Genomic DNA, 288,358 nt, shown 5'->3' with positions numbered 1-288,358 from the left:
TGTGGGGATGTGAGTGTGAGAGTGTGGAGATGTGAGTGTGAGAGTGTGGGGATGTGTGAGTGTGGAGATGTGAGTGTGAGAGTGTGGAGATGTGAGTGTGAGAGTGTGGGGATGTGTGAGTGTGGGGATGTGAGAGTGAGAATGTGGAGATGTGAGTGTAAGAGTGTGGGGATGTGTGAGTGTGGGGATGTGAGTGTGAGAGTGTGGAGATGTGAGTGTGAGAGTGTGGGGATGTGTGAGTGTGGGGATGTGAGTGTGAGAGTGTGGGGATGTGAGAGTGTGGGGATGTGAGTGTGAGAGTGTGGGGATGTGAGTGTGAGAGTGTGGGGATGTGAGTGTGAGAGTGTGGAGATGTGAGAGTGTGAGGATGTGAGTGTGAGAGTGTGAGGATGTGAGTGTGAGAGTGTGAGAGTGTGGGGATGTGAGAGTGTGGGGATGTGAGAGTGTGAGGATGTGAGTGTGAGAGTGTGAGGATGTGAGTGTGAGAGTGTGAGAGTGTGAGAGTGTGGGGATGTGAGTGTGAGAGTGTGGAGATGTGAGTGTGAGAGTGTGGGGATGTGAGAGTGTGAGGATGTGAGTGTGAGAGTGTGGGGATGTGAGTGTGAGAGTGTGGGGATGTGAGAGTGTGAGGATGTGAGTGTGAGAATGTGAGGATGTGAGTGTGAGAGTGTGAGAGTGTGGGGATGTGAGAGTGTGAGGCGGCAATTGTCCGCTCACCGGACGGCAGCACCGCGCGATTCGCGCCCGGTCCGGCGATTCTCCGACCCGGCGTGGGGTGAGAGAATCCCGCCCAAGATTTCTACATATTAAGGACATTAAGAGATATGGAAATAGTGCAGGAAAATTGCATTGAGGTAGAAGATTAGCCGTGATCTAGTTGAATGGCAGAGCAAGATCTGGAATTAAAATCTATAGATGACCATAAAATCATTGTCAATTTTTGTAAAAGCCCATCTGGTTCACTAATGTCCTTTAGGGAAAGAAATCTCCCGTCCTTACTTGGTCTGGCCTACAGGTGACTCCAGGGGGCGGGATTTTCTGCGCAACCCGTTGCGTGTGTTTCAGCAGTGGAATCGGCCCACCAGCGGAATCTTCTGGTCTCCCCTGTTGTCAACTGGATTTCCTGTTGAATGCACCCCTCGTCACCGGGAAACCCAAGGCTGGAGTGCTCGGTCGATGGGACAGGAGGATCTCTCTGGCATGAACAGCCAGTAAGTTCTGGCCCAGGTTCACGGTAATGTGGTTGAATCTTTACTGCATTAAATACTGACCCAGCCAGCGATTCCCATGCCCCATTAAAACACATTTAAAAAAAGTTGAGGTGCTGAATGGCCCATACATGCTCCTATTTCCTATGTTAGTTTGTGTTATTTACAAGACAGGAGGCCATTCGCCTATCGTATCTGCACCGACTCCCAAAAGAGCAACCTAGCTGGTCCCATTCCCCAGCACTATCTCCATATACCCCGAAATTCATAACTTCAAAATATATATCCAACTCTCCTGCAAAGCAATTTGACCAAAATCAAACATCAATGCTAACCAGAAGAAACTAATTTTCCCGTATAAAGGGCGCGATTTACCGGCTGTTCACGCCAGCAGGATATTCTGGTTCCACACCGGTGCAAGAGTTTCCCAGCGACAAGGGGTGCAGTCACCTGGAAATCCCGTTGACAACTGCGAGGTCAATAAATCCCGCTGCCGGGCCGCCTCCACCACCAATCCCGCCCAAAGTATTTTTTATAGCCACGTCTTAAAGCACTTTTACTGTTACCCAGGTAAAATTTGTTAACTTGGACGACAGCCGTCAATTTGTTCCCTAAAGTGTTGTGCCCCGAGTGAGGAGGAATGAACTGACTCCTTTTCTTTATTTGACTCTCTTTCTGCTGCTCGCAACAAGGTTAATCTAAAATGGATACCTCTCTCTCATCTCAATATTTAAAGGGGTCTATATAACCAAGCTTTTTTGAGTTAAAGTTAGAGTGATTTTATTAACTACCAAAGACAAGAAAATGATAAAACATATGCATATATGTTCATACAAATTAGGAGTCAGAATTGAATCCAAAGTTAGTAAAAGAAAAGGTTATACGAAACAGTCTTTGACTCGTGAGGAGTAGATAATTGAGCATTACGGACGTTGTGATTCGGGATTTCAGTAGTGCGGACTTCTACAGGTGAATAGTCGGTTTTGAGATTCCAGTGTTCTGTAGTTTGTTTCAGTTGTGATTTAGGGAGAGACAGTGACATACCTGCAAAAGCTTTTTGAAGGGGTGCAGCTGCTGCAGACGTTTTACTTCTTTTATACTCCCTGACACCCCAGCACTGGCTCAAACACACATGCACCTGGGGCAGACTTTCAACTGGATTTTATCCCAGTCTTTGTGTATTCCTCAAGGTGAAATCCACAAATCCATCCGAATATTACGCAGAGGATATCTGCTGATGAGATGATACTCATCTCATTATATCCCATTGTCTCCACCTGAGATGGCAATTCGGTTCTGGATGCTTTAGTAGAACCTTGTCTGGAAACAGAGTGATTCTATCTTCTCTCAGAGGATCACCCTCTAGAAATTCAGGCAGTGACTGACTGTACATCCTCAGCCATCTTTGGCATTGTACGTCCATATTTGTAAAAAGTCACAGGACTTATTTCAAGTTCAATATTTCCAGGCATAATTCCATGTTTTTCCTTCATTATTATGATGCTGCCAATGAAGTGCTTTCTAACTGTAGTCATTGTTGTATTGTAGGGATCACAACAATCAATTTGCACACACAAACTTGAAAAGGACCAAACATTTTTTATTTGTGATACTGATTGAGGGATAAATATTGGCCAGGACACAAGGAATAAATCTCCTGCTCTATATCAAACAGGGCCACGGGTAGACGGGGCCTTGGTTTAACATTTCATCTGAAAAATCGCGCCTCCAACAGTGCAGCATTCCCTCAGAATGTCAGCCTTGAATTTTGTCCTCAAGTCCTGGGGTGGGACTTGAATCCAGAACCTTGTAACTTAGAGATGAGAGTGCCACCAACTGAGCCATGACTGACACAAATGAAAGTGGTGACACAGAGGAGCCCCATCACGAATCAAGAAAATAAAAAACGGCACAGCAGCACAGTGGTTAGCACTGTTGCTTCACAGCTCCAGGTTCCCAGGTTCGATTCCCAGCTTGGGTCACTGTCTGTTCGAATCTGTACGTTCTCCCCGTGTCTGCGTGGGTTTCCTCCAGGTGCTCCGGTTTCTTCCACAAGTCCCATAAAATGTGGATTCTCCCAAAAAACACCAGCGTTACACTCCCCAGTTTCCTGTTGGACCGCGGACCAACAAACGAGGCCGCACCCGATCGGCCGCACGCCCAAAGCTCCTTCCAGCCCGATCGCTGCCCCGGCCGCCCATAAGGCCCCCCCCCCGTTCCCGATCCCCCCCCCGTTCCCGATCCCCCCGGCCCCCACCGGGGCAGCCGCGGGCTGAGTCCGCAGCCGCCATGCGAGAGTCCCGATCGGCCATACCACATTAGTTCCACGCCGTCGGGAGCTCAGCCGGTCGGGAGCGGAGAATCGCTGGACAGGCCTCTGGTAATGGCCCCCCCAGCCGTGCGGAGTAATTCGTGAAAACACCGATTCATGGGTCCCGGAGAATTGCCGGACCAGCACCGGGCATGATTTTGGTGCAAAAGTTGATTCTCCGCCCCTGCGGCAAACGTGATTTCAGCTCGGTGCTGCAGAGAATCCAGCCCGTGCTGTTAAATAATTTGGACACTCTGAATTCTCACTCTGTGTACTCGAACAGGTGCCAGAATGTGGCGACTAGGGGCTTTCACTGTAACTTAATTGCAGTGTTAATGTAAGCCTACTTGAGACAATAAAGATTATAAAGAGAGACACGAAAGGTTGGGCAAAGAGATATGTTAGATGGTGGAAGCAGCAAACTTTAAAATAAAAATTGGCCATTATTGGTCATTAAAATTATAAAAAAGGCTTTTTTTTTACTTCTAACATTGTTTTGAGATTACAGCAGATTTGTCGTGACTCAACTGGGTTGATTTCAAATTGATAGACTTAAGATTGTGAAAATAACAGAGTGATTATAGTATTAGGCTTGATGTGAAAGAATTCTGACATACATAAACCTCCTGGGAAACCCAAGCACCACTTCAGCTATTCAGCTGTATTAATCTTTATGCTTTCCCTTGTATTCCTACAATAGAGAACTATGTAAAAGAAAAATGCTCCTATATTTTTTAAATTAAACTTAATATTGCAATTGAGTAAATTCTCAAGGTTTTCCAGCCAGGGCTTTTGACACTGCTTACTCCTGTGCCGACTGTATTCCGAAACCAAATAAAGCAGCACATTCGATGAGGATGGGATCAGCCGTACTGATTTCCAACTTTATGAACACCTGATAGATCTAGTTGAGTTGTCAGGTCGCTATAGGTTTATGACCCCCACAGAATTAGTAATTGGTGGAGAGATAAGCAGATCATGAAAGTACAATGTGTCTGGAGGACTGGCATGGAAACGAGGAGTTTCATACCATGTGAGACTGCCACCATTACTGGGTTTCGCAACGTTACCTTCGTACAACCAATTGGATAGGTAGCAGATTCTACAGATTAAATCTTAACTCCCAAAAACAGGATTGGGATTGGGTCAGAGGTTAGAATCCCAAAAAATTGAAATAGTAACCTAACCCATCTCAAACCTGACTGGTTCTAGTTCTAACGGAGTAGCCAATCTACTCAAAGACAGTAGGTTGTTTTCTCAACATTGGGACCCAATACCCTGCTGCAATCAAAATTGTTCCCATTGCGATCAGGCCCTCCCAAATTAGATGTGATAATAGGTCATTGACCTGAAAGGTTAACTTTGTTTTTCTAAGCAAGCAAACACTCCCTAGCGAACACCATGCATGAACAAGACCATGAAGGTCGACCCACCGTATCTGAGCAACCGCAAGCAGACTATGAAAGTCTACCAAGCTCACATAATCAAGAAGAAGACAATGTAAATCTACCCACTGCATGCGAAAACAGTGACAATGTGATCACAGTCGACATACAGGAGGTGCAGGATCACAGCAAGACTGACAGATCTCAGCTCGTCTGTACAGAAGCACAGAGTAGGGCCACTCACAAGTCCAGAGAGACCACGTCAATTGAAATCTTGAAGATTTTGACTCCAGAAGAGGAGCACCAAGAGTCCAGAGAGACCACGTCAATAGAAATCGTGAAGATTTTGACTCCAGAAGAGGAGCACCAAGAGTCCAGAGAGACCACGTCAATAGAAATCATGAAGATTTTGACTCCTGAAGAGGAGCACCAAGAGTCCAGAGAGACCACGTCAATAGAAATCGTGAAGATTTTGACTCCTGAAGAGGAGCACCAAGAAAGCAAAGAAGAGGAATTAAATCCACCACAAATGACTCCAGAAGAGGAGTACAAAGGAAGCAAAGAAGAGGAATCAAGTCCATCACAAATGACTGATGTCACCAGCATCAATGCAACATCAGATCATTCTCACCATTCTCTAGACGAAACGTTTAATGTAACAGATACCACAAAGGACACTCGCACCAATAACTGTGATGTGGAGATGCCGGCGTTGGACTGGGGTGAGCACAGTAAGAAGTCTTACAACACCAGGTTAAAGTCCAACAGGTTTGTTTCAAACACGAGCTTTCGGAGCACGGCTCCTTCTTCAGGTTCTTCAGGACCTGAAGAAGGAGCCGTGCTCCGAAAGCTCGTGTTTGAAACAAACCTGTTGGACTTTAACCTGGTGTTGTAAGACTTCTTACTGTACCAATAACTGTGACAATGACTCAAATTATCCACACGGGACACTCATTGAACACAACAAGAAAAATAAAAACCACAAGAAGCACAGCAGAAACAAGAACAACAACAGCAAGAACAAAAGCAACATGAAGTGCAATAAGAACAACAAAAATCACAAGAAGCACTGTAGAAACAAGAACAACAACAGCAACAACAAAAACTACAAGCACAACAAAAAACTACAAGAAGAACAACAAAAACAATGAAAAGCATAGCAAAGACAACAACAAGCACGACAAGAACCAAGACAGTGCACTAGAGGGAGTACGGGAGAGATATAAATACACACGAACAGGAAGTCAGGACACACTTCACAGGAATGGGAACTGGTAGCAAGACACAGACTAGCAGCATGGATGTAACCTTAAGTTAAGCACTGAAGAGAGAACAAACTTACAATAAAGCATCTACTTCAACTTTAAGACTACGAGCTTTATTAAGACACAATGAACAACACACCAGAGACTGTGAAATGTGCTCAGACGCCATTTTACAGTGGATTTCAGTGTTTTTTCTTTCTAAAAAGTTCAAGTTACTTTTTCCTTTCGATCTGGACTGGATTTCAGCGTTTTGTCTTTGTGAAAAGTTCAAGTTACTTTTTCTTTTAGATCTGGACTTTTCACTCGCAATTTATAGACTGAACCCTTTCTGTTCTGATAGTGATTGTTTGAGTTTTACATCACTCAGTCCCTGTGCAGTTTGGTCTTTGAGCATACAGTACTGTTCAAATTTCATACAGTGCTCTTCAAATTTTTTTAGTATTATTTCTAATTTGGTGCTGTCTTCATCTTTCGAGTATTTAAAGCAATTATATGTTTCTCTAGCTTCATGTCCTGCGATGAACAGTGCTATTTTCATTTCGTCTGAGGCTGCTTCTAAATCATTAGCTATGATATATATATCGAACATTTGTTTAATCTTTTCCAGGTATTACTTAAATTACCGATTATGTTCAGCTGAGGTGGGGTTCCAATCAATATCATCAAATTAGCGAAGTCTTCGCACGTCGAATGTCCGGTAGGAGTTTTCCTTGCCATTTTGGTCTTTCTGTGTCTGCAGCTTGTGAAATCTTATAGTAAGCGTTCTGAAGCCACTCCTGGTACCATGTGTTGTTCCTTGTGTCTTAATAAAGCTCGTAGTCTTAAAGTTGAAGTAGATGCTTTATTGTAAGTTTGTTCTCTCTTCAGTGCTTAACTTAAGGTTACATCCATGCTGCTAGTCTGTGTCTTGCTACCAGTTCCCGTTCCTGTGAAGTGTGTCCTGACTTCCTGTTCGTGTGTATTTATATCTCTCCCGTGCTCCCTCTAGTGCTTGCTCAGTTGTATTGCATCTACACAGACATACAATCACCACAGGTTAACTTTGTTTTTCTCTCCACAGATTGGTGCATGTCTGACCTCGTGAGTATATCCAGTATTTTCTCTTTTTATTTCAGGTTTCTAGCCTCCATGGTATTTTGCTTTTTGGGATAGGAAGGTGTTGAACTGCTGGAACTAGCGGCAACTGATCTGGCTGCAGCCATGATTGTAGAGGAAAAGATAAACAAGAAGATACTTTGACACAGACCATTAAAATGGGAAAAGATTATAATCTAAAAAGTTCATAAGAAATGGCTTAAAAGCAAAGATTAGAGCACAAAAGGAGATAAAGATAACACAGACTCTGGTAACAGAAAAGGACAGAGGAAGTCATGTTAAATTACCTGTTACAAATGCAGGAGATGTGATGAAAAATAAAACCCATTAAATTGCCTGTATAGCAACCAAAAATGTGAGAAACACACCATCAGGGAATAGGGGCAGGGTGGGGACAGTTGCCTGAGGAAGAGCTATGTGCACAAATATACATAACAAATAAAACAAGAAGAAGTGTAGAGGGGCTTTATAGAAGAGCAAATTGAGTGTAAAGGTCATGACGGAGTAGCCAATACCTGCTACTAGCTGGGCATTGTTCAGAGCCAAGTATTCAAAACTGTGGGATCTTCAGAAAGGACAGGAAAATTGGGAGTGAAGGCAGAATAACAATTTTGATACAGTACACAATCAGAGCAATGGAAGGAAAGAATTTCAGCGATGTTGTACAGGCAGTGGGAACAGTATGGATAGAATTAAGGAAGAACTTATGATTATAATACTCTGCTGGGATCTGTCGACTGACCGTCTGCCAGTAGTGATGCGGTGAGGGGGGATGCATAAATACAGGGATCAGAGGGCAAAACAATGTGATTATAATGGAAGATTTGGAGTTTTCACATAGGCCGGGAGAAGCTAAACAGCTCAAGGTGCAAAAGTAAACAGTTTTTGGAAAATTTTCTTGTAAATGGTCTGCAAGAGCAATTGGCTCAGAAATTTGGGTGTTCCCATTTCCAGGTGTGTTTGTAATGGCAGCAGAGGACATTGTCTGCATCTGAAGTGTGTGCTCCAAAGCTCAACGGACATAGGGCTTCAGGTCTCAATTCAACAGAACCAGGGAGGGGCCAATGAGAGCTTCACAGTGGTCCTCAGGTAAGTAGATTTAGGTCTGGGATCAGAGCGGAGGTGGGGAATGGTACAGATCAGTGAGTGGGAGTCCAAGGCTTGGAGTGACGTTGGTGGGTTTCTTCAAGAGGCTCAGGAGAAGCATTCTAACTAATGTTCGTGCAGGGCAAACAGGAACACTTCAACCATTCAGCACATTTATGTCTAGATGTTTTACTTTTTGAAAGTTTGCTTCTGGGGTGTGTGTGTCCCTGATAAGGGCCATGTTTATTGCTCATTGAAATACTACACAGATAGTATTGATTGGTAGAGATTTCCAGATGTTTGACCAGTGATGATGAAGAAACAGTGATACATATTCCAAGTCAGGATGCTCTGTGACTGTTTAGAAGTTTAGAAGCTGCTTTCAAAGGATATTTGGTGTTGCTCGTTGTGTTCTCTCTTTAATTGGCTCTGTTTATGGTGGTTAATGTGGTTGCCTTCCTTAATTCTAATTATGTTTGCTCAAGAGTCGCCAGGTATCTTTCGATACCGCCACAAGGTTCAAAACCGAATATTGATCAAAGACTCGATACACCAGTTAGTAAGTTCGAACTCAATGCTCATTTATTTACACAGAGTCAATTATACTCATGCACAAACTCTACCAAGGCTCATTAGTATGGTAATGGCTTTGCAGTATCGGTCTTGTCTGGGAGCTACAGCTCCAATCAACAGACAAACCTTGCACCTGCTTGCTTTCTCAGCACTGTCCATTTTTCCCTTCATTCTTTGCAAAGTGTTCATTTTGTAATCGGGACATGGCCACCCCTGGTGGCTACATTGGTGAGTTGCTGTACTGCATCTTCTATAATAATAATCTTTATTAGTGCCACAAATAGGCTTACATTAAAAATGCAATGAAGTTACTGTAAGCACCCGGAGGAAACCCACGCACACACGGGGAGGATGTGCCGACTCCGCACAGACAGTGACCCAAGTCGAAATCGAACCTGGGACCCTGGTGCTGTGAAACAATTGTGCTACCCACAATGCTACTGTGCTGCCCACATAAGGTATACACTGAGGTTAGTGTGCATCAGTGGTGGAGGAGTGAATGTTTAAGGTGGTAGATGGTCTTCAGATCGAGCAGGCTGCTTTGTCCGGATACTTCTTAGTCCGGATAGCAACCTATTCCCACGGTGCTTCATAAACTGGCACAAATGGAAGACTGCACTGAGACAGAAAACAAGATCTGATGGTCTGGTTGAATAGGAGCTTAAAGAGATGGGTAAGGATTTGAGCATGTTTTTAAAATGGTGAACAGAGATGCTGAGGCAGAGAGGTTTCGGGAGGGAGTTCTGAAGAGTGTGGGAGCTTCTGTAACCTCAGCAACTCTGAGGGCAAAAGAATAAGTGGTTGCAAAGAAAATCAGAGTTAGGGGAAGCAGATCATTGTGGAGGAATTTTAGGGCTGGAGAAGAGTGCAGAGGAAACACAAAGCAGGGTCAAGGATTTTGAATTGAAACCAGAGGAATCCAGATGGAAACACAAATGTTAGTGCGGGATAGGTTACATATGAAAAAGTTTGAAAAAGGTGTGTTTCACGGAGGAGGGCGGATGAGAGATCTGAAAGAAAGGTGTTCACATTCATATTCACCTGGAGATAGGGGTGACTCTGATTACTGGAGGCCTGATTCGAAAATCATCAACTTCTTTAGTGTGCCTCCCACCTCAGAGTACAGCATTATTATGCTGAGTTGTGATTCTGAGTAAACTCCAAGACCAAGTCTCCCTCCAGTATCAGCATCCGCTAAATTTGTGAAGCACCTGTCCTTGTTTAAGATTTTTCTGGCTGTGTGCTCTGAATCACTCATTATAAAAAAGGAGTCTCAACTGTAACACTTCACTTGCTGCTTTCTCAATAGGAGCAAATGAAACAACAGCAAGAAGACAGATAACTTTTGCTGTGCCCTTCATGGTCCCATTATTTTAAATGGAAGACCATGCTGATTGATATCTCCATCTTGGTCGGAATAGCAAAACAGTTGCGCAGGGATAAGACACAAGTTCATACAAATCAGGAACTTCATTTTTTGCCCCCATCCAATAAATCAGATAAAAGTAGAGTCTGATATAGATTGTAAATGTTTCCCCCAGATTCTCCCACACCTCACTTCTATTAAGCACTGGTGTAAATATATCCCCCTTCTCAAAGTCCATTGGCGTACACAGGCTGTTTTTAAAAAATTAGTGAAAGCCAAGCATTGCTTGAGTTTGTTCTTTCTGTACACCAGCTCTGCTCCACCAGCTCACATACACAGCCAAGCAGAACATGCTACTAAACAGAAGCCCCTATTTATAAAGAACTCACAAAGATCTCCTGATGTTATCTACCTCAACACTAGCCCATACAGAACATAATGTTCCAGGTTCAGTTCTCGAGTCTGTAATGAGTTGGCTGATGTGAGCTGGGGTAGCAATTAGAGTGCTACAACTGGCCTCAGCTAATATAGAGGTTCAGGCTGGATTCCCACCGAGCCGGATGACTCGGCAGCCCTTTAAAAATAGCAGCCAGGACCCAATTCCAAATTTCCAATCCCATTCCCAGAGTTTATGATTTTAGGCGGTGCCTTTTAAAGGTGGGGGCTGATTCGGGTTCTGAGCTCGCACCTTATACACCCGGCCTGGCTGGCTCCAATACTGGAGTAGACATGTCCTAGTCCTCTCCAACTTTCATGGAGTTGGGCCAGATTTTCAATGAGTCATGGTCCATGCTGCCTCAGAGTTTCATAGATTATCATAGAATTTACAGTGCAGAAGGAGGCCATTCGGCCCATCGAGTCTGCACCGGCTCTTGGAAAGAGCACCCTAGCCAAAGTCAACACCTCCACCCTATCCCCATAGCCCAGTAACCCCACCCAACACTAAGGGCAATTTGGACACTAAGGGCAATTTATCCTGCCCAATCCACCTAACCTGCACATCTTTGGACTGTGGGAGGAAACCGGAGCACCCGGAGGAAACCCACACACACACGGGGAGGATGTGCAGACTCCGCACAGACAGTGACCCAAGCCGGAATCGAACCTGGGACCCTGGAGCTGTGAAGCAATTGTGCTATCCACAATGCTACCGTGCTGCCCATTGTCATGAACCATCATCTGCATGAGGGGACCTTTTAAAAGGTAAGTTCAAACAGTACTCCTCATGCCCCCCCATGCCAAGGTATGCCTCCCAAGCAATCCCTATGGCCCTTCAAGCTTACCATGCCAAGCTATGCCCTCCACACACACACACACATCCCATGGCCTCCATTCCTCATTGACCCACTATACAATGATAATAGCATGTGCAAAAATACTTCTAAAAAAGCATTCATTCATAGCATTCTGCTATGTTAAAAAGTCCCCCTTACTACTTTTGCAAAGGGCACGAAGAATCCACACTGAGTTTGTTGAAATAAAAACCTATTTTATTTTACATTACTATCATAAACATAGAACATACAGTGCAGAAGGAGACCATTCGGCCCATCGAGTCTGTACCGACCCACATTAAGCCCTCACTTCCATCCTATCCCCGTAACCGAATAACCACTCCTAACCTTTTTGGACACTAAGGGCAATTTATCAAGGCCAATCCACCTAACCTGCACGTCTTTGGACCGTGGGAGGAAACTGGAACACCTGGAGGAAACCCACGCAGACACGGGGAGAACGTGCAGACTCCGCACAGACAGTGACCCAGTGGGAAATCGAACCTGGGACCCTGGCGCTGTGAAGCCACAGTGCTATCCACTTGTGCTACCGTGCTGCCCTAGTAGTAATAGTAGCTCTAGTAGTTCCCGACTGGATCTTCTCTATAGTAGGTGCCTTACTGGCTGACTCTAATTATACATAACCAGAGATTATTAACAGTGTCCTACCCCCTTATCGGGAGAGCTCATATTCAACCAGATCCTTGGGGTGGTTAATCATCCCTACCATGTAAGACCCATGTGGATTACAACAACTACAGGGCAGTAAAAGTGTCAATTACCCAGACACTGGCCAGGAGTCTCCATTTGAGAGACAAAGTGGAGATGCCAGGCTCAATCGCGCGAGTTCTATGTTGACAAAAGCGGTGCCAGCCCCGGAAAGATTCAGGATACGTTAATGGGATAGCACCAGCGCCAAGTGGAACTAGTGCAATTCCAACCTATGCCGTTGTCTGATTTACCAGGGTCGGGGTTGACACCAGAGAGCGTGACAGGCTGCAGCTGCATATAAGCACCCCACACATACTCATACCAGTCAAGATGATGCCACCACCCAGAGCGGCCACAGGATTTGCAGATGCGGAGCTGGAGAGATTTTAGCATGGCGTGGAGAGGTGGGACACCTTGTTCCCCAGGGTGGGAAGGAGGCTGCCACCAATGGATGTAAACTGGGCCGGGGTACAGGTGGCAGAGGCCGTGAGCGCCGTGGGCCCCACCGCCAGGACCGGACAAAAGGAAGAAGCTGCACAACTTCCTCAGGTCAGCCCGGGAGAGTCATCACCTCCATGCCATTGGCACCACCCCTGTCCCACAAACCCATAGCACCACCCCCATCCACAGTGGGCAATTGAATCCCACCCGCCAGCAACCCATACACAACCCACCCTGCACCACATGCCAACACCCATACCGTGCGCCATGACCTGGTACCCTGAATATACAGTCCACTATCCGTGGGCCCCCTGTGCTGCACGCATCCGAATGTCCACACTGTGCATTGTCTATCTCCCCCCCCGCCACCAGCCCACAATCGCAGGGACAGAGAGACCATTTATGGTCTCCACAAGAGAGACAAAGATCCAGGCTGATAAGAAAAGGCAATGCACCTCAGCTTGGGCTTGATCTGACACTTGATCTCAGCCAAGGGGCCTAGAAACGATAACTTCCTTTAACTGTGAGCAGCCTCTGGCTTCACGGCTGGATTATTGCTAATAAGGAATTAGCAGTGTTGATTGTGAGAGCATTCCTCAACTCTCAAGTGGTGCGACAGGTTGTGTTTGCTGCTGCTTGTTTCTGCAAATGCCTGAAGGCTGCTGCTGCTGTTTCCTACTTTTTCTGTAGCCTGGGAACTGCAAGAGGGAGAGAGAGGCAGATTGATCCGAATTATTTGCTGCTTGTTACTGCTTGCATCCACAGATGCAGCTGTGTATCTGTTTGCTACCGTCCCTTTTCTTTTGCAGCCAGGAGTAAGGAAAGCGGGGATGGTAAGATGACCTACTCCCAGCGCTGGAGAAGAAGGGGAGCAGTTTCTCTCTTCTTGTGTGCTCTGTGTCAGCAACCTTTCCCTGCTGAGGAATCTATTACTGAGAACTGCACGAGGGACAGAGAGAGAGAGAGGTGGATTGAAACGAATGAGCAACTTGATGAAGGTGTTGAAGAAATACTTTTGCAAATTTATTGTAAGTATGATGAGTGCTGCATGTCAACTGACACGTCGCCGTGAGTCAAATACGCTGGATGTCACGGCTATTTTACTGTACCTTGAACACAAGTGGAGCATGTGGATACCAAGCTTTGGTTCTGATGAAATTCAGCCATATAAGGCCTGTGCAACGGAGTCTCATGGACGGAAACTGATCCGTGAAAAGACGGAGCAGTAAGGATTCTCCGTTATGTTGAGGATCGACAAGGGGTGATGCCGTGGATGGGATTCTCCATCCCGCCGCACTTGTTTTCTGGTGCGGGTTACTGGGATAGGGTAGAGGTATGGCTTAAGTAGGGTGCTCTTTCTAAGGGCTCGTACAGACTCGATGGGATGAATGGCCTCCTTCTGCACTGTAAATTCTATGAGGAGTGGCAGATAGAACTGATGCCTGGAGAGAAGTGGTAACTTATCCTTGCAGGTCGGTAGAGTTTGTTGGTCTTCTTCCGACATTGGGCGCTGGTCCTTCTGCCCGCACTGACAGCTGCTGCCACTGCCTTCCAGTGATATTGGTGGCCCTGCTGCTGGCCCTCCAACCCCCTCGGGAGAACAGGATGCCTGTCTCTCATTCACAGCATCAAGAAGCCTGTCCAGGTTGGCATCCCCAAAGCGAGAAGCAGGTCTGTGCGCTGCCATGCTTGTGTGTTGACTGGGAGCGAGCGATGAAGGAGTGTTAGCGGCGAGACACTGAGGCGCGAGTCTGGCGAAGGAGACGGTGAGACATACAATGATGGTGAGACACTTGTGGCAGCTTATTTTTGGCACTAAGTGCCGTTAAATACGGGCCATGATCTCACCAATGCCACTATTAAGAAACACCCCACCGATCGTGCCCAAAATGATACATCAAAATTTTTCTGTTCAATCACAACCAATAGTAATGATCTTCTAAATTCTTAATTGGAGGAAACGTCATCTGATCCAGCACTGGATGTCAGACAAGTAGCCACACAACACAGAGATCATTGTTGTTCCATCTGAACGTTGATTATATAAAGCAATTCCAAATAATTCAATTGCTCAAGTGGAATTCCAAACTAAGCGTGGAATTTCAACCTTAACTTGTAACAAATAAAGTCCCATTCAATCCTTTTATGCACCAGTGTCTGATGCTGGCGCAGCATTCAAATGTGTAATTCTAACCCACACGATCACGTGAGCCATGTTCATTCATGTCAGTCCACCCACTACCAGGGTGGTGGTAATGAATGGATGTGATCAGAAAAAAAAAGATGAAAAACACAATTCTGCAGTTCTGAACTTTGAAGTTTCGAGCAAGTTCACACCCATGGAGCACAGGAGGAAAGTGACGTTTTACAGAATGAGCCTGTCCTGCCCCTCAGAGGTTCAACGAACTGCAGCCGATCACAACATCCAGCAAAAAAAGATGGGCTTTGAAAACAGAAGACTGCAAGTGGCAACAGAAAGGTTGCTGAATTTTTACAATGATGCAGCAGAGAAATGCAGACAAAACCCTCCCATTGATCTCACTGTAGGAACCAAGGACAACCAATGTCCCCAGTGGCGCAGCAGCTGAGATCAGCTAATTCAGCGCAGACCAGGGATCAAATGAAAAATGTTCAGCGCCGCATCGAAGGTTGTAATAAATGTGGTGCATTTGTTGAAAAAGGGTTCCACCTGAAACATTAGTTCACCTGTTCTTTCCGTAGACTGCTACGACCAGCCCCAAATGAAGTTCCCTAAAACTTGTTGATCTAGGCGAATCCCTCGATTTGTCTCCCTCCGTCTGGGATGTCCCCAAATTGTTACAAACCCGGCTGAGTAGGGATGACTGGCTTCATGCCTTTATTCAACCCACCCTCTTAATCTAACAAGGTTCACTTTCCTTTGGGTCACTTTTCCAGACCCAATAGTTATGTTTAAAATGGAGCCAAGTTAACCAGGTTTTCTTGAGTTAAGATGCAATAAATTTATTAACTGCTAAAAAGGAAAAGAGAAAAGATAAAACACATGCATCTACATTCATATGGACTAGAAGTAATAACTGAGTCTAATAATAAGGAAATATAAATATAAGGTTATATGGAGTAGTCCTTGATTTGCGAGGAGTAGATGATAATGCGTTGTGGCCGTTATGAATTAATTCCAGTGTAGTTGACTTCTGCAGACAAATATTTTATTCTTCGGCTGGGGGGGTTTGTGATTTGGTAGAGTGATTTCAGTTCCTTCTTCTGTCTGCGATCCTTTTTGCTGGCTTGTTGACTTCCACAGTCAGAGAGAGAGTTTTTATTTTAAAAAACTTAGAGTACCCAATTTTTTATCTCTAATTAAGGGGCAATTTACGTGGCCAATCCACCGACCCTGCACATCTTTGGGTTGTGGGGGTGAAACCCACTTAGACATGGGGAGAATGGGCAAACTCCACACGGACAGTGACCCACAGGCGGGATCGAACCTGGGACCTCGATGCCGTGAGGCAGCAGTGCTAACCACTGCGCCACCGTGCTGCCTGCGCTAGCTTTTAACCCTCTCTTTGTATATTGCAACTGGAAATCCAGAATACACTAGTCCACCTAGACAATTACACCCAGGGTCTTTGAAATGAAGATAGTCATTATGTTCCTTTGTCTTGACTGGAGCGGGCAATTAGTCTTTATATTTTGTCTGGAACAGGGAGGGATCCCGTTGTTCCTTAGAGAAACACCCTGCAGCCATTACTGTCAGTGGCTATCTGTACATTCTCAGTCATCTCTGGGGTTTGCATCAACTTTTAAATACAAACCTCCAGTCTTTTTAAAGTCCAACATTTTTGTGTATATATTCCACGTTTTTTTCCTCCATCATCATAACAAGACAGACTTGCGAAGCGTTTCCAACATTTACTACTCGTCTTCCTTAAAAATACTTTCCATCCAGAGTATTTCTGAATGCAGTGACTTTTCCAGAGCTTGCCCTCATATTCAAAGAAAAATATGTCTTAAAAGAATTATTAGACATCCCGGGTTGGCTTCCTGTTGGCTCAGTTTCATGGTTGCCCACCATGTCATGTCGGGAACAGGACTATTATTTAAATGAGAAATGTTGACGTACAAAGGGACCATGGGTGTCCTCGTACACCCAGTCACTGAATGCAAGCATTCAATAACAGCAAGCCATTAGGAAGGCAAATTGTACATTGGCCTTCATTGCAAGAGGACTTGAGTACAGGAGCAAGGATGTCTCACTGCAGCTGTATCGGACCTTGATGAGATCACACCGGTAGTATTGTGTGTAGTTTTGGTCTCCTTCCCCAAGAAAGGATATACTTGCCATCGAGGGAATACAGCGAAGGTTCACCAGATAGATTCCTGGGATAACTACGAGGGAAGATTGGGTCGACTGGGCCTGTATTCATTGGAATTTGGAAGATTGAGAGGGGATCTCATTGAAACATATAAAATTCTGAGAGGGTGGGTCAGACTGGATGCAGGGATATAGCAAAGGGTCACAGTCTCAGGATATGGGGTACGTCATTTAGAACCGAGATGAGAAGAAATTTCTTCACTCAGAGGGTGGTGAAGCTGGGGAATTCTCCACCATAGAGACCGTGGAGACCAAATCACTGAATATATTTAAGAAGGGAATATCCATAGAATCCCTTCAGTGCAGAAGGAGGCCATTCAGCCCATTGAGTCTGCACTAATCCTCCAAAAGAGCACCCCACCTAGCGCTCCCCCTCCCCACATTTTCATTCCAACAGTTTCAGATATGCATGAGGAAGCCTGGGGCACCAATTGCACTGTCATGATCAGAAAGCCATGTTGATTGCCTGTCGGAGAGATAACACAGGGATTCTGACAAGCCACACTAGTTAGACGTAGGGTGCAAACCAGCAATCTCCCACTTAATAGTGCAGCACCATGATCCTGGTCACACACCTCTAATCCTGCATAGTTGTGGCTGTCTAGCAGATATTTCAGGAGTCACCAAGTGCTCTCCAGGTCCATAGGTCTGCATCACACAGGTGGAGAGTGGGGACTATTATAAAGGTGATGTCCTGCTGTATAATCGGTCACAATATCATGCGATAGACCGCCATGAATGGCTATGGTCTCCAACTGTTATTTCAATGTAACCCACACTCAAGCCTGATTGACATTACATGGAGGCTATTGAAAGATGCACCGGTTTAGAATAACTCCAACACAGGTCCCAATTAAAACAATAAGATCCACATTGGACAAACTTCACTGCAGCAACATCAGGAGAATAAACAAAACTGCACAATCTATACTCATGAGACCACATAATGTAAGTCTATGCATTGCCCAACCACCATGGAGACATAGCAACAGATCTTATTTATGTTACAGCTGTGGATAGAAAGGCAATTCACTGTACTGAGATTGTGTGAAACATCAGAGACCTGAGGAGAGGGGGCATCTGTTACACCCGTGTGACCTCAGAACAGTGCATCAGATGGAAGAGCCACTCACTGGATGAAACTTTCCGTGAAGCAAAATATATTTACTGATGTACTAAGTGTATACAGTAGATGAACACTCTTACCACAACAGTGCTCTCAATAATTTCTCTTACCCATCCCTACATCACCCCTAGGTGCACCCCCGGCATCCATAGCAGATGTGATGGTGCCTGCTGACTGCTATCCCCTGTTGTCTGTGATGATCTTGGCCGGTTTCTTCAGGAGGGCTGAGGCCTGGGGGACTCTGACCTACCGTGGGGCAGGAGCACCGTGCTCAGCCTCAGTAGCTCGGTTGCTGGGGTTACAAGCAGAGAGGTGTTGGAGCGGCTGGACGGCCAAGGAGACTCCTGCATGGATGTCTGGCTGGAACATCTGCTCCCTACGGGTGCCCGAAGCATATGATCACTTAAGGAGAAGGGATTCCTGGAAGGAGGTTGAGGTGCCTTGCCCCCCCTGCATATCTACTGATGGATCCCATTCATGGCTATAGTGCATATGAGGAGGCACAAACTGCTGGACCAAGGTCTCCATGGTGGATGCCACTCTTCCAAATGGTGACCTCAATATGCCAGCATGACAGTACCACGACATCAGAGACTGTCCCAGCCTCTGTTCCAATCTGACAGTCTCTGACAACTGTGCCTGCTGTAACCCTGCCTGTCTTTGGAACTCCAGCATCTCTCTGAGGGCCGATTCCAGAGGCTTGTCATCGGATTCAGACTCAGCAGGACCCTGGTCTCCAGTAGTCCTTCGAGTGTCGGTGACCTTGGCTGTCACTTCCTCTGCCTACTGTGGGCCCAAATTTCTGTTGTGCTGACCACTAAAACTAGGTCCCAACGAATGTGTGTCTGTACACTGGTAGAGAGTGAATGGGCTGGCTGGCAGAGCGCCTCTTCCTTTTCCTGCTGGTACCTGTAACAGAGAGAAGAAAAAATTGATGATTGGCTGGATATTCAACGATATTAAAAGGCACTCACAGTTTTGGTGGTTGGGCGAAGACTAGTGGAGCCTCACTGCCTTTTTAGGATCTCGCATTCGGCGCTGCAATGGTCCCTGTCCTCGCCAGCCAGCTCTACTGCCTGCTCTTCAGGGTGAGTGGGCAGAGCTCCAGCCTGCAATTTCTCCCTGTTGTTGTGGGCGATCTTGTCCTGCCTAAAGACGGATGAACAAACTGTGAGCGGGACAGATGCCAAAACCAATGATGAACATGCCTGCCTGTTGTGTGTATTGAGTGGACCTATGTGAGGGCTAAAGATGTGGTTTGTGCAGGATCTGACAAGAGATGAAGATTTTAAAGTGTGTGTAAGACAATCAGTGATGAACTTGTGCTGGTTGTGTGTGAGATCCCTGTGGACTGTAACCCTACGAATTCCTGATGGCCTTATGAGATGTGAGTTGAGTATGAGGAGAAGGTTGACCAACCCTAGTGCGGTGGGTGAAATAATTCATCCTTTTTCTACATTGGAGAATAGTCCTTTTCTGAGGATTGCAGCCCTTGGCCGCCCTGACAACCTCCTCCCAAGCCTTGGTGGTGAGGCTGGTGGACCTCTGGCTCCCATCACAAGGGTAAAGAACCACCCGCCAGTCCTCGATGACCTGGAGGAGTGTCACCAGTTCCTTGTCACTGAACTTTGGCACACATAGGTGCAATTTGACCGGAAAGATTTATGTCCGGTCTTGGGTGCATTTGGTTTCTGAGAAACACCTCACTATTTAATGGCATTTTGCCTTTTCCATTTACCTCGGGGAGTTTCTCCCCATCGAGGCTGCACTTAGAGTCATTTCCTGCTGGCGAACTTTCGACCCCCCCCGCCCTAACCTCGGGGAGGCCCCAAGGAATACCCCCTCACCCGCCCACCCATCTTGTTAAGGCCCCCCGAGCCCGACCCTGACAGTGCCATCCTGCTACCCTGGCAGTGCTACCCAGGCACCCTGGCTGTGCCTCTCGTGAGATTTGACTGCCTCATCCTGACACCAAGTCAGGCACAATGAGACCGTTAAATCGCACTCATAGTTTGTCTCTTCTGGGAGCCATCCTGATGTTTGTTACAACAAGTCCTGGGCTGCAGAGAGTGAATGTGCCATATGAGCAAGTACCATTTAAATATGGCAGCGGGAAATACGACCCGATGAGGTAACAGTCGGGCAGTTGAATCCCAGCCTGCCTCGCCACGAGATATGATGTGCTGCTCCTTTGTGCATACATAATGAGGTGACAAGTCGATAATCTGGCATGGCAACCCAGTCCACTGGCAAGTGACAACTGCGCCAACTTTCCCATCCACCACCACGGTTAGTCTTCGAAGTGGGAAATTCCTGCTCTAAATTTTGTGCAACATTAACACAGGCAAGCTAATTCCATGGTTATGGCAACTGTCTTTCCTCTGGTGGAATCTCCTCCAATGTCATATTGTATTACTAAATTCTTCAGAAAGCAGAATACCAGGGACGTTCTACAGAGGTTTTCCACATCATACCGATTAGCAACTTCCAACCAGGCCAGACAACAGAACAATTTCCAATTGTTCATTTCCACTCACATCCCACACTAATTTGTGCCTCACTCTAAGCATGCTCTGTGAAAATGTGTAATGTAGTCATCAGCCATGACTGCAAGCCATGTTCACTGTGTTGCTGACTATTGTGAAACAATCATATATTTCTTAGCTATTCCTGGTATGGCAGATTGAGCCAGAATGGATTCAGTCTCATTTATTTGGGATATACAAAGGAAACTTTGGGAATTTACATCATCCTGAAAATTAACACAGTTTTATTTTCTGTTGAGGTCAGCAAGTATAGTTCGACTTGTTTGTTTTCACTCAAAGTGTACCTGGAAATTCAGCTAAGGCACAAATTCTTTGTGAATGTTTGCCGACGGTTATTCTACTTTACAGCAACAAATGTTTTGGGAAGTGTTCATAAATCAGTACTCATTTGGACATGATGACTAAAATTCAAGCATAATCATCCCCTCTGGGGTTAGAAACAGCCAGTAGCAGAAGGCAGTCACGCTAGCAATGACCTTCACAGCGATAGATAATAGATGCAATCAAAGAGGACGATTCTAGGTCAGTGTGCAATTGATGGCATGCATCAGCGAGAATGCATTATTCAGTCTAAAAGAAGGCAGACGGCAATGTTTTGGTTAAGACCAAGTGATTTCTTTTAGCCTTCATTTTCCTCCCACATGCTTAAATTCTCTAACTTTCTGCAGAAGATAGTGAGTCCCTTATTGCGGTGCAGTTCCTCAAAAAGGGCTCACCCTCGAGTTACAGTACCTCATCTGTACGAGTTTTGACGGTGAGTGTTGGTGTGACTCCCAATGAAATCAATCACACAGAGCAGGCTAAAATTCCTGCGAGATTGTGAGGAGTTGCTTGTTAAAAATTAAGAATTCCAGGATAGTTCTCAGGATTATCCTGAGGAGATAAAGCATAACTACATAATGTGCAAGGAGTTCAACATGGTGAGCTGAAAGCCTAGCTGAACTCATCAGCCTTGGGGTAACTACAAAACCATGTCCCACCATGTCACTCCAGCAGACTGCCCAAATGTCTCCATCTGCTTTCATTTTTTCTCCCTTTACTCAAAGCCACATTCCCTCTTAGTCAGAAAATGGCTGGAGAGGCGGTGGCATAGTGGTATTGTCGCTGGACCTATAATCCAGAGACGCAGAATAATGATCTGAGGACATGTGTTCGAATCCCACCACGGCAGGTACTGGAATTCAAACTCCATGAAATATCTGGAATCAAAATGATGACCATTGTCAAGAAAAACCCATCTGGTTCACAAATGCCCTTAAGGGAAGGAAATCTGTCATCCTTACCTGGTCTGGTTTACATGTGACTCCAATTCCACAGCAATGTGGTTGACTTTTAACTGCCCCTTAAGAGCAATTAGGGATGGCAATAAATGCTGTCACACCCTGCACAGTCCACATCCCATGAACGAATAAAAAAAAATCTGCTGTTTATCAGACTGAATAATAGATAACATCATCTGATCTGGTCAAAATCGGGTGCTACCCCAAGAAGACATGACCAAGTCTAGTGAAACCCACAAAGGTACTGGAGTTTAAAAGTCTGTGAAGCCTGGGATTTAAGCAGTACTTTTGCAAACAATTTGTGTATCGAAAACTGACTGAGCTGTATCAAATGAGGAAGCATACAAGTTTATAACGAAAAAAGTGCTGGTGGAAGTTTGGAGGAAGATGGGGCCAGAAAATGCAGCAAACCATTAAAACTCCATAGATTTTGGGTGAAAAGGAAAATCTCACAGGTGGGAGGGGCGTCTAATATTCCGCCCATTAATTCCCTGATTATGCTTCAAAAATATTCTTTGGTTGTGAAGGATTTTGGGATGTCCTGAATTCATTTTTTTTTTCATTTTCATGTACTACATATTTATAGTTTTATATATATAAATTTAAGTATATATACAACATATCCCTACACACACATATACATATATAGGATCTTACTTTATGACAACAGGAGTTGAAAATGATTATTAGTGACCCCCAGAGGGTTGCATCTGGTTAGCTCCAAACTTACTGCACCTAACCCAAGAACCTGTCAACCAGATGAGTGACAAGAGGATAATTTCACCCTCAGGAGGAGTGGGGAGGGGTGCTGAAGGTCTTGGGAACAAAGAAGCTGCCAAAAAGAAAACAAGACCTAGAAAGGGCTGTGTGAGTTGCCAAGTATAAAAATATCTGTTTTATTCCAGGTAGTTCTAAAGATTTAGGTTTCGTATTACACAAGAAGTTTTTCCAAGGTCAAATGACAAGTTTTTCCACTTTCTTGGCACAATATGTTTTTTTCATCTAATCCATACACTGTGTGAACAGTGTATTTTTCCACTGAATTTTCTGAAAGTTATTTCCATTCGAGTTGCTTAATATATCCAAACTCCAGCTGATTTTAAAACGAAACGTGAAAGGAATATTTATCTCTTTATTTCCATTCTTTAAATATGTTTCCCATTTGGTCTTTCCGAGCCATGCAATTCTGTAAAATTGACAAAAGCAGGCAGGTTGCTCCAATGCTTCTGCCAATATCTCTGATCGTGTTGCTAGGATGTGGCTCAAGAATGACTCTCTCACCAATTTTTCCTCCCTTTGAGCACACAGTTACTCTCAACTCTGCCACCTCCCTGCCCATTCACTCACTGCATCAACCCCACTTCCAGATACAACCCCCCAACTCCATAAGCAAAGGGTGTCATGGGTGAAACACATCCTGTACTCCACTGAGCTAACACCCCACTTTTGGGTACCCAATGTTAACCAGCACTGCCCATTCAGATCATATCACTCAACTTTTTTCTTTTTTAATATTGCTCAATTTAAGACGCCCAATGTCAGGCCTCTTATGCTGTCCTGCCTTAGGAGTCATGCACATTTGTGCTTAAGTTACAACAGTGGGAAAACAAAAGCAAGCATCCAGCTCATCTCCAAAACATAACTGCCAGGATTTTCTGGCTCCACCTGCCAACGGGACCTTCCCGTCCCGCCGAAGGTCAATGGAGTTTTAGCTGGCCCACGACATAAGACCATAAGACATAGGGGCAGAATTCGGCTATTCGAGTCTGCTCCGCCATTCAATCATGGCTGATATGTTTCTCATCCCCACTCCCCTTCCTTCTCCCCATAACCCCTGATCCCCTTATTTATCAAGAACCTATCTATCTCTGTCTTAAAGACATTCAGTGATTTGGCCTCCACAGCCTTCTACGGCAAAGAGTTCCCACAGATTCACCACCCTCTGGCTGAAGAAATTCCTCCTCATCTCTGTTTCAAAGGATCGTCCCTTCAGACATATCTTCACATTTTTTCCCTCTTTGCAGGATGGTGGGAAGCATTAGAGGGATTAGCAGGCTGACTATCAACCTGTAGAACAACGTCCTGGACATTAATTCTGCAACGAACAAGTCCTGAAATGGGACTTGAACCTGGCTGAGAGCCCCCCCCCCCCCCCCCCCCCCCCCACACACACACACACACACACACACTTTTCTCGTCAAATTATGTAGTTGGATCTTTCATGTCCACCTGAACAGATGGGCAGGCCTCATTTTAAATGCTTACTCTGACAATACATCACTCCCTCTGTACTGAACTGAGGTGTCAGCTTAGTTTATAGGCTCAAGGCCTGGAGTATGTCTTGTATCCACAGCCTTCTGACATAGGAGGGAAGAGGCTGTGGGAAAGGCAACATAAAATTACTCTACACTATTTCATACCCTTGTATCAGCTGGTTTTCACCATATATACAATATACAGACCATCTGTCACTTTATCTCACAAGTCTGCAAAAAGGCTATAATTGCCTATAATGTGCAGTTTGAGGCTTATTTTAGCAAAATAGATCATGTGCTTTTTTAAAAACAGATTGATTTTTCAGCATAAAAATTCTATTTAGAATTAAGGTAGATCCAAGGTGACTTGCCTAGCATTGCAAGTTCTGGAACCAAGACATGAGTCAACCAAATCTTGAGGACTCCAGGACACTGTTGATGATTATCTGACAGATCTGGCTCATTTATCAAACATGGGGTAGACCCAACATGGTGGGCTGGAATTTCTCCCTACTCAGCTGCCGTTAAGTACTTTATTTGCAGGTTAACAGATAGGGTGGTCTTGGTTGGATGAACTTCAGGAATTTGCCAGTGATTAAAGCTGATAAACTGCATCACATGGCTGATTAAACCCCAGCAAATATCCATGCGCTCATTTGAAGATCTCTGTCAATCAGTGCCAAAACTTTGTAGTTTTAATTAAATAAGTTGTGTCACTACAAGAATAGAGTCAACCCTCTGTTTCAGACAAATAAAACTCGATGCACATACAGTTCTCAGTAGCATAGTTTTCAGATTTTAAGGATGAATTTCTACATACCAGACACTTAGCAAAAAGAGTAAGGGCGGGATTTTCCGGCTGCGTTCGCCCAGCGACCGGAGAATTCTGCACGAGGTCAATGGAATTTTCCATTGTCAGCGTCTCTCCCGTGGCATTCTTCCGACGGGTAGAGCGGAAGAATCCAGCCCTAAATGTTTAAATCTATATACAAAAATACTGTGAAAGAAGACCCATCAATGCACTTCGTACCCATAAAGTCTAGAACATTCAACCTATGAGCTGTAAGCCATAGCAGTCTGGACCACAAAGCCAGATTTATTCCTTTCTATTTGTACTGTCATCTCTGACTTAGTGGCTTATTCTCTGTGGAAACGTGTGTCCGTTTGAAGAAGGATTGATTTAGCAGTGATAACTCAATAGTGGCTGAATATCCTGAATTAGATAGCTAAATCTTTAGACTAAGGCGGAAGTATTTGCAATAATCTTCAGCCAGAAGTACTGAGTGGATGATACATCTCGGCCTCCTCCTGGGAGGAACGCTATGTTGTTAGCAGTCAAGAAAATATAGGAGAATGAAGAGAAAAAGTCTGGTTTAGGGCCAAGTAGTCAGGGTGCAAGAACAAACTCAGTTCTGGGGCATACTACAGGGCTATGGAAGGCACACATGTCACAGTCCCTCTTCATGGAGGGTAAAGGTTGTATGTTCAACTGTGATAACACATAACTTGGTGTGCAGGGCATGGTCATGATCTTACTGTTACTGGCCATGGTAATATCTGGTCTGGTGTTGGGCTGCAGATAGGATGGTAAGGGGAGGCATCTGCAGCCTGTAAAGAGGATAATACAGAGGTGGGTATTCAAAGCTTGCCTGGGGGCTCTCTGTAAATGACTCTGCACACAGCCTTGAGATGGGCCTGTGGACATCAACAGTTATGGGTTCAGGTGGGAGGGTTGGAATATCAACCACTGTTACTATGGGATCCAGGATTAATGGCGGAGGCTGCAGAGAGGATAGGAGGAAGCTCTACCTGTACACTATGAGGTTCCAGGAAAATTGGCACTCTTGGAGGGAGGGCTGAAGCTAGTCTCATAGTAAAATTGAGACATCACCATTTTAGCTAGACAAGTCACGCAATAGCAAATCAAAAATGGAAAAGAATCTGGAAGGAAGGGGGCGAAGTCAGTGTGGGAGGAGCCCAGGACTACACTCAAGAGATCACTACTCCAGGGAGCAGCCTCAACCTGCTGCACTCAAAACATTGAAATGGAGTCAGAGCTGATAGTGAAGAGAAATATTTCCTTGAAACATAATAAATATAGGCTCCAACAACTGGAATCCTTCATCAGAGGAGTGTGTTCTTTTTAGTCTAACTTCTGTTTCTCTCAAGTTTGTGAAACTGTTTTTTGAAAACTATCGGGGGACCTACGAGGTGGGAATGTTTGTCTTCCCCGTGCTTCTTGTGGAGTATGAGCTCCCCTGCTAGGGGAAGGTATCTCAATTACCCAGGGTATATAAGGTTGGCCAGTAAGGCACTGACTAAGCAGAAACCCAGTATAGGTCCATCAGGTAGTGTACATATCATTTGTGTAATTAAAACTTCATTCTTATTTCACTGAGCGTGGAACCCTCGTGTCCTTATTAAAGTTACATTGGAACATTGCCCTTTGTTTTCACTTTAAAGATAGACAGCCTGCTTTGGGTGTTCTGCTATGGGGTAGGTAAATCTTCCACGACCTGTACAATTAGAGGCGATGTGTCACAGGCAGAGGGGATTAGGATCAGCTGGACTGTCAGAGTTACCTGGGTGGTTGGCTCCAGATTTCCAGCTGCTGGTTCTCCTCCCTGTGAGTGCTAGAGATTTCCTGCCTGATTCCTTGAGAAGAAGCACCTAGAGGGCGATCAAGGCCCACAACCAACCCTCTCACCTAGTCACTGATGGATCCCACCAATGCCTACAGCATCGGAGTATAAGTCTTAGCACAAATCCAGTAGAATCTACCAGATCAAGGTCGCCAAAGCGGTTGCCACTGAGGTGCTCTCTTGTTGGAGTCACAGGATCAGACAGAACGCAGACAGCCTCCTCAATGCTTCACTACAGTCCACTGACTGTCTCATGCAACTTTGCCTGATGTTCTGCCACCTGTCATTGCATCTCAGCAGGTGTGACATGATCATTTCCAGAGCTCATCATCAGACTTGGACTCGGCAGGTGCCTATTCTCCAGCAGTCCTAGGAGTGCTAGAGACCTGGGCTGTCACTGCCTCTGACTGCAGTGGAGACGTGTCTATAAGGTGTTCCCTAAATTGTGACCCTGAGACTTCTTTATGACTAGGATTCACAAAGGGGTGTGTCTCTGAGCTGGTGAAGGGTGCAGGTGAATGCAGTGATCCTCAAATGGATCCTCAGCTTCCTTGCCTGGGTTGGCCTGGAGGCTGGACCTCGCAGTGTGTGTGTGGACCTGCTGGTGCCTGTAAGAGAGAGCAGATAGATTTAGTTCAGGAACAGACTGAATACAACATTGTAAATCAATGACTGAGAATGTCAGGATGTGATGAATTCATGGACAGCTCACCATACTGGGAGAAGCCAACCTCGCCGTCCCTACAGGAATGGTCCCTACAGGGAATTGTTTCCCTGCCAACTCGGCAGCATCCTCCTTGAACTTAGTGAGGTCCACAACATCTGCCCTCCCTCCTCCGGTCTTGGATTTCTCCCTCTTGGTGTGCGCGAGCTTGGCCTGGGTGAAGACAAAGGGATGGAGAAGAGGTTGGGAACCAAGCTTGCCTATTGTGTGTGCTGAGCCCTCCCCAATAAGGGATGAGTTAGGTTTCTGTGCAGCATGATAGATGAGATGCAGGGGATGCTAAAGTGTCCATGAGAAAATCAGTGGTGATGTGTCCCCTGCTAATTGTGTGAGATTCCCTTTGCGCGCACGTCATAATAAGAGTGTTAGATTGGAGTGAGAAGATTGATTTATCCTTGCAGAGCGAATTAAATCATTCATCGTCTTCCTGCACTGGATTGCGTTTCGAGGGCGGTGGCCCTATATGCTGATCACATTCGCAATGGCCTCCCAGGCCAGTAAAATGAGGCTCGTGGAAACATCCCTGGAGTAGAGGTTGCTCCTGTGTGCCGCACACCATCCATGAGAACCTACAGGAAGCTATTGCAAAAGCTAGAGTTGCTTTCTTCTTTCAGCAGCCATTTCCTCATCTCCTTCTGCAAACTGGACTGGACAATGTGAGGGGTAATGTTTAAATATGGTGCCCACACCTTTGAACCCATTACGTGACGCCGGGGCAGAGGAATCAGTTCCCAATCTGCCACGTGATTTGGACAGAAACTCGCCTAATTAATGAGCCTCCGAGAGCAAATCAGGTGCGATTTCCTGCCAGGCCACCCAGCAGGAAAGGCAGTGCAGAAACCACCCGTCATTGCACTTCTGAAAGAGAAAATTCCACACGTGATTTTTGGAAAGAAGCATTTTTGGAAATAAATGTTTCTGCCTTCTAATCGGGCTCTGTGGGCAGAATTCCCCAATCTAGGACTAAGCCCCCACAGTGGGGGTGGGAACATGGAGCATTTCTCACTGCAGAGGCCAGCTGAATCGCTGGCTTTTAAAGCAGACCAAGCAGGCCAGCAGCACGGTTCGATTCCCGTACCAGCCTCCCCGAACAGGCGCCGGAATGTGGCGACTAGGGGCTTTTCACAGTAACTTCATTTGAAGCCTACTCGTGACGATAAGCGATTTTCATTTCATTTCATGTGAACGCTTGTGGCCCTGACCTCATCAATTATGCAACTGGGACCAGAATGTTCCGGCCGTTCACATCAGCAGGAGCTTCTGGTCCCACCGTGCTCTTCCCGGCGGCGAGGAGTGCGTTGAGCAGGAAATTCAATGAACAACGGTGGGACAAGAAGATCCCACCGCCACGAGTGAATAAAGATGGACCTCCTGAGGAAGAAGATCACTCTTGAGGCTGGAAGATGGAACTCCTTGATGACACTGAATCTGGAAGATCCACCTGTAGATGCTTCCCCCCCCCCCCCCCCCCCCCCCCCCCCTCCACTGCTGTGGTGTTCCTGGGTCAAGAGTTGCTGGCTGCCTCCATCCCGAATTCTGGAGGCAGCCCCAGACATTGTTCAGGTGAGTTCTGACATCTGCACACCACCTTGTTCCAGATGTGTTTTGGACATGCGTGTTTTCCCATTGGTGTCATGGAGAATCAGAAATGGGTAGAAGATTCCAGCCAGGTCTTCATCTGCATCCCATTGACGGGATGCAAATTAGTTTCATGCTGGCTCCAGTGGATTTCCCGATCTGCCAGGGCTGGCGCTAGTGGAAGATACTGCGGAAAATTCACCTGCTTGGAAACCGATTTTTGAGCTCACACCAAATTATTCCTCCCCTGCCCTTCATAGTACCTGCTGGTGGGAACATGGGAGAATTCCGCACATTGTCTACATGTTTTATAGTTGTCCACTTCAGTCACAAGCACTTTCAATCTACAACAATGCCAATATAGTATTAACCTGTATCAACCGTACATCACTAAAGTAATTAAACTATCGGTATTTCTCATGTGTGAGAATATGAAATCTGCTAGCTGTCGGGGATTCACTCAACAAGTTTAAATAATACATTCCTGCCTGGGCATTATTCCCATTAGTTGCATAATGCTCGGCTCACCTTCAAGACCAGTATTGCCAAAACATTTTCTTCATTACAGCTCTCCTATACTCCATGTTGCTCAACTGAGACCAATGTCATCTCAAACGACATCTTCGCAGCCTTCAACATGTCATTGATGAAGATGAACATCTTGCCAAGGTCATTCCCACACTCCCACTACTTGCCTTCAAACAACCGCGCAACCTCAAATAAACCATTGTTTGCAGCAAACTACCCAGCCTTCAGAACAGCGACCGCGACACCACACAACCCTGCCATGGAAATCTTTGCAGGACGTGCCAAGTCATCGACATGGGTACCACCATCACACGTGAGAACACCATTCACCAGCACGCGGCACATACTCATGCGACTCGGCAAACGTTGTCTACATCATACGCTGCAGGAAAGTATGTCCCAAAGCGTGGTACATTGGCGACACCATGCAGACGCTGCAACAACGGATGAACGGACATCACGTGACAATCGCAAGGCAGGGATGTTCCCTTCCAGTCGGGGAACACTTCAGCAGTCAAGGACATTCAGCCTTTGATCTCCGGGTAAGCGTTCTCCAAAGCGACCTTCCGGACGCGCGACAACACAGAATCGCTGAGCAGAAACTTATAGCCAAGTTCCGCACACATGAGTACGGCCTCAATCAGGACCTTGGATTCATGTCGCATTACATTCACCCCCCACCATCTGGCCTGGGCTTGCGAAATTCTACCAACTATCCTTATTTGAGACAATTCACACCTCTTTAACCTGGGGTACCCTGCTCTCTGGATCTGTAAAGACTTAATTACTTGCAAATGCTCGCTAAATCGCTGGCTTTTAAAGCAGACCAAGGCAGGCCAGCAGCACGGTTCAATTCCTGTACCAGCCTCCCCGAACAGGCGCTGGAATGTGGCGACTAGGGGCTTTTCACAGTAACTTCATTTGAAGCCTACTTGTGACAATAAGCGTTTTTCATTTTATTTCATTTCATTTTCAGAAGGCACTTGAAAACGTGCCGTACAAAAAGTTAACAGGTACGATCACATGGGGTCAGGGGTAATTAATTAGCTTGGATAGAAGACTGGATAACTCATAGAAGGCATAGAGTCTGGATGAATGGGTCTTTTTCCAGTTGGCAAGTTGTGGGGTGACTCAGGTTTCAGTCCTCAAGCCCCAACTATTTACAATGGGCGGAATTCTCTGCTCCCCCAGCCATGTGTTTCATGGCAGCGCACCGTTCGCTGGCACCATTATCTTCCCGCCACTTGTCAATGGGATTTCCTATTGAAGCTACCCTACGCCGCAAGGAAACCTGTGGGTGGGGGGTCCACTGCCAGCAGGAAAAGTGAATCCCACGTCTGAAGAATTCCCGCCAATATGTATTAATGACTTGAATGCAGGAATAGAAGATACTGTAGCTAAATTTGTAGATGACACTAAACAGGTGGAGTAGTAAGTTGTAAGTAGGAAAAAATAAACTTACAAATAGATATAGATAAGGTAGGTGAGTGGGCTAAAATTTAGCAGGAGTATAATGTGGATAGGTGTGAGGTTATCCATTTTGCTCGGAAAATGGAAAGGCAACTTAATATCCAAATAGAGAGAAAGTTCAGCGTGCTTCGGTGCACAGGGAACTGGGTGTCCTCGTGCATGCATCACAGGAAAAAGGGTTTGCAGGTACAGCAGGTAATAAGGAAGGCAAATGGAATTTAGTCAATTGTAGCAAAAGGAATAGAATATAAAAGTAGGGAATTGTTGCTGCAACTGTACAAGGCATTGGTGAGACTGTACCTGGAGTACTGTATACTGTTCTGCTCCCCTTATTTCAGGAGGGATGTAGCTGCATTAGAGGCAGTTCAGAGGAGATTGACTAGATTGATTCCAGAGATGAGGGGTTTGTTTTATGACGGGAGATTGAGCAGTTTAGGTTAGAACCTATTTAGTTTAGAACCTATACTCTCGGGTTTAGAAGAACGAGAGGAGATCTAAGATGATATAAGGTATTGACAAAACAGACGGAGAGCGGATGTTTCCTCTTGTGGGGCAATCTAGAACGAGTGGTCATAGTTTTAGGATAAGTGGAAGCAGATTTAAAACAGAGATGAGGAGAAATTACTTCTCTCAAAGGATCGTGAATCTGTGGGGCTGGATTCTCCGCACCCTGACACCAAAATTGTGGCCGGCATGGGGGCGGAGAATCCATTTTCCCACATGGAATCACGACCAGCGGCGGTTCCCCGATTCTGCGGGCCCCGAAAAGCAGCGTACTATGTGAAGAACCTGCAGATTTTGACAGTGCAAAAGGGGGTCCGGCAAGGAAGAGTTAGATGAGGTTGTCCACTATCATCCATCCTATTTGATGTTTTCATCAACAACATGTTGGATATCATTGTAAGAGACAGGCTCGACAAATTGGCACTGGGTATTTTTGAGCTGTGTTCCTTTAATCAGTCAGTATTACATTGTTGCTGCACTCGCCTGAGGACTGAATGTGCCAATAAATGTTTGGCTTCAAAACAGAATTACAAGGGACTCAAAATGCTGGAAACCGATCAAAAAATTGTCAAGAAAAGTTGTACCATCTTTGTTGCCACTATTGTTGCCCCCTTCAAAATTTTGACCACTGTAAAAATTGGATATCAATTTTTCCCCTTTACAGTAATACTTAATCCTTGTAACAAAAAATGCAGGAATATTGGCTTTATACCTGCAGTGTTAAGATCCACAGCACTCCCATTTAACTATTCCTTCAAGTGAAGCCTTCAGGATTCAGTTCCCACAGGAAAACAAACTGAATTGTGAAATATGATCCCAATACAAATATTGAAATGATTAAGGACTTTAACTCATACAATCACCTTACAGCAGTGTCCTTGTGCTTAGACCTTTACCCATTTGTTTTTTTTTAATTGCTGTTTTTTTTCTTGGTGGGAGGTTGGGGGGGGGGGGGGGGGTGGGGGGGAGTGCTATGTCAGCTTTTATAGTTTGGTGTGCATGTAATCTGCCACGCAACGGAAATATTTTGACATACATGGAGGACTTGCTTCAGCATGGATAGGAAAGCCATAGCGGATTGCCCACTCAAACTCCAGTTAAGATACCACTGTGATCCAACTGGCATAATAGGTCAACTTCCATCATGTTATGATGATCCCATCTGTTTTATGTGACTACCCCATTCACCGGCAGAACACTGCAGGCTAATATGGGAGACAGCGGGAAAAGGTCAAATTTAGAGGGGGTACAAATTGCTCACGTCTACCTTTCTTCAGATTGGGCCATGGTTAAAATTAATCCCTTTCTTTTAGAATTCAACATTCCCTTTCTTTTCCCCTCTACTTTTGAAGCCAAACACTCATGCTGGGGTATTCCGTTGGCATTGGCAAATCAAGGGATAACGTCAGCCAGCATTGCGAGTGTCTGCTGTGGGTATTTATGTGACTGGAAAGGCTGATTCTCCAACCACAGATCTTTTTGGGCAAATGGGACAGGATGCTCAATAAGTGTTAGGACCCAGAGTGCAGGATTTAAATAAAAATCTATTCTTTCATGGCATGTGGGCATTAAATGAGCAATGCCAACATTTGTTGTCCATCCCTAATTACCCTCTGAGAGCAGTTAAGCATCAACCACATTGCTGTGGATATGGACAAGGAAAAAATGGAGATTTCCTTCCCTTAAGAAAATTAGCGAAGCAGATGGGTTTTTACAACAATCCATGATGATCTTTACTACTATCACAAGCTTACATTCCAGATTTTTTTTAAATTGAATTTTAAATTCAATCAGATGGCCTGGGGGCATTTGAACCCATCAGCTTAAGCCTCTGGATTAATAGCCCAGTGGCATTACCATGACACAACCATCTCCCTCCGTCTCATTTCTTCTCTTATGCCTCATTATTAAGACGATGTGACTCAACACATGTTGCAGCCTAATTTTAAAATTGTCATTATTTTGAATAATTGGTAGCAAGCTCCTCCCAGTCACCGCACTTGAAGGAGAGCTTCAGTGTTTTCTCTGCCTCCTCCTGGAACATTGGCCATCTGAGCTTTAAAAAAAAAACAGGACCAGGTGGGGGAGACATACATAGAAACAGAAAATAGAAGCCGGAGGAGGCCATTCAGCCCTTCGAGCCTGATCCATCATTCATTATGATCATGCTGATCATCAAATTCAATACCCTGACCCCCCCCCCCCCCCCCCCCCCCCCCCCACCCCCCCGTATCCCTAGATCTCTTTAGCACCAAGAGCAATATCTAATTGCTTTTTGAAATCATATGTTTTGGCTTCAACTACCTTCTGTGGTAGTGAATTCCACAGATTCGCCACTCTCCGAGTGAAGAAATCTCTCCTCACCACAGTTCTACATGGTTTACCCCTTATTCTCAAACTAGTTATGGACTCCCCCACCACAGGGAGCATTCTTTCTGAATCTACCCTGTCTAAACCTGTTAGAATTTTATAAATTTCTATGAGATTCCCTCTCACTCTTCTAAACTCCAATGAATAAAATCCTAACCAATTTAAACTCTCCTCATATGACAGTCCCGCCATCCCAAGAATCAGCCTGGTAAACCTTCGCTACACTACCTCTATAGCAAGAACATCCTTTCTCAGGTAAGGGCACCAAAATTGCACACAATATTCCAGGTGTGGCCTTACCAATGTTCCATACAATTGCAGTAAAACATCCCTAGTCTTATACTCAAATACTCTCGCTATGAAGGCCAACATACCATTTGCCTTCTTTACTGCCTGCTGTACCTATGTGCTTACTTTCAGCAACTGATGCATGAGGACACCAAGGTCTCGCTGAGTATCCACCTCTCTCAATTTACACCCAGTCAACTAATAATCTGTCTTCCTTTTTTGCTAGCGAAGTAGATAACTTCACATTTATCCACATTATACTACATCTGCAATGCATGTGCCCACTCATTCAGCCTGTCCAAATCACACTGAAGCATCTCTGCATCCTCCTCACAGCTCACCCTCCCACCCAGCTTTGTATCATCTGCAAATCTGGAGATAATACACTTAGTTCCCTCATCCAAATCATGAATGTATAATGTGAACAGCTGGAATCTAGCACTGATCCCTGTGGGACCCCAACTGTCACTGCCTACCATTTGGAAAAATAGCCATTTCTTCCAACTCTTTGCTTCCTGTATGCGAACCAGCTTTCTATCCATCTCAAGACACTTCCCGCAATCCCATGTGCTGTAACTTCACACAGTAATCTGCAATGTGAGATCTTGTCGAAGGCTTTCTGGCCAAGTTCTGACTCCTTATAAGGATGCTGATGGCTTCAAAGATGTTACATGGCTATATATTTAACACTCTTAACAGCCACAATTGTCTCTATAATACTAGTCTATTCCCATCAGTCTATACTTTTTCCACCTGGATATTTTAAACAGAGAAGAGAAGAAATACAGAGATGTCTTGGACCCAGTTGTGTATTTAACACTGCTGGGGCAAATAAACTTGTGCTACATGTAGCTCAGCAAATTAGGACTAAAGGAGCAGATGGAGGCCATTTAGCTCCTCGAGCCATCAATTAGATATTGGCTGGTCCGCACCCTAACTCCATTTTTCAAAGCTCCAAATCTCTCAATACCCTTAACCAACGAAAATGATTAACACTGAGTGTTCAATCTAATAAATCAAGCAGTAGCAATTGTTTCTGTTTGTTCCCATCCAAGTTTTATCTTTCGGAGTGGTGGGCGGCATGGTGGAGCAGTGGTTAACACGGCTGCCTACGACATTGAGGACCCAGGTCCAATCTTGGCCCCGGGTCACTGTGTGGAATTTGCATATTTTCCCGTGTCTGCGTGGGTTTCATCCAACAACTCAAAATGTGCAGGTTAGGTGGATTGGTCACGCTAAATTACCCCTTCATTGGAAATAAAATAATTGGGTACTGTAAATTTAAAAAAGATCTTTCAGAGTGTTATCATTTCCTTATTTGTTACTAACAATATACACTTAAACCCACACGAGATTCTCCGCAACACAAGCGGGAAAACACGTTGATCCAGAACACATCTGGAACAACGTGATGTGCAGATGTCGGGACTCACCTGAACAATGCCTGGGGTATGCCTCCGGAGTTCGGTAAGATGGTTGCCAGCAACCCTGGACTCTGGAACATTGCAGCAGTGGGTGGGGGGAGAAATCCAGGTGGATTTTCCAGATCCATTGTCATTGAGGAAGTCCACCTTCCAGCCTCAGAATGTTCCTGGAGATCCACCTTCTTTTTGAGGAGCTCCATCTTCCTGCTTCAGAGTGCTCCCAGAGATCCATCCTCATTTTCAGGAGATCCATCTTCTTTCTTCAATAGTGGGTCAGTGTCTTTCGTCACCTTTTCAATATGGCGCCTGGATATGATGGCAGACTACATGTCGTCAGAACTACCTCGCCACGGAATACGGCGTAAAACGGTTCATAATTAGCGAGGTCAGGGTCAGACGATTTGGTGTGTCTGCTGGCCTCTGCAGCACCTTCCTGTCCTCACCACATGACTTAGTCCCAGATAGGAGAATTCCACCAAGTGTTGCAACAACCAACAACTCATTTACAGTGTAGAATGTGTAAAATGTAAAATGCTCTCTATAGCTAAAACCCATGTTTTGAAGGATGCAATATATAATTATTTTGATAATTTGAGATCAAGTGGACATTACACAATCATTTCAGATGCACTTTGACTGAAATCTTAGCTGCTAACCCTGTTTTAAGCCCTACCCTTGCTATTTGCCACTCCCCTACTTATAGAGGGTTGGCACGTGAGCTGTGTTCTAGCCTCCTTTGTTAACATGCAACCAGAGTTATGCGAAAAGCACTTCCGATGTAACTCATAATTCAAACTTGTCACTCTTTCAAAATATTGATAATCCACCCAAGACGATGGAATTCATTGTGGGAAATTACAACGTTATTGCATCGCAATCCAGACTTCACCCCACCAGGACCACCCTCCCTTCACTGCCCTTTAAATGTCTGATACCATCATCCATTACTCCCCTGTTCAACACAAGGCATGAGTCACAGTGACAGCACAGAATAGGGCTTGTGCTCCCTGGCGTGTGCTGGCATTGCTTTTGTGAGCAGGGAATCAAGCAAGCTCCAATGTACTGGGAGTGCTGCTGTCATGTTACAGTAGATAAGAGATTAATAGAGTCAATTTAGCAGTTTGGTTTCAGAAATCTCGTTAAGGTTCACCACACTGATGAAAGTCGGATGAAAAAAAACCTCTGAAAGAACGTAGATCTCTGTTTGTGCTCTAAAAAGTGACGAAGCCCGGGCGCTGCTTGGGGAAAGGTTTTCAGGTCAAAGGATTGATGGGTTATTTTGTGAAGTGGGAGGCTCATGGAAGAAAGGACGTTGACATGCTTTCAGATGGAAAGGGGAGAATATTTTCCCCATTTGTTCCACATGGGGAATCTCCAATATACATGCTTCAGCTATGTGGTCCTCCCAAGAGATTTACAACCCTCGGGACGCCTCGCGAGATGTAATAGGATCTCGCGAGATGTTTCAATCTGGATCTAGCCCTCACTGGGTGGGAGCCAGATTTGCATAGTTTTGCTTGAACGTCTCTGCACCGGAGTATCCCAGCACCTGGAATCCAGCGCCCGTGCCTGGGCTACCTCGCCGTTGCGCCATTTAGTGCTGGTTTCCACAAATGTGGACCAGGCATAACATCACTTGTGAGGGTCTTCCAGGCAATCGGAGGCTCCCGGATGGTCGGGCTCTGGGCAGGGTGGTACCCTGGCACCCCTTATGCCACCAGGGCACCTTGGCACTGCCAACATGGTATCCTGAGCGGCATCCTGGCACTGCCAGGCTGACTGAAGCATTCCCAGGTAATAATAATCTGTATTAGTGTCACAAGTAGGCTTACGTTAACACTGCAATGAAGTTACTGTGAAAATCCCCCAGTCGCCACATTCCGGCGCCTGTTCGGGTACACAGAGGGAGAATTCAGAATGTCCAATTCACCTAACAAGCACGTCTTTTGGGACTTGTGGGAGGAAACTGGCGCGCCCGGAGGAAACCCACGCAGACACGGGGAGAACGTGCAGACTCCGCGCAGACAGTGACCCAAGCCGGGAATCAAACCCGGGTTCCTGGCGCTGTGAAGCAACAGTGCTAACCACTGTGCCACCGTACCGCCCTGGTTGCCAGGCTGGCAGTGCCTAGATGCCCGGGTGCCTGTGCCGGGGATCGGGCCCAGAGATGCCCAGCCTTTATGAGGTGGGGAGGGGGAGGTTTGATCACCCCCTAATCAGTAAGTTGGGGCGTTGGGAGGGTCCGGAGGCCACGGTGTGGGGTCGGGAGATCTCTTCCTGCAGGAAGTGAGGTAAGTGCAGCATCGGCAGGGTGTTCTCCGCAGAAGCCCCCCCTAAAAAGTCCCACTGAAACACCCTGCTAGTCGTGCCCAAAACAGGACTGTTCTTTTTTTGCTAAATCGCGTCCATTTGACTCCTTGAAAATTTGGATCAGAATTTTAATTGTGATCTCACATGTTTGTGTTTTACTAACTGAAAACACTTCACGATTTAACATCGGCATTTATCATCATTATGGTCACTTTGCGTAGCTCCAAACAACTCTGGCCATATATAATTATGTTGCAACAATCCCGAAGCATTTGCCTCACGTTCCTCTGTGCACCTCAATTCTCCAACAGTAAACATGCTATAATCAGCCTTTAAGTATTTTTTTAAAATCCCATTCAGCATTAAACATGCATTGCCTTAAGTGGTTGACCTTTTTTAACCAGCATCAAGTTAGCCACAAATAAAAGGCAAAGCCAAGTGGCAGACAGTGCTGGGAAACAGCTTGAAGAATGTTAGCCTTGTGCCCCTCAGACGGAGACAGAATGTTCCTCTCCTTTGAGTGAGCACTTCCATATTTCCCACCGGGCAGAGTGTTTACTGAAAACAGTATCTTTCTTGTTGCCTCATAAGGACCACATTCAAGATCTGTACCCAGGCGACACTTGACTGAATTACTCCTCCTTTTCTTTTCCCTGAATTGTTTGTGCTCTGTGCCCACCCTCGAGCTGAGCAGCGCTCAGACCTGGGGTTGGATTCTCTGCTTCAGGGACTATGTCCCCACGTCGTCGTAAAAACTGTGGCCTTTCACGCCAGAAAAACTCTTCGAGTTTCACGCCACTTTTTGGGGGAATCAGGGAACCGGCGCTGGTCCCGATTCCATGCGCGAAAGTGGGTTCTCCCCCCTGGCGCCGGACGCGATTTCAGCATCGGAGTGCGGAGAATCCAGCCCCTCGTGTTTCCTCACCTATTGTACCAGAAGCTTTTGGAATAAAAAGTAGAATCGATGAAAGTGAAAGGCATGGGTTCATGCAATCAGCTGAAAGTTGGGTGTCAGTGATAAAGACAGAAGCATATGTATAGGTATCTAGTTCACATAAACTCTATGGGGATTATTTGAACTGTCCCAGGGCTGATGGGGGTGTAATGATACGTCGACAGACAGACAACACCTAGCTGTGGCACTACCACAAGAGGGCATTACAAGACCCACTACATAACTGAGTTCCCAGAAGCTCTAGCACTTTTTCCATGCAGGAGTTACCAGATAGCAGCAGTGTAACAGAGTAAGATCACAGCCACGACACCACATGTAGCTTAGATACAGTTTGTACAGTTAGTTATCCTTACTTTATTGCTAGAGTTAATTCAGTGGCGTGTCAAACTCATTTATTAGTTTTATCATTACCTAATAAATTCTTTCACTTTACTTCGAAGACTCAAGTATTCTTCAACATCATCTACAGTTAGTAACAACATGCATTACTTAAACCAAGTAATATAATGGGGGGGGGGGGCGGGGGGGGTTATAAGAATCTTTTTATAATAATCTTTATTGTCACAAGTAGGCTTACATTAACATTGCAATGAAGTTACTGTGAAAAGTCCCTAATCGCCACATTCCGGCGCCTGTTCGGGTACACGGAGGGAGAATTCAGAATGTCCAAATTACCGAATAGCACGTCTTTCGGGACTTGTGGGAGGAAACCGGAGCACCAGGAAGAAACCCACGCAGACACAGGGAGAACGTGCAGACTCTGCACAGAGCTCCAACCTTCATGTTTTAACAGTGGCAGGTCAGGGGAGAAGAGGACATCAGTTACGCACTCAGGAGTGGTAGTCATTAAAACATCGGCCGGAATACTCCGGTCGCCAGGATTCACTTTTCCCGCTGTCAGCGCACCCCCACCAGTGGGTTTCGTGGTGGCGTGAGGTGATTTCAATGGGAAATCCCATTGACAAGCGGAAGGAAGATGGGATCCCGCCGTCAGCGAACGGAGCGCCATCGGGAAACACACGGCTGGGGAACTGGAGAATCAAGCCTATCTTAAGATGTCTGTGTGCCTTCATTTTTAATAATCAATATTCTTATTTTCTCTGGGCTAAGTGAGGCACCCTCAATTACGACGCGAGAGCGAGGTCGGTAATCAAAAGGCTTTAATCTACAGAGAACAGGACAGCATTCGAGAGAAGTGTGCTCGCCACATGGAGCCTTATCCTATATACTGTTTCCTGGGGGCGTAGCCAGAGGCGGAGTCCCCCAGGGTTCCAAGCCTCTTAAAGGGGCAAGGTATTAAAGGTCAGGTACCGTTTACGGCAGTTATTAATACCGTTCGTCACACTAAGCTTCCTTTATCCTACCAAGACAGTCTTCAGCAAAACCACCTGAAGATGTTTTGTAGGGCAGTGGATCGCCCTCTCTCAGAGATAGGAGAGCAAAAGGGAAAAGTGGAAACCCACGCCACACTGACTGTAGAAAAGTGTAACAATCAGATCACAGTCAATTCATAGTGAAGCTAAAATACATGTGCAACTATACCTGAGAAATACAGATAGCAAAAATTCATCCAAGTTGTTCTGAATCAGCAATTGCAAGTCCTTCTGAAGTTATTAATGTTACAAATACTACTTTGACTTTCAACAACAACAGAGGACTCCCTCGGATGGTTAATGACTCTATTCAGAAAACTGCACATATTTCAAGTCCCCCTGAGTCTCAAATGCCAGAGGTCGCTCGTTAAGAAGTCATCGAGTATGAGTTTACTAAGATTTTCATTTGGGATGGATTATTTCTTGCACTCAGCTGTGACTAAATGACATTGCAACAGAGTCTGAAAGGTAGTCTGACCAAGCTTTGACCTGGAACTGCATTCCAATGTCAGGCCCCTCAGATTTTGAACTTGAGAATCAAGTTATTCAGGAAAGGGATCTAAGGCTGACTGAGAATTATAGTACAGGTCATTGCTCTGGAGCACCGTTTTCTTTTAAATATTATTAATCAATAGTACACAAAATGAAGGGGGGGGGGGCAACAGTATGAAAAATACAATGTGCAACAACTAAAATCTCACCAACTCTGCACCCATCACCATTATGGACCCTGCATCAAAATGATGTGCTTTACATACATCAATGCCCACTAGTCATCTTGGATTATTTTATTTTGGGTATTTGAAAGCGGGAAGGAGTCTCCCTCTCAATAAATGGACCTTTTAATCTGTCTGAAAGACATCTCAGTCGCAAGCTGGAATATTTGATCTATGCACTTAAATCGGTGATGAACTGGAGCTAGATATTTTGCAAATACAATTTGTTTCCTCCAGTGCTGAGTCTGGCTTGACACCTCGCCCATTGGGAGCAAAACTGAACCAGATTCTTTTGTCTGTTTGCAACTCCCGAGTGGCCTACTAGGCAAAGTCATTAACCAGTGTAGCAATCACAAACAAAAAACTCCCAGGCTCAATTCCTGATCTCCCAAGCGTTAACTGATCACAACCATGCCAAGGAATGTGGAGAGGGTCAACATGTTTCGCTTTGCCTCAGGGAAGTGGTACTGAACAAATCGTTAGAGCTGTGGACTGACAGGTGCCTAGGTCCTGATGAACTTCATGCTAGGGTCTTAATAGAAGTGGCTAATGAGGTAATTGATGCTTTGGGCGGAAGTTTCTGCCCCCCTCCCTTCCCCGCAGTGTGTTTTGCAGCTGTGGAGACAGCCTGCTATTGGCCGGAGGACAGGTCTCTCGGTCCCACCACTGTTAATGGGTTTTCCTGTTGCTCACATCTTCCGCCGTTGGGGAACCCGCGGCAGGATTCCCCATTTTAATTTTCCAAAATTCCCTAAATTCAGGAAAGATTCCATTAGATTGGAAAATAACGAATTCCCTTTAATCGAAAAGCAGGACACTACAAGCCAATTACTTCAACATCTGTCCTTGGGAAAATGCTGGCAGCTCTGCCATTGCAGCAGAGCACTCAGAAATATTCAAGGTAACCAGACAGAGTCAACATGGTTATGTGAAAGGGAAATCATGTTCAACCACTTTCCTGTATTTCTTTGAAGAAACAGCAGGTGCTGTGGATGAAGAGGAACCAGTGGATGTACTGTACTTAGATTTTCATGGAATTTACAGTGCAGAAGGAGGCCATTCGGCCCATCGAATCTGCACTGGCTCTTGGAAACAGCACCCTACCCAAGCCCATACCTTCACCCTATCCCCATAACCCAGAAACCCCACCTAACACTAAGGGGCAATTTGGACCCTGAGGGCAATTTATCATGGCCAATCCCCCTAACCTGCACATCTTTGGACTGTGGGAGGAAACCGGAGCACCCGGAGGAAACCCACGCACACACGGGGAGAACGTGCAGACTCCACACAGACAGTGACCCAGCGGGGAATCGAACCTGGGACCCTGGCGCTGTGAAACATTTGTGCTATCCACAATGCTACCGTGCTGCCCATGGCGTAGGCAGAAAAAAAAGAGTGCCCCCACTGCACAGGCCCACCCGCCGATCGGTGGGCCCTGATCGCGGGCCATGTCCCCGAGGGAGCACCCCCCAGGGTCAGATCGCTCCGCGCCCACCCCCAGGACCCCGGCGCCCGCCCCGTCGCCAATCTCACCAGTAAGGTAGGTGGTTTAATCCACGCCGGCGGGAGAGGCCTGTCAGCGGCGGGACTTCGGCCCATCACAGCCCAGAGAATCACCGAGGGGGGCCTGCCGACCAGTGCGGCGCGATTCCCGCCCCCCCCGAATCCCGGGTGGCGGAGAATTCAGGACACGGCGGGGGCTGGATTGACGCCGGCCCGTGCGATTCCCAGACCCGGCGGGGGGTCGGAGAATCCTGCCCATTGATGAGAATAGAATGGGGAAGGTCCAACATGGAAATTTCCCAAGAAAGCTCCATGACAAGGCTGACATTTTAATAATGGACAGTAGGATACAACAGATTGATTTCACTTTACAAGGAATCATGACTTTAGGAATGGATCGGGGAAGTTGGTAAAGACGGAAAAACAAAGCATAAATGATTGTGGCACAGTGGTTAGCACTGCCGCCTCACAGTGCCAGGGTCCCGGATTCGATTCCGGCCTAGGTTCACTGTCTGTGCGGAGTTTGCTCTTTCTCCCCATGTCTGCGTGGGTTTCCTCCGGGCGCTCTGGTTTCCTCCCACCATCCAAAGATGTGCAGGTTCGGTGGATTGGCCATGATAAATTCCCCCTTAGTATCCAAAGATGTGTACGTTAGGTGGGGTTATGGGGATAGGGTGAGGAAGTGGGCTTGGTGGGGTGGCCTTTCAAGGGGTGATGCAGACTCGATGGGCCAAATGGCCTCCTTCTGTACTGTAGGGATTCTATGAAATTACTCCAAAAATAGATCCATGCTCTGGGAAACTATGAAGGGTCAACTTTGAGGAATGCCTTCTGTTTAGAATATGAAATGGAAAGCTTACAGCTCCTTATATTACATCAAATTGATGGGAGCAGAATTGAGAAGCACCGTCCTAAATGGTCCATCTGGCCTCAACTGTTCTTCAAGAGACACCTGCACTGAAAGTGAAGCCATTTTTTACCATTAAACATGCACATCCCATCTTTTGATGAGGGAAAAAAGGAAAATTGGCGCAGTAAGAAATCGGAGTTGAAAGTATAACGTGTTGGAAATACGCCATAGGTCACTCAGTGTCTGAAAAGAGGATTTTAAATGGCTTACAGTTCGGGTCTGAGGAAGAGGCACCACCGATACAACATCGGTAATATTTTTAAACGCTGATGGACTCGCCACGTATTTGTCTTTCTTCTAAAGAAAAAGAACAAATCAATCAACAGTTCTCGTTGTACAGTAGGGAAGATACTTAACAATAAAACCACCACCATCCCTGCAAATCCTGTTAATGTTTTATTTAATATCTTCATCGCACCTTGGATTTTAACTCCTCTGCAATGCAGCCCCAGACGGACACAGTGTGTGGTTCTTACTAGCTGTTCCCATTACAATTGTTCCCATTACACATTGCACACAGGAATGACCAACATCCTCATCCAGTACTCTGGATATTTATGTACGTATTACTTTCCACGCCAGAAATAACAAGTCATATCAGACCTAAACTTTCCAAGCCTTATATGGGAATATCAACTGAAAGAATTTTGTCTCCCTGACCCGAAAAAATAGTTTCCCGTGACATCATTAGCCTCGACACACAACTTTCTGCGCATTGGAGATGACAGTGATGTAATCTGGTTAAGGTAGTCCAGTTGCGTTTTTTAGGTTTTACGAATCAAGCGAGAGGCTGACCCATTCAGATACATTGATTGGTCTTGATAGATTAGCCTTTGGGATCCTTCCTATGACCAGCGCCTACCTGAACTGCCAGGACTTGTTACAACCAAATTCCAGCCATTTGCTAATTGTTGTCCTTCAGCTGACCACTAGATGGCACATGAAAACACACAAAGCCCTCCTATCGTCCTGTATTTTGGCCACCATTATAAAACAGACGATGTGACTCCACCCCGAGCTCACAAACAGATATAGTGCGATTCAATTGCTTTGGCTACAGAAGGCACTGGGTGTTTTCCAGACTGGGATCAGGAGTAGGCCATTTAACCTCTTTTGTTTCTTTCGCCATTCATGAGATCATGCAACCTAACTACACATCCCTTAACATCTTCAGATAACATAAATTTACAATTTAACGTTAACAACTGAGTTAGCATCAACTACCATTTGCAAACAAGGGTTCCAAACTTTGACCATCCATTGTCTGTGCAAGTGTTTCTAATTTCACTTCTGAAATTTTTAGACACTTCCTCCAGTCTAAGACTTCCTATTGAACAGAAATAACTTCTCAAAATCAACCAAACATGTTCCCTTAATATCTTGAAAACTTATTTAAGGTAATCCCTTAACTTTCGAAATTCCAGGCAATACTCTTGCTTGTTTAATCTCTCCTCAGGGTTTAACACATGAAGTCCAGGTATCAATCTAGTAAATCTATGCTGCATTCCCTCCAAGACCAATATATAACTCCCTTAACTGCTCACGTCACCCCAGATGTGGTCTAATCAGGGCTTTGTGTGCATGACTTTTATCCCCCATATTCTAGTCTTCTAAGTATAAAGGCGAGCATTCCTTTAATTTGTTTCTATCATTTTATGTACCTGTTCATGACATTTTAATAATCTGTGTGTGTACCTCTACACAAGGTTCTTTGGGATCTCCACTATTTCAAGCTTTTCAACATTCATAAAGTAAGTATCCCATTCTAACCTTTTCAGGATATGCCTCACAATGTGGTTGACTCTTAAATGCCCTCTGAAATGGCCTAGCAAGCCACTCAGTTGTAGCAAACTGCGAAAACGTCTAAAAGGAAAACATCAACCGAGGCACCGGAAACTACAATGGCAATTCAGCCCTGTCAACCAACAAAGTCCTCCTTACTAACATTTGGGGGCTTTTGCCAAAATTGGAAGAGCTGGCTCCTTGACAAGTCAAGCAACAGCCTGACATAGTCATACTCACAGAGTCATACCCTACAGATAATATCCCAGACACCACCAGCACCACTGATGCGGTTGCCTTTTTGGGTGGTGGGGAAAAGGGGTCAATTTTGTGCACACTTGTGTGAGGACAGCACAGTAGCACAGTGGTTGGCACTGTTGCTTCACAGTGCCAGGGCCCCAGGTTCCATTCCCGACTTGGGTCACTGTCTGTGCCGAGTTTGCACGTTCTCCCCGTGTCTGCGTGGGTTTCCTCCGGGTGCTCCGGTTTCCTACAAGTCCCGAAAGATGTGCTGTTAGGTGAATTGGACATTCTGAATTCTCCCTCTGTGACCCGAACAGGCACCAGAGTGTGGTGACTAGGGGATTCTCACAGTAACTTTGTTGCAGTGTTAATGTAAGCTTACTTGTGACAATAATAAAGATTATTATTATCACCCATCCCTAGGTATGTCCTGGTACAGAATGCAGAACCGTTGTGTGGAACCACTGTTGCGTGGAGGAAAACCATCAGGACGATAAAAAAAACATTTGTTTGACATTTTCTTTGAACTTTTCTCTTTACGAGATATAAACCTTTTGAAAATGGGGGCAAAGCCTGTTTGGCTGACAGTCAAGCATCATCCAATTGGGAAATGAGTCTTTTAGCTTTCCATTTGGTGGAAGAAGGCCGTGCGTCACGAGGATGGATGTGTTGACCGACCAATGGCTTGAGCAATGGGGACACGTCATGTGATGAAACCTCAAGAAATACATTTAATCACAGTCGGTGGTGACCTGTTGCTCTGCTCACTACACACATGACTGATTTGCATTTGAGAATGGGTGAACAACATTAATATCTGGAAATTACACAAAAGTACAGAACAAAGTGTGGTTAACTGAAGAGGAACTTCAGGACGATATCAGCAGGTTGGTAGAGTAGGCTGATCAATGTCAGATTACAGTTAATGCAAAGAAAACTTTCAAGCAGAGAATTTCAGATCCACAAATCTGTAAATGTTAGAGGGTGTGAGAATAAAACAATAAGAAAAGTAAGAGACAGTAATCCTAGCTTCTATTATTAACACGGCGATTGGGACCATTTTCACTTTGGTCATAAGTACTGTTTGAGATTCACTGTCCATGATACAACCTGGTTGATGTCCACTCCACTAAAAGGAAACTCGGGTGGGTCTAAAATGGCTGGCTGCTCTCCAACCATCAGTTTTCCATCCTGAATTACAATGACAATATTGCATTCAATCTTGGCCCCCAAATTGTAGTAAGAATATCATGATCATAGAGAGTGTATATGAATGTCCACATAAAGTGCCAAATGAAGATGTATCCACCCCCCCCCCCCTCCCCCCCACCCCCCAATATTAGCATCCTTCACCTATAATATATTTTTTTCTTCTTCGCTCTATTTCTGACAATTTTGTCTTTTTTTCCACTCTCTTGACTACCTGCTGGGGTATGGTTAGCTCAATTGGCTGGACGGCTGGTTTGTGATGCATAGCGACAACGTCAACAGTGCGGGTTCAATTCCCGTACCGGCTGAGGTTATTCATGAAGCCCCCGCCTTCTCAACCTTGCCCCTCGCCTGAAGTGTGGTGACCTTCGGGTTAAATCACCACCAGTCAGCTCCCAAGGAGGAGAGCAGTCTATGGTCCTCATGGCTATGTTTACATTTATGGGTCCATTGGCATCAAACATTCTTTCAAGTTTAACTTAAATGACTGCATTTCAATGATCATCAGCTGACTATCACGCAGTCACAGAATACAGCACAGGAGGAATATCTGACCAAGACAAGTGAGCATGAAATGTTAGACAGATCCAGCCTATTAGCCTAATCCATATAGACACTCAGGAGTCACTAGATAGTAATCAGAAATAGTCGCCTTACTGTACGAATGCTGAGGTCATTGTAGCACCCTACCATAGCAAGGCTACGATTATTTAATTCAGTACACCCATATTGAACCTGGGGCTTTTTTACTTTTTATGGTTCTGTTACTTACTGGAGTAATAATGGAGCTTCTAAACTAAGTTTCAAAAGCAGTATGAAACAGACACCGTGCAGCAAACAACAGTCTTTAGAACTGATGACCAGTCCCTCTCCAACCTGTCCCTTCAAAGAGATCCTTGTTACTATTCAAATGAATTAATATTCTGTTGTCCACGAGGAATGAACTACAGATTGGCAGGATGTTGAATTTATCACAGTGCTGTGGTGGCATCTTTACCCTTATCGGGCTACTTCAGCAGCACTTGACCCTGGGGGCAGACTGTCTCATCTTGGACCCTCTGAATACTCTGCATCTCATCCTATCTAACTCTTCTCCAGGACAAGCGGTATTGGAGAGCTTACAAGATAAGACAAATATCAACACACAGAAGTGTTGAGAAAGAGACATAAAATTCCCGGGCAATGATTAGGAATCAGTTGGACAACAACATAATACAAAGCATATAGTTTTGTAATACTATACATGTGCATTTGGGAAGGGATTGAAACTTTCTCTAATCACTTACATTTGAGTTCATACACCTAAAATTAGATCAGAATCTTGGAGTGCAAAAAGAATACGTAACAACCAGCTGGGAGGTATTATTATCTGGTTTAATTGGTAACATATATTACTCGTTTTTTTCCCTATTCTACCCCCCCCCCCCCCCCCCATCAGACAGGCCACACACCATGCACTTTCTGCAAACACAGACAAGTGAATTGTTTCGAAGCCTCTGCCAGTGCTGCTCTGTTTGGGGTACATTGGAACTTCCAATATCTCTGCCTTGGCAACTATTCACCTTGTTGCACAGGCCACGAACATCATTCACCCCCAAAACAACAGCAATCTCACCTCATTGGAAGGTTAAATTCAATTTGCATTGAACTTGTATTTATTCTCCTGTAGATTTAGACCAACATTGGGGGAGGGGGCAAGAATTCATCGCTTTCTATTACCCGTCCTCTCCTCTCATGAGTGACTCGCTCAGGCTATGGTTCGGTTCCATGGATGTTGGCAGTTTTCCAGGTCTAAGTAGTTATTTTTTGAGGTGTGAGCTTAAATAGTGAATGTCAACAGACTATTTGACTGCAGGCTAACACAAACTGTACCAAGTCTGTTCTTGTCTTGACCTTTCATGAAGGACAGAGTTGCAACATAATGATAACTTTTGATTGCCTTTTTCCATTTGGCTCAGGAACATTAGTAGACTAATGCCAATAGCCTGACTGCTGGCTAAGCACCAACCAGAAATCAAATCAGGAATCTCTTTCGCTCTGGAGGACTCGGTATCGTACACCACTAAGCCCTGAGAAGCCCATGTCCTTCTCTTATCACATGTGGCACAGCATTTTGAGCATCTGATGGCCCCACTACCAATTGCAAGTAACACACCCACACATGAGGCCGATTGTAAATGCAGTTTGGGAATATATTTTCTTCTCTGTTCCAGATTGTGAGACAAGAAACTTGCACTCACAAACTCACGTGGAGACTTCGATGTGATAAACAGACACGGTGCTATTAATTATGAGAGTTTCTTAGCTACTGTCACGAGAGGTAATCTAGCATTCATAAGCCAAAATAACCTTTGGGCATATTCAGTTGATGTGTTCTGTCTTGTTTTCACCACATTAATTTAGGAAAAGTCGTATTAAAAGTTCTGCCACTCTAAAGGTTTTGGTGTTCACTTGTCCCCGCTGCTACTAAGGACAAAGGGGAAAGGGATCACCCCCAGCAGAGGAGCAGGTGAAACTTAGGAAGGTGTTGTTCAAATGGTAAGGGCCAATATAAAAGCAAACCAAATTTTCAGAACAGAAATATGGCTGGTGTTAGGAGATATGTGAACAAAATGGTTTCTCTTTAGTTCCCCATATGTTTTCTTGGGTAAATCTATCATTCAGTAAGGTAAGAGCTTACGCAGCCCACAGCAGCTCTCTTTTGATTCTCCTCAGCCTTCATGTAAAATCCCCTGCACTGCATATCCTTGGCCATCCCTCAAGTTTGCCGTTCATTCTGGCATTCAGCGTATTCTCTGACTATTTTCTCATCCCCTTTATGACTAACATTGTTGACTCTCCTTCAACTTCACAATTCTGATGCAGAGCTAGGCCAACAGAGTGGGTTCAATTTCCGTCCCGGCTGAGATTATTCATGAAGACCCCGCCTTCTGAATCTTGCCCCTCGCCTGAGGTGCGGTGACCCTCAGGTTAAATCACCGCCAGTCAGCTCTCAAAGGGGAGAGCAGCCTATGCTCCTCTGGGACTGTGGCGACATTTACAATTTTCTCATCATCTATCAATGGGAAAGAATTCTCCTCCAGCTTCCTCGGATGTTCACTCCCAAATTCCCACCTCCCTTGCCTTCAGTTCACCCTGATACAACAATTCTGCTGCTGTCAACCAACTTCATCGCTCCTTCACCTCTGTCTTCAGCACTTCTCCCCCTTGTCCGACATATTGTTCCTATGATGTAGGACCCAACGTCCTTCCCTCAAGTCACTGGAGTACAAACTCAAATGTTCCTGAGCCACATCGGGCCTAGTCATCAATTCCCTGACCAGGCTTGGCAATATCAAGAATTATCATCCTTCACTCTGCTCAGGCTAAACCACCTACTACTCCTGGAAGAGGCTTGTCCAACGTTTTTGCGCAAGTGGCCACATTTCAATTCTTTTCACACTCAAGGAGCTGCTGAGCAAATTTCAGAAAGATAAGGGGCGCGATTCTCCGCTCCCACGCCGGGTGGGAGAATCACGGGAGTGCCGGGCGAATCACGCCACGCCGCCCTGGCACCCCCACGTGATTCTCCCACTCCCCACAAAATGGCGTGTCGCGTTTCCCTCCGCCACCTCGCAAGATCAAGCCGCCATGTCTTGCGGGGCAGCGGAGGGGAAGACGGCAACCGCGCATGCGCATGCGTCGTTCCGGCCGCGCCGCTTTGACGAAAGTGTCAAGGCCCGGCGCTCGAAATTCACGCGCCACCGCTCCTAGCCCCACCGGGAGAATAGGGGGCGAGGAGCGGCCTCTGACGCCGGAGTGAAACACTCCGGACACGATTCTCCGACCCCCACGCCGGATGGGAGAATCGCGGGAGGGCCAGGCGAATCACACCACGCCGCCCTGGCACCCCCACGCGATTCTCCCACCTCCCCCCCCCCAAAATGGCGTGTCGCGTTTTGCGACAGGCTGCTCGGGGAATCGCCACTCTCCGTTTCTAACGGCAACCGGCGATTCTCCGGCCCGGATGGGCCGAGCGGCCTGCCGAACCTGACCGGTTCACGCGGGCGCCAACCACACCTGGTCGCTGCCGGCATGAACATCACGCAACAGCTGCATGTGGGGCATGTGGGTGGCGGAGGGAGGATTGAGCACCACGGATTGGATTGGATTGGATTGGATTGGATTTGTTTACGGGCGTGCTCAGGAGGTGTCTGGCCCGCGATCGGTGCCCACCGATCGTCGGGCCAGCGTCTCTAAAAGACGCACTCTTTTCCCTCCGCCACCCCGCAACATCAAGTCGCCATGTCTTGCGGGGCAGCGGAGGGGACGACAGCAACCACGCATGCGCGGGTTGGCGCCGGCCAACCTGCGCATGCGATGCTGACGTCACTTAGGCGCCGCCGGCCGCATCACTCCGGGCGCGCCACTTTGACGCAAGTGTCAATGCCCGGCTTGTGAATTTCACGCGCCGCCGCTCCTAGCCCCCTGGGGGGGGGGGGGGGGGGGGGGGGGGAGCAGGGTGCGAGGAGCGGCCTCCGACGCCGGAGTGAAACACTCCGGGTTTCACTCCAGCGTTGGCTGTTTGTCTCCCTTTGGCAGAATTTGCCCAAGGTTTGGTGCAATTTTCAATAAAATATTCAGGTGTGAGGAAAGGAAACCAATTTACTAAGCAAAAATAAAGCAATGTCAAAGCAATAAATTGATAATTTTATACAGTGAGTAATTAATAAAGATGGCCATTTCAGCAGCCACCCCTCCCAACAGCCACCATTCCTCTCAACAAGACATTCTCCCTCAGCTCGGTAGTCACTCTCTCCCCCCTCGGTAGTCACTCTCTCCCCCCTCAGTAGTCACTCCCTCCCCCCTCAGTAGTCACTCCCTCCCCCCTCGGTAGTCACTCTCTCCCCCCTCAGTAGTCACTCTCTCCCCCCTCAGTAGTCACTCTCCCCCCTCGGTAGTCACTCTCTCTCCCCCGTCGGTAGTTACTCTCTCCCCCCTCGGTAGTCACTCTCTCCCCCCTCGGTAGTCACTCTCTCCTCCCTCAGTAGTCGCTCTCTCCCCCCTCGGTAGTCACTCTTCCCCCTCGGTAGTCACTCCTTCCCCCCTCGGTAGTCACTCTCCCCCCTTGGTAGTCACTCCTTCCCCCCTCGGTAGTCTCTCCCCTCAGTAGTCACTCTCTCCCCCCTCGGTAGTCACTCCCTCCCCCCTCGGTAGTCACTCTCTCCCCCTTTGGTAGTCACTCTCTCCCCCCTCAGTAATCACTCTCCCCCCTCGGTAGTCACTCTCTCCCCCCTCGGTAATAACTCTCTCCTCCCTCGGTAGTCACTCGCTCTCCCCTCGGTAGTCACTCTCCACCCTCGGTAGTCACACTCCCCCCCCCTCGGTAATCACTTTCTCCCCTTGGTAGTCACACTCTCCCCCCTCGGTAATCACTCTCTCCCCCCTCGGTAGTCACTCTCCCCTCAGTAGTCACTCTCTCCTCCCTCGGTAGTCACTCTCTCTCCTCCCTCGGTAGTCACTCTCTCTCCCCCCCTCGGTAGTCACTCTCTCCCCTCGGTAGTCACTGCCCCCTCGGTAGTCACTCTGCCCCCTCGGTAGTCACTCTCTCTCCCCTCTCGGTAGTCACTCTCCCCCTCGGTAGTCACTCTCCCCCCTCTGTAGTCACTCCTTCCCCCCTCGGTAGTCACTCTCTCTCCCTCCACTCGGTAGTCACTCTCTCCTCCCTCGGTAGTCACTCTTTCCTCCCTCGGTCGTCACTCTCTCCTCCCTCGGTCGTCACTTTCACTCACTCGGTAGTCACTCTCTCCTCCCTCGGTAGTCACTCTTTCCTCCCTCGGTCGTCAGTCTCTCCCCCTCGGTAGTCACTCTCTCTCCCTCCACTCAGTAGTAACTCTCTCTCCTCGCTCTGTACTCTCTCTCCCCAGCTTGGTAGTCTGTTTGGGAGTCACTCTCTCCCCCAGCTTTGTAGTCTGTTTGGGAGTCACTCTCTTCCCCAGCTCAATAGTTTTCCTCTCCCCACTCCCTGAAAACCTCCCTCCCTACCCATCAGACTCACTGCCGTCATTGTGCCACGTTTTCAGACCTCACTTTGAAGGAATTTGCTCCTCCAGTCAGAGACTGGCTCTTTCCTATCTTTGCTGCTGCTCGGTTTATTAGTGATGCTATCAGCAAACACAGGATAGAAATGGCCTGTGATTAAAGGAGCAGGGACTCGCAGAATCTTCTCATTTACTTACTGGCAAACATGGGGTCCATGGGCTGGTTAGAAAGGCCAGGTCGACCACATACTGGCCTTTGGGCCCCAGGTAGGACAGGCCTCTAGATCATTCAGGAATTAAAATGGAAGTGAATTTCTGTGGTGGTATGATTAGCATAGCTGCCTGCCGTTGGTGCAGAACACCGGCTTACCATTGGCCCTGGTCGGTCATGTGCCTCTCGACCGGTTGGTTGAGACCAGTCATGTGACGGCTCCCCGGTTGGTCGAGAGGCTGAGTTAACCCCGCCTCTAGGGCGGGGTATAAATTCCCAGTACTCCCAGCGGTCGTCCTTCTACTGTAATCGACCGCAGGGCTAACATCTAGTATATTAAAGCCATACTTCTGTTCAGCAACTCGTCTCGCGTTCAATTGATGGTACATCAATTTCTTTCTTTAAAACTATCTCAGTTTTTAATATCAATTTTTTATCTGGGTGTGGAGCAACATTATCTACAGGCATGGGTCAGCTTTCACATGTGAGATGCTTGCATCCAATTGTCTTTCCGCACCACTTTAGTCTACCTCACGGCTGCCTCCATGCTGTCTGACATTTTAGGGGAGAGACTGGATAGCAGCAGCCTGTCAGCAGGGAACATTCCCAGTGTCGGAACAGGTAAGCCCGGCCTTTTATTGTTATTTCAGCGATATCATGAAGAACGCCACGCAGGCCGTGCAGCGAGAGGTCTGCAGCAACTGCCTTCCCTTGGAGGACTGACGTTGGTCTGCCTAACGGTGTAACATGAACAAGTTTCTCCCCCTCAAACGATTCCGAAGCAGGTGCTTTACTGCTGGTAACCACGTGGTTACACTTACCGCACAGAATGCTTCATCCAGGTAGAATGATTTGCCCAACACAATTTTACAGGTCAAAGCATGCTGTCATCAAAAGCAAAATTATAAAGTATAAGTAACCAGAGCATATCAATTCCACATAGCAAAATGAATAGCGAGGAAGGAGTGCCAACCTGTAACTCAATCAAAGGGCTGAGGTCCTATTGCAAACCATGACAGAAGTAATGCTCGAGTGGTCTGTAAACATGATCCAAAACCTGAGAATGTGCTATAGTTTGAGATGGTATCAAGATTTATTCCTGGTTTAGATTTGGATCACCTGAATGCAAAGCAATCTAAAACTGGGTCACAGTCTTAGGGAGAGGGGTCATATCCCATTTGCTGGAGTCTTCCTTTCGATCTCCCTTTGTTACACGTTGCGTGACACATTAGACGGCACGGAAGTGGGGCCCACACTACATTAAGTTCAGCAAGGAAACCGGATGCATGCCCCTATAAGGCTGAATTTCATTTGCATTGAAAAGAATCTGGTTTTCAACATCAGCAGTTTTGTAAGGGCTACCCCAGTCCTGTAGCTCTGTTCAGTAGTCCTGTAGCTAAACAGGAAACAAGCCAGCCTGGTTCCATTGATCCCGACCATTGCTTCTTTTTCCTTTTTATTAATAAATTTGGAGTGCCCCATTCTTGTTTTTCCAATTAAGGGGCAGTTTAGCGTGGCCAATTCACCTACCCTGCACTTCTTTTTGGGTTGTGGGGGTGAGACCCGCATGGGGAGAATGTGCAAACTCCACGTGGACAATAACCTGGGGCCAGGATCGAACCCGGGTCCTTGGTGCCGTGAGGCAGCAATGCAAACCACTGCGCCATTATGCCGCCCATCGACGATTGTTTCTTAAGGTCGCATTTAAAAGAGAGCTGGATTGAGCAGAGTAAAGTCTCCCAAACTATGAACTAAACAAGTCTTAGTGTAAAAGTGAAAAGCAGAATCGTGCGGTGCTGGATATCAGTGAAAAAGTACCTTTATTTGGATGCTGATGATATAGAGAGTAACCACCTCATGGGGCGGGTCATGAAACACTGAGGCCAGCTGGTTTATACTGCAGCACCACACTGGAATCATTGTGCTTCTAGTGCCAATGATAAAACATAAACGTCATTCAAAGGAACAATTAAAAATAAAATCCCTCTCGGTGCTCAGAAAACAAACCTTGCCATCAGTATGTGGTTCATTTCTGACTTTCTAGAGATATTTGAGTTGCTGGGTAATCTGATTATTGATTCTGCGATAGAATCTGTTTCTTTAATAGAGCGCAGGACTCCTTGCCTGTCTCATAGGAAGAGCATTTAAGGAATGCAAGCAAAAGAAGATGACAAAAATTGGGGGGGCACTGAATCTGAGAGGAAAGCAGAGCGAGGGAATGTGTGGGATAGTGGCAAAAGAGAGAGAGAACTAACAGTTAACAAATACATGGATAGGATTGGTATAGAGGGATACGGCACAAGGAAGTGCTGAGGGTTATGGCAAATCATGACCGGTACAGGCTTGGAGGGCCGAAGGGCCTGTTCCTGTGCTGAATTGTTCTTTGTTCTATCTTATTCTCTCTCCACCCCCAAAATTCAAAGATGAAATAACTATATTGCAGTAATTAAACTGTTACAATGGTCTCAGGCTTCTGCAGAGGTAGGAACATCACCATTTTGAGTGTAACCAGGTCTTTTCCCTTAATTATGCAACTCGGCTCACATCCAGCCGCAGCATGATCTCGGGCAGTGTAATTGGTAGCCTCCTGCCCTCCGCTTCTTTCTTCAGCCTTGGTTAGCCCTTGGGTTCCTCTTCCTCTTGCCCATTAATAGCAACCTTCAAAATTAGAGGATGGAATCATCCAGAAATCAGAGCTTGATCCAGAGTGAGAAAGAAAGGAATGACCATACATTGCATCCTCAATGAAGCAGTAATAGAGGAAGGCACCACTGCTCTCAGCAATGAGAGAATGAGTGCAAAAGACAAGGTTGAATGGTTTGCAACAATCTTCAGCCAGACGTGCCGAGTGGATGATCCATCTCAGCCTCCTCCTGAAGTCCCCAGCATCACAGATGCCAATCTTTAGCCAATTCCATTCACTCCATGTGATATCAAGAAACAGTTGAATGCATTGAATACTGCAAAGGTTATGGGTCCTGACAACATTCCAGCAATAGTGCTGAAAACTTGTGCTACAGCTGTGCCCTTAGGCAAGCTTTCCTAGTTCAGCTACAAAATTGGCATCTACCCGGCAATGTGGAAAACTGCCTAGGTTTGTTGCGTACACAAAAAGCAGGACAAATCCAACCTGGCCAATTACCACCCCATCAGTCTACACGCAATCATCAGCAAAGTGATGGGAGCGATGGTCGAAAGTACTATCAAATTATGACATTTATTCAGCAATTACCTGCTTGCTTATTCAGTTTGGGTTCCACCAGGATCACTCACCTCCTGACCTCTTACAGCCTTAGTAAGGCCGCATTTGACCGAGTGTAACATCAAGGAGCACTAGAAAAACTGGAGTCAATGGGAATCAGCATGAAAACTCTCTGCTGGTTGGAGTCATTGCTAGCACGACGGAAGATGGTTATAGCTGTTGGAAGTCAATCATCTTAGTTCCAGGATATTACTGCAGGAGTCCCTAGGGTACCCCTAGGCCCAACTATCTTCAGTTGCTTCATCAATGACCTTCATTCATCATAAAGTAATATTCTCGCCACACAAGAGAGAATCCAACCACTGCCCTTTGGCATTCAATGGCATTGTCATCACTGAATTTCCCAGTAACTATATCCTGGGGTTGACCATTGACCAGAAACCGAACAGGACCAACCATATAAAGACTTTCACTACTCAGGCCAGAATCTGGGAATTCTACGGCGAATAATCACCTCATTACTCCCCAAAGTTGGCCCACCATCTACAAGGTAGAAGTCAGGAATTTAATGGAATATTCTCCACTTTCCTGGTTGAGTGCAGCTCCAACAGCACTCAAGAAACACAATAGCATCCAGGACAAAGCTGCCCGCTTGATTGGCACCCCTTCCAAAAACATCCACTCCCTCGACCAGCGGCACACAGTGGCAGCAGTGTGTTCATCTACAAGATGCACTGCAGCAACTCACCAAGGTTCCTTCAACAGCTCCTTCCAAACCCACAATCTCTACTATCTAAAAAGGAAAAGGGCAGCAGATATCTTGGAACACAACTAGCTGCAAATTCCACCCCCAAGTCACTCACCGTCTTGACTTGGAATTATACCGTTGTTCCTTCGCTGTTGTTGGATCAAAATCCTGGAACTCCTTTCCAAACAGCACTGTGGGTGTAGCTACACTGCATGGATTGCTGTGGTTCAAGAAGTCAGCTCACCATCACCTTCTCAAGGCAATTAGGGATGGGCAATAAAAACTCTGGCCCAGCCAGTGATGCTGCGTCACAATAAAAGAATACAAAGAAACATTAACAGCAGCTCCATGAATGTGGGAAGAGTTGACAGAAAAGAATGAAGTGTTGCAGGAAGGAATATTCCTGCCAGTTCCCAGCTTGCCATCTGAATTTTCCTGATCTGCTGACAGGAAGTGCACTTCTGCAGGTAATGCACCCAAAGAAAATGGGCAAAGTGAAGCGAAAGCGAGGTTTAACGCCCATCAGGGCCAGGACTGAAAGAGGTGACATCTTCATAGGGAGTACAGCACAACCCATCAGAGCTGGCAGACTGTGTCCAGGTTCCAAATCTGCTGGGCAATCTGAAAAGCTCAAAGAATTTGTCTCTGTAAAGTATAGAATGAACTAGTACATATCACACCAATCATGACAAGAAGAGATTTGTCAGTAACCCGTGACCAGAGGTGAGATTGTGGGTTACTGCTGACATCACAGATCTGTAAGTAGTATGACCTTGCACGGGCAGAAATTCACTCGGGATGAAATTCAACTTGGGCAGGAGTGCAAAACGGATGGCACTGAATTGGAATCCAGCTCCCCTCCTTCAGTATCATTCTTCATATACAAACTTTGACATCCCTCTTTCTCCAAACAGCTGCTTGTCACTGTGGTGGCACACTCCTGCTAGCTGGCTCCAAGGAAGTTGCTGTTTGCCAAGCTGCTGCCATCCTGGCTATGGAACAGCAGCACAAGCAACACTACAAGGACTGCAGTGGTTCAAGAAGGCAGCTCACCACCAACTTCTCAAGGGCAGTTCGGGATGGACAATCAAAATTCTCATTCAAAAAACTCATTCACAGGGAATGTGGGGGTGAGGGATTAAAACTTTCAATAAATGTATAAAGACACTGGTGTGCAAATCACAACTTCCGCCTTACAAACATTAATCAAAAATACGATCAACATCCAGATAATAATCCTACCATATTGGCCAAGCAAAAAATCTTACTGGCTTTCCCAATGGGCTTCAACTGTGCCTGATCCACTAATGCTGCTGGTGCTGGTGGAACGTGAACCAGGGGGCTCCTGGACCTCTGGATTATTAGTCCAGTGACAACCCCTACACCACTGCCTCCTGGCTAGTTCGATTTTAGTTGTGCGTGTCCATTTCACAATGCTGGTGATATTAAGGCAAGTTCACATTATGGTCATCAGCCTTTAGGACCAAAATTGCATTCTAAACCTAGACTTTCAAACATTAGCATTAGTCTTATTAATACAGCACCCATTTAGTATCTGTTTTCACCCTTTCACAAAAATAACTGTCTCAACATTTCTTGGTTTTCCAATGAAGCATTTATTTCCCCACACGTCAGGCAATAAGTGCTGCAAAAGCCGTTTCCAAATTGCTAGGTCCATAAAGACACACAAACAAATACAAATGGATTGGGGTCGTTTAAGTTTTGGGGACTGGATTGCTGGGGTTCAGGCCTGCATGTGGCTCTACTCGATATCCAGTTCCAATGGACTGTATTGTCCAGCCCCGAAGGTACTTCCTTTATCCCGTTTTAATGATCGGTGCTGCTGTGTCACAATGGCCGGAATTTTCCGTCCGTTGGATTCTCTGTTCCTGCCAGCAGTGCACCCCCGCCCACACGTTTCCCGGTGGCGTGGCATGGCTTCAATGGGAAATCCAGCCCAATACGTCACAACATAAAGATCCAACAAACTTGCAGCAAGTAATTCTGTACCTCTGGCCAAAGCCTCTTCATTGGGATGTCCTGTTTATCAGACAGTCCTCATTAAATAATATTCATTGAGTCTCATTTCAATACATTTGAATCTAATGGAGTGCTTCCATAAATAACATCTGCAACCAGGTTCTGACTGTATTGCACATTTGTCATATCTGTACTATCTATCGGAATTTGGATGGCATTTTGGAAACTATTCATTTCTAAAATGCAAGTATCATAGAGTCCCTGCCAGGTTGCAATATGAACCTCTTATCAGGACAGAACAGCTGCTCACTTCAGTGGCTTTTACCAGGATTAAAAATACCAGTGACTCCTGATGACTCTGTTGACACTCAATGAGCTGAGAGTGGCAGCCTGATTGGACTGGAGAAGTGCACTCTTTGACCTTTGCAGCAGAGGTCGTCCGAAGTGATGTTTGAGTTAGTGCTGACAGTTCTGTAAGAAACAATGGGCTGTAGTTACACTGGTGGAGATGCAGCATCACTTCCAGGTCTGGAACAACTCCAACATCTGCTAAAATCCTGTCAAAAAGTTTCCAGCAGCAAACTTGGAAAGCTCCTGAGTTCTTGCATATCAGAAGCAAACAAAACCAGCACAAATGAATTAACTTTGTCCCTGTTGCCCTGTATTTCATCTCTTTCTCCATCACGTACAATCACCAAATTTTGTCCCATTTTGCTGAAATATCTGCTACATTCTCTTTCAAGTCTGAATATTTTTCCTCCTCTCAACTGATATTAAGACATCTACAGTTCCCAACAAGGTCCCCCGGATAGACATCAGGATCCAAGTTGATGTCTCTCCAGGGTCCCAAGCATTCTGAATTTAACTGTAACCCTTCTTATCCCTTTCTGCCACAAAGTGCTGCCCTGGCTGCTAACTCAGCCCAAACTAACAATTTACCTGGGACCTTCCTTGTCAGTGCAGGTCGCACAGGAAAAGGTCACACAAGGCAGGTTGTCCCAAAAGGATTCCCCCTCTGTTTTCTCTCCTTCCCTGTGAAGCCCTTATCGAAAGAGATCCTTATTCTCCCTGTGTCAATACTAACCATCAATGATGTGCGTGCCATGTGGCCCACATACCTGTCTGGCAGTCACTCAGTTCACACCTCAAGCATCCGAACACCACATATAGTGAGTCACTTCCAGATATTTAATTTGGGCATCTGCAAAAAGTTAGGTAAGTGTGGTAAAGGTGACAATGTTGCAAACAGGAGTTGTAATGCAGGGACATTCTAAACACGCATGCACATTTGTGTTCATATTCTCTCCTTCAAGTTGCAGATAAATTTCTATCCCGCAGGCTGAATACTTCTAGTATTTCCAGTTTTCATCCTGGACCTCATTGTGCTCTGTAAAATCCAACATTATTTACCCTCTGGTACCTTTACAATTGCCCCTTTAGTTTGCTTCTCTATTTGAACAATGCCCTGTGAGAAACTTCTTGCACAAAATAAATAAAATCATATTTTAATAAGAGCCACTGCCTCCGAGCTACCTGAAATTGTCATAATAATATTAATAATCTTTATTGTCACAAGTAGGTTTACATTAACACTGCAATGAAGTTACTGTGAAAAACCCTTGTTCGGATATACCGAAGGAGAAATCAGAATGTCCAATTCACCTAACAAGCACGTCTTTCGGGACTTGTGGGAGGAAACCGGAGCACCCGGAGGAAACCCACGCAGACACAGGGAGAACGTGCAAACTCCGCACAAACAGTGACCCAAGCCGAGGATCGAACCTGGAACCCTGACGCTGTGAAGCAACAGTGCTAACCACTGTGATATAAACCCAGAATCTTCTGGGGCGGGATTCTCCGCGAACCGGCGGGTCGGGCAACTTTGGCACGAAGGAGTGGTTTGCACCTTCAGGGGCTAGGCCGGCGCCAGAGTGGTTTCCGCCGCGCCGCTTGGCACCACGCCAACAGGTGCCAAAGGGCCTCAGCTGGCCGGCGCGAGTTGGCGTATGTGCGGGAGCACCAGTGTGTGCTGGCGTCATCCCAGCGCATGCGCAGGGGGTTCATCTCCGCGTGGCCATCGCGGACTGTTACAGTGGGCAACGCGGAGGAATAGAGTGCCCTCACGGCACCGGCCCGCACGCCACCGTGGGGTCACCTCCCGCGCCAGATCCCCCCGTGCCCGCCGCGGCTGCCCGCAAAGCCATGTCCCGCCGGTAATTACCTGTTGTAATTTACACCGGCGGGACCGGCCGTAAACAGGTGGCCACTCGCCGGGGGGGGGGGGGGGGGGGCGCTGCCAACGTCCCCCGACCGGCGCGATTCCTGCCCCCGCCAAAACCCTGGCGCCGGGGAATTTGGCGGCCAGCGGGGGCGGGATTCACAGCTGCCTCCCAGCGATTCTCCGACCCGGTGGGGGGTTGGAGAATCCCACTCCTAGTTCCCATAATTTAGAAATAATTACACTTTAGACTCAAATTACTGGAGCTCTATCGAATGTATTTCTTTCAGCTCTTCATGCAGATGATACTGATAGACTGATACATTCTATAAAGACCCAGGAAACCGAACAATATGGTGAATGCTGATTTATTCATGGTGATAAGAATCTGCCCTAAGGCAGTAAATGCACACACAATATACCTCCCATTGGGACAACCAACATGCAGGTCCCTTTCCAGGCCGGCCTTTATAGTAGATGATTATGAGCCCCAGCTGGGCGGGGCTCCTCCCTCTCGCGGAGAAACTCATATTCCACCAGTCCCATAGGAATCCCCGTGGGGTTTATTACACATTCCAACTCGGCATGACTGCAGTGCAGCAACCCTGTGGCACCGTGGGATGTATATCCACAAAACATTTAGTTCCCAGTTCTTTACGAATTATGCAACAATATAACAACCACCTTCACCTTAGATTGGCACAAGGCCTCAGAGATGTAAGTGATAGGTGATGACATCCAGATACTGCAATAACTTAAGATGTACAGTTGTCGGAGTTGGCACCCAGAGTTGGTAATCCAATACAGAGGCCTCAAAACATCGCGCCCTCACAAATGTCTCCTTTTGAGTCCTACTTTTCACAGGTTTGGGAAGGAGCCACAAGGGGTCTGATATACGCCTACTCCCTGCATTTGTCATAATTTTCACAGCAATATAATTTTGAATCGATGATCCAATGAGTTGACACAGATGCAAAACTGCCTCAGTATCATTAGCTCCAGAATTAAGAAGAAGTCAATGACTGTTAGCATTTAATTTCCCCTCTCTACATTCAAATTTATTCCCCCAGAATTTTGTCATGCAAATTATACACACATTGAGTGTGTAATGGTCATTTAATAAACACTTATTCTGTAAGGTTTACTGCAGAACGTTCCCTGTAAAGTCTGTTTTCAGAACCACGGATTGTATTAGTGGTGGAAATGAGAAATACCAATATTGAAGAATCTTTTGTTGGGAAATTTCACTGCCTGCTAACAGGAATTCATTGTAAATGGAATGCCTTCTGGTAAATGCTTTTCTTTTAAACAAGTTTCTATTCTAAAACTAGTGCTTTGTGTTGCTGTAATTGGCATTTAGGTCTCAGGATAAATAACCCGATGAACTCACATTCTAAATTGTTTGCAACACGGTTAGGAATAGAAAGCCCCTTCTGGCAGAATGGAATTTATCAGATTCATACCAATTTCTGTTACTTATTTGCAATCTTGTCAGGGCCACGTTACTTAGCGATGCGATGTCAAATTGAAATGAGTATATATTCGGGGTTGGGAACCAATGGGCAGTGACCCATCTTAATGTGGTCTGACAAACAGTCAAATGGTCTTCATAAAGGTGATTGGTTTTGACAGCTCAGGCTGTGCTGTTGTTTTTTTTAGGGGGGTTTGAGCGCTGTCTTCATTCTGTCCCAGACAATGAGAAAAAATAGGGAAACGCAGGAATCTGACGGCGGCAGAGCACTCTAAAAGCATCGCCTGCACTGGCAGAAATTGTGCTGTTTCACAGAGAAGCATGGCTGTCTTGGATGGGAACCAGGTCACTGTGGTCGAGCACTGTCACACAAACCTTATTAAGATAATAAACGGAGCTGTTTCCAGAAGCCAGTCTGAAAGTATTTGCCAGAGGTGCTGGAGGAGCACACTGCATCAATTGTCTCACAATATGCCACCAGACTGTCCATATTACATTACTGACAGTGTCAATCCACTTCATCGTCTCTCCACTGGTTCCCCACCTCCCCCTCAAACCCTGCCAATAGTAAATTCCCTGTTCATTCTGATTACTCTAATTTAGTGCCCCCAGGGCAATGCATTTTGCCACCAATGTGTTCTGCATATAAAAAAAACTTGATCTTGCTATGGATGTTCAATACTAGAGCTTTGTATCATCTAGAAAGATAAAAAGATAATGAAAATTCATTTTCTGCAATCTTCAACACTTAGGTTGCAAGCTGGTCAATACAGGCACAGACTTTTTAACCACATAGTAACTTTGAACGAGGCTGCTCAGAACATAGGAGTGTGGGTGGGTGGCATGAAAACACAAAATACAGGAAATACTCAGCTGGTCAGATAGCATCTGTGGAGAGAGAAACAGGAGTTAATGTTATTGTCGTCAATGACGAAACCCGAAAAGGCAAGTCAAAAGTTGTTTATTTCCTACTCACAGCAACAGTCCAAGTCACAGCCGGAACCATCTGAGATGCCGGCTCCCTCTTGGGATGGCATTTATCTCGGGGGAGCTTGTATTCCACTGCCCCATGGGGAGATTGATTGGGATGTCCCCATGGGTCTCATGGGGGTAATAACAATGTTTGAATCAAATATGGCTCTTCTTCAGAATGTAGGTGGCATATATCCTTGAAATATCTCATTCTCCAACCATACTGCACTCTAGCTAGGCTCCATGAGAAGGTGCATCACTAAGTTTCTCCCAAATAAACTCTGTTGAACAAGTTCAGGCAATGCAATGTAACAGTTGCCACAATTTTACTAACAATGCTGTTTGTGAGTTCGAAGCTATGTTTTAAGACTTATCTTTAAAATGTTTTCTTCCTCCTCTCCTAAAGGGACTGGTTCTTGCTGGGGAATGTTCTATGGTCTTTACCACCTTATGGCATGGATCATTCTTCAGGTGCGAGCTTGAGAATTCAACTGTGAATAGAATCACAGCTTGACCCAGGCCTATTTTTTAATAAATTTAGAGTACCCAATTCATTTTTCCAATTAAGGGGCAATTTAGCGTGGCCAATCCACCTACCCTGCACATTTTTGGATTGTGGGGGCGAGACCCACGCAGACACGGGGAGAATGTTCAAACTCCACACGGACAGTGACCCAGAGCCGGGATCGAACCTGCGACCTCGGTGCCGTGAGGCAGCAGTGCTAACCACTGCGTCACCGTGCTGCCCTGACCCAGGCCTATTCTGACTCGCCATTTACGAGCAAGCTGGCTAGCCCGTGTTCCATCGCTCCCGATTTTTGGAAGCATATGTTAGTCTTGGAAGGAGGGCAATGCAGATTTGCCAGAATGATTCCTGGACTCCAATAGTTAAATTACAAGATGAGATTACAAAAACGTAGGTTGTATTCTCTGGAATTTAGAAGGTTAAAGGGTGTTCTGAAGATATCAAGGAAAACAGACATTGTAAATAGAAAGAAACTATTTCAGCTGGTTGGGGAGTCTTGGAGGTATTGGAGCCAAACCTTTCAGGAGCGAAATTGGAAAACACTTCTACACACAAAGGGTGGTAGGAGTTTGGAACTCTTGTCCTCAAACAGCAGTTGGCATTAATCAACTGTTAGGTTACTTGGGGCGGGTGGCACAGTGGGTAGCACTGCTGCCTCACAGCTTATTTAGGATGGTAGGTGTAGTGTTCCACGAAGACTACAGTATAGCTTTCACTTAAACAAAGCTATGATTTTATTTACACTACTAAACTGGGTTTTGACACTGAGTCCTTATTAGAATACAAAATTGATCAATAACATCTAACTACACTCATCTACTGCTAATCTCACGGCTGGTATAAACTATAATATAACCTTCTCACACTAACTTCTCCTATGACCTTCACGAGCTGTTTCCTGCAGACACTCCTCCCTAAGGTCGAGCATTGCTGCTTCATACAGTAGTATCTGCAGCTCCCTCCAGTGGCTATTCATGGTACTACATTAACCCTTGTAATGCTGATAGTTATGATAATACCACACTGGGATTGATCCTGGACCCGGGTCACTGTCTGTGTGAAGTTTGTATATTCTCCCCGTGTCGGTACGGGTCTCACCCCAACAACCCAAAAAGATGTGCAGCAGTAGGTGAATTGGCCACACTAAATTGCCCCATAATTGGAAGAAACAAATTGGGTACTCTAAAAAATTATTTTTTTTAAACTGTTAGGTTACAGCTCAGCCATGATCTTATTGAATGGTGGAACAGGTCCATGCGCTAAATGGCTTCCTCCTGTTCTTATGCTCCCACAGATATAAAACATCATGGTGTTTATCATCATTATCATCTCATATTATGCACAAGATCAAAATGCCCCCTATGAATTGATGTACCATCAATTCGACTCTCCAGCAGGAGCCACTGGATAACAAACATGGGCAGGATTCTCTGCTGGCGTGATTCTCCGTTTTGCCAGCGCTGGGGGTTTCCTGATGGCGTGCGGCTGCCCCACAATGAGAAACCCCATTGACCAGCAGAAATGTGGCGCGGCAGGCCGGAGAATCCAGCACCATAAATACGGGGAATCTGTCTGATCCATCGCCACCTTGGCTAAAATCAGGCAACAGCATAGACTGGTTGGTGATGGAACATAGGACCATCCTGGTCTGTATCTTTCAATGTCAAACTGCATTTACACTCTGAGCTACCAATACAATAAGAGCACACTTTTATCTGGTTCAAAAATACCTATCTGGTGAAATTTTGAAACATGGAATTCGCAACCTTCATCCCTGTTGGATTTTACCTTTGGCACAGTTTCTAGGTTCATATGCACGCACAACGAGGTGAGATAATTGTTTCATTTAGATGATTTCAATCTCCTATTAATAGCCCCAGGGTCAAACTTAATTATAAAAATAATTTAAAAGTTGATTGGGTTGAAGTAGATAAGTATCAGAGGGCGGCACGGTAGCACAGTGGTTAGCACTGTTGCTTCACAGTTCCAGGGTCCCAGGTTTAATTCCCGGCTTGGGTCACTGTCTGTGCGGAGTCTGCACGTTCTCCCTGTGTCAGCGTGGGTTTCCTCCGGGTGCTCCGGTTTCCTCCTACAAGTCCCGAAAGACGTGCTGTTAGGTAATTTGGAAATTCTGAATTCTCCCTCTGTGTACCCACCTGTGTACAGGCACCGGAGTGTGGCGACTAGGGGCTCTTCACAGTAACTTCATTGCAGTGTTAATGTTAGCCGACTTATGACAAAATATTATCATTATTGTAGAAGGCTGAGGCGGCCGGGGAGGAGATAGTATAGCCACAAGAATGTGTAGACACGGAAAATGTGCAGAAGGACTGAAAAGTGGCAAATGTTCAAGAAAGTGAAAAGACCCAAGCCAGGAAGTCATAGCCCAGTTAAACTTATCACAGTTACAGATAACACCACAATGTGGGATGACATTAGTGCGCCTATGTGTTCATCGGGGACGTTGGGGGGGGGGGGGGGGGGGGGGGGGGGGGGGGGTCAGTATGGAGTGTGAAGAATTGATCATGCTTGGCAACTCTGAATCTTTTGAGGAAATCACAGAGGCACATATAACACAAATGTGGTAAAGATGATCACTTCCACTAGTCTCCCTTCGGGGAAAAAAAAGGAGTCACGTTTTAGGCGCATTTAATGGGGTGTTTCCCAGCACCCGCAGAGTCGAGAACAAGCCTGCTGTCAAACGGGACTGATTTGTGCCTCGGCGTGGCACTCTCCACATATACTGCCAGACCAGCTAAGTTTTTCCAACATTTTCTGTTTTTATTTCAGACTTCCAGCATCCGCATTATCTAACATTGTCCAACATTGCACAGCACGTCAGCAAGAGGGAAGAAATTCTATGTGGTGCTCCTGACATCCTGCCATAACCTTTGGCACAAGATCAGCAGAAATCTCAGAGAACAGCATAAATGCTGTTATTAGCCATTTATCCAGAATCTTTCTGATCTCTTGCTTGCGTGAGATTTGTGATGGTCGGGATGCCTTGCGAGTTCCAACGAGATCCCGTGAGACGTCGCGATCTGGATCTCACCCTCACTAGGCGGGATCTTTTTCAGGCCCAACATTCCCGTTGCAGTTAATCTGAGTGGCCTGAGTGAAAAAATCAGAGGCTGGATTCTCCGTTTCAGGAACTATGTCCCCACGCCATCGTGAAAACTGTGGCCTTTTACGCCAGAAAAACTGGCGTCAAAAGGCCACATGTTCACAGCCCTGCAGGGGGCTAGCAGGGAGCCGCCGGGAAACTCCCAACTCCAGCTGCAGATACGGCCACCCGCACTTCCGGGTCAGAGGTTGCGCATGGCGGACTCAGACCGCGGAGTGGAGCGCAGAAATAGTGTCCCGCATCGACCGCTCACCCGACCTGGACCACCCGCTCAAAAATACCCCAGTCCCGTATGAGGACTGCCCCCCCCCCCCCCCCCCCCCCCCCGACCTCGATCGGCCTGACCATGGTGACCGCGGACTGAGTCTGCAGCCGCCACACAAGAATCCCGAATGGCAGGACCATGAGTGGTCCACTCCATCGGGAATTCAGCCTGTCAGGGGCGGAGCGGGCCTCTGGCAATGGCTGCAGGTGGGGAATACGCGGCACGGCATACTGCCCGAGTACGTGGCTCTTCGGTGGACAGAGAATCGAGGAACCAGTGCCGGTCCTAATTCCATGTGTGGAACTGGATTCTCCACCCCAGCGGTGGGGTTCGGAAAATCCAGCCTCAGGATTATCTGCAGTCCCCGCAATATTCCTTCCCAGCACTTGCTCGCAATGTGTACACAACTGGTGAAGTTCTCAGACATATTCACATTATGGAGAGAAAGGCCTTGTTTATGAATAGGCCCTGATTTGCAGACTCCTAGTTCCCTGGGCACTACTCAGCCACATTTTTCTGTGGCGAGCACATTAAATGCAAAGTAGGTCTCGGCCCATGAGCCCAACAGGACAGGATCCTGGTGCCTAAAGCATTGAACTGATCAGGCACCACATTGGTCCCAGTATGGGAGCCCATAAACAGCTTTCCCACTAGCTTTCATGAAACACCATTCGCTCACTGGGTAACTTGCTAAACGCACACACGGATGCACCTGCGAATGTTTTGGAAGGTGGGACTCAAGCAAGAGATCAGAAAGATTCTAGGTAAATGGCTAATAACAGCATTTATGCTGTTCTCTGAGATTTCTACTGATCTTGTGCCAAAAGGTTTGGCAGGAGGACAGGAGCACCACATAGAATTTCTTCCCTCTTGTAAGTTACTCTTGCTGACGTGCTGTGCAACGTTGGACAATGTGAGCTTCTCAATAGTATGAGATGCCACAAATGACCTTGTTCTCAGCCAACATCTCAAATTGTGCATGTTCCAGAGAGGGCCATAACAGAGAGATCAGGGTCAGGAGCCACGGACTAAAATTTCCTCTCTGGGTCAAGGCTGTATCCCTGTCAGTAACCCAGCATGGACTGCATTAAATCTGGGATTTTCCTGATTGGCATTTACTCATTGAAGCATACAGAGATTAAAATTCAATAGTGAGGTGTTGCGTTAGAGAATGAAGACAACTCCAACTGAACAAAACCTTTAGTTTTGTACACTGTGTAGAGAAATTATGTCCACAGCTCAGGTTATGGTTCTGTTGGTAACTGCAGTGAATAGATAAACTATAAAAGAAAGCAGACACAAGGAGAATGTGCAAACTCCACACGGACAGTGACCCGGGGCTGGAATCGAACCCAGGTCTTTGGCGCCATGAGGCAGCAGTGCTAACCACTGTGCAGCCATGCCACCCAAGTTGGTCCAAGGACTGACTGCTGTGTTGAATGAGCTGAGGTATGTAAGGCAGTGGGTGGCATGGACACTACAATTCTCAGCGAGGATCCGAAATTGGATACTTATCTGAAGGGAAACAAATTGAAGGGCAAGGGCAATGGGGAAAAGGCGAAGGAGTGGCATTAGGTGAATTGCTCTTGCAGTGAGCCAGCATGGACACAAGGAGCTGCGTAACCTGTGCTGTGGCCTCCCGATGATTCTATGATACGGTGTGCCAGGCGGCGGAGATCAGCCAAAGTTGTGGTGCTGATCATTACACTGACCCCTACTGGTAGTTGGTTGTTGGTGTCGATAAGACTGAACATCATCTCAATGCTTTTCCTTCCCCACATGGTTGATAACTGAACTGACAATAGGTTCACCCATGGAGAATTGTCAATGAAGGGAGACAGCAGAAGGCTCTGCCCTCCCACTGAAGCCACCAGCAAACGGTGTCTTCCGCAGAGAGTGGGGAGTATGGAGAACAAAAATTTAGAACGGGGAGGGGGGAATGTTTAAAGAAATTGATTTTGAAATTGGCTCCTTATGTTTCCCAGACAGCTGTCAGCCTGTGCCAATTCTCTCTCCAGTTCAGCGCAGTGAGTTCCACTTGGGTCACCAACCCTCCAGAATAGCCCAGGAGTCACCAGAAATTAAAAAGAATAAACTCATTACTGCAAGGAGCAGCAGGGAGACAAATGTGTTTGTTGTAAAAAATGTTGAAGGTGGGAAGAAGGGCCTGAAGCCAGGCCTTCATGTGGTATAACCTCCAGAAGTACATCTAACTAGTGTCATTCTGAAGGGCAGTGTAGTATAGTTAGGGGTACTAACACTGTTCTCTGTGACCAGGATCGAGAATCCCAAAGGTTGTGTTGCCTACCTAGTGCTTGGGTTCGGGGTATTTCATCTGCGTTGCAGAGGAACTTGCAATGGGAAGGTATAGATCCAGTTGTCATGGTCAACGTAGGCACCAACAACATAGGTAGAACAAGGATCTGCTAAGGGAGTATGAACAGCTAGGAGCTAAATTAAAAAGCAGAACCAAAAGGTGGTAATCTCTGGATTACCACCTGAGCCACGAGCTAATTGGCACAGGGTCAATAAGATTAAGGAGGTAACTGCGTGGCTCAAGCACCGGTGTGGGAGAAATGGGTTTGAATTCATGGGACATTGGCACCAGTACTGGGGAAGAGGGGACCCGTTCCGGTGCGACAGTCTTCATCTGAATCATGCTGGGACCAGAGACCTGACGATGCACATAACCAGGGCTGTAGGTCGGGCTTTAAACTAAATTGAGGGAGGGGGTGGGGGGAGGAACAGAGAGAGAGAGAGGGTTCAGTTGTATGGAGAATTTGAAAATCAAAGGGTTCACAAGAATGATCCTGGAATGAAGAGTTTGTCATATGTGGAGCGGTTGAGGACTCTAGCTCTGTTGTAGTTTAGAAGGATGAGGGGGGATCTCATTCAAACTTACAGGATACTGAGATGCCTAGAAAGAGTGGACATGGAGAGGGTGTTTCGACTGGTAGGAAATACTAGAACCCGAGGGTAAAGCCTCAGACTGAGATGAGGAGGAATTTCTTCAGCCAGAGGGTGGTGAATCTGTGGAACTCTTTGCTGCAGAAGGCTGAGGAGGCCAAATCGCCGAGTGTTTTTATGACAGAGATGGATAGGTTTCTTGATTAATAAGGTTTTCAGGGGTTATGGGGAGAAGGAAGGAGAATGGGGATGAGAAACATATCAGGCATGATTGAATGGCGGAGCAGACTCAATGGGCCGAATGGCCTAATTCTGCTCCTATGCCTTGTGGTCTTCTGGTCTTATTTAATCAGTGCAGGCCATAATCAACTGACACTCGTTGAATTGCATAAGAGTGGTCAAGACTCCTGCCATAAGACGATGGAGCAGTAGACTTGGAAAGTTTTATTCCGTTAAAGATACCATACAAGTATAAGTTGTTGTTGTTGAGGCCAGTCGGAAAATAGAGTGAACAACTGCCATTCCCTGAGACAGGGATTGGGCTCCCCCTCGTGGCCTGGGTGGGAACACATAGACCAAAAACCAACCAAAGTTTGACGATCAGGAACAAACGCTCACTTTATTCCTTGCCAGTAACAGATATCTCAAGCCTATTACGCAAAGTAACAGCAAAGCTGAAAGGAGTAGGAAGGAAGACAAGATAAAATAGTTAGCACAATCATTTATCCTTTAGCACAGGCGCGCACACATTAACTATGTAAGTGTTTTTCAACTAGGGTTCCCTGAACATCCCGAAAAAGTTCTGCCCAATTTGCAGGTCATTTGAAAATTGGACCATTTTTCAATATGTATTGTTCTTAATTTAAATGAAAAGTAATCAGTCATTCAATATTATTTTGTTGTATAATATATACACAGTGACTAATTAAATACACATGTGTGCATAGTTTTCTTATTCTTTTGTTGCTTAAAAATGTGATTTGGAAGCTACTCGTCTAATAGGGGGAGATTGTGGTGCTGGGGTAATGTCACTACGCTATTAGTAATCCCGAGGCTAATGCTGTGCGAACACAGATTCAAACCCCATCCACATTAGCTGGTGGAATTTAAATTCAATGAATAAGTCTGGAATTTGAAACCGGGTCTGGAAACTACCATTGATTACCATTAAAACAAAAATCCATCTGGTTCACATGTGGCTCCAGATCTACAGCAAATGTAGTTGACTCTCAACTAAAATGACCTAATAAGCCACTCAATTCCGGGGCAATTAAGGATGGGCAACCAGTGACGCCCACATCCCATGAAAGAAGAAAAGAACGAGCGACGAACTACAATGCCTCACCAGGTAGAAATGACCATTGGCAGTAAAGCAACTCCATTCCATTCACAGAAGCAAATAGTTGTCGTGATTCGGTACTTCATGTTAGGAAGGCCTGCTGATATTCAAATAGTCCTGTTAAATCCGAATCAAATCACTCTTCAATATAAAGCTGAAGATAGATATGTCAATGGACACAATTCCTATTTCTACTCATTGCTTAGTTGGCTATGAATGATAACTAATGAGCTTGCCTGAAGGCGATAGGCACAGCCAATCTACGGCAGCCGTCTGTCTCATATGATGGTTGTTGCCCCGTGTTGGTCAACTCTGTGTTAAGCATTGCTTGCTGGGGCTCTGCCCCACTTTGGCATGGCACCTCTGCCACATTTGCTGCAGAGGAAGACAGTGGAGAAGGAGCATGATTCGCTTGCCTGTGTTTTTTCTGGGCCCTCTGCTCGGTTAGCTCGGCATGTCTTTCCCAATGCCCTTTCAAACAGTCATGGCCATCGGCAACTCAGCTGTCAGTGTTAATATCCGGCACCTTCATATCTCACTTGCGGGTAGGTGGTCCTTGTAACTGAGGTATGACTGTCCAGGAGGTTGGGGACCCAGGGACCAATTCTCTGCACACAGCTGTCATCCATCCCATGAATATGGCTGAAGGGCGGCACGGTGCTGCAGTGGTTAGCTCTGCTGCCTCACAGCATGAGGACCTGGGTTCCATTCTGGTCACTGTCCGTGTGGAGTTTGCACATTCTCCCCATGTCTGCGTGGGTTTCACCCCCACAGCCCAAAGATGTGCAGGGTAGGTGGATTGGCCACGCTAAATTGCCCCTTAATTGAAAAATCATTTTTATAAAAAGAATGTGGCTGTGCAGGCGCAGATGTCGTTGGCTTAGCAATAAGTGTATGCTGATGAACGAGCCAATTATCTAACTCATAAGTGATACTCTGCTGCACGTTGAGGACATCCTAGTGATTCAGTTGCTTTCTAATTCTCTCTGTTTTGCAACTCTTGACAGCCTTTAATCCAGAAGTAGCCTTGTCCTAACTCAGTTACGAGGACCTGTGAGTTTATATAGAAACTTCACCAGAGGAAGATGCTGGTATGGAGCTAGTTGATTGGGATTATATATATGGGCAGCTCTGCTGCCTCATGGCACTGAGGACCCGGGTTCCACCCCGGCCGCGGGTCACTGTCCGTGTGGAGTTTGCACATTCTCCCCATGTCTGTGTGGGTTTCACCCCCACAACCCAAAGATGTGCAGCTCAGGTGGATTGGCTAAATTGCCCTTAATTGGAAAAAAATAATTCGGCACACTAAAGTAATTTATTTTTTTTAAAGTCATGAAACAGGACTTGAACCCAGAGCTTCTGGTTCAGAGATAGGGACACTACCAATGCGCCACAAGACCTGCTCTTGAAACTCTTACCTATTGTAGCCATCTAGGATGGCCAAGTCCCGATTACAAAATGGACACTTTGCAAAGAATGCAAGGAAAATGGACAATACTGAGAAAGCAAGCAGGTGCAAGGTTTGTCTGTTGATTGGAGCTGTAGCTCCCAGACAAGACCGATACTGCAAAGCCATTACCATACTAATGAGCCATCTCCGGGGACAAAGGGGTAACATTTAAGTAAACGATACTAAGGCAGAAACCCCGGCTCCAGAGGAGACTAGATCAAAGCAGGCCAACGGCCACCTAGGATACACCCAGCAATCAGGGCAGCCACCCCTTTATTGGAGGAAATTGATAGGAACGATCAAGAAATGGCCCAATTAATTGGGACCAAGTTCAAGGCCCACCCAAAAGCGCGCGAAGCCCCTTTTGGGTATAAGAAGGATCCCCCAAGAGAGAATCGCTCTCTTGACCTTGGCTCTCAGCAAAGAGAGACCTGCCTAGCAGCTGCACCAGAACAAGCAAGTCCAAAGTCAACGCACGCTACGAGACAGACGCTCTGAGCTACTATTCTGTACCAGCTCAACCCCAGCAGCCTCAGAATCGGACAACAGCCATTGTTCCTCTGACTGAGTGGGCGCCCGAAGCAAAGTATTGGCTGTAGTAGTAGTGATAGTTCAGTTGGTAGAGTTTTGTGCATGGGTATATTTGACTGTGTGTGTAAATAAATGAGCATTGATTTCGAACTTACTAACTGGTGTATCGAGTCTTGGATTAGTATTCGGTTTTGAACCTTGTGGCGGTATCGAAAGATACCTGGCGACTCTTGAGCAAACGTAATTAGAATTAAGGAAGGCAACCACATTAACCGCCATAAACAGAGCCAATTAAAGAGAGAACACAACGAGCAACACTATCAATTGGAACCTTGAATGCTCCAGCTGATGCAGCACTCACAGGACTTTGGAGGAGAGAATCTTAGATTTCTGCTTTGTGTGAAGAAGTACCTCCTGATTTCTGTCCTCAATAGCCTAGCTCGAATTTTAAGGTTATGTGTGTTTTTCATTTACCCACCAGAGGAAATAGCTTCAGAGTGTGTCCCCTGTCAAATTTTGTAAGCACCGGAGACACCTTGATCAGATCACATCGCAATCTTCAATACTCAGAAGAGGTTTGTGCAACCTGTTCCTCCAAACTAAACCTTTAAATATTTTGGTGTATTTGCAATGCATTCTCTCCAAGGCCAATCATCAATCCTGAAATGATACACCCACAACTGAATGAAGCTCTCCAGATGGGATCCGACCAAAGCTCTATACAAATGAAGCATAAATACGTGTATTCCAGCTTCCTTCATATAAAAGCCAACATGCCATTAGTCTTTTTGATTCTTGTACTTTCTTGTACCTGTTCACCAGCTATAAATGGTTTGCGAACTTAAGACTCCCCATTCTTGTTGCTCTTCCACAGTTCCTTGTTTCTCATCATTTAGATTTATTCTGATTTATCTTTCTTGGGTTGAAACTGGGTCAGCTCACACTTGCCTATATCAGTCCTCACTTGCTATTCTTGTTCCCACTCAGTTAATCTATGATGGCCCTTTGCAACTACCTGTTCCCTTCCTGATCACTTTTTCTTAAAATATAAATTTTAGAATATCCAATGATTTGTTTTTCAGTTAAGGGGCAATTTAGTGTGGTCAATCCACCTACCCTGCACTATTTGGGTTGTGCGGATGAGACCCACGAAGACAGGGGGGGAATGTACAAACTCCACACAGAGTGACCCTCTGGGATCAAACGTGGGTCCTTGGCGCTAACTGCTGTGCCACCGTGCCGCCCCGACCTTCCAGATCACTTACCATTTCTCCCAATTTAGCATCATCTGCAAACTTGCACATTCGACTCTCTATCCCTTTGTCAGAGATCTTTGATAATTATGAAAAGTTGAGGACCTAAAACAGATCTTTGGGAAACATCCTGCCAATCTGCATATGTACCAACTAGCCCAACTCACTGCCTCCAACCTTAAGAGGCTTAACAGGGTAGATGCTGAAGGATGTTACCCTTGGCTTCAGAATCTGGAACATGGAAGTTTGAGTCTCAGAATAAGGGGTCGGCCACTTAGAGCTCAGATGAGGTGAAATTTCTTTGCTAAAACAGGGCTGTGAACCTTTAACATTCTCAATCCCAAAGGTGGGGTTACTGGGTTACGGGGACTTAGGTAGGGTGCTCTTTCCAAGGGCCGGTGCAGACTCAGTGGGCCAAATGGCCTCTTTCTACACTGTAAATTCTATAATTGAGTGTAGTCAAGTTCGAGATCGACAGGTTTTTGGATACTGAGGTAATCAAGGGTCAGGGCAGCAAGAGAAGACACATCTTTGTTTAATTCATTCATGAGATGAGAGCGTCTCTGGCAAGGTCAGCGTTTATTGCACATCTTAAATTGCTCTCAAAAATCTAATGGTGAGCTGCTTCAGCCTATTTGGCGGAGGCACAACCACGGTGCAGCTTGGAAAGGAGTTCCAGGATTTTGGCCCAGCGACAAGAAAGAAACGGCAGCTTATTTCCAAGTCTGGTTAGTGAGGAACTTGCAGGTAGCGGCGTTCCCTGGGCGGGATTCTCCAATATCGCGGCAGAGTGTCCACGCCATCGTAAACTCCGTCGCGTTTTACGACGGCGTGAACGGACCGCTCCCACGACTAATTCTGGCCCCTCCAGGGGGCCAGCACAGTGCTGGAGCGGTTCACGCCGCTCCAGCTGCCGATCCCAGCGTGAACTGTGCGCCGCAGGTGCGCCAGCGAGGACATGCACAGTGGCACCGGCGCCAACGCGCACATGCGCAGTTGCCTCCTTCAACACACCGGCCCCGACGCAACCTGGCGCTGGACTACAGAGGCCGGCGCGTAGGAAAGGAGGCCCCCAGCCACAGAGGCCGGCCCGCCAATCGGTGGGCCCCGATCACGGGCCAGGCCACATCGGAGGGCCCCCCAGGGTCGGACCCCCCTCCCCCCCCAAAAGGCCACCACCCGACCCTTACACGTCGAGGTGGCGTGGCGTGATTCGCACGGCCCGCCGGCGATTCTCCGACCTGCCGCAGGGTCAGAGAATCCCAGCCCCTTCCTTCTGCTGCCCTTGTCCTCTTCCCCTAGAGCTCACGAGTTTGGAAGATGGAGTCAAAGGAGGCTTAGCGAGTTTCTGAGTCGGAATATCGATCAATGATCGTACTGAGCGACCGAGAGGGGCTCAGTGATTCACTCCTGTTCCTGTCGTTCTGACCATCTTCCCAACCCATTTCCAACCCAAGTCAACAATGGCAGGCCTTGAAATTATGATCAGCCATCTTTTGTGTGGACAGACACCCTCCATCTCCTCCCTTACGAGGCTTGGCCAGGTAGGGCGCAGCTGGCAAAGGCCAGCATTTTTTGCACACGTTTAACTGCCCTCTAAAAATAGGTTGGGGGGGGGGGGGGGCATCATCATCAGCAGGAGCAATTCTCAGATGCTAATGCTTGTGACCGCCGCCGTCTGACGACCGCTGAAGCTGGACGAGATCAATTACCCACTATTTCCAATGGGTAAATGGCAGGAGAGCAATTGCTTTAGAACATAGAACAGTACAGCACAGAACAGGCCCTTCGGCCCTCAATGTTGTGCCGAGCAATGATCACCCTACTCAACCCACGTATCCACCCTATACCCGTAACCCAACAATCCCCCCATCAACCTTACACTACGGGCAATTTAGCATGGCCAATCCACCTAACCCTTTGAAGAAGTATGCTGTGGAGATGCCGGCGTTGGACTGGGGTGAGCGCAGTAAGAAGTCTCACAACGCCAGGAAGGAGCAGTGCTCCGAAAGCTAGTGTTTGAAACAAACCTGTTGGGACTCCCACATGGTGTTGTGAGGCATCTTATTTTGAACAAATAGTAATTATTATTATCAACTAATTATGACAATATTTGCAACTTTATTTCTCAAAATAACGGGGTGCCAATTGACAATGACTTTGGCCTCAAAAAATATTGATGGAAACAACATTTGCTGATTAACTGATTCCCATGAAGCTGATTGGCAAATTATTTCTCTTCCACGTTGGGGAAGGTAAAAAATTTCAATTTTGCTGCAAAAATCTGATTGAAGCAAGGATCAATATAAATTGCAGAATGAGTGGGAAATCCGTAATTTTATTATTTTTAAACCCTGGTGCAGTTGTTTTAAATTTAACGGATCAAGGGTAACTGAGGCGGCAGCAAAAAAGAACCGACTCCGCCGGGACTCGAACCCGGAACCTTTGAATGCCTTCAAGCCGCTAGAAGTCCAATGCGCTATCCATTGCGCCACGGAGCCACCTGTTGGAGCTAGGCTGGAAACAGCCTACTCATAGTCAACCCAACGGCCGTCGCCGCTTCAATTTGCTTTGCGCTTTCGCCCTACCTGGGGATTTTCGTTTCGCCTTTCAAGGTGCACCGCCTCGCAGGCCTCCGCTATTGTCGTTTTTTTGGGGTCACCGTCTTTGCAAATGTTGATTGTGTGTGTGTGTGTGTGTGAGGGGAGAGATGACAGCTCCGCCGTATTCCCCCGTCCCCGCCGCTAGGAGCGGCAGCTGTGTGTGGGGAAAGGGAGGGGCGGGGGGGGTCGCGAGCCGTTACCCCGGGCAACGGGCGCCGCCCATCCCCCCCCAGGGCACCGACCCCGGTTCAAATCGCCCCCACCCCCCCCCCCCCCCCCCGCGCGCCGCGGCCGTTGGCGTTTCAAAATGGCGGCCGGCTCCCAGCGGTTGCCAACCCCCCCTGCAGGATCGCCCGGGAGGGGTAAAACTCGTTCTCCTTTTCTTGCTCCGGACGGTGAGAAGATCGGGGTATCCAGATTGGGGGAGGCGCAGGATTTAGGCCGTTCGGCCCATCGTCTCTCTGTTCCAGGCCCACTCGAACGGGAGACCGTTCGGCCCTCCCCAGCGCTGCTGTTCCGGTGCCGTGGCTGGGCTTCAACACTTCTCTCCCCCCCCCCCCCCCCCCTTATCCCCGCTCCTATGGCAGGATTTGGCCTCCAGGAATATGGGGCGAAATTCTCCCCCCCCCCCACGACGGGTGGGAGAATAGCGGGAGGGCCTTCCCGACTTTTTTGACGCCCTCCCGCTATTCTCCCCCCCCCCCCCCCCCGCCCCCCCGAAATCCCGACACGAATCGCTGCCGCCGTTTTTTTACGGCCGGCAGCGATTCACAGCTGTTAGAAGGGCCGAAGTCCCAGCCCTTTACGACCTTTTTACGAACGGCAAACACACCTGGTCCTGCCGTTCGTAAAAACGTCGTGACCACCTGGAAAAAAATAACCATGGCACCGATTGGCACGGCAGTACCACGGCCGTGCCAAGGGTGCCATGGGCCCGCGATCGGTGCCCACCGATCGCGGGCAGCGGGCCCGATGCCCGCGCACTATTTGTCCTTCCGCCGCCCCGCAGTATCAATACGCGGGGCGGCTGAGGGGCAACCCGGACCGCGCATGCGCGGGTTTCGCGCAAAAACGCGATGACGTCACCCGCGCATGCGCGGGTGGAGTCTTCCCACCTGCGCATGCGCGGCTGACGTCATATGACGCGTCAGCCGGCGCTAAGTCCGACAAGCGGGCTTAACGATTTTCGTTAAGCCCGACTTGTCGGGGCCTCCGACGTCGGGCTGCTAGCCCCGACGGGGGACCAGAATCGGTCCCCCGTCGGGAAGGGGCGCGATGCCGTAAAACCCGCCCGGGTTTTACGGCAGTTTGACGATTTCTCCCGTTTTGGGAGAATTTCGCCCATGCTGTCTTCCCGGGATTACAGAATCGCCTGGAATGTGCCGCTTGTTGGCTTCTGCAGAGACGTGGGCGCCATTGGCGGCCATTCGGCCCCTTTCAGGTTGTTCCGTCACTTGAGTGGATAACGGTGATCTGTGACCTAACTACATATACTTAACCAAATATACTGGGGCTGGTTTAGCACACTGGGCTAAATTGCTGGCTTTGAAAGCAGGCCAGCAGCACAGTTCGATTCCCGTACCAGCCTCCCCGAACAGGCGCCGGAATGTGGCGACTAGGGGCTTTTCACAGTAACGTCATTGAAGCCTACTCGTGACAATAAGCGATTTTCATTTTCATTTCATTTTTCATATCCCTATCTATGACCTACCTACCTCGGATTTAAATCATGTGATGGTGACAGCACGGGAGGCCATTCAACCCGTCTTATCTGTGCCAGCTCTTTGCCATGTAGTCTCACTCCCCCCCGCCCTTTCCCACTAGCCCTCTGAATCTTTTCTCTTCGGGTGTACAGCCGATTCCAAATCTCCAACACCCTTTGTGTGTAGAGCCAGGGAAGTAGAGTACAGAAAGAGGCCATTTAGCCTACCGCGTCCCTGCTGGCCAAAACCTGAAGCAGCTGCCCATTCTAAAACCAACCTCCAGCACCCAGAATGTAGCCCTGCAGATTGCAGCACTTCGGTGCAGATCCGGATACCTTTTAAATGAGTTGAGGGCTTTTGTCCCCACCACGAAACCAGGCAGTGAATCCCAAACACCATCTGGGTGAAGAGGCTTCTCTTCATGTCCCCTCTAAACTTTCACCTTAATTCTGTGCCCCCTGCTACTTGGCCTCTCCACCAGGGGAAACAGGTCTTTCCTGTCTACTCTTATCTAGTAAGAAGTCTTACAACACCAGGTTAAAGTCCAACAGGTTTGTTTCAAACACGAGCTTTCAGAGCACCGCTTCTTAGGTGAATGGAGGGGTATGGAGGAAGGAGCGGTGCTCCGAAAGCTCGTGTTTGAAACAAACCTGTTGGACTTTAACCTGGTGTTGTAAGACTTCTTACTGTGTTCACCCCAACCAACGCCGGCATCTCCACATCATACTCTTATCTAGACTCCTCGCTATTTTGTACGCCATCAATCAGTTTACCTCTCAGCCTTCTGTGTTCCAAGGCAAGCTGCACTAACCTATCCAATCTTTCCTCTTGAATGCAATTCTCAAGCCCTGGCAACACTCCTGTAAATTTCCTCTCTACTCTCTCTAGAGAAATTATGTCCTTCCTGTAATGTGGCGACCAGAACTGTATGAAACATTCCAGCTGTGGCGTAACCAACGTTTTAACACTGTTCCATTGTTACAACTCTGCCTTTGTACTCTATACGGCACCCAATAAACAAAAGCATTCTATATGCTTTATTTCACACCTATTACTATCCCAGGCCAGGCCCCAACAGTGGCTTGGATACTGGACCAGAAACCCCAATATTTTATTTTATTTTTTAAGACTGTGCGGAAAGAATACTTCACTCCGGGAGTGATTGCATAAAGAAATAGGGATTTGGTATTGTAAAACAAAACTTTATTATTAACACAGTATTAAATCTTAAACCTCATGCACCAAAATAGCTTACAATTACCCCTTAAACAATACTACTCAATTCCCATTAAAGACAAGGAAGAAAAAAAAACATATAACTCTCAATCCATCCTACATCCCAATGGCAGAGTAATACTTCCTTTCCAGAACAGATTTGGCTCCTGTTAGAACCCCTGCAGACTCAGGCTGGATGTCTTAAAAAATCTGTTTCAACTGATTTGTTTCAGCTCCCCCCTTGTCCTCTGAGAAGACTGCACTGGTCAAACACTATTAATCTCTTTTGAACTATCCTACCTTACTTGTGGACTCAGTGTTAGCCAGATCAGAACTCAACTCAAATGTATGAATGCCTTAGCTCCATCAGCAATGGTATTATCTCCCCGAGCTGAAAACAAATTAACTCCCCAGGGATTGCCCCTAGTCAGACAGCAGTGCATTAGCCCAGGCTTTTATGATGGGCAATTTCACCTCTGGCTCCTAAAAGCTTTCAGTTCTTGCATATTTTTAAAAACATGACTACTGCAGTCAAACACAATCTAACCCAGGCTTTTAACCCTTAAATTGCCAAATGTTTATAATCTAAAATCCTGCATTCATCACACACCTTATGCCACCTGCGGATAAGCACTCCAAGGTCCCTCACTTCCTCTACCTCTCCCAATATCCTCCCATTTATTGTGTATTCCATAGCTTTGTTTGCCCTCCCCAAATGCATTAATTCACATTACTCTTGATTGAATTCCACCTGCCACTTTTCTGCCCACTCAATCAAACCACTGTTCTAATTTTCACAATCAGCTACATGGCTAATTTGTGTGTCATCTGTAAATTTCCCAATCATGCCATCCACATTTAAGTCCAAATCATGAATATATATACAGCAAACAGCAAAGGACTGAGCCTTGTAGAACACCGTTGGAAACTGCTTTCCATTCGTGAAACGTCCATCATTTATTCCTGTCACTGAGCCAATTTTGGATCCAACTCGCCACATTCCCCTGTATAATATGGGCCTTTATTTTCTGACCAATGTGCCATGTGGGACCTTGTTAATTGCCTTACTAAAATCCTTAACCAATTACCCCTCAAAGTTCTCAATATCTCATGCACTGCCTTCATCAATCCTCCTAGTTGTTTCCTTAAAAAAATTCATTAAATTAGTAACACGCGACCAGAACAAAACCATGCTGGCTATCACTTATTAATCCATTCATTTGAATAATTTGCCCACCACCAAATTCAGGCTGACTGGCTGATAATTATTTGGTCCATCTTTCGGACACTTTCTAAATAGTGGCACAATATTCCCAGACCTCCAATGCTCTGGTACCTCACCTGTATCTAGCAAGGATTGAAAAATGATGGGCTGGATTCTCCGTCAGCGGGATACTCCGTTTGGTCGGGATCCGCCGTTTCGTCGGCAGCTCTCCCACGCTGCGGATTTCCCGACGGCATGGGGGTGCCCACAATGGGAAACCCCATTGGCCTGATGCCGGGCGGAGAATCCTGCGCCGCACCGGAAAACGGTACCTTTCGTCGTGTTCTTTGGGTGTGTTGGAGCCGTCATTGTAACATAAAGGTGGCCGGTAAGCAATTGGGATTAAAGATGTTGGTTGGGGGTTTTTATATCCATGGTTTTTATGTTTGTTTCGGGTGGGTGATATACAGGTACTGTGTTACTGTGCTGCTATTTTATTAATGCTCAGAAAGGGACGTGGGTTAACACTTATCTGTGTACACAGCTGGAAATGTATTGTACCTGGAGCAGCCTCACGGTGCTGTTTGATGTCTCCATTTCGTTTGATCTTTCCCATTTTAGTGAGACTGCTCCAGTGGGTCGGATTGGGGATGGGGTGTTGATGAGTGGGGAGATGAGGTCGGGGAAACAATGGGAGTGAGACAAGTGGGCGCCAGAGGGAAGAGTCACCGGGCTAGCAGACTGGCTAGTCAAGGGGGTCAGGTGGCGGGTGTGAATACAGCCAGTAGATGGCAGGGGTGGGGTTATCAGGAGATGTTGCTAGGGGGAGAAGGGAGGGGGGGAAAAATTATTCTGGGATCTGAAGTAGATTATGGAGAGGAGGTCGGGGGTGGAGGCGGCCAAGAGCGGTGCGGCGCATGGGCTGGGGATGGTCCCAAGAAAGGTTATGGCTGACCAGTGTGGGGGGTGGGGTGGGGTGGGGGGGGGGGGGTGTGCCCCCCAACCAGGCTGATCAACCAACCAACCTGGAATGTCAGAGGACTAAATGGGCCAGTCAAAAGGGCATGTGTGTTCGCGCACTTACTGGCTCTAAAGGCGGATGTGATTATGTTGCAGGAGACACATTTGAAAGTGTCTGACCAGACTAGGCTAAGGAAGGGCTGGATTAGCCAGGTCTTCCACTCGGGCTTGGACTCTAAGTCCGGGGGGTAGCAATTATGATCAATAAGCGGGTTTAATTTGAGGCGGAGGGCGTAATCGCTGACGGCGGGGGCAGATTCCTGATGGTAAGGGGCAAACTGGAGGGGAGGAGAGTGGTGCTGGTGAACATATATGCTCCGAATTGGGATGACGCTGATTTTATTAAAAGAGTGCTGGGGAAAATCCCAGACCTAGACTCACGCAGGTTGTTGGGGGGGGGGGAGACTTTAATATGGTCCTCGACCCGGGGTTGGGCCGGTCATGTCCCAGAATGGGTAGGCTCCCAGCAATGGCTAGGGAGCTGAAAGGGTTCATGGAGCAAATGGGGGCAGTGGACCCATGGAGAGCCAGACAGCCGACGGGAAGGGGCTATTCGTTCTACTCGCATGTTCATAAAGTATATTCTAGAATTAATTTCTTTATCTTGAGCAGGGACTGTGTAGGGGAGCTAAAGAATACAGAATACTCGGCAATCACTATCTCGGACCATGCCCCGCACTGGGTGGACCTGCAGGTCGGGCGGGGGGGCGAATTACCAACGTCCGCAATGGAGGTTAGACGTAGGATTGTTGTCGGAGGAGGGGATATGTGAGAGACTGTGGAAGTGTATGCAAAATTACTTGCAGGTGAACGATACGGGGGAGGTTTCAGCAGCGACCCTGTGGGAGGCGCTGAAGGCAGCAGTGAGGGGGGAGCTGATCTCAATTCGGGCTCACAAGGATAGGGCGGACAGAGCAGAAATGGACAGATTGGTTAAGGAGATCCACCGGATAGACGAGGAGCATGCGGGGTCTCCGGGGGAGGACCTACTCAGGGCAAGACAGAGACTGCAGGCGGAACTGGGGGCGCTATCCACGAGTAGGGCCGTGGAACAACTTAGGAAGGCGAGGGGAGTGGTGTATGAGCATGGGGAGAAGGCCAGCAGACTGCTAGCGCAGCAACTCAGGAAGAGGGAGGCGGCCAGGGAAATAAGTAGAGTGGTGGATGGGAAGGGGAGCAGAGTGGAGGACCTGCCAGGACTGAATAAGGTATTTCGGGACTTTTATAGTCAGCTTTACACTTCAGAACCCCCGGAGGAGCCGGAGGGGATGAAACAGTTCCTGGACGGACTAACCTTCCCAAAAGTAGGCGGGGGGCTGGGGGCCCCGATTAAAGCGGTGGAGGTACTGGAGGGCCTAAAGGCCATGCAGTCGGGGAAAGCCCCGGGACCGGATGGATACCCAGTAGAGTTTTACAAAAAGTTCTCGGAGATAGTGGGACGGGTCCTGACTAGGGTTTTTAATGAGGCGAGGGACAGAGGGACCCTGCCTCCGACAATGTCGCAAGCCACCATCTCGCTGATATTAAAGCAGGATAAGGATCCGGAAGCTTGCGGGTCATACAGGCCAATCTCCCTGATTAATGTGGACGCCAAGGTCCTGGCGATCAGAATTGAGGGCTGCGTACTGGAGGTGATGGGGATGACCAAACAGGGTTTGTTAAAGGCAGGCAGCTGACAGCCAATGTGAGAAGATTGCTTAATGTGATCATGATGCCCCTGACGGGCAAGGAGGTGGAGGTAGTGGTTGCGATGGACGCTGAGAAGGCCTTCGACCGGGTGGAGTGGGACTATCTGTGGGAGGTTTTCGGATGGTTTGGGTTTGGGGAGGGACTGGTTAACTGGGTCAGACTATTGTACAGGGCCTAAAAGCTAGCGTAAGGATGAACAGGATAATGTCAGACTACATCGCTGGACGAGAAAGGTATGCCCACTCCCCGTTGCTGTTCACGCTGGCCATAGAACCGTTGGCGATTGTGCTGAGAGCTGCAATGGGGTGGAAGGGAATGACGAGGCGTGGGGGGGGGGGGGGCGGTGGTAGAGCACAGGGTCTCTCTCTATGCGGATGACCTGCTCCTGTCCGTGTCGGATGCACTGGCCGGGATGGAAAATATACTGGAAACATTGAGGAAGTTTGGCCGGTTCTCAGGGTACAAACTAAATATGGCCAAGAGTGAGATGTTTGTAGTGCAGGCAAGGGGCCAGGAGAATAGACTGAAGGAGCTGCCATTTAGGCTGGTTGGGGAAAGTTTCCGGTACTAGGGGATACAGGTGGCATGAGACTGGGCAAGTTACATAAGTTAAATTTGACTAGAGTGGTGGAACAAATGAAGAGGGAGTTTCGTAGATGGGATGGACTCCCGCTATCACTGGCGGGGAGGGTGCAGACGGTAAAGGTCATTTTTCAGTGCCTCCCGATCTTTATCCCACAGTCCTTTTTCAAAAGGACCGGCAAAATCATCATGAGCTTTGTCTGGGCGGGAAAATCCCCGCGGGTGAGGAGGCCGATGCTTGAAAGGAGCTGCAGCGAGGGGGGACTGGCATTGCCGAATCTGATCAACTACTACTGGGCGGCTAACATAACCATGATAAGGAAATGGATGGTGGGTACGGGGCCTATCTGGGAGCGGGTAGAGGCGGCTTCATGCAGGGGCACCAGTTTGGCAGCCCTGGTCAGGTACTCCACCCACCAGCCCGGTAGTGGGGGCGGCCCTGCGGATATGGGGCCAGTGGAGGAGGCATGTAGGGGAGGTGGGTGCGTCTGTCTGGGCTCCAATTTGTGATAAACATCGATTTGCCCCCGGGAACATGGATGGAGGGTTTCGAACATGGCGGCGGGCGGAGGTGAGGAGGGTGGGTGATATGTTCCTGGAGGGGAACTTCGCGAGTTTGAGGGAGTTGGAGGAGAAAGCTGGGCTGGAAAGAGGAAATGACTTTAGGTACTTACAGGTGCGAGACTTTGTACGCAGACAGGTCCCATCCTTCCCACACCTCCCGCCAATAGGGATTCAGGACAGAATAGTTTCTAGAGGAGAGGGTAGAGTCTCGGATATTTACAATCATGATCGGATCATGAAGGGGGAAGAGTCTCAGACGGAGGAGCTGAAACTCAAATGGGAGGAGGAACTCGATGGGGAGATGGAGGACGGTGTGTGGGCAAAAGCGCTGAGTAGGGTAAACTCAACCTCAACATGTGCCAGGCTCGGCCTGATTCAGTTTCAGGTCGTTCACCGGGCCCACATGACGGTGGCTCGGATGAGCAAATTCTTTGGGATAGAGGAGAAGTGCGTTAGATGCGCGGGAGGACCAGCGAACCACGTTCACATGTTTTGGGCATGCCCTAAACTTAGGGGGTACTGGGAGGTATTTGCAGGGGTCATGTCCCGGGTGCTGAAAACGAGGGTGGTGATGAGTCCAGAGGTGGCAATTTTCGGGGTTTCGGAAGACCTGGGAGTACAGGAGGAGAAAGAGGCCGATGTCCTGGCCTTTGCTTCCCTGATAGCCCGCCGACGAATACTGCTGGCATGGAGGGACTCAAAACCCCCGAAGACCGAACTATGGCTTTCGGACATGTCAAGTTTTCTGGGTATGAAAAAAATCAAGTTCGCCTTGAGGGGATCTGTATTGGGGTTTGCCCGAAGGTGGCAACCATTCATCGACTTCTTCACGGGAGAGTGAATGTCAGCAGGGGTGGGGGGGGGGGAGAGATCAAAGTAGAGTAGGAGGGATAAATAGGCGGGTAGTGTCTATGGGAGAGGAGTGGGTATGTGCATTATGGTTTGGTTGAAGTGCTGGTTTTCCGTTGATGTTTGCATATTTCTGTAATCTGTAACTGTTTACAATGCCAAAAAATACCTCAATAAAATTGTTTGTTAAAAAAAAACATTGCAATGAAGTTACTGTGAATAGCCCCAGTCGCCACACTCCAGCGCCTGTTCGGGTTCACTGAGGGAGAATTCAGAATGTCCAATTCGCCTAACAGGCACGTCTTTCGGGACTTTTGAGAGGAAACTGGAGCACCTGGAGGAAACCCACGCAGACATGGGGAGAATGTGCAGACTCCGCACAGACAGTGACCTGGCACCCTGGCGCTGTGAAGCAACAGTGCTAACCTAAATCCTCACATTACCCAAAATTTTTAAACTAAAACTGTCAGTGTAAGTACTTGATATTTTTAGCACTGTCACATGTCGTTAAGTGGTAGAGCTCAGAAAAATTTTCAGGGAGAGGAAAGATTCTCACGGTATCTTGCAGTATTAGGTTACTATTCTTTAGCAATATTTTGAAAAACTGTCTACGTTCTGACAACACCATAGCAGAAATCACATAAAAATGGTCTAACATCTGGAACATGGCAAATTTCCTTCAAACATAAAGAACAAAAGGTAAGAATGGAGACAATAGGGGAATAAAACAAAAAAAGAAACATAAGATGTTGGGGAAGAGGAGTCATACATGGTATTGTCACTGAACTAGTAATCCAGAGACCCGGAGTAATGCCAAGGGGACCTGGGTTCGAATCCCACTGAGGCAGATGGTGAAATTTGAATTGAATAAAATTCTGGCATTAAAAGTGTAATGATGACCATGAGGCCGTTGTCAATTGTCGTAAAAACACATTTGGTTCACTAACGCCCTTTAGGGAAGGAAAACTGCCGGCCTTACCTGGTCTGGCCTACATGTGACTCCAGACCCACAGCACTGTGGTTGACTCTTAAATCCCCCCCTCAAAAGAAATTAGGGATGGACAATAAATGCTGGCCCAGCCAGCGACCTCCACATCTCATGAAAGAATTATAAAAAGTACTCGGTCTGTGAACTCTCCTGAACTCATCGGTAGCATCAGACAAAATTGCAGCCTCGTGCCATATTGCCTGAGGGTGTCAATCCCATGTCTATCCCGAGTTTTTATATTCCCACAGCACAGGGAAAAAAAGACCCTTGTTTCATGCTCAAAAAGCTTTGTTCTGAGTATGGAGACAGATCCTTCCAGCAGAGGGTGCAAATGACCAAAAGAACCTTCCCAAAGCTGTAGCTCCGCAGTTGCTCAGTGCCCTGCCCCTTCTGCATGAGAGCAGAGGACCCCCGGGGAGGAAGCAAATGCATTTGAACGTTTCAGTTGGCATAGCAACAATCGTGTTATCTTATTTATTCTACCTGGAAAGCGGGTGCAGATCTCTGTGATATATTACTTGTGACCAAGCACCAGTCGTGCACTTAAAACCCTTGGGATTCATGAATCACAGAATGATACAACACAGAAGAAGGCCATTTGGCTTATTGCTTCTGTGCCGGCTCTTTGATAGACCTATGGACAACATGATGAAAACACGGCATCTGGTTAACACGGTCCTGAACTGTAGCCTGACTGATGATTCCCTGTACTTTGCAGCCTGGAATTTTACAGAGGCAAAAAAGTTCAATTAGGCCTACTGACTACTTGAAGGAGAACAAATTGTGGGGTTACGAGAAAGGGTAGTAGAATGGTACTAATTCAATACTTTTCAAAGAAGCAGAACTGGCACAATGGGCCCAACATTCTCCTTCATAGAATCCAAAAAGGGCAGAAGGAGGCCATTTGGCCCATTGAGTCTGCATCAACCCTCTGAAGGAGCACCCTACCTAGGCCCACTCCCCCACCCTATCCCTGTAACCCCACCTCACCTACACATCCTTAGACACTAATGGGAAATTTAGCATGGCCAGTCCACCTAACCTGCACATCTTTGGACTTCTTCTAAGTTATATCATTCTCTGATGCACTGCAAACATTTTGGAATCAATTAATTTGCTCAAACAAACTACCAGCAAAATGTCTCCCAAATGATTGCAGCATTTTAAATGAGATGAAGTGAGAGTCCCTTTAAGTAGCGCTGGAAATGACCTGCACCACCCATTTTATGTCAGCAAGTTGAGGAAGTAGCTTATTGACGTGACAATCACGTTGGGGACATAACTGCATCATCTGACCCTTATTTTGGTTTTAATGAGGCCCCTGCCTGTTCCGAGCAGAAACGCTGGTTGTTTAAATTGCTTGAAAAACCACAAATGTTTGGTCTATCCAATGGGTGATACTTCTACAAGGGGTTCGTACAGTAAGGAGAGTAACACAGAAGAACAGTACTGAACATCATTTCCTGCGTTTGGCTTCAGGAGACAGATCGACGAAGATTCCCCCAGACAGGATGAGGAGGCAAATTATTTGTTTGTGAAGAGCGACGGCAAGTAAAATCTAACATATATTTAATGGGAAGAGAAAAAGCAAGAACTACAATCAAAACAGTTAGTGAGTGTGTACCACTCCCAATGGAGTTCAAATAGCTGACACGGGAATGTCAAACATTCTCAAGCATCACCAACAGTTATTTTAAGGCTTTAGGGTGCGAGGTTAAATATTTTGAAGTAATAGGACATAAAGTCAGATTAATCCAGTTCCCTAGATTGTCCACTCAGATTCCACTTTGCACTTTGAACCTTCAACTTTCAGACTATAGTGCCGCTTACTGAGCCCAAGTGATTTATTAGAATGGAAGGCATGTGTCACATTAATATTAACCTTTCCACTGATGATCCTGTTGTTGGTTCTATAATAAGTACACGGGGAATTGTCGTTTACTTTGCATCAGTAAACAATGGATTTGTGTTTCATTCTTGGCAAATTAAGCTAATTACAATACTTGAATGCGAATCAGCCTTGCAGAACTAATTTAATTGAAGGCATTTTATTACTCATCGCTCCCTTCCCTCATCTACAGACACCTCATTCCAACAGGAGATACCAGATAGATACAGGGGCTCAGTTTAACTTCTGATTCAGGAGGTTGTGGTTCAAGCTCCACTCCAGGGACTCCGAAAGATAATGCAGAAATGCTCTTTCAGGCCCCACAACCGAGGTTTAGGGCTCCCCCTGTTGCGGACTCATCCCCACCTTCCCGATCCTGTTCGAAATGCCCCATCCAATGACCTTGCCCCCATCACAGCCATCACACGACACAACGGCCCTGCAACCTGACGGGCAGCCTCTGGCCCACGCAATTTCTTGTCAACCTCATGACCAGAATGGGTGCTTGGAAAATCGACCAAAATGATAGAGAGGCACTGGAAGAGGTGCAGCATTGATTTACTGTAGTAGGATAACCGTATTTTCAAAATGGAATCCGGGAATGCACAGTGAAGTAGCCAAGAATAAGTCATGTTGCGTAGCGAGGCATATCTTTTTAACATCCTATATATATTTCAACAGTTGCACATATAAAAGTACAAATGCAAAACAGACGTGCACATAATTACCACAGATGTGATATTACACTACTGAACCATTTATAGAATCCATTTATAAATAATACAATAACATTATTCAGGAATTCAGTTTCTCAGTTTGGTTATTGAGTACCCACTCAGTATAGCCCCGTCTGCATTTCCTCAATTTTTCCAAAAACAAATAACAGAATTTGAACCAGTATACGTTATCAGAATAGTTCTATGTTTAGGAGTACCTTCATGCTCTTTGATGGTTGGCTGTTAAAGTAGTATTTACCAGTTTTTGACAATGTAAAATCACTTTACACCAAACCTCGAATCTAGGTCATACATGTACTGCTTCCAGGGGTGGCATGGTAGCGCAGTGGTTAGCACTGCTGCCTCACATTGCTGAAGATCCGGGTTCTATCCCGGCCCCGAGTTACTATCCATGTGGAATTTGCACGTTCTTCCCGTGTCTGCATGGGTCTCACCCCCACAACCCAAAGATATGCAGGGTAGGTGGATTGGCCACACTAAATTGCCACTTAATTGGAAAAAAAAAATTGGGTACTCTTAATTCATTAAAAAAAATACTGGTACTGTTTCCAGCCAATGCAGTAGCTATGGCAACTGCAATACTGCTCTGTCATTTGTGTTATAGTTAATGGTAATAAGGATATTGGGCACGATTTAACAGAAATGAACAGAAGTCCCATGTTGTGCATGTTTAGCCAGGAATTTCCCAGTGCCACAACGGCAAGAGCGATCCCGCTATCGAACGGGACTCTACCTCATTTCAGGGCCTCGGCAAGGAATGCCCTGCCAAGGCCCGACTCAGTACTATTTTCTGCATGAACAAGCTCTGCTCGCCAGGGCAGGGGAAGAGAAAATGGCACTCCGATCTTGAGACCCCCCACCACGGCCTCCAGACCCTCTCACAACTCACCTATAAGGGGTTCATTGTGACCCCCTGCACCCCATCTCACAAGGGCTGGGCATCACTGGGCCCAATCACCAGCCACTCTGACAGGCTGGCAGTGCCAGATTGGCACTCAGGTGGCACTACCGTGGTGCTCAAGTGGAATAGGGTTCCAGGGTACCACCATGCCCAGATCCCGCTCACCCAGGGACCCTCAATCACCTGGGAGATCCCATCCCCAAATTGCCAGTGTGCTGAGTCCACATTTGTGGGGATCAGTGCTAACCACCACTCGCTCAGGGGCTCCCAGGCATGGGGGATAGATCTTGTGCCTTGGGTGTAACTCTGTCTAGTGCATATTCACGTGTGCCTTACTGCACACTTGAATGCAGATTTGGGTCCTGCCCATTGTGGGCGGGATTCAGATTATGACGTTCCGCAAGTTCCCATTAAATCATCCGAGGCATAGCGAGCTGGGTAAATCTCACAAGAGGCCTGTCGCAAGATTTACCGGACACGTCGATAATGCAGCCATTAGATCGTGCCCATTGTTGCAATGCGCTGGGTATTTCTCTCCAAGTAGACATTTCCTATTATTCAGTCATTTAGCAGAGACCTTTATCTGTATCTTACACATGCATAAGGTATGTTTCAACACGAGATATTAAAACTCTGAGCATTTGGGGATGGGTTTCGTGAACTAGAAACTCTTTCATGGACTGCTTCACCTGGGACACACTACCTTATCCGGGGACTGGATCTGGACATCGGGACAGACAGTTACCCTATTTTAGAATAATACCAGAACTGAAAGGTTATATCTATCAGGAAAGATTGAACAGCTGGGGTTATTGTCTCTAGAAAAGAGAAGAACACAGGGTTCGCGATAACACATATTTAAAATTATAAAAGACAAGGCAGCATGGTGGCACAGTGGTTAGCATTGCTGCCTACGGCGCTGAGGACCTGGGTTCGAATCCTGGCCTTGGGTCACTGTCTGCGTGGAGTTTGCATGTTCTCCCCGTGTCTGTGTGGGTTTTGCCCCCACAACCCAAACATGTGCAGGTTAGGTGGATTGGCCACGCTAAATTAAGGGGTAATTGGAAAATAAAAATAATTAGGTACTCTAAATTTTTTTTTAATTATGAAAGACTTCTTTTAAGAAGACACGAGGAGGGGCAGCACGGTGGCGCAGTGGTTAGCACTGCTGCCTCATGGCACCGAGAACTGGGTGCAATCCTCACCCCTGGTCACTGTCTGTCTGGAGTTTGCACCTTCTCCCCGTTTCTGCGTGGGTTTCCTCCGGGTACTCCGGTTTGCTCCCACAGTCCAAAGATGTGCAGGTTAGGTGAATTGGCCATGCTAAAGTTGCCCCTTGGTGCACAGGTTAGGTGAGGTTGCGGGGATAGGGCAGAGGAATGGGCCGGGATAGGGTGGTCTTTCAGAGGATCGGTGCTGACTCGATGGGCTGAATGGTCTCATTCTCCTCTGTAGAGACTGTATGGTTCTACACTGCTCCCAGTGTTGCCCAACCAGCTCTGAGACAGCCGGTCCCGAACTGGCCGACATTATATGCAATGGCAATTAAGCTTCCATTGCCCTCTTAGTGGGGAAGCTCATATTCCGCAAAGGACATGGACACAGGGAACACATCGTCCCCACCCCATGAGTCCCGTGCGGATACAGGTTATGACACCAACCCCTCCCCCACCCCTTCCCCAAGTCCACAGGACCCTCCGAGAGCTGTGGACAGGGCGAACGAGGAGTAGGAGAAGCGGAAGAAGAAGACGGACCCTATTCGGGTCAGGCGGAACATCATACACTAGGCCCTGGATCCGACGGCGCGTTTCGCGCCAGGCAATGCCGTTTCCTACAGGAACACTGTGGCAGGAGATTGGCAGGAGGTAACTGCATGGCAGAGTCCACATTAAAGGCCCTAGAAGGCTGCGTTTCCATTTCAGAATCCGAAGAGGCGACAGCCCTGTGTCCACATCAAGACTTCGACGGGGTGTCAGTGGGCTCGTCCAAAAGCAGGACCGGACAATCCGGAACAGGGCACACATCAGGAACCTGATGGAGGAGTGGGTCTCCAGGAACAAAGGTGATCCAGGGATAGCTTTAGCAGCAGGCTGCCGACCTGAACCTGGTTGGGGACCGGCCCAGTCTGCTGGAAAACAGCCTCCAAGAGCCAGGGAGCGCTGACTGCGATATTGTGGACAAACACAACATCCGCTGGAGCGAAGTACAGGGGCGGTCGATGCCGAACAGGGCAGCATCCCGGTAGTTCCTGGACCTTCGCCCCGATATCGGGGAACAGCAAGCTAAGGCGGGTATGGAGTCGTCGGCCCATGAGCGTCTCGGCCGGGGCTACTCAAGTCACTGCAGGCGGCATGTTCCGATAAGTGAAGGAGAACCGAGCCAGCTACTTATCCATGGAACTGCAGCCTGTTTCCGGAGCCCCCGTTTGAATGTCGGTGTGTCCTGCTCAACTAACCCGTTGGACGCCGGGTGGTATTAGGGCCGTTCGCACATGCAGAATCCCATCCTTGTCGCCAGTTTTAAGTAGTCACGGGGAGTCCACACCGAGTTGAACAAAAGAAACAACGGTTTATTTACAAGGCTTAAGGTCCACTGTTCCGCGTGGTGCTCACCCAGTTCTGAGATGGCTGGGCCCGAACTGGCCGACATTATATACAATGACAATTAAGCTTCCCCCACCCCCTTAGCTGGGAAGCTCGCATTCCACAAAGGACACGGGGAATACAATTGTCCCCACCCCGTGCAGATGCAGGTTATGACAACTTCTATAAGGTAGATGTTGAAATGTTTCAACTAGCGAGAAGATGAGACCAGAGCTAGGGGCCAGAAGTATAAGATAATTACTAAAATCCCAACGGTGAATTCAAGAGAAACTTCTTCCCCCATAAAGGGGGGACAATATGGAACTCACTACCACATGGAGTGGTTGAGGTGAATAGTATAGATGTACTGAAGGGAAAGCTTGATAAACAAGAGGAGGAAAGGAATAAAAGAATGTCTTTTTAAAATAAATTAAAAGTACCCAATTCTTTTTTTTCAATTAAGGGGGAATTTAGCGTGATCAATCCACCTACCCTGCACATCTTTGGGTTGTAGGGGTGAGAGTCACACACACGGGGAGAATGTGCAAACTCCACCTGGACAGTGCTGGGGCCAGGACCGAACCTGGGTTCTCGGCGCCGTGAGGCAGCAGTGCTAACCACTTCGCCACCATGCTGCCGATAGGCAGCAGTGCTAACCACTGCGCCACCATGCCGTCCCAGAATAGAATGATACATTGATGTGCATAAGATGCAAAGAGGGATGGAAGGAGGAACATAAATAACAACATGGCTCTCCTGGCTAAATGGCATATTTTTGTGCTGTAAATACTTTGTAATGCTTTGTAACTTAGATCCGACACCAGGGGAATTGACATGGTTTCCATTCTTCAACTCAGGAAGTGCTGCGACCAATTGTAACGCCCCCTACTGCTGCTCTAGCTTAAATCAACTCAAGGGTTGAACCTGGCAATTTCCTGTTTATATCTTATAGTTTTAAGCTGTCTTTTATTTCCTGCAACCATCTAATGGAGCAACAAGATTTGAAAGGCTTTACATTTACATATTCCTTCCTTACATATGGGCTTTTAAACATTGCAAAAAAGAAAATCAAAGATAATTGGGGTAATGTGCTTGTTGCTATGCCAACCGAAACAATCAAATCATGTCGTCTCCTATCCTGTGATTCTCTACCCCTCGGATAATGCAACGCTTCAGGGTGAATAAATACCTTGGATAACATTTACTGTGTTTTCCTTATTTTGTACTCACAGTCATTACTGGCTTGTGGCTCCCAATTCCGTTCACATAGCTTTCCACAATCCATGCTGGTACCTTTCCCTCAGTAACCGGTGAACAATTGAAACAGTAAACGGTGCCTAATCAGTCCTAAGTCCAGAATATGTCCATAAGACTCTGCCAGCTACAATCAAAGCCCCTTAACTAAGGCCAGGTGTCTTTTAACCTAGGCAAGCTCATTCTTGCCTCGTTTAGACTTGCCGATAGCTCAGCTTTGATTAGTTGGTTGTTTTTGCAAAATTGTTCTGAGTCAACTATGAATGGTATGTGGGGCAATGTATTAACACGTTGCCACCAAATTGCTGTTCCAAATTAACTCGGTTTTGTTTCTGGATACCAAGGTAACTGTTTCCATCGCCAGACTATCATTACCGCAATAAATATATATTTACTATAGCAAGATGCAATCTTATCAAAATTGCTACACCTGCATGAAACAAAATACAAATGACACGTGGCTTGACTCCCAAAGTGGGAAAGGTGCCTTGCAAACACTCATCTGTGTAACTGGAGACTTCTAAAAAAACATAGTCAGTAAATGCTAGAAGTGCTTTACTATGTCCTATGAATTTTCCAAAGTAAAGTTTTATTTGCCAAGTTCTTTTTTTGTCCGAGGGGATTTTCTGTAAAGTAGAAGCCCTGTAAAATTGTACAGTGATTTTTCAGAACATTATTATTCTGGTTGTAACGGTTGTGCTGCCAAAGCCAAAATATCATTGCTCAGGTATTATGATGAGCAATAGTGTTGCAATCACTATGGGGAAGGATGGTGGGTGGGGTACCCTGGCACACTCTACAGAGACTTGGTGCGGACCTTCCCACACTCCCAACTAGTTGGGATGTGTGTGCTTGCCTTTCCTTCCATTATCAACAAAAACAAAAAAAGGATAGGGAAAAATAACAAACCATCGTGTTCTCCCACTCCACTCTAGCCAAATCGCATCTGATCTGATTGAAATCAGCCTTCCCCCAGTTTAGAACTTTGATTTCAGACCCATCCTTTTCCTTTTCCATAATAATCTTGAATCTAACAGAGTTATGATCGCTGTCTGCATAAATGCTCCCCCACTGATACTTCAACCGCTTGCACGGCTTTGTAACCTAAAATTAAGTCCAGTATTGCGCCCTCTCTTGTAGGACTCTCTAAGTACTGGTTTAAAAGGCTTTCCTAGATGCATTTGAAGAATTCTGCTCCCGCTAAACCTTTTACACGATGACTACCCCAGTAAATTTTGGGGACATTGAAATCCCCCACTATCACTACCCAACTATTTTTGCACGTCTCTGAAATTTGCCCACTTACCTGCTCTCCTATTTCTCTCAGACTGTTAGGGGGCCTAGAGAGCAATGGAGAATTCTGCAGCCTATATCCTGGAATATTGAGCTGCCAATCCTGCCCCTCTCTCAACCGTGTCTCAGTGACAGCAATAACATCATAACCCCCATGTAATTTACACCCTCAACTCTTGTGACTTAAGTGGTCGAGAAATTCTATGCCTTCCTGATTCACTTGATGTCTCTTCTAATTTTATCTGTGCATCTATCCCTGCTGAACGTTCTCTCAGGATGCCAAACCCCTGCCAAGCTAGTTTAAATCCTTTCCAACAGTACTAGCAAACCCTCCTGCAAGGACGCTGGTCCCATTTTCATTCAGGTGCAAACCGTCTGCCTTGTACAGGTCCCACTGTCCCCGAAAATGATCCCAATGTCCCAGAAGTCGAAAGCCCTCCCTCCTGCACCATCTCTCCAGCCACACAGTCATCTGGAGTCACCTCCTATTTCTATACTCACCAGCACGTGGCACCGGGAGTAATCCAGAGATTACTACCTTCTGGGTGCTGTTCTTTTAATATACTTTCCCCTCAATTTTGCTTGCCAGACCTCACTGTTTTTTCTGCCCATGTCATTGGTAACAATGCGTACCCTGAAGAAGTACTGCTCTTCTCTCCGACGGGATTTCCGTAAGTCCCTCCCTCACTATCCTACTTCACTGCTTTCCATTTCCCTCTTCGTGTTGGACAAGGTATTTACCAAGACTGGCTTCCACAGCCATATTTCCTTCCTCAGTGACTGTCTTCGTCTCCGACTTACTCCACAGGGATTTCAACTTAAATTCCACCCTGCATGTAACCTCCAGGATTACAGGTACCTCCAGGATATACAACATTCTTCCAACCGCTGCTCTCGCTGCATCCTGAAAGCCACACTCAGTGCCATGCGGCGCCACATGAAGACACTTGACATCTCTTTCCAACAGCACCGTCTTACTCTCTCTCAAAGCTGTCCCTGTCCCCAGTTTCATTTCATCCTTCGCATCATTCGACGTCTTAACAGGAATCTTTTCCTGTTTCTTACAGGTGGTAAGGAACGCAAGCTTCAACAACTCATCAACACCACAGCCCATCCCAGACCCTCCACCAGTCCCAATCCTTCATACCCCATTTTTCCCAATCCCAGCCCTTGCCGCGTGTTCACCATATCCTCTGACCTTCCCCCTCTCTGAGGCTGAGCGTGCTGCTCTCAGCAAAGGACTCAGCTTTGTACCCTTATGTCCCCACTTCAATGAATTCCGGGCTCGACATGATGTTGAACTCTTCTTTCGTCGCCTTTGTCTCCGTGCCCACTTCTTTGGGCAAGAATCCTCCCCCTGTTCCACTGATCCTTTCATGTGCCTCCAACATTCTGCCTCCAAGTGGGCCCCCCTGCCGGGACAATTACCTGCCCTTGATCTTTTCATTGAGAACTGTCGACGGGACATTGGCCGTCTTAATTTTTTTGTCCCCCTCACCCATTCCAACCTCTCTCCTTCTGAACTTTCTGCTCTTCACTCTGTCAGGTCTAAACCCGACTTTGTCATCAAACCTGCCGACAAAGGGGGTGCTGTTGTCGTCTGGCACACTGACCTCTACCTCGCACAGGCTGAGTGCTAACTCTCCGATACTTCCTCTTACCTCCCCCTGGACCATGACCAGACCACTGAACATCAAACCATTATCTCCAACACGTTGGACCTCATTTCCTCCGGATGCCATCCCCCTACAGCTTCCAACCTCATAGTCCCCCATCCCCGGACGGCCCATCCCCCAACCCCGGACAGCCCGCTTTTACCTACTTCCCAAAATCTACAAAAAGGACTGTCCCGGCAGGCCCATTGTGTCAGCATGCTCCTGCCCCACCGAACCTATTTCCTCTTATCTTGACTCCATCCTCTCTCCTCTGGTCCATTCCCTCCTCACCTACATCCGGGATTCCTCTGATGCTCTGCGTCATATTGACAGCTTCCAGTTCGTGGGCCCGAACCGCATTCTATTCACCATGGATGTGCAATCCCTCTACACCTCCATCCCACACCAGGATGGTCTGAGAGCCCTTCGCTTCTTTCTCAAAAAGAGACCCAGACAATTCCCATCCACCAACACTCTCCTCCGCCTGGCTGAACTCGTTCTATCTCTCAACAACTTCTCCTTTAACTCATCTCACATTCTCCAAATCAAAGGTGTAGCAATAGGTACCCACATGGGTCCTAGCTACGCTTGCCTTTTTATGGGGTATGTGGAACATTCCTTGTTCCAGGCCTATCCGGGCCCCCTGCCACAACTCCTTTACCGATACATTGATGACTATTTTGGTGCCGCGTCATGCTCTCGCCTGGACCTGGAAAGATTCATCAACTTCGCTTCCAGTTTCCACCCCTCCATCACTTTCACCTGGACAATCTCAGACACTTCCCTTCCTTTCCTTGGTCTTTCTGTCTCCATTTCCGGCAATAGACTATCCACTAATATCCACTACAAGCCCACTGACTCCCACAGCTATCTGGACTACAGCTCTTCACACCCTACACCCTGTAAGAACTCCATCCCAATCTCTCAACTCCTTCGCCTCCGTCGCATTTGTTCCGACGATGCCACTTTCCAAAATGGCGCTTCGAAAATGTGTTCCTTCTTCCTCGACCATGATTTCACACCTACAGTTGTGGACAGGGCCCACAACAGCGTGCGGTCCATCTCCCGCGCCACTACCCTCGCCCCCTCCACTCCCTCCCAGAACAAGGATAGAGTCCCCCTCGTTCTCACATTTCATCCCACCAGCCTCCGTATGCAAAGCATAATCCTCCGCCATTTTCGCCAACTCCAGCGGGATGCCACCACCAAACACATCTTCCCTTCACTCCCTCGTCAGCATTCTGCAGAGACCGCTCCCTCCGAGACAATCTAGTCCACTCCTCCACCATACCCAGTACCTCTCCCATCACCCATGGCACCTTCCCAGGCAATCGCAGAAGGTGTAACACCTGCCCCTTTACTTCTTCCGAGCTTAACATCCCAGGCCCAAAACACTCATTAAGCAGCGTTTCACTTGCACCTCTTTCAATCTGGTCTACTGCATTCGCTGCTCCCAATGTGGTCTCTATATCGGAGAGACCAAACGCAGACTGGGTGCTCGCTTTGCTGAGCATCTTCGGTCTGTGCGCATTCAGGACCCTGACCTTCCCGTTGCTTGCCATTTTAACAAAAGACCCTGCTCCCATGCCCACATGTCTGTTCTTGGCCTGCTGCAATGTTCCAGTGAAGCGCAACGCAAACTGGAGGAACAACATCTCATCTTCCGGTTAGGCATACAGCCTTCCGGCCTGAACATCGAATTCAACAACTTCAGATGATCAGCCCCATTCGACCCATTTGTTTTCATTTCATTTTAACTGACCTTTACCATTTCTTTATTTCCTGTACCTTTCCTTCACCTTTCTCCTCTTTGCTTCCCCCTTCCCCTCCCCCCACACCTACAGTTCATCCTCTGATGTTAGTTTCTCTGCAGTTTGACCTTTCACATCTTTTGTCCTCTCTGGGAACTGCCATTAGCACTCTTTCCCCTTGGTATCTGTGGCCATTAGCACCCCTTTTCCCTGGGCTTCTGTGGCTATGACTCATCTTTCATTCTCACTCCACAGTATAAATATTTCCCACTCTCTCTGTCTGTTAGAACATAAGAACTAGGAGCAGGAGTAGGCCATCTGGCCCCTCGAGCCTGCTCCGCCATTCAATGTGATCATGGCTGATCTTTTGTGGACTCAGCTCCACTTTCCGGCCCGAACACCATAACCCTTAATCCCTTTATTCTTCAAAACACTATCTATCTTTACCTTAAAAACATGTAATGAAGGAGCCTCAACTGCTTCACTGGGCAAGGAATTCGATAGATTCACAACCCTTTGGGTGAAGAAGTTCCTCCTAAACTCAGTCCTAAATCTACTTCCCCTTATTTTGAGGCTATGTCCCCTAGTTCTGCTTTCACCCGCCAGTGGAAACAACCTGCCCGCATCTATCCTATCTATTCCCTTCATAATTTTTAATGTTTCTATAAGATCCCCCCTCATCCTTTTAAATTCCAACGAGTACAGTCCCAGTCTACTCAACCTCTCCTCATAATCCAACCCCTTCAGCTCTGGGATTAACCTAGTGAATCTCCTCTGCACACCCTCCAGTGCCAGTACGTCCTTAGCTTTGACAAAGAGTCATCGGACTCGAAACGTTAGCTCTTTTCTCTCCCTACAGATGCTGCCAGACTTGCTGAGATTTTCCAGCATTGTCCCTTTCGTTTCAGATTCCAGCATCCGCAGTAATTTGCTTTTATGATATCCATCTGTTTGCCCTCCCACTTCAGTATGCCCTGTAGCCATTCAGTAGTTACCTTCTCAGCTTTAATGGTATCAGTCACTTCCATAAGCAGTCTGAGTCATTCACAATCTTAATGGTTCCACAATCATGTGCACAAATTGTTAAAATTAAACTTTAACTTTACAGGACCAGGATATAAAAGGGATGAGGTTTTCCTCCAGCTACATAAAGCCTTGATTATATCACATCTGGGGTAACTATGTACAGTTCTCGGGACCACACCTTAGAAGGGATATATTGGCCTTGGAAAGAATGCATTCACCAGAATGTTAGCAGGGTTCAAAAGGTTAGATTGAGAGGAGATCTTATGTAAACCAGGCTTGAGTTCCCTTGTCAGTTAAAGAATTAATTTTCCTGCTCTCATCTAAACTACACAATTCTCCGCCTAAGCTGCCATCAGTAATGGCTGCCACCGCCATGAGACATCTGCTGGATGTTAATATGAGGGGAGTGTTGAAAGGTGAGGCACAGTAAATCATTATCAAATGCATCAACATTGTTAGCCAACATACTCTGTCATATCCTGATGCATTTCCAGAGCTGTTAGGGAAGGGTGGACCCACTCATTTGTCATGGAATCATCACATTCTTCCCTTGCCTCTGCATGACACAGTCCTGAATGACACAGTCCACAGTGGCGTAAAGGACTGTGGTTATTTATTTATTTTTAAAATTTAAAGTGCCCAATTCTTTTTTTTTTAAATTATTTTTTTCAGTTAAGGAGCAATTTAGCGTGGCCAATCCACCTATCCTGCACATCTTTGGGTTGTGGGGGTGAAACCCACGCAGACACGGGGAGAATGTGCAAACTCCACACGGACTGTGAGCCAGGGCCGGGATTTGAACCCGGGTCCTCAACGCCGCAGTCCCAGTGCTAACCACTGCGCCACACGCCGCCCTTCAATTCTTTTTTTTTTAACAAATTAAGGGGCAATGTAGCGTGGCCAATCCACCTGCCTGCACATCTTTGGGTTGTGGGGAAGAGACCCACGCAGACACGGGCAGAATGTGCAAACTCCACCCGGACAGTAACCCGGGGCCGAGATCGAACCCGGGTCCTCGTGCTAACCGCTGCGCCACCGCGCTGCCCTCAGCCGCAAAGGACATCAAAAGCTTGCTCCTAGAACATAATTTGTTTTGAGTAGCCCAGCACCCAACCAACTCCCTGGTCCTGACTTCTGCTGCTTGTTTTCCTGTCAGATGCTGTTTGGGAATATGGGAATGTATTTTCTGACTATCTTTTCAATGTGATAATAACGTATCTCTGTTTTATTGAGTAGTCACACTGCCAGTTCAGTGCATCAGGGAGTGGAACTAGTGGACCTGCTGGCAGCTATTCCAACCATCAAAAACAGATATCTGCGTTGCCAACCGGACAACAAAGGTTGGGATTTTTATATTTCCAAGTTATATTGGCAAGAAAACCAGCTAATTTTGGTTAACTGCATGGAATACGACAACGCAGCGGCTAATAATCCAAATAATGCAACTTCCAGTCCCACCATGGCATTTTGGATATTTGATAAATGACATTAGTGACATTCTAAATGTGTAAGATTGGCATAAAAATCCTAATAGTTTACTTTTATTCATTTACGTGATGCGGGCATCGCTAACTAGGCCAGATTTATTGCCCATCCCTAATTGCCCCTTGAGAAGGAGGTGGTGAGCATCCACACGACTACAAAAAAACAAATTGTTTGCACTGCACCTGTTGTACGGGTGCTTACAAGCCGTGCAATTGATTCACTTTTAAAAAGTGGTGGTGAACAGCCTTCTTGAGCCGCCACAGTCCACGTGGTGTAGGTACACCCACAGTGCTTTCAGGGAGGGAGTTCCAGGATTTTATTATATTTCCAAGTCAGGATGACGCATGTTTCAGAGGGGAACTTCCAGGCGATGGTGTTCCCAGGCATCTGCTGCCCTTGTCCTCCTAGATAGTAGCGGCCATGGGTTTGGAAGGTGCTGCCTCAGGAATCTTTTGAGTTACTGCAGTGCATCTTGTAGATGGTACACACTGTTGCCACCGTGCGCTGTTGGTGGAGGGAGTGAATGTTTGTGGATGGGGTGCCAATCACTCCATCAACCTATGTCATTTAAGGAAGGAAATCTGCTGTCCTTGCTCTCTCTGGATCTATAAGTGACTTCAATCCCACAGCAAATGGTTGACTCTTAGTTGCCTTATGTTGTGACCAGACGAGCCATTCAGTAGTATCTTACAAAAGGTGGCTGCACCATCACTTTCTTTTTAAAAAAAAAAATTTAGTGTACCCAATCATTTTTCCAATTAAGGGGCAATTTAGCGTGGCCAATCCACCTAGCTTGCACGTTTTTTGTGTTGTGGGGGCGAAACCCACGCAGACACGGGGAGAATGTGCAAACTCCACACGGACAGTGACCCAGAGCCGGGATCCAACCTGGGACCTCAGCGCCGTGAGGCGGTTGTGCTAACCACTAGGCCACCGTGCTGCCCCACCATCACCTTCTTGAGGACAATTAGGGATGGACAATAAGTATCAATCTTGCCTGTGATGCCCTAATACCAAGAATGAAGGATAAACAATTATTGCAATGAAACAATGCCTTGAAAGAAGGATTTTCAAGAGGATTGGATGCAACCACGTGAAGGCAATCGAGCCTGTTGTAATGCAGGCGTCTCCAATCCAGACCCACCTCTTTTTTTCAGAAGGCAGATCAATGAATTCCTACACCACCCTTGCTTTAATCTTATTACCATCGAACGTCTGTAACAAACGGCACATAAATGGATAAACTTTTACACAACATGGCTGAAATCAACTGTAAAGTTCTGGAGAGGTGAGCTGCTTTGAACTAAATGGCAGCAGTAGGGGTAAGGAACTTGTGGGTAAAAAAAAAAATCTCTAACATTGGCCTCCACCATCTTCCAACTAGGGTTGCCAACTGGGGTTGGCTGGATTCCTGGAGGCATTATCATAGCACGTCCCCACCGTGCCTGCTCAAATAGCCAGTTTATTTTATATATTCTCCATTCTTTTTACAAGGAAAGTGTTCAAAGAAAACGAGGCGTGCACACAATTATTTTTAATGCCCGCGATTTTGCTTTCTCACTGGGTGCTGCTTGTGCCCTTGAGAATGGCATCATGTTCCCCGGAGGACCCCCAGGCCATTTCTGGAGAGCTGGCAACCCTACAGCCCACAGCTGCAAGAGAGGAGGGGGGAGGGGGGGGGGGGGGGGCACAGTTCCCATAATCACACCAGTTTTCAGGCCTGAGTGATAAGCAATAATATTTCACAGGTTTGCTGTCAAGTTGTAATAAAGGGTGGAGTGCTGCACTGGGATATTCCATATTCTGAAGGGGTGTTCTGCCAATCCTCCCACAAACACAACCCACTCAACAGAAGCAATTTTTATCTTGCTTTGTTTGGTACGCAGTGGTGTCAGAGAGTGAATGGTGAATTGCTCTCTTATTGTGGTGGTGCCCCCTCCCTCTGCAGGACCCGACCTCCCAGTACCATGCAGACCCCTCATACCTTTCGAGCTGATAGTTTCATCTATAGGTGCAGCTCCACAGGCTTTGAAGGTGTTCTTTGCAACAGTGAACCAAACCAAATCCGGTTGTATCTCGCGATTAACAGATCGGAAGAAGAGCAATGAGCTGAAAAGGTAGGCTATAACATTGAACAGCACTAAGCAGACCAAGGCAGCCAGCAGCACTTCGTGCAAGAGGGAGCTTTTAAACTAAGACCTTAATGAGGAAAAATGTGTGGAATGCAGTTGGTGAAGATACTGTGAGGTTTTATTCTGTTACAGTGAGATGTGTCAAACCTGTACAAACCAGCAATAGCGTGTTCAGGCCCTTGTACAGACACGTGGAAAATGCCATTTATTTTCCTTTAAGATTATGCGGGAAGGTGGATTAACTTTTGAACACTGTTGCTTCCTTTACTGCAGTCAGTTGAGCTTGGATCTGTGAATGTTTTATAATTTCTGATGAATGAGTTATTGCAGGCCACTTGTTTATTCACACCCCATCATTGGGGCTGGGTTAGCACACTGGGCTAAATAGCTGGCTTACCAAGCAGGCCAGCAGCACGGTTCAGTTCCCGTACCAGCCTCCCCGAACAGGCGCCGGAATGTGGCGACTAGGGGCTTTTCACAGTAACTTCATTGAAGCCTACTCGTGACAATAAGCGATTTTCATTTCATACATTGTCATTTTTGGGCTGTTAGACGATGCAGTCTAAGAACAGGCACGGGGGGGGGGGGGGGGGGGCGGCATGTGGTGCAGTGGTTAGCACTGGGACTGTGGTGTTGAGGACCAGGGTTACAATCCCGGCTCTGGGTCACTCTCCGTGTGGAGTTTGCACATTCTCCCCATGTCTGCGTGGGTTTCACCCCCACAGCCCAAAGATGTGCAGGTTAGATGGATTGGCCACGCTAAATTGTCCCTTAATTGAACAAAATGATAATTGGGTACTCTAAAAAATTTTTTTAAAAGAACAGGCACAGGAAGGGATATCTACAAATTACCACGGAGGGCAATGATGCAATATATTCCCAGTGTCATCACTGTAAACCGCACTGATCAGAATCAAGGTGGGGAGGGGAGGTGCTGATAGGACAATGTGAGAGGCCGAACTTAATTCAGAAAACGACTAAGTCACGACCAAGTCAGGTGATTAAAACAAATACTGAATAAACAGACCCACTGTTGAATGTTCTGTTTGTACTAGAATTGTGTTGGGCAACAATATTTTTATCTGTTCCATTCCAGGACAATGTTTTCAGTAATGTTAACAAAGTAGTAGACATGAATATAAGGACTTTAAATCCTCTGGTTACTAGCTGATGTTAAGGAGGCTGCCCAGTTGTCTAGGGAGGGGGGTGGGGGGGGGGGTACATTTTTCAGGGAATCAGCGATTCCTCATTACACTTTTGGAACATAATGTATTTTATTGGAGTCTGTTGTATAGGTTTTGAATATCAAGGGTCCCTATAATTGTTTTCAGGGATAATGTAGAATAAATATGAGAAATTATGGGACCTGACCTTTCATAACCTAGGGATGTCTCAAAGTGCCATGTATTGTAGTTAATCAAGTTCAAAGTTGAAAACATGACAGACAATTTGGGCGCAGCAAGGTTCTACAAACAGCCAAGAGATAATAGGCGGGTGAGATACTGAGTGATATTGTTTGAGGGACAAATACTGCCAGGATGCAGAGGTGAGCAAGCTGCTCTTTTTCAAACAGTGTCAAGGATTTGACAAAGAGTCTTCCAGACTCGAAACGTTCGCTCCCTTCCCTCTCCACAGATGCTGTCAGACCTGCTGAGACTGTCCAGTAATATCTGTTTTTGTTTGCTTCTCACCGAGAGGGTGGTCTTCCGCAGCTTAACATCTCATCTGCATGATGGCACTTTGAGCTGTGCAGCACTCCCTCCGTTCTGCACTGGGCTTGTCAACCTAGATTTTGTGCTCAAGTCTCTGGAGAGATGGGGCGGCACGGTGGCACAGTGGTTAGCGCTGCTGCCTCAACGCCGAGGACCCGGGTTCAATCCCGGCCCTGGGTCACTGTCTGTGTGGAGTTTGCACATTCTCCCGTGTCTGCGTTGGGCTCACGCCCACAATCCAAAGATGTGCAGGCTAGGTGGATTGACCACACTAAGTTGTACCTTAAGTGGAAAAAAATAATTGCGTACTCTAAACTTATTTTTTAAAAGTGTCTGGAGAGGGATTTGAACTCTCAAACTTGAGAGACTGCCAGCACAAAGCAGCTAAGTGATACTGGACAGTCTGGTCTGGGCAGTTGTTCGCAGTACTTGACACTAACATCATTAATCTGTTCTTTTTCAATTAGTTACTGATCAACTCATAATGACCTCTGGAAAAGATCCATTGACGAAGGAGCTGGAGGAGGAATTAAAACTGAGCAGTGACGATCTTTGCAGCCACGCCTGGTTTCATGGTCCTATTCCACGGCAGGTTGGACATCTCTGGATATTTCATTGTATATCTGTTAACTGTGAGGTTAAAGCAGAATTCACTAGCAAACCTAATTTGTCTGGTATTATTTAAAGGAAAGTATCTTTGAAGGAGGAGGGTTAATTTTTTCACTTTGCTAATTTGTTCTAGATCCTCCCATCTTGGGTACAGTATGAGATAGTTGTAGAGCCGCTATTTCAACTGCTTCATCCTCAAACCCAAAGATGGACTCCTTACTCCTTGAATGACATTTCCACTTCCAACATTTATACTTTTTTTAAAATTAAGAGGCAATTAGCATATCAATTACATATGGGCAGCATGGTGGTTAGCATAAATGCTTCACAGCTCCAGGGTCCCAGGTTCAGTTCCCGGCTGGGTCACTGTCTGTGCGGAGTCTGCACGTCCTCCCCGTGTGTGCGTGGGTTTCCCCCGGGTGCTCCGGTTTCCTCCCACAGTCCAAAGATGTGCGGGTTAGGTGGATTGGCCATGCTAAATTGCCCGTAGTGTCCTTAAAAGTAAGGTGGGGGGGGTTGTTGGGTTACGGGTATAGGGTGGATACGTGGGTTTGAGTAGGGTGATCATTGCTCAGCACAACATCGAGGGCCGAAGGGCCTGTTCTGTGCTGTACTGTTCTATGTTCTATGGTCAATCCACCTAACCTGCACATCTTTGGATTGTGAGGGTGAGACCCACGCAGACACAGGGAGAATGTGCAAATGCCAAACGGACAGTGACCCAGGGCCAGGATCGAACCCGGATCCTTGGCGCCGTGAGGCAGCAGTGTTAATCACTGTAGCACCTTACCACACCTTCCACTTCCAACATTGACTTACCTGCGGGCGGTTCTTTCAGGGAATATCCATTTGCTGGATGCATCATGGGCAGTCTTGTGTTGTGGACCTCAATCTACTGAATCTACAACTTGCACAGCGTTCCTGATACAGGAGAATGCTTTGGAGCCATGGTGGAACATTACGCCGAAGGAGGAACATTTAGTGGAAAGAGATTTAAGGCATAGAAAAGGGATGTAGAAAACCTTTAAACACAGGAGGGAGATAGAAAAGCAATGTTTTGGAAGGGAGTTACAGATGGAACCTTGTAACTGATGGGCTTCTGATGGTGGGGTTGACATCGATGGCCCACCTGAGAATGACGCTTTGGGGTTTGTAGTCAGGGAACATTCTGTACTCTGGTCTGAGGGTTGATTATGACCCAATACCACATCTTTCACATCTTGTTATGCTGGTAATACTCCTCAGGCGTGCTTCAAGGAGTCAATCTCTCCAGACGGTCTCAATGTATCTAGTCTGTTCATAGGACCGACCTGGGACCACTTGAAGTTGTTAATACGTGCTTGAAATGGGAAAGTGCTCCAATCCCCTGCCAAAACCTGGTAACTCAAAAGATAACGAATGTCCAAAAAGACCAGAAATTATTTAGCAATAGCTGCCAAGTAGAAGATGGACACTGATTCTCTCCTTTTACTAATTTAGGCAGCAGAGGCACTAATAGAGAGAGATGGAGACTTCCTCATTCGAGAATCTCGCTCTAGTCCTGGAGACTATGTGCTGAGCTGCACCTGGAAGCATGAACCTCTCCATTTCAAGATCATCCGTGTGGTCCTGCGACGTAAGGAGTCCTACACCCGCGTGCTCTTCCAATTTGAGCAGGAGAGCTTTGATAACCTCCCAGCATTGGTGCGGTTCTATGTCGGAAACCGCAAGCCAATTTCAGAGGACAGTGGAGCAATAATCTTTCATCCAATAAACCGGACGGTCCCCTTGAGATGTATTGAAGAAAAATATCGAGGAACATCTGGTCAAAGACTACATAATAAACAACTGACAGCCAGAAACCCTGATCAGAATAAAAGATTCAGCTTAAATCTGTCCGAAGGAGTGTCTTTAGACCAGCTTGCAGCAGACGGCAATCTTTTAAGGTAATTCATTATTGTCCTACTAAGTTTGTGTTGTTAGTTCTATTATGGCCTTGTGCCAGGCTTAGAAGCCATGCAGACAAGAAGGTTACAGATGCAATTCCTGATCTTTGCCTTTGTTATGTTCAGACTTGAATATTCCAATTCTTTCCCCCCCCCGCCTTCCATCTGCAAAGCTGCATACCTCAGCTCATCCAAAGCTCTCCTGCCTGGACTATAATGTGCATCAGGTTCTCTTCTTGTATCACTCCTGATCTACACTGGCTCCCACTCCGGCTATGCTTTTTATCATTTTATTCCTTTTTGAATTTTTATATGGCCCTTTTCATCCAGTCCTCTGCAATGTCTGCAATCTCTGCACTTCTTCAATTCTGTCTCTCGCACATCACCATTCATGAAATGAAAATGAAAATCGCTTATTGTCACGAGTAGGCTTCAATGAAGTTACTGTGAAAAGCCCCTAGTCGCCACATTCCGGCGCCTGTCCGGGGAGGCTGGTACGGGAATCGAACCGTGCTGCTGGCCTGCTTGGTCTGCTTTAAAAGCCAGCGATTTAGCCTGGTGAGCTAAACCAGCCCCCATTTCAGAGGGAAGAGTCACGTGTCGGCCAGACCAGGTAAGGGCGGCAGATTTCCTTCCTGAAAGGACATTAGTGAACCAGATGGGTTTTTACAACAATTGATGATAGTGGCATGGTCACCATTACTGAGACGTTATATTCCAGATCTTATTCATTGAATTAAAATTCCACCACCTACTGTGGTGGGATTTGAACCCATGTCCCCAGAACAGGTAATGCCCAAGGTCTTTACCACCATGTCTGTCTTTAGCCACTGGGCCCTGAACTCTGGAATTCACTCCCTTTCTTCCTCACTACCTTTCTTTCCGATGCTCCTTAAGTCCGGTCCCTTTCATCAAGCTTTCGATTACCTGTCCAAATATGTCCTTATGTGCCTCAGAGTCAATTCTTTTTGATAACACTGCTGTGAAACACCTTGGATGTTTTACTATATCAAAGGTCCTTGTTGTTCTTGGTGTTTTTACTGATCCCATCAGAGAGAGGAAGTTGGGTGGGGCAACCCTTAGCGTTCCTGAATTAGGAAAAGCGCAGGTCAGCCGGCAATCTGACTCCCAGGCTACTGACCCCATTTGGTTCACTGATATCCTTTTTAGGAGAGGAAATCTGCCCCCTTTACCCAGTCTGGCGTACCCATGACTCCAGATTATGGCCTATTTGGGTGTTGATCTGTGAGATTCCCAACAGTTTCACTGCAGGAATTGTCTGGAATGAAGAAGTAAATGACTTACTGAAAGCTCTTATACAATTAGTGTTTTCTACATTACAACAGTGACTATACATCATAAAAAGTGACTGTAAAGCACTTTGGGACATGCTGAGGCCATAAAAGCCTCTTTATAACAGCAAGCCATTATTTAATTTACAATAGCATTTAGCATTCTACCAGGTGGACTGACTAACACTATTATCTGTAAAATGAAACGAGCACATATAAATGTGGCAGGCGGAGTGGCTCAAAGATCAACTAACAAAGCCATTGCTGCGTTTACTGATGTTTGCTTTATCGCAGGACTAAGGACAAAAGTGGCAGTCACCCGAATATTCTGGACTATGGGAATGACAGAAAGCCATTACAGTCCGCCCAGTCAGACAGCTACCTTTCTGGAGGTGAGGCCATTTAAGATCTGAACTCTTGCACAACGACTGAATTTTCCTTACCTCACCGGGGATTCCACCAGTTTAACTCTTAAGGTTAAAAACTCAAATAGTCATTGCCTCATTGACCGCAACCCAGCTCTCGGAACCAAATGTTCCTGAATTTCAAAGGTTTCAAATGCTCCCCCGAAAGCTGTTTAGGCCAATGTGGGTTGAAACTTTCAGAACTGACACAGGTATGTTTTTATTAGGCAAGGGTATCAAACGTGACTGAACCAAGAGTTGGGAGTGAGTACAGAGATCAACCATGAGCTAATTGAGTGATGAAATAGGCTCAAGGGACTGAATATCTTCCTCCTGTTTCCTTTGTTCATCACAGGATACGTGAGATAAATTGAGAAGAGGGGACATCTTTGGGCCATTTTGATTTCATCCACTCCAAATCCCCAATCTGATGGTTGAAATTTTCCGGTTCTTCCTGGCGGTGGGATCTTCCATTCCGCCGATAGCAATTCCCCAGAAGATCCCGTCGCCGGCCAATGGCGGGCACGGTCTCTTCCGTCAGAAAATACACCGCGGGAGGTAGAAAATCCTGCCTCCTATCATCCCATTATGATTTATAACTTTCACCTGAACAACCTATAGGATGAAGGCAGCACGGTAGCATTGTGGATAGCATAATTGCTTCACAGCTCCAGAGTCCCAGGTTCGATTCCGGCTTGGGTCACTGTCTGTGCGGAGTCTGCACATCCTCCCCCTGTGTGCATGGGTTTCCTCCGGGTGCTCCGGTTTCCTCCCACAGTCCAGAGATGTGCAGGTTAGGTGGATTGGCCATGATAAATTTCCCTTAGTGTCCAAAATTGCCCCTTAGTGTTGGGTGGGGTTACTGGGTTATGGGGATAGGGTGGAGTTGACCTTGGGTACGGTGCTCTTTCCAAGTGCCGGGGATAGCGTGGAGATGTTGACCTTGGGTACGGTGCTCTTTCCAAGAGCCAGTGCAGACTCGATGGGCCGAATGGCCTCCTTCTGCACTGTAAATTATATGATGATGTCTGCTTAACATCCCAAAAGGGGTGGCACCTTTTGTAAGCAGCACTTCCTCTGTACTGCACTGGACTGTCGGCTAACCTGGTGTGAAAATGCCAAATGGGGGTCCTACCCAAAACCTTCTGGCCAATAAGAACCAATGCTTTTTGAAGTAGTGGATACCGTGAGCAGATGCCATGGGATCAAGGGGAGAAAATAAAACTTACCTTCCTCACTGAGTGCTTATTATGGCAGCATGGTAGCACAATGAAATGAAATGGAAATTAAAATCGCTTATTGTCACGAGTAGGCTTCAATGAAGTTACTGTGAAAAGCCCCAGTCGCCACATTCCGGCGCCTGTTCGGGGAGGTTGGTACGGGAATCGAACCGTGCTGCTGGCCTGCCTTGGTCTGCTTTAAAAGCCAGCGTTTAGCCCAGTGAGCTGCACGTTCTCCCCGTGTGTGCGTGGGTTTCCTCCGGGTGCTCCTGTTTCCTCCTACAGTCCAAAGATGTGCAGGTTAGGTGGATTGGCCGTGCTAAATTGCTAAATTCGTGTCGAGAAAGGTTATGTGGGGTTACTGAGTTATGGGGATAGGGTGGGTGCTCTTTCAAAGAGCCGGTGCAGACTCGATGGGCCTAATGGCCCCCTTCTGCACTGTAAATGTTATGATCCTATGATTATAGAGAGCCTCCTCCCAGACAAGAGGAGACTTGATGGAGGAATTCAAAATTATAAATGGCTTTGATAGAATAAAGGAGAAATGGTTTCTATTGGCACAAGGGTCAGTAGCCAGTGGATGCAGATTTAAGCGGACTGGCAAAAAGAGCCAAGCAACACGAGGAAACCTTTTTCACAGCGAGTTGGAATTTAAAACACGCTGCCTGAAATAATGGCGCATGCTGATTCAATAATAACTTTCACAGGGAATTGAATAAAAACCTGAAATGTATTGCAGGGTTACAGGGAAGAGCAGTGGACGATTGTCAAATTGGATATCTCCTTCAAAGTGCAGGTTAGATGGGCTGAATGGTCTCCTCTTGGCTGTATCGCTCTATGGTAACCCTGCAACCTGCTTTCTCAATCAGGGTATTGAAAGGAAAAATAGCAGAAAGTAAAGGTTGTGGCTGCGTCCGAATTGGGGTTTGCATCTTAGTTGCTGATGTCGCTCACACTGCTGTGAGGAATTGTGGAATTAATGAGCTAAGTTGGATCCATGGTACCCGGGTATATCTCCTGATGACCAGCTTCCAGCAGCATAAGAGAACTGGGCTGGATTCACCGCACCTCGACGCCGAAATCCCATCCGGTGCCAGGGCAGAGAATCCATTTCCAAGCATGGAATCGGGACCGGTGGCGGTTCCTCGATTCTCCGGCCCCCGAAAAGCAGCATGCCCGGGAAGTAAGCCACGCCGCGTAATCCCCCAGCTGCGGCCATTGCCAGAGGCCCACCCCACTATTCTCCGACCCAACCGGCCGAAGTCCCGACGTCGTGGATCCAATATGGTCCCAGTCGTTCGAGAAACTCGCGAGGCAGCTGCGGACTCAGTCCGCGGCCGCCATGGTCAGGGGCAGGCCGATCGGAGTGGGGGGGGGGGGGGGGGGGGGGGGCCTCATATGGAACCGGGCTATTTTCTAGCGGGCGGTCTGGGTCGGGGGCGTACGGGTCGGGCGAGCGGCCGATCGGTGGCACTATTTACGGGATCCAGCTCCACAATCTGAGCCCGCCAAGGAGCACAGCGTGGCCGCTGGATGCTGCCGCCGTGCGCATGCGCAGCCTCTGACCCGGAAGTGCGGGAGCCCGTATCTGCAGCTGGACCTTCCAGCTTCATGATCTGCTAGCCCCCTGCAGGCTGTGAATATGTGGCCTTTTGATGCCAGTTTTTCTGGTGTGAAAGGCCACAGTTTTCACGACGGCATGGGGACATAGTCCCTGAAACGGAGAATCCAGCTCACGGTATTTGTCAATCTGTAACAGTGGAATACACAAACAGGGGGAGCAAGGAAGGAACAATTATGAGATGGCCATCAAATAGCTATTGTGTTAACCGTACGATTTCGTTTCTCTGCAGCAGGACCCAAGAACGTTATGCAAGCAAATGGATGCCAAAATTCAATTCGTCCCTCATCACTAATGTATAGAACGGGAAGTGACCCGCTAATCAATCCCAAAGCGTTCCCAAAACGCTTTAGCTCTCAGTCGGGCATGGTGTTGAGAGGCTCCGATGGACAGTTGCACTGCAAGGCGCCCCCGAAACCACTCAGAATTCCATCTGCCATGATGTTAGACACTCCACTGGATCCAAACTTGGACGGCAGTGTCTACTGCGAGCTAGTGCCACACATTCCTCAGGCTGGTCAGATGCCGACATTGGCCAAGACTCACGTGGAGAGGTTACGAGCCACGGAACGAATGAAGAGCCGAACCCGGAGGACGGATACAGACTTCGCTCTTCTAGATTTAGACGTATATTCAGCTTCCATGAAGACCCACCGTGAAGAGGGTGATGATGATGATGAACACTGGACGTTCGTACGGCCCCATTTGGAGACCACAAGCTCGTTTAAACTCGACTCTTTTTCTTCCATCTTACTTCCTGCTGACAATAAACCCCTCGACCCCTCTGTGCTGAAACGACTCAAAGAAATATTTGCTGACAATGATCCAAAGACTACAGCACAGCACATTCTGAAAGTGGACTGTCAGGTAATTAGCAATTACAAACTCATTCAAGACAGTGACCCATTAAAAACCCTCAGACACACTGCACCTTTGGGTCAATTGTTTAAGTAAGAGGTTGAATTAGTATTGCACTTTCTCTGGAAATGACAAGGTTGAAGGGGGCGACCAAATAGAGGTCTTTGAAATGATGAAATATCAATACACTACAAGCAGAGAAGAGGTCTCCACTTGTTGGGGGTGACAAAAACTAGGAATCATAAATTAATAATCATAATACTAACACAAGTTGAGGCAGATAGTATGGATATATTGAGGGAGAAAATGGATAAGCGCATGAGTGAGAATGGAAAAATAGGTCATGCTGATAGGGGTTGTAGAAGGATGTGAGGAGGCTTGTGTGAAGTATACTATAGACACTGGCATCCGGCTGGGTGGAATGACTTGTTTCTGTGCAGTTAACTCTGAATTCTGTGTATTGGTTCATTAATAATAATTCATTTGATTACAGGAACAAGGCTCCCATGGGGTTGATATAACTGCTTCCGAATCTGTAGTGCGGGGTGGGGGTTACGGACACCAAGAAAGGTCTGCATCACAGGATGATACACCTTAATATTAATGCAGCATCTCCTTGTAAATTCACTAACAGGAGAGGCAAATGTCACTAGACTCAGAAGACCCTATTACAGATAGAATGGACCCAAGTGATCAGGAGGAGGAGACTATTTTACTTTCTAAGGAAACAAACAATGTGCTTTGGTCTTGTAGGTTGCGCGGATCACCAGCGTGTCTTTGGAGCAGAAGAAGATGATGGGTGTGAGCTCGGGGCTGGTTCTGATCACATTACCCCACGGGCACCAGCTGAGAAGGGACCTCCTGGTCAGGTAAAACACAGCAACAACAAACGGGCCATTTTCCTTTTCAGCATCTTTTTCGAGACATTAAAACATCTGAGTCAGTGATCCAATTAGAACACCCTCCCCACTCTGATGCTTTGAGAATTTCATTTATTTTTGTTGGTTTGGAGAAGTGCAGAAAAAGAAAGACGCAACTGGTGTCATCAGAACTGCCGTCAACAGCAATAGTAAATGAATAATATTGCCAAAATGCGGCAGTGCAGGTGGATGATGTCGTCAGGTGGGTGATTTCACCAGACCAGAAACACAGTAAGTGCTTCATGGGAACGTAATCAAACAGAATTTGACACCAATTCACGTGAGATGTTAGGACAGGTGACCAAACGTTTAGTCAATAAGGTTGAGAATCAAGGGACGAAATAAGACACAAAAAGGCGGCAAAGTTAAAAATAAATACACAAATAATAATTCTGATAAATGTACAATAGATTATGTGATCATTGGCCAGTGGAGATTCTCAATTAGATCCTATGAAGCTCTTGCCTTGTAAGATGTATTGACAAACACAATGGAGCTAAATTTATGTCAGTATTAGATGGAGGTGCCTGATGCTCAACATGTCTGCTGTGTCTTCCCTTCCAACCCACCTGGAGGGGTAACACTGACCATATTTAAGAACAGCAGAGATACTCAACAAGTCAGATCCTGTGGAGAGAGAAACTGGAGTTGACATTTCGGGTCCATCGTCTTTAGTCAGAACACACCTTGCCACAAAAGACTTCTTCACTGTCTCTCCTGCTTTCCATTTTTCAGACATCGTTTAATAGTCCTGGGCATCGCTGTGGACATCTTGGGCTGCACAGGAAGTGTTGGACAAAGATCTGCAGTACTTCATAAAATTATCCAACTGGCTGTTGAGCTAAAGGATTCCATGGGGGATCTCTTTGGACTTTCAGCCATCATGAAAGCTTTGGAGTTGCCTCAGGTATTTGGAAATCTAGTTCGATCTTGCCTCTTCCTCCTCTACCACCTCCTGTTGTTTCTTACTTGTTATTTCTTTCTTAGCTTTCCCAAGGCTGCATACAGACATGTGAATCATTGTTACGCCTTCTCTAGAGATAGAGTTGAGTTGAACGTTAATAATCCTCGAACCATGCAATGCAAAGGTCATTTGGCCCACCTCTTCTGTGCTGTTTCTTTGAAAGAGCTATCTAAAGAATCTCATTCTCCTGCATGTTCACCAAAACCTTGCAAATTTTCCCTTTCAAATATTTATCCAGTATACACAAATTTTACATTTTAAATCACTCTCAATTGTCTATACCCAAGGAAATACAAGCCAAGTATATATGGCCCTCATCACTTTAAATTTAAGTCTGCAACCCAGTCGGCAGCACGGTGGCATAGTGGTTAGCACTGCTGGCTCACGGCGCTGAGGTCCCAGGTTCAATCCTGGCTCTGGGTCACTGTCCGTGTGGAGTTTGCACATTCTCCCCGTGTCTGCGTGGGTTTTGCCCCCACAACCCAAAAGATGTGCAGGGTAGGCGGATTGGCCACGCTAAATTGCTCCTTAACTGGAAAAAAAATGAATTGGGTGCTCTAAATTTAATTAAACAAAAAGTCTGCAACACAGTCGGTCCTCCAGTCCAAAAACTGAACTGGGCCAGCCGAATGAAAGCAAATTACTGCGGATGCTGGAATCTGAAACGAAAGAGAAAATGCTGGAAAACCTCAGCAGGTCTGGCAGCATCTGTAGAGAGAGAAACGTCAGCTCTTTTCTCTCCCGACAGATGTCGCCAGACCTGCTGAGATTTTCCAGCAGTTTCTCTTTGGGTCAACCATATAAATACTCTGGATCCAGCAGCAGGTCAGGAGCTGGGAATTCTGCAGGAAAGAAACTTACATCTTGAATCCTCAAAGTTTCCAAGCCATTCAGCATCTTCACTTGGAAGTATAGCCCTGTTCCTTCATTGTCGCTGGGTCAAAATCCTGGCACTCCCTCCCCAACAGCGCTGTGGGTGGACCTACACCATAGGGGCTGCAGTGGTTCAAGAAGGTGGCTTACCACCTCCTTCTCAAGGGCAATTAGGGTGGGCAATAAATGCTGGCCTAGCCAGCGTCGCCCATATGCCATGAAAGAATTTTTAAAAAGGTCCGAGGCCAATATATCCAAAATCAAATGTACTCTAGATGGGTCTGGCCAGGGTTTTGTACATTATAAACGCAACTTCTTAGCCTTTGTATCTATTCTTCTGCACCCTTTTCCACCCCCCTTCTGCACACTGTGCGTTACGACTCCAAGTGGGGCCTCGAGATGAGATTTTGGGACTGCAAACTCTTGACTGCGGAGCTCACAGATCTCTGACATCTGTGAGGTCTCTTACATCCTTGCATTTTGTTTTTGTCGAATGGTGGGTGTGGCCTAATGAGCAGCTCTTGGACGCATGATTGCTAGCAGCAAAAATATTGTGAAAAAATGGGTGTTTTCTTTTAAAACCCTGAAGTTTAAACACATTCCTGCCCCGCTCAAACTCAGGCCCCGCCCAGTTGACTACATTTTATAAAATATTGAGTGGCATGATGGGAATTGAGACACACGTACCAGGTGCCCTCCATCAACGCCAGAACACAAGGTAGCCATCCACACAAACTACAAAGACCATTCGTTTCCAAGACAGTGTGTCAACAATCTTTCTTCCCAAGGAGAATCCCACAATGGATCAAGCTGCCAAAGGTAATACAGTAGTCACAGCTCCATGACTGGAAATTTTCAAAACACATCTTCAGATGCTGTGGCAGGTTTAGCACAGGGCTAAATCGCTGGCTTTTAAAGCAAACCAAAAGGCAGGCCAGCAGCACGGTTCAATTCCCGTGCCAGCCTCCCCGAACAGGCGCCGGAATGTGGCGACTAGGGGCTTTTCACAGTAACTTCATTTGAAGCCTACTCGTGACAACAAGCGATTTTCATTTCATTAGATAGTTTTCATTATCAGGACTATCGTCTCAGCAGGTCCTGCCTGGTTTAGCCATGACCATATAAATGTTGATGGAATACGGATATTAGACTGTGATGCCAAAACAACAGAAGCAGCTGCACCCCTCTACCAGGATATATTGGCCTCGTGGTCAGACACATCTAGAGTACATTTAATTTTGGGCACTTCGCCTCTAGCAGGGTAGACAGGTGTCATGGTCAGACCCTCCCTCCATCGCTCTGCAGATGAAGGTCCCCACACCCACCCCCGCCACCAGATTTTCACACTGGGCTCGGGCAAAATCTGGAGCATTAAATGAGGTCACTCGAGGAAAGTATTTAGGAAGTGCTGGTGTACCTATTCACTCCTAAGCCGCTGGGAGAAGCTGTGATCTTGTCCCATTCCTACTTTCCCAGCTTTACCAAAGCTAACAAACCTTACCAAAGCCTTACCAAAGCTAACAAAACAGCACCGATTGACAGTATTGCATCGAGCAATAATGGGGAGGTAGGGTTGCCTTTACGGCAGGACTCTGAGCAACCAGTCTATTTGCCAGTTGAAAATAAGAATCTCTATGTGGTACAGTAAACGGAGCTCAGTGACCTCTCCTGCTCCATGCACTGAGTGGAGTACAGTTGGGTAATGCAAAGCTTTGTACACAAAATTAATCCGTCTCTGACAGCAGTCTCCAGGGTGATCCAATCACCTTCATCCTGGCTGGAGCATTTGCTGGTGTTACTCTTTGCAGCCCTCCGTGACACTACCTCCAACTACAATGGCCATGGGAAATAAACTACTGCGCTGTTTCTTTTTACTGTTTTCTAGTGTCAGGTGTAGTGAGAGATCAGGTGCAGTAAAATGGTATTTTTTTTTTAACATTTCCAATGAAGGGGCAATTTAGCGTGCCCAGCCCACCCACCCTGCACATCATAGAATTTACAATGCAGAAGGAGGCCACCCGGCCCATCGAGTCTGCACCGGCTCTTGGAAAGAGCACCCTACCCGAGGTCAACACCTCCACCCTATCCCCATAACCCAGTAACCCCGCCCAATACTAAGGGCAATTTTGGACACTAAGGGCAATTTATCATGGCCAATCCACCTAACCTGCACATCTTTGGACTGTGGGAGGAAACCGGAGCACCCGGAGGAAACCCACGCAGACATGGGGAGGATGTGCAGACTCCGCACTGACAGTCACCCTAGCCCGAATCGAACCTGGGACCCTGGAGCTGTGAAGCAATTGTGCTATCCACAATGCTACCGTGCTGCCCGTTGGCGTGCTGCCCGTTGGCGTACTGCCCGTTGTCTTTAGGTTTCGGGGGTGGGACCCACGCAGACACGGGGAGATCTTCTGCACAGTTAAGCTCGCATTGCATGTGGGCAATGCTCAGCACGCAAACTACCACCAGTGATACATCTTTCCTTCCCCCCACCAGATTGTGCGTTTGGAGCACACATGGAGGACTCTGCGCCGGAATCACACGGACAACGCCATCAAGTTCGAGAAGGAGCTCAAACCGTTCATCAAGTCCCTGAATGAGGGAAAAGGCAGGTATTCCATGTCTGGGGAGAAACACTCAGGTGATGTAGAGCTTTAACCAGGCTAGTGGAGCAGGGATACTGTAGCACTTCATAACCCAAACTCCACCCAAAGATCTAACAAGATTAAGGTTTATGTTTGAAATTAACTTCAAATGTCCCACAGGTCCTTGGTATGTGTGCACTTCAGTAATTATACAGTTTCCTGTGGATGAAAGGTCTGCCTTTAGAAAGCTGAAAGTAGTTAACCAGGTCCCAACCAGTTAAAGCATATCAGTTGGGATAATTGGTGTGAATTACCCCCATCTGCATGCAAAAACTCATCACTTGTTAATTTAAATATTTTCATTAAATACTTGTTGCTGTCTTGCATAGAATCTCTTTGTACTTGGAAATGAGTTTGTATACGTGATCATGTGTTTAATCTAACCACACCCTTTGATCAGATCAGCTGGCAGGTCTGATGATCTATAAATGGTTGGGTTGATGGGCTTTAAAGGATAATAAAGTACTGCAGATGCTGGAAGTCTGAAATAAAAACAAAGTGACAGAAGGTCTGGCAGCATCTGTACAGAGAGAGTTTCAAGTCGAATATGACTATTCTTCAGAAATGACAGATTTGACTCAAAACGTTAGCCCTGTTTCCTTCCCTGCAGATGCTGCCTGACCCTGCTGAGCATTTCCAGCAGTTTGGGCTCCTGTCCCTTTGCAAGGATGGTTCATTATTAATGATGTTGGTAGCTTGTCCCGCAGTTTTCACTTGAAATGAAAAATGAAAATCGCTTATTGTCACGAGTAGGCTTCAATGAAGTTACTGTGAAAAGCCCCTAGTCGCCACATTCCAGCGCCTGTCCGGGGAGGCTGGTACGGGAATCGAACCGTGCTGCTGGCCTGCTTGAAAAGCCAGCGATTTAGCCGAGTGAGCTAAACCAGCCACTTCCGTCCACCTCTCCCTTTGGTTATAGAGCAGTCAGAATATGACCACAGCTGGACCTGACTTCATTGAGCCAGGGAATAGTCGATGGTGGTAGAGGTTCCTGTCTCTGAATTGAATTTGGAAAAGATCAATCTGAACTCAAGGGAGTGGATTCCAGCCTAAAATAGACAATGTTGGTGTTTGGTTTCCATCCATGTCCCACATTGGGCAGCACGGTAGCATGGTGGTTAGCATAAATGCTTCACAGCTCCAGGGTCCCAGGTTCGATTCCCAGCTGGGTCACTGTCTGTGTGGAGTCTGCACGTCCTCCCCGTGTGTGCGTGGGTTTCCTCCGGTTTCCTCCCACAGTCCAAAGATGTGCGGGTTAGGTGGATTGACCATGCTAAATTGCCCGTAGTGTCCTAAAAAGTAGGGGGGGGGGGTTGGGTATCGGGTGGATACGTGGGTTTGAGTAGGGTGATCATGGCTCGGCACAACATCGAGGGCCGAAGGGCCTGTTCTGTGCTGTACTGTTCTGTGTTCTATGTTCTATGACTTCCTAACCTCCAAGCAGACCTCCAACAATGCAATTCTTTTAAAAAAAAAAAAATTTAAAATAAATTTAGAGTGCTCAATTAATTTTTTCCAATTAAGGGGCAATTTAGCATGGCCAATCCACCTACCCTGCACATCTTTGGGTTGTGGGGGTGAAACCCACGCAAACACGGGGAGAATGTGCAAACTCCACATGGACAGTGACCAAGAGTCGGGATCGAACCTGGGACCTCGGTGCCCCAAGGCTGCAGGGCTAACCCACTGTGCCACTGTGCTGCCCCAATAATGCAATTCTTGAACTACTTTTCCCAAGGGTGAGGTGGACTCATTCCTGTCACCGTGGAGATAACTCATTGACCCTCCAACTCAAACTGGAGGCTCACAACAAAGGAATCATTTAAAAACATTTTTATCTTTTTTTCAATTAAGGGGCAATTTAACGTGGCCAATCCACCTAACTGCACATCCTTGGGTTGTGAGAGTGAAACCCACACAGACACATTGCAAATACCTCAGGGGCAGTGACCCAGGGCCAGGATTCGAACCCAGGTCCTCAGCGCCGTAGGCAGCAATGCTAACCACTGCGCCAAGTGCCGCTCTAACAAAGGGAGCCCTGGCAATATACTATACCACATCAAGGACCAATATTTGCTTCCTGACCAACATCATTAATGCAGATTATCTGATCATGGCCACATTGGTTGTGGGAGCTTGCTGCCCATAAATTGTTTTTTTGTGTTTTCTACATTATAACAATGACTACAATTCAAAAGTATATCATTGGCTGCTTTGGCCAGTTGTGAAAGGCACCAAATGTATGTAAGGTCTTTCTTTACGATGCAGTGTTGCCACCTAAGGGCAGTACAGTAGCATTGTGGATAGCACAATCGCTTCACAGCTCCAGGGTCCCAGGTTCGATTCCAGCTTGGGTCACTGTCTGTGCGGAGTCTGCACATCCTCCCCGTGTGTGCGTGGGTTTCCTCCGGGTGCTCCGGTTTCCTCCCACAGTCCAAAGATGCGCAAGTTAGGTGGATTGGACATGATAAATTGCCCTTAGTGTCCAAAATTGCCCTTAGTGTTGGGTGGGGTTGCTGGGTTATGGGGATAGGGTGGAGGTGTTAACCTTGGGTAGGGTGCTCTTTCCAGGAGCCGGTGCAGACTCGATGGGCCGAATGGCCTCCTTCTGCACTGTAAATTCTATGATCTATTGCCTGTTTTCTCAATGCCTTTCTTTCCCTACACAGTTGAGCTTCCTCTGCAAAATATCACCATTCCACACATTCTGCCCATCATCACACTAATGGAGCGTCAGTCAGTGTCTGACATCATGGAAGCTTGGGATAAGATGGATCAGAGCTGCACAATGCTGCTGAAGACCCTGGAGGTGGCTCGTTCTGTGACACTGAATGCCGCAACATATAGAGCCAATGCTGAGGCTAAACTGAAAGGTAAGCGTCTCCTGCTGCACTGCCTTATCCCAACATTCAGCGAATTCCACTGTTTCCTGTTCGTCATGTGTTTCTTTCCCGGTATGTGCGAATTTATCTGTCCACATGGCTCAGTAGGTAGAACACCCTGTCAGAAGTTTGTGGGTTCACGCCGCACTCCAGGGACCTGAGCGTCCAGTGACACTCAGTGAAGTAATGAGGGAGTGCAGCGCTGTTGCAAGCCCCATCCTTTTGATGATCTGTTAAACAGAGGTCCCATCTGCCCTCTCAGGAGGTTGCAACAGATTGCATGGCACGGTTTTGTACAAGAGCCATTTAACCCTTAACCAAAATGACTAAAACAAATGATCTCATAATTATCACTTTGATGTTTGTGGGATCTTGTTGTGTACAAAATGGCTGCTGTGCTTCCTGCATTGCAACACTTCAAAAGTACTCCATTGGTGTGAAGCACTTTGCTTCCACCTCAGGTGATGAAAGAGTGTTTTCTGATAAATGCAATTATTTCCTTTTCTCAGCTTGGTAGTGGAGACTAGGGAGGAATTGGGTGCCACATCCTGAGCTCATGTTCCTGCCTAGTGGAGGTGATCTGTACTGTAAGTGCTTGTGTTGCAGGGTCAGGCTGTGATGCCTCTACATTGACAACTAGTTGCATACAGTCCTGCAATAGTGTGGTAACAGCAGATCTGCCACAATGGCCACCTGTCTTTGGACAACCTGGAAATGGGCAAGTTTGGAGAACACTTCCCCACCTTCCAAACAAAATATTATTCGAAGATCTGGCAACCTTTCCTGGCCCATTGCCAGTTGGGCTGGACTTTGACCACTGGTTAGGCGTCTGGTGGTTGGTTAAAGATTATGTCATGTTTCCCTCTGGTTGGACAGATTTGAAACCTGTTTTGCAACATCATCAGTGTGTATCTAAGCAGCACCCAATAGTGTAAGACATCCCAAGATGTTTCACGGGAGGTTTATCAAACACAATCTGACAAGGAAATAGTGGAAAAGGTGAGCAAGGGCTCGGTCAAGCAGGTAGATTTTAATGAACAGGCAGAGAGGTTTAGGAAGGGATTTCCAGCCTCGGCCACTGAAGACACAGTTTCCATAGCCAGAGCGATTTAAAGTGATTTAAAGAGGGGCTGGTTTAGCTCACTGAGCTAAATCGCTGGCTTTTAAAGCAGACCAAGCAGGCCAGCAGCACGGTTCGATTCCCGTACCAGCCTCCCCGAACAGGCGCCGGAATGTGGCGACTAGGGGCTTTTCACAGTAACTTCATTGAAGCCTACTCGTGACAATAAGCCATTTTCATTTCATTTCAAGTCTTGGAAATGCAGGGGTGCCAGAATTAGAGCACAGATATCCACGAGGAGTCAAGGCTGGAGGTGGTTATAGAGTTTAGTTTCTTTGGTTGTATAGATTTCACATTGGTGAGAAAATACTTCAAGTAAAAGGGGAGGCTTGTTTGACAGTAGCCCCTCATCGTAACACTAACCTCTATGATGCATCCTTCCTTAGAATCAGGGTTGGGTCTGTTTGCTGGCAGCCACACATTACAGTGTATCCTCTGTCCATCATATCCTACAACTCCTTTCAGTCTTCTTGTTAAGCCAATCTCCCATAATCATTCAAAGCCTTGAGGATACAGTAGCGGAAGTGGAAGTGGCTCATTGGGTCAGTAGGTTGCATTCCTGTCAGACTGGGTGGAGGGGAATTGTTTGAATTTTGCAACAGGAGCTGCCCCACATTCCAATTCTTTGGGCCTCACTTTGGGAGACACGGATACTCGCTCCGTTCACGGATACCCGCTCTGTTATCTGGGTGTGAAGTGAAGTAACAGAAATACGCAGACTTGATAATTAGACATTTCTGGCCCAGTGTGTACAGAAAGATAATTCAACATTGATCAGCTCTGTGCCGACCAAGTTAATCTGCCCCCATTTGTAGAAAAAACATTTTTATTTTACTCACCTGTCCTTTGACGAATAGCTAAGGTATGATTTCATCACTTCTGTCATTATTTAGGCAAGACCTCATTAATGAGGCTCTTTGACAATAACGTGCATCACACTTTATAATGAAAACAAAATACTGCAGATGCTGAAATCTGACATGAACAAATACAAACTTGTCTTCACATCATTTCACAGGCATGCAGTTCCGGCAGAAGCCACCGGGAGGTGAGCGAGAGCAGGGAATGCCGGCTCCCTCGTCCTCTCCTCGCCCTGCATTGGCAGCAGACCCTTCACATGCCTCCTACCAGCTCTCGCGATCTAGGACATTCATTCTGAACCCTGCTACCTCGGCACCTCTCCCCTGCTCCCAACCCACAGCTTCAACACCTCCCCCATTGACGCGACCTTTTGCCAAGTCTGCAGACTCCTCTGCAGGGTGTATATTTCACAGAATTTACAGTGCAGAAGGAGGCCATTCGGCCCATCGAGTCTGCACCGGCTCCCGGAAAGAGCACCCTACCCAAGGTCAACACCTCCACCCTATCCCCACAACCCAGTAACCCCACCCAACACTAAGGGCAATTTTGGACACTAAGGGCAATTTATCGTGGCCAATCCACCTAACCTGCACATCTTTGGACTGTGGGAGGAAACCGGAGCACCCGGAGGAAACCCACGCAGACACGGGGAGGATGTGCAGACTCCGCACAGACAGTGACCCAAGCCGGAATCGAACCTGGGACCCTGGAGCTGTGAAGCAATTGTGCTATCCACAATGCTACCGGGCTGCCCCACCAACATAACGGTGCTAAATAAACATTCTCTACAACTTGTATTTGTATAGCGTCTTTAACTTCTCAAAACATCCCAAGTTGCTTCTCTGAAGTATAATGAAGCAAGATTTGGTGTCAAGCTGCACAAGATGATGATTGGACAGGTGATCAAACGCTTGGTCAAAGTCATAGGATCTTAAAGGATCTTAAAGGGTCTTAAAGGAGGAGAGGCAGGTAGGGAGGCAGCGAGGTTTAGGGACGGAATTCCAGAGCTTAGGGCTCAAACAACTGAAAGCACGCCCGTCAATGGTACAGCAAGGAAAATGGTGGCGAGCATCCAGAATTGGACGAGCGCAGAGATTATAGAGAGTTGTAGGGATGGAGGAGGTGACAGAGAAGTGATTTAGTCCACTGACTGGATTAAGTGTGCATATTCCCCTGCTCGTAATAACACTTCATTTAAATGTGTGAAGGGGTTAATGTTAATCTTTGTTTTCCAGATTTTCACGCTAAAGATGAATTGTTCGAGGCCTTCAAGACCGAATTTGCTTTAAGATTGTTCTGGGGCGCCAACGCAACTGAAGTCAGTCAGAATGAGAGATACGAGAAATTTGATAAAATCCTGACTGCCTTGTCACGGAAACTGGAACCTCTGGGTCCATCGGAAATCTAGTTCAGCAAGGCGGGCGGACCCTTGTAAAGTGGTGTGGGTCAAGGCTATCAGTGAAGACTTGCCAATAGTCTTCATCGCACGACATGACACAATGTAGGCACAGCAAGTGCATGCCCAACCCCACTCGTGCCTTGTAGGAAATGTTCTCAACTTTACGGTGCATTCATCTTTTTAATGTGCAAAAATATTACTTAGTGACTATGGAAAGCTTGCCCCTTTTATTGCACTTACTAACTCTGTGGCCTCCATAACCTAGGAGAACGAGGTCAGTGGGCACATGAAACCGCGTCCAAACTCCCTTCCAGATCGCGCGCCTACTCGTCTTGTGTGTCTGTGTGTGTATATATTTCATAGAATTTACAGAATTTACAGTGCGGAAGGAGGCCATTCGGCCCATCGAGTCTGCACCGGCTCTTGGAAAGAGCACCCTACCCAAGGTCAATACCTCCACCCTATCCCCATAACCCAGTCACCCCACCCAACACTAAGGGCAATTTTGGACACTGAGGGCAATTTATCACGGCCAATCCACCATGGTTCACTGCCACCCTCTCACAGACAACTAGGGACGGACAACAAACGCCTGCTTGACCAGCTCTGCTCACACCCTCCCCAGACCATTTTAAAGTTCAGTCACTCTCCCCTGTCCAGTGCTTCCTGCGGTATGATTGTTGGCACCATAATGACATTCAGCTCCGAGGGGGGAAAAATTCCACTCGATAATTTGACCCAAACACCATGTCACAGAACTGCAGGAACCTTCGGAAGAGGAGGTGGTCAGTGGTATCTGATCACAGCTATTTTGAAGAAGAAACCAAATTGAAATAAATGGCTATGTGTTGTTGGCTTTGGTGATATGCATCACTGTAAATACACAACAACTAAGTAAACACTCGAGGGAGCACCAGAGACATGACACGCGGACGTACAGCTAATGAACACATAGAATAGAACACAGCCAATGGGCAGTCAAGATACCCAGAGGTGACACTACCACAAGGGGGCATTTACACAATCCATATAAAAAGACAGGGCACACGTGCTCTTTCTCTTTCCACAGGCGACACTTAGAGAAGGACAGGGGCAGATCAGGAAGCATCACACCCACCGCGTGGCTTGGAGCAGACTGGTTAGTTAGACTGAGTTACTATAGTAAGATTAGCAGGAGAGTTGAACTCAAGTAGGAGTGTTAACCGTTCAATAAACCTAAACCTAGTTAAACCTATCTCCAAGTCTGAACCTTCCTTTGTCAGAGCAGACATCAAGGAAGCAGCTTATGCGACATGAAGAAGCAGAACACAACATCGGCGACCAGTGACTGCACACATTTCACACACTAGGTGGATGCAGTTGTTGGCACCCCAGATCTATCAGGTCACAACACGGAAGACAATGGAGCCAGGTTCCTCATGCTTCACTCCAAACACCTTGTTGAGCCGTGTGCTTCACTTAACACTTTCCAGATTCTAAAAATGATTAATTGAAAAAGCTTTGCAGAACCCAACAGTTACTAAATGCGCTGGAAGTCTGATAGAATATTATTTACTATGTTGATAGGTTGTCCATTTCAGGGGCTTTGGGAAGGGCAACAGACCAGCGGGACAGTTTGATTCTGTCTTATCATTAAATATATTTACAGATCCAGTGTGTGTTAAACTGGCTTTACTTGTTTTCGCTGAAATTAATTTTTGTAAATAAATACTGGTACCCCTGTCAACGTACCCATATCGGGTTGACACGAGCTTTGGAATTAAAATAGCCAAGTTTCTGCCATTTTCACACAAGTTCTCCAGGGATTTGTCGCTCCCCTGAGCCCATAACACAATTTCCGATGGGATGTGTTGTATTATTGTCCTTTTTGTAGCCTTAACTCTCGAAGTGAAAGTTCTCAATAAAATCAAACTAAGTTAATTTCATTACCCAATTCATTTTTTCCAATTAAGGGGCAATTTAGCGTGGCCAATCCACCTGGCCTTGCACATCTTTGGGTTGTGGGGGTGAAACCCACGCAAACACGGGGAGAATGTGCAAACTCCCACGTGGACGGTGACCCAGAGCCGGGATCGAACCTGGGACCTCGATGCCGCAAGGCAGCAGTGCTAACCACTGCGCCACCGTACTGTACAAAATCAAAATAAGTTGATGCACTGGAAACCATTTCTGATTTTCCTCAGCTGGAGCTGTTTAATAGATCACGAAACATCACACTCATGGTGGTTGGATTACCATAGCTAAACACCCTCCCCATCTTGCACCAATGTTACCTGGGCAATATTTGTAGGGGATCCCAGCCTTGATCCTAGGAATATGGATTTGTCAGCAAGTCGACCTATAATGTTAGTCTGGGCAATGAATTCTGCATGGTTTATTTTGGAAAAAGGGTGAATCAACTGGACAGAATATAAGACTGAATGCACAAGGTCCTATGATTTTAACTATTGAACGGTGTAGAGAATAATGGAATTTACAGCACAGAAGGAGGCCAATCGGCCCATCGAGTCTGCACCAGCCCCCGAAAGAGCACACCACCAAGCCCTATCCCCGTAATCCCACGTAACGTTTTCTTTTGGACACTAAGGGGCAATTTATCATGGCCAATCCACCTAAACTGCACATCATCGGTCTGTGGGAGGAAACCGGAGCGCCCGGAGGAAACCCACGCAGACACGGGGAGAACGTGCAGACTTCACACAGTGTCCCAGCGGGTGATCGAACCTTGGACGCTGGCGCTATGAAGTCACAGTGCTACCCACTGTGCTACCATGCCACCCAGACAATGTATTCTGAAATAATTTTTTATGATGACGATTACTCAATCTGATAACAGCCCCCACCACCCCCCGATTGTGAGATGTTGTTCAATCATTTTTTTATTTAAAAATTTAAAAAAAAAAAAAAAAATTTAATTACCCAATTATTTTTTCCAATTAAGGGGCAATTTAGTGTGTCCAATCCACCTACTCTGCACATTTTTGGGTTGTGGGGGCAGACCACGCAGACACGGGGAGAATGTGCAAACTCCACACGGACAGTGACCCAGAGCCGGGATCGAACCTGGGACCTCAGCGCCGTGAGGCGGTTGTGCTAACCACTAGGCCACCGTGCTGCCCTGATGCTGTTCAATCATGGGAGTCACCGCAGATTTGGCATGTTTTAGCCTCACTCAGTACATGTCGCTGCCATCATCACAGTGTGGAGATGCCGACGTTGGACTGGGGTGAGCACAGTAAGAAGTCTTGCAATACCAGGTTAAAGTCTAACAGGTTTGTTTCAAACACGAGCTTTCGGAGCACTGCTCCTTCCTCAAGTGAATCGAGAGATATGTTCCAGAAACATTTATATAGACAAAGTCAGAGATGCCAGACAATGCTTAGAATGCGAGCATTTGCGGGTAATCAAATCATTACAGATCCAGAGATAGGGGGTAACCCCAGGTTAAAGAGGTGTGAACTGTCTCAAGCCAGGACAGTTGGTAGGACTTTGCAAGCCCAGGCCAGATGGTGGGGGATGAATGTAATGAGACATGAATCCAAGATCCCGGTTGAGGCCGCACTCATGCGTGCGGAACTTGGCTATGTGTTTTTGCTCGGCAATTCTGCGTTGTTGCGTGTCCTGAAGGCCGCCTTGGAGAATGCTTACCCGGAGATCAGAGGCTGAATGCCCTTGACTGCTGAAGTGTTCCCCGACTGGAAGGAAACATTCCTGCCTGGCGATTGTCGCACGATGCCCGTTCATTCGTTGTCGCAGTGTCTGCATGGTCTCGCCAATGTACCACGCTTCGGGACATCCTTTCCTGGGGCGTATGAGGTAGACTACATTGGTCGAGTCGCAAGAGTATGTGCCGCGTACCTGGTGGGTGGTGTTTCCACGTATAATGGTGATAACCAAGTCGATGATCTGGCATGTCTTGCAGAGATTGCCCTGGCAGTGTTGTGTGGTGTCGTGGTTGCTGTTCTGAAGGCTGGGTAATTTGCTGCAAACAATGGTTTGTTTGAGGTTGCGTGGTTGTTTGAAGGCAAGTCAACCGACAACACAGACTACGCTGAAAGACTCTACCGCTGCACCTCTGTCACACTCCTCAAACACCTCGTACACCAGCTCTACAGCAGTCGACACAACCTGGAAACCAAGATAGAGGCCATATTCTCAACTTGCGCTCAGGACGCAGCAGACCAGCTCCGTAACACCGCCAAACAGATGAGACAATGATACTATGCACACCAAGAACAGGAAGCTTGAGAAACTCGGCATCACCACCAGCAGCAACCAAGCTTCCCCCTGGTACCACAGTAGAAAACAATACAGGCAAATCTATTGTCAACTTGTCTGACTACACCCTTCAACCAGATAAAATCGAAGTCCTCAGCAGAGGGCTCAATTTCTGCACCACCACCAAAATGGACCCCATCAGTCTCACGGCAGACACAGAGGAATTCATCAGGCGAATGAGGCGCCGGGGATTCTTCCACAGACCCCAAGAGGCCGACAGCGAACCCAAGGAGACGACCAATGAACCGGAACAGCAGACCGCGAGATCTGCGGTGCAGCAAACAAAAAGGAAAGAGTCGAATTGAACCCCTCTGGAAGGCCGCTGCCTGAGACTCGACATGTATGCTCAAGCCATCAGGAGTCGCGTCAATGCCAGATTCATCAGTCGCATTCACAAAGCAGCCCCGAACGTCACCAAAGTACAACGCAACGCCATGCACGCTCTCAAAACCAACCGCAACATCGTCATCAAACCAGCAGACAAAGGAGGGGCCACCATCATACTGAACAGAACGGACTACTGCAAAGAAGTATACTGACAGCTCAACAACCAGGAACACTACAGACAGTGAATTCCGTGAATTCCGACATCCACCTGAATCACATGGACACAGAAGGCCTGAGTTTGACACGTCATGTGTTCAGCAATGTGCTGGAGCCAAAGTGTAAAGAAAAGGCCAAGACTTATTATTATAATACAAAGAAGCGCATCCTTGTGAGAACTGACTCAGGGAGAGTTCACTGAATCACAGAAAGCTGCAGCATAGAAGGTGATTGTTCCATTGTCCCTGTGCTGCCTGTTTGAAACAGCGGCCGTGTTTAGTCCCACCTCTCTGCTTCTCGTCTGTAACCTTGAGAGTTCCTCAATCACCTTTTAAAAAAAATTTAGAATACCCAATTATTTTTTCCAATTTAGCGTGGCCAATCCGCCTACCCTGCACATCTTTGGGTTGTGGGTGTCAAACCCACACAGACACGGGGAGAATTTGCAAACTCCACACAGACAGTGACCCAGGGCCGGGATTCGAACCCGGGTCCTCAGCGCCGTAGGCAGCAATGCTAACCACTGTGCCACCGTACTGCCCTGCGTCCAAATCCTCTTTAAAATTGTTTATGAAATCAGCTTCCCCGTCTTTTTAGATCAAGCGTTTCAGATCCCCATAATTCACTGAGCGAAAGGAGTCACTGTTTAAAAATAAGGGACTAAATTCTCTGCCGCCGGTAGCAAAATTCCTGATACGGTGGAGAATCCAGCATTGTCCAAAAAACGGGACTGGCGCTGGCCATTCCCATGCTCCAGTCCCCTTACGACAGTGGTATCGAGATTCACGCCCCGCGCCAGCAGGAGGATGCAAGTAGTTCAAATGGACCCATTTGAATCCTATCAAGGGGCTGCACACTGGATTTCCCAAGCCTGCGTGATTCTTTGGTCCTCTGCGTCGGGATTCACGTGAGCGAGAATTGGTGCATGTATTTCTTGGCGTGACCCCTGCGCGGTGGGTCGAGGGGGTAACTCTTGAAGGAAGTTGCCCCCAAAGTCCATCGGAAGGCCCCTCTTTCCCCCCCCCCGCCACATTGCAAATCTTACCCACCACAATCAACCCCCAACAGACTGCCCCACCTGTCGTCCCTCAACAGAGATCCCCTAATATAGAGACCCTCCCACCAGAAATTCCCCCATTACAGGGACTTCCAGCAGAGAAGGCTTAAGGGACCAAGTGGCCTAATCCTGTTCCTAATTCATACGTTTGCATATATTTTTCTTCACCCACTCTCAAGATTTTCTTTGCCAATGATTCCAAATGAATTCAGTCTTAAAGAATTAAAATGAGGTTTAATGAAATGCAAAAAGGCCCATAGGAAGGGTGGACTGAAGCAACAAGGAAATAACAAAAAAAGAACAATCAACTATGGAAGATGCAGATGGAGCAAATATTGGAACAGCCCTTTGAGGGATAAGTTGATTGCTAATATTTTGAGTCTCTGGAAATGTCAGGTGTGTTAAATTAACGCCAAATTTCAAATCCAGTTAAATTGACATGGAAATCTATAACATATGTGGACAAGAATAAAGCATGCGTTATTGAAAAAACTCAAAGAATTAATGTCTATATGGCACCAGATGGAAAGTATGTAAGCACCACGAGGGAAGAGAATAAGGAAATAGTTAAAGTTTCAGTTTTTATTTAAGGGGCTTCATGAATAAAGAAGCTATACTTGAACATTCTTTCGATATCGGCATTTAACTCTCAAATTTTCCTTTAAGAAAATAAATAACTTGCATTCAGAAAGTGCCTTCACGATCTCAGATTGTCCCAAAAAGCTTCACCGCCCGTGAAGTATTTCTGAAAGTACAGTTAAACGTCAGCACGGGAATCTGATATAGCTAATCCCGAATGTGGGAGAAACGGTCATGGTGTCAGAACGGGATAGTCAAGATGCTCATCTGGAGATGCAAGGCGGAATTTTCTAACAGCTCCCATCAGCGGGATCTTCTGTAGGCTTACATTAAGCAGGCGTACATTAACACTGCAATGAAGTTACTGTGAAAAGCCCCTAGTTGCCACATTCCGGCACCTGTTCGGCTACACAAGAGCGCGTCTTTCGGGACTTGTGGAAGGAAACTGGAGCACCCGGAGGAAACCCACGCAGACATGCGCAGACTCTGCATAGACAATGACCCGAGCCGGGAATCGAACCTGGCACCCTGCCGCTGTGAAGTAACAGTGCTGACCACTGTGCTACTCTTTTGGCTGAGGCGTTAGACTGAAGCCACGCTGCTCTGTCAGGTGGATGGAAAGATTCTCCGGCAGTATTTTGAAGAGGAACCAGGGGAGATCTCCCTGATGTTCTTATCGATATTCATCCCTCAACTAACATCGCTTAACAAAATAAGTAAGATTATCTGTTTGTGAGAGCTTGTGGTGAACAAATCTGGCTGCTGCATTTCCCCAGCTACAGCAGTGACAAAACTTCAGAAGCACTTTAATAAAAGTAAAATTCTGCAGATGGCGGAGATCTGAAATAAAAACAGAAAGTGTTTGAAACAGAAAAAAATCAGCCAGTCTGGCAGCACAAGTGGATAGCACTGTGACTTCACAGCGCCAGGGTCCAAGGTTCGATCCCCCTCTGGGTCACTGTGTGGAGTCTGCACGTTCTCCCCGTGTCTGCGTGGGTTTCCTCCGGGTGCTCCGGTTTCCTCCCACAGTCCAAAGACGTGCAGGTTAGGTGGATTGGCCTTAGTGACCAAAAAGGTTAGGAGGGGTTATTGGGTTACGGGGATAGGGTGGAAGTGATGGCCTAAGTGGGTCGGTGCACTCGATGGGCCGAATGGCACTGTATATTCTATGTATCCGTGGAGCAAGAAACAGAGTTATCGTTTTGAGTCCAATATGACTTCTTTGGACCCCAACGGGGGGGGGGGGGGGGGGGGGGGAATGTGTGGTGTAAATAGTGCTCTGCCATGGGCAGACTTTGTTACCTTGATTCCTTGATTAAAGTCTATGTTATCCCTACCGCTGGCTTCCTGGCGGTTAAGCTAAGCAAGCCTCTTGTCTCTTCAGTTAAGCAGTTTTGCAGTTGTAGAGAAAGTAGCATGTTGATTGTCCTGATTGAAACAATGACAGGGCATCAGCAAAATGTTCAACCTGCAGGCCAAGCAATCTGCTCACTGTAGAACTTTTTCACGTGGCAATCTAGACAGCAAGTGTCAGAAGGTTATTTAAATATGGAAGGACACCCCAACATCCAGACCATCTCATCTCCCCCACTGCTGGTTGGCATCGAACCTATCGTCTGGATTTGCAATTAGGAATACCTGCAGGAACTTCAATACTGGTGCGTCATCACTCCTCAGGGAATTATATCCCACAATCAATAAATCGCTTCGTGAGAAAAAAGTATGGTGAGGAGCAAAAGTTGTAAGGACATTTCTAGGTTCAGATATTCCTGGGAACCGAGTGATAAACTGTAAATGGGTTTCTGTTCTTATTTTGGAACAGAAATTCTCGAAATTTCTCAGAGGAGTTACTCAGAGTAAAGCATATCCAGTATGTTAGATAAGGAAGCACATTGTTCCCAGTGTTAATAGCCCCAGGTGGGATCCATGTTTCCAAGCAGATGGTTGGAATCAACTACTTCCCAGTTACACGTCCTCACCAGGGAGCGTTTGTACTGGGAACCAATCCACAATGATGTCAGTAGGCAGACAGTGAATACACCAGCGCTCCGTAAGGAACAGGCTCTATGTTGGATCCTGATTTTCTCAACAAGATAATCTGGGAACAAACCATTGAAGGCTGTAACGTTTAAACAAGAGATCAGGCTCACCTTTCAACTTAGGTGTACAGCAGTAACAACAGCCTACATTCATATAGCACCTTGTATTTCACAGGATTGTTGGCAAGCAAAGTTTGCCACAGCAGTTCAAAAGCGCCGTTAAAGAAGCTAGCCTAAGGGCAGCACGGTGGCACAGTGGTTAGCATTGCTGCCTACGGAGCTGAGGACCCGGGTTCGAATCCCAGTCCTGGGTCACTGTCCGTGTGGAGGTTGCACATTCTCCCCATGTCTGCGTGGGTCTCACCCCCACAACCCAAAGATGTGCAGGGTAGATGGATTGGCCACGCTAAATTGCCCCTTAATTGGAAAAACAAATTGGGTACTCTAAATTTATTTAAAAAAAAGAAGCTAGCCTTGTTTTCGGACTGGTAGAAAGGACAGAGAGATAAAAGGGAGGAAAGGTTTAGGAAGAAAATTCCAGAGTTTAGGTGTTTGGCAGCTGGAGGCTGGCAATTGTACCTGGTTCGTGTTGTTCAGATACTCACTGCCGACGCTACTAACCTCAAATATGTTGGCACTCACGCATCATGCGTAGACAAGCTCTCAGGCTCAGGCGTGTTCGCAGACATGGAGACAGCCACATACCAATGGATTTTCTGTGCAGCGAGGTAGCCAGACGACCAGCAGGATGCCCAAGGATGGGACGCTGAGGCCCTGGAAACAGCTTCTCATGCCCGGGGGAGTCAACAGCTGACAATGAAATCACCTTGTGCACCCTCGTTCACCACAACGACAATTAGTGGTTACAAAGGCTTGGTAACAGGCACCAACATGGAAAACAATAAGGCCTCAGTGACACCTGGCAACCCCTTCACCTGCTGCACCTGCGGTCGGTCCTGCATCTCGCCGTTTGGTCACTTCAGCTATCAGCAAACGAGCACTGGATGGAGTTACTCGACACCCAATGGATTTGATCTGCTGCACGTCCATTACCTTGTGCGGATGGAAGAATGCCATTACTGAGTGCGGTTAACAATCGCCACCGATTGGCTATAACCCACCATGAAAAACTGAACTGGCTGGGGCTCTGGAACTGGGGGAAGGGGGGGGGGGGGGCGTTTGGAGACCCTATTGATAGCCACTATTTCTACTCGAGAGGAAGAGTCTGAAAATAGAAATCATCATAAAATTCAGTAATTCAGGAGAAACCTCTTTACCCAGAGAGTGGTTTGTACGTGGAACTTGCAACCCCAAGGAAAGCTTGAGGTGAACAGAGTGGGTGCGTTCAACGGGAAGCTTGACAAACATGGAAGGAAGAAATAATCAAAGAATGTTTACCGCACAGGAGGCAGCTATTCAGCCCATCAGGCCCGTGTTAGCCCTCTGCAAGCACAACTCAACCAGTCCCCAAGGGATAGAGGGTTGAGAGATGCTGGGATGGGTCCATGAAGGGGCTTGAGAGGACCAAACTCCAATAGAGGGCAGTTGAGCCAAATTGTCAATGTTTGTGCTATATATGTTGTTAATAGCATTAAGATAATTTAAGATCACCACCATTTCTTTTTGCTGAAGGTTATTTATAAACAACCTGCTCCCATTTGCCAGGAAAATACTCAAGCCAGAAACATGATTTGGCAATTGATTTTTGGGGCTTGACTTACCGTCACGACCAGAGTACATCAAACCACTGAGCCATATTGTACTTGGTGCACCTCCTGCTTTTCCCAGGGAATAGCGGGAGAGCCCTAAACTGGGTTCGCGGCAGGTGCCAAATCGAGGGCGCCGTTCCCGGCACGTGGCTCCAGACGTGATCTGGTTCATGCCCTCGCTGGGCGTGAACCACACTCACATATTCAAATGAGTCATTTAAATGTTCTCAGCTCATTTGAAGCTTAAGTGTCTCGGTTCCCGGGAGTTAGCGCCACGGAGACAGGGGCCAGGAGGAATCACGAATGGTGTCTGTGACAGGGACTGATGTGATGACCGTGCCGGGTAGGGGGGTGGTTGGGGACAGCGTAGGGTAGGGCAGTGGCACCTTGGCACCACCAACCTGGCTGGCTCGCACAGCCAAGGGACAGGGCCCAAATGGGGGCATGGCCATGAAACGGGGGAGGGGGGGTCTTTGGCGATCCCAAAGTGGGTTGTCAGTCATTTGGGGGGGGGAGGCAGGGTGCACACAGACACCACAAATGGGAGGAGGGGAAAAGAGGGCCTGATGCTTGTGAGTGGAGGAGCTGGGCTCTCTGACGGAGATTAGGAGGCTGGGTGGGGGGGGGGGGGGGGGGGCAGGGTGCTGTGGAGCTATTTGGAGATCAAAGGGCACCCCAATCTCGGAGGAGCTGGTTTTGCCAGGGTCTTTAAGTCTCCACGTTAAAGAAAATTTTAAACGTGGGAGGATTCAATGAGAATTGCCCCAAGCTCCAGACAAATGACAGTGCGGTAGAATTGCGATGCAAACTGCGCCAGAGCACCTAGTGCGGTTTGCTCAGGATTTTCCGTTCAGTGACTCTTTCTGACTCCATTAAAACTCTTTGACCTTTATTAGTGCGCCTGACTTCCTACATGGAAGCTGAGACAACATCAGCAGGCATAGTCCAAGCAGGCCTCACCCGAGGTCCATATTCAACAAAAGTACCTCGGTACACGTGACAATAAACAAATCCAATCCAATCCCACTTCAGTCCAAGACCTGTTAATCCCATTCAGGACCCAGGGACAATGCTCCAATTCAAATAATTGAAGAGTAGTCTTCATATTCCTCCAGTGGGTCAGGTGTAGGCACTAAACTAGCTGATCCCTACTACTTGAAATGTCCCTGGGATTGATTCCAGATCTGTGCCAGCCTTTGCCCAGATTTAAAAAACCAGATTGCCAAAATCATCCTCGGCTTTGGGAAGATCATCCAGGGTCTATGCTCTTGATTCCTGCCAGAAATCGTGCGAGTGCCAGGAAAGACTGAGCTGAAATGTGATGACCGCAATAAATTATCTCGGCAAACCCTCACTATTAGCTTTCAAACATCAAAACCTCTTGGGTGTCCATTACTGGTTGATAATGTTGAGAGAATGTGTGAGAGAGAGAGAGAGAGAGAGAGAGAGAAAGAAAACTAGAAAAGAAAAATGTTCAATGGTGCTTTAGTCAGTCCCGAAACTTTACTAAGATTGATATACATCGTAGAGGCAACTCAGTAATGATGAACACTGGTGCACCAATCACAGGGACGAGGGAGAGTTTAGGAATTCCTGCACAGTGAGACCCAATCACTACCGCACCATCTTAATGGGAGTTCTCCCAGTCACGTTGTACATTCCTTTTAGCAACTGGTTTGAGAGGAACATTACTTGCTTGGCTTCTGGCCAGAGATGGCCTGTTAACAAGCAGAATAGAAGAGTCAAGAAATAAACAACATATAAATGAGGTAGTCACCATAAATACCTGAAGTTTCGGGTATTAGTTTATTTTTGTTGAAAAACGTTATATATTAAAAGGTAGGTAGCACTAACATCAGACTGAAAGAGCATCCAACCCATCACCCTGGGGAGTAGAGAGAATATTTTGAACTTTAATCCCCACACACACATTGCACCATCCACAGTACAGACTGTAGGCATCAACTTGGTTTCAAATTGTGAAATGAATGATCCTTCTGATTTACAGGGGGTCATAATCCCATTACGAAGCAGCATCTGGGAATTGGCAAATCTCCATTCACAGTGTGACTAATAACCCTGTAAACCTCTTCATTGCCAAATATTGTTTTGGCACTTGTATGTTACTAATGAAATAGGCTCAAAACTTCAATAATACCGCTCTCCAGGCCAACGTTGAGCTCAGTCAATCTTTGTTCTCCGACATGGACTTCAGACCCACAGAATTGTAGTCGACTCTTAACTGTGCACTGAAACGGCCTCGTGAGCCACTCAGTTATATTTGAGGGCGGGTGGCCCACCACCATTTTCTCAGGGACAATTAAGGATGGATAACAAGGGCGGCACGGTGGCACAGTGGTTAGCATTGCTGCCTACGGCGCTGAGGACCCGGGTTCGAATCCCGGCCCTGGGTCACTGTCCGTGAGGAGTTTGCACATTCTCCCCGTGTCTGCGTGGGTTTCACCCCCACAACCCAAAGATGTGCAGGATAGGTGGATTGGCCACACTAAATTGCCCCTTAGTTGGAAAAAATAATTGGGTACTCTAAATTTAAAAAAAAAAAGATGGATAACAAATCCAGCGGCAGGATGCAGTGGTTAACACTGTTGTCTATGGCGCTGAGGACCCGGGTTCGATCCCGGCCCCAGATCACTGTCCGTGTGGAGTTTGAATATTTTCCCCGTGTCTGCGTGGGTTTCACCCCACACAACCCAAAGATGTGCAGGTTAGGTGGATTGCCCCTTAATTGCAAAAAACTGAATTGGGTACTCTAAATTAATTTTTTTTAAAAGGTTGGATAACAAATGCTGTCCTCAGTTAGCGAGACCATGTCCTGTGAGAGACTAAAACAACAATTAGCAGCAAAGGTGGGTGCATTAAACATGAGGGACGCTCCCACATCAGATCACCAGAGAAAATTGTAAGCTTTATCTTGGTGTTGCTGCGAGCAATCAGGCTAGAAAGAACATTTAGGAGAAACAAAAAAAATCAATGTGCCTTTACCAGCGCTTATCAAAGATTGTTTTAAGTGAAGGACCACGTTGGTCACCTGAATCCTCCATCACCTGTAGTTCGGCTCCCAGAAAGACCGAATACTGGGGAGCTGTGCAAAGGGCTAGTCACAAGTAAAAATGCTCCATCAGATCAAATGGAAGAGGAGCAGCAGGCGATTGAGAAGCTAATGAAATATATAAAAAATTAATTTGCAAACCAAAGTTAAATATAAATAGGATGGTAATTAGCCCATCTGCACACAAACTGGTTTTTGATAATAGCATTCTCTCATCCCCGCACCTGTTTAGTGAGACATGGGGTTAGCAACTGAACTACAAACAAAGTCTTTTAACCATTTCACAAGCCCTGCATTAATTGGCCCCAAAATTTCATGAAGCAAAATCCGTTCACCTTTTCCAGGCTTTTATCACCCTTCGCAGTTAAAACAAGAATGAATACATTCTATGATTCAACACATCGATATATAGATAGATAGAATTTACAGTGCAGAAGGAGGCCATTCGGCCCATCGAGTCTGCACCGGTTCTTGGAAAGAGCACCCTACCCAAGGTTAACACCGCCGTCCTATCCCCATAACCCAGTAACCCCACCCAACACTAAGGGCAATTTTGGACACTAAGGGCAATTTATCCAGGGCCAATCCACCTAACCTGCACATCTTTGGACTGTGGGAGGAAACCGGAGCACCCGGAGGAAACCCACGCACACACGGGGAGGATGTGCAGACTCCACACAGACAGTGACCCAAGCTGGAATCGAACCTGGGACCCTGGAGCTGTGAAGCGGTTGTGCTATCCACAATGCTACCGTGCTGCCCCACGATGGTCACCTGATATTTAGTGCAGTCAACACTCTACTAGCCATTTTACATGGTGTTTCAAGGTGGAATAGTATTTTACTTTGCTGGGTGTTCTGAAGTGAGGTATTCTAGCAGCAGGGCAAAACCACAAGTTATTTATTTTAAAAAAAAATTTAGTGTACCCAATTCCTTTTTTCCAATTAAGGGGCAATTTAGCGTGGCCAATCCACCTCGCCTGCACATTTTGGGTTGTGGGGGCAGACACGGGGAGAATATGCAAACTCCACACAGACAGTGACCGAGAGCCGGGTTCGAACCTGGGGCCTCAGTGCCGTGAGGCAGCAGTGCTAACCGACTGAGCCGCCCCTACCGCAAGTTATTTGTGGCCATTTTTTGAAAACTGAATTTAGAGCACCCAATTATTTTTTTCCAATTAAGGGGCAGATTAGCGTGACCAATTCACCTACCCTGCACATCTTTGGGTTGTGGGGGTGAGACCCACGCAGACACGGGGAGAACGTGCAAACTCCACACGGGCAGTGACCCGGGGTCGGGATCGAACCGGGGTCCTCGGCGACATGAGGCAGCAGTGCTAACCTCTGCGCTGCCAAGCCGCCTGTTCATGGACATGTTCAGGAGCCATGAGGTTACTAATGTTTTCTTTTGGTGTGTAGAGAAGGGGCACAAACTGATGTGCAGGGCATATGTGTAACAACGGATGGAATTACCTCGTCTCCCAATCACGTGTTTCCCGATGGCACCCCATTCGCTGGAGGATTCTCTCTTCCAGTCGCTTGTCAATGGGATTTCCGATTGAAGTCACCTGACGCTGCCGGGACCCTTCAGATGGGGGTGCGTTGACAACGGGAAAAGAAAATCCCAACGCCTAGAGACTTCCGGCCAATAGGTCATTCATTCAGTCCCAGACAAAAATCAATCGCAGAAAAGCCTCACACTAAGGGAATGGTTTTTCCTCCTTGCCCAAGCTCAGATTGTCCACACACGGGCCCAGTCAGTACTCAGAAAACAATCAGGGTGGAGGACATCACAGCTGCACCCTCACCTGACGCACCTTCTGACTCACTTCGGGCAGCACGGTAGCATGGTGGTCAGCACAATTGCTTCACAGCTCCAGGGTCCCAAGTTCGATTCCGGCTTGGGTCACTGTCTGTGCGGAGTCTGCACGTTTTCCCCGTGTGTGCATGGGTTTCCTCCGGGTGCTCCGGTTTCCTCCCACAGTCCAAAGATGTGCGGGTTAGGTGGATTGGCCCAGAATAAATTGCCCTTAGTGTCCAAAATTGCCCTTAGTGTTGGGTGGGGTTACTGGGTTATGGGGATAGGGAGGTGTTTACCTTGGGTAGGGTGCTCTTTCCAAGAGCCAGTGCAGTCTCGGTGGGCCGAATGGCCTCCTTCTGCACTGTAAATGCTATGATTCTATGAGACATTTAATAAGGGGAACTGGCAGGACGAACAGAGACGCTATTTCCACTGTGGTTAGGGAGTCATCGTTGAGGGAACATTGCCTGACTGGGCCCATGGGGAGTGAAGTTAGGAAATACTTGTACACTCAAAGGGTTGGAGGGGTTTGAAGCATTATTTCACAAACAATAGTCGCTGCTCGGCTAGTTTCTCACTTTAATTTGCAATTTTAAATGAGATTTTGATAAACAAAGGTACAGGGAGTTATGCGACAGATCAGCCATGGCCTCACTAAATCATGAAGCAGGTTCGAGGGGCGAAATGGCCTCTTCCTGTTCCCATGTTCCAGATGGGTCACTAGATGGGGCCCCCTGTTGACCTTTCGTCCACAATTCTCCATTTAGCTCCACGGTAGATGTTTTCATAAATAACACCTCCAAGAGTTTCAGTATCGAGTGATTAGGACAATTCAATCCGTCCCACTGGGAAAGCCCGAGAGAAGGCATGTTATAAATGACAGTTACACGTGTGTGTGTGTGTGTGTGAGGATTACACAGGGAACTAATAATCCACTAACTGACAGATGAAACTGTGGGCCACTCATTACACCGAAAACAATGTAAACAACGCTGCTTTATGAACACCTCCAGGAATTTTTTTAATGAGGCCCTCTGCGCTTTTTATTTATTTAAAAAAAAAGTTTAAGTACCTAATTCTTTTTTCAATTTAGGGGCAATTTGGCGTGGCCAATCCACCTAAACTGCACATCTTTGGGTTGTGGTGATTCTCTCATTTTGATTCTCTCAGTTCAACTATCATTGAACACGCAGACACGGGAGAATGTGCAAACTCCTCACGGGCAGTGACCTGGGGCCGGGATCGAACCCAGATGTTCGGTGCCTGTAGGCAACAATGCTAACCACTGGGCCACCCTCCTCTCCTCACTTTTTAAAAGTCAATCATCTGATTTTCCCCTTGCGAAGACCAAGAATGCAGGTGAATGATTCATCTCCCCTACTACTAATCATATTCCAGATGGAAATCTGGAGAAGTAACAAACTCCTGGGCCTCTCTCTTATCTCTCACCCTCCAATCTCCTGCTCTGCGCCCGTCTAAGTGATAGATGAAACGATGGGCAGCCCGAGGCAGATCACCATGTCCAACTACCCTCCACACAAACTATTGTGCCGATACAAGAGGTGACAGACGTGGAGTCCTCAATTGGAATAGTATTTTATTACAGGATTAAAACAAGGTGGGGAAACAGCCATGTTACTGTCCTATTGCAATATGAAGTGCATTATGTGTCTACGATACAATCACAAATGAGCCATCATAACGGTTTTTGCATCAGGACAGGTACATCAGACACCATAAAAGAGCTGACAATTGCTGGGAGTCAGTGCTCCCCAGATTAGAATCAGCGCTGGAAGAGCTTCCCTGTCGTACATTCAGCTCCAAACAGAGTTGCGTTTTCATTTTAAGAATTCGAGACACCAATAAATTTGGCATTGTTTCAAGTTAATGCACTATGATAAAAGCATGAACAGGCATACAATCTAAACCGCCTGCCCACGTGGCCAGTAAACAGCACTGTCAGGACCGTCCCGGAGCTGGGCAGGGAGCTTTTCTGCCCCAGCGTCTCACCAGTTTAAGGATCCATCGCCTGACATCTTTTTTTAAAAAAACACTCCTGGACGAGCATTATCTTAGTGTCGCCTTTCACCAGGTTCATTCGCTTTGCGGGGTTGCAGCCGGTTCTGCGGCGAGTCTGGCTTTTCCTTTGACTCGATGGCCCCGTCGCTTTGGCAAAAAGGCAGTCCAATCCTCGCAGGCCTTTCGTACCCTCTGAACAAAGTCACGACGGTAACGTAAAACAACGAGATGCTTCCTTGTCCTGCGAACAGTATCATCCGGATGGAGAAACTCCGTTTAACCAGACTGCAAAGACGTGTTCCACATGCTGTCCTATTCCTCACCCAAAATGATTCCACCAAGGTGGATAAATGTATATTCTATGTAAAATATCTATATAAAAGATGGCATCAGTGATCAGCAATTAAAAGTTGGGAATTCGTCCCTAAATACAATTATTACTACACAAATATGTACATTAGAGCAGTATTTACTGTACCAGAGTGAACTGCAATGGAACAGAGTCTTCCTACTGTGAACCGAAAGATCATAGATGCTGTCCTAATTATGGGTCGAAGATATTATAAATGCAACTAAGTGACTCTCAGGTTTCCCCCCCGCCCCCCCTCCCCCCACCCCACAATGTGAATACCAGAGAAGGTTGGCTAACCCTCATCCCACTCCCACTTTTCCACAGAGCCATCCGTTCCATAGAAAACTCTGCCTGCTCCATCCTGATTCAAAGAAAGGAAACGAGACGCCCTGAACCAGGAGGATAAGTGTCCTGTGGCCACTGGCAGATCCAGGCTCACTGTTTGCTGAGGCTGATCTTCACATAGGAAGTGGGTACGTAGCCTTCCTCCCCATCGCTCCGCCTGACTCGCGTCCATCCATCGCCCTTGTCGTCCTCAATCAGGTGCAGCACCTCCCCCTCCGCCATTGCAATGGTGCCTTCACTATTGCCTGCAAGGAACAAAATCATTGTCAGACTGTTAACTCAATCACTGCCCACACTATCCTTCAATAGGCCGGTCCACTGGAGATGACCTTCATTTTGATTCTCTCAGTTCAACTATCATTGAAACGTAATGAGGTGGTGGGGAGGTTGTGAAAGTAGGAATCACAGAATCCCTATAGTGCAAAAGGTGGCCATTCGGTCTATCGAGTTTGCACCGACCATTTGAAAAACCCAATCCTCACCCTATCCCCATAACCACATCTAACCTTTAGACACTAAAGGGCAATTTAGCACGGCCAATCCATTTAGCCTGCACATTTTTGGCCTGTGGGAGGAACCCAGAGCACCCGGAGGAAACCCAAGGAGACACGGGGAGAACGCGCAAACTCCACACAGACAGTCTCCCGAGGTCGGAATCGAACCCGGGATCCTGACGCTGTGAGGCAGCAGTGCTAACATCTGTGCCACCCTGCAGCCTTAGGCGTCTCAGGCATGACGCAGTGGGCAACAGAGTCAGAAGGGTGTGGGTTCAAAGTTGCAATGCAGAGATTAGAGAAATCGAAGCTGAACTTCAGTGGAGTACTGAGGGAGTGCTGCACTGTCAGAGGGTCAGTACTGAGGGAGTGCTGCACTGTCAGAGGGTCAGTACTGAGGGAGTGCCGCACTGTCAGAGGGTCAGTACTGAGGGAGTGCCGCACTGTCAGAGGGTCAGTACTGAGGGAGTGCCGCACTGTCAGAGGGTCAGTACTGAGGGAGTGCCGCACTGTCAGAGGGTCAGTACTGAGGGAGTGCCGCACTGTCAGAGGGTCAGTACTGAGGGAGTGTCGCACTGTCAGAGGGTCAGTACTGAGGGAGTGTCGCACTGTCAGAGGGTCAGTACTGAGGGAGAGCCGCACTGTCAGAGGGTCAGTACTGAGGGAGTGCCGCACTGTCAGAGGGTCAGTACTGAGGGAGTGCCGCACTGTCAGAGGGTCAGTACTGAGGGAGTGCCACAATGTCAGAGGGTCAGTACTGAGGGAGTGCCGCACTGTCAGAGGGTCAGTACTGAGGGAGTGCCGCACTGTCAGAGGGCCAGTACTGAGGGAGTGCCGCACTGTCAGAGGGTCAGTACTGAGGGAATGCCGCACTGTCAGAGGGTCAGTACTGAGAGAGTGCCGCACTGTCAGAGGGTCAGTACTGAGGGAATGCCGCACTGTCAGAGGGTCAGTACTGAGGGAATGCCGCACTGTCAGAGGGTCAGTACTGAGGGAATGCCGCACTGTCAGAGGGTCAGTACTGAGGGAGTGCCGCACTGTCAGAGGGTCAGTACTGAGGGAGTGCCGCACTGTCAGAGGGTCAGTACTGAGGGAGTGCCGCACTGTCAGAGGGTCAGTACTGAGGGAGTGCCGCACTGTCAGAGGGTCAGTACTGAGGGAGTGCCGCACTGTCAGAGGGTCAGTACTGAGGGAGTGCCGCACTGTCAGAGGGTCAGTACTGAGGGAGTGCCACAATGTCAGAGGGTCAGTACTGAGGGAGTGCCGCACTGTCAGAGGGTCAGTACTGAGGGAGTGCCGCACTGTCAGAGGGTCAGTACTGAGGGAGTGCCGCACTGTCAGAGGGTCAGTACTGAGGGAATGCCGCACTGTCAGAGGGTCAGTACTGAGGGAGTGCCGCACTGTCAGAGGGTCAGTACTGAGGGAGTGCCGCACTGTCAGAGGGTCAGTACTGAGGGAATGCCGCACTGTCAGAGGGTCAGTACTGAGGGAATGCCGCACTGTCAGAGGGTCAGTACTGAGGGAGTGCCGCACTGTCAGAGGGTCAGTACTGAGGGAGTGCCGCACTGTCAGAGGGTCAGTACTGAGGGAGTGCCGCACTGTCAGAGGGTCAGTACTGAGGGAGTGCCGCACTGTCAGAGGGTCAGTACTGAGGGAGTGCCGCACAGTCAGAGGGTCAGTACTGAGGGAGTGCCGCACTGTCAGAGGGTCAGTACTGAGGGAGTGCCGCACTGTCAGAGGGTCAGTACTGAGGGAGTGCCGCACTATCAGAGGGTCAGTACTGAGGGAGTGCCGCACTGTCAGAGGGTCAGTACTGAGGGAATGCCGCACTGTCAGAGGGTCAGTACTGAGGGAGTGCCGCACTGTCAGAGGGTCAGTACTGAGGGAGTGCCGCACTGTCAGAGGGTCAGTACTGAGGGAATGCCGCACTGTCAGAGGGTCAGTACTGAGGGAGTGCCGCACTGTCAGAGGGTCAGTACTGAGGGAGTGCCGCACTGTCAGAGGGTCAGTACTGAGGGAATGCCGCACTGTCAGAGGGTCAGTACTGAGGGAATGCCGCACTGTCAGAGGGTCAGTACTGAGGGAGTGCCGCACTGTCAGAGGGTCAGTACTGAGGGAGTGCCGCACTGTCAGAGGGTCAGTACTGAGGGAGTGCCGCACTGTCAGAGGGTCAGTACTGAGGGAGTGCCGCACTGTCAGAGGGTCAGTACTGAGGGAGTGCCGCACAGTCAGAGGGTCAGTACTGAGGGAGTGCCGCACTGTCAGAGGGTCAGTACTGAGGGAGTGCCGCACTGTCAGAGGGTCAGTACTGAGGGAGTGCCGCACTATCAGAGGGTCAGTACTGAGGCAGTGCCGCACTGTCAGAGGGTCAGTACTGAGGGAGTGCTGCACTGTCAGAGGGTCAGTACTGAGGGAGCGCAGCACTGTCAGAGGGTCAGTACTGAGGGAGTGCCGCACTGTCAGAGGGTCAGTACTGAGGGAGCGCAGCACTGTCAGAGGGTCAGTACTGAGGGAGCGCTGCACTGTCGGCGGGTCAGTACTGAGGGAGTGCTGCACTGTCAGAGGGTCAGTACTGAGGGAATGCAGCACTGTCAGAGGGTCAGTACTGAGGGAGTGCCTCACTGTCAGAGGGTCAGTACTGAGGGAGTGCCTCACTGTCAGAGGGTCAGTACTGAGGGAGTGCCGCACTGTCAGAGGGTCAGTACTGAGGGAGTGCTGCACTGTCAGAGAGTCAGTACTGAGGGAGTGCCGCACTGTCAGAGGGTCAGTACTGAGGGAGTGCCGCACTGTCAGAGGGTCAGTACTGAGGGAGTGCTGCAGTGTCAGAGGGTCAGTACTGAGGGAGCGCTGCACTGTCAGAGGGTCAGTACTGAGGGAGCGCTGCACTGTCAGAGGGTCAGTACTGAGGGAGTGCCGCACTGTCAGAGGGTCAGTACTGAGGGAGCGCTGCACTGTCAGAGGGTCAGTACTGAGGGAGTGCTGCACTGTCAGAGGGTCAGTACTGAGGGAGCGCTGCACTGTCAGAGGGTCAGTACTGAGGGAGCTCCGCACTGTCAGAGGGTCAGTACTGAGGGAATGCTGCACTGTCAGAGGGTCAGTACTGAGGGAGTGCCGCACTGTCAGCGGGTCAGTACTGAGGGAGTGCTGCACTGTCAGCGGGTCAGTACTGAGGGAGTGCTGCACTGTCAGAGGGTCAGTACTGAGGGAGCACTGCACTGTCAGAGGGTCAGTACTGAGGGAGTGCCTCACTGTCAGAGGGTCAGTACTGAGGGAGTGCCGCACTGTCAGAGGGTCAGTACTGAGGGAGTGCTGCACTGTCAGAGAGTCAGTACTGAGGGAGTGCCGCACTGTCAGAGGGTCAGTACTGAGGGAGTGCCGCACTGTCAGAGGGTCAGTACTGAGGGAGTGCTGCAGTGTCAGAGGGTCAGTACTGAGGGAGCGCTGCACTGTCAGAGGGTCAGTACTGAGGGAGCGCTGCACTGTCAGAGGGTCAGTACTGAGGGAGTGCCGCACTGTCAGAGGGTCAGTACTGAGGGAGCGCTGCACTGTCAGAGGGTCAGTACTGAGGGAGTGCTGCACTGTCAGAGGGTCAGTACTGAGGGAGCGCTGCACTGTCAGAGGGTCAGTACTGAGGGAGCTCCGCACTGTCAGAGGGTCAGTACTGAGGGAATGCTGCACTGTCAGAGGGTCAGTACTGAGGGAGTGCCGCACTGTCAGCGGGTCAGTACTGAGGGAGTGCTGCACTGTCAGCGGGTCAGTACTGAGGGAGTGCTGCACTGTCAGAGGGTCAGTACTGAGGGAGCACTGCACTGTCAGAGGTGCCACACTTTAGATTAGACAAACTATATTCAGCTGGAATTTAAAAATCCTGTGCAGCTACTTTGAAGAACAGGGATATTCTCACCAATAATCATCCTCAACTGACACCACCGAATGAAAAGTTACCTGGTCAGTACCACATTGCTATTTTTGAGGCCTTGCTATTGATTCCTAGGTTGGCTACATTACAAGCCGACCAGAATTCCAGAATAAACCGTGTTTGTCAAATGCTTTGGGAGGTTGTGAAAGGCCCTATATAAATGCAGTCTTTTTTTACTTTGCCTCTTAAAAAAAATCTGAGTTGGCTTGTCTGAAGGACAAGGGCAGCAGACACATGGGAACCCCACCCACCTGGAGGTTCCCCTCCGAGCCACTCCCCACCCTGACTTGGAAATACATCGGCCGTTCCTTCACTGTCACTGGGTCAAAATGCTGGAACTCCCTCCCTAACAGCACTGTGGGTGTACCTAAGCCACACGGATTGCAGCAGTTCAAGAAGGCGGCTCACCACCACCTTCTCGAGGGCAATTAGGTATGGGCAATAAATGCAGGCCTAACCAGCGATGCTGACATACCCTGAACCAATAAGAACAAATAACTTAGTGCTGGCAAATTAGAAACTGGGTGCATGTGACTAATGTGGAAAGTCTTTTTATTTTATTTTAGTGTACCCTATTCATTTTTTCCAATTAAGGGGCTATTTAATGTGGCCAATCCGCCGAGCCTGCACATCTTTGGGTTGTGGGGGCGAAACCCACGCAGACACGGGGAGAATGTGCAAACTCCACACGGACAGTGACCCAGAGCCGGGATCGAACCTGGGGCCTCAGCGCCGTGAGGCAGCAATGCTAACCAATATGTGGAACGTCAAGAGAGGCAGTGAGTGACAATGAGCACAAAAACAGGAATGCTGTGGTGTGGCATGAAGAGGAAGAGAATGGAGTAACAGTGCTCTGCCTGTAACTATTGCCAAAATCTCAAATAGATTATTCTTTTTATTCAACAATTCAGCAAAACACAAATTTGTCCCCCTCTATTTTGGAACGGTCACATTTTAAAATCTCACCAAGATTGAGCTCCCATTAAATAGCGGAAGGGACTACATGCACCTATGACCTCACAGAAGCAGATTTTGTACAAGGACAAGTACAAATGGTAAAATGGCCAACGGCCTGAATCTTAGGCCCCAAATCCAATTGGAAACTTTAAATTAAAAATCACAATCAGAACCACAGACACGTCTGATGGGAATTCAAACAGTCAAGTTCGAATATATTGGACAGAGACGAACAGCTGGGGCATGTCTGGGCCTGTCCTCTAAGCAGGAGATTAGATCGGCCCCATTCAAATGGACCAGTTATAGATTGCCCAGGTGAAGCCAGACTTTCTGGCACCTAGATTTCCCGTGGTTACCTTATATGGGATAAGGTTACGCACAGGCCCTGGGGGGGGGGGGGGGGGGGGGGGGGGGGGATCCTGGTGTCCTGCAGAATTGGGTGTTGTAACCCTTGCCCTGTGACCCCATTGGCTGAGGACCAGAGAAACCTCTGGAAGGACACAAAGAGGGGGATAAGGAGGAGACACCCAGAGACCCCCAGACTCAACGCAGCGACAACAGAAAAGACTCGACGGCGGAGCAGAGAATGGATGGAAGAAGCGTGCGAGACACCTTTGCAGATGAGGGCCCCGAAATGACTGAGGCTCAGAAAATTGGACCCACAGCTTGATCCAGCTTATCAGCACAGGTAGTATTAGGATCTTGGCCATATAATAGTTGGGAGAATAACTGTTCTATTGGATTTTTTCTAAAATTTAGAGTACCCAATTTGTTTTTCCAATTAAGGGTCAATTTAGCGTGGTCAATCCACCTACCGTGCGCATCTTTTTGGGTTGTGGGGGTGAGACGCATGCGGACACCGGGAGAATGTGCAAACTCCACACGGACAATGATGCGGGACTGTATTGAACCCGTCCCTGTGACGGCATGAGGCAGCAGTGCTAACCACTGCGCTGCCCAACTGTTTTCACAGAATTTACAGTGCAGGAGGCCATTCGGCCCATCGAGTCCGCACCGGCTCTTGGAAAGAGCACCCTACCCAATCCCACACCTCCGCTCTATCCCCATAACCCAGTAACCCGACTCCACACTAAGGGCAATTTTGGACACTAAGGGCAATTTTAGCATGATCAATCCACCTAACCTGCACATCTTTGGACTGTGGGAGGAAACCGGAGCACCCGGAGGAAACCCACGCACACACGGGGAGGATGTGCAGACTCCGCACAGACAGTGACCCAAGCCGGGAATCGAACCTGGGACCCTGGAGCTGTGAAGCAATTGTGCTAACCACCATGCTGCCCCTAAATTGTGTTTGAAAATAAATTTGGGTTGACTTGTGAACCTGTGCCTATTCTTCGCTCACCTCGTAAATAAGGACATCTGGGTGAAACGTTTTGCGAATAAACTGGTCACAGTGTCAGATAATTTACAGACAAGACAAGGCCCCAGCGATTGTTTTCCAAGCGCCTTCACATTCTAAACATTGTTTCATTCTTTCAGTAAGTTTACCCGTCTTACCGTCAAATGGATACAGAGCAGTTGAGCTTCCTATTGGGTGGACAAGATCATCCTCAAAGTCATCAAACTCGGAGAGCGATGGCGGCTGTGGCAGTGGTTCCTGGCCACTATCATCAGAATAAGTCGTGTCCGGGCTGGTTTAGGGGGAAAAAAAATCACAATCTTTTCAATCCAATTCGGAGTTAGATTCTTGAGTTTCAGCCATGTTTCATAGTGTAACTCTCTCTCATCCCTGAGCCAGACAGTTGTGGATTCATCTGCCATCCTTATCCCTAGACTCACTGTTCCAATACTCCTTTAAAAAAAAAAAATTTAGCGTACCCAATTCATTTGTTTTTCCAATTGAGGGGCAATTTAGTGTGGCCAATCCACCTACCCTGCACATCTTTGGGTTGTGGGGGCGAAACCCACGCAGACACGGGGAGAATGTGCAAACTCTACGCGGTCAGTGATCCAGAGCCAGGATCGAACCTGGGACCTTGGCGCCGAGAGACAGCAGTTCTAACCATTGCGCCACCGTGCTGCCTGTTCCAATCCACTCCTGGTTGGTCTCCCATATTCTACTCTCCATGAACCTGAGAGCATCCCAAACTATCTCCCCATGTCTTAACTTGCATCGAGTCCTGTTCCGCTATCACCCCTGTGCTCGCTGATCTACAACGGGTCCAGGTCAAGCAAGATATTGTTTTTAAAATTCTCATCCATCTTTTCAAATCCCTCACCCCTCCCACTCTTTGTCATCTCCACCAAGGGGCAGCACGGCGGCGCAGTGATTAGCACTGCTGCCTCACGGCGCTGAGGACCCGGGTTCCATTCCGGCCCCGGATCACTGTTCCGTGTGGAGTTTGCACATTCTCCCCGTGTCTGCGTGGGTCACACCCCACAAGCCAAAGACGTGCAGGGTAGGTGGATCGGCCACGCCAAATTGCCCCTTAATTGGAAAAATCAGATTCAACCTGAGGAAGGTGCAGTGCTCCGAAAGCTAGTGATTTGAAACAAACTTGTTGGACTTTAACCCGGTGGTGCAAGACTTCTTACTGTGCTCACCCCAGTCCAACGCCGGCATCTTCATTCGTGAAAAAGTTAAAAACATCAATTAAAATGCAGTGTGCGCATTCAGTCCAGCTAGGCAGTGCGGAGAATTGGAAATGGCATTGCAGATTGGTTAGGGTCCGTGTCTGTCCAGACTGTGCTTTGTAGCAGCACTGGGCGGAGGTCATTCCCATTCTCCGGCCTTCAGGAGTACAGGTTGAGGGAGAATCTGGAGAATTACCCAAGGCAGTCACTTACCTTTCCTTATCATGCGACCATTGTTATTCATGGATGGTGATCGATTACTGTGGGTGATGTACTGCACACAGCTGTCATTCCGTGAAACCAGTTTTGCTTCTGCATCGGTCCGCCAGGTCTTGGAAACAAACCAAAAGTTCATTTGTACAGCACCCTTTTCACATCCAAAGTGGTATGATCTATTTTTTCTCAGTCTTCGCAGTTAGACCTCTCTCCCGCTTCCCCAGCGCAGGGTTTGAGGAAGGCAGGTTTATGCCAGTCTTGCTCTGGCTGTTGCTCACTGTCGCCATGTAACCTCGAGCAGGAACCCCAGGAGATTGGTCAGAAAGCTGGCGCAAAGTCTCCGGACTACTTTGAGGATCGTTTTTGTGTCCTTCAGCAAAATCTCAACGCTACATAACCTCACAATTAATAACCTCACACGCCAGCCAAGCATGACTTACTCCGGTCGATGTTGCTTCATCATTGCTGATCCAAGACTAAAAATACTCCGTCTGCCACCTCCCCACCCTTCCCCCCACCCCACCCACCCCCTCCCCTCTTCCCCCCACCCCACCCCCTCCCCTCTTCCCCCACCCCCCTCTCCTCTTCCCCCCCACCCCACTCTCTTCTTCCCCCCACCCCACCCCCTCTCCTCTTCCCCCCCACCCCCCCCCCCCTCTCCCCCACCCCCCCTTCTCCCCACCCCCCTCTCCTCTCCTCCCCCCCACCCCACTCTCCCCCCACCCCACCCCCTCTCCTCTCCCCACCCCCCCTTTCCCCCCCACCCCACCCCCCTCTCCTCTTCCCTCCACCCCACCCCCCCCTCCCCTTCCCTCCACCCCACCCCCCTCTCCTCTTCCCTCCACCCCACCCCCCTCCTCTTCCCTCCACCCCACCCCCCTCCTCTTCCCTCCACCCCACCCCCTCCTCTTCCCTCCACCCCACCCCCCTCTCTTCCCTCCACCCCACCCCCCCTCTCCCCTCCACCCCACCCCCCCCTCTCCTCTCCCCCTCCACCCCCTCTCCTCTCCCCTCCACTCAACCCCCCTCTCCTCTCCTCTCAACTCCCCCCCCGCCTCCCTTCTCCTCTCCCCCACCCCTTCTCCTCTCCCCCACCCCTTTCCCTCTCCCCCCCCCCCCGCCACCCCTTCTCCTCTCCCCCCACCCCTTCTCCTCTCCCCCCCACCCCGCCACCCCTTCTCCTCTCCCCCCACCCCTTCTCCTCTCCCCCCACCCCTTCTCCTCTCCCCCCACCCTGCCACCCCCTCTCCTCTCCCCCCCGCCCCGCCACCCCCTCTCCTCTGCCCCCCCTACCTGCCAATCCTGCCCCGAAGTAGTAAACTGGATCATTATCTTACCTCATATTTCTGAACTTCTTGGCGTAGTCGGTCAATTTGCTGGTTAGTTTCTGTTATTCTGGGCTCGAGACTGTTTGGGTCGCCCATCTGCGGGTTCCGTTGATAAACATCTTTCATTTTATCTAAAGCTTCGCTGTCAGAGCAAATCAAGGTGGAACATCAACCCCTCATTTCCAGTCCTAGCTTGTATATACACAAAATATGTATACAAAATAGAAACAAATTCTCTCCATTCACGATGCCGAATTGAACCTGGGTTCAGTGCCACCTGTGCCAGCACCTCACCCAATATGCCAGTCTTCACATATGTGTCCTAACTGTGGACAATGAGCACTCTCCCTACACATTGCAGGCAACAATGGCAGTGCCTGCTCTTGCCAGCTGTCCAGAGGTGCCAAGCCACCAGGAGAGAACCACGGGCCTCCTTCATAATCCCCACAGATCTCCAGCCAAGGCCACTCAACTCCGTAACGGTAAAGTCGCCACCGTCCCAGGTGAGCACAGGCTGCTTTCCCCTTTGGGTGGGGGGTGGGGGGGAGAAGTGAGGAAGAGCTGACTGGTGGGGATTTAACCTGAGGGTCATCACACCTCAGGTGAGGGGCGAGGTTGAGACGGCGGGGCCGTCATGAATTAAAAAAAAAATTTTATTTTTATTTTTATAAAGAGTGCCCAATTATTTTTTCCAATTAAGGGGCAATTTAGCATGGCCAATCCACCTAACCTGCACATCTTTGGGTTGTGGGGGGCGAAACCCACGCAGACACGGGGAGAACGTGCAAACTCCACACAGACAGTGACCCAGGGCCAGGATTCGAACCTGGATCCTCAGCGCAGTACAGCAATGCTAACCACTGTGCCACCTTGCTGCCCCGATGGCCTTTATGAATAACCAAAACTCTGTGATGGAGGTGGGAAGGGGCGGTCCGTCAGCCTGGATCTACACTGGAATACAAACAGAATGTGCTGGAGAAACACAGCCGCTCTGCTAGCATCTGTGGAGAGAGTTTGGAGTCAGATGCTTTGGAATTTTACTGGACGTGGAAAGAGAGGAGTCAGATCAATATTTCCAATTTAGCTGGGGTATCACAACACAAAAATTAAAGGAGTTAGGTGCTAGTGGCAAGACATCTCAAGTGACTGATAGTTTTGCTTCAAGAACTCATCTATAGTTTAGCAACAGGTGAGCAAACGGTTTATCCCTGTGGGTCAAGCAGGTCCCAACTGCGGAATGCGAGGTTAAATCCAGGTTCCCAATGATTCAGCTGTTATCATAGAATTTACAGTGCAGAAGGAGGCCATTCGGCCCATCGAGTCTGCACCGGCTCTTGGAAAGAGCACTCTACCCAAGGTCAACACCTCCACCCTATCCCCATAACCCAGTAACCCCACCCAACACCAAGGGCAATTTTGGACACTAAGGGCAATTTATCATGGCCAATCCACCTAACCTGCACATCTTTGGACTGTGGGAGGAAACCGGAGCACCCGGAGGAAACCCACGCAGACACGGGGAGGATGTGCAGACTCCGCACAGACAGTGACCCAAGCCGGGAATCGAACCTGGGACCCTGGAGCTGTGAAGCAATTGCGCTATCCACAATCCACTGACAGATCGTAGCATTCTGACCCACCCGCCAGCTGAGGGCGCAAGAAACTATCCAACAACACTAATCGCGACACCGGACAAGGCAAAGGAGGCAAACCAACAAATCCGCAAAAAATAGGACAGAGGTGCCCAGGTTTTGTTGCCCGTCTGCTGGGGCCGGTGACCCAGAATTCTCAGTTTGACACACCACTGGCCTATACTGTTACCATAGCAACAATCCTGCGCTGTGTTAGGCCAGGAACAATCGCACCATAAAACGCAAATTAGTTTAATGCAAAAACAAATAAAGTGGTGGTGGGGGTGGGTATGAAACCTGCTGATAAGCCAGTTAAGAAGTCTTGCTGGAACTACAATAAACGGACCAGTAATAAATGCTCCATTTATTACCCCATTTTATGGACGTTATTTACTGGAGGTTGGGCAGAGAGAGAATCAGCTTGCTTTTCTTGAAGTGCAAGGGGCAGAGGGAATCGCTATCGGACAGGACTGGTCATGTTTGGTTTTATTTGATTTGAGGGGTATTTAAGCATCACCCACATTGCTGTGGGTCTGGTGTCACATGACCAGGTAAGGACGGAAGGTTTCTTTCCCGAAAGGACATCCGTGAACCAGATAGGCTTTTAACGACACTCCAGATTTTTTTTTATTGAATTCAATGCGGTGGGGTTCGAACCCAGGCCCCCCCCCCCAGAGCAGTATGGTGGGCCTCTGGATTATTAGTCCAGTGACATTAACACCAAGCCGTCACCTCCTCTGGTTCAAGCCGTACATAGGGCCTTGTGTGGCCTCACCTGGTGTAGTGTGTGCAGTTTTGGTCTCCTCAGCTACGAAAGGATATGCTTTCCATACAAGAGTGCAGCAAAGGTCCACCAGACAGATTCCTGGAGTGGCAGGATTGCCGTACCAGGAGATTTTGGGTCGACTGGGCCTGTATTGACTGGAATTTAAAAGAATGAGAGGGGATCGAACCACACAGAGGGGATTCGAAGGTCGGACAGGTCAGCTACATGGGCAATGTTTCCTCACTGAATATATTTAAGGAGGAAATAGGTGCCGAGAGGTATGGGAGAGCTCTGGAGTATGTGTTGAGATGGAGATTCAGCCACAATCATATTTAATGGTGGAGCAGGCTCGAATGGCCTATTGCTCCTATTTCTTTTGTTTCTCTGTGCTGATTTCAGCCAAGGGCAGGAGTTAGAGGGAATTCCAACTGTTCCCCGTGTCCCTGGGCTATTTATCAAGGAATAAGATGCTGATACAATGCAGCAGCATAGTCACCATCAAGACAAAAGGTCGAATTAACAAGCATAGAACACCTGGGTCAGGATTCTCCGTTTGGGAGACTATGTTCTCCTGCCGGAGGAGAATTAGAACGGATTTACGCTCCCAGCGGTGAGGGTAATGAACGAGGGGTACCTGAGGGAATCCCGCCATCGGGCCGCCATTTTAAGTATTGGATGATGAGATGGCCCTCGTGTAGACATTGGGGGAAACTCCTGTAAGCGCTTATCCCCTTGGCCCATGGCGAGGTCCGTCAGGGCCACGCTGGTAAATACCAGTCCTGATCAGCGTCCACCTGATTCCCGGCCCGGAGAATCCGGAGGGCCCAGGGACTCTGGTGCCGGGCCCGCTAAGTGGATGCAAATTGGTCATTAGGATCTATCTGCATCCATTAGCATCTCACCGCTGGCGTGCGGGGCAGAGCAAAACGGTCAGCCCTGCCCCCCTCGATTCTCCGCCCAGTCGTGATCCATGCTCCCGGTGTTGCTGGGCAGAGAATCCATCCCCTGGTTATTCAATCCGCAAGGCCCTGAGTGGGACGGGCTTTGTGTTTTCAGTCACCTCATTCGCAAAAGGCTGACTGCCCCCAATGGAATTTTCGCCCCCACCTGTCCTGTGCTTCTGCATTTTCCATCGGCCTTTTTAATCAGACTACATAGCAAAGTAAATCAAACATTGACCCAACCCTATTGTGGGACTGGGAATCACAGCACACTGCAGTACCCCATCTCATCACACAGCATCACAACCATTGGGCAAAAAGAGTTACAGCCCCTCACAGCAGTTGCCTGAAGTTCACAGAGCAAATAAAACACGCTCTGATCCGCGCACTGCCCCAATACAACATTTACCCAAATTACCTCTGGTCCACTTGTTTCTGGAGCTCCTTATTCAGATCATCAATTTTCTGCTGCAGCTTCTTTCGACGTTGCTCAGGGGGCAGGTGACTGAAGTCCTCGGACACAATGAGCTGCAAGAAACAGGCCCAGTTAGTGAGAGTCAAGGTCACACAAATAATTAAAAACAGGAGAACCCTCGCCTCCCCACACCCCCTTCCTCCACCCCACAATGAAAAGGAAACATGTTAGGGTTTTGGGGCGAGGGTCACTTCATTGAATCATTGAATGAAGCAGTTCGTCCTGTCGGGTCTGTGTCGTTTAGTCACAAGAGAAACTCAGCTGGTCTCCGAATTTACCCTCTAGCCCCATCTAACTTAAGATGCTCATTCAATTGTCTTTACAAAAAAAAAGTTTATTTTTAAATTTAGAGTACCCAATTAATTTTTTCTAAATAAGGGGCAATTTAGCGTGGCCAATCCACCTTCCTTGCACATCTTTGGGTTGTGGGGGCGAAACCCACGCAGACACGGGGAGAATGTGCAAACTCCACACGGACAGGGCTGGGATCGAACCTGGGACCTCGGCGCCGTGAGGCAGCAGTGCTAACCCCTGCACCACCGTGTTGCCCCATCCAATTGTTTTTTGACAGCCATGATTGAATTTGCCTCCACCACACTCTTCAGGCAGTCCATTCCAGATCCTAACCACTCGCTGCGCGGGGAGGGTTTTTCTAATGTTGCTTTTGGTCCTTTTGCAAATCACCTTAAATCGGTGTCAATGTATTCTTGGCCCTCCTGACAATGAGAATGATTTCTCTCTCGACCTATTCTCAATTCTGAAACAACACCAACAAACTTCCTCTTAACCTCTACTTCTGCTGCCTCACGGCGCCGAGGACCCAGGTTCAATTCCCGGCCCTGGGTCACTGTCTGTGTGGAGTTGGCACATTCTCCCTGTGTCTGCATGGGTTTCGCTCCCACAACCCAAAGATGTGCAGGGTAGGTGGATTGGCCACGCTAAATTGCTCCATAATTGGAAAAAAAAGAATTGGGTAATCTAAATTGATTAAAAAAATAACTCCTGCCAAGGCTAAACCAGAGACTTGTAGAAATTAGTAAAAGTTAAATCTACTTTAACCAGGTGAATCCTGTCACACCTTTCGATTTGAACACTTCAGGTTAACTGATCAGAACAGACTAACTTCATTATTTAAGTCTCACTGTTTACCACAGACATTTTTGTTCTGAAAAGGATCATGGGTAAGTGATGGTGTATGATACTTATTGGTTTCACCTACCCTGCACATCTTTGGGTTGTGGGGGTGAAACCCACGCAGGCACGGGGAGAATGTGCAAACGCCACACGGACAGTGACCCAGAGCCGGGATCGAACCTGGGACCTCGGTGCAGTGAGGCAACAGGGCTAACCCACTGTGCCACCGTGCCGCCCCAGCCCCCCTTTATAATATCGCCCTTCACGCACTGGTGAATCTTCAAAGAGGCAACTCCCTTCGCCACGTCAGATTCAGGCACCAGCCTTCACTTCGGAAGACTTTGTGAACTGAACGGCAGGTCGAAGGTGATGTTAGGGGTGAAAGGCCAAAGGGTGAATCAGAGGAACAAAGAGCTCAAGAGGAGATAGAGCCGGAGGAAGATGTGTAGACGGAGTAAGGATCTAATAATGACCACAACAATTTTAACAGAACGTTGGGGGAAGGGAAAGTAAAGATGAAGAACTGGGTAGGCAAGACTGCATAAAGGCAGCCATCTTTGGACAAGGTGGTATATGAGAGTCCAGCACCGAGAGCAATGAACTATTGGAAGCTACAGGTCAGTGTTGCCCAATACCTTGCCATATGCGGCCAATTGATGCTTCACCCCAAATTGGTTATATGCCAAAACCATATCCTTTGACATGGCCATTGTCTTGTCCCCTCAATGCCAGTTCAGCCGCGGGAAATTGTTACAAAGATTTGCCCCTTCCTTTGTCTATATTTTGTCTTTTGAGGTGAATATGGTGACCCGATCGCTACGGTTTTGGCAAGTGTCAAAATCCTATTGGACAACCCTTTTACAGCTGGCAACAGCATCCTAGAAGATTTGAGCATCAGAGGAACGGAGAGTGGGGCAACTCTGCGGCACTGGAAGCCAAGGATAGGTCTTTGCAAAGGAGAAATCAGGAGCTTAAGAAGCTCAGGCAAGTATTAACATGATGTTGTTTGTTCCGTGGATTTCTTTTGGGGAAAAAGGCAATCTGGTTTTTGTGCAGTAGGGGGTGCCGTTTTAAAGTTGATGGTCGGGTCAGGCTAGACGATCTCTGAATCGGCAGCACTTACTTTATCCGTACTTTATATGCATGCAGTAATTGTCATTCCAAGCCTGGGTGTGTTAGATGGGTAAATACATGTCAAATACCTTGAACAAGGTCAAGATAAGAAACTGGAATAAAATGGCCTCGAGAGTCAGAACCAGTTTATGTTTCTGCCTGAGTTACAGCAGGGACGCTAACGTGCACATTTACAAATCTCTCAATCAGAGAATAGGCCGATTCACAAAGAATGATGTAAAACAATAGCTATTCCAAAATAAAGTCTTTTCCGGGTCCACATTTCCTCCTGCAGCTCTTAAAATCTTTGCCGGCGGGTGTGCCAGTCACGTTCCAGTACTTTGCCAAGTCACTACCGTCCATTCAAAGGGCATGGGCAATGGGCGTGAGCGGGCATTAACCCAATGGGCACGATAACCAGATTAATCTGTCCCCACCAGCCATCCCTGCTCACAAACTGTTCCACTGACACGTGGCACTTTGCTGTATCAGAAACCAAATGCAATTTGGAGACCTCGCACAGTGACGACGTAACACTGCATTCGATCATCCGCTGATACAGTGCAGGGGCAGGCCATTCAGCCCATCGGACCTGTACTGGTACTTTGAAAGAGCAGTACAATTAGTCCCACTCCCCCCTGCTCTTTCCCAATAGCTCTGCTTCCTGTCCCTCTCAAATGTATATCAAATTTTCTATCACAGAAGTGTCGCAGTGCGGGAGGCTGCCATTCGGCCCATCGCATCTACACCAGCTCGCCGAATGGGCGGTTCTCTTCATGCCATTCCCCCGCCTTTTCCCCACAACCCTGCATTTTCTTCTATTTTAGCTAACTGTCCAATTCTCTTATGAAAGCTTCCCTTGAACCTCGCGCCACCACACTCCTGAGGCGGCACATTCCAGACCCTGACCACTCGATGCGTGAAAAGGTTTTTCCCTCGTGTTGCTTTTGCTTTTAAAAAACAATTACGTTCAATCTTTGCCCTCTCATTCTCTATCCTTTCACGTGGGAATGGTTTCTCCCTGTCTACTCTGCCCAGGTCCCTCCTGATACTGAGCACCTCGATCAAATCTCTTCCTGGCCTTCTCTTCTCCAAGGAAAACAGTCCAAGTCTCCAATCTATCTTCATAACGGACGTTCCTCATCGCAGGAATCATTCTTGTGAATATTTTCTGATTTCACCCCCGTCCTGAAGTGCGGCGACCAGAACAGCACCCAATACTCAGGCCGAGACCAACCTGAAGTGCGGCAACCAGAACAGCACCCAATACTCAGGCCGAGACCAACCTGAAGTGCGGTGACCAGAACAGCACCCAATACGCAGGCCAAGACCAACCTGAAGTGCGGTGACCAGAACAGCACCCAATACGCAGGCCGAGACCAACCTGAAGTGCGGTGACCAGAACAGCACCCAATACGCAGGCCGAGACCAACCTGAGTGCGGTGACCAGAACAGCACCCAATACGCAGGCCGAGACCAACCTGAAGTGCGGTGACCAGAACAGCACCCAATACGCAGGCCGAGACCAACCTGAAGTGCGGTGACCAGAACAGCACCCAATACGCAGGCCGAGACCAACCTGAAGTGCGGCGACCAGAACAGCACCCAATACTCAGGCCGAGACCAACCTGAAGTGCGGCGACCAGAACAGCACCCAATACTCAGGCCGAGACCAACCTGAAGTGCGGCGACCAGAACAGCACCCAATACTCAGGCCGAGACCAACCTGAAGTGCGGCGACCAGAACAGCACCCAATACTCAGGCCGAGCATCTAATACAAGTTCAACTTAACCTCCTTTGCTATTGTATTCCAAGTCACTGCCACTCTTATGAAAATTTAGGATACCAAAAGTTTTATTAACTGTTCTCTCAATCTATCTTGCCACCATCAGTGACTTATGCACACATCCAACTAGGTCCCTCTGCTCTCGCATCCCCTTAGAATTGTGCCCTTTTATTTTATATCGTCTCCCCATGTTCTTTCTCCCAAAATGAATCGCTTCATATTTCTCTGCATTGAGCTTCATCTGCCACCTGTCTGCCCATTCCACCAATTTGCCTATATCCTTTTGAAAACGATTAAGGCCGTTTCCACTGTCATTTCAGGCAGTGCATTCCGAATCATAATAGCTCGCTGTGTAAAAGTTCTTGGTTCCTTGGCCAATGACATTAAATTGTGTCCTCGCCTTACTGCCAATCTGCCATTGGGACGTTTCTCCTTGTTATCTCTATCAAACCCTTATTCTGTCTCTCTCGAACCTTCTATGCTTTGCTTTTCTCAGCTTCCCGCAAGCAGCCACATCCCTGCGACATGAATGAAACCCTGAATTCCTGCGGGGTACTAGAACATAGAACAGTACAGCACAGAACAGGCCCTTCGGCCCTCAATGTTGTACCGAGCCATGATCACCCTACTCAAACCCACGTATCCACCCTATACCCGTACCCAACAACCCCCCCCCCCCCTTAACCTTACTTTTATTAGGACACTACGGGCAATTTAGCATGGCCAATCCACCTAACCCGCACATCTTTGGACTGTGGGAGGAAACCGGAGCACCCGGAGGAAACCCACGCACACAGGGGGAGGACGTGCAGACTCCACACAGACAGTGACCCAGCCGGGAATCGAACCTGGGACCCTGGAGCTGTGAAGCATTTATGCTAACCACCATGCTACCCTGCTGCCCCCCCACCATGCTACCCTGCTGCCCCTTTTTTCAAAAATGACAGGTACTATTCTCACAAATGCTCTCTTGCCCTCTGGCCAAGGTCGTGTGACCATTCCTGAAGCCTGGTGCCCAGAATCGGACAGCACACTAGCCGGGGCCGAGCTGGTGATTTATACAGCTTCGGCATAACTTCCTAGATTGTGGACTCTTACCCCTCAGTTTATTAAACCTTGTTTCTTATATCACATGGCAATTTGAAACTTAAAATCAACAGCAAGCAATATCACTGTTAACTTGTTTTGCTTCAGAGCTGCCCGGAAATGTTATCTTTCCTTCTCCTTGGGATTCCTACCCAATCATTTGGAACCCCAGTCATGCCATTTGGCAGGAAACTGTTACAGTGCAAGACTAACTGTTAGCATCAAGGGCTTCCTCCGGGTCCTAGTGCCTGCCAATACAGCTCGCTGAATTGTAGACGGGGGAAAGATGGTGGTGCAGTGGTAACGCCACTGGACTGGTAATCCAGAAACCCAGGCTAATGCTCCGAGGATTTGGGTTCAAATCCTACCACGGCAGCTGATGAAATTTTATTAAATAAACCTGCAATTAGTGATGTTGACCATGGAAACTATTGTTCTTTTAAATAAATTTAGATTACCCAATTCGTTTTTTTTTCTAATTAAGGGGCAATTTAGCGTGGCCAACCCTGCACACTGTGGATGTGAGACCCTCGCAGACACGAGAAGAATGTGCAAACTTAACACGGACAGTGACCCAGGGCCAGGCCTGGGTCCTCGGTGATGAGGCAGTCGTGCTAACCACTGCGCCACCGTGCCGCACTCCATGACAGCTATCGTTGATCGTCGTAAAAGCCCTTCTGGCTCACCCAACGTCCTTCGCAGGAAGAAAATCCTCCATCATCATCTGGTCTGGTCTACATGTGACTCCAGCTCCCCAGCAAAGTGCTCAACTCTTAAATGCCCCTCTGAAATGGCAAGCCACTCCGAACAAGGCAATTAGGGATGGGCAACAAATGCTGGCCTTACCAGCGATGCCCACATCCACGAAAGGAGGAGATTAAAAAAATATGTTTGCAGTTTCCCCCGCCCTCCCCCCAACCTTGCAACTCTTCTTTGCTTTGAAATGGCTTTTAAAAAAACCTAACCAACAATAACACATAGCCCCAAAAACAACTCTGACAATACAGGCATTCTTACACGGAATGTCTGTGTGGAATTTGCACATTCTCCCTGTGTCTGCGTGGGTCTCACCCCCACAACCCAAAGATGTGCAAGGTAGGTGGATTGGCCACGTTAAATTGCACCTTAATTGGAAATATTTGGGGGGGGGCGGTATGGTGGCACGGTGGTTAGCACTGCTGCCTCACAGCTCCAGAGACCCGGGTTCGATTCCAGCCTTGGGCCACTGCTGTTCTCCCCGTGCCTGCGTGGGTTTCCTCCGGGTGCTCCGGTTTCCTCCCACAGTCCAAAGATGTGCAGGTTAGATGGATTGGACATGCTAAATTGACCCTTAGTGTCAAAAAAAGGTTAGGTGGGGTTACTGGAATGGGGAGGGGATCTCTTTCAGAGGGCGAGTGCAGATTCGATGGGCTGAAAGGCCTCCTTCTGCACTGTAGGGATTCTATGATTGGTCGGTGTAGGATGGTGTTTGATGCGGCCACTATTTAGGCAGTGGTCAGGTTCATGGTGACTTTGCTTGTAAAGGCGGTAGAAACACGATTAAGTTTCGGCAGCATGTGCTTTGAGGCACTGCATTACAAGGAAAATTTGCCTACTTTTAAACATAATTCTCACAACAAGAGGAAAATGATTAGGGGAAAGAAATTAAATAAAGTTAATGAGATCCTGCATTTGGGACCAGCAAAATACTTTTATCAGGCATTGAATTGGAGGATGCAGTAAGGGTGTCAAAAGATAAAGGGATACTTAGGCAACGGGGGTGATCTAATTGAAAAACAGCAAACCACAGAGGACTTTTTAAAAAGGGCCAGAAGAATTCCTGTTAGTAAAAACCACACTGGCCTTTTAGTTACTCAACTGTGGCAAGAAAACTCACTCAACATCATCATTCAACCCAGTCAGTGGTGCTGTGACCTTTCAAACATGTTCCTGGTGTTAAGCATTCCCCAGTTATTTGAGGGGCTTTTTACAAACACACTGGCCTACTCCAAACATAATCAATGTAGTAGTTTGTGTTGCCTCTCTCTCTCTGAGCCTCAGAGTTAACTCTTACTGACTCATCAGTCTCACTATTGATGCAACATAAAGCTACATTTACCCGGCAAAAAGCCTGAATACATTTTGCACATTATTTATTCCACTTCTTTCAACTCCAGAGAGAGTGCTGGCGTACACTTCCACTCGAGAACACCTTTATCTGTGGACTTCGCCGGCTTGTGTTTTCTCTTTAACCCAGGGGGATTGAAGCAAATCATAAGATCTTGGCCCAGATCAGAGTCTCCCTCTAGAGACACGACCCAGCATCACAAGAATGTCTTGGTCAAGGTGGCTTGGGCCATGTATTAAACACTGACCATTAAAGGAACCAACAGCCATTATTCATAATGTAAAAAAGCAAATCTCTGGGCAGCTTTATTCACCCTGATGGTCCTTTCACCTGGTGGCTCTTGAATCCTGTGCGTTCACCATTCAACAACAATAATAGCACTTGTTTCAATCTTGCGCGCACATTTCACTAGTTTAAATATCTAAATTTCTTCCCTGAAAAGCACATTAATAAACTGGGCCACAAGAAAAAGGAGGAGTAGACCATTAGGGTATGTTCCCACCATTGTAATGGCTGATCTTGGGCTTCAACTACACCTTGCCGCCCACTTCCCAAATCCCTGGATTTCCTGAAAGACCAGGAATCTGTCTATCGCAACCTTTCACTCTGCTGGTCTACAAATCACAAGTTGGCGTTTCCTAACCCAGTGCCAGAACCACGAGGCCAGTATTTGATCATCGCTATGGAGATATCCTCTCTCCTGGACCAAAATAGTCTTCCTTCAGTTCCTTTACCTTCCCATCCTCAGCTTGAAGACAGAATGTTCTAGATTCTTGATCTTTCTGTGCCTAGTCACACAACTGGTCAATGGCCAGTCAAAGGCTATCATCCTGATCCAGGTCAGGGTTGAAGTAGCCTGCGCGACAAACCCTTTCCCGTCTTCAGCACTGTGCTGGCCCGAGCAATGTAACAAGTGTTGGCCAATCGGTTTGCATTTTGGAGTGTGATAATTTTTTTCTTTCCTGGTTACTCCTGCATTCATTTCCTCTTGAACTCTTTCCCTTTTCTCCCATCCAAATCCAAAGAACCTAATTGGTAATACAGCTTTCTTGAAAAAGAAAATCTTTGTTAATGTAGTTATCCCGTAGCACGAGGAGTCGAGCTAAAGGGTTCCCGCGTCCCAGACAAGCGCAACACCCTTGGTACGCGAGTATTCGCGAGGAAGCCAACTTACCCCCCTCCTTAAGCTTCGGAAAGAAGGGATCCTGGGTTTCACTGTCTTTATCTCTTTCAGACAGTAAGACAGCGGATCCCTGGTGAACTTGGGGGATGGGTGCCATTAGCGATAGATGTGGGTAAGAGGTCAAAGGCGAGAAGGGAAGGGTGGAAGCTGTTAACGGAAAGGGGAGAGATCAACTCACGGCATGAAACAAAGAGGGAAGAAAGAAAGGGAGGATAAACAGCAATGCCCGACGCAGCCCTTGAAAACGTCTTCCAGCCATTTCGTTACCAATCAATAATAGGAGCCTTTCGAGCTCACTTCATACTGTCTCTTCCACACATTCTCTTTTAGGCTAGGATGTAAACAACAGTTGCTGTGAGGTAAGCTTTCTCTCCAGGTCCTCCCCCTCCATCCATTCAGCCCCTCTTCACGCTAAGGGAGAGACAGAATTACCACAATTTCATGGCTCTACTGGATTGTGATGCACATCAGCAATGGGTTGATTGTGGGATGACGAGATCGTCAAGGGTCAGATGCTTGATATCCAGTTCACTGGGGAATCTATGCAGCCACTTTCTTGAGAGGCAGGAATTGCCAGTTGTAAGCCCAAGCCAATAACCGCGAACGGCAAATCAAGGGGCCCACCCTCTCACGGGAAGCAGGAACTGTTAAGATTGTTCAAATCTGGCGCGAGGATGACGTCAGCCCCAGAGGTAAACTACACTCGAGGCCGTCTCGCCCGGCTGGTGAAGGCTCAGCTGCTGAGGGGCCCCAATCGGAGGAGATGTCAAACTAACAGGGCACTAACTGAGGTCCATCAACCTCTATAGACTGGTCAACCACTCCTCTGGAGTAGCAGCCCTGTGTGCTATCCCCTCTGTCACCTCAGCATCACCTTCAAAATGTTGCTTTTATGCAGGGTCACTGATGGAGTAAACTGGATAAACCAGTCCTGCCAGCGATGTAGTCGGAAACGTGGCAACGTTCTCTGAGCAGACAGCAAATATGTTCAATGAGATATCGGACAATCTGAAAAGACACACAACCCTTTTATACCTTATCCCCTGGTTTGTTCTGCTTATCTCCCCCAGGTATTGGCTCTCAATAGGTCGGAGACAGCTTCCATTACCTTACACCCAAATAATTGTTCTCTGCACCAGGACCCAGGTATTCAGTTTGGACAAGTTACTAACCAATAATGACCATCACCAATGACCCTAATCCTGTTCGCTCCCATTCACAAGCACTTTCCCAGAGGACGCACTGGGTAACTAGTAGAAGTGGGAGTTTCAGCTGATTTTCCTGCCTCCCCAAATTCAGAACGGCCCAGGAAATAGGAGGGAGGGAGGGAGGTGTCATAATATCCACTCATGTATATCATGAGATGCAGACAGGCATTGATTGACACACAGGGGGCGAAATTCTCCCCTACCCGGCGGGGCGGGTAGTCCCGGCGTAGCGCCAACCACTCCGGCGTCGGGCCTCCCCAAAAGGTGCGGAATTCTCCGCACCTTTAGGGGCCAAACCCTCACATTGAGGGGCTAGGCCCGTGCCGGAGCGGTTTGCACCACATCGACTGGCGCCAAAACCGGCAACAACGGTCTCTGACGCTTCGCCGCCCGGGCTGACCGAAAGGCCTTCGCCGGTTCGCGCATGCGCCGGTGCGTCAGCTACCGCTGACGTCACCACCCGCTGACGTCACCACCGGCGCATGCGCGCTGGGGGATTCTCTTCCACCTCCGCCATGGTGGAGGCCGGTGGAAGTTACCGGGCAGCACGGTAGCATTGTGGATAGCACAATCGCTTCACAGCTCCAGGGTCCCAGGTTCGATTCCGGCTTGGGTCACTGTCTGTGTGGAGTCTGCACATCCTCCCCGTGTCTGCGTTGGTTTCCTCCGGGTGCTCCGGTATCCTCCCACAGTCCAAAGATGTGCGGGTTAGGTGGATTGGCCATGATAAATTCCCCCTTGGTGTCCAAAATTGCCCTTAGTGTTGGGTGGGGTTACTGAGTTATGGGGATAGGGTGGAAGTGTTGACCTTGGGTAGGGGGTAGGGTGCTCTTCCAAGAGCCAGTGCAGACTCGACGGGCTGAATGGCCTCCTTCTGCACTGTAAATTCTGTGTATGTAAAAGAGCGCCCCCATGGCACTGGCCCGCCTGCCGATCGGTGGGCCCTGATCGCGAGCCTGGCCACCGTGAAGGCACCCTCCAGGGTCCGATCCCCCCCCCCCCCCCCCAGGGACCCCGGGGGCCCGCTCACGCCGCCAATCCCGCCGGCACAGAGGTGGTTCAAACCACGGCGGCGGGAGAGGCCTCTCAGCAGCAGGACTTCGGCCCATCCGGGCCGGAGAATAACGGCAGCACAGAAACCCGTAGCCTCCCGCCGGCCCCCGCCATTCTCCGAGGCGGGCGGCGGGATTGGCGGCACGCCGACCTTTTGCGGGTGGGTGAATTCTGGACATGGCGGGGGCGGGAGTTTCGGCGGCCCGGGCGATTCTCCGACCTTGCTGGGGGTCAGAGAATTTCGCCCAGGATAACCAATGAACACACACGACACAGAACAACCAATCACCAGACAGGACACCACCACTATAAAGCCCACAGGGCATTAAGGTTCTCCCTCACTCACAGGACACGGCCAGGGAGATAGTCACAGTGCACAGGCCAATAAACATCATCGCCATGTGATAGAGAGCTAGCCTGATCAGTTAGGTTAATAGAGTGTCAACCCACAGCAGATTATGTACAGCAATCAACAGGTTTAATAAAACAGTGTTGGACCATCTCCTGTGTCAGAAGCCTGTTTCTCATTTTACTGCATCCAGTTGCAGTCGATGTTCGACCAACACAGATAACACATCCGGAGGGAGGGAGGGGGAGCAAATTGAAAACCCAGCCCCAGAGACTAATCTTTCCCTCAGCTAGAAAATCTGGAGTATCCTCGTCTGCCTTCCCGCTGCACGCACTCTGCCACTTCAATCAAGATCAAGAGGCTGGACGCTGTTCAAGAGCTCCTCAGGGTCACACACCGGTAAATTCGCAATATCATGCGTAAATAAAATGCAGAGTTAAATGAAGCAAAATGAGGATTAAGCAGGGAAAGATGTCAGACCAAATTCATTCCTATTTCCCATCCTGTCTATCAATGGAAACCTTTCTGTCTACATCACAGCATAGGTGGCACAGCGGTTAGCACAGTTGCTTCACAGCTCCAGGGTCCCAGGTTCGATTCCCGGCTTGGATCACTGTCTGTGCGGAGTCTGCACGTTCTCCCAGTGTCTGCGTGGGTTTCCTCCGGGTGCTCCGGTTTTCTCCCACAATACAAAGAGGTGCAGGTTAGGTGGATTGGCTGTGATAAATTGCCCTTGGTGTCCAAAAAGGGTAGGTGGGGTTACTGGGATAGGGTGGAGGGCTTAAGTGGGGTGCTTTTTCCAAGGACCGGTGCAGACTTGATGGGCCAAATGGCCTCCTTCTGCACTGTAAATTCTATGATCAAGTTCCTGGAGCCCATCATCGGAGCAGGTACAGGGCTGGAAGGAGCAGCTATTGAGCCACTTACTAAAGGAGCTGGGTCGACAGATCCCAAACTGCAGTGGAGTAAAACTGAAGCTAGGAATTTTGCATTTGTACAAATTGATTCCTTGAGCAGCTTCTAAAATCATAAAACTGTTCCAAACGAAAAGGAGAACAGCAAACCAATCAACGATTGCTGGCACAGAAAGATTTTTCCAGAGACTCTTGGGTGCATTTAAATCCGTCATGATCTAATTAAATGGTGGAACAGGGGTGAGGGGCTGAATGGCCCACTCCTGTTCCCAAATCCATTCTTCATGATCTCTCCTGGCGCTATTTGGGACAGGCAATGTTCTCATATCCATCTCCTGGGCCCTCTCATGTCAGGAGTATAATTTTCTGGAGTTTCTGACTCAATGACTGTCTCCATCTCTTTCACCCCCCCACCCCACCAATCTGTGATGCATCGGTGCACGTTTGCATGATGTCCAATGCACTTGTACCGCTGCCCAATCTTTCTTCTGCCCCGCGAATAGGATCCAAAGAGCAGGATGCGAAATTATTAATGAAGTCGGTCATGGTTTCAAAAATAAAGAAAAAAAGTGATAAGGTGGAGACGAGGAAGCATTTCGCAGCCCGCGGTTTTATACCACAGCTCAGCATGGCGAGCGGAGTCAAATCAAACGTAATGAAGGGTGCAACAATTACAGGAAGCACGGAGCACTCGCCGATTCCACATCGCTATGATACCTAGAAAAACATTCCCCCCCCCCCCACGTTGACAACCAGTTTCCTGCCCTCCTCTCACTGATGTTGCCTCACGCAGGGGTAGAGCTGCATCAGTCACGGCAGGTCCCCGCAACCTGGCCCTGATGAGGCAGTCCCTGGTTTTCCTTAACCCTGTCCACCGCTGGATTAAAAACCACCGTGTCCTTAAGGAGCTGGGAACTAGGAGAAGGAATTGGGAATGGCTCCTCCCTTGCCCCACCACATCGCTCAAAGCAATTCAGTTGCAAGGATAGGTCGGAGAAGCTGGGGCTGAATGACCTCCTTGGAATAAAGGAGGTTAAGATGTGGCCGAGGAGGCGATGAGCGGTTTTGATCTGCTGGGTCAATATTCTGAGGTCAGGGTTTAAAAATCATTTGCAGAAAATCTTGAGGGGACTCGAGGAGGAAGATTCTCCCCTCAAGAGCTGCTGGGATCTGGAATGTTCTACCCAAAACGGAGCTGCAAGCTGACACCAACAATGACTTTAAAGGGGAGTTGGACGGGTCGTTGAAGGGGTTTACGTGGTCAATGACGAAAAGAAAAATCAAGGGGAATAAGTACGGCTACTCTTCCAAAGAGCCAGCACAGACGCTGGAGGCCAAATGGCCTCCTTCCATGTTGTAGGTCTGAGTGATTTGAATTGTCGCTCCCACTGAGATTCAGCACAAGCTGTGGATTGGGCCTGGAACATTTTCACCCGTTTGGTGTATTAAAGAAAAAAAAACACACCCAAATCGTTAAAGACCTCTCGATTCAACAGCAGAAACCGGGAGAAGATAGAGGATAATTATTTCCGGCAACTCACAAAGTGCAGATTTAATCAATGACAAAAGCCTCGGCCCATAACAAAGTAACAACCCAACAACGGAGGTGAAGAGCAGGGAAAGAGGAGTAAGTGGAATGCTAGACATTCACCACATTCAGAGGTCCCACGAGGATTAACTGCGCCGCTCTCGATGGGTCTGGGGGTGGGTGGGGGGGGGGAAAGAGAGGGGGAATTCCCAATTGCTCCTGGCACCATTAACTCATCCACACTCTCACTTGTCAAAGCAAATGCAGGGAAAGTGGGTAAGCTGGGAGAAAGAGAGAAAAACTATAGATTTTGCACTGCATGTTTTCTAAAGTGTAAATTGAAAATTGCAGAGAATCGATTAGTGTTACAAATTGGGGCGGTCTGCACTGCCCGTCGCTGCCATGAGCATAAACAAAGTGAGGCAATTCATTTTGGGCCTTTGAATTTATCGAGCGTATTTTGCATTCCTCTCCAGACATAGCTGTTTGCTTTCCAATGGTACATTCGGTGTTCTAACAATGCGTCACTGAAGGCAACTTGCGCCTTGTGCATTGCATCCACAAGGGGGGAAAATAAACTTGAAATTTATTTATTTTTTATAAAAGAGTGCCCAATTCCAATTAAGGGGCAATTTAGCCTGGCCAATCCACCCATCCTGCACATCTTGTGGGTTGCGGGGGCGAAACCCACACAAACACGGGGAGAATGTGCAAACTCCACACGGACAGTGACCCAGAGCCGGGATTCGAACCTGGGACCTCAGCGCCGAGAGGCAGGAATCCTAATCGCTGCGCCATCCTGCTGCCCCGGAAGAAAACAAAACTTGGGAAGAGTGTTACTGGAACACCTATATAGAGCGCATCTGTGCGGGAACTTCTGCCCGAGCCCGGTTCAGAGTCTGTGTCCTGGTTTCATTCTTTCAGAGAGAGTGAGTATTTCATTAGTGAGCCCTCCCCATTTTACTCTCCCCCACTGAGGCCGTAGATTCTTGCTACAATGTCATTCTAATAGCACCATCAACCCAAAGGTATCTCACCCATCCTTCCCTACGTGAACCTGAACAGTGAGCGTGCGCAGGGCAAGGGATCAGGAGCTGGACGGATCTATTCCAATCTTTAGTTTGCTCGGAGGGAATATGACGATCAATTCACACCAGACCATGACCAGGGTCAACCCACCAAGGAAGCAGCAGGGATTAAAGCAGTGATCACTCATTATTACAGCTCAACGCGCGCCAACCATTTTAAATCATTCTACCTCTGATCTTTGATGGCTGTCTGAGAAATACACCCGACTGGACATTAGCCCAGTGAACTGGATTGCATTACCCGCAGGAGGTTAATGGGAGAGTCCGTTCCGAGCACAACCAACACTTCCCACTCCTTTACAACGGACTTGAGAATGCCACTAATCATTGCACCCTTCTTTTAAGAGCGACTGCATTTGAAAAGACATTTCATGCGTTCCTACGTGTTCACCATCATGTCAGACTGTTACATGCCAGCGTTCATTACTGCCGACTAAAGCTGGTTAGACTGCATGCGTGCCATGTGCCTCATGCCTCAGTGCCAGCCAACCCACAAGGTTTTTGTACTGATTGAGGGGGTGGGGTGTGGGGGAAAGAGTGGATGCACGAAGAAAAGAGAACATCAAAAGATTATTTGGCATCGCAGTCCAGAACTCACTGCAAGAAAAAAAAGTGAACAGTTATTGCAGGAACAAGGTCACATTGCAAAAAAAAAAAATGTTGAAAGACCCAAAAGGGAATGTACACCAAAGAGAGAGAGAAAAGAAAGATTTGCATTTCTATTCAAATGAAGACCTTCCAAATTGCTTTACAGGTGCATGCGGTAATGAGGGTACAATGGCTATTGACACCTCGAGGTTACAGGAGGAGGGGTAAGTCAGGGGTGTGCGCTGGCGGGGTGGGGAAATGAGCTGGGTTTTCACTCCTCAGGGGGTGGATATGGGGCGAGGACAGAATCCAGCAAGGCCACAACGCTCCTCAAACTCAAATGCCTGGCGAATATTCGGTTGCGAAAGTCTCAGATGGGAAGAAGTGGTTCACTTGGAGGAGATAGGGGTGGGCTTTCTACTTCCGGGCCATATTGCCAGCCGTCTTGTCTGCGTTACAAGAAACGAATGTACGAGAGAGCAGGAGGCCTGCGGACCCTGGGCTCCTCTGGCAGCCGATTATAGAGCAGCAATTCGAGTGATAGCAGGGTTCCAATCTACCCTTCCAGCAAAACCCAACCGTACAGGCTGGCTGCAGACAGCGACAAACAATACTGATCAATCGCTGACTTCCTCCATCATGAGCTGCAAGCCAAGTAGAGAAGTGAATGGTAACCACTGCAGCCAGGACACAAGGAATTGCCCAGTACAGGGGGCCGGTTAGCTGTGCAGAACCTCATCCACCTGACTGATCTTCACCACTCTGCCTCGTATTGGAAAGATACTGGATTGTAAAGGGTGCAGGAGTGGGCATTACGGCCCTGTCTCATCCTGGCTGAGTAGGCACACCATTCCCTGGAGGCCTATGTAGCCGAGCTCCAGTTTGATTGATATCCTTGCGAAGTTTTGTCACATTATCATAGCAGCAAGTGGTTGCTGCTATTAATTCCCCAGGTACCAGATCAGGAGGGGAGCAGGAACCATATTAGTCCCTCTAGACACGGAGGCCATTCTGAGCGACTGGCTAATTCAGAATGCAGCCAGGATCGAACTCGAGATGTTCCTGGCCCGCGTGATTCAGCTGTTCCCAGCTGCATATTAATTCACAGAGTCATCAGGAAAACACCTTGACCACACAGACTGTAGCCAGTTCTGGAAGGTGGCCAACAAGTGATAAGTACTAGAGGCAGGAACCCTCATAATATTTAAGAAACACGGAGATGAATACTTGAAATGTCATAGCACACAAGGCTACGGACCAAGTACTGGAATATGGGGTGAGAATCGAGAGATGCTTGATGGCCAGCACAGACACTATGGGCTGAAGGGCCTCTTTCTGTGCTGTAAAACCCTATGGCCAGCCTGGGCAGCGAAGCCCACATTGTAAGCATGAATACGCAGAAGCATCAAGGAGCTCAGCTGGATTCAGAACCGTCTGTCTCCACGTGTTCCGTCAAGTAGCTTTTAAACCGTTGCTGACCTACATGATAGGGTCTAGACCTTCAGATCATGGGCTTCACGTCCACCACACATCCCAAAGCAGCTTCGAGTCAATGAGGTACTTTCGGAAGTGTAGTCACCGTTGTAATACAGGAAATGTGGCAGTCAATACGCACAGGAATGTCCCACAAACAGCAATGCAATTATCAGCGGGTAATCCACCTTGGTGATGGCGGTTGTGTATAAATATAGCCAAGACATCAGGGGGTCCAGCCTTGGGCGACTGCCCGTGTGGAGTTTGAATATTCTCCCCGTTTTTGCCTGGGTTTCCTCCGGTTTCTTCCCACAGTCCAATGATGTGCAGGTTAGGTGGGGTTATGACCTTAGGGAGGAGGAGTGGACTTAGATAGGGTGCTCGCTCGGAGGGCCGGTGCAGACTCAATGGGCCAAATGGCCTCCTTGTGCACTGTGAGGAGTCCATGGATAACGTTTCTGCTCTTGGAACACTGTCCTTTTTTAAAATAAATTTAGAGTAACCAATTAATTTTTTCCAATTAAGGGGCAATTTAGCGCGGCCAATCCACCTAGCCTGCACCATCTTTGGGTTGTGGGGGTGAACACCACACAAACACGGGGAGAATGTGCAAACTCCACACGGACAGTGACCCAGAATCGAACCTGGGACCTCGGCGCCGTGAGGCAGCAGTGCTAACCCACTGTGTCACCACTTGGAACACTGCCTTGAGAACTTTTCTAAAAATAAATTGAGAGTATCCAATTCTTTCTTTCCAATGAAGGGGTAATTTAGCATGGCCAATTCACCTACCACAACATATCTTTGAGCTTGTGGGGGGGGGGGGGGTTTAGACCCACGCAGACATGGGGAGAATGTGCAGACTCCACATGGACAGTGATCCGGGACCGGGATCGAAACGGGTCCTTAGTGCCATGAGGCAGCAGTGTTAACCACTGCGCCACCGTGCTGCCCTGTCTCAAGAGCTTTTAAATCGAGCTGAGCACAGGATCTGGAATATGGCACCTCAAGACAGTGAAACACTCCCTCAGAACCCACAGCTCTCTGTCGGCATGTGCTGGCAACTGAGCCGTGGCTGACATCGCTCAGTCTGAGTCAGGGTAGCCAACTCCCAGAGCTCGCACTACTTAACCCAGCAACCGGAGCAGCCTAGATCTGCTTTTCTACCAATGTTGGTCAGATCCATCGTCATTCAGCCTCATAGGTGCGGCCTTGCACCATGGCATCGCACTGCAGAAGAGAGAGCACCATTGCAATATCTTCAATGCTGCTCGCAAGGTTAATGAATGGTTGAGAGATCAGTGGATAAATGTACCATGCCACGTGCTAGTGAGATGCACTGGTGAGAAAGATGCAGGGCTGATTCCCAAGTGTTACGAATTTTAACGTTTCTCACCCGACAATAAGAGCAGAAACGACCGGCTTCGGAAAACTCGTGGTGTGACACAGGAGGAAAAGGAACGGGGAAAACCACATCAGCCAGGCACTGATCCAGTCACACTTGCTGGGAAGCTGATGTGCCCGAAACTGATGGAAACAGAATCAAGTTCAGCAATGATGCCCTAAACACATGCACGCTCCCTATCTAAAGAAAGGCTTGCATTTAATAAAGCGCCTTTTACGACCACAGGATGTTTCAAAGCGCTTTGCGGCCAATAAAGTCTTTTGAAGTGGAGTCGCTGCTGTAATTTGGAAAACACTGCAGTCAATTTGAGCACAGCGGACTCCCAGATGGTCTGATAATCTATGCTTGGTGATGTTAGTTGAGAGGAGAAGCCTATCCTTGTCGTAGTAACGCCGTGAGATCCTTCATGTTCAGGGGTATGGGGGCTCGGTTGAATGCCAGCGTGTTCCCAGTCTTGCACAGCGAACACTCGGTGTTTGAGACTCTGAAATTGGATCTTCCGACTCGGAGCGGAGCCTCAAGTCGACACAATGCGCAAGGCGGCAAAGAGCAGCTTCTGTGCACAGATCTGTATCCCAGTACGAGTGAGCATCTGGCACATGGCAGGGTGTTGGGAATGAAGAGAAAAAGGTGGAAGAAAATAAAAGAAATAAAAATAGTGTACGAAAATAGATGTAAATGTGAGGGCTGTAATCCAGAAGCTAATCACAGTGACAGCCAAGTTCCTGCAAAGTGAAAGATAGAATGAAAACAAGCAACGTTCACATCAGTAAAAGATCAAACACAGGATGCAGGATGTGAGGTGGAACTAATGAAATCATGGACTAATGCCTCACGTCAGAATTGTCTGCCACCACTCGATCACATTTGAATAATCCGTTAACTAGCTCCGAGCGGTGTGTCTTTATGTCCGTACCTTGTTCTTCTTTCCAAATGGCCAACGTTTGGTCTTGCTTTTGCTAATGGTTCTCTGGTCAACCTTAGACTCCGACTTAAGAGAACCAAGACTATTTTCTGATGAAGTCCGATTAATCATCTGGCTGTAGTCTTCAAATTCTATCTCCCCCGGTCTCTCGAATCCTGACTTATAGGCCTCAATCAGTACTTGTGAATCCTGGTTAAAAGTGAGAGGCGGTGGGGAGGGTGGAAACAAAAAAAAAAACACACAGACTCAACAAGTTTGTTTTTAAAATATAATCGCTACGCGCGCATTGGACAGTTTGCAACAATGATGCTCAAGGTGTTTCTCGGAGGGAAGGTATTCCTGTGTAACTTGGACCATGGGGGGGGGAAAGAACTGCCCTGGGATTGGAAGCTACAACTTAACCATGTCGTAGAAGCATGGATTAATCCCTATTCACTCATAACTGAGAGCCGTGGGGAGCATTCCCAGTTGGAACAAATGGAGTTGATTTGTAGACAAAAAAAAGAGAGGTGCATTTCTATAGCACCGTCCACAACCTCAGGAATTCCCAAAATCCTTTGAGGGCAACAAAGTACTTTCAGGTTAATTGCTGTTGAAACACAACAGTCAATCAGCACAATCCCAGAAATAACAATGTGAATAATAAATCTGTTTCAACGAGTAGATCAAGAACTATATATTAGCAGGACAGTCCCCTGCTCCTCTTCAAAATACTTCTGCGCAGTCTTTTGGGGGGGGGGGGGGGGGGGGGGGGGGGGGGGGGGGGGGGGGGGGTGCAAACAGCTTCAATTTAATATCCGAACGGCAATGCCTCCAACAGTGCAGCACTCCCCGAGTGCGACATCGGATCAGCCTAGGTTTTGTGCTCAAATCTTGTTTTTTAAAATAAATTTAGCGTAACCAATTTCACCCCCCCCCCCCTAATTAAAGAGCAATTTAGCGTCCCCAATTATTTTTTTCCCAATTAGGGGCAATTTAGCGTACCCAATTCCCCCCCCCCCCCCAATTAAGGGGAAATTTTACTGTGACCAATCCACCTACCCGGCACATCTTTGGGTTGTGGGGTTGAAACGCACGCAGACACGGGGAGAATGTGCAAACTCCACACGGATAGTGACCTGGGGTCGGAATCGAACCCGGGTCCTCAGCGCCGTGAGGCAGCAGTGCTAATTGCTGTGCCACCGTGCCGCCCGTGCTCATGCCGGAGTGATGCTGGAACACCTGACACTCAAACCCGAGAGGCGAGAGCGCTGCCCAATGAGACGTGGCTGACGCAGGGCCGTCAGTGAAACAGTATCAATGATCAGCAGTTCTACATACGCCGCTCTCGTTTACAGATTCTGCTGCTTTCGTCATCCCGTCCAGACACTTCCCAATGATTGGCATGACTTGACGCTCCGTGTCAGCGAACGTCTTGTATGCCTCGCACAGCTTCCGTGTCCGCTTTTCGTCCATCTCCTGGAGTTTCTGTAAAAACACGAGCAGGCACTTGATTAATGCAGGAGGTCCAAGAGGAAACTGATAGGCTGGGGGGGGGGGGGGAAATGATAATTCCTTCCTATAATTCCCATCGCACCAACTTATTAATGCCATGTTGGTGAAACCAATGGTGATCATCAAGTTTTAACTTGGGTTGCCAACTCTAGTCGGACATATTGCTGGAGGTTTCATTAAATGAGCTTCATCAATCAGCCATTCCACCCCCTCACTCAGCCACTGAACATAGAACATACAGTGCAGAAGGAGGCCATTCAGCCCATCGAGTCTGCGCCGACCCACTTAAGCCCTCACTTCCACCCTATCCCCGCAACCAAATAACCCCTCCTAACCTTTTTGGTCACGAAGGGCAATTTATCATGGCCAATCCACCTAACCTGCACGCCTTTGGACTGTGGGAGGAAACCGGAGCACCTGGAGGAAACCCACACAGACATGGGGAGAACGTGCAGACTCCACACAGACAGCGACCCAGCGGGGAATTGAACCTGGGACCCTGGCACTGTGAAGCCACAGTGCTATCCACTTGTGCTACCGTGCTGCCCATTGGTCACCCAGTGGGTCATCCTCAACATCTTCCTAAGTCAACTGGAAAGTCGATACACCCCTTATTAAATAATCTACTTGTTGATAAATTTACCTCAACCTGGTCTACTCTTCAAAAGTTCCAACTCCTTCAACTTACGTTGAAAATATGAGGCATTTCCGCAAAATAAAACTCATTCTGGTCCTTGTTGAATTTCTGTAGTTGGGAGGCATATTCATTCTTGCTTTCTTCCACCATGTGATTCCGCAGGTTTGCCTGCTGTTTCGCCTAAGGGGAAACCAGTGAACATAATTGACTCTTGGATAATGAAGGACACACTCCATTCACATTCAGGATTCCCAGTGGGAAGTGGTGGTGGTGTCATCTCTCCTTCACTATTGAGTCCAGGATCAACATCCACAGCCCAGGAAATTTTCACAAAATACTAGCGTGCATCGAAAAAAAATTGGGATGATTTTTGTGCTTCTCAAATTCACTTTTTTTTTTTTGAAAAGGCTTTTAGAACTTGATTGAGAAGCAGAATGCTGGAAACGGGAAACAAAAAACAAAAGACTGGAAATGCTCAACAGGTTGAGCGGCATGTGTGGGAGAGAAATCGAGTTAACCCTTCATCAAAACTGGAGAAAGTTCGAGGTGTAATGGGATTTGAGGAAGGGGTGAGTGGGACAAGGACAAAAGGGAGGTCTGTGATAGGATGGTCGGCAGGAGTGATTGAGTGACAGATGAGCTAGTCCCACAATGCCAAAGCGAATGTCGATGGGGCAAGAAAAGAATTTAAGCAACCCATCTACAGCAGGTCCGAAATTAAGGAAAACTTATCATGCTGTCAAATACTGGCGAGCAGACTTTGGGATCTGAAAGGACCAGAGGAAAATCAGCTTGGGTGGGTTGGCGGGGGTTTGTCTGGATCGAACTCCAGATCTACCTTTTCCACGTCGGCCTTGGTTGTGTTGATGTCGTTGTCAACTCTCTCTGCATTCTGCATTGCTTTCTCTGCCTCCTTGCAGTCTCGCTCAAACCTCCTCTTTGCCTGTAGTAAACAACACAATGTTAGCTGTAAAACTGATTGCAATTCCAGTTGGCTCATTCCGGAAGATTTGCCCCCCCGTCCTCATCCCCCAATGCCTTGGGCGGTAAAACCTGCGCTAAATAAATCAGAAAAATCCCTGGGCGAATTCCTACTCTGCACTGAGCTAGCCATTCTCAACCAGGGCAGTGTTTGGAGCACCGCAGGGAAGCTCAGTGGGGTTCTTGCCCTTAAACTGCTATCCAGTGATCTCTGCCAGTATGTGCATATTGAGTAAGGGCAGGGGATTTCCCTGTGATCCTCCCATACCAAAGAGCTCACTCACAATCTGCACACAGATGTGAAGAGCAGTCGCTTGAGATGGTGGAAGGGACCCAGCACTCATACTGGTATAATCATAGGCGATTTGGTGGCACGGTGGTGAGCACTGCTGCCTCACAGAGCCAGGGACCCGGGTTTGATTCCGTCCTCAGGTGACTGCATGGAATTTGTACGTTCTCCCCGTGCCTGCGTGGGTTTCCTCTGGGTGCTCCGGTTTCCTCCCAAAGTCCAAATATGTGCAGGTTAGGTGGGTTGACCAGGCTAAAATTGCCTCTTTGAGCCCAGGTTAGGTGGGGTCATGGGGATAGGGCGAGGGAGGGGACCAAGGTGGGGTGCTCTTTCAGAGGGTCGATGCAGACTCGATGGGCCAAATGGCTACCTTCTGAACTATTGGGATACTATGAAGTCAAGAGGAAGGCAGCACAATAATAATCTTTGCTATTGTCACAAGTAGGCTTACATTAACATTGCAAATTAAGTTACTATGAAAAGCCCCTAGTCACTGTGGCGCCTGTTCGGGTACACAGAGGGAGAATTCAGAATGTCCAATTCACCTAACACGCACGTCTTTCGAGACTTGTGGGAGGAAACCCACGCAGACACGGGGAGAACGTGCAGACTCCGCACAGACAGTGACCCGAGCCGGGAATCGAACCCGGGACCCTGGTGCTGTGAAGCAAGAGTGCTAACCACTGTGCAACTGTGCCACCCAAAGCATGATCTTTCCGGCTCGGAATAGCTTAATTGAAGTCCCAATCCAAACGCTGAACCTAACATTTCGTTTGACATCCCTAATGTAGTAGTAAAGAAGAGCTGCAGTGTTGGAGATGCTGTCTTTCAAACGATGTTAATTAAACGGAGGTCCTCTCAGGTGTATGTAAAAGATTCCACACACAAGCACGAAGAGGGTTCTCCTGTCAACTAACATCACCAGAAAGATATTGCCTGGCAACAATCTCATTGCTGTTTGTGGGAACTGACTGTGTGCAAGTTCTGGATTTCCCACGATACAGTAGCGACCATACTTGTAAAGTACTTTTGTGCCATGTGGAGTTTGCACATTCTTCCCGTGTTTGCGTGGGTTTCGCCCCCACAACCCAAAGATGCGCAGGGTAGGTGGATTGAACACGCTAAATTGTCCCTTAATTGGAAAAATTAATTGGGTACTCTAAATTTATATTTTAAAAAAATAAAGTACTTTTGTTTCAGATTTACTGCATCCACATCATTCTGCCTTGGGACATCCTGATGTCACCAAAGGTGCGACAGAAATGCAGTCCCATCCTTTTCTTCTTATTTTCAACCGTAAGAGAACACTTGTCACTCAGTAGCTTGTGGGCGATTTCAATATTTTAGTTAATAATGGCTTATTAGGGCAGCACGGTGGCCTAGTGGTTAGCACAACTGCCTCACGGCGCAGAGGTCCCAGGTTCGATCCCGGCTCTGGGTCACTGTCCGTGTGGAGTTTGCACATTCTCCCCGTGTCTGCGTGGGTTTCGCCCCCACAACCCAAAAATGTGCAGAGTAGGTGGATTGGCCACGCTAAATTGCCCCTTAATTGGAAAAAATAATTGGGTAATCTAAATTTATAAAAAAAAAAAAAAAATTATTGTCACAAGTAGGCTTCAATGAGGTTACTGTGAAAAGCCCCTAGTCGCCACATTCCGGCACCTGTTCTGCATTACAAACCAGCTGTTTAGGCCACTGTGCTAAACCAGCCACCTGTGAGAATATATACAAACGCAATCCTTTTTTTTATACCCCCTCCCCCCAGTTTGTCGATGATTCAACCTGGAGGGGGATTAAAAAAAGAAGAAAAGATGCATTTTTTTTAGTGCTTTTTGTGATTAGCAGACATCTCAAAGCGCTCTGCTGTGAATGAAGTTTGAAGTGTTGGAATTGAGGCTGCAAACTGGTACACGACACGATACCACAACAGCAAACTGATAACTACCAGACAGTTTATTTTTTTGGCATGTTGATCGAGGGATAAACTTTGACCAGGACACCAGTTATAATATGGCATGGGGTCTTTTACATTGTTCCAAGCAGATAGATGGACCCCCATGAACTTTCACATCTGATCCAAAATGGCGCCTCTGACCGTTCAGCCCTCCCTCAGTACTGCGCTTGGAAGCGCCAAGGTGAGTTTTTGTGTCGGAGCGGACCTTGAAACCAGAACCCTGTGACTCAGACAACAGGGTCGGGAGCTTAAAGCGGAGCAGAAATAAAATCTCCCCAATATTGCCAATTTCTGGCAACTCAGTTCAACCACACACATTTCAGAGGCTTTCAATGGCTCAAAGGCAGCGGTGCTGCATTCTGGAAATGAAGGAATGCCAGATGGTGAGATACACATGGAAAGAAGCCCATGTTAGTGGAGAGAATGTGCCTGGTGGTTAAAGGATATAAGCTACTATGGTTCATACATTAAACTTACATTATCCAGCTGTTTAAAACTAACTTCCAGATCATGTTGGGCTTTTCTTCCATCCAGAAGATGCTGAAACGAAAAGTATTCCATTAACATAAAGACACTGCCAGGTCTAAATAGAACATAAGAAATAGGAGTAAGCCATTCAGCCCCCTTTTTTTTTATTGTTTTTTAAAAAAAAATAAATTTAGATTTCCCAATTATTTTTTCCAATTAAGGGGCAATATAGCGTGGCCAATCCACCTACTCTGCACATTTTTGGGTTGTGGGGGCGAAACCCACGCAGACACGGGGAGAATGTGCAAACTCCACACGGACAATGACCCAGAGCCGGGATCGAACCTGGGACCTCAGCGCCGTGAGGCGGTTGTGCTAACCACTAGGCCACCGTGCTGCCCTTGCCATTCAGCCCCTTGATGTATCTCTGCCATTCAACAAGGTCATGGCTGATCTAATTCCACTCTCCTGCTTGCTCCAAATAACCCTTCCAAAATCTGCTAAATTCAGCCTTGAATGTATATTCAATAACCTGTCTCTACTGCCCTCTGGGGAAGCGAACTCCAAAGACTAACATCCCTCTCAGAGAAGAACTTTCTTCTCATCTCATTTAAACTGTGCCCCTGGCTCTCCATTCCCCCAAGGGCAGAGATATCTCCTCAGTATCCACCCTGTCAAGCACACTGAGAATCTTTTATGTTTCACTAAGATCACCTCTCATTCTTCCCAACTCCAGTGAGTGTCAGCCTCTCTCAAACTTTTCTCATAAGACAAGCCCTTCATCTGGAATCAACCTAATGAACTATCTTTGAACTACATCCAGCGCAAATATATCCCTCCTTCAATAAGGAGACCAAACCTTAATGCTGTATTCTTGGTGTAGTCTCACCAACACCCTGAACAGTTGCAGCAAGACCTCCTGACATTTACCTATACTCCACCCTCTTGCAATAAAGGTCAACATTCCATTTGCCTTCCCAATTACTTGCTAATTTTCTATGATTCATACGAGAGACAGATCCCACCGTACCACAGCGTTCGGCAGATTCTCTCCCTTTAAATAATATTCTGCTTTTCCATTCTTCCGGACACATTCCCACACACTATACTTCATCTGCCATTTTTACCCACTCAATTAACCTATCAAAATCCCATTGCAGACGCTTTGTATCCTCCTCACAACTTGCAATCTGACCCACCTTTGTACCATCAGTGGATTTAGCTATAATACAGTCAGTGCCTGTTAGACGTATTAGATGCTGTGGTATGAAGAGACAAAAGTTCTGTTCCTTTTTCACCAACACACTTTTATTTCTTCCAACAGACTCTGCACAAAACTCTACACATCACCAAGCCCAGAGGCCACCTGAAGCCCCTTTACATATCAGTGTCAATTATTGGACACTTAACATAAATGAGACAACTAATTGCAATGTCTCTGAACCCATTACTTAACAGTGCCTTCCTCCATTCATTAATACACATTGTAAATAGTTGAGACTACAATGAGCTGAAAATGCCCCTTCTATTCAGACACGGTTTCCTGTTAGTCAGCCAATCCATGCTGCTATATTACAACCAACGCGGAGTTCTCCAAATTTGTTTTAAAGTGGCACCCTATCAAATTTTGAAAATTCAGTGACACAATAACTACCGGTCCCACTTTATCCAGCCAACTGGTCACATCCTTGGAAAGATAACAAATTTGTCAGACGTGATTTCACTTTCATAAAACCATGTTGACTCTGCTCGATTGTGTTGTTAGGGTGACTGTCCTGTTAGTTTCCTGCTTTTCTGTCTCGTTCCTTTTTTTGATTAGGGACATTACATTTGTAGTTTTCCAATTCACTGTGTCATTTCCAGAAGCTAGAGAATTTTGGAGGATTATAAACCAAGTCTCCACCATCTCTGCAGCTATTTCGTTTAAGACCCCAGGATCTATGGAACTCGACAGCTTTTACTCCCATTCATTTTCCCAGAATTTCCTCTCGAATACTAGAGTTTCTCACCCTCAATCTGAATGCGGAATCCTCTCATGTTATGATCACTCTTCCTTAGAGAATCCTTTATTATCAGATCATTAATGAATGTCTGCTTACATATTTAAAAGATCTAAAATAGCCTGGTCCTGGGTATTGTTCTACAAAACTGTCCGAATAGACGTAATGAAGAGAATAGCATTGTGTCCTACCATCTTGCGCTCCTGCTTATTTTCATGCAAGTATTTCAGCAATTGGGCAAAGATGTTCTGCATCAGGTTCTCTGCTATAACTTCCCGCTGTCCGGCGTAGTCATTCAACTCATTGAGAATGTTGATGAAGGCCAGATACTGGGAGAACCTAAGAGAAGGAATCAGATTTTGAAGCGACGTTATCGGACAAACGCAGCATGGAGCATAAAGTAAAAGACCAACATCTTTAGATTGAAAATCTTTTCCTTGGGATAGGTGCTCACCGCCCCGTTGCCTGCTCCCCCAGTGTAGGCCTCTGCTTGGGTCCACCTCAAGGGCTTTAGCGACTCACTCCAGTAGGTACACATCAGGTAGCCACAGACCAATAGAGGCAATGGGTGACACACCCAATCCTCATCCCACTTATAGCAGGAAGACCCAGGCAACGGGGGGCCCCATGGCAACTTCTACCCTTGCCCTAAAACAGGGCACCGCATCAAATCACAGTGATTTCCAAAATATTCACAAGAACCAATAGGACGGCCTTTCTAATCTGTATGGGCCAATGCAACACCAGTCGCTGCCTTTTACTCCGCGACACAAGGTCAATTAGAGGCTCGCCCATTGTGAGTTGATGAGCTGCAAGTTCTCTGTAATTACCCAGGCCCGGTACTGGACTCAGCAGTGGCAGGTTAAAGCTTATCATCAGTCTCGCCTCTCGCTCATCACTCAATCAGAACCACGTCACACTGGGGAACTGAAGTGTCCCGACAGGGAAAGGGCAAGGGTGAAAGGCCATCAAAGGATCTCCCCTATGTAGCTTCTAGGTCCTGGTTCCAAACGAGAGAGGCATCAGCCCAGATAATTTCCCCGCCATCTCAGATGCAATTGTTCAAGAGTAGGAGAGGTCAACTTGGAACAACAGATGTCCGACAACCAACAGGGGCGCGAGCCGCCATTTTGGCTGCAGTTCGAACCGGCAAAGTAATCTCCAGCAGCTTCCTCATCAGGCGGTGTTGGGAGTTTCAATCAGACTCTTTCTTTATTCATTTACGGGATGTTGTCAGCACTGGCTGGGCTGGCATTTACTGACCATCTCCACTGCCCTGAGGTTGGTGAGCTGCCTTCCTGAAACCTTTCAATCCCTGTGGTGTAGGTACACCCACAGTGCTGTTAGGGAGGGAGCGATCTTCCAGTGAAGGGAATGTGCTGAGCCGACGCACAAAAAGGTGGATCTCATCGTGGAGACTCAAAATTAGGCACCTTTAACCCAAAATAGTCCATTAGGGAGGGAATCCCTGGACTTTGACACCGCGACAATGAAGGAACGTCGACATCATTCCAAATTAGGATGACGAGAGGCTTTGGTGGCGAACGACCAGGTGGTGGTGTTGCCGTGTGTCCGCAGCCCTTGTCCTTCCAGATGGTAGCGATCGTGGGTTTGGAAGATGCTGCCTAAGGAGCCTTGATGACTTCCCACAATGCATCTGGTAGATGGCACACACGGCTGACACTGTGCGGCGGTGGTGCAGGGAGTGAATGTTTGTGGAAGGGGTGCCAATCAAGCGGGGCTGCTTTGTCCTGGATGGTGTCGAGCTCCTTGTTGCTGGAGCTGCGCTCATCCAGGCAAGTGGAGAGTATTCCATCACACTCCTGACTTGTGCCTTGTAGATGGTGGACAGGCTTTGGGTAGTCAGGAGGTGAATTACTCGCCACAAGATTCCTAGACTCTGACCTGCTCTTGTAGCCACAGTATTTATACAGTTGGGTCCAGTTCAGTTTCTGATCCATGGTAACCCCCAGGATGTTGATAGGGGGGGGGGTTCAGTGATGGTAATGTCATTGAATGTCAAGGGGCGATGGTTAGATTCTCTCTCAGTGGAGATGGTCATTCCCTGGCACTTGTGAGGCATGAATGTTAGTCGCCGCTTGTCAGCCCAAACCTGGATATTGTCCAGGTCTTGCTGCATTTAGGCAGGGGTATATGCAAGCACTCTGGGGATGGATAAGGCAATTTAGGATGTGCTACATTGACCGGAATTCCACTTCCCATTTCTAGTTAGGGGAAGTGATTGGGCAACATAACCAGCTCCCTTGGTTAGGAGAGCGGAAACAGTTCACCAACAAAATACCTTTGCCCACACTCTTCGACTGTCCGATAATAAAGAACATATGAATTGTTGTTTGCGAGGAGAGGATCATCCTGGCTGTGGCGTCTCACTGGAGGATTTCTGGCTTTGGATGAATGCCGCTTAGAAAAAGTTCAAGGGACGGGAGAATCAGAGACTTGGAAGTCAGAGCCCACCCAGGCTGTGGATATAGCAGAGGGAAGGGACACATCTCCTATTTCCTAAAATCAAAGACGTGAAAGTACTTGCTGACCCTCTCCAGAGAACAGACAATGCATCGCCAGCAGACCACGGAGGAGATTTTTGTTCTGGGGATCTCCAGCAGCAAGTCACATACTTTGGGTGCTAGTAAAACACAGCTTCATTATCTTGGAGCGAACAAAGGATTTGGCCCCAGTCCCAGAAATGATGTCATCGAGTTCTTTTATATAGACCTGGTACTTCCTGAAGGACCGGTTGTTACATGAACAGCACATCATCGCAAACATCTACATACACACACACATACACACGTGCACACAGACTGTTGGATATGTATAAATGCACACCCAACAGGAAAAGCAGCTTTTCTCACAAACTGCAGTTGCACTTAAGCCAATCCGTCAAGAAACCCACCACAATCCAGGCTGAATACCCCTTGGATTTGCTCCCATGAACAGAAAGAGGGGAGGGAAGTAAAGAACCCCTCCCCACATCAAAGCATTTCAGATCATTTAGAGCATCCAATTCATTTTTTCCAATTAAGGGGCAATTTAGCATGGCCAATCCACCTAGCCTGCACATCTTTGGGTTGTGGGGGCGAAACCCACGCAGACACGGGGAGAATGCGCAATCTCCTCACGGACAGTGACCCAGGGCCGGGATCGAACCTGGGACCTCGGCGCCGCGAGGCTGCTGTGCTAACCACTGCGCCACCGTGCTGCCCTACGGCAGGCATTAATGAGCACAATAGCTTCATTCTTATAGAGCGGAGACAACGTGATCATGTAATCCCACCTTGAGACAGCCAAAATGTTTCTGTTCCCCCACCCCCCCTTCCCTTTATAGCTCTTTTGAGATTCCAGAAGACGCCAGTCAAGAAGCCCAAATCAGAATCTCCTCTGGGCTCTGCCAGGGCAACATGAGGCGGCCATTAAATATGCTCCACTTCTGGACGTCGCCATCTGCTGAGCAGTATACCCAACAGTTATGTTCATTTCACCCAACTGAAAGCAGCTTACTTCAACTCTTGGTCTTCTTTAGAGACTCGCTTGGGACTGTATTTCTTCACCAAAGTCCTGAGGAAAGAAAGTCAAATATCAGCTGAACCAAAACACCATTGACCCAACTTGATACAACGCCCTGGGGTTAGACCCACTTTCCCCCTCCATGGCTGCCCCAGGCACTACTCCCATGGCAACCCCCCGGCACCTCACCCGGAGTTTCTCTGGGCACCACGCCATAGGAAGATTATATTAGCTTTGGAGGGCATACAGTCAGATTGATCAGAAAGGTACCGAAACTCCAAAGGTTCAATTATGAGACATTACACAAATTAGGGGCAAGTTACACTGTTAAGGGTTGATTTAAGTGGTTATCAATGTATCGAGGGGAATTGGTAGGGTAGACAGTGAGAAATGTCTTCCTGGCTGGGGCACTGTCTGTGTGGAGTCTGCACGTCCTCCCCCTGTGTGCGTGGGTTTCCTCCGGGTGCTCCGGTTTCCTCCCACAGTCCAAAGATGTGCGGGTTAGGTGGATTGGCCATGATAAATTGCCCGTAGTGTCCTAATAAAAGTAAGGTTAAAGGGGGGGGGGGGGTTGTTGGGTTACGGGTATAGGGTGGATACGTGGGTTTGAGTAGGGTGATCATGGCTCGGCACAACATTGAGGGCCGAAGGGCCTGTTCTGTGCTGTACTGTTCTATGTTCTATGTTCATGTTGCTTACAGACATCGTCTAATAATTAAAGGCTGACCTTTTAGAAGCGAAATTAGGAAACGTCTCGACACAAAGGATGGTGAAAGTTCGAAACATTTTTCCACCGGCAACATTTGACGTGAGCTAAATTGTCAATATTAACCCAAGGTTTAAAATATGAACTACTGGTACGAAAGGAAACGGGGGCAAAAGTGGGTGCACAAGGTTGGGTCGCAGACTCACCATGCTCTCACAGAATGATGGATCAGGGTTAAGAGGCGAAAGTAGTCCCCCTCCTGTCCCTATGACCGAGCTGCCGATCATGTGACACCACCATTTTCAGAATATCGTCATGGTGGATAGAGAGAGTCAACTTGGACTCTGCAACTAACGAACCCAGGAGCAAGACAGTTCATTCCTTAATGAGTAAATGTGCAACTTAGTCGAGAGCTAATGGAACGACGGATGTCAAAACATTTGCTATCTTTCACACTGCGGATTATAGTCTCTGCTCCTGCTCACTTTCCCTTATGCCCTTGTCCTCTTTTTCACACTATCAATTTTAAAATCGAGACTTGTTCATCCTATTTCTTCCTAATTCTGCCCCACGGTCTCAATGGAAATACTCCAATCCCCTACAACCCAAAACGTCTCTCTGAACAAGATGAAATGAACCTGTGGAGTTAAACTCTATAAACTCCATAACTGATAGCAGGGAGAGGGAGAGGGGGGGTTGGACTAGAGTCTTGGGCGGGGCAGTAATTCGATACCAAACAAGCATCATTGGATTGGTTTCATTCCTTACCCAAAACTCTCAAATTCTTAGCCAAACCAATCCTTGATCTGGGATATTCCCAAGTGAGTCTGATGTGAACGTACTGTTCTCTCTCCCCCCCCTCCCCCCCACCAACCTTAAATGTTCACAGCCGAGGTCATGGGGAGCAACCTGGAGCAGGAATAATACCCAATTTTCCCCTCCCACCAGGGGCTGAGAGAGTAACACTGGCTCACTGCTCCCAGTACAGAATGGAATCAAACCTGGGGCTTCCCAGCTCTGCCAGACTGGCCACTGCATTTACACATTTGGGTAGAATAAATTGTGAAGGTTTCTTAAGTAGAAAGCATGCAATCCTTTCAATTTTGCTTAGGCACAAGTGCGAGAGCGCCTATGTGAGAGCATGTGCGTGTATGCGTGAGAGAGAGAGAGAGAGAGAGAGAGGAGAGAGAGAAAGAGAGAGAGGAGAGAGAGAGAGAATATAAAAGACAAAAGAGAGAAAGCATGTCAGAGAGTGGGAGAGAAGATACGTAACAGAATACAGAGTATGAGAGAGGCGAGAGAGAGACAGAGAGGATAGAGAGAGAGAGGATAGAGAGAGAGGATAGATAGAGAGAGAGAGAGAGAGAGAGAGAATATAAAAGACAAAAGAGAGAAAGCATGTGAGAGTGGGAGAGAAGATACGTAACAGAATACAGAGTATGAGAGGCGAGAGAGAGGCTAGAGAGAGGATAGAGAGAGAGAGCATAGAGATATATAGAGAGAGAGAGAGAGAGAGAATATAAAAGACAAAAGAGAGAAAGCATGTGAGAGAGTGGGAGAGAAGATACATAACAGAATACAGAGTATGAGAGAGGCGAGGGAGAGAGAGGCTAGAGAGAGAGAGAGACTAGAGAGAGAGAGAGAGAGAGAGAATAGAGAGAGAGAGAGAAACTGGCAGTGAAAGCGTGAGAAAAAGTACGAGTGCTCTCCCACCTTTCATTTCCACACTGAAAAAATTGAAAATAATCCTCGGTCTATAAATCAGCACTTGTTTATTTTGGTTTAGACACACCTAAAGGCCCACGGTAAATAGACACCTGGCTCTTGCACAAAACTGGGACAGAGAGTTTGGGAGACAGGAGTTTGATAAATGTGGAGAGTTTTCTCCTTCCTGAACCAGCTTGCTGCCTGGAGTTCCCAGGAATCTGAAGCCAGGAGAAATACCAAGAAGGGGTGTCAAAACAAAGTGCACTAATTTTAAATTTCTTTCTCTCTTAGTTATAAAAATATTGAAGGTATTGGGGGGAGGGGCGGGGGAATAATGGTTGTTTGGATAACAATGGATAACAATTATGGAAGTGTTGAGAGAAAGTTGGGAGTGGCCAACAGGAAGTTGTGAAGAAAGCAGAGTTGGCTATACTAGGCCTGAAGCCTGACCGGATTTCAAATGCTGTCGTCAGACCTGGAGCTTACCTCAGCTGCTTGGCATATGCCTGTTCTATTTCTGTCCGATCTTTCACAAACTTCACGTACTTCTCGATCAGGTCAATCCCCCACTGGGTCTGTCGCTCTATGATGTCATATTGGTCCTAGATCAAGAAGGAATAGGAAGCAGGTGATCAGAAGTCTACGTTGGTCAGAAATGTAGAAAAATATCAGCAAGTGGTACAGGAAATTCAGAGAGCTGTCCTTGTACCCATCCTTGGGCCATACCAAACACGGATAGAATGAATGACGGAATTTATTCGACACACTTGCATCCAACAAGATAGTCTTCATCCTACCCCACTTCTGGCTCTTACATTTAAAAAAAATAAATTTAAGAGCATGCAACTCTTTTTTACCCCCCCCAGTTAAGGGGCAATTTATCGTGGCCAATTCACCCACCCTGCACATCTTTTTGGATTGCGGGGGTGAGGCCTGCACAGACACGTGGAGAATGTGCAAACTCCACACGGACAGTGACCCGGGGCCAGGATCGAACCCAGGTCCTCGGAGCCGTGAGGCAGCAGCGCTAACCTCTGCGCCACTGTGCTGCCCCCTTCTGGCTCATTAGGGCAAGGCTGGTTTTGGGCACCCCACATTAGGCAATTGCCACACTCAGGCTCACACGTCAAAGGCGGCCTTTTGAGCAGAGTAAAGGTAAACTGTAAAGTTGCCATAGTCCCAGATGACCATTGGCTGCTTTCCCCTTTGAGGGGCGAGGGCTGACTGGTGGTCGTTTAACCTGAGGATTCCCACACCTCAGGCGAGGGACAACCTCAACCGGTACAGGAATTGAACCCACGCTGCTGGTCTTGCTCTGCATCACGAACCAGCTGTCCAGCCAGGTGAACTAAACCGGCCCCCAGTAATGAAGTTACTAAGCAGTGCTAACATAAAACTTTGCCCGCAGTAGAACAGGAGACGGCAATCTTGGTAAATACGAAGGAAAATAAATAACTTATTTATTTGGCATCTTTCGCGACCTCAGATGACCCCGAGGCACTTTACAACACTGCTTTCAGTAGTGGAGTCACTTGTTGTAATGTAGAAAACATGGCAAGTCAGTTTCCGCACAGCAAGCTCCCACGAATAATAAAGTGATAATGACTAAGTGGTCCATGCTGGTGACGTTGATGGGAGGGATAAATACGGGCCAGGATCCAGGAATAACTCCCCTGCCTTTCTTCTAATTTGTACAATGGAACCTTCCACATCCAGCCGAGAGCACGGGTGGGACCTCAAGGTAGCATCTGGCCCAAAAGGTGGCACCTCCAACCGTGCAGCACTCCTTCAGTACCGACTTTGGCAGATCCTGGAGTTGGATCTATACTCACAACTCACTGACATAGAATGCGAACACTGAGCCTTTGGGACAGACAGGACTTTATTAAGGGAGTTAAGATTCAAGTGGAGCTTAAGTGGAGAGAAAAAAAAATGAATGTGCTGAATGAATTGGCACAAATTAGTGTTTAATCTCTCTCTCTATAACAGATAAAGCTACACTCCCTTCAGTCTTCAGATGCTTTAACTCTCCAATTACCTTTTTCACAGGTTGAGTATTGGGGAGATTTTTTGGCGGATTCAAAGATATTTTGAAGAGTTGGGATAGTAACTAAAATTAAACGTATTGATCTTCGTTAAACAATACTTACTGACCATCAAACCAACAAAGGGGGAGCGAGAAACAGTGACAGCAATTTTATACACACATTTCCTTTTTAACCACATGCATAACAGATCAATAGATTAGACATCTTTCTAAATGTAGTCTCCTTATTTGCATAGGGAAGACTTTGGGTTAAAGTACACGCTTGTGCCCATTTTCACAGGCATTTTACATGTTGCACTGTCATTTGATACTTAAGCTGTGACGTAACAACTTATTTGAGTTACTCAGGATAATCGTCCCAGCATTCTCAGCAGACAAGAACAGATTGGTCGTCATGTGGTCAAGGGAAATAAACATCCCAAAACAGGATTTCCTGTATCTGTGGAAGTTCATTGTGGTGTCAGGAGCACAAGATGTGCTGCTGTTGACCCTATTCAGCGCCAGACAATGAAACTCAAGAGTATGGCAGCATCTATCTTGCTTTAACATATCTATGACTGTGTCTATCTGGCCATCTTGCTTCAGATTGTAGACTCCTATGTAAATGTACATGGAGGAAGGAGGGAATGAAGAGGAGAGTGCCAAAGAGGAACCTTTAAAAATAAATTTAGAGTACCCAATTATTTTGTTTCCCCAATGAAGGGGCAATTTAGCGTGGTGAATCACCTACCCTGCAGATCTTTGGGTTGTGAGGGCGAGTCCCACGCAGACACGGAGAATGTGCAAACTCCACACAGAGGGCGAGATTCTCCGCAAATGCGGCGAGTCGTAAAGGCTGCCGTGAAACTGGCCGTGTTTCACGGCAGCCTCCGCGCCCCCTCCCGGGACCCGATTCCTCCCCCCCCCCGGGCGGGGCTAGCAGCACGGCATCGTGGGCTTAGCGACCGTCGCTAAGCCCGCGCGCCAAGCGTCACGGCGGCTGACGCGCACGATGACGTCACCCGCGCATATGCGTCAAACCCGCGCAAGCGCGGGCCGTCATGCCCCTCAGCCGCCCCGCGGACTGATCCTGCGGGGCGGCGGAGGAACAATTAGTGCGCGGGTATCGGACGCGCTGCCCGTGATCGGTGCCCACCGATTGCGGGCCCATGCCACCCTTGGTGCCATGGTTGTCTGGGACGGAACTTTGCTGCCGTTTTCACGAACGGTGAGAGCAGGTGTGTTTGCGTTCGTGAAAACGGCCGTAAAGGCCTGGGAACTCGGCCCATCGGCCTGGGGAGAATCGCTGTTCGCCGTAAAAAACGGCGAGCAGCGATTCGTGTCGTGGGGCGGCCGTGGGGGAGGGGGGGGGGGGAAAGAGAGAATAGCGGGAGGTCGGGAAAAATGTCAGGAAGGCCCTCCCGCTATTCTCCGACCCGTCGTGGGCAGCGGAGAATCGCGCCCAGAATGTGACCAGGATTGAACCCGCAACCTCCGCTCGGTGAGGCAGAAGTGCTAACCATTGCGCCACCGTGTCACCCTGGCAAAGGGGAGGTGAGTTAATATTACCCAGTCATGCCTCCCAGAGGAAACCTTACACAACAACTTACATTTATATCACATGATTAAAGAAGGAAAATAGCCCAAGGAGTGTTAAAAAAATTAACAACCAAAGGAGTTATCAAGACAGTTCACTTCGTCAAAGGAGGTTTTAAAAGAGTGTTTTACTCAAGTGAGAGTGGTGGAGAGATTTAAGGAGGGATTTCCAAAGCTTGGGGCCAAGATGGCCGAAGACTAGTAAATTCATAAGATAGAAGGTTACAGATCATAAACTTCAACCCAAGCAGCAAGTTGGATCATAAATTGTTTGGACAGTAGGAGAAACTCTACTATTGTAAGCCTTCACAGGGACGTGTTTTGTGATGCGGAGCAAGGTCAGCAGCGTGGGTTCAATTCCCGTACTGACGGAGGTTGTTCATACATAAAGATAGGAGCAGGAGAAGGCCTTTTGGCCCTTCGAGCCGGCTCTGCCATTTATCACGATCACGGCTGAACATCTAACTCAATAGCCAAATCCTGTTTTCTCTCCATAACCTTTGATCCCATTCACCCCAAGTGCTCCATCGAGCCACCTCTTGAATATATTCAATGTTTTAGCATCAACTACTTCCTGTGGTAATGAATTCCACAGGCTCAGCACTTTGGGTGAAGAAATGTCTCCTCATCTCTGTCCGAAATGGTTTACCCAGAATCCTCAGACTGTGACCGCTGGTTCTGGACACATCCATCATTGAGAACATCTTTCCTGCATCTACCCTGTCTTGTCCTGTTAGAATGTTACAACCCTCTATGAGATCCCCGCTCATTTTCTGAACTCCAGCGAGAACAATCCCAACCTAGTCAACCGCTCCTCATATGACAGGTGTGGTGAGCCTCTGGTGAAACCATCACCAGTCATCACTCCCCCTCAAAGGGGAAAGCAGTAGTGCTCATCTGGGACTATGGCAACTTTACTGACTTTACAGGGAAGTCAAGAGTGGCTGTCTTTCCCTAGTATTTCGACAGACTGTTTCCCTCACTACGGCTTTGAGACTAGACACTGGCTGAAGCCTACCCCAGCTTTCAAATCTTCGAAGATTCTGTGAAGCCTCTGAAATTGAAACTGAAAGAATTCAAACGCTTTGAAGATTTGAAAACTACTCTTGTCGCTCTTGAAACCAGCTTAAAGTAATCAAACAGATTATAAATCGTCTTCTGACTATTTCTTTGCTTCTGGACCTGGCAAGATCTTGGAAGTGGATTTAATTGTTAGTTTCAGAGTTTTGTCTTTTTGGGAGGACAGGTGTGAAGTAGCAGACTGTGTAACTTCAGCAGCAAAGTATCTGTGGAAAAATAATGCTTGATAATCCCATGGCACATTCTTCTCAAATGTGGCAAGCAACTTTGGGCAAGAAGTAGGTCACGTGGCCTCTAGAATCTGTTCCGCCATTTGGCAAGACCATGGCTGACCCTCTAGTGCACTCTTCTGCCTCAAGTATCCAAAAGCATTTCAATCTTAATCTTGAACATAGGGAGCATAGGACGAAGGATCAGGAGTAGGCCATGAAGCCTGCTCTGCCATTCAGTAAGGGGTTATGGGCCCCAGTTTTCTGTCTGCACCCCCATAATCCTTGACCCCCTTGTCTATCAAAAAAGACCTGTCGAGCTCAGGCTGGAATAGATTCAAAGAACCAACCTCTACTGCTCTCTGGGGAACAGAATGCCACAGACTCAATGATAGCTCATAAGGGTAGAAAATTCCAAAAATTCAGAGCGAAGAAATTTCTCAGACCTTGCTTAAACGACCGACCCCTTCTCCCGAGACTCTGACCCCTTGTGGTCGGCTGTCCAGCCAGGTGAAAACAGCAACTACCCTATCGCCTCTCAACCTATTTCCAGGGAAGATATTCTATCCAATCTCCCCTCTGTGTTTCACACAGAGCCCTCTCATGAAACATCATGTGTGACAGGGATGGATCTGCTTATTAAAGCTTCACTTTGGCAGTCTATGTCAATGTGGAGCCCGGTCCCCTGGAGATCATATTGTGGGTCACGGAGCTGCCGGAGTTGAAGATGGGCGAGGGGGCGGATGTTTTAGCCTTTGCCAGCGGTCACAGTCTGAGGATTCTGGGTAACAGGCGGCTTCTGTTGGGGTGGAAATCAGCTTCTTCTCCCTGACACTCAGCATGGCTGGGGACCTAGTGGATTAGCACTGGAGAAGGTGACATTTGCCTGGGGGTGAGGAGGGGGGAGGGCTCTCCCTGTTGAAGGGGTTAACACGTTGGGTATGCTTTTTTTGTCATTATAAAATATAAAAATGTTGAAAATTGGATTCAAAATACTTTTTTTTTAAATGCAAGCTTCACTTTATTGTGCCCAGAAATACAGGGAAATTCAATAAAAGCTTTGAATTGCAACAGTTTACATTTATATTACATCTTATCACATCACTCAGAAACGCTTCAAGGCACTTCACATACTGATGAATAATTTGGCTGTGCAGGTGCAGTGATTGCTCTAACAGAAAATACCTTGCAAAAAAAAAAAGAGCAAGCTTTACTTCAAGAAAGAAAATAGAATCCAGTTCCTTTGTAGTTTAAATTTTTTTTTAGGGCACCCAATTCATTTACTTTTCCAATGAAGGGGCAATTTAGCGCGGCCAATCCAACTACCCTGCACATCTTTGGGCGGTGGGGGCGAAACCCACGCAGACACGGGGAGAATGTGCAAACTCCACACGGACAGTAGTTGGGTATTTTAAATTTATTTTTGAATGAATACAGGCCATTGGACAGAAAATTAGCCCCCCCGCCACCCCACAATTCCTTTCCACCCATTTCCTTAGGGGGTATAGCAGCAGGAGGAGAACATTCAAACCGGAACCATCATTTCAATTAGATGATGAGTGTTCAATGCCTCAAAACCCCAGTCTCCTGCCTTTGTCCCATACCATTCAATGACCTTCACCAACAAAAGTCTCAGTTTTGAATTTTTCCATCGATCCCAAGCCTCATGGCTTTTATTTGCGGGCTGGGGTGGGGGGAGGGGGGAGAAAGCTCCAGATTTCTCCTACTCTTACTGTCCACAAGTGCTTCTTCACATACACATACACACGTCAAGGGTCATGTGCTTGTCATCACCCGGCTGAGGTCAGCTCATACTGCAGTCTCTCTCTTTTCAAGGTCACCCGGGCCGTTGCAACCCATTCTCACACTGGCTACATGAGGACGGTCTCTATATTTAGCCCACAGACAATATTTTCTCAGTTTATCTCAAACCAGTACATCAAAAAAAGCATTTTAAAAAATTTGTTCATGGGACGTGGGTGTCGTAGGTGTTGCCCGTCCCTAATTGCCCTCGAGGGGGACAGTTGCGAGTCAACCACATTGCTGAGGGTCTGGAGTCACATGTAGGCCAGACCAGGTAAGGCCGGCATATTTCCTTCCCTGAGGAACATTAGTGAACCAGGTCGGTTTTCCCAACAATCGACAATGGTTTCATGGTCATCATTAGACTTTCGATTCCAGATTTCTTTTATTGAACTCAAATGTCACCATCTGTGGGATTTGAACCTGGGTCCCCAGAGCATTACTCTGGGTCTTTGGTTTACTAGTCCCGTGACAACACCACTACACCACCGTCTCCCCATTTTATTCCCAGACCGTGGCCCACTCCATTCTGACTTGGCTGAATGGAGAAATGCGACGGTGGCGTGCGAATCCCTGACAATTCTTTTCACCTCCTTTCCCATGGGAAGCACCGATCCTACACCCTCGGCCTCCCCATTACACATAGAACAGTAGGTACAGGTTCCACCTTGCCCTCGTCTTCCACCTCACATTGGATTGCACCACTTCCATCACCATACAATATCCTCAAAGCCAAACCTCCGACCATGGACGTGCTCGGTTGAAAATCTGACTTAATTGCGAAGGAAAACAATTTGGATGCAATATTAACCAACTGGTGCACAGATGTGAAATTCCCTGTTCATTACAAAAGGCAAAAATTCCTTTAATCAAATACAAAACAGGCCATGAGTTTTTCTTGAAAGCTTTTTATTATCGCACATAAATTGAGAAAGGCTTATTTTGGTTGCCTCAACAAACCGGCTTTGTTTACATCTCAACCTGTAGCCCATGCCAATAAACCCCTGCAGCCAAATTAATCCATCCTGAATACGCTCAAAATATTTGGCATGCGGCCCAAAGCCTGAGAAGAGAGAAAGAGAGTGAGGGAAAGAGAGAGGGAAAGGGAGAGGGAAAGAAAAAGGAGAGAGACATGCAGACACAGGGTGAAACACAGCAAAGAGAGAAAGATAGATCAAGAGAGATGAGAGAACAGAAAAACAATGAAACTAGCACAAAAGAGTTGCTCTTGGGCCCAAAGCTTTTGAAACTTTCCAGTTTCTTTCTTTGACCCAGTGACGAGCTGAACCACAAAAAAAAAATGTGAGAAAGCAAAGAGCAATATTGTTGGGTCGGTGGTTCTCTGCCAAGTCAGTGTCCATTGCCACAAAGACTTGTGGATAGGATTCAATTATTTTGCAATGAAATCACTGTTATGAAATCCACATTTATTTATTCAAGTGCCGTTGTGTTTTCAGGAACCATAATTGGTTTGACCTTTTCTCCTCGAAACCTTATTTGTTGGCCAGGGAAGGTCCTTGGCTATCCCTTCTGTATTAGTGAGTTTGAAGACTGCAGGCTTAAACTGGCTGAGTTGTCCCTGCCACTGGGCTCAATATCTTTTACCATGTACAGCGCGAACACTGCAATGACTCGCTGTGGTTCATTTCACCCACCGAGAAGGTCAAGAGCAGCATCTTTGCTGGCATTTATAAACATCTGGCCAGATAATGAAATAAATCAGCAGTAGCCAGAGATCACCCCTCCCATCCTCCTTGCCACAGGGAATTCACCATTGTCCCTGTTGCAATGGCCACTGGAATAGGGAGCAGGTATAATTTGTATACCATGCAGTTCCGAGGCTCTCGCTAGGCGCACCAGCTCCACAGCGGTTTAAGAGGCAGCACAAGGCCACACTGCCTGAGGAGTGGGGGAGGTGTGAGGGGGGGGGGGGGGGGGGGGGGGGGGGGTGCAGGGAAGCCAGACCAGTCCAGACCAACAAGAGCGAGATGTCTGACTTTGTGGCGAGCTTTTGTGTCACTATGCCGTCTCTCTATCGAGAAGTGCGATGCCACTTGCACGCGAGCCCTTCTTAAAACAGGTCACAACTATTCAAAAAAGGTGAAAGCTCAATGCCCTACCTCGAAAAGGATGATATTCTGCCACAAACACAAATAGGTTGCACCCCCCCCCCCCCCCCCCCCCCTTCCTGCTCAATAGTCTCAAAGGGTTCAATTAAACAGGGTAATTTCATAGAATTTACAGGGCAGAAAGAGGTCATTCGGCCGATCTGCAGGGCGACCCATTGAGCACAATGAACGATCCTGCCACCTCTGCCCTCGACCCACAACAATTGCCAAGACCTTGATCCACAACGTTCGCACTTTCCGCTATGGTTTTCTCCAATGATTTGCTTACCTTAATCCCGAAACTCCAATTCATTAAAAACACAGCTGTTTGTATCGTGTCCTGTTATATATTCTGTTTGTGATCGTCTTGCCAATCTACATTAAACGCCATGTGTCCAGTTATATATTCTGTTTGTTATCTTCTTGCCAATCTACATTAAACCCTTCCGCCCAGCCATCCTTTATTCTCATCTTCAAATTCACAGTGTCTCTCCAAACTACTTTGGTAATCACCAAATCCCTCTGCCGTCTGACACAGGTTTCCTTGCACTATCCCCTTTTGTTCACCCCAACAGTGGTGACAGTGGTGCTGCTGCATTCTGGTACCCCCCCCCCTCCCCCGTTCTCGCCCTCACCAGAGGTGTTATGATCCTCAGGTTAAATCAGATGATCCTCTTCCTTCTCAAAAGGGTAAATCAGCCTATGGTAACCTGGGACTATGGAGACTTTAAAGTTGTAAAAGCGTGCCTTCTTGAACCACTGCAGTCCAAGTGGTCAAGGGGCTCCCATAACGATTACAGAGAGGGAGTTCCAGGATTTTGAATCCATAACCATAAAGGAAACACCCTGGATACGATGGTGTGCAACATTTGAGGACAATTTGGAGATGGTGGTGCTCCCAAGTACCCGTTGCCCTTGTCATTCTACATGGTAGGGTTCAGGTTGGGGGTTGAGGAACTGTTACGGAAGAAAGCCATGAGGGCAGCATGGTGGCGCAGTGGTTAGCACTGCGGCCTTGCAGCGCCGAAGTCCCAGGTTCGATCCCGGCTCTGGGTCACTGTACATGTGGAGTTTCCACATTTTCCCCGTGTTTGCGTGGGTTTCGCCCCCACAACCCAAAGATGTGCAGGGTAGGTGGATTGGCCACGCTAAATTGCCCCTTAATTGGGAAAAAAATGAATTGGGTATTGTTATGGGAGAGGTGTTTTCAGAACCCCAAAATGTATCATGAAGGCCAACCAACACCCCCCCCCCCCTCCCCCACTTAATGGATTATTGCTTTTGAAGCACACAGCTTGTTCCCTGGGTGGTATTACAATTATGAACACATGGTTTTTAAAACAAAACCATGTTTATTCCATGAACTCAACTTAACCTTTTAAAATAAACATTAGGTCTCTTAACACCCCGTACTTCAAAGATAACCCCGAAAATAATACACTATCCAATCCTGCAAACTGTTCTTTTAAACCTCCAAAAGATTTCAACGCTTCAAAAATAGGAGCACAACGGGTTACATTCAATATATTTATAGTCTTTGGATTTGCAGAAATCACCAGACCAGCTCTTTTCCTTCCGGCAGCTCTCAGCAAACCAGCCAGGCACTTTTCAGCTGCTCTCTCAAACGGAAAATAAAAACTTCAAAAATGGCTGAGCTAACACTCTGACATCACTGCATTTCTTATAGGTACATTGCCTAAACATCCATTTCTTAAAGGCACTCTCACATAAATTTATATTTAAAAAAAAACAAAGCCATGGCAAATTGCAGCCATGCCATCACCACAGTGGATATTCTATCTGCAAAGTCCGTTGAAAAAGGGCACGTTCACTATTCAAGTTGTTGTTGGTCATTTGCAAACACATCCCCTCAGCTCAATGATTGGGCAGAGTTTGAAATGTTCTTGGATGTATTGGTTGGCAGGGGCTTGACCTCAACCTATTTTAACAGCCTCAGCTGTTAGTGACGGAGGAGTGTGTAAACATGGACCTATGATCTGACTGACCGATGACCTCTGCACTTCCAACTTACATCTCCAAATCAATTTTAGGGACCGAACAGTTCACATTCTCGGCCAGCTGAGTATCCATCACGTTGACAAGATCTTAAAAAAGCTCTTGAGGAAATATTCTCAGGAGGTTCTAATGTCCACGGATGCGCAGGAAAAACTGCTGGGCAAGACACTTAACAACATCCCAGCCACAAGATGGCAGCCAGAAAGGGCGGCAGGGCGGCGCAGTGGTTAGCACTGCTGCCTGGCGGCGCCGAGGTCCCAGGTCCGATCCCGGCACTGGGTCACTGTCCGTGTGTAGTTTACACATTCTCCCCGTGTTTGTGTGAGTTTCGCCCCCACAACCCAAAGATGTGCAGGGTAGGTGGATTGGCCACGCTAAATTGACCCTTAATTGGAAAAAATGAATTGGATAGTCTAAATTTTTTTTTTAAAAGAAGAAAAAAAAGATGGCAGCCAGATTGTCAACTGAAGCAGGATCTGGCTGGGCGGTTATTCGGTTTTGCCATGTACGTGGAGAGCTAGAGGGAGATAACTTGATTGTGAGGATGTTGACAAACAGAAGCCATTTTGAGAGACTGTTCAAGAAGTCAAACTCAGCGAGTGGAACGATGTAGGGACTAACTGGGAATAGCCCTGCATTGATGGTGCTCATGAAGAGTCGGGAGTTTGCTGACAAATCTCCGCTCACACCAGGTGATCGCACCCCACATTGTTTTTTTTGTCCCGCCAACTCATCCTGCCGATTGCACGGAAGAAAACCATGCAACACGTCGCAGCACAACTCACCAGTCAGGAATGAGTGCATTTTGAACGGTCGGTAGAAACCCTTCCCAATTAACCGTTGGCTGCAGTCTAAAACTAAAGACAGTAAATCTGGTTAGTCATGGCCATTAGACGAAACGGTAAATGGGATTTGACAAAACTGCAATCATAAATCGGGCGAGTTTTCCTTCTGCCGAGCGTGCACATTTTGAGGTGACTAAAGCCAGGCTGAGTTTCTGCTGGTTACAGAATCACAGAATTGTCATGGTGCAGGAGGAGGCCATTCTGCCTATTGCGTCTTCACCGGCTCTCGAAACGAGGATGGTGATTTAGTGCCATTTCCCTGCATTTTCCCCACACCCCTGCACATTGTTTCCATTCAAATGATCATCTAATGGCCCTCTCGAATGCCTCGATTGGACCTGCCCTCACCGCATTTCCAGGTAGCGCATTCCAGACCCCAACCACTCGCCGTGTGAAAAAGGGTTTTCTCACATTGCATTTGCTTCTTTTGCAAATCACTTTAAATCTGTGACCTCTCGTTCTCTGTCCTTTTACAAGCGGCAACAATTTCTCCCCGTCTACTCTGTTTAGCATCCCCCCTCCCCCTCATGATTTACTCTGTTCAGCACCCTCCCCTCCCCTCCCCTCCCCCCCCCCCCCCCCCCCCCCTCATGATTTAAGGGCTGCCAAAGGAGGTAATAATTCAAAAGAAAGAGTTTGGTTCGGCACATGCGCAGCATTCATTTTAACGTGACCTTTCTCCTACAGCCATAAGATAATAATAAATACCTAACGGTAACAAGCTTTCATCCTTGCCCCAACTATTAATGGCTCCCCTTTACGACCCACTATAAAAACATGTGCGTACACACCCCGGCAGGCATTGGTTCTGGGTAAGTACAGTATTGTGTTTTAGGGCAAGGCAGAATTGCCAGGACCAGCCCAGTCAAAGCTCCCTGACTCACGGTAAGCAATGACACAGGATGAACCCAATTTCAACATTCCTGCTCTCTGCTGTCAGTTTCTCAATTACTGTAAAGCCCTGAATCTTCCACCTTGGGACATGCAGGTGCTGTGCCTTTACCGAGAAGCCCATTAATTTGCATTACTGGTTAACTCTGCGTCATCTTCTCAAAGAGAAAGGAGCCTGTTATGTGGAGGTGGGCAGACTGTCTGGCCGGGCAAAGCCTTTGATCAGTATCTGCAGTCTCTACACCAAAAGTCCGACAATTTGAACGCAGCACCTTTAAGTATCTCAATGAGCTACATAAGCATGTGGGATCTCTAGATTGTTACAGATATAGAGGACAAAAAACAAAGGAGGAATGGCCACACCTCATGACTCACTGACAAGCCCTAGCTAGAGGGCAGTGTTCAATGATGGGGACTACACTTTCTGAAGGATTTCAAAGTTCTGGAGAGATTTACTCGGCTGGTATCAGGGATGAGGAACTACGCGGAAATATTGGCGAGATTTGGTTAAGACCTGGCACAGGCGTGATGGCTTCCTCCTGTGCTGATCACAGAATTTAGAAGGAAGGGTGGCAAGCGACGCAGTGGTTAGCACTGCAGCCTACGGCGCTGAGGTCCCGGGTTCGATCCCAGCCCCGGGTCACTGTCCGTGTGGAGTTTGCACGTTCTCCCCGAGTATGCGTGGGTCTCACCCCCACAACCCAAAGATGCGCGGGGTAGGTGGATTGGCCACGTTAAACTGCCCATTAATTGGGGAAAAAAATAATTGGGTAGTCTAAAAATTTATTTTAAAAAGATTTTATAAGACAATATTAAGACAGGTATTAAAAGCTTGATTAAAGCAGTAAAAAAATTTTTTAAAGTTCAAGTACCCAATTCCCCCCCCCCCCCCCCCCCCCCCGCAATTAAGGTGCAATTTAGAGTGGCCAATCCAGCTACCCTGCACATCTTTGGGTAGTGGAGGCGAGTGGGCGGGTCACACGGACAGTGACCCGGTGCCGGGATTGACCCAGGGACCACGGCGCTGTGAGGCAGCACTGCTAACCACTGTGTCCTGCAGCAGTAAACTTCAAGGAACATTTTAAACGGTGAAAAGGTAGCAAGATTTACATTTAAACAGGGAGCAGGGGGAGGGCATTCAGCCCCTCAAGCCTGCTGCTCCGCCATTTAATAATGGCTGATCGTCTCCCATCTACCCCCCCCCCCCCCAAGACCCTACTGCCCCTTTGTTTACCAAGAATCTATCCACCTCGGCCTTAAAACTAGAACATAGAAAAATACAGCACAGAACAGGCCTTTCGGCCCACGATGTTGTGCCGAAATTTTGTCCTAGATCAAGAACAAATTAATCTACACCCCATCATTCTACCGTAATCCATGAACCTATCCAATAGCCGCTTGAAGGTCCCTAATGTTTCCGACTCAACTACTTCCACAGGCAGTGCATTCCATGCCCCCATTGCTCTCTGGGTAAAGAACCTACCTCTGACATCCCCCCTATATCTTCCACCATTCACCTTAAATTTATGTCCCCTTGTAATGGTTTGTTCCACCCGGGGAAAAAGTCTCTGACTGTCCACTCTATCTATTCCCCTGATCATCTTTTAAACCTCTATCAAGTCACCCCTCATCCTTCTCCGTTCTATTAAGAAAAGGCCTCGCACCCTCAATCTTTCCTCGTAAGACCTACTCTCCATTCCAGACAACATCCTGGTAAATCTCCTTTGCACCTTTTCCAAAGCTTCCACATCCTTCCTAAAATGAGGCGACCAGAACTGCACACAGTACTCCAAATGTGGCCTTACCAAGGTTTTGTACAGCTGCATCATCACCTCACGGCTCTTAAATTCAATCCCTCTGCTAATGAACGCTAGCACACCATAGGCCTTCTTCACAGCTCTATCCACTTGAGTGGCAACTTTCAAAGATCTATGAACATAGACCCCAAGATCTCTCTGCTCCTCTGCATTGCCAAGAACCCTACCGTTAACCCTGTATTACGCATTCATATTTGTCCTTCCAAAATGGACAACCTCACACTTTTCAGGGTTAAACTCCATCTGCCACTTCTCAGCCCAGCTCTGCATCCTACCGATGTCTCTTTGCAGCCGACAACAGCCCTCCTCACTATCCACAACTCCATCAATCTTCGTATCATCTGCAAATTTACTGACCCACCCTTCAACTCCCATCCAAGTCATTAATGAAAATCACAAACAGCAGAGGACCCAGAACTGATCCCTGTGGTATGCCACTGGTAACTGGGCTCCAGGCTGAATATTTGCCATCCACCACCACTCGGACTTCTATCGGTTAGCCAGCTCGATATCCAACTGGCCAAATTGGACTCTGCTTCCGCCACCTTTTCAGGAAGGGAGTTCTAGAGAGTCATAACCGTCATGCGTGAAAAAAATTCCTCCGCACCTTTGTTCTAAATGAGCGACCCCTTATTTTTAAACAGTCGCCCCCCCGATTCCAGATTCTCTCACAAGTGGGTGTAATTTCACAGCTGCTGTCGGGAACTTTCAATCTCCCAATTCCAGAGAAAGCTGCGAGAAGTGGTGGCCTGTTGTGGCCAATTCAGATTGCATTTCATGGTCAACTGCAATGCAATGGGTCTGGAGTCACGTGTAGGCCAGACCAGATAAGGCTGGCAGATTTCCTTCCCTGAAGGACAGCAGTGAACCAGATGGGTTTTTAAACGACAATCCACGGTCACCATATTGGACCCTAGTTCCTGATTTCTGATTTTGTTTTTGTTTAAATTAACTGAATTTAAATTCCCCATGTTGCCATGGTGGGATTTAAAATCACTTTATGGATCATTAGTCCAGATCTCTGGGTTACCAGTGTAACGACATAACCGCTATGCTACTGGGATCAAGTCTCGAGTCCACTGGGGCAAGATCCCCCAACTCTACACGACCAGGGATCGAACTCACCTAGCCCCTCTCTCTCTCTGGTTCGTTGACAGTTTTTATAAAATAAACCACATCAGGCTAGAGGGGTGGGAAGATGTAGTTTCTGGAACATTCCTCGGATAGTCCAATGATAAAGAATTGGGTGGAGGAGGGGAAGAAAGAGGAAGTGTCTCACCTCAAAAAGTCCCGTATTTTTCACCATTCTCCTCCGTTTCACGTATGAAAATGGTTCCTGGGGTTTTGTATTCTCCAGGTTATTTCCATTGGTATTCCCTCAGTGTTTTACAGTTCTGATACAAAAGACTTGACAGAAAAATCGAATCAACTGGAAACTCCCGACCTCCCCACAACTCGCTAGCCTCTCAACGTCAACATTTAATTTGATGAAGATCATTTAGTGGGTAAATGCACCCATCGACAAGAGGACAAACCCACACACATGCCCATGACCCAAACCCATGATCTCACATGCCATCCCTGGTCTATGCCGAGATGGTAGACATTTGCTGAGGGAGCACGAGGGTACTCCTCTGGCCTCTGTTTCTCTGAAATACGTAAGCAGGAGAAACATTAACTACACATCCTGCTCATGGTGACACATGCCTCAATTCCCTAAAGTAGGACTCTAATTCCTGAAACCTCTCCCTTCTTTCTCTACAATGCATCTTCAAACTTACCTCTGACCAAACTTTTGGTCATCGGCCATGTCTTTGGTGGCCATATTTGGGGTCATATTCTGTACGACAATGCTCCTATGAAGTACTTTGGAATGTTTCAGCGGGTTAAGTATGAGCAATAAATTGCTATTTGAATGAAGGGCTGGAATTGTTTGTAGATTAAACTCTTCTTCAGGAGGAGTAAGGCATGAAGAGAAAAAAAGGGACCACGTCAACATCATTTAGTCACAACTTGCTGCAGGAAGCAGTGGGAAGATCTCCCAGTGTTGAGAGATGCAACCTTTGCTTTTCAATGCTTTATAAAAAATTTCTTTCAATTAAGGAGCTATTTAGCGTGGCCAATCCACCTCCCCAGCACATCTTTGGATTGTGGGGGTGAGACCCACGCAGACATGAGGAGATTGTGAAAACTCCATGTCATAATGTACATCCCTGTATATCATGGAGTACAGACAGGCAGTGATTGACACACAGGATGACCAGTGAGCACACAGAACACAGCAGCCAATCACCAGACAGGACACGACCACTATAAAGCCAGAGGGCACCAGTTTTCCCGCTCTCTCGGGATCCAGCCTCTGAGACAGTCAGAGCTCGTGAGCATTAGCCAGTGCAAACACCATGTGGTAGTCAGTTAGTCTGGTCAGGTTAGCCTCAGGTCTCCAGTCAAGTCAGCATAGTGTCAACCCACAGCTGAACATGTAAAATAGTTAGATGTTAAATAAAATCGTGTTGCATCTCATCAAGTGTTGGAAGTCTGTCTCTTGCTACACTGCATCAAACGCAGTCCACATAGACCCAGCCTACCCAACACATCACTACACACGGACAGTGACCCGGAGCCAGGATCGAACCCGGGTCCCCGGCACCGTGAGGCAGCAGTGCTATAACCACTGCACCACCGTGCCGCCCACCTTTGCTTTTCAATGCTGAGATTGCTCCAGACTTGCTCCAACACACTTGATTTGGAAATTGGACATTATTGAAAGGAAGACTTGGATCTCCATGGCATTTTAAGGACCACTGGAAGTCTCAAAGTGGTTCACAGCGAAATAAGTATCTTTTAGCAATGATTTTTGTGTTGTAGAAAATGTAGCACCCAACCTGTGCACAGCAAGCTCCCACAAACAGCTATCTGATAATGACCAGATCTTCTGTTTTGGTGATAAAATTGGAAGGCGCTGGAGAAACTTAATAGGATCGATGGAGGGGGAAACAGAATTAACATCGTCAGAGCTCTGATATTGATGGAGAGATAAGTATCAATCTGGACATGAGGGAGAATTCATCCATTCCCCTTCTAAATAATTCCAAGCAGGCAGATGGGGGTGGGGGTGGGGGGGGGGGGGGGGGGGGGGGGGGGGGGGGGGGGGGGGGGGGGGGGGTGGGGGGGGTCTCGGTTTAGTTTTCTATCTGAAAGATGGCACATCCTGCAGTGCAGCATTCCCTCAGCACCATGCTGGAAAGTCAGCCTTGATCTTAATGCTCGATTTGGTGAGAAAACATTGAAGATTCACCTTCTTAAATGGATATATTCGAAGAAAACTGCAGCTTACTCGAGCCTGGGCTAACGGAACATTCCTGCTCAATTAGCAAGACCAGAGGCCTAATCGCGACAAATTCCCGGCAAATTGTAATGATGTGGAAATAGGACGAGTTCGACAGAATAAGCAACACTTTTGAAGTAAGTGCAACTTGGAGGAAATTAAGGAGGAAAGCTCAGCTCCTGTAGCACAATCAAACGGCACTTCAAACTGCCCAATACTACAGGCCCGTTTCCAAAGATAACAGTAGAGCAGCATCGACCTGTAGCTGGCTGCAGAAAGGAAAAGTATATGCATCCGAAACACTGGGTAATGTTAACAGGAAATAGTTTGGAAAGTGGCATTAGTTTGTGTGTTTAATCTGAAACAGCGCCAAAGTGTTTTCAACCTTAATGTGGCTTTAGTACTTAAGCAGTAATGTGTATAGGAAATATGGCATGGGGTCAGAGATACAGAGAGTCTAGTTCGGGAGAGACCCAGCTGCTGGCTCCGATCCAACCAGGCTTGCCAGTAAAGAACGTCCACTTGAAACTGTGAAAAGATCCAGCTGTACAATGGCAGGCTTGTCCCCGCAATGCTGGCTCATATCTGGAGGCAGCACATGGAATTCTGCAACATTGAGGTGTTATACAGGTGGTTAACTGTCTGTCACTGTTGGTGACTGTGGTGATTAGGAGCAGCATGTACACAGGCAGGCAGGCGCGCGAGCATACAGACAGACAGACAGACGTGTGGGCACACAGACATAGACAGACAGACGTGTGGGCACACAGACAGACGTGTGGGCACACAGACATAGACAGACGTGTGGGCACACAGACATAAACAGACAGACGTGTGGGCACACAGACATAAACAGACAGACGTGTGGGCACACAGACATAAACAGACAGACGTGTGGGCACACAGACATAAACAGACAGACGTGTGGGCACACAGACAGACAGACGTGTGGGCACACAGACAGACAGACGTGTGGGCACACAGACAGACAGACGTGTGGGCACACAGACAGACAGACGTGTGGGCACACAGACAGACAGACGTGTGGGCACACAGACAGACAGACGTGTGGGCACACAGACAGACAGACGTGTGGGCACACAGACAGACAGACGTGTGGGCACACAGACAGACAGACGTGTGGGCACACAGACAGACAGACGTGTGGGCACACAGACAGACAGACGTGTGGGCACACAGACAGACAGACGTGTGGGCACACAGACAGACAGACGTGTGGGCACACAGACAGACAGACGTGTGGGCACAAAGACATAGACAGACAGACGTGTGGGCACACAGACAGACAGACGCGCAGGCACAGGCGCATGGGCACACAGACGCGCGGGCACACAGACAGAAACAGCATTCAGCACCTTCCACATGTTGGGTAATATGTGACCCATTCACTCGATAAACACGATAACAACACTGTACAAGAGGTTTTACACAGTGGTGCCGTCCTTATCAAGGACGTGCCGATTATTTTGTGGGAAATAGCATTAGCGGCTGAATAATATAGAAAAAACCAGAGGCTGCAAGGATCACAGCAGCTATGCAACAGGCCATTCGGCCAATTCTTCCTTTGCCCTGCCTTATCCCCACATCCTTTTCAATCTCACCAGAACTGCAATGATTCCACGGGCGCTTTCTCCCTCCCTTGCCCAGGAAGTCAAGCCTCCTTTGGTACCATTTCACCGAAACCACCTGTAAGGTGGCAGCTCACCAGAACCTTCTCACCAGCCTTTGGGATGGCCAATCCTGCCACAGACAGCTCATAGCCCAGGAGTACATTTTAAAAGATTAGCTTTGATGGGAATTGTAGAGTCAGAACCCTGGATCTAGGAAGACAAGAACACAAGGAAACCTGGACTGTCCCCAGAAATGTACAGGTAGTGATAGGATTATGAATCTTCAGAAAACGGTTTACAGGGATATCATTGAGACCCCCCCCCCCCCCCCATTTTTGGCTGTAACAATTACAGCGAGGGATTAACGGTCTGGCGATAGGGTCCTGGTGTTGAGGAAAGAGTACTGCAACATTTTGCAAAGGATTAGCTGGAACCTTCCCCTTGCCCCTCGGGTCATTGACCATTTACAGCCTAACAAGCTGGAAGCCACAGCGGCCAACAGGGCACCTGGGACCTCAAGTGAACGAAAGGACCCAACAGCCTACACCTCTAACCAATGAGATTAAAGGACAGAGAAGGAAAGAAGGGAACAATGGAGGATGAATTAAGAGTCAAAGCAGCTATACAGACAAATGAGGAAGAGAGAGATTGAACTGAGGGGGAAGAGAAAAGGAACGAAAAGTTTTTAATTTACTGGCTACAGAAATTAGATTTTATGGTTTCTGGTATCTGTACATTGTTAGAAGGTTATTTATGCTATTAATTATAAGCCTCAACTACCCACAGCGAGCTAATTGGGAAATTAATATGCAAATTGTAAGGGCGCTTCGTGTTGAATCCCTTATCTCCTATTTTGTTTATTTTCCATTATCATTTTGATCCCATGGCTATTTAATGGGCATGTACCTTTAAGTCAAGCAGAGGAAGTGAGGAACTCAAAACTAACTTGCAGAATAGTGCTAAGAAGATTTAGATTTTGAATAGAAGAACTGAGACTTAACGGCACCTGAGAGATTGGAGGGATTTGGTTTGATTGGTTGGCTGGTGGCCAATGGACTGGCCAACATCCTGCCCGGCAACAGACAGCCATTGGGTCCTGCCAGGTGGAGTTTTCAAAGAGCCCCGCAGAAAGCTCCAGGACACTTGGAGAGGCTTTGTGTTGCTCTCTCTCTATCTCTCTCTTCCTCCATAATGTTTTCCACCTGTTGTTTCTGACTCTGAGACCGTGATGAGTCTACAGTGAAAACCATCACAGACTGAAAGCAAGGACATCCAATTGGAGACCTAGACTGAAAGAATCTGACTGGAAGATATCCATCTGAAACAAGATTTTTATCATTTTACTTTTTTTTTTAACACCCATCTTTCCCCTCTGTGTTTGTCTGCCATGTGTGTGTGTGTTATTTTGTATATATACACATATACCGGTATATTTAAAATTAAGAGTTAATTTTAATTGACTCCGGATCAAGTGGGGCTGGAAGTGACTGCGTACTAGCCCAGGGTGTTGTAACAAAATGCAGCAAGATTAACAGGGGAGCCAAACATGAGGCCAATGGCGAATCAAGCAGCAAGCTCTGGAGATTTCGCAACAATCGTCTTATCCCTTCTTCCACTGAGTTTACTGACCAATTCAGTCACAAATGACAGTGCGACGTGAACACGCCGTCCTTCTCCGGGGACGATTGGCGATGCATTGCCGTCAAGGCTCGGGGAAGGGGAGGTTGGGGGGGGAAGCACCTACCAATGTGAGCGGAGGGTTGACACATGAAAGTTGCGCTGAGTGCGCAACTGATGCTCCGATGTTCCCGAAAGAGCGTTCAGCCCCTGGCTGCCCTTATACTTCTCCAATCTGCAGACTCACATCTGCAAACAGTGCACACGAATGGAAACAGACAACAAATGACGACGAGAGGACATCACATGACCCGACTGGGTTCCTAAATCACAAACCTCAGGTTAACCACACACCAACTGAATCAGTGCAGCAGCGTCAAAACTACTGAATCAGTTAGAAAAACCATGGCTGGCGGAAAGGCAAAAGTTTGAAAAATTTCCCAGTGTGTCCAAACCTCTTTATAAAATGTAATTTTTAGCCTTCCTCCTACATTGTGAAAAAGATACTTTTTCGGCCAAGTACTTCTCTAATAAAAGGATATATTTTTCACATTGATGAACATGGCGAGGTGCTGGTGACATCAGAGACCAAAAGACCCCACGGACCAACATCAGGAAGACACAGCTGGAATTCCGTGGGCACCAAATGTGATTTAGGAACTCTGATGTTGATGGGAAGATCGATGGTAAAAGGGATGGAGGGAGACAAGGAACGATGGCCTGGCATTTGGGAGAGCCAATGACTTTCAATGGCTCGCCAAATTACACCCCCCCCCCCTCCACCCCGACGACTTTGCCCGCCGGTGGCAGGGGAATCTCTTGCCCCACATTTTTTAAGAGCCTCGCGAACAGGTCGAATGTGCCAACAACGAAGAGGATCCACACTCGGAGCAAGATTAACATTGAGACCCATGGCTGCCGACGTCCTATCAGGCCATGGCACCCCCGAAGCGAACATGGATTACTAGCTGGTTCAAAATTGATTCCCCCCCCCCCCCCCCCCCATGCACTTCCTGAACTCGCTTTGAACCCGATCAGAATGAAAATAAAATCATTGCCACGCATCACTTTAGCGCTTTTTTAAAAAAAAGTGCTGGTCCACCATTAGAAATTTAAACGTGGGTGCTTCCCAATATTCCTGGCAGAGTGGACGGGAGAGCTGGCAGTCAGGGGACGCGGTAGCCTAGTGGTATTGTCACCGGCTAGTTATCCAGAGACCCTGGGGAATGCTCTGGGATCCGGGTTCAAATCCCACCACGGCAGATGGCGAAATCTAAATTCTGTAAAAATCTGGGATTAAAAGCCTAATTGACCATTATAGGTTGTTGACTCTTAAAAGGCCCACTGAAATGGCCGTGCAAGCCACTCAGTTCAAGGGGGAATAGGCAATAAATGCTGGCCCAGTCAGCAACGCTCACATCTAATGAGGCACTAAAATCTGCTGGCATTGAGCAGCTACCGACAGTACAACAAGAGTGGGTCCTCTCTGTCAGGGTCTCGACACTGCCGACCCCCCTTTCTTGGGAGCCCTCTGAAAACAAGGTGGTCCCGTGGCTCATTTATAGCCCTATGAATAAAAGACAGAATTGCCTGTTTGGACTCGCGATTGAGCCGTTGGCCATCGCGTTAAGAGGGTTGGGGGTATGGAAAGGGATACTGCGGTACGGGGGAGGGGGGGGGGGGGGGTGTACATGTATGCCAATGACTTGTTGTGATACATGTCGGAAGCGAGTGTGTCAATAGGGGGAATATTAGAGGTGCTTCGGATATTTGGGTCTTTCTCAGGGTACAAACTAAATCTAGACAAGAGTGAGTATTTTGTGGTGTCTCGGCCAGTGGGGGCAGGGGTGGGGGGGCTGTCATTCCGTAAGGCAGGGACTCACTTTAGATACCTGGGGGTGCAGGTTGCTTGGGAGTGGGGGGGGCGGGGAGCTCCAGAGGTGCACCGGGCGGGATTCTCCACCCACCCGCTGAGTGGGAGAATCGCCGCGCGAACCGTGCTAGGCTGCCCCGACCCCCACACGCGATTCTTCCACCCCACCCCGCCGAAACCAGCGCCGTGGGAATCACACCGGGCCACTCAGAATCGGCGCAAACAGCGAGCGTCGATTCTCCGGCCCGGACGGGCCGACGAAAGAAATGACAGTCCCACCGGTGCCATTCTAACCTGCTCTCGGGCCAGCGGGACCTGGGGCTTCAAGGGCCGGGAGCAGCCTGTGGGGTGGGGGGGTGGCCTAGTACGCGATCGGGACGGCCTCTCTGTCAGCGGGCCTTTCACCGGCAAGCCTGGATCCATGCGCCATTTTTGTGCGGGTGACCTGGGGGAGGACAGTCACTGCGCATGCGCGGGACCCAAGGCGCTGCGTCGGGTCTCTGATGCCGCGCCGAGGCCCCGCCCCCGTAAATCGGGCGACGCCAATGCTAGCCCCACGGAGGGGGCAGAATAAGTGTCTGGGAACGGGCGCCGACGCCGGAGTAAAACACTCCGGGTTTCACTCCGGCGTCGGCACTTAGACTCCCGTTGGGAGAATCCCACCTACCATTTCTAGTTTGGTGGGGAGAGTGAAAGCTGATCTGGCAAAGGGGGGGGATGGTCTCCCTCTGCCACTGGCGGGTCGGGTACAGGCGGTTAAAAGGAACATGTTGTCGCCATTTCTGTTGATTTTCCAATGCCTGCCAATTTTCCTGCCAAAGACATTTTTTTTTTTTTTTTTTTAAAAGAGAGATTGAAGGAATGATTACCTCGTTCATATGGGGAGGGAAGGTGGCCAGAGTTAGAAGGGTGCTGCTACAGAGGGGAAGGCAGGCAGGGGGTTTGGGTCTCCCGAACCGGGTGTATTATTCCTGGGCGGCAAATGTGGAGATGGTGCGGAGCTGGTCAGAGGGGTTGACTCCCAATAGGTCAGGATGGAGGAGAATATCTGTAGGGGGGTCGGGATTGAAAGCGCTAGAGACAGCGCCGCTCCCCATGGCCCCGGGGAAATACTCAGGTGGTCTGGTAATAGTAGCTTCATTGAGAAGTTGGAGGCAGTTTCGCCAACACCGGGTTTTAGGCAGGGCCAAGGGAAATGCCGATTCGGGGCAACCGCAGATTTGAGCCAGGGAAGTGGGGTGGAAATTTCCGGATATGGAAGGAGAAGGGGTTTCTTGGGGGTCGGTTTGCAGGATTGAAGGGGCTGGGAGCGAAGTATGGGCTGGAGCAGGGGGAAATGTTTAGAACTGATTGGAAGGGTGGAGGGGTTCTACAATTCATGGGCGTTCTTCATTATGCACTTTCAAGAATTGGATAACATCGAACATTAGGGGAGGGGGCGCGTTGGGGGGGGAGGGGGACTGTATGTGTTAATGGTGACTACGGGTGATTCCTGATTCCTTCTCGTTATTTGTTTATGTTGACATGCGGGCTGCTGTTTGGGGGTTTGGTGGGAGGATGGGATTGTTGTTGTTGATACGGGGATTAACACTGCATTTGTTACTGCTTATTGTTTATTGTTGGTGGGTGTAAATTTGGGAGAAAATGTGAAAAAGGAAAAGAAAAATATTTTTAACAAAGACAGAATTGCATTCATATGGCACCTTATACAGCCTCAGTCCCAAAGCACTACACCGCCAATCGAGTACTTTCTGAAGAATAGTGACTGTGGTGCCCAATTTGCACACCGCAAGCTCCCACAATGAGGGACAAGAGTTGTTTTTAAGTGGTTAATTATTGGTCGAGAGTAGGGCAGCACGGTGGAGCAGTGGGTTAGCCCTGCTGCCTCACGGCGCCGAGGTCCCAGGTTCGATCCCGGCTCTGGGTCACTGTCCGTGTGGAGTTTGCACGTTCTCCCTGTGTCTGCGTGGGCTTTCCCCCCCACAAACCAAAGATTTGTGGGGTAGGTGGATTAGCCACATTTAATTGCCTCTTAATTGGAAAAACTGAATTGAGCACTCTTAAAATTTATTTAAAAAAATTATTGGCTGAGAGCACAGAGGGAAGAATCCTCCTCGTATTAAAAATAGCGTGGCGAGGTCTTTCACATTCGCCTGACAGGCTTTGGCCTAACATGTTATTCGAAAGACAGCATCTCCCAACAGGGCACCACTCCAGCATAGATCGTGCGCTCAAAGGTGTCTGGAGTGGGCCATGAACCCATGACCTTCTGATGTCCAGGTGACTGCCCATTAGGACAATGGTCGACAGCCAATCGACAGAAACCAAGCCACTAAACCAGCACAGAATTAAAGTATAAATGCAGCTGGCGGCCCAGAGGTGAACTGCAGCTGGCAAGGTGCCCTGGTTACATAACCAGCCCTTGGATCGGCAACAATGGTGGAACTGAACCAGGCCGGGCTCGGCCTGAAACTGGAGTCGGTGCAGAAACAGGAGGAACAGGTTCGCAGGTAGTGTGTGACTCAGGTTACCATCTGCACTGTGGGCGATGGCTGAACGACGTGTCATAGCCACTTAAACAAAAAAAATGCAGAAAAGACAAAGAGTCAAGAGTTTTTGTGCTGAAAAATATGTTTATCCACCAGAATTAACTGAAGCCTTTAAAAAAAAAAGAGGGGGTGTACAGGCCAATTTGCTGTCCTCAGCTGCTCCAGGATTTCAGTTCCTGGTTCAAGAAGTTTCCCCATCAATCTCAACGCTGCAATTTAACGGACATAGGGTTGCCAACTCTGGCTGGACACATTCCTGGAGGCTTCATCAAATGCCTCCAACCCTTTCGTCCAATCAGCATTCTCTCCTCATCGCCAATTTTTAAGAAGGAAATTATATCCGAAAGGATTTAAAGAAATCCAGAAATATATGTTTTTTTTTTCTTTGAAACCTCCCCGGGGTTTTCCACCTGGGTTTGGCTGGGGCGATCTTGAGGAATACTGGAACAGAAACACACCCAGGTTCCAAGGAAAACCAGACTGGGAATCTTGGGTGTTTGCAGAAACCGGTCCAGGGAATTCTTTCACGGATTTCGCTAGTGTCAGCCTTTGGCAGATCAGTTGCTAGCACAGCATCTGTCAATCCGCTCGACATCCGATCTTTCCCGACCGTCCTCATTCAGCTTTTCTGGGATGGTCCTTACTGAGCCCCTTCACTACCCATCGCTGTCCCTGAAAACAAGTGTTCCTGTTGGACGGAGTGATGGCCTATGGAGAGCAGGTTAAGCTGTGGGTGCAATTTAATGGGGGCGGGGGGAGGGGGGAGGGGGGGGGGGGGAGAGAGATAATCCCATTATGGGTGCATTTCGCGGGGTGTTTCACAGTGCCTGCAGTGCCGAGAACCACCTCGCTATCAAACAGGACTCTTATTGGCCTGGGCGAGAAATGCCCCGCCCGACTCACTGCACGGACTGGCTCAGCTCGCCGGTGCAGGAAGAAATCAAGGTGCCATTTTGAAATGCCGGCTGGGTCTCTGAACCTTGCACCGTGGCCAAGGTGACTCCTCCCTCACCCACCTCATCAGGGCAGGGCACCCCCCGGGCCCAATCCATGGAACGGGCAAGCTGCCACCCGGACACTGCCGCCCTGGCACCGCCATCCTGGTAGTCCCTGGCACCGCCACCCTGGTGGCCGTGCCAAGGTGCCCGGTGGGCAGGAGCACCAGGATACCACCCTAACCAGGTCCCAACGACCCAGGTGCCCCCGGTGGCCTGCGACACTCCTCCCAGCTGCCGTTATAACTGGTCCACATTCGTGTGGACCAGTACTAAGGAGTGCTGCAGCGAGGCCTCCCAGGCACCAACGTTCAATCTCGAGCCTTGGGGGAGTCCGGCGCAGAGCCTAATTGTTCACTTAAATATGCAAATCTGGATCCCACCCAGTGAGGGCGAGATCCAGATCGCGAGCACTGCAAATCTCGCGAGAGACATCTCGAGAGATTTAACTGCTTCATCGCATCGCCTAGACGGGCCTGAGGAGGCCTTTCGATCGTGGCCCGTGTTTCTTTTCTGCTTGCTCCACTGGGATCTTAAAGGGTAGAAGAACACTTTTCCCAATAGCAGGGACTGTTCCACAGATCCTGGTCAATATTGCCAATACTCGCCTTCCCGCTGTCGGTCAGAAATTAGCTGCTGGGAGAGGAGCGATTTCTCCTCACAATGCCCCACACATTAATTCATTCTTCAACATCTCCCCATGCTCCATACAAATTAATTCGGATCTCACTGGGTGACACAGGACCCCCCTCCCCGTCTCCGTAACCTCACAGCACTCGGAGATCTCTACACTTCTCCAACTCTGGACTCTTGCACACCCGTTTTATTTTTAACGATCGATTCGCCATCGGCAGCCATGCCCTCAGGATTTCCTCCTTAAATCTCTGTGCCTTTCTCTCCTCCTTGGATTCCTCTTCAAACTCAAGTCTATGGTGGTGTTCAAACATAATTAATGGAACATCTTGCGTTGATATAGCGCCCTTTAACACAGCAAAACCACCCAAGGAGCTTCACAGGAACCTTATCAAGCAGAGCACGACACTGAACCAGTGAGAGAGATTGCAGGGCAGATGGTCAAAGGCTCGTACGAGCTAGGAACAGTAGGAGGCCACTTGGTCCCTCGATTCTGCTCCGCCATTGAATAAGCTCATGGCTGCTCCGATTGCAACCTCAACACAACATTTCTGCCGACCCCCAAAACCTTTCACCTCCTTGTTAATCAAGAATCTATCCAGCTCTGCCTTAAAAATATTCTAAGATTCTGCTTCCACCCCCATTTGAGGAAGAGAATTCCAGAAACGCACGGACCTCAGAGACAAACGATTTCTCTTCATCTCGGTCTTAAATAAAAAATAATAAAATAGATAAATATTCTTTGTCACAAATAGGCTTGCATTAACACTGCTATGAAGTTACTGCGAAAAGCCCCTAGTCACCCTGTTCGGGTACACGGAGGGAGAATTCAGAATTCTAGGCTGGTACGGGAATTAAACCCACGCTGTTGTTCTGCAGCACTGTAGCATAGTGGTTAGCACAATTGCTTCACAGCTCCAGGGTCCCAGGTTCGATTCCCGGCTGGGTCACTGTCTGTGCAGAGTCTGCACATTCTCCCCGCTGTCTGCGTGGGTTTCCTCCGGGTGCTCCGGTTTCCTCCCACAGTCCAAAGATGTGCAGGTTAGGTGGATTGACCATGGTAAATTGCCCCTTAGTGTCCAAAATTGCCCTTAGAGTTGGGTGGGGTTCCTGGGATAGGGTGGTGTTGACCTTGGATAGGGTGCTCTTTCCAAGCGCCGGTGCAGACTCGATGGGCCGAATGGCCTCCTTCTGCACAGTAAATTCTATGATAATTTATGACCCAAGTTGTCCAGCCTACTGATCTAAACCAGCCAAATGGATGACCCCTTATTCGTAAACGGTGACCCCTCGTTCTAGATTCTCCAACAAGTGGAAACATCCTCTCCACATCCACCCCGTCAATACCCCTCAGGATCTTAAAGGTTTCAGTCAAGTCGCTCCTATTCTAAACTTAGTGGGTACAAACCTAACCTCTCCAACTTATCCTCACAAGACAACCCACCCATTCCCAGTATTAGTCTAATGAACCTTCTAGTTATTCAAAGAGGTTGGTTTTAAGGAGAAGTCTAAAACAGAAGAGAGGGGTGGGGAGGAACAGGGGTCCAGGGAGGGAATCCCAGAGTTTTAGCACCGCGGCTTGGTTTAGGAATACCGCCAGACTTCAGCTATTGCGAGAGGAGAGAGGTGTGGGAAAGTCACACCTCATATCTGCTTATTCCTGGGCAGCATGCGGCACAGTGGTTAGCACTGGGACTGTGGCGCTGAGGACCCGGGTTCAAATCCCGGCCCTGGGTCACTGTCTGTGTGGAGTTTGCACATTCTCCCCATGACTGCGTGGGTTTCGCCCCCACAACATAAAGATGTGCAGGTTAGGTGGATTGGCCACGCTAAATTGCCCCTTAATGGGAAAAGAAAAATAATGGGCTACTCTAAATTTATATTTTAAAAATATCTATTTATTCCTTGCTTAGGTGCCAAAAACAAAATGCAGGAACCAGGCTTCAAGATGCCCAGTTATCCCCAAATCTCACTCCGGCATCCGATGAACATTTCAACATTTTACAGCGAGGGGCTACTGCACAGAACAAAACTCCAGCTTTCAATCTGTACATCCGACAGCTCCTGGGAATTGAATAGTGAAATAATGACGGGCGCAGGAAATGCTGAGACATGGTCAACTTGAAGCGCGAACAGCATCCTACAATTCAAGAGATCTTGTCCTCCCAAGATATGGTTCGAATCCACGGAGGCCATTTCAGAGGATGTGACCCAGGCTGATGCAATGGTGAATACAGATTTGGCATCAATGTTAATCAAATCGGCATCATTGCAAATAAAAGGGGCAGCACGGTGGCGCAGTGGATTAGCCCTGCAGCCTCACGACACCGAGGTCCCAGGTTCGATCCCGGCTCTGGGTCATTGTCCGTTTGGAGTTTGCATATTCTCCCAGTGTTGTGTGGGTCTCGCCCCCACAACCCAAAGATGGGCAGCAGGGTAGCATGGTGGTTAGCATCAATGCTTCACAGCTCCAGGGTCCCAGGTTCGATTCCCGGCTGGGTCACTGTCTGTGTGGAGTCTGCACGTCCTCCCCCTGTGTGCGTGGGTTTCCTCCGGGTGCTCCGGTTTCCTCCCACAGTCCAAAGATGTGCGGGTTAGGTGGATTGGCCATGCTAAATTGCCCGTAGTGTCCTAATAAAAGTAAGGTTAAGGGGGGGTTGTTGGGTTACGGTTATAGGGTGGATACGTGGGTTTGAGTAGGGTAATCATGGCTCGGCACAACATTGAGGGCCGTAGGGCCTGTTCTGTGCTGTACTGTTCTATGTTCTATGTGCAGGCTAGGTGGATTGGCCACGCTAAATTGTCTCTTAATTGTAAAAAATGAGTTTGGTACTCTAAAATTACTCTTTTTTTTTTAAATCATTGCAAATAAAACACGATTGTGTTCTGCTGGAAAACACAAAGTTCAGTCAGCACGGAGGGGGTTTGTAGGCCAGAACATTAGCTGAAAGCTTGCAGTGTTTCAGTGCATCATGATCAAAAATACACATCAAAACTGGCTAACGCAGCACGTATAATTATTATTCAAAATTATAGATCAGCTGATTACAACAGCTGGAGTAACGCATTCCACTCAGAGAAATGTGACGACAGGTCTGGGCAATGTAGACAAGCTGACACAGTGCTTGTTTTCTACTGTGGGGCAACCCGTGCTTCCTCATTTTTTATATCCTTTGGATCTCGAGAGAGAACAAAATTCTTAACACAAGATGGAGGCCCGGTTGATCTGCTGGCATAGTTGGTTGAGGGAGGAAAGCCGGTCAGAATTACAACTGAGCTCTATTGTTCCTCCGATCGATGCTGCTGCACCTTCATTGCCCAGCTTGACAGGTTAAGGCAGGTCGAGGGCTCGGTGCCTCACCTGCTGAGCTGTATCAGCCAGGTGGGGAGCTCAAGTCCTCAAGTGGGACTCCAAGCTTGTCTGACACAATTACCAGTTCCAGGCACGGATTAGTCATTCTGGCCGTGGCATCGAGAGGCCCCAGGCGGGCGGCATGGTAGCACAGTGTCTAGCACTGTTCGTTCACAGCGCCAGGGTCTCGGGTGCGATTCCCGGATTGAGTCACTGTCTGTGCAGAATCTGCACGTTCTCCCCGTGTCTGCGTGGGTTTCCTCCGGGTGCTCCGGTTTCCTCCCACAAGCCCCGAAAGACCTGCTTGATGGGTGAATTGGAGATTCTGAATTCTCCCTCAGTGTACCCGAACAGGCGCCGGAGTGTGGCGACTAGGGGCTTTTCACAGTATCATTGCAGTGTTAATGCAAGCCTACTTGCGACAATAAAGATTATTATATTATAGGTGGAAAGATGGAGGAGTTAGGGAGACTTTGAACAGCATCACCACGAGAATCTATCCTGGCAATAGATAGTAACCACCAGGGCAGAATGGCAGTCTTAGAAGGAAAGGTTGAATCTATTCTCACTGGGGTTTCGAAGAATGAGGGGTAATGGAATCCCCACAGTGCAGGAGGCCATTCGACCCATCAAGTCAGCGCCGACCCTCCGAAAGAGCACGCTACCTAATCCCACTCCTGCGCCCTATCCCCGTAACCCCACCTTACCTTTTGGACACTAAGGGGCGATTTAACGTGGCCAATCCACATAACCTAACCTGCACATCTTTGAACGGTGGGAGGAAACCCATACAAAGGGAGAACCCGCAAACTCCACACAGTCACCCAAGGCTGAAATCAAACTCGGGTCCCTGGCGCTGTGAGGCAGCAGTGCTAACCACTGTGCCACCATGATCTTATTGAAAGAGAGACGGTTCTGATAGGACAGAAAGGGCTCGTTTGGCCTCGAAACTTTCATTGTTTCTCTCGGGTCTGCGCGGGTCTCACCCCCCACGACCCAAACATGTGCAGGGTAGGTGGATTGGCCACGCTAAATTGCCCCTTAATTGGAGATTGGCAGATGATGCCAGACCTGCTGAGTTTATCCGGTATTTTCTGTTTTTATTTGCAATTCTGGGAGGCAGATCTTGAAAGGATGGTTTCCTCTCCTGGACGGCTGCCATTCCAGACTGAGATGGAGAGGAATTTCTCCTCTCACACGTTTGTCAGTCTGTGGAATCCCTTCCCCAGGCAGTCGTGGATGCTGGGTCATCGAATGGGTTCAAAGCAGAGACAGGAGTTGTTGAATATCAAAAGATCAAAGTTTCGGAAAACCCCCTGCTTACTGCAGAGATTCCAGCGTGAAATTTCCCTTTTGGAGGTGGGAAAACCTTTTCGGCTCCCACAAACAACATGTTCCCGTGGGGCCACTATGCTGAAGTGCCGGGTTCCCGCGTGTATCAATGTTTGCACCTCTTCAAATTCCCCACACACACACACAATGCAACTTACCAACTGCGGCTGAAACAGTTTAGCGGGAAGGTGGGAATTTTGAATAAAAAGAGGATTGGAATTCTTTCAAGAGCCTCAGTGGGCAACCGTAGCGCCCAATTTCAGACGACGGAATCACAGAATAGACACGGCACACAAGGCCATTCCGCCCATCGTTTCAGCACCCGAGTCCCTGTCCTTCCCCCATAACCTTGCAAATTCTATCTCTCGCTTTCTTCATTCTCTTTTGAAAGCGCAGATTGCATCTATGACCCGCCTCCACCACGCTTCCCGAGCCCAGGCGGACCCCAATAGTCTCCGATTCAATGCCCGGTATGTGTTCACTGTCCCGATCCCAGTCCAGGCACCAGGTACAGGGAATGCAATTGTTCTGCTGCTGACCAGTGACGAGTAAGCGAGCGAGGGGCCCCAAGGTCAGGCACACCGCAATTGCTTCCACGGTCCAACAGTCCGACTCACTGAAGATCACACGACGGAGAACCCGAACGCCTGCCCAGCGTCGGGCAGTGCCTTCAATTAAACAAAAGCTGGGAAGAGGGGCAGAGAACGATGGTCCGTATTTCACATTTCAAACCACTACTTTCGAAAGAGGTGCATCCTGGAGTGTGACACGCCAGTTGCCAGACACATCGACTTATGTTTCACAATTAAGAAACACACACACACACTGAAATACACAGGAAGGAGCCACGCACAAAGTGAAACTGGAGTGAATTGTTTGATAAGGGTTTTGCAGTGGCTCAAGGAGGAAGTCTGGATATTCGGCCAGTTTCATCTTTTGTTTTCGGTAGCCAAGTGTAAGTTATGGTTATGTCACAGAACATGATATAATATCTCTCTGACAAAGATCACCGATCTGAAACACTAGCTCTGTTCCTCTTCCCACCAACGCAGCCTGGCTCACTGGAGCACTTCAAGCACTTTCCATTTTTAGGTCAGACGTCCGACATCCACAGAATCGGTCTAGCCCAGCTTGAAATATATTCAACGATGGGACACCCGCAACCCTCCGGGTGGAGAATTCCAAAGATTCACGATCCTTTCGGTGAAGTAATTTCTCCTCGTCTCAGTTCCGAATGATCGGCCCTGTATCCCGAGACTGTGCCCCAGTGTTTCCATGTAGTTAATATCAGCAAGGGAGCCTGCTGATTGGCCTTGGAAGGGGGGGGGGGGGGGCAAAGGGAAAATGTACCAAGGTTTCTGCTCATGGCCGCGACCCACTGACCACGTGGCTTCAGAATGCAGTGTCCAACCAAGGCAGTTTTCACTTGACGACGTGCTAGACTTGCAGAGAGTAAACCTGACCAAAGTGAAGCAGTGTGTTCCCTCTAGACACGAAATGAAAATCGCTTATTGTCACAAGTAGGCTTCAATGAAGTTACTGTGAAAAGCCCCTAGTCACCACATTCCGGCACCTGTTCGGGGAGACTGGTACGGGAATTGAACCGTGCTGCTGGCCTGCTTTAAAAGCCAGCGATTTAGCCCAGTGTGCTAAACCAACCCAGATCAGAATTTCACTCCATAGAGCCAAGATTCAATGGCAAAGAAGCCGTTACCAATCTAAGCTCTTCTAATGACAGCTGGGGCAGCAGTGATGACCGTTCGACTGTCCCAGGCCAAGAATTGATTCTGTTGCCTTCTAGGGGCTTTTCACAGTAACTTCATTGAAGCCTACTTGTGACAATAAGCAATTTTCATTTTCATTTCATTTCTAGTCTAAATCTCTCTTTCCTTGATTTTCGTTGCTTGTTAAAACTGAAGTGTCAAATTAATTTGAAAACACTCGTCTCCTTGGCATGTAACCCAACTCTCTAAATGCAAGTTATTGGTGTATCGTTCAAGTGATGAGATCCTCTTCATGCCCAATGACGACATGGAAGTCAGCAACACTTTTTCCATCACACAAATTACACCAGCGGCTGGGAAGAATTGGAATCTCCAGAAGTGTGTACACGCCACCCAAAAGACATCTCCAACTCGAGTCATTGGGAAGGAGCCGCCCACAGTTTTGAAGAAGGAGGAGGAGTTTCGACACAGGACATCACCTCACTGGGTTGTGAACCCTTGTGAAGCTGACTATCCAATAACAGGCAGCTGGGGTTGGGCCGTAATGCCCAGATGGGATCAAATCAGATTGTAACAAGAGAATGCTGCCTGTATATCAACCGGAGGTTGACGCTCGGTTTCACCGTCCATAGATTTGCAATGAAAACTTGCAAGGACGATGATGTAAATAAAAGCACATGCCACGCAGGGCTCCAGCGCACATAGAGTTCTTTCCACATGGAAAACGGAACAGTCTGCAGACCACAGGGGCCAGACAGGGAGAAAGATTGAAGCCAAGAAAGGAAGGTTACCGATAATGACTGTCCTCCCAGAAGTGGTGCACTGCATTTGTATAGCGCCCGTCACATCTTCAGATCATTACAATCAGCAAGGCACTTTGAAGTGTCGCTGTAATGTAGGAAACAGGGCCGCCAGGTTATAGGCAGCCATAGGGCAGCACGGTAGCATAGTGGTTAGCATCAATGCTTCACAGTTCCAGGGTCCCAGGTTAGATTCCGGCTTGGGTCACTGTCTGTGCAGAGTCTGCACATTCGCCCCGTGTGTGCGTGGGTTTCTTCCGGGTGCTCCGGTTTCCTCCCACAGTCCAAAGATGTGCGGGTTAGGTGGATTGGCCATGCTAAATTGCCCGTAGCGTCCTAAAAAGTAAGGTTAGGGGGGGGGGTTGTTGGGTTACGGGTATAGGGTGGATAGGTGAGTTTGAGTAGGGTGATCATTGCTCGGCACAACATCGAGGGCCGAAGGGCCTGTTCTGTGCTGTACTGTTAAAAAAAAACAAGTGATAACAGCCCGATCAGCACAGTGGTTAGCACAGTGGTTAGCACAGTCGCTTCACAGCACCAGGGGCCCCGGGTTTGATTCCCGACTTGGGTCACTGTCTGTGCGGAGTCTGCACGTTCTCCCTGTGTCTGCGTGGGTTTCCTCCAGGCGCTCCGGGTTCCTCCCACAAGTCCTGAAAGACGTGAATTGGGCATTCTGAATTCTCCCTCAGTGTACCCGAACAGGCGCCAGAATGTGGCGACGAGGAGATTTTCTAAGTACTTGTGACAATAATAAAGATTATTATCTCTTGATGTTGGTTAAGAGGTAAACACTGGCCAGGGAGAACTGCTCTGCTCTATTTTAAAAGTTGGATCTTTTGCAGCCACCCAAGAGGGCAGTCGAGGCCACAGTTTAACATCTTTGCCTGGAAGAGGACGCCTCCGACAGTGCAGGACTCTCTTGGTACTGCACTGCAGTGTCATCCAGTGCTCAACTCCTGGGGTGGGATTTGAACCCACAACCTTCTAACTCAACAGGTGGGAGTGGCGTCCATTGAACCATGATTCCAAACGAGCTGCGGCTACTCCTGGGGTCACGCAGGCCAGCTCGTGCCAGGACGTTGGGAGATCGGCAACTCGCGCTTATCGAGAACGTTTAACACTGAAGAAACGTCTCAAGGTGCTCCACGGCAACATGATCAGACAAAAGGATTTGATGCTCACCATCCAAAGATGTGCAAGTTAGGTGGATTGCCCTTAGTGTTGGGTGGGGTTATGGGGATGGGGTGGAGGTGTTAGCCTTGGGTAGGGTGCTCTTTCCAGGAGCCGGTGCAGACTCGATGGACCGAATGGCCTCCTTCTGCACTGTAAATTCTATGATCTATGATTACGACAAAAAAAATCAAATGCTCAATCAAAGATGCGGGTTAAAAACTGAACCTTAAAAAGGGAGAGAGAGGGAGAGAGAGAACGGAGAGGATTAGGGTTGGAATTCCATCTGTAAATTGGTACTAAGACAGAGCCAGAAGAGACGCAATGATGTGTAACCAAGGGAACACATTTCCATTTTAGTACTTGTTTTTTTGCATTAAACAAATATTTTGAACTCCAGATGGTGGGAATCCAAGTCCTAGTAAGGAGGGTGGATTGGGGTGAAGGGAAAAGAGGGCAGGAAACTATTTCTTGAGAACCTCCCTTTCTCAGCTGTGCCGTCAGATATAGTCTTGGACCTGCTCTCGGAGCAGTGGCCACTCCTTTTGTGACAGCAACAATCCGGCACGGCAAGAATGAGGAGCAATGGAGCCAGTCTTTGGGGCGTTGACACCTCTCCTGCCTCGACAGCAGAAAGGGATCGACAGATATTTGAAAAATTTGTTTGTGATACTGAGCATTTCTCCGCTAATCCAACCATCACTTATAGGGGCTGGGGTTGTTTGCATGTACACTGTGGCCACGTGACAGATACATCCAGACTCTTACAATCCACTTTTGGCCTCAATCACACACACACACACACACACACACACACACACACACAGCGAGAGGCACAGCAACACACACACAGGCACAGCAACACACACACACAGGCACAGCAACACACACACACAGGCACAGCAACACACACACACACAGGCACAGGCACAGCAACACACACACACACAGGCACAGGCACAGGCACAGCAACACACACACAGGCACAGGCACAGCAACACACACACAGGCACAGGCACAGCAACACACACACACACAGGCACAGCACAGTCACACACACACACACAGGCACAGCAACACACACACACACAGGCACAGCAACACACACACAGGCACAGCAACACACACACAGGCACAGCAACACACACACAGGCACAGCAACACACACACAGGCACAGCAACACACACACAGGCACAGCAACACACACACAGGCACAGCAACACACACACAGGCACAGCAACACACACACAGGCACAGCAACACACACACAGGCACAGCAACACACACACAGGCACAGCAACACACACACAGGCACAGCAACACACACAGGCACAGCAACACACACACAGGCACAGCAACACACACACAGGCACAGCAACACACACACAGGCACAGCAACACACACACAGGCACAGCAACACACACACAGGCACAGCAACACACACACAGGCACAGCAACACACACACAGGCACAGCAACACACACACAGGCACAGCAACACACACACAGGCACAGCAACACACACACAGGCACAGCAACACACACACAGGCACAGCAACACACACACAGGCACAGCAACACACACACAGGCACAGCAACACACACACAGGCACAGACAAAAAGATCAATGGGAAGCTTGCAATGCCATAAACATAGTCAACAAAAACAATTCTTGAACAGTGAACAAAATGCTTGTTTGAACTCGTTAAATACATTCATAGAATTACAAACGTAAAGCTCACAAACAGGCCAATCTGCCTCATTGTTCCATGCACAGCATTATGCTCCTCCTAACCTACAATACCTCCTCCTTTTATTCCTTTCTCTTTCTGTGTTTATCGAGCTTCCCCTTACAACATAACTACTCTATTCATCTTAACTGCTCTATGTGGCATATCCAACGACAAGGGACTTTTCAAAGATTAGCTATTTGATCATACGATATATTCATCCCAATCTTGTGATGTTTCCTCAGTAATTTTGATTTCCCTACCCGCAGTCTTAATTTTGGCTACCTGGGTTGCCATGACAACTTGCTCCATTCTTTCGGCCTCTGTGGATTCATGTTGAGACCCTGAACTTTACGAAGCAGTCATGCCCCCACCTAACCCCTGCCCAAACTCCTTCCCAATCCCCAATTAATTCAATAATATGCCGGCACAATGGCCGCCCTGGATAACCTCGCTTCCAGAGGTCATCCACAATGGTGCGGCCTGGTGAGAAATTAAGTCAGCACATCCTGGAGGCCGTGCCAAGTTAAACTTGCTAATCTTAGTCAGGAACACAATGGGGTTGCCACAAATGGCCTCAGTGCCCTGGGAAACATCACCCAGGAATGTTTCCGCTTATCCCCGTCTCCTTGGACAGGTGACGCGGGTGAGGCACTGTCCTTGGGAGCTCTCAATATTTTAGTAACCCGTTGACTAGCATTTAAGCTGATGATTCTTCAGCCTAAATGGGCAGCACGAGTGGCGAGCACTGAGGCTTCACAGTGCCAGGGTCCCAGGTTCGATTCCCCGCTGGGTCACTTGCCTGTGTGGAGTCTGCACGTTCTCCCCGTGTCTGCGTGGGTTTCCTCCGGGTGCTCCGGTTTCCTCCCACAGTCCAAAAACGTGCAGGTTAGGTGGATTGGCCATGATCAATTGTCCAAAAAGGTTAGGAGAGGTTATTGGGTTAGGGGGCATAGGGTGGAAGTGAGGGCTTAAGTGGTCGGTGCAGACTCGATGGGCCGAATGGACTCCTTCTGCACTATAATGTTCTAACACACCAGCAGTGGTTTGATCCCAGCCCCTCACCGTAGCAAGAAATTCGCTCCTTCCTCCGTGCACAACCCCTCAAGGCTCTTCGACAGAGGGAACCCGTTGCATCACCACAAAACATCCCAAGTGATGCCGATTTTGGGTGGAAGGGTGGGTCAGCACCATGTAGCAGTAAGCAACTTCCATTTGCGTCGTGCTTTTAATTTGAAAAAACAGCCCAAGGCAATTCACAGGATTGAAACCGAGCCACAGAGAGAGAGGGAGGGAGAGAGAGAGAGAGGGAGAGAGAGAGAGAGGGAGAGAGAGAGGGAGGGAGAGAGAGAGGGAGGGAGAGAGAGAGAGAGATGGAAGAGTTTCAGGGAGGGAACCCCAGGGTTTCAGGCCCAGGCAGCTGAAGACACAGCCGCCCAGTGGTGGAGCCATTTTCATGTCCTAATTTGATTAAACTCTGAAAGATTTACGTTGCTAATCGCTTGCCACGACTGTCGCATGTTAATCACCAGAATCCTCTCCACATGACCAGCACAACCATATCCATTCACAATCAAAGTGAATTTTGAGACGCTTGTTTCTCAGAAGCCACAATTAATCTGTTGAGGCACCCAGTTATTACTGCAAAAGAATTTCATTCAGCTGGTAAAGAGTCAGCAGACTACATTGATTCAGTCGCAGTTCGACAGGCGCTCTGGCTGTGTATCTGTAACCTGGTTCGATCTCCCACCACCCCAGCCAATCTCAGGTTGGTTGCCACAGCTCATTTACAAATACCTCCCCATGAAACCCCCCCCCCCCCCCTACACCAGACCCCACACTCACCCCCATTTCTTTTCAATACCACACGTTGCAATTGTTTCTCAGTCCCACGCACTGGGGGCTCCCATAACATAAACACACACTCTTAAAGTGCATCAGCTGTGGCACAAAGAGTAACAATCTGGTCGCTTTTACGTCACTGTCGGAGGTGCCGTCTTGGGGTTGAGACGTCAAACCGTCTCAGGCAGACCCATGGCGATATTTTAGAGAAGAGCGGGAGAGTTCTCGGTGGGGTCCTGGTCAATATTTCTGTCTCAATCAGCATTAAAACAGATTGCCTGATCATTAGGGTGGCACTGTGGTTAGCCCTGTTGCCTCACCAGGGCCAGGTACCCGGGTTCGATTCCGGCCTTGGGTGACTGTGTGTGGAGTTTGTCCCGGTGTCTGCGTGGGCTCCCTCCATCCAAATATGTGGTTCGGTGGATTAACATAGAACATAGAACAGTACAGCACAGAACAGGCCCTTCGGCCCTCGATGTTGTGCCGAACAATGATCACCCTACTTAAACCCACGTAACCCGTATACCCATAACCCAACAATCCCCCCATTAACCTTACACTACGGGCAATTTAGCATGGCCAATCCACCTAACCCGCACATCTTTGGACTGTGGGAGGAAACCGGAGCACCCGGAGGAAACCCACGCACACACGGGGAGGACGTGCAGACTCCACACAGACAGTGACCCAGCCGGGAATCGAACCTGGGACCCTGGAGCTGTGAAGCATTGATGCTAACCACCATGCTACCGTGAGGCCCCTAAATTGGCTCCGCTAAATTGTCCCTTCGTGCCCAAAGGTTCGGTGGGGTTGTGGGGTTAGGGTGGGTGAGTGGGCCTAGGCACGGTGCTCTTTCAGAGGGTCGGTGCAGACTCGATGGGCCGAATGGCCTCTTTCTGCACTGTGGGGATTCTATGATTATTGAATGGCTCTTCGTGGGAGCTTACTATGCACTGATTGGCTGCTACATTTCCTTTTTTTAAATTTAAATTTAGAGCGCCCAATTATTTTTTTTTTCCCAATTGAAGGACAATTTAGCGTGGCCAATCCACCTATCCTGCACATCTTTGAAATGAAATGAAAAATGAAATGAAATGAAAATCGCTTATTGTCACGAGTAGGCTTCAAATGAAGTTACTGTGAAAAGCCCCTAGTCACCACATTCCGGCGCCTGTTCGTGGAGGCTGGTACGGGAATCGAACCGTGCTGCTGGTCTGCTTTCAAAGCCGGCAATTTAGCCCTGTGCTAAACAGCTAAATTTGGGTTGTGGGGGTGAGACCCACACAGACACGGGGAGAATGTGCAAACTCCACACGGACAGTGACCCAGAGCTGGGATCGAACCTGGGACCTCGGCGCCGTGAGGCAGCTGCGCCACCCTGGCTGCCACATTCCTACATTACAACAGTGACACTACTTCCATCAGTTCCCAAGCGCTTGGGGGCGTATGGTGGTGCTTCTAGCAACAATGGAAATACAGGCCTTTCATGTTCCTTTTGATGCTTTCAATCGTCTAAAAACAAAAAAAAAACCTGGATTTGAAATGGTCGGGCACCTGGGGGAACAAATAAAATGGATGGCATGTATTAGTCATCAGTTTGAGAGGTTAGCAAAGGAACAGTTGGAGCGGTAGGTTGGGAGAGGAGTTGCGGAGCTGGAATAGCAGGAGTACGGGGAAGAGAGTTCCAGGGTGTGGGACCGTAGGTTCTTCTAGCGCAGTTAATTTTTAAAAAATAATCTTTATTGTCACAAGTAGGCTGACATTAACACTACCATGAAGTTACTGTGAAATGCCCCTAGTTACTACATTCCGATGCCTGTTCGGGTACACTGAGGGAGAAATCAAAATGTCCAATTCACCCAGCAAGCACGTCTTTCGGGACTTGTGGGAGGAAACCGGAGCAGACACGGGGCGAACATGCAGACTCCGCACAGACAGTGACTCAAGCCGGGAATCGAACCTGGGACCCCTGGCGTTGTGAAGCAACATTGCTAACCACTGTGCCGCCCAATGGAAGAAAGAAATAGAAAGAAAAGGAAAGGAAAGATATACAGAGTCAGAAGGGCAGCAGGCAAACCCTGGCTTACAGGAGGGGTATTGACAGGATGTGGAGGCTTGCTGGAGAATCAAGAATTAGTGGTCACTGTTTAAAAATAAGGGGTCGCTCATTTTAGAGGGAGATTTCTTCTCTCAAGAGTGTCACGAGTCTCTGGAACTCAAAAGGCGGTGGAAGCAGAGTCTTTGAATATTCCTAATGCAGAGCTAGATAGATTCTTAATTTAAAAGGGGGCGTAAGGTTATCGGGAGGTGGGCAGGAGTGTGGGGTCGAGGTTACAGTCAGATAAGTCAAAGGAAGGGCAGGCTCGAGGGGCCGAGTGGCCTACTGTTTCTAATCTGTCTGGAGGACGCTGCATTGGCTTAAGCCATTAGGGGAGAACGTGGAGTCAATAGATGTCAGTCGGAGCAGGAGTCACAGGATAACGATAAGTAGCAGAGGATAAGACGTGGGTACTAAAGCGGGGCGTGTTCAGAGTATTTTCTGTTTGACTCTGACCAGTGGACGTTGCTGGGAGCACAATAGAAACACAAAGTTTTTTTTAAATATGAAAAGTGGGCAGAATATCTCAAATACTTGGGCAAAGTTTCACCCGAAGCTCCAATTACAGATGTGAGTGTCAAAGACCTTTTGCTTCTCTTGCATGTGAGCACAAGGCCAATGTACTGAAATTAAAGACAACCTGGGTTAAGGTGTGCAGAGAGGGGGGCTGAAGGGGGCTCTGCTGTGAAACATGGGAGGGGGAAGACAAGTCCAGCGCAGTAGCACAAGTGGATAGCACTGTGGCTTCACAGTACCAGTGTCCCAGGTTCGATTCCCCGCTGGGTCACTGACTGTGCAAAGTCTGCATGTCCTCCCCCTGTCTGCGTGGGTTTCCTCCAGGTGCTCCAGATTCCTCCCACAGTCCAAAGATGTGCAGGTTAGGTGGATTGGCCGTGCTAAATTGCCCTTAGTGACCAAAAAGGTTAGGAAGGGTTATTGGGTTACAGGGATAGGGTGGAAGTGAGGGCTTAAGTGGGTCGGTGCAGACTCGATGTGCCGAATGGCCTCCTTCTGCACTGGATGTTCTACGTTCTATGTTCTATGTTCCAATTCTTGTACAGCAAGCAAGCTTTATCAGACCGGTCAACCGTGGAGCCACTCACACAGTCAGCCTTCATCCTGATCTCCCTAAGTCCGCTTGTGCTTTCTTCCCATTAAGGAGAACAAAAGTAGGAACATCCTCCCCACCCACTCTCACCAAGGTTGTTAAAACCTACTGTCCTCACTGCAATCAACTAATTCACAACACAGCCAGGATCAAACCTGGGCTTCCTTGATCCTGGATGGGTTCAGCAAGTTAACATGAGCCATTAAGGGACCCCCGTGATCTTCGTCTTTATTAAAAAGAAAAGCATTCTGCACTGGTATTGCCATGGACTCAGGTAAATGCACCAGCAGCAACTGGATAGCGAATTAATTCCTTCGCACAACTGACCTTTCGGAAAGACAAGCAGAACTTGAGCAATCATCCAGCTCGCAGCTATAAATAGACACACTCCTGGCAACTGTTCTCCCAGATTTAGGTACCATTAAGTTACTGTTGTCCTCCAGGTATTGAAATTCTTCGGTGTCACAAATGTTTCACAAAATATTTGCCCCCCCCCCCCCCCCCCCCCCCCCCCGCCCCGCCAGCACCACTCCCCCTCAATCTCACCACTAAACGTTGTCGGTCTCTTTCTCCCTCTCACAAACACAGCGGCTGGATTCTCCGACCCCAAGTGCCGGCGCGGAGGGAGAATCCATGGGTGTTCCTCGAGGAACACCGGCACGAACCCCTCACCGATTTCAGTACCGGTGAGGCGCCACGTGAAAAGCCTGCGGATGACGCGGAAAACGGACGCAGAATCGTCTCTGGCCACGCGTGCACAGGGCTGACGGCCTGCCGAGCTCGAACACTCACCCGCCAACCCCGACCCCACCCCCTCCCACCAATACCCCCCCCCCCCCCTCCCCCGCCAGTGTTTGGATCCCGGAAGAGTGTGGCGGCGCTGGACACTGTCCGCAGCTGGCACGCCAGGTTCCTGACCGCTGGGAACACGCGTGGCCCGCGCCGTCGGGAACCCAGCCCATCGGGGGTGGAGCATTGCAGGTGAGCCGGCCAATGACACGCCAATGGCATTGCAACGGCGGGCAGCCTGATGACGGTTTGGAGTTCGGCAGAGCAAGGCGGACCGGCGTCTAAACGGCACCCGCCCCGATTTCGGCGTCGGAATCCATTATCCGCCCCATCGCCGATCCCAATTTCGGTGTTGGGCTATGGATAATTCAGCCCCTCGTGTCTTGTAATTGCTCCAAGGTCAACGTAACAGTTGGCCCTCTTAACATTACACCCTCAAGATCACAGTCAAATCCTCAAGTGCATATTTTTATTTTGGGCAGCGGAGGGACTAACTAGGCAGCGACAATGTCACATTTCTCTGGGGGATGTTACAGGAAGGAATTGGCCATTGCAACCCTTGAGCCTATTCCACCACTCATTCATTCCCTCTCTCTATCTCTCTCTCTCTGTCCATGTAGCTTTGTGGTAGCGGTTTCTGCAAGAATCCCAGGCGTAAAAGATTTCCTAATTAAAAGTAGCAATCCTGCACAGTTGTTTCAACGCTAAGCTGAAATTTTTTGTAAAAATCAAAGGGGCTCCAGAGATAAAGACTGCGTGAAAGCTACATTGTTCCCAAGAGCCTCCTGCTTTACACATATTAGACAGACCATCGAGTCTATGGTCAGTGGAGTGTGTTCTACAGGTGACATCAGTGCTCTGAGCCAGGGAGGGCAAAGGTCATCACCATCCAACTCGTTATCCTGGAAGAGCAAATGCAGCAAAGGAATTGAACTTGGCAGATAACCAACAAGGCTGCTTTGTCAAGACTGGCTCTTGGACAAGCTGCTGAAGAACTAGTACTGGCCGTGGAACTGTAATGCAGCGAGGCAGTTACACACTCGGGAGAGGAGGATGACCTTTCCTGCTGCCCCAATTCAGACAATACTCATTCGCTCCCTCTCCCATTTTAGTCATATACTGAATTCTATTAATGTCCCCTCGACAAAACCTACAATCAGAGTATCACTTCTCCCCACCACACGACTTCCGCAGAATTCAGGCTCTGACTAATCTCTTTACTAATGATTCATAAAAGTCGGCCTGAGCACCAACAATGGGCGAAGAGGGTTAACCCTTTGCCAGGTCTATCCTATCACAGGATCAAAGTTCCAAGCTGCCGGCAAAAGCCAGCAGCAATTCAGCTAAACCTATTTTGAACCGGTTTTGTCACCCAACAAGGGAATTGGCACTTTATTGACCTGGGCTTCTAGACCACCCAACTAGGTGGATCACAGTGACTGAAGGGCCTGTGTTTTTGCTTTCAGTAGGCATTCAGTACCTTGCACAACGTGGTTAAAGTTCTCCCCAAAGTCCACTTCTATTGCTGCAGGTCCCTCCGTGTGGGCTGGCAGGGAGATTCCAATACCAAATCTACAACGTCATCCAAATGCACACTACAGCCTAACAGACAAAGTAATAATAATAATCTTTATTAGTGTCACAAGTAGGCTTACATTAACACTGCAATGATGGTGCTGTGAAAAGCCCCTAGTCGCCACATTCCGGTGCCAGTTCGGGTACACAGAGGGAGAATCCAGAATGTCCAATTCACCTAACAAGCACGTCTTTCAGGACTGGTGGGAGGAAACCGGAGCACCCGGAGCAAACCCACGCAGACACAGGGAGGACGTGCAGACTCCGCACAGATAGTGGCCCAAGCCGGGAATCAAACCTGGGACCATGGCGCTGTGAAGCCACAGTGCTAACCACTGTGCTATCGTGCTGCCCGTTACACTATGACATAAGAACATGAGAAAAGCAATACCATTCAGCCCCCTAGCATGCTCTGACAATCAACCTGGGTTCGGTTTAGCTCACTTGGCTGAACAGCTGGTTTGTGATGTGGAGCGAGGCCAGCAGCGTGGGTTCAATCCCGGTACCGGCTGAGGTTATCCATGAAGGCCCCGCCTTCTCAACCTTGCCCCTCGCCTGAGGTGTGGTGACCCTCAGGTTAAATCACCACCAGTCAGCTCTCCCCCTCCCTCAAAGGGGACGTGCTTATGGTTATCTGGGACTATGGTGACTTTACCTTACCTCGGCCAATCAACAGGAGGATGGCTGACTTTACAGCTCAAATCGGTTTTTTTTTTTGCCTTGTCCCCCATATCCATGGACTCCATGAGAAATTAAAAATCTATTCATCTTCAACAACGACACATCTGACAATTCCAAAAAATCACAACCCCCCAAGTGAAGTAATTTCTCCTCAGCTCCTTTCTAAATGATCGGCCTAGAGACTGTGCCCCCCCCCCCCCCCCCCCCCCCCCCCCTGTCCGTGTTAGGTGCGGCACGGCGGCATAGTGGTTAGCACTACAGCCTCACAGGGTCCCTGGTTCAATTCCGGTCTCGGGTGACTGTGTGTGTGTGTGAAGAGTCTGCACTTTCTCCCAGTGTCTGTGTGGGTTTCCTCCGGGTGCTCCGGTTTCCTCCCACAGTCCAAAGATGTGCAGGTTATGCTAAATTGCCCCTTGGTGTACATGGGTTCGGTGGGGTTATGGGTGTAGAGCAGGGGAGTGGGCCTAGGTACGGTGCTTATTCAGAGGACTGGTGCAGACGTGATGGGCCAAATGGCCTCCTTCTGCACTGTAGGGATTCTATGATGACCCAGATTCCCCAGCTAGGAGAAAAGCGACCACTCAGTGTCTACACTGTGACTACACCCAATGTTAGGGAAAACAGTGTTGTGTAGAATCGAGCATACATTCCTTTCTTTGGGGCAGTTTGGAAGGAGGGACGAGGCGGGAAGGGGAGGGTTTCTGAGGCACATGATATGCCATTAGGACCAGAGAGACACGTCAATGCAGCTTTGGGACATTAAGGGAATGGAAATGACTTCTACAGTTGAAATGAAGACAAGATTTACATTGATATCCTCAATGCCTTCCATACCCTCAGGACCCAAGAGCATTGCACAGCAATAAAATACATTTTTATTTTAAACTGTCGATACTGTTGCAAAGCGAGAGAGCATTCCATTGGCTGGTTCGAAGCTAGGTTCGCAAAGGGGGGGACCAAAACAAATTGAGCTCCGTTCTGGGCATCAGTCCTGCACCATGCAATGGGTTTTCCAGCATATTCTTTACCAACCAATTTTTACATTCCTGAACATGAACGTAAAACAGAATGCATGCAGAGACTGATGATGCAAGGGGGAAATACTGTCTCCAAACCCACAAAGCTACGAATGTCCTCGGAGGTTAAACTGAAGTCATATCAGAGTCTTGCAATGATTCATGATGCTCTCTGTGGCGCGACCATCCCATCCCATCCCAAATTCAGGAAGCCAGGTTAATTTGTGGGATTATGCCGTGTGTAAAAGAACGGCCGCTTTAAAATGTTTGCGAAACGCATGGATTCATTTGGTGTGAAGCGATTTGGAATGCCTTCCGAAAATAATAAGAGGATGAGATGAATGCAATATATTTTTGTAAACACATACCATCTCGCCTTTTAAAGAAGGGCTTTTAAAGAGGCGGGACCGCCCCAGTAAATCTTCAGTATGCAATCTCAGAGCAGAAGCTTTGTGAACAGCCTCATTTCCCAAGAACAGACAGGTCAATAGTAGCCAAAGGAAATGATGTAACAACATATACATCTGCTCCAGTGTCAACCAATTCTCCAGGGGCTTTGATCGCCATGGTGATGTGACGTCAGTTAACAAAATACCAAATCCGAAAAGTGGCAAAAACTACTTTCCAAACATTCCCATGCAAAGTCAAACTATCTGTCCGCAGAAGGACCACTGCACATGTACACAACCAGGCGGCTTGTCAACTCAAATGCGTTTGTCCATCACCTCGTCCCCGGAGACCTGGCCTGGAGCTGTCAGGCCAATCCACGGAGATGCTTGCTGGCTCATTTTGAATAAGCGTTCATCTTCCAGCAGAAAGCCAGTCACTTCTGCAAAGCGCTTCCCAAAGTGTTGTATGGGCCTGTCCGCACCTAACAAAAAGCACCCCCTGTAGGAGACTACTAAACGAGGAAGCTATGCTGAATCTTTGCAACTCTCTGGTTGGGCCTCAGCCGGAATGGCGAGTCCTCCTCTGAACACTGCATGTTATGAAGAACGTCAAGGTCCAAGTCTGCAGATTTACAGGAACGGTACAAAGGATGAGGGACTTCAGTGACTGGAGAGAATAGAGAAGCTGGTATTGTTTTCTTTGGAACAGCAGTAAGAAGCCACATTTCAGCACCCACAATGCCCTGAAAGCAAGTTAGGAATTGGATGAATTACCGCTCACGATTATTATCCAGCAATACCTCTATGAAAGCCAGCATTCATTTGAATATTGGATAGGAATAGGACTGAGCCCAGTTCCAGCTTTGTTAAGAGTGTAAAAATCACTCAACGTTCACCATCAATGGTCACATGGGTGAGGCGAGAGTGCTCATGGCGACAATAAGAGGCCAATCCCAGAAGGAGTGTCTTAAGCAATGGGGGGGGGGGGGGGGGGGGGGGGGGGGGGGGGGGGGAGGATGAGAGAGAGAGAGAAGAATGGTGCTGAGATTGTTTTAAACAGGGCCCCAACAGGTGTCAGGTGTTTTTGGGCCCTGGCACTCCATACCTGAAACTGGAGAGATGCAAAGCTTCCACCTGATTGAACCAACGCATGGGCAAATTGGAGCAGAGCGCATACCAACTGCTTCCAATTTGCAGTCTCAAGCTTCCAAGTTGGCATGGAGACTGCGACAGAAGAATGGCCTTATCAGATTTGCTGACTTTAAAAATCCACTGCTCTAATTGATTTCCCTGCATTTCTGATGTTGCTGCAAGGATAGAGAGCTCAGGAAACCTTCCCACCTGGTTTACAGCGTTAGAAACAAAGGCAATAAAGAGGAGATGGTCCCCTCTGACAAGCTGCTACCACACGAAGAGCACAATGGTCCGGACTCGAATAGTAATCCGCTGGGACACGCAGGGGAACAGGCAAGACACGGCCTTACAAGATAGAATTTTCATAGAACTTACAGTGCAGGAGGGGGCCATTCGGCCCATCGAGTCTGCACCGGCTCCTGGAAAGAGCACCCTACCCAAGGTCAACACCTCCACCCTATCCCCATAACCCAGTAACCCCACCCAACACCAAGGGCAATTTTGAACACTAAGGGCAATTTATCATGGCCAATCCACCTAACCTACACATCTTTGGACTGGGGGAGGAAACCGGAGCACCCGGAGGAAACCCACGCACACACGGGGAGAATGCGCAGACTCCGCACAGACAGTGACCCAGCGGGGAATCGAACCTGGGACCCTGGAGCTGTGAATCAATTGTGCTAACCACCACTGTGCTACCGTGCTGCCCAGAGAATCCCATGTGCTAAGCTCTTGATTAAAGTGGTGTCAACAGCGATAAATAGGAAGCAACAAACAGATGGGCCAGGCAAATATCCAATTCTGCCTTCAGGCTATTCCTATCTAGGATAGAATATAAAGCAGAGAAAGAGGCCATTCGGCCCCACAAGCCTATGCTGAGGTTAATGTGCTGCTTGAACCTGCTCCAACCCTTCCTCATCTAACTGTATCAGCATAATCTCGTACTCCCTGCCTTGCAAGTACCTCACTGGTGGTGGGATTGGGGTGGGGGACAAACAGGGAAAGAAATATGGGAAAAGAATGGAGAAACGGAAGCAAGTGTGCCTGGACACTTGAGTGGCAACTATGAGTGTTAGTTTCGACCGCTACAGGTTTGGAGGGCCGAAGGGCCTGTTCCTGTGTTGTATTGTTCTTTGCCACATTGTACGGCCGAAACACATCCGCACCAGCGTTAGATACCCTAACCCACCATCGCACCCGGAAATGTTAACTCTCTTCGACCCACGGATTGCCTGGCGTGCTGGGCATTTCCAGCATTTTTTTGTTTTTACAATGAGTGCTGTGTTGGCAGGAAAGTACAGTAACCTACAGTTATATGGCACCTGTAACACGGGTCGCAAACAGTTCGCATGCATGTTATATGGCACCTGTAACACGGGTCGCAAACAGTTCGCATGCATGTTATATGGCACCTGTAACACGGGTCGCAAACAGTTCCCATGCATGTTATATGGCACCTGTAACACGGGTCGCAAACAGTTCCCATGCATGTTATATGGCACCTGTAACACGGGTCGCAAACAGTTTGCATGCATGTTATATGGCACCTGTAACACGGGTCGCAAACAGTTCCCATGCATGTTATATGGCACCTGTAACACGGGTCGCAAACAGTTCGCATGCATGTTATATGGCACCTGTAACACGGGTCGCAAACAGTTCGCATGCATGTTATATGGCACCTGTAACACGGGTCGCAAACAGTTCCCATGCATGTTATATGGCACCTGTAACACGGGTCGCAAACAGTTCCCATGCATGTTATATGGCACCCTGTAACACGGGTCGCAAACAGTTTGCATGCATGTTATATGGCACCTGTAACACGGGTCGCAAACAGTTCCCATGCATGTTATATGGCACCTGTAACACGGGTCGCAAACAGTTCGCATGCACGTGTTGCACCCCTTCCGCTTGACAGCACGAGCTGAATACACGGAACCCGGTACATGATTCCCTGTCAGAGGGAAACCGCATACCTCCACCCCCCCCCCCTCCCCCCCCCCCCCCCACACCCACACCCCCGGTCCGAGGCACACAGCACCGACCGGCGACTCCGAACTGTGTGTCCCGAGTCTTGGCAGCTGGACCGATGTCAGGCAGCAGATGGGAAGGTTTGGACGACAGAAACAAATATCCCAGGAGGTTTCTGGAGTGTTTTGGGAAAGAGGTGAAGAGGGGAGGGGGACAGAGGATGTAGGAGCCAATGGCTGAGAAGCAAGCAGCAATCCAGCATCACAGGACACAGGCAATGCTGCATCATCATTGCCGACAGAGACGTGAAGAATTCTGTTGGGGGAGGAGACGCAATTAGCATCTAGTTGTTTAAGAGTTGAATTTCCTGAGCTGTAATTCAGCCTGGCACCTTCACATCCTGAAGTCCCAGTTGTTAAACAATCACTAATGGTCCCTAAGTCGCATCGTAAAGCTCCAAAACCTGTTAACGTCTCATCCTGAGAGGAACAACAATTTGCATTTAACTAGCAAAATATCCCAAGGTACTTCACAGGAGTGTTGGCAGATGGAATTTGATCCTGAGGGATGCCAGGAGAGATTGGAAGAGGGTGATCTTGGGTTGGGGGAGGGGGGAGGTTTGCAAAGGCCGGAGGAGGGCAAGGTGGGAAAAGGGTAGCGTCACAGTGCAGAAACACACCAGCACCACAGTCAGATTCGCTCACCCCCTCACCCCTCCAAGAACCTAGGCAAGCTCGCAAATGAATTTTTCACACTGACAGGTTAACAGCTGCTGCTTCTCAACACAGACCACCAAAGTGAGCATCTTGCCAGGGGAAGAGGAGCTGACGCGTGGGCATCACCCTCCATGATCTGAACCACTGCAGCATTTAACAACCAAAATCGAAGCAAAATACTGTACATGCTGGAAGCCTGAAATAACAACTGAAAATGCTGGAAAAACCCAGCAGGAGAACGAGAAAGAGAGAGAGAGAAAGAAAGAGAGAGAGAGAGAGCAAACGTTTCTTCTTCCAAGTCATATTGGACTTGATACATTAACTCGGTTTTTCTCTCCACAGATACTGCCAGACCGGCTCGGTTTTTATAGAATAAAAGAAGAAAAGTACAGCACAGGAACAGGCCCTTCAGCCCTCCAAGCCTGTGCCGACCATATTGCCTGTCTAAACTAAATCTTCGACACTTCCGGGGTCCGTACCCCTCTATTCCCATCCTATTCATGTATTTGTCAAGGTGCCCCTTAAATGTCACTATCGTCCCTGCTTCCACCACCTCCTCCGGCAGCGAGTTCCAGGCACCCACTACCCTCTGTGTAAAAAAAACTTGCCTCGTACATCCCCTCTAAACCTTGCCCCTCGCACCTTAAACCTATGCCCCCTAGTAATTGACCCCTCTATCCTGGGAAAAAGCCTCTGACTATCCACTCTGTCCATGCCCCTCGTAATTTTGTAGACCTCTATCAGGTCGCCCCTCAACCTCCGTCGTTCCAGTGAGAACAAACTGAGTTTATTCAACCGCTCCTCATAGCTAATGCCCTCCATACCAGGCAACACCCTGGTAAATCTCTTCTGCACCCTCTCTAAAGCCTCCACATCCTTCTGGTAGTGTGGCGACCAGAATTAACACTATACTCCAAGTGTGGCCAAACTAAGGTTCTATACAGCTGCAACATGACTTGCCAATTCTTATACTCAATGCCCCGGCCAATGAAGGCAAACATGCCAAATGCCTTCTTGACTACCTTCTCCACCTGTGTTGCCCCTTTCAGTGACCTGTGGACCTGTACACCTAGATCTCTCTGACTGTCAATACTTGAGGGTTCTACCATTCACTGTATATTCCCTACCTGCATTAGACCTTCCAAAATGCATTACCTCACATTTGCCCGGATTAAACTCCATCTGCCATCTCTCCGCCCAAGTGTCCAAACGATCTAAATCCTGCTGTATCCTCTGACAGTCCTCATCGCTATCCGCAATTCCACCAACCTTTGTGCCGTCCGCAAACTTACTAATCAGACCAGTTACATTTTCCTCCAAATCATTTATATATACTACGAACAGCAAAGGTCCCAGCACTGATCCCTGCGGAACACCACTAGTCACAGCCCTCCAATCAGAAAAGCACCCTTCCATTGCTCCTCTCTGCCTTCTATCACCTAGCCATGTCATTGAATGTTCTATTTTTATCTAACAATTGAATTGAACTTGGGGGGCAGGAGGCGGCAGTGAGCACCATCGGGATTGCTTTGCTAGGACTGCAACGCAGAGCTGCTTGTGTTTTGAAAATGGACTTGGTATCAGTGGACACTTTATGCTTACAATCAAACCCTTCACTGCTGCAAGAATTGTCAGGAGCTCATTCTGGTATTTGCCATCCAAACTGTCCTTTTATTTCTTTAACCCCCCCCCCCCCCCATCTGCCAGAATGAGGTGCCTGCAGCTGCACTTCACTGAATCAATGTTAGAATGGTTCCCCATCCATCATGGTTCCACTGGAGTGGGGGAGGGAATCAGCCATCACAAGAATCGTCTGGCTGCCTCCATCTGCTTTTGATTTCTGCTTCCTGGTTTGCGTTTCCAGCTTGTTAGGCTGTGGTGGCAGCGAAGGGCAGCGAACTGTTCTTGCACTTGAGTTACTGCTACCAGCTCCGCTAGACCCGGCTGAATAAAACCAACGCTGTCACAACTGGCATTCACTCGCGTCCCCCTGACTCGGCAATAACCTGGGCAACGGGACAGGACACAGGGATGAGGAAAGGGCTGCAGAAAGACAGGCAGCAAAAATGAAAAAAGAGAGGGGATGTAGAAGGAGAGAGTGAGAGAGAGATTTAAGGATGCCGAGAGAGAGAGATTTAAGGATGCAGAGAGAGAGAGATTTAAGGATGCAGAGAGAGAGATTTAAGGATGCAGAGAGAGAGAGATTTAAGGATGCAGAGAGAGAGAGATTTAAGGATGCAGAGAGAGAGAGATTTAAGGATGCAGAGAGAGAGAGATTTAAGGATGCAGAGAGAGAGAGATTTAAGGATGCAGAGAGAGAGAGATTTAAGGATGCAGAGAGAGAGAGATTTAAGGATGCAGAGAGAGGGATTTAAGGATGCAGAGAGAGAGAGATTTAAGGATGCAGAGAGAGAGAGATTTAAGGATGCAGAGAGAGAGAGATTTAAGGATGCAGAGAGAGGGATTTAAGGATGCAGAGAGAGAGATTTAAGGATGCAGAGAGAGAGATTTAAGGATGCAGAGAGAGAGATTTAAGGATGCAGAGAGAGAGATTTAAGGATGCAGAGAGAGAGATTTAAGGATGCAGAGAGAGAGATTTAAGGATGCAGAGAGAGATTTAAGGATGCAGAGAGAGAGATTTAAGGATGCAGAGAGAGATTTAAGGATGCAGAGAGAGGGATTTAAGGATGCAGAGAGAGATTTAAGGATGCAGAGAGAGAGATTTAAGGATGCAGAGAGAGAGATTTAAGGATGCAGAGAGAGAGATTTAAGGATGCAGAGAGAGAGATTTAAGGATGCAGAGAGAGAGATTTAAGGATGCAGAGAGAGAGATTTAAGGATGCAGAGAGAGAGATTTAAGGATGCAGAGAGAGGGATTTAAGGATGCAGAGAGAGAGAGAGAGAGAGAGAAGGGGGGATTTCAGATGCAGAGAGAGAGATTTAAGGATGCAAAGAGAGGGCGAGAGGGGGATTTCAGGATGCAGAGAGAGAGAGAGAGAGAGAGCGAAATGAGGGACAGAGAGAGAGCCAGAAAGACACTCACAATAAACTTGCCTGCCAGAATCATGTGGAAAAATTGTCATGGTAACGATAAATCATGTTGAATAAATAAATATCATTGGAGTTGATTTGAAGCATTCCAGGATCTAAGCAGCTTGGCTACCATCGTGGATGCATTTGTCAAATTATTTCAAATATTCCATCCTAAAGATTTCAGACAAGTTCAATTTCCTCTCATTCACTAAACGTTCCCAGGGCTTGATTAGTGCTGCGTAACATCTCAAGTTGAATCCCTATTTAGCTTGTCTCATGTTGAGCAGCAGGAGGACCTATAACTGACCTGTGTGCCCCAGGAGGATGACTCGCAGTGAATCAAAATTAATCAGCATTCCTGTTCGCTATTCTGAGTGCGTTGCTGAAAGGCAGTCACCTCCATCGCCTCTTCTCGGTGTAGTTCAAAAAGCTGGCCAGGCCCATCCAGCCTCCCAGTGAATGACTGCCTTAATAAAATCAGCTTCACTGTGCTCCCTTTTACAGTCAAAAACCAAAGACTTGGCAAGGAGAGTGGCATGGAAAGATCCCAGTTGCCAGCCGTTAGCAAAACAGTTAAGTGAAGCAACATGGTAATAAACCTGTGGCAAATGGGAGCATAGGATATTCACCCCCCCCCCCCACCCCTCCCCAAGCACGTTCCACTATTCCATGAGATCATGATTGATCTGAATCGCGGCTCCATGCCCTGTATTGGTTTGAACTCTCTAACACTCTTGCCTTCACGCAAATAATTCATGGCAGAGCCATCATCTTCCAAGTCTCGCACGCCAGTCCAATTTGGAGATATGAATTGGCGCTCTTGCCTCGCCACTGGACTAAAATTTTAGAAGCCTCTGCCGGACCATCGGAGCACACCCAGAGCATGAGGACTGCAGCAGTTCAAGTTGAAGGTCAATTCACCACCTCCTCGGGCGACAAGTGGCGGTCAGTAAACACGGCCTCGTATCGCCATGAATCAACAAACTAAATTTGGGGCAAGTGGGGAGGACACACTAACCATATTCCTGTGCATGTCTTCAACCAAGGGGGGGGGGGGGGGGGGGGGGTCACACAATGAGCTAAACAGTTGGAAGGATTTTTAGGAAGGATGTGGAAGCTTTGGAAAAGGTGCAAAGGAGATTTACCAGGATGTTGCCTGGAATGGAGAGTAGGTCTTACGAGGAAAGGTTGAGGGTGCTAGGCCCTTTCTCATTAGAACGGAGAAGGATGAGGGGCGACTTGATAGAGATTTATAAGATGATCAGGGGAATAGATAGAGTAGACAGTCAGACACTTTTTCCCCGGGTGAAACAAATCATTACAAGGGGACATAAATTTAAGGTGAATGGTGGAAGATATAGGGGGGGGGATGTCAGAGGTAGGTTCTTTATCCAGAGAGTAGTGGGGGCATGGAATGCGCTGCCTGTGGAAGTAGTTGAGTTGGAAACATTAGGGACCTTCAAGCGGCTATTGGATAGGTACATGGATTATGGTAGAATAATGGAGTGTAGATTAATTTGTTCTTAAGGGCAGGACGGTAGCATTGTGGATAGCACAATTGCTTCACAGCTCCAGGGTCCCAGGTTCGATTCCGGCTTGGGTCACTGTCTGTGTGGAGTCTGCACATCCTCCCCGTGTCTGCGTGGGTTTCCTCCGGGTGGTCCGGTTTCCTCCCACAGTCCAAAGATGTGCAGGTTGGGTGGATTGGCCATGATAAATTGCCCATAGTGTCCAAAATTCTATGATAATCTATGATTAACGTAGGACAAAAGTTCGGCACAACATCGTGGGCCGAAGGGCCTGTGCTGTGCTGTATTTCTCTATGAAAAAAAGAAAATGGTCATTTGTAAGCATGGGTAAGAAGACATGTCCTCTTATTGACCCAATTTCAAACTCTGAAAACACAGAATATGGCCCATTTCATCCCTTCAGAAAAGAGCCCCAGTAAATACATTGGGCAACTTTTGGTACCAACACCACTCTCCCAGCTGTGGCTCAGCAGCTGACAACCCTCTCAGTCCAGAGTCAGAAGGTCATGGGTTCAACACCCACTCCATCCAGGGATTAGAGTACACCATCTAGACCGACATTTCCGCAGTTCTCTCCGAGCTCTCTTTAGGTTGAATACTTACACCAAAGCCCTGTGAGCACCGTCAGGCGGATGTGAAAGGTCCCATGGCATTATTGGATATCCTGGGTGAATATTCAGCTCTCACTAAAATCTATAAAGTGGTCATTAGCCTATTGCTGTTTGTGGCAGATTGAGGCGTGTAAAATAGCTGCTGCTATTATAACAGTAACTGAACCGTACGAGAACTTCACTGGCAGCAAAGTACTTCGAGACAACCTATAAAAGCAAGCCTTTATTTTCCTTCTTGCTATCTCAAATAAACAACTGGGTTGAGGACAAAGCCCCAAGGGCCTTCAACCTCTGGGCTAACATTGTGCTTTGTGACCATTATGCTGGGCTGGACAGGGCGACATCGGCCATCATGTGTCTCTCAGGGCGGCACGGTGGCCTAGTGGTTAGCACAACTGCCTCATGGCGCTGAGGTCCCAGGTTCGAATCCCGGCCCTGGGTCACTGTCCGTGTGGAGTTTGCACATTCGCCCTGTGTCTGCGTGGGTTTCGCCCCCACAACCTGAAAATGTGCAGAGTAGATGGACTGGCCTCGCTAAATTGGAAACAATAATTGGGTAATCTAAATTTTTTTTTTTTTTAAATCACGTGTCTCTCAGGTGAACTGGGGGCAGAGACGAGGGCATCACGTCAGCTGCCCTATTGGAAAGCAGCCTCCGCTGACTCAATTTATTTGACACGTTGCTTGCGGGGAAAGGTTCACTTAGCAACAAACTCTTGCTCCGTCCCCGCAAGCTTCAATTCTCTTTTAGCTGCGGCAGTGTTGACAACGTTCCAGAATCTTAAGGGAGACACCATCACCAACAACTTGCATTCTACAACTATGTATCCACATTCAGTTAGAAATTGAAAGCTTCAATGCCATAATCACAGAGATAGTGATTGAATGGGGGTGAGAATATGGCCATCGTTGTATTTGGGCCGCGCTTCAACTTATAATGATATTTTTTAAAAATTTAGACCACCCAATTATTTTTTTTTCCTCAATTATTTTTTTCCCAATTAAGGGGCAATTTAGCATGGCCAAGCCACCTACCCTGCATACCTTTGGGTTGTGGGGGTGAAACCCACGCAGACATGGGAAGAATGTGCAAACTCCACACGAACAGTGGCCCCGGGCTGGGATTCGAACCCGGGTCCTCAGTGCAGTTTCAACTTATAATTGTTGTCACAAAGACGGCAACTGGAAAGGGGTGCCAGTTTCTTTTCTTCCCTTGCCTTTCTTGAAGGTTCGAGTTGGCATCAGTTTTACTACCAATGTGGCATCCTACATGTGCAAGGCTGGACTATTGACTAGAATTCCCACTCATATCCGAGCATCATCCCACACATCCATTGTCCACACTCAAATGGTGGAATGCTCCTCCCCCCCCCCCCAAACCCAGGTCAATTATAAGAGCTGTACTGTTGTCCAAAGATCAGCCAACGGAATTAACCTTGGGTCTGTGGTCTTCATGGGGGGCACATGGCACACTTGGGCACTCAGCCAGCAGGGCGATGTCACCGAGTGCAGTCCATGACTTTATTGCCACTCTCTGCCAGCCCTTTAGGTACATTGGCTGGTGGCTGTTGCACAAAATTTGAGAAATGCGAATGGTGTTGGTTTGCAGGTCAGCCATGATCTCCGTGAATAACAGAAGAGGCTGGTGGGGCCAAATCACCTCCTCCTCCTTCCAAGTTCCAATAGCCGAGGGTGGCAAATCTGCCTCTCTGTCCTGGCACCAGCTCATTACCTTTCAAATGTAGAGAGTGACTGGATAGACAGATCTGAAAACAACTACGTGTATTTACTGAAAGGGCCATTCATCGGAGCACATGCTGCACGAAGGTCACAGAGGTGGTGAACTTGATAGAATTGCAGGAGAGGTCAGGGCAATTAAAAATAAAAGGGTTTGGAAAAGTAAAATGTCTCAACACAATAACCATTTGGAAGGATCCAGTAACGAAGGAACCCGCAGGAGAGATGCTGAAAATGTATCCGCGTTGCTCCAATTCTGGCAGCTTGCTACATTGCCAATCATTACTGCTCCACCAGTCGTGGTCGGGCCTTCAGTTGCCGAGGTCCCATCTCAAATTCCCTCCTATCGCTTTCTGCCTCACTTTTCTCCTTTATTCTTAAAAACTACCTCTTTGACTAAGCTCTTAGCCGTCTGACATAATGTCATACTTTCTTTTATCGTGTTCCTGTAAAGCACCTTGAAACGTTTAATTATGTTAAAGGCGCTGCATAAATATAAGTTGTTGTTGATGCCAGGTTGGCTGAGCTAGAACTTTGGACGGACAAACCCAGATTGGTCAAATGGCCTCATCTAGTTTTCCATTCAACTAGATCAAATTTACATTTGATGCAAGCTTATCGTTCAGGAGTTGTTGCAATATAAATACATCATCTTGTTGCACATGTCACAAGCCATGTGCAAGTAGACTACATCTTCTAGATGGGTGTAGATAGTGACACTGAACTAGCAATCAGCAGAGGGCGAGTCGCACCCAGGCCGGAGAGACAAGTCGACCAATCGTGGTAAGGGCAGGAAGAATTATTTTATTAAATCATTTACAGGATGTGTGGGCGTCCCTGGCTAGGCCAGCATTTATTGCCCGTCAGTAATTGCCCTCGATAAGGCGGTGGTAAGCCACCTTCTGGAACCGCTGGTACCTGGTATAGGTACACCCACAGTGCCACCTGATGGCTTCAGAATCCCCCCAGGATTTTGGAAGGGGGGGGTATTTTGAATATGAATATACTGGGTTTGTAAATAACTGGGGATAAAGACTGGACAGGACTCCCTGTTCGATATCGAATAGTGCTGCAGGATTTGTAAACTGATCCAGAAGTGAGACAGGCCACGGGTCTCGTTGAAGGATGGCAGCTCTGACAGGCTTTGCTCAGCACAGCACAGTGGTGTCAGCTTAAATTATGTGCTGCACGAAATACTGAACCTACAATCCAGGACAAAGATCACTAGCAACTTCGTCACAGCTGCCACTTCAACCACATAGCAAGACGGGGTCAGCTACCTGTCCACCGCCTGATTCTGGCTTACTGCCCAGTTAATACTCTCCCACAAGTACACAAAAGGACCTCAATAAAGCAAGACCAGACAGCTACTCATCTGCCAATACTGTGTGCAGAGGGCATCAGCTCACTTCAAACAATGTACACGTCGACAAAATTAAATTGGACAAAGTACAAGTCATTAACTAAAAGTGAAAGAACTGTAACTGCCAGAAATCCGTAACAACATCACAAACAGCTGGAAACTGCAGTCAGAACAGACAGGTTTAAAAATATAACAGAAAGAAAGACAGGAGGCTGGATTCTCCGTTTTTGGGACTATGTGCAAATTGTGGTGTTTTACGCCAGGACAACTGGCGTCATAAAGGCCACAGATTGCCCGTTTTGCTGGGCAGGCGGCCATCGTGGAGCTCGCAACTCTAGCTGCCGATACGGCCCCCAGCACTACCGGGTCAGAGGTCGCGCATGCGCACGGCGGCGGCCTGCAGCGGCCGCACGGTGCTGCATGGCGGATTCGGCCCACGGACCGGTAAAATAGTGGGCCGCATCAGCTGCTCGCGCGCCCCGGACCGCCCGCCCACCCCAGCCCCAAATGAAGCCCCCGAGCCCGCCGATTGGCCCTCACCCGGCTGTGGTGGCCCCGGACTGAGTCCGCAGCTGCCACACAAGGATCCAGGATGGCGAGACCATACAAGTCCCACACCGCCGGGAATCAGCTGTTGATCACAACCCAGACCATCCTGGAGGGAATTGTGGGTATGGGTGACATCAGGTGACAATAGGGTTGGGCTCAGCTGTGACACATGCCCGCAAATCAGATGCCTGCCAACACTTACCGTCTTTAGCTCAGACAAAAAGAACAGTCACCGTGGCGAGTCACCAGATGTGGCAAAGTGTAACAGAAGCCAATCCTTCAGCAGAGGGGGGGGACAGAAAGGGAAGAGAATTGTGGATAAGTGGGAAGCTATTGCTCCTGTACTGAACGTGCATCAGGCAAAGGAAGATGCTGGAGCCAGTCTGTCTTCAACATGGATTTATTCACAAAACCCAGTGTAACGGGCAGCACAGTGACGCAGTGGTTAGCATTGCTGTCTCACGACGCCGAGGACCTGGGTTCGATCCCGGCTCTGGGCCACTGTCTGTGTGGAGTTTGCACATTCTCCCCGTGTCTGCGTGGGTCTCCCCCCACAACCCAAAGATGTGCAGGGTAGGTGGATTGGCCATGCTAAATTGCCCCTTAATAAAAATATTTTTTTTAAAACCCAGTGTAACGTAAGTGCACAAGTTTCTCCCCCCACACAGGTGGAAATTGGCTCTTCCACCTGTGCTTGAACCTTTCCCCAATTATCAGCCACTCTTAATCACTACTGCAGCATGCACTCAGCTGTTACAGCGTTTGCAACATTAATTCAGGCAGGGGCTGGTTTAGCACTGGGCTAAACCGCTGGATTTTAAAGCAGACCAAGGCAGGCCAGCAGCGCGGGTTCAAATCCCGTACCAGCCTCCCCGAACAGGCGCCGGAATGTGGTGACTAGGAGCTTTTCACAGTAACTTCATTTGAAGCCTACTCGTGACAATAAGCGATTTTCATTTCATTTCATGCAGTCTTACTTGGTGCTAAAGAGCCAAGCGATGGGATTTCTTTTGTGGCATTGCCCCAATCAATTAAACAAAAGCACACCTGATCTTGAGGCATAAGTGTCGCTAAAAGCTCAGTTGCAGCACCAAAATGCCAGCACAGACCGACTGGGCTGAATGGCCTGTGTTCTTAAGGACGATAAAAAAAGCTTGGCCCTCAAACTAAGAAACAATGAGATCCATGCGGAAATTTGTAGAGCAGAAGACAATGATCCGATGAATAAGGCCTTGTTTCTAGACTGCACAGCACCCACAGTGAGTGGATAAAAGTTTGTTGAACTCGGAAAGCCTAGTTAGTATTAGCCATGGTCCCATCAGGAAAACATTGGAGGAGGGGAGAGCAGAAGGAGAGAAAAAAAAAACCTCTCAAAACACAAACATCCTGTAGTACCATCACCTCGGAGGTCATACTGACTGAGCCCTTACAGCCGTGGGGAATTCTTTTCATTCACCGGGGGCGGGGTTTCAGCCTGAAGATCTTATCTGCGCACCCAGTACCATCCAAAGCTCTTAACCCAAAGAGGGGAAGAGAATGGAAGAGGATCAATACCACGTCCACTTATTCTGGCACAATCACCTCTGGATTAATACACAAACAGCTTTGTTAAAACCTGGACCAACGTTAAATATTTTTTTAAATGAGTTTCGGAGGATTTCTCATCCTGTGTCAAGAGTGACCTCAATGCATCATTTTTGTTTTTACGCTCCATGTCATAGAGTGCTAACCACTGCGCCACCGTGCTGCCTGATTCGAACACTCTTGACTGGGCAGGTCACCTGCCTTCTCCTTAATCTACCACCTGCACTGACTTCGTAAAATGTCACGAGTCATCTCCCAACAGCGTTACCAAACAAAATTTGAGCCACGTAATGACATATTCAGATCGATGACCAAAAGCTTTAAAATATTAGTTCATGGGATGTGGGCAGCTCTGGTTGGGCCAGTATTTACTGCCTATCCCTAATTGCGCTCAAGAATGTGGGGGCGAGCTGACTTCTTTGATCGCTGCAGTCCATGAATTGTCGGAACACCCACAGTGCTGTATGGGGTTGGGGGGGGGGGGGGGGGTGTAATCCCAGCAATGGAAGGGTAAGTTTTCAGGAACATCTTAAATGGAGGAGAGAGAAGCGGAGAGGTTTAGGGAGGGAATTCCACAGCAGGATCTGCGCATCCCTGGGGATCCCACTCCAGATCAGATAGTCCACTTCCACCTCCATAATATCACTCACCCTGGAGATGCCAAACTTGTGGGATATATTCCAGGAGCTTTGATCATCTGACGCTTTGTGATTTTTGCATAAACCTCTTCATTTACTTCCTAAAGCTTGAATCCTTTGCAGCTCAGCATCTTCTTTTGTGCAGAATGGTAACTTTAGAAAATTTTAGTTGAAAGAACACGCCTGTTGCAACAAAGACAAATGTAGGAAGACACACCCACATTTTTAGCCTTGATCCGTCAGAAAGCTCAGACACTGAGTCAGTCCGAGTCATTTTTCCTTAATTTAGAAGATACGTTTTTCTTTCAAATTTAGAATATCCAATTCTTTTTTTTCCAATTAAGGGGCAATTTAGCGTGGCCAATCCACCTACTCTGCACAGCTTTGGGTTGTGGGGGCGAAACCCACGCAAACGCGGGGAGAATGTGCAAACTCCACACGGACAGTGACCCGGGGCCGGGAGCAAACCCCGGTTGTCAGCGCCGTGAGGCAGCAGTGCTAACCACTGCGCCACTGTGACAAAAGATATGATTTTAAATTTTTTAAGGGTCATCTATCTATCTGTCTATGCTCTTGGATTATTTGTGTGCACACTGATATTTGAGGACTGATTGCTGTCAACTTGAATTTTGTTCCAACCAAAATACTGGAACATTCCTCTTTTCCACTAGTACTTTAAATGGAAAATTAAATGATTTCCGGTGGTTAAGCATGTGGTTTTTGTATTCCATTTTCATATTTGCATAAAATCGCATTTGAAGTTAATTTGGGTTTTAAAATGGGATTATAGGAAAGAGTCATGAAGCTGATGGACAGGAGGACCCGACCACGTCAACTTCCTGTTTACACCCAGGTGCCCAAGGAGATCAACCCGTCGAGTCCCAATAGATTGGCAACCCTCGTGCACCTCCAACTCTATCCACATTCATCTGCCGCTTGCTGCCTTCAACACTTTCATTAGTGACTATTTCAATGCTCTCCAGGTATTCCCTTCCCCATCCTCTCCATATTCTGTTGTCAGCGTGCCATCCAATAGCACATCCAGTCTCGTTTGCCCATTATCCTGTACTTGAACCCTGTATTGGTACCAGCAGTGTCAGTCTAGATCTTTTGTGAGGTCTATGTGCCAAGATCCATTCTGGCACCCTTGGCTCAACCCTTGTGCACCGAGGGCCATGAAAAGCCAAGGCTTATGAAAACCAAGAGGAAAATATTACCACATGCAGTTCGTCCACAATGCAAGGGCAGTTGTAAAGACTGAGTCAGGAAGATGACCCCCCAATCTTTTATCTCCTGAAGGCATTGAATCTTGCTGAGTCAATGGTACTTAACTTAAAACGTCTTCCCAATGATACTGAATTTATTCCAGATTCCAGTTAAGCAGGGAGGTTGTGAACATAAACTGGTTTTAAATTAAGTTCATACGTAAAGACCCTGAAGTAAATTAGATATAGGTCCATCTCTAATGCAAGAATAACTTGTATTTATATAGCCCCATTGGCATAATAAAGTTAAGCACTTCACAGGAACATCAGACAATGTTTCACATTAAGCCAAACACGATGGTATTAGGGCAGCGGCAAACTGTAGTTCCTAAAGAGGGGAAGAGTGATAAGGGGGTGGAGGGGTTTAAGGGAGGGAATTCTAGTCTTATGGTCCACTGCAGCTCAAAGCACGTCCAGCAAAGCCAGAACAATTAAAATGGGGGATAACAGCAGAGTGTGGCTGCAAAACTAGCTCAATAATGGGATTCAGGACAGGTGTCAAGTCAAGAATTTCACCCTGCTTTGAAACATGGAGAGTAAAGGAATGCTGCCTCGAAGCGCTCAACATTCAGTCATGGGGGATTAGGCACAGGCTTGCCTGGCTAATCCTCCACGATATGAACTTAATCTTTGGCAAAATTAAGCAAAAGGCTGCGAGCTTCCTCCACAGGAGGGAGATCCCAGGGACACACTCTTCTAGGTGCTCGACGAGCAGTAACATAGCTGCGCTCACCTACCAGAACACCTGCCTGCTGTTGGAATGTAACGCAGAGTGTTCAGCTGACGAGGAGGTGCGCACAAAATAAGGAAACTGGGACATATTGAAGACATGACACACTTCAAGCGTTACTCCTTTAGCGAACACACAGCAGAGCGGTTTGAGGGGAAAAAAGACATCCAAAGTTGTGGAACATGCTTCTGGAGGGGTCAGCTAGAGAGAACACAAGAGTAACGAAGAAGTTCTCAGGATGGAGTGTTGGTGAATACCACAAAGTAAATGGCAACAATGTTGAAATGGCCATATTCTAAGGCACGAGAACTTGCTGAAGGGGGTGACAAAGGAAGGTTAGAAAGGGGGCTGACAGAAGGAAGATTAGAGAGCGGGGTGACAGAAAGAAGATTAGAGAGGGGGGGTGACAGAAGGAAGATTAGAGAGGGGGGGTGACAGAAGGAAGATTAGAGAGGGGGGGTGACAGAAGCAAGATTATTAGAGAGGGGGGGTGACAGAAGGAAGATTAGAGAGGGGGGTGACAGAAGCAAGATTAGAGAGGGGGGTGACAGAAGGAAGATTAGAGAGGGGGGTGACAGAAGCAAGATTAGAGCGGGATGTCGACCAAGAAGGATAAAGAGAATGATGATGTTAGACAATTTGAAATTGAAAGTTGGAGGCTCCTGCGAGTAACTGAAGAGGAAGGTGTAGGGCCACAGGGCATGGAGAGTCGAGTAGAGCACCTGCTCTCTGGGTAGCTCACTACCTCACACAGCACAGAAAGACCATGCAGCCAGAGCAGCCTACTTAAGAGTCAAAAATGGAACATTCTGCCCTTCTATTCCAAGAGACACTAAAATACTCTTGAGGAACAGAGTGCTTCATAGCCACAAAAAAGGGTTTGCATGCATCCTCAAGGCAACTATGTGAACTGTAGTCAATTTTGCGACAGAGGTGAAGGCAGCAACCAGTGCACAGCAAGATCTCCCAAGCTCTAATGCGCTGGTTTCAGGTGAGGGATAGGCATTTGCCAGGACATTGGGAGAACTCCCCTGCTTTTCCTATAGTGCCATGGGATCTTTCATGTGAAAGTGAATAAGCAGGTTGGACCTTATTTATTATCTCACCCTGAAACAGTGATAGTACAGCACTCACTCAGTGCCAGCACTGAAGTGATTTCTCTCCTTAAACCTCGAGAGTGGAACTTGAGCCCATGACCATCCTTCACTTTTAGCGCGGGGAATTATAAACCTTAACACAGGGGCCTGCTAAAAGCGAGAGCAAATTGGCCAGACCAGCTGTTTTGACACCTCGGAGAGAACACTCGATGTACATCGACCTCCAGCCATCTCACAAAGCAGTCATGCAGGAGGTCTGCATGGCAACAAACCAGAACAGGCCTCACCAGGCTTGTACCCCAACAGGAACTGTGGCTGGTTAATGGGTTGAATAAACATGAACTGCATGAAACTTGCGAGTGTTCATCATTAATAAAGACTGACACTTCAATAATATTGTTCAACCTGACAATACCATTATTGATAATGTGCCTCCCATCTCTGTGTTTTGTACAATATTCGAACGGGGCCCTGGGAAGTTCACTCATCCAAAAAATGCGCAGTGGAAACTAAAGAGTGTTTTATTTGGTTTATGGGGGTGGAGGAAAAGGATTGGGATTACCCTCTATTCGGATCAAACCTCCAGTAGGGCAGCACGGTAGCAAGCACGGTTACTTAACGGCGCCAGAGGCCAGGTTCGATTCCCGGCTTGGGTCGCTGTCTGTGCGGAGTCTGCGCGTTCTCCCCGTGTCTGCGTGGGTTTCCTCCGGTTTCCTCCCACAAGTCCCGAAAGACGTGCTCGTTAGGTGAATTGGGCATTCTGAATTCTCCCTCTGTGTACCCGAACAGGCACCGGAATGTGGCGACTAGGGGATTTTCACAGTAACTTCATTGCAGTGTTAATGTAAGCCCACTTGCGACAATAAATATTATTATAAATTTCGAAACGTTCAAGAGGCCAGGCACCAAAGTCTGCTTCTTAAAGTAAGTGTCCTTCCCCCCCCCCTTTTAATTTACTTCATCATACGCAGTCATTAACAGTTTTGACTAATTTTGAACAGCGTATCAGAACTCGAGGAATGCCCGAACATCCCACACCCCTGTCACTTTGCTCCTTATTAGATTTTTAATGGAGGACAAATTCCAGCTGGGGCAGGATTTGTGCGAGTGGGGTGGGCAGGGATTACAGAATACAGAGGATGGAATAGGAAAGAAATTACAACTTTTGTGCACTTCTAATGTCCCCCATTTACAAATTCAGCTGCCGTACACAGGATGTGACAGGGGGGGGGGTCAGAAAATCCCGTTTAGCTGTGAGACCAAGCTAGCCTCAGTTTACAGGCTCCAATGTTCGTTGTTAATCTCAGAACAATGGATTTGGCAGAAAGTGCAGGGACAGGATGTTCCTGCGGGCGAGAGGACTGACAGCATTGACAGGCCTCGTGATCCAAGGAGGAGCAGACATATGGAGAAACGATAAGGAACCTTGCAACTGGATCACATCGTGGAAAGTTAAGCAAAACTGAGAAAAATGTACCTCTTCAAAGTGCACCACAAAGCCCTCCCCCTAATGAATATAAGATCTAATGTCCCCAAGTAATTAAGGGCAAAGGGACCCCCCCCCCCCCCCCCCCCCCCCACCCACCCCCCCACCCCCCAAACACTTTGAATTTGACAGAATGGACTTTTACAAACCAAAACATCACGGCCATCACAAAGATTGAACAGGTTGGGCTCATTTCCAGAAGAGAGACCAAGGGGTGATCTAACCAAACAGAGGTCTTTAAAATTATGCAAGTCCGATAAGATGGACGCAAAGAAGGTAATTCCACTTAGAATCCACAGAATCCCTACAGTGTAAAAAGACAACCATTTGGCCCACCTGCACCGACCTGCCGAAAGAGCATCTTACCTTGATCCACCCTCGTAACCCACCTAGGATCCACCCTCGTAACCCACCTAGGATCCACCCTCGTAACCCACCTAGCACCCACCCTCGTAGCCCACCTAGCACCCACCCTCGTAGCCCACCTAGCACCCACCCTCGTAGCCCACCTAGCACCCACCCTCGTAGCCCACCTAGCACCCACCCTCGTAGCCCACCTAGGCTGCACATCTTTGGATACCAAGGTATCATGGAAGTGTCCCTTTAAGAAATGCTTTGCATTATCAAATGGCTTCAGTGATGTCATTATGGGGGTGGAGCTGGGCTGTGGCTCTGGGTTTTTAAGTTTAATTTTTGAGCTGGGAGCTGGCTGTGGCTCTGAGTTTTACTTTTGTTTACACATTTGGAAGCTGGATTCAGATAGAGAAACCTTGTTGTCCTTCTCTCTGCATTTAAAGGGTGTCCCCAGATCACTTGATAATTTTAAATTGACAACTGTTTTCTGGAAAGAATTCAAACCTGCTGTTTTGGTAAAAGGGTTTTCTGGTTAATGGGATGTCGCTAATAAGTTGAAACAGCTAAGGGAAACTTATTCAGGGTTATATATAGAGTACTGTAGCTGTGTGGGGTATTTATGTTTGTAGTTGATAAAAGTTGCTTACTGTGTGTGTTTATAGAAATGCTAACTGAATTCGTAGAATAAACTTTGTTTTGTTTAAAAGTGCTTAAGTCCTCTGTTAAATAACACCTGAAAGGCAGGCCTTGTGTTCTTCATAACCAAAATCTATAAACAGTTGTAGGTCAGGTGAACTCCATGATGTACTTTGGAGTTTTCTAAACCCTGGCCCATAACGAAGGGCCAATCCACCTAACTTGTGGGGGAAGAACAGAATTAGAGGCAATAAATAAGAGGTGGTCACTAATGAATCCAATCCAGGGGCTGGTTTAGCTCACAGGGGCTGCTTTAGCTCACTGGGCTAAATCGCTGGCTTTTAAAGCAGACCAACAGCACGGTTCGATTCCCGTACCAGCCTCCCCGGACAGGCGCCGGAATGTGGCGACTAGGGGCTTTTCACAGTAACTTCATTGAAGCCTACTCGTGACAATAAGCGATTTTCATTTTTCATAGGATATCCAGGAGAAATCCTTGTCCCTGGAGTGTGGAGCTCGCTGCAACATGATGTAGTTGAGGTGAACAGCATCAATGCACACGGGGAGAGCTTAATAAACACGTGAGGGAGAAAGAAATAGGAGGATATGCTGATGGGATGAGATGAAAAGAGATGGAGGAAAGCACGCGTGGAGCATAAACAATGGCTTTCTGCTCTGTAAACACTCCCTCATTGCAAACTCTATGGAAATCCGGCCATATTCTTCAATGAGACTTTGATCTCTCCCAATTTTCTCTTACTCAGAGTACAGAACAAGCAGAGAGTACCTGGCTGGGCCTCATGCCCCTAAAACACAAGAATGTTCCCCTTTCACATCCTCTCGAACTTTCCACTCTTCCAGGAGAGTACTACGGCAAGCAGCATGTTCAGGTCAAGCAAAAATAGTTACCTCGAGCACTGTATTCAGCGGGCAGCACAATCATTGTTATGTCCATTAAAAATAAGCTGGAAATACCTGACAACTTGCTGCAATAATCATGAATGCTTCCAGAAACACAGATGGACAGGAGGAGGGGCTAATCTGGTAAATACACTGCCCAACATGGTTTAGGAGTTGTACAAAGCGGGCACGTTCTTGGCTGAATTCTGGGTGAATGGCAGGACGGGCTCCAGGAAACTTGTTGGCCTCCTCCCATTCCTACATAATTCCTAATGGATGCCAAATGAGTTGACCTCGGGCTACAATGGCATAAGGTTTCCACGATTGCGTGGGCTACATGAAGGCGAGGAGGGGAGCGTAAAAATCAGCCAGCATTCCTTGTTTTCTCTGAAACCATCCAGCAACTCCTACGCGTGTAGATTCTTGGCCGAGGCAAACATTGGGCTTGGCTGCGATATCTCCAAACAGTCCAACTGTGTAATTAACGAGCTGGGCCCAGGTGAACAATGGGGAGTTGAATGCGGTACTGGATGGCACCGGCCAACTGGGGAACTATTCTTGGAAGTTTAGGTCAGGAGGGAGTTTGGGAGACGAACTGGAATAGCAAAAAAAAAAGGGCAGATATCATGCATTTCTTCCATACACACTGGCTTCAGTAACCGGAGAGGCATCACTGCAGTGAAATTGTCAGCAAATAAACTTCACAAGAGTGACAACATGCTAAATGAGTGTCACGTCAGTGGTAGAGATTGAGTTGACGGACACGAACATTTCTGAGCCCAGAACAAGATTCTCCCCGTGAGAAACCTGGGTCAAGTACACGCAGAGTCTAAGTGTCAGTCTTGGTTCAGTGGCTCATCGCCAAGTCTAAAGGACATATCCCGAGCTGGTACCCTTCCTGTGCCATGTTATGGGAGCACAGCCCTGTGGGAGGGGTTGTTAGCCCAGGGTGCTCATGTGAATGCGAAAGAGCACAAAAGGACCAGGAGAGTTTGCCCAGTGTCCAGACCATTTCTCGTCCCTCAATCACCACCAAAACAGAGTATCCAGTCATGTATCGCATTGCTGTGGGTGAGATATTGTGTCCAGGCTGGCTGCAGACTTGCCGTCAACAGTGACTGCACGTGAAGAGGAATCAAGTCATCCCAAGGATTTAAAATATGCAATATAAATGCAAGTTTCTTTTTGTACACTGCAAATTCATTACCCCACACTTAATGAAGTCAGGCACAGCAAAAATGCTTACCCTGAGCAAATACTTGGTATGAAATTAAATGGAATAACACGACAGGAAGATTACTTGCTGATGAGAAGCATTCCACACATCAGGATAAACATGTTTCCAAAGTGCTTCACTTGTTGGCATCCACATTGTTGTTGCACCCATGTGTCCTCACCATTTGTCCGTTCTAGTTCCTCTGCCCTGCTTGCCTTCAATTTTGCTTGATGGTCTCCCTTCTTTCTCCCCCTCCTCTCTCCGCCCCCCACCCAGCCTTTATTTTCTCCTTCCATTGTCCATTTTGAGAGCAGATACCAGGAGCCACTGGCGAGCATGGCTCCACCCTCACAACCTTGGACCTGGCCTCGAAAAAGGTGCCCGGTACCCGACAAGTCTGGGGCATGACCAGAACATGTGGGTGTGATCAGCCGGACCTCCCTGGACTGTTGACATTTATCCTTCACCTCCGGGAAGAACCCACTCATGCGTGTTCCGATTAAGCACAGCCCTGTTCACTAGCTTTAGCTGAGTTAGGCTCAGCCCTGTGCACGAGGAGGTGGAGTTCACCCTGCGCAGCGCTTCGTTCCGGAGTCCTCCCCCTATCTCTATGCCTGACTCTTCCTCCCACCCTTCCCGTGTCTCATCCAACAGTGACCGAACCTCCTCCAATCGTTGTCTATACATGTCCGCGCAATTACTCCATCCCCTAGCTTGCTGTGGTCAGAAGTATGTCCAGTAGGGAGTATACTGGTAGCTGGGGAATAGTGCTGTCTCCATGTGGCGGAAGTTCCTGATCTGTGTACCGGTGCTCATTCCCTTTCAGGAGCTGGGGCCTGTCCATGAGGTCCTCCAGGGTCACCACTCTATCATCTATGTTGAGGTCCCCTACCGTCAGTACCCCTTTGTCCTGTCTCCACCTTGTAAAGGAAGTGTCCATTGTCGCGGGGGTCAATTTATGGCTCTTGCAGATGGGGGCTATGGTGGACATTGTGACCAGATCAAAAGTGGTGTCTATGTTGGTTCCCTGTTCTCAGTGTAGCCACTAGCAATGGGCTTTTCAAGTACCTGGTTGGGGGAGTGGAGTCATGGCTAGTGCCTGGAGGAATGTCCATGTACAGGAGCTCTCCTCCATTTTTACCCACTCTGCTCCTGGCTCTTTGACCCAGCCCCATACTCTTTTTGCGGTACGTGCCAAGTGATAGAATATGAGATTCAGGAGGACCAGACCCCAGATATACTTTTGTCTCTGTAGTACGCTCCTTTGGATCTGTCATGATTAATTTGTTGTCACCCCGCCTCCCAGGGGGTTCATGGGGAAGATTTTGCTCTAGCTCAGGTTAAGTTTGTAACCTGAGAAGGAGCCAACCTCCCTTAGGAGTTCCATTATTCCCTCTGTGCTGGCTAGGGGGCTTGAGGCGTAGAGGAGCAGGTCATCTAAATTACATTTATTTTAAGTGATCAAAGATTTCAAGGAATCAGCAGTCCTCGAGATAGGAGCTGGTGGTTCAGCCTCTTGAACCTGCTCTTGCCAGACCGTGACTGGTCTTCAGCTCCGCTCCATGTACTCGTCTCTGCCCACTTCCTCTTGATACCCCTGCTCAATAAAAATCAGGCGTCCTTTGTCTTAGAAGTTACTGGACTGCTGCACTGAATGTAGACATTTGAAATTGACCCGGTCGTTCACTGCAGCTTAACTTAATGATTTGGCGTGCTGTGTGTTCTATTAAAGATCGGACACCTACAAACTAATCAAGGGAGCTTCTCCATTCAAGGCACTTTGCAATTCGTTAACCGGGATCACTCAATTTCTCTTTGCACATTTGTCTTTGTTGCAGCTGGTTGTGTTTTGCCTCCTTCCGCACCCCTTCCCCTCCCTCAGAACACTGACCCCATCCCACCCTCTCTCTCTCTCTCCTTTCCCGAAGGCGAGGAATCCAGGTATACTATTCCATCTCCAGGCCCTTCGATGTGGTTTCCTGTGCCCCAGTGTCCTGGTCAACATTCATCCCTCAGCCAACATTGTTAAAAATAAGATGATCTGGTCATGATCACATTGCTGTTTGTGGGAGCTTGCTGTGCACAAATTGGCTGCCATATTTCCTACATTACAACCCTGACTGCACTTTGAAAGTACTTCATCAGCTGCAGAAGTTTTAAGACAATTAGGTCATAAAAAGATGCTACATAGATGCAAGTTATTTCCGACAGCTAACTAACCATGCAAGTCATTACATGCAAAACCAATTCTGTCCTCATCCAATATCTGCATCGCTGAAATTGGAGGACTCACTGAGCAACAATCAGGAATAAGCTCCCTGTCAGATTGGTTTGCCCTAACCCAGACATTGCATTCCATTGAAACAGACTCACAGTCACACTCGCTGTGAATGTTCAGCATGCACTGGGCTACCAAAGCTGGAACATTTCTGATCCATCTGTCTCAGCCACTGAGGAACTTGAAACTATGTCAATGCAACAGGAGTCCCAAATCTGCAGTGATGATGGTTTAACACCAAATCAGCCTGACGTGACCTGGCTGTATGCTTGGCTCGCTGAAAACTCCTAAATGACCCTCTTATATACTGACCTCATTAACACCACACCCTGTATGCTTCACCCGATGCCAATGCTTATGTAGTTACATTGTATATCTTGTGTTGCCCTATTATGTATTTTCTTTTATTCCCATGTACTTAATGATCTGTTAGCTGTCCATTCTCAAATTCCTTCAGGTCTTGTCCTATCGGACCTCAACAACCTTTCCAACTTCGCAGCTTCTACTCGTAACCACCGACCCCCAGTGGCAGGAATCTGGTCTGTAGCCGGCATCTTTCACCACATCCCATTCCCCTTTAACCCTTTCCCCACCTTGTGAGAACATGCGGAGTCAGGAACTGGGTGACAGAAGTAGGGATTAAAGGTGGTTACTCACACAGATGAAAGGTGGGAAGCGGCGTTCCACAAGGATCAGTACTGGGGCTGTCACCATTTACAATGTTTTGGATGCTGGAGCAACATTTCAATAAAAATTGTGGACGATGCCAAATTGAGGGCAATAGTTATTACGGAGGAGAACTGCGGCAGAATACAGAAAACCACTGTCAAAGCTGAAGAACAGGGGTGTAGTATAAGTGAATTTTGACATGATGTGATGTGATATTTTTCTGACCGAAATGTAAGGTGGTCAGATACTTTAGATAATAAGCAGTGAAATGAGATAGAGGAATGGCTGGCATAGTGGTTAGCACTGCTGCCTCACAGCACCGAGGACCCGGGTTCGATCCCGGCCCCGGGTCACTGTCCGTGTGGAGTTTACACATTCTCCCCATTTCTGCGTGGGTCTCACTCCCACAACCCAAAACGATGTGCAGGCTAGGTGGATTGGTGATGCTAAATTGCCCCTTAATTGGAAAAAAAATAATTGGCTACTCTGAATTTATTTTTTTTAAAGTATCCAGGTAGGTGCAGCCTCAGGGGATAAGGTGGGAGTGGGCCTGGGTCGTGTGCTCTTTCAGAGGGTCGATGCAGATTGACGGGTCAAATGGTATCCTTCTGCAATGTAGGAATTCTATGGTCTGGGGGTAATGGGACAGAAGATACTCATAGTAGGAATACAGGTTGATAATCATTAAAAATAAACCACTCGGGTTCATTTGGAGAGGGAGAAAGAGTTGAAAAGTGGAGCATTATATTAAACGTGTACAGAACTTAGGTCAGACCACATTCGAGCGTTGTGAACAATTCTGATCCTCATTATACAAAGGATAGACAAACATTTGATAGGTCAAAAAACATATTCTAGAATGATGCTAGAACTGAGTTAATAGGAGAGATTACATAGGCTAGGGTTCATTTAACTAGAAAGAGAAGACTGAAGGATGATTCATTACAGGTCTTTAAAATGGTACCATTTGATAGGGTAGACACAAAGCAGATTGTTGCACTTGTGGGGGAGGAGGGTGTAAAACTAGCGGACGCAGACATAAGATAGTCTGTAGCAATTTGACAGGGCATTCAGGAAAACCCTCTTTATCCAGAGAATGGCGAGAATGAGGAACTTGCCACGACAAAAAATAGTTGAGAAAAATAGCACAAATGCATTTAAGGAGATGTTAGATAGGCTTGGGAGAGATTCAAGAATATAGAACATAGAACATAGAACAGTACAGCACAGAACAGGCCCTTCGGCCCTCAATGTTGTGCTGAGCCATGATCACCCTACTCAAACCCACGTATCCACCCTATACCCGTAACCCAACAGCCCCCCCCATTAGCCTTACTTTTATTAGGACACTACGGGCAATTTAGCATGGCCAATCCACCTAACCCGCACATCTTTGGACTGTGGGAGGAAACCGGAGCACCCGGAGGAAACCCACGCACACAGGGGGAGGACGTGCAGACTCCACACAGACAGTGACCCAGCCGGGAATCGAACCTGGGACCCTGGAGCTGTGAAGCATTTATGCTAACCACCATGCTACCGTGCTGCCCGCTCTATGTTAATAGAGTTGATGAAAATGATGGGAGAGGGTGGAACAGAAACACAAACATAGACCAGCATTCAGGCCTGGGCAAGGAACATTTGTGCTACATAACTGCCCAGCGATGACTATTGTCAACGAGAGAGAGTCTAACCATCTCCCTACAAGATTCAATGCTACTACCATCGTCAAATCCCCCACCATCAGTAACCTGGGGTTATTAACCAGAAGTTGAACTATCCATATAAATATTGCAACTACAAAAGTCAGAGGCTGGGAATTCTGTGAGTAACTCACCTCCTGACTCTGGAAAGCCTGTCCATCTGCAAGGCACAAGTCAGGAGTGTGATGGAATACCCTCCAGTTGCCTGGATGAATGCAGCTCCAACAACACACAAAAAGCTCAACACCATCCAGCACAAAGCAGCCCCCTCTTGATTGGCAACCCAACCACAAACATTCACCCCCCTCCATCACTGATGTACAGCGGCAGCCATGTGTTCCATGCACAAGATACACTGCAAAACTTGCCAAAGCCTCTTTGACTACACCTTCCAAGCCCACAACCTCTATCATCCGGGAGGACAAGGGCAGCAGATGCGTGGGAACACCCACCACCTACATGATTCCCTCCAGACCACACACCATCCCAACTTGGAAATATAATCGGCCGTTCCCTCACTGTGGCTGGGTCAACACCTTGGAAGTCTTTCCCTAACAGCACTGTGGGTGTACCTACACCACAGGGACTGCAGTGATTTAAGGCGGCTCACCACCACCACCGTCTCAAGGGCCAATTAGGGATGGGCAACAAGTGCTGACCTAGCCCGCAACGCCCACATCCTACAAATTAATAAAAGAAAGTTAGGTGTTTTTGTAGATCCTATGGGATGCTTGCAAATGACTATGGAACATATATTCCTTTCGGCCTTTGGACAAAGGAACAAGCAAACAGACACGTGAAGACACTCTTAAAGCCTACCGCAGAGATATTTAACCCCCCCACCCCCATGTCCAACAGAGAACTCCTTAAGGTTGCAGGATGGGGGCTGGTCTTGAGCAGGGCTCTGGGGAAGGGGGGGGGGGGGGGGGGGGGGGGGGGGTGTACTTATTGGATTAAGTATCGGAAACGCCTGCAACAGACACGATGGGCCGAGCGGCATCTTTTGCTGCTGCGGTCCTCGGGAAACAATTGCAGGCATCTCCGATTCAGAGCACACACCCAAATAAAAGAATAGGTCAGATTGCTAAATGGCTGGTTTGTTTACAGGGTAGCTGGAGGTGTGCCGGGGGGGGGGGAGGGAGAGAGAGAGAGAGAGAGAGAGGAGGTGTGCCGGGGGGGGGGGGGGGGGGCTCCTTCTCTCAGATCACTGCTCTGTCCGCCTCCAATTCACACCGCGGAGGATCAAAGCCCAATCCCACACCCAAAACACCTTCATGGTTCTCGCTCCTTAAACACACCAGGAAAGTCCAAGTCCCTCTCCCTGCCTCACCCACAAAAAATAAAACGGTCCAAACTCAGCCATTGCAAATATTTTTAGTTTCCCCACGCATACTGCAAAGCGTCGATGCAACAGGAAAGCTTTCAAAGCACTTCGACAGAAAAATAATACTGGGTTGGTGAGGAATGAGGGGAGTGAGTGAGGAATGAGGGGAGTGAGTGAGGAATGAGGGGAGTGAGTGAGGAATGAGGGGAGTGAGTGAGGAATGAGGGGAGTGAGTGAGGAATGAGGGGAGTGAGTGAGGAATGAGGGGAGTGAGTGAGGAATGAGGGGAGTGAGTGAGGAATGAGGGGAGTGAGTGAGGAATGAGGGGAGTGAGTGAGGAATGAGGGGAGTGAGTGAGGAATGAGGGGAGGGAGTGAGGAATGAGGGGAGTGAGTGAGGAATGAGGGGAGTGAGTGAGGAATGAGGGGAGTGAGTGAGGAATGAGGGGAGTGAGTGAGGAATGAGGGGAGTGAGTGAGGAATGAGGGGAGTGAGTGAGGAATGAGGGGAGTGAGTGAGGAATGAGGGGAGTGAGGGAGGAATGAGGGGAGTGAGTGAGGAATGAGGGGAGTGAGTGAGGAATGAGGGGAGTGAGTGAGGAATGAGGGGAGTGAGTGAGGAATGAGGGGAGTGAGTGAGGAATGAGGGGAGTGAGTGAGGAATGAGGGGAGTGAGTGAGGAATGAGGGGAGGGGAGTGAGGAATGAGGGGAGTGAGTGAGGAATGAGGGGAGTGAGTGAGGAATGAGGGGAGAGAGTGAGGAATGAGGGGAGAGAGTGAGGAATGAGGGGAGAGAGTGAGGAATGAGGGGAGTGAGTGAGGAATGCGGGGAGTGAGTGAGGAATGCGGGGAGTGAGGAATGAGGGGAGTGAGGAATGAGGGGAGTGAGGAATGAGGGGAGGGAGGAATGAGGGGAGGGAGGGAGGGAGGAATGAGGGGAGGGAGGGAGGGAGGAAGATGGGAGGGAGGGAGGAAGATGGGGAGGGGGGAGGGAGGAAGATGGGAGGGAGGAAGATGGGGAGGGGGAGGGATGGGAGGAAGATGGGGAGGGAGGGAGGAAGATGGGGAGGAGGGAGGAAGATGGGGAGGGAGGGAGGGAGGAAGATGGGGAGGGAGGGAGGAAGATGGGGAGGGAGGGAGGGAGGAAGATGGGGAGGGAGGGAGGGAGGGAGGGAGGAAGATGGGGAGGGAGGGAGGGAGGGAGGAAGATAGGGAGGGAGGGGAGGAAGATGGGGAGGGAGGGAGGGAGGGAGGAAGATAGGGAGGGAGGGAGGAAGATGGGGAGGGAGGGAGGGAGGGAGGGAGGAAGATGGGGAGGGAGGGAGGGAGGAAGATGGGGAGGGAGGAAGATGGGGAGGGAGGGAGGGAGGGAGGGAGGGAGGAAGATGGGGAGGGAGGGAGGGAGGAAGATGGGGAGGGAGGAAGATGGGGAGGGAGGGAGGGAGGAAGATGGGGAGGGAGGAAGATGGGGAGGGAGGAAGATGGGGAGGGAGGAAGATGGGGAGGAAGATAGGGAGGGAGGGAGGAAGATAGGGAGGGAGGGAGGGAGGGAGGAAGATGGGGAGGGAGGGAGGGAGGAAGATGGGGAGGGAGGGAGGGAGGAAGATGGGGAGGGAGGGAGGGAGGGAGGAAGATGGGGAGGGAGGGAGGGAGGAAGATGGGGAGGGAGGGAGGGAGGGAGGGAGGAAGATGGGGAGGGAGGGAGGGAGGGAGGGAGGAAGATGGGGAGGGAGGGAGGGAGGGAGGAAGATCGGGAGGGAGAGAGGGAGGGAGGAAGATGGAGAGGGAGGGAGGGAGGAAGATGGGGAGGGAGGGAGGAAGATGGGGAGGGAGGGAGGGAGGAAGATGGGGAGGGAGGGAGGGAGGAAGATGGGGAGGGAGGGAGGGAGGAAGATGGGGAGGGAGGGAGGAAGATGGGGAGGGAGGGAGGAAGATGGGGAGGGAGGGAGGAAGATGGGGAGGGAGGGAGGAAGGATGGGAGGGAGGGAGGAAGGATGGGGAGGGAGGGAGGGAGGAAGATGGGGAGGGAGGGAGGGAGAAGATGGGGAGGGAGGGAGGAGGAAGATGGGGAGGGAGGGAGGGAGGAAGATGGGGAGGGAGGGAGGGAGGAAGATGGGGAGGGAGGGAGGAAGATGGGGGGAGGAGGGAGGGGAGGAAGATGGGGAGGGAGGGAGGGAGGAAGATGGGGGGGAGGGAGGGAGGGAGGAAATGGGAGGGAGGGAGGGAGGGAGGGAGATGGGGAGGGAGGGAGGGAGGGAGGGAGATGGGGAGGGAGGGAGGGAGGGAGGGAGATGGGGAGGGAGGGAGGGAGGGAGGAAGATGGGGAGGGAGGGAGGGAGGGAGGGAGGGAGGAAGATGGGGAGGGAGGGAGGAAGATGGGGAGGGAGGGAGGAAGATGGGGAGGGAGGGAGGGAGGGAGGAAGATGGGGAGGGAGGGAGGAAGATGGGGAGGGAGGAAGATGGGAGGGAGGAAGATGGGGAGGGAGGAAGATGGGAGGGAGGGAGGGAGGAAGATGGGGGGGGGGAGGGAGGAAGATGGGGGGGGAGGGAGGGAGGAAGATGGGGGGGGGAGGGAGGGAGGGAGGAAGATGGGGGGGGAGGGAGGGAGGGGAGGGAGGAAGATGGGGGGGAGGGAGGGAGGAAGATGGGGGGGAGGGAGGGAGGAAGATGGGGGGGAGGAGGGAGGGAGGAAGATGGGGAGGGAGGGAGGGAGGGAGGACGATGGGGAGGGAGGGAGGGAGGAAGATGGGGAGGGAGGGAGGGAGGAACGGGGAGGAGGGAGGAACGGGGGGGGAGGGAGGAACGGAACGGGGGGGGAGGGAGGAACGGGGGGGGAGGGAGGAACGGGGGGGGGAGGGAGGAACGGGGGGGGGAGGGAGGAACGGGGGGGGGGGGAGGGAGGAACGGGGGGGGAGGGAGGAACGGGGGGGGGGGGGAGGGAGGAACGGGGGGGGGGAGGGAGGAACGGGGGGGGGGAGGGAGGAACGGGGGGGAGGAGGGAGGAACGGGGGGGAGGAGGGAGGAACGGGGGGGAGGAGGGAGGAACGGGGGGGAGGAGGGAGGAACGGGGGGGGGGGAGGGGGAGGGAGGAACGGGGGGGGGAGGGAGGAACGGGGGGGGGGAGGGAGGAACGGGGGGGGGAGGGAGGAACGGGGGGGGGGGAGGGAGGAACGGGGGGGGGGGGAGGGAAGGAACGGGGGGGGGAGGGAGGAACGGGGGGGGAGGGAGGACGGGGGGGGAGGGAGGAACGGGGGGGGGAGGGAGGACGGGGGGGGGGGAGGGAGGAACGGGGGGGGGGGGGGGGAGGGAGGAACGGGGGGGGGAGGGAGGAACGGGGGGGGGGGGAGGGAGGAACGGGGGGGAGGGAGGAACGGGGGGGGAGGGAGGAACGGGGGGGGGGGAGGGAGGAACGGGGGGGGGGGAGGGAGGAACGGGGGGGGGGAGGGGGGAGGGAAGGGGGGGGGAGGGGAGGAGGACGGGGGGGAGGGGAGGAGGGGGGGGAGGGGGGGGAGGGGGAAGGGGGAGGGGGGGGGGGAGGGAGGACGGGGGGGAGGGAGGAAGGGGGGGGGGGGCGAGGGGGGGGGAGGGGGACGGGGGGGAGGGAGGGGGGGGGAGGGAGGACGGGGGGGAGGAGGAAGGGGAGGGGGGGAACGGAGGGGGGGAGGGGGAACGGGGGGGAGGGGGGAGGGGGGGGGGAGGACGGGGGGGAGGGAGGAAGGGGGGGAGGGGAGACGGGGAGGGGAGGGAGGAGGGGGGGGGGAGGGGGGGGGGGGGGAGGAACGGGGGGGAGTGAGGGAGAGGAGGGGAGGGGAGCGGGGGGGAGGGAGGGGGGGGGGGGGGGAGGAAGGGGGGGAGGAGGGAGGGAGGAGGGGGGGAGTGGGAGGGGGGGAGTGAGGGAGGGAGGAACGGGGGGGAGTGAGGGAGGGAGGAACGGGGGGGAGTGAGGGAGGGAGGAACGGGGGGAGTGAGGGAGGGAGGAACGGGGGGAGTGAGGGAGGGAGGAACGGGGGGAGTGAGGGAGGGAGGAACGGGGGGGAGTGAGGGAGGGAGGACGGGGGGGGGAGTGAGGGAGGGAGGAACGGGGGGGAGTGAGGGAGGGAGGAACGGGGGGGAGTGAGGGAGGGAGGAAGGGGGGAGTGGAGGGAGGGAGGAAGGGGGGAGTGAGGGAGGGAGGAACGGGGGGAGTGAGGGGGGAGGAACGGGGGGAGTGAGGGAGGGAAGGAACGGAGGGGAGTGAGGGAGGGAGGAACGGGGGGAGTGAGGGAGGGAGGAGGAACGGGGGGAGTGAGGGAGGGGAGGAACGGGGGGAGTGAGGGAGGGAGGAACGGGGGGAGTGAGGGAGGGAGGAACGGGGGGAGTGAGGGAGGGAGGAACGGGGGGAGTGAGGGAGGGAGGAACGGGGGGAGGAGGGAGGGAGGGAACGGGGGGGGGGAGTGAGGGAGGGAGGAACGGGGGGAGTGAGGGAGGGAGGAACGGGGGGGGGAGTGAGGGAGGGAGGAACGGGGGGAGTGAGGGAGGGAGGAACGGGGGGAGTGAGGGAGGGAGGAACGGGGGGGAGTGAGGGAGGGAGGAACGGGGGGAGTGAGGGAGGGAGGAACGGGGGGAGTGAGGGAGGGAGGAACGGGGGGAGTGAGGGAGGGGAGGGAGGGAGGACGGGGGGAGTGAGGGAGGGAGGAACGGGGGGAGAGTGAGGGAGGGAGGAACGGGGGGAGTGAGGGAGGGAGGAACGGGGGGGTGAGGGAGGGAGGAACGGGGGGAGTGAGGAGGGAGGAGGAACGGGGGGAGTGAGGGAGGGAGGAACGGGGGGAGTGAGGGAGGGAGGAACGGGGGGGGAGTGAGGGAGGGAGGAACGGGGGGAGTGAGGGAGGGAGGAGGAACGGGGGAGTGAGGGAGGTAGGAACGGGGGAGTGAGGGAGGAGGAACGGGGGAGTGAGGGAGGGAGGATCGGGGGGAGGGGGGAGTGCGGGAGCGGAGGAACGGGGGAGTGAGGGAGGGAGGAACGGGGGGAGTGAGGGAGGGAGGAACGGGGGGAGTGAGGGAGGGAGGAACGGGGGGAGTGAGGGAGGGAGGAACGGGGGGAGTGAGGGAGGGAGGAACGGGGGGGGTAGGGAGGGAGGGAGGAACGGGGGGAGTGAGGGAGGGAGGAACGGGGGAGTGAGGGAGGGAGGAACGAGGGGAGCGAGGGAGGGAGGAACGAGGGGAGCGAGGGAGGGAGGAACGAGGGGAGCGAGGGAGGGAGGAACGAGGGGAGCGAGGGAGGGAGGAACGAGGGGAGCGAGGGAGTGAGGAATGAGGGGAGTGAGGGGGGAGGAATGAGGGGAGTGAGGGAGGGAGGAATGAGGGGAGTGAGGGAGGGAGGAATGAGGGGAGTGAGGGAGGGAAGGAATGAGGGGAGTGAGGGAGGGAGGAATGAGGGGAGTGAGGGAGGGAGGAATGAGGGGAGTGAGGGAGGGGAGGAATGAGGGGAGTGAGGGAGGGAGGAATGAGGGGAGTGAGGGAGGGAGGAATGAGGGGAGTGAGGGAGGGAGGGAAGTGAGGGGAGGAGGGAGGGAGGAGTGAGGGGAGTGAGGGAGGGAGGAGTGAGGGGAGTGAGGGAGGGAGGAGTGAGGGGAGTGAGGGAGGGAGGAGTGAGGGGGAGGGAGGGAGGAGTGAGGGGGAGGGAGGGAGGAGTGAGGGGGAGGGAGGGAGGAGTGAGGGGGAGGGAGGGAGGAGTGAGGGGGAGGGAGGGAGGAGTGAGGGGAAGGGAGGGAGGAGTGAGGGAGTGAGGGAGGGAGGAATGAGGGGAAGTGAGGGAGGGAGGAATGAGGGAGTGAGGGAGGGAGGAGTGAGGGAGTGAGGGAGGGAGGAGTGAGGGGGAGGGAGGGAGGAGTGAGGGGGAGGGAGGGAGGAGTGAGGGGGAGGGAGGGAGGAATGAGGGGGAGGGAGGGAGGAATGGGAGGAGAGGAGAGGGAGTGAGGGAGGGAGGAATGAGGGGAGTGAGGGAGGGAGGAATGAGGGAGTGAGGGAGGGAGGAATGAGGGGAGTGAGGGAGGGAGGAATGAGGGGAGTGAGGGAGGGAGAGAATGAGGGGAGTGAGGGAGGGAGGAATGAGGGAGTGAGGGAGGGAGGAATGAGGTGAGTGAGGGAGGGAGGAATGAGGGGAGTGAGGGAGGGAGGAATGAGGGGAGTGAGGGAGGGAGGAATGAGGGGAGTGAGGGAGGGAGGAATGAGGGGAGTGAGGGAGGGAGGAATGAGGGGAGTGAGGGAGGGAGGAATGAGGGGAGTGAGGGAGGGAGGAATGAGGGGAGTGAGGGAGGGAGGAATGAGGGGAGTGAGGGAGGGAGATGAGGGAGTGAGGAATGAGGGGAGGGAGGGAGGGAGGATGATGGGGAGGGAGGGAGGGAGGAATGAGGGGGAGGGAGGGAGGAATGAGGGGAGGGAGGGAGGGAGGAATGAGGGGAGGGAGGGAGGGAGGAATGAGGGGAGGGGGAGGGAGGAATGAGGGGAGGAGGGAGGGAGGAATGAGGGGAGGGAGGGAGGGAGGAATGAGGGGAGGGAGGGAGGGGGAATGAGGGAGGAGGGAGGGAGGAGGAATGAGGGGAGTGAGGGAGGGAGGAGGAATGAGGGGAGTGAGGGAGGGAGGAATGAGGGGAGCGAGGGAGGGGGAATGAGGGGAGTGAGGGAGGGAGGAATGAGGGGAGTGAGGGAGGGAGGAATGAGGGGAGCGAGGGAGGGAGGAATGAGGGGAGTGAGGGAGGAGGAATGAGGGGAGTGAGGGAGGGAGGAATGAGGGGAGTGAGGGAGGGAGGAATGAGGGGAGTGAGGGAGGAGGAAATGAGGGGAGTGAGGGAGGGAGGAATGAGGGGAGTGAGGGAGGGAGGAATGAGGGGAGTGAGGGAGGGAGGAATGAGGGGAGTGAGGGAGGGAGGAATGAGGGGAGTGAGGGAGGGAGGAATGAGGGGAGTGAGGGAGGGAGGAATGAGGGGAGTGAGGGAGGGAGGAATGAGGGGAGTGAGGGAGGGAGGAATGAGGGGAGTGAGGGAGGGAGGAATGAGGGGAGTGAGGGAGGGAGGAATGAGGGGAGTGAGGGAGGAATGAGGGAGGGAGGATGAGGGGAGTGAGGGAGGGAGGAATGAGGGGAGTGAGGGAGGGAGGAATGAGGGGAGTGAGGGAGGGAGGAATGAGGGGAGTGAGGGAGGGAGGAATGAGGGGAGTGAGGGAAGGAATGAGGGGAGTGAGGGAGGGAGGAATGAGGGGAGTGAGGGAGGGAGGAATGAGGGGAGTGAGGGAGGGAGGAATGAGGGGAGTGAGGGAGGGAGGAATGAGGGGAGTGAGGGAGGGAGGAATGAGGGGAGTGAGGGAGGGAGGAATGAGGGGAGTGAGGGAGGGAGGAATGAGGGGAGTGAGGGAGGGAGGAATGAGGGGAGTGAGGGAGGGAGGAATGAGGGGAGTGAGGGAGGGAGGAATGAGGGGAGGGAGGGAGGAATGAGGGGAGTGAGGGAGGGAGGAATGAGGGGAGTGAGGGAGGGAGGAATGAGGGGAGTGAGGGAGGGAGGAATGAGGGGAGTGAGGGAGGGAGGAATGAGGGGAGTGAGGGAGGGAGGAATGAGGGGAGTGAGGGAGGGAGGAATGAGGGGAGTGAGGGAGGGAGGAATGAGGGGAGTGAGGGAGGGAGGAATGAGGGGAGTGAGGGAGGGAGGAATGAGGGGAGTGAGGGAGGGAGGAATGAGGGGAGTGAGGGAGGGAGGAATGAGGGGAGGAGGCTCCCTCTCTGGGCTGGGAGACGGGCTCCACTGCTTCGCAACTTGAAAGAGTCGCTCCTTAAACAACACAACCGACCAAAAATACAAATCAATCCGTGCGAGCCCTCCCCGAGTGGGCGAGAGAGAGACTGAACCACATCCACCAGGAGGGAGGGAGGGAGGGAGAGGGGAACATGTTTTGTTAGAGTTTAAAACAACTTATTCAGGGATCAAACTTTTCCTTCTGGAGAAACTTTCCTGGCTCCTTTATCAATGGGAGTAAACATTATTCCGGGGGGGGGGGGGGGGGGTCCACTCACCCTTCCCAAACTCGCCAACAACTTTCTAACCTCATTCTCTCACTGTCTCTGCTTTAATTTTGAAGGGACTCACCCAAAGCTCCGAGCCCCACTCCATGATGCTGTTAAACTTTGCCTTTTAATTCCGGCTGGGGGGAGAGAGAGACGAACAGACCAGGATGAACTCTTTATGGCTTCTCCTCCTTGTCGTCGCCTGCTTTGCTCTGTTGCCCTCGGCTCTCTGGGTCCGCGCGCTCCTTCTGCCTCTAGTTTGGTTGTGAGAAAGCCCTCCCTGCTGACTGGGCTTTCTTCAAGCTGCAAACATTTCTCTGGCCCCCTGCTTGATTCCGAGCTTCCCCTCTCCTCTCCTCCTCCCCCCCCCGCGTCACGGACGCCAATTCAGCTCAACTGCGCCTCGCCGCAGTTTCCCGAGGCACAGCAAGCGCCCAGACTGCGCTCGGTCCGCCCGCCACGCAAAGAAAACGGGGGGGGGGGGGGGGGTTTGGTCTGTTTATTCTTGTGCTGGTTTCCTGCGTCAAGGGCTGGTGCTGTTAGAAGGGGGGCAACCAGGCACCGGCCTCCCACTCCCACTTGTCTCCCCCTCTCTTGAAGGTGGGAGGGGGACCTCTGAGCAGGACATCATTCACCTGCATTTACATATCGCCTTTAACTTGGCCAGATGTACCCGGGTCTGCGCAGGCGCCCCTAACCCAAAGGATGAGGGGGGATCTTATAAAAACATTTAAAATTATGAAGGGAATAGATAGGATAGATGCGGGCAGGTTGTTTCCACTGGCGGGTGACAGCAGAACTAGGGGACATAGCCTCAAAATAAGGGGAAGTAGATTTAGGACTGAGTTTAGGAGGAACTTCTTCACCCAAAGGGTTGTGAATCTATGGAATTCCTTGCCCAGTGAAGCAGTTGAGGCTCCTTCATTACATGTTTTTAAGGTAAAGATAGATAGTTTTTTGAAGAATAAAGGGATTAAGGGTTATGGTGTTCGGGCCAGAAAGTGGAGCTGAGTCCACAAAAGATCAGCTGTGATCTCATTGAATGGTGGAGCAGGCTCGAGGGGCCAGATGGCCGACTCCTGCTCCTAGTTCTTATGTTCTTATGTGCAGGTTGGCCACACTAAATTGTCCCTTAATTGGAATTTTTTAAAAAACGTGGCCATACGTTCCACAAAGGTGGTTAGCACTACCACCTAACAGCGCCAGGGACCCAGGTTCAATTCTGGCTTCCGGTGACTGTCAGGAGTCTGCACGTTCTCCCCGTGTCTGTGGGGGTTTCCTCCGGGTGCTCCGGTTTCCTCCCACAGTCCAAAGATGTGCAGGTTAGGTGGATTGGCCGTGCTAAAATTGTCCATTACTGTCCAGGAATGTGCATGATGTGGAGATGCCGGCGTTGGACTGGGGTGAGCACAGTAAGAATTCTTACAGCACCAGGTTAAAGTCTAACAGGTTTGTTTCAAACACGAGCTTTCGGAGCGCAGCTCCTTCCTCAGGTGAATGGAGAGGTGGGTTCCAGAAACATTTATATAGACAAAGTCAGAGATGCCAGACAATGCTTGGAATGCGAGCATTTGCGGGTGATCAAATCATTACAGATCCAGAGATAGGGGGTAACCCCAGGTTAATGAGGTGTGAATTGTCTCAAGCCAGGACAGTTGGTAGGATTTAGCAAGTTTCGGGTTACAGGGAAAGGGCGTGATAGTGGACTCGGGTAGTGTGCTCTTTCGCAGGGTCAGTGCAGATCCGATGGGCCGAAAGGTCTCCTGAGGCTGTTTAGCACAGGGCTAAATCGCTGGCTTTGAAAGCAGACCAAGGCAGGCCAGCAGCACGGTTCAATTCCCGTACCAGCCTCCCCGAACAGGCGCTGGAATGTGGCGACTAGGGGCTTTTCAGAGTAACTTCATTTGAAGTCTACTTGTGACAATAAGCGGTTTTCATTTCTATTTTTCATTTTCTGCACTCGGGAATCTATGAAACAATGTCTGCTGCCAAGCCATAGAATGCAGGTCCAAGTGGCTCCAGGACTTTGAGCACAACCCCACTCCCCCCCCCCCCCCCCCCTCCCCCGCCCCACCGGTGCGCTGACTGCACTGTGCTAGTGCTGTAATGTCAGAGGTGCTGCACCTTGAGTGAAATATTCAATTGATATTCACCCTGCCTCCCTTTGCGGTTGGCATGCAAGATCCTGTGGCATTATTTCAAAGGAATTTTCCCCAGTGCCGTGACCTGGCCCAAAATGCATCCCTCGATCAACATCACAAAAATGATTGAAAGCAAATACTGCGGATGCTGGAATCTGAAAAAAAAAACAGAAAATGCTGGACAAGACGGAGCGTTCCCTCTCCACGGATGCTGTCAGACCTGCTGAGATTGTCCAGCATCTTCTGTTTATGTCACAAAAGTGCCTATCTGGTCATTACCAGGTTGCTGTTCGTGGGAGCCTGCTGTGTACAAATTTGCTGCCTTGCTTCCTGCATTACAGCAGTGACTACAATTCCAAAATGTGTAGGTGGCTGTTAATCACTTTGGTATGTTCTGAGGTTGTGAGACATGCTTACAGTTATCCTTTTTTAGAAGTGTTTGAAAAGAGAGAGAGGCAAGAGAGGTGGAGAGATTTCAGGAGGGGTTTCGGGACAATTCAAATCAGGGATGTGCGAGAGATTCGAACCGGAGAGGCGCAGAGATCTCGGAGGGTTAGACAACTAAAGCAGGTCAGATAGGGCTGCTGATGCCATGGAGGGATTTGAAAAGAAGGATAAAGAACTTCGAAATCCTGCTGCAAGACACAGGCACTACCAATGGTGAAAAGTGAGAAAATGTGGGTTAAACCATGAGCACAAGTTACAAAGATGAAGTTTGGACTTAGTTGAGTACAAACGATGAAGGAGTATTCAAATTGTGGGAGCAATCTGATTAAAGGATTGGATAGGTAGATAGGGTGAAACTATTTCCTCAAGAGGATGAGTCCAGGGCAAGGGAGCAAACCTTGAAATTACAGCTTGGGATGGAGGTCATGAAGAAGTTCTTCGCAGAGTGGAAACCCAGAAGTCTGTCCAGCAAAATGCCGTTGCATCTAGGGACCCAGTGAAAACAGGAAAACTTAGATCATTGTTGGGTATTCACGGTATTGAACCAAGGTGGGTAGACAGAGTTACAGAGCAGGTCAATCATGTTCTCATACAATGGCAGAATACACTGAATGGGTCGAATAGCCCCCTCCTCTTCATCTGTGCGATGCTTCATTGGGATAGCTGGCTCAGACCAAATGTGCGATGATCTTTAGGTTTGGCTCCAGACAGTGTCAGCAGCTTGACAAACAAGGAATCATTGTCGTGTTCATCCAACCCTCCCGTGACAAATTGCATGCACTCAAGTTTGATCAGGCCACACATCATTCACCACCATATTGGGACTGAGAGATGGAATTCATCAGCCCATTTACTATCCTGGTTGATGTCAGTTGACTCAGCTCACATTGAGAATCAAGCCACACTTTGTCCTGACCAGCTTGACGAGGGATCATTCCAGGCATTGTGGTTACCCAGAGACACCTCATTCATAAGCGCTTGCAGCGCAAAAGTAGACCACTCTATACATTACGTCCGTGCCTTCTCCTTGGAAGCATCATCCAATTAGGCCCAGTCCCTCGCTCTTTCCCCATAGCCCTGCAAATTTCTCCCTTTTAATTTCTCCATGGTTCTCATCCTCTTGATTTGCTTCAATCGCCTTTTCAGTCAGCCATTTCTATACCGCAACAACTCAGTGTAAAATAAAAACTCTTTTTCCCTCCTGGGTATTATCTTCAGGCGGTGTCCTCTGGTTATTGTACTTCTGTCCGGTGGAAACAGGTTTTATTGATTTGGCAAATAAATAATAACAGTAAAATATCTGGCTGACAGCAGAGACTTTTTCCAACCTCAGTGGATGAATGGATCTGTGTGGTAGAATTCTGACAAATGAATTTCTCTAAAATTTTCAGAATGGGGGGGTAGAGACTGTTTACATAGAACAACCAAAGCACAATGAAGGAGTCGTACAGGCTGTCCAAAGCTGTCTTGCTCCAGCCCAAGTACAAGACACCAGAACAGATAACCTCACACCAGTGTGGCCTTTATCCCATGGTGAATTTGTTTGAAATTTGTCCAAACATTTTAAGCATTCTTGCGATTGCCCTTTTTATCGACCTCTCGCTTTTTTTTTTGAGGATGTTACTTGTGTGTCACCCTCCCCCTTCCCTTACCCCCAATCAGATTCATCAACTGATGGTCACAATTTCCCTTTTCTCTGGAATGTGTTGCCTGCTGGCGTCTAGGTGTCGACTCTCTGTACATCTTTCAGACTGGGACTGAGATCACATCACAAATGTCTATATAGATAACTTGGCCCATCCAATCTCCTGGACTGATATTGAGAGTGGGGGGTTGAAGAAGGATTTTCCCCCCTCTGTAAATGGCCTTGTGTTTCCCCCTGTTTTGCTTTGCCCCGCCAAGAAGGTCACAAGGCTGTGGGTGGGGGAAGGTATTAAGCGTCTAGCCTCAATGCTAGCTGGTCTTCTGCAGCCTGCTAGTATTGTGGTATTCTTGTTGAGTTCTGCTGTGTAATATGGAAACCAGACTGCAAAAGTTGGAGAAGCCAGAGACCGCTTCAAGCAGAAACAGCGTCTACCCTTCTGCTCTGTCAAAACCTTTCTTGAAGACCTCTTTGCAACCTTCTCTGCTTCGAGGAGAGCAGTTCCAGCTTCCGATGAAAGGACATCAAGCTGTGATGTTACGTCTGTTTTTCCCTCTCCACAGATGCTGCCTGGATTGCTGAGCATTTTCTGTTTTTCTTCCAGCTTTTCTAGTCACACCCCCTCATACCTGGTACCATTCTAGTCAATCCCCTGCGCCCTTTCCGAAGCCCCATCCCAGCTAAAGTGCCCAGGGGGAAAGGAAAAGAAGAGCAGATTGTGAATTCTCCCAGAATTGGTGGGTGTTCTTTTCAGTTCACACTCTCCTCAGCCTGATTCAGTGTGGGTTAGACACAACATTCCAGCAGCATCAGGACTACAGGTAAAGTTCTGTGGTCGTTACACCTGCTTGGCTGCAGTGCAGATAACTGCTATACTTCCCTTACTGTTAACTCAGGAGGGGGCTCGTGTAGCCCAAACCACACAAATACCAGTTGGACATAATGGTCAGTATCTGTGATTTTTTATTGATTTTAAAAAAAATTTAGAGTGCCCAATTCATTTCTTTCTTATTTCGCAATTAAGGGGCAATTTAGCATGGCCAATCCACCTAACCTGCACACCTTTTGGGTTGTGGGGGCTAAACCCTCGTAAACACGGGTAGAATGGGCAAATTCCACACGGACAGTGACTCGGAGCCGGGATTGAACCTGGGACCTCGGCGCCGTGAGGCAGCAGGGCTAACCCACTGCGCCACCGTGCTGCCCGTCAGTATCTGTGATGTACGCTTGATGGTGGTGGAACCTTGCTACAAAGAACAACGTAAAAGCAACAGTCAAGTAAAAGAGAGTAAGCGCTCACAACTCACAGCCTCCGTTTTTATAACGTCTCCAGAAAGGACAGAGACAGAAATATGCTTTAAACCTCAGTCTTATCAAACAAACTCACAGAGAAAATTTTCCTATTATAAACTTCTAACCCCCCTCATCTTCTACCTTCAGATTATAAATATTTTTCCACAATTAAAATAAGCAGCAATGTGCACTTATATATCTTTAACACAGTAAAACCTCACATAGTCCTTCAAAGGGAGAGGCTTTGTTTTACTCTTTCAAGCGATGTGGGTGTCGCTGGCTGGGCCTGCATTTGTTGCTCATCCCCAGTTGCCCTTGAACTCAGTGGCTGGCTTGGCCATTTCAGAGGGCAGTTAGTCACTTCTCGGCCAGACCAGGTGAAGATAGCATATTTCCTTCCCGAAAGGTGAATCAGATGGGCTTTCATGACAATCGTTTCGTGGTCATCATTAGACTTTCAATTCCAGAGTCTTATTGAATTCAAATTCAACCCGGATTCGAACACTGGTCCTCTGTGGCTCTGGATTATAAGACCAGTGGCAATACCACTACGCCACCACCTTCCCGTCGTAAGCAGAGGAAACAATTAACAATGAGCTATTAAAGAAGGAGACATCATCGCACTCATTAAAGAGGTAGGCAGTACTGGGGTATTGCGGGGTTATTTAATTAATGCTTGGAAAGGGACGTGGGTTAACACTTTTCTGTGTACGCGGCGGGAACTGTATTGCACCTGGAGCAGCCTCGCGGGGCGGTTTGAGGTTTACGTTTTGTTTGACCTTTCTGTGTTAGTGAGATTGCTCCAGTGGGTTGGAGGGGGGGGATGGTGTGCTGGGGAGTGGGGATGAGGTCGGGGAAACAATGGGAATGGGACAAGTGGGCGCCGGAGTGATGAGTCACCGGGCTAGCAGACTGGCTAGTCAAGGGAGTCAGGTGGGGGGGGGGGAGAATACAGCCAATGGATGGCAGGGTTGGGGTTACCGGGGGGGGGGAATGTTGCTAGGGGGGGAGGGGGGATGTTATTCTGCTGACGTGGGGTGGTTCTGAAGTAGGTAATGGAAAGGAGGTCGGGGGTGGAAGCGGCCAAGAGGCGAATAGCGCGGCGCACGGGCCGGGGGCGGGCCTGGGACAGGTTATGGCTGACCGGCGTGGGGGGGGGGGGGGGGGGGGGGGGGGATGGGTTGTGCCCTCCAACCAGGCTGATCACCTGGAATGTCAGGGGACTAAATGGGTCAGTTAAAAGGGCATGTGTGTCCGCGCATTTGCGGGCTCTGATGGCGGATGCAATTATGCTGCAGGAGACACATCTGAAAGTGTCTGACCAGACTAGGCTAAGGAAGGGCTGGATTAGCCAGGTCTTCTACTCGGACTTGGATTCTAAGTCCAGGAGGGTAGCAATTATGATCAATAAGCGGGTTCAATTTGAGGCGGAGGGCGTAGTCGCAGACAGGGGGGGCAGATTCCTGATGGTAAGGGGCAAACTGGAGGGGAGGAGAGTGGTGCTGGTGAACATTAATGCTCCGAACTGGGACGACGTGGACTTTATCAAAAGAGTGCTGGGGAAGATCCCGGACCTAGACTCACGTAGGTTGATAATGGGGGGGGGGGGGACTTTAATACAGTCCTTGACCCGGGGCTGGAGCGGTCGTGTCCCAGAATGGGTAGACTCCCAGCAATGGCAAGGGAGCTGAAAGGGTTCATGGAGCAAATGGGGGCAGTGGACCCATGGAGAGCCAGACAGCCGACGGGAAGGGGCTATTCGTTTTACTCACATGTTCATAAAGTATATTCTAGAATTGATTTCTTTATCTTGAGCAGGGATTGTGTAGGGGAGGTAAAGAATACGGAATATTCGGCAATCACTATCTCGGACCATGCCCCGCACTGGGTGGACCTGCAGGGTGGGGGGGCGAATCACCAATGTCCGCAATGGAGGTTAGACGTAGGATTGTTGTCGGAGGAGGAGATATGTGAGAGACTGTGGAAGTGTATGCAAAATTACTTGCAGGTGAACGATACGGGGGAGGTTTCAGCAGCGACCCTGTGGGAGGCGCTGAAGGCAGTAGTGAGGGGGGAGCTGATCTCAATTCGGGCTCACAGGGTCAGGGTGGACAGAGCAGAAATGGATAGATTGGTTAAGGAGATCCACCGGATAGACGAGGAGCATGCGGGGTCTCCGGGGGAGGACCTACTCAGGGAGAGACGGAGATTACAGGCGGAACTGGGGGCGCTATCCACGAGTAGGGCCGTGGAACAACTTAGGAAGGCAAGGGGAGTGGTGTATGAGCATGGGGAGAAGGCCAGCAGACTGTTAGCACAGCAACTCAGGAAGAGGGAGGCGGCCAGGGAAATAAGTAGAGTGGTGGATGGGAAGGGGAGCAGAGTGGAGGACCCGGCAGGACTGAATAAGGTATTTTGGGACTTCTGTAGTAGGCTGTATACTTCAGAACCCCCAGAAGAGCCGGAGGAGATGAAAAGGTTCCTGGACGGGCTAACATTCCCAAAAGTAGGCGGGGACTAGTGGACGGGCTGGGGGCCCCGATTAGAGTAGAGGAGGTATTGGGGGGCCTAAAGGCCATGCAGTCGGGGAAAGCCCCGGGACCGGATGGATACCCAGTAGAGTTTTACAAGAAATTCTCGGAGTTAGTGGGACGGGTCTTGACTAGGGTTTTTAACGAGGTGAGGGACAGAGGGACCCTGCCTCCGACAATGTCGCAAGCCACCATCTCGCTGATACTGAAGTGGGACAAGGACCCATCTCCCTGATCAATGTGGACGCCAAGCTCCTGGCAAAGGTCCTGGCGATTAGAATTGAGGACTGCGTACCGGAAGTGATTGGGGACGATCAGACAGGGCTTGTGAAAGGCAGGCAGCTGACTTGAGAAGATGGCTTAATGTGATCATGATGCCCCCGACGGGCAAGGAGGTGGAGGTAGTGGTGGCAATGGATGCTGAGAAGACATAGTGTCCCTCTCTATGTGGATGACCTGCTCCTGTATGTGTCGGACCCACTCGCCGGGATGGAAAATATACTGGAAACATTGAGGAAGTTTGGCCGGTTCTCAGGGTACAAATTAAATATGGCCAAGAGTGAGATGTTTGTGGTGCAGGCAAGGGGCCAGGAGAATAGGCTGAAGGAGCTGCCATTTAGGCTGGTTGGGGAAAGTTTCCGGTACTAGGGGATACAGGTGGCACGAGACTGGGGCAGGTTGCACAAGTTAAATTTGACTAGAGTGGTGGAACAAATGAAGAGGGAGTTTCGGAGATGGGATGGACTCCCGCTATCACTGGAGGGGAGGGTGCAGACTGTAAAGATGATAATCCTCCCTAGATTCCTGTTCATCTTCCAGTGCCTCCCGATCTTTATCCCACAGTCCTTCTTCAAAAGGACCGGCAAAATCATCATGAGCTTTGTCTGGGCGGGAAAATCCCCGCGGGTGAAGAAGGCGATGCTTGAAAGGAGCCGTAGCGAGGGAGGGATGTCATTGCCGAATCTGATCAACAACTACTGGGTGGCTAACATAGCCATGATAAGGAAGTGGATGGTGGGTACGGGGCCTATCTGGGAGCGGGCGGAGGTGGCTTCATGCAGGGGCACCAGTTTGGCAGCCCGGTAGTGGGGGCGGCCCTGCGGATATGGGGCCAGTGGAGGAGGCATGTAGGGGAGGTGGGTGCGTCTGTCGGGGCTCCAATATGTGATAACCATCGATTTGTCCCCGGGAACATGGATGGAGGGTTTCGAACATGGCGGCGGGTGGGGGTGAGGAGGGTGGGCGATATGATCCTGGAGGGGAGTTTTGCGAGTTTGAGGGGCTTGGAGGAGAAAGCTGGGCTGGTAAAGGGAAATGACTTTAGGTACTTACAGGTGCGAGACTTTGTACGCAGACAGGTCCCATCCTTCCCACACCTCCCGCCAATAGGGATCCAGGACAGAATAGTCTATAGAGGAGAAGGAGGAGAGGGTAGAGTCTCAGATATTTATAAGGTGCTCATGAAGGGGGAAGAGTCCCAGACGGAGGAACTGAAACGCAAATGGGAGGAGGAGCTTGGCGGGGAGATGGAGGACGGGCTGTGGGCAGAAGCCCTGAGTAGGGTAAACTCAACCGCAACATGTGCCAGGCTCGGCCTGATTCAGTTTCAGGTCGTTCACCGGGCCCACATGACGGTGGCTCGGATGAGCAAATTCTTTGGGGTAGAGGATAAGTGCACTAGATGCGGGGGAGGACCAGCGAACCACGTTCACATGTTTTGGGCATGTCCTAAGCTTAGGGGGTACTGGAATGGATTTGCGGGGATCATGTCCCGGGTGCTAAAAACAAGGGTGGTGATGAGTCCAGGGGTGGCAATTTTCGGGGTTTCGGAAGACCTGGGAGTCCAGTGGGAGAAAGAGGCCGATGTTCTGGCCTTTGCTTCCCTAATAGCCTGGTGGCGAATTCTGCTGGCATGGAGGGACTCAAAACCCCCGAAGACCGAACTATGGCTTTCGGACACGTCAAGTTTTCTGGGTATGAAAAAATCAAGTTTGCCTTGAGGGGATCTGTATTCGGGTTTGCCCGAAGGTGGCAACCATTCATCGACTTCTTCGCGGGAGAGTGAACGTCAGCAGGGGCGGGGGGGGGAGGTTAGAGTAGAGTGGGAGGGATAAATAGGCGGGTTGTGTCGATGGGAGAGGAGCGGGCTTGTGCAGTATGGTTTGATTGAAGTATTGATTTTACGTTGACGTTTGCACATTTTTGCCTTTTTGTTGTTGTTACAAAGAGACTTTGTATAGGTCTCTTGGACCAAGTTCAAGAGAACTATACAAAGACCATCGTCATTCATCAGGCTAGCTTACCTGAGTCTATTTGTCTGCTAGGACAAAGGACCCGCCAACCCTCCCTTCAATTCTTAATGGTTGTGAAATATGCCATGTCAAGGAGCCAGATGAGGGATACACATCCCTTGTCAAAGCCAGAATGGAGATGTGGGGGTCACGTGACATGGACCTTGTGGTGAATCATAATAGCATAATTCACACTGTTATCACACATGTTGTACCATGCCTCTGTAAGTTCGGCCCACGAGCAGTTGCACGGCTCTGCCCCTAGGGGGAGGTGTACTGGGAATGTACGGAACTTTGTACTGGGCACCACCCTTGGCTCCGTACATGACTCCCCCCCCCCCCCCCCCCCCCCACTGGTTGTATAAAGCTTGGCAGTCGGAGCCTGCCTGCCAGTTCATCTAGAGATCATCCCGTCACAGGCAGGCTCTATTGTAAGACGATTAAATCCACTGTTCACTTCTAACCACGTGTCGCGTGAATTGAGGGTCTCATCAATTTAATCATCTTAAGAAACAGTAAGGAACGACCATGGAATCAGCCCTCAAGCCTGATCGACTGGAACTCGACCCACAGGATGCAGAGGCGAAATAAATCTTTTCACATTGGCTCCGATGTTTTAAGGCCTACCTGGCTGAAGCAAGCACCACAGAAACGACGGAGGAGCAGAAACTCAGCCTACTACACGCAAGGGTGAGCCATCGTATATCTACTCAGTTAAATTGTACCGGCTCATATACAGAGGCCCTGGCCCTACTCGACAAAATGTACGTGAGGCCCGTCAATGAGGTCTACGCGTGCCACGTTTTTACTACTCGCCGCCAGCGCCCCACAGAATCGCGAGAAGAATTTCTAAGAGACTTATATCCCGGGACTGTAATTACCAGGTAGTAAATGCTGCTGAACATAGAGAACTTGCCGTCCGTGATGTCTTTGTTGCAGGCCTTATATCAAATTACATGCGCCAGCGACTGCTGGAAAAGGGGCTCAAAATTTAGAAGATACTGTTGAACTCGCTACAACTATGGAGGTCTCGTTTCGTAGCCTCACCTCGTTTCCTGCGGACTCCGCGACCCCGTCATGGGCCCCCGACTAGCGACTGCCCCAGGCCTGCGCCGCGCGGCCATCCAGCCACCATGTTGCCCCAGCCTGCCACTTTTGTGGCTAGTCCCAGCACCCGCGGCAGCACTGCCCGGTCCTGCAACGCGACCTGCAGCAGCTGCGGGCGAAAAGGTCACTACGCCAGAGTGTGTCTGGCAAGGAAGGCCCCTAATCCTCCCGCGGCACAAAGCAACCACTCTCCCCGCACTCGCAGGCCCGCAGGCCCCGGAACGCTGCGGCCTATACCCCGACTCCGCCCCCGCCCGCCACGTGCGATCTATGGGGGCCGCCATCTTGGACGCCATCTTCCTCGCCGCCCGCCATGTGCGATCCACGGGGGCAGCCATCTTGGGCTCCATCCTCTCCAAACTCAGAAAATTTGATTGAAGACTGCGACCTCAGCGGGCACTCATCGCGGGGCCACCCCAGGGCAGCCGACCGAGCCGCCGACTACCCGCAACTCAACGCAGTCACACTGGACCACTCGCGCCCAAAACATCTCCACAACTCTATGACGACGGTCCAAATCAACGGGTACAGTATACGGGTACAGTTCGACTCCGGGAGCACTGAGAGCTTCGTACACCCAGATCTGGTAAGACGCTGTTCGCTCCCTGTTTTTCCTGCACGGCAAACTATCTCCCTCGCTTCGGGCTCCCACTCTGTTCACCTCCAAGGACGCACCATCGCGACTCTAACGATCCAAGGCGCTAGTTACTCTAATTTTCAACTATACGTCCTGCCCGAACTCTGCGCCCCACTCTTACTGGGACTCGATTTTCAATGCAATCTCAAGAGTCTCACCCTCAGCTTCGGCGGACCTCTACCCCCACTCACTATCTGCAGCTTAGCCACGCTGCAAATGCCCCCCCCCCCCCCACTCCCCTCTTTGCCAATCTCACTCTGGACTGTAAACCCATAGCCATTTGTGACGCCAAAGGAAACCCGGAGGAAGTGGAAGAGGCGGCCATCGGCCTCGAATGCTGTGAAGTGGCGATCCTCCGGACGGATTGGGAGCTAGTGGTATGCAGACTTCAGATCCACCGTGGAGAAAATCCGATACTGGGCTATCTGAAAAAAAAAAAATTGGGTACTCTAAATTTATTTAAAAAATTTTTTAAAAGTGACATCCAAAAGTGACATCAGTGTTTTGGCCATTTGATCAGAGCCAAAAAGCTAGAGATGTCATCCAGAGGGTAAAGTGGAGGGAACAGAAACAAGGGTCGACTTGGGTGTAGTTGGATGATGGACATTGCAGAGAGGTTGCAGACGAGCTACGCTGATGTGGGAAGATTTCAGGCTTACATGGCGTATCATGAGGGCAGATCCTCTGGTAGGAGCAGCTACAAGCAGTATACGACAACGTGGAACTAACTACCATGAGGAGTGGTTGAAGAGTACGGTGGTACACCTGTTGTTACTGGACTAATTTTTCAGTGACTCCATGGCAGCTGGAGAATTCAAATTCAATCAAATAAATCTAGAATAAATAGCATCAGTAATGATGTCCATGAAACCGGCGTATTCTAAGAAAAAAAAACAAGGTTTGCTAACGTTCTTTAGGAAACCAAGCCTCCTAGTATGATTAATGCAGGTTATCATCACAATTAGGGCTATGAGTCTTGGGCCAAGGAGAGGACAGTCACCTCGGACTGTGATAGTGTGACCCCTTGCTGTGAAGTACATTTGTGTGAATGTCCAGTAACGTCCCCACAGTCGAATAGTCTGCCTGGGTTTGCTCTCACAGAACATGAGGACCTGCTGCACTATAAACCAGCATGTTTGAGGGTTATGATGTAAACAATTAGTACTTCCACAGATATGTTTGGAATTTACTGCAAGTATTAATTAGTGTTTGTATGCACAGAATCTAATCATGTTAATATATGTTGGTTGTTATGCACATATCTTGCTTAACAAATTTAAATAACATTGAAATAAATGAACGTTTACTCAAATGGAAATTTAAGGGTGCTGTAAAATGTATAACCTGTGCCATCTAATGGGGTGGAAGAGTAGTGCATGTGTTTGTAATAATCCAGCTTTTCCTGCAATGCAACACCAGAACACTCACATACTATGTGCTTTGATTTGGATTTGGTTTATTGTCACGTGTAGTGAGCTACAGTGAAAAGTATTGTTCTGGATCCAGTACAGACAGATCGTTCCATACATGAAAAACATGCATAAATACACAATGTAAATACATAGATACAGACATCAGGTGAAGCATACAGAGTAAGCATTACTCAGTAGAGATGTGGGAAGAGATCAGTGCAGTCCACAAGACGGTCATTCAGGAGTCTTGCTTTTGAACCTGTCAGTGTGTGTTCTCCGACTTTTGTATCTCCTGCCCAATGGATGTTGGGAGAGAGAATAACCCAGCTGGGAGGGATCTTTCATTATGTTCCCGCTTTCCCAAGGTAGCGGGAGGTGCAGACAGAATCAATGGATGGGAGGCGGATTCACGTGATGGACTGGGCTAGAGTTCACGACTCTGTAGTTTCTTACAGTCTTGGGTGGAGCAGTTGCCAGATCTTGTTGCCCATCCAAAATTATCCTAGAGATGTTGGTGGTGAGCCACTGTCTTGAACTGTGTAGGTACATCCACCGTGCTGTTGTGAAAAGTCACGGGACCCACTGACAGTGAAGAAAATGGGATATGCTTTCAAGTCAGGATGGCTGGTGGCTTGGAGGGTAGCACCCCCACACAGCCCTCAACTCTCTAGGTAGTTGAGCCGAGATTGTTATTCGGTTAGGTGCGCCACATCGAGCTGATTATCCCCTCCCTCCTCCCTTGTGGCGCCCTTAATGCCTGCCCAGGAGGCTAGACAAAGGATATTAAAAAATTAACCAATTACTCACTTTAAAAAAAAAATTTAGGGTAGTCAATTATTTTTTCCAATTAAGGGGCAATTTAGCATGGCCAATCCACCTAACCTGCACGTCTTTGGGTTGTGGGGGTGAAACCCACGCAGACACGGGGAGAACGTGCAAACTCCACACGGACAGTGACCCAGGGCTGGGATTCGAACCCGGGTCCTCAGCGCCGTAGGCAGCAATGCAAACCACTGTGCCATCGTGTTGCCCTCCAATTACTCACATTGTGGTAAGTACACTGGATTAGGCTCGAGGTCACTGTCCGTGTGGATTTTGCACATTCTCCCCGTGTTTGCATGGGTTTCGCCCCACAACCCAAAAGATGTGCAGGGTAGGTGGATTGGCCACTCTAAATTGCCCCTTAGTTGGAAAAAATAAATTAGGCACTCTAAATTTAAAAGAAATACACTGGATTAGCTGATCAGAGCTAGGCTTGGTACGTTAGAAATTCCGTCGCTGGAGAATAGAGAACAATTGCATAATTTAAATCGCTGCCCCTACATGAGATAATCAGCTAACGTAGCACCGGGAATCCAATGGAGAGCTTTCGGTCAGTGCAGCTGAGTTAATGAGATACCTGCTGCTGATTAAGAAACATCCAAGGATAAAAAAAGAACTATTACCCTTTAATTTCTTCAAACTTAGGGGGAAATGAATGCACTTACAAGGATTAATTATACCCCTGTGCGGGTATGTACCAGCTAATTCCCAATGCTTACTGAAAGACGCAATGATTCAGAAGTCAAATTAAAAGGGACAAAAATGATCAAAATGGAATTTTATTGCTGATGTGATGCTTAAAATAGCTGGTTGCCTCTGTTGAATTTCCATGGAACTTAAAACCAGGTTGTACCAACCATAAAATGCATTTTCTTCTGGGCATTTGAGTTCTGCTTAATGATCAATGATGGCTGTTTAACGTTTTAATTTCCACCAATATTATCCTCCCAGACTCAGGGAAGCAGTTCGACAGCTGGTGCCTCTCACTCTGGGGACAGGTCGACAGGTGCAGACTCACCCATGGGTACAGGTTGTAGGCGCTAATCTCCCTTGGATACAAATAGCCCCCAAAAGTTGCCCGATTAGCACAAAAGGCTTCAAATCTCTTCCGGATCATGTGGGCAACCCTCAAAAGAATACAGACTGGACATGGCCAACAGATGTACATGTGGCACCGTGAAACATCTCCTGGCTGTGACTTCAGTAAATCTGACCAAACCACACATAACATCTTGCCTCTGACTCAGGTTTGAGGGTGACATCCTGGAGTTACTTGTTCTCTAGTAGGGCACTGGACTGGTTACGGAACTTGACATGAAAACTGTGTCGACAGTTTCTGCACCCAAAGCCATACAGAAGAAAGAAAGAGGGAAAGGTGCACAAAACCCAGATGTGCTCACAAATATCCTTCAGGGAAGGGGGTTTAATAGGCTACACCCCCCACACCGCAAGTCATTCACACCGGAAAGCTATCTGAAGGAGGTCCAGCATTGACATCAAGGCAACGGGGGATGGGCAATACGGGCCTGATCTTGCCAGCAATGTCTTCACCAAGAGAGCAAATTAAGAAAAACAGTGAC

At 48.5% G+C, this 288,358-nt stretch overlaps 2 protein-coding genes and 1 non-coding gene across 10 annotated transcripts; 1 reads left to right on the top strand and 2 right to left on the bottom strand.

Moving 5' to 3' along the window:
- Nucleotides 1–77,440: 77,440 nt before the first annotated feature.
- On the bottom strand, nucleotides 77,441–77,526 carry trnar-ucu. The gene is given in 2 exon segments: nucleotides 77,441–77,476; nucleotides 77,490–77,526. It is a non-coding gene; the product is annotated as a tRNA-Arg (tRNA).
- A 3,558-nt stretch (nucleotides 77,527–81,084) lies between these two features.
- On the top strand, nucleotides 81,085–127,107 carry LOC119957141 (breast cancer anti-estrogen resistance protein 3 homolog). 6 transcript variants are annotated; one of them, XM_038784894.1, is made up of 10 exons: nucleotides 81,085–82,138; nucleotides 106,326–106,450; nucleotides 107,947–108,392; nucleotides 109,979–110,076; nucleotides 113,165–113,796; nucleotides 114,541–114,656; nucleotides 115,443–115,614; nucleotides 119,044–119,155; nucleotides 121,862–122,065; nucleotides 125,291–127,107. In XM_038784894.1, the coding sequence occupies exons 1-10, from the start codon at nucleotides 82,006–82,008 to the stop codon at nucleotides 125,461–125,463; spliced, it is 2,211 nt and encodes a 736-aa protein (XP_038640822.1). In that variant the 5' UTR covers nucleotides 81,085–82,005; the 3' UTR covers nucleotides 125,464–127,107. The 6 variants fall into 6 exon arrangements, with proteins under 6 accessions (XP_038640822.1, XP_038640821.1, XP_038640827.1 ...); XM_038784893.1 differs by having other exon boundaries at nucleotides 81,087–82,138; nucleotides 113,162–113,796; XM_038784899.1 differs by lacking the exon at nucleotides 81,085–82,138 and adding an exon at nucleotides 101,650–101,869 and having other exon boundaries at nucleotides 113,162–113,796.
- Nucleotides 127,108–142,108: 15,001 nt separating this feature from the next.
- trip10a (thyroid hormone receptor interactor 10a) lies at nucleotides 142,109–272,830 on the bottom strand. Of its 3 annotated transcripts, none has more exons than XM_038784702.1 (14): nucleotides 272,538–272,830; nucleotides 189,759–189,874; nucleotides 186,854–186,910; nucleotides 183,526–183,673; nucleotides 181,344–181,406; nucleotides 178,481–178,585; nucleotides 177,694–177,822; nucleotides 176,832–176,978; nucleotides 175,503–175,700; nucleotides 156,514–156,623; nucleotides 152,767–152,899; nucleotides 151,423–151,544; nucleotides 150,137–150,270; nucleotides 142,109–143,490 (listed from the first exon to the last, which is right to left on the bottom strand). In XM_038784702.1, exons 1-14 carry the CDS (start codon nucleotides 272,559–272,561, stop codon nucleotides 143,336–143,338), a joined length of 1,641 nt encoding a protein of 546 aa, XP_038640630.1. In that variant the 5' UTR covers nucleotides 272,562–272,830; the 3' UTR covers nucleotides 142,109–143,335. The 3 variants fall into 3 exon arrangements, with proteins under 3 accessions (XP_038640630.1, XP_038640627.1, XP_038640628.1); XM_038784699.1 differs by having other exon boundaries at nucleotides 143,353–143,490; nucleotides 151,427–151,544; XM_038784700.1 differs by lacking the exon at nucleotides 272,538–272,830 and adding an exon at nucleotides 235,876–235,980 and having other exon boundaries at nucleotides 143,353–143,490; nucleotides 151,427–151,544.
- Nucleotides 272,831–288,358: the final 15,528 nt, after the last annotated feature.

This window comes from Scyliorhinus canicula, chromosome 25, assembly GCF_902713615.1.
Source record: "Scyliorhinus canicula chromosome 25, sScyCan1.1, whole genome shotgun sequence".
NCBI classification, from domain to species: Eukaryota; Metazoa; Chordata; class Chondrichthyes; order Carcharhiniformes; family Scyliorhinidae; genus Scyliorhinus; species Scyliorhinus canicula.
This window is presented reverse-complemented; position numbering and strand designations above follow the sequence as displayed.

Coding starts and splice junctions, on each gene's coding strand:
- trip10a (XM_038784702.1), bottom strand. CDS start 272,561: ATGGAGTGGGGCTCGGAGCTTTGG. Junction 156,624..175,502: donor CATTTGGAAAGAAGAACAAG/GTACGGACATAA, acceptor TGTTTCTTGCAG/CTCATTGTGTCCGAGGACTT. Junction 143,491..150,136: donor TGCTCTGTATCCATTTGACG/GTAAGACGGGTA, acceptor TGTTCCTTGCAG/GCAATAGTGAAGGCACCATT.
- LOC119957141 (XM_038784893.1), top strand. CDS start 82,006: ATGGGGGTGCCCACAATGGGAAACCCCATTGGCCTGATGCCGGGCGGA. Junction 82,139..106,325: donor TTGTAACATAAAGGTGGCCG/GTAAGCAATTGG, acceptor TTTTTCAATTAG/TTACTGATCAACTCATAATG. Junction 114,657..115,442: donor AGAAGGGACCTCCTGGTCAG/GTAAAACACAGC, acceptor TCCATTTTTCAG/ACATCGTTTAATAGTCCTGG.